This window comes from Melospiza georgiana, chromosome 5 (assembly GCF_028018845.1).
Source record: "Melospiza georgiana isolate bMelGeo1 chromosome 5, bMelGeo1.pri, whole genome shotgun sequence".
Lineage (NCBI taxonomy): Eukaryota > Metazoa > Chordata > Aves > Passeriformes > Passerellidae > Melospiza > Melospiza georgiana.
The window spans coordinates 68,741,878-69,006,376 of record NC_080434.1 but is presented as its reverse complement, the minus strand read 5'-3'; the positions used below and the strand labels follow the sequence as shown (position 1 = coordinate 69,006,376).

The window sequence follows — 264,499 nt, the reverse complement described above, 5'->3', positions numbered from 1 at the left end:
TAAGTGCACTGACATTTATTATGGTAAAATTCCCTTTTCATGTTGTTTTTTCCACGTTTCTGCTTCCCAGCATCATGGCCTGGAGGCAGGAAGGGGTTGCTGAAGCAGTTGGAGTGAAGATGAGCTGTTATTTTATACATGAAGCTGCACCTACTTGCTCCAAGTCCAGGAAAAGAAACAAAAATTGAAATAAACCCTGCCAGCAACTCATCCACAGGAGAAGGTTGTCTGAAGCCTTCAAAAGGAAAAAACAAAGGGAAGGCCAGGGGAAAATTTGATTGTTGGGTGTTTCATCAATTCCAGCCCTTCTGTAGGATCATCCTGTGGTCCTCTCTGAAGTGTCCAGCAGTGCTGATGTGCACTGGGGGTTATCTGGACATCAGTAAAACAATCCAGGAAGACTGAGACAGAATCCTCCTTCCCAATCTCCAGGGCAGATGGTGGAGGATTGGACTGGTTGGTTTCTTCTCCCATGGGTGAAATTGAGGGACTGGAAGATCCACACGGGCTCCACGCTGGTCTTGGATGTGGTTTGGTGTCCACACTCAGGTCCTTTCCATCCAAAAGGACCTTGAGAAGGTGGGCAGTGCATCCAAGTGAGAAGAAGACATTCAGACAGCACAAAGCATGAGGAATGGTGAAACTGGGATAAAGGAGGAAAGGAACACATCAGCTTGCCATAATTAAAGCATTGTGACCTGCAGGACTGACTGGATGTACTCACTGCCCACTAAGGATTAAGAATTTAGTTTGGTGTTCAGGAACTACTAAAGGCTGGGAAAATGCTTGGAACTTGCTATGAACATTTCAGGCCCTCTCTGGGAGCAGGAGTCAGAAATAGGCTTGGAAAAAACCTCCAGAGGAAGGCCTGAGGTTGGGCCCTGCTTCTTAGGAGGTGCTGCAGGTCTTTCTTGCAGCTCTCATGGTGGGCACAAGTTCTTTTGAGGTTTTCAGCTGTTGTCACTGCATTGGAGCCTTTCCTCATCCTGCCCCACTTCATTTCCAGCCAAGTGCAGCTCATTAAGGCCCATTAGATCATCTCAGAATCATGGAATGGTTTGGGTGGGAAGGGACCTTAAAGATCATCTCATTCCAACCCCCTGCACTGGGCAGGGACACTTCCACTGGGCCAGGTTGCTCCAGGCCCTGTCCAACCTTGTCCATTTTAGACCTGTGACAGTGGTGGTGCCCTCAGGATGATGCTGCTCTCCTCAGTCCTCCATGGAAGCATCCTCCACCACTAAAGACTGGGAAAATCTTTGGAACTGGCTGTGAACATTTCAGGCCCTCTCTGGGAGCAGGAGTCAGAAAAAGGTTTGGGAAAAACCTCCAGAGAAAGGTCTGAGGCTGGAGCCTGCTTCTTAGGAGGCGCTGTAGGTCTTTCTTGCAGCTCTCATGCTGGGCACAAGTTCTTCTGACATTTTCACCGGCTGTCACTGCATTGGTGCCTTTCCTCATCCTGCCCCACTTCATTTCCAGCTGTGGTGGTGCCCTCAGGATGGTGCTGCTCTCCTCAGTCCTCCATGGAAGCATTTAGGTGGGAAAAGAGCTGTGAGATCATCAATTCACTGAGATCTCTGCCCCTGCCCATGTTCCAGACACATCCTGCTCGTGACCAGAGCAGTTCTGGGTGATTCCATGGGACCAGAACTGAAGGATAAACCTCACTGACCCCTGACTCCATCCCAGCAAGGAACCAGAGTGAACAGATGCCTCCTCTGAGCTGTCCAGATGGTTCAGAGGCTGAGAAAGGCATAAGAAGGATCTTAGCCCACGGCGGCTTTCAAGTGGCCAAACGGATCTGGAGTGAGCAATGACCTTCATCAACCTCCCTAATGGAAATGTGTCCTTGCAGCAGGAGGAGGAGGAGGAGGAGAGGATGAGGAGGAGAAGGAGTCTCTCTGCATCTCTCACACCACAGATATTTCGGCTGTGCAAACATTTGGAAGTGAGAGCAGCATGCAGTTTGCTCTCACCACTGGAAAATCCACTTTTCCACCCCAATTTTTTGCTTTCTAGGCAGCTTGCCAGTGAGTACCTAATCACATTAGAGGAAAAGCACTTCCTTGGGATGGAGGCAGACATTGGAAATAAAGGAGAATGTGGGCTGGTCTCTGTGAGGGAGGTGAGGCAAAAGCTCCACCAGAGGATAGATTTGTGAAGCTCATCACTGCAGGAATGGCATCTTCGGTGTCCAAAAGATCATTAAATTGAGTAAAAGTATATCTGGAGGCATTGAAAGAGAGGATAGATGGATGGATGGATGGATGGATGGATGGATGGATGGGATGTCTGGGATGAATGGATGGATGGAAGTCTTGATTCTAAGCTGCTCAAAGCAGCACTTCAAGATCTCCAAAGATGTGTATTGAAATGTCTTCCCCACAAAATATTTTTCATTCCAAAATAATTTCAAGTCTAGTGGAAGGTGTCCCTGCCCAGGACAGGTAGTTTGGGACCAGAGGATCTTTAAGGTCCTTTCCAACCCAAACCAATCCATCATTCTGTGATTTTCCATGGGAAAATCCAGGCATTTCAGTGGAAGATGTCCCGCCATCTTCTGTGTCAAATCTCCTCTGAATGGTCGATGTGCTCAACTCCAGATACCTGAATTCACTTTTGCAGGTCAGAAAGGACTGGTTAGTACACTGAAATTAAACGGGTTTTCTTGAAGGGCTCTTGGCTACCAGAGTGAGGGTGCAGATAAAGTTGCTTCTGGGGCAACACCAAATGTTGGGGTTTTTCTGTGTTCCTAACCAAGGTGACAACATGACAATTTAGGATTCTTGCTCCCAAGAGGTTCTTGGAATGGTTAGAAACAAAAAGTTTTAATAAAAGGCAAAATAACAAACTCTTTACAGAGAAGAACTGATCCAGGTGCAAGAGGCCTTCTTGCCCCTGGTAAAACACCTCACAAAAGCCATTAGTTTCTTTGTTCTCTTATTTTTCTAGTGAATTGCCCAAACAGGACTTTTTGGCTCCTGCCCAATTAGCTATCCTTAATTTTGAGGTGAAGTCCCCCAAGTTCTGTAAGATGCCTTTTTGCCTAATCAAAGAGAGAAACTTCTAAGCTTATTTCCTTTTTAAAAAACAAAAAAAAATACTTTCATTCCATCAACAGAAGGCACATTCCTACAGACAGGAGAGAGTTGTCCTCCATCAGAGAGGAGGGAAGCACCTGTGAAGGTTTGGGTTTGTAGATCTTGTCCATTGGAAATGAAACTCCTCAGGGAGCCCCATGGGAGTGAGAGGATTTGTCCAACTGCTTGGAGAGCAGATGGAAGAGCCTTCCTCTGGTCACTCCTTTTTTAAATTATGCATCCTCCATCTGCTGCCTGGAGCACAGACGTGCTCACAGAGCTGCTGCCTTCCCAAAATAACCCAGGACTTGGGGAGAGGCTTTGCACACTGCAAGAGCCTAAATGAGAGATGCAGGACCCCAGGCAGCTCTCCAAAATGCAGTTTATTCCATCCAAGGTGTCAAAGCAGCCCAGGGTGGTGGGTGACAGAGCTGTGCCTACAGCTGTCAGCTCCAGCTGCAGGCAGCCCTGGAGACCCTGAGTTTAGGTTACAATGCATTCTATACTTTTCTTTTGGTCACAATATTTTATATACTTTTCTTTTGCTCACAGTGCATTATATACTTTTCTTTGCTGAGCATCTTCATACAGCAGAACCAATCTATACCTTAACTTTTATCTCTAGCCTATCACAACTACTGTAATTACCATATTCATGTCACTGTTCTCCAATCACTAAAAGTCAGTGCATTACAGTTTAAGCTAGAAGGTGTTTTTCAATTTTCTTGCAGGGGAAAATTCTGAGACCTTTTTTCTACTTGCAACATTTGCTGCCTTGTTTGCCTGTGCTATCTTTGCTTGGTAAAAACATCTTCTTGTTTGGGGTGGGTTTATCCTTTGCTCTAAGCCATAAAAACCCCTTCTAACTAACACAGCCTTTGCCTCCTTGGTTATCCAGCGAGACTGGCTCAGCAATTCTTTTCTTCTATATCAAAACTTGCTTCCATCTCTATTCCTTCATCAGATTCTTCATTCAAAAATCTTTCTGCCAAGCATCTGTGAGACTTTCTTGTCAAACTTTAATCCTTCCCAACAGCACACCCCTGCTTTCCTGACCCAGGCTCTCTCAGCTTCTCTCCTGTGCTGGTGGCCCTGCAGGTGAAGGTTGGGTGTCACCTGGAGGGAATGGAGTGCTGCAGGTTTGGACAGCCCAAAATGCCACCATGCCTAAGGAAACTGTTCCCTCCTTCAGCCCTCTGTTGGGAATTTTACATCCTTTGCTTTGGCTGCTCCACCTGCATGGAGAGGGTCTCAATGTGGCACCCGAAAATGTCTCTGAGCCCCGGATGGGCTTTAAGTTTGGAAAGCTCTGGGTCACAGAGCTGGGTGTTGGCACCCTCAGGAGGCTGCTCCTGCCTTCCTACCAGTTCAGAGCATCCCTGGATGAAGGTGGAAATGTGTTGGAGCAGAACCAAGGTCCCTTCCCTCAGCTCCCCTCCATCCCTGCCAGCCCTGCTCCACCACACTGCACATGTTTCATTCTTTGCCTCTTTCCCCTGACTCTAAATCAGTTCTGTCAGCTCCTTAATTATTTTAATTTTTCTCCATTCCCCAAATCCCTCAAATATATTTTATATATAGGGTACAGGCTTTAAAAAGAAAGCTACCGCTGTGCCCTTGCCTCTGAAATATTACCAGGAAAAAATGTGTGTATTTCATCTCTGTCTTTCATTTTTCCAGACATTTTCTGCTTTGAAGAAGCTTGAAACAGTAATAGACTGATGGCTACACTCCAACTCTATTGATTAACAGTGAGTGGTCAAGCTCTTCAGTGCCTGAAAATACATCCAGAAACGGGGACAGGTGAATTATTGCATTTTCCCGCAGATGGAAGGAGTGGGGGGAGGATAAAACCTGCAAGGGGGACTTCAAAAGAGACCTGCCCTCCCCGTGTCCAAATCCCCACTGGTGTGAAGCCCTGGTGTGGGGGAGAACCAATGATTCTTTTCAGCACAGCACAGGGCTAAATCATTTATAAATATTGCAGCTCCAAATTGCCTCCATTTAACGAGGGGAGAGCGGGGAAGGGAAGCAAGCGGGAACACTCTCCCACAGTTTTGAGCAAGAGCTCAGTGCTGACAGCAGAAATCTCTTACCAGCCATTCCAGTCCTCAACAAAGGTCACATTTTCAGTGCATTTTAGGACAAAAAAGGAAAATAAAAAATAAGGAGGCATTGCAGGCTGCAGGATGTGCAGAAGCCCAAGGGCTGTGAAGTTGTGCTGATGGACAGTGGGACAGAGGGACAGGGGGACAGAGGGCCTTCACCTTCCTTCCAGAAGGATCCTCTTTGCAACCTTGGCAGCTCCTGGGTTCCAGGGATAACAGCCTGGGGATTCCTGTGGAGGCAAGGAAGAGGAGCAAACCTTGGAAGCAGAGTGGAGACCTCACTTTGAGCTTCCACAGCCACATCCCCCCCATTCCTCCACCTCCTGCATCCTCTGGGAGAGGTGTGAGCTTGCACCAACCATCAGAGAATCCATTCTGCCTTCAGAAAGATGGGGAATATTTTGATTTTTTTTTTTTTTTAATCTGACTGCTGCTGGGATAGGAAAGTATTTTCCCCCTTTTATTTGAATTCCAGTTCTGTGCCCAGGCTGGGGGGCAGCTGAGGGCAGGTGCCAGGGGGGATGATGGGCAATAGGTCACTGCAGCTTGCAGGGTGAGTCAGGGACAAGCCAGGAGAATTTGCAGCTCCTCTCCTGCACCTGCTGCAATATTTGGTGTATCTGAGAGTGTTTCAAATCTGTCTTTCAACTGAGCAGCCAAGCAAAGCTCTCCATTTGCATTTTAGGTGCTGCAGCAACCCCCAAGGCCCTTCAGGACGTTCCAAAACTGCCATTTCCAATCTCTCTGCAGTTAACTGTGAGTGATGCTTGCCTGGCTGGAATAGATCACCAAACTCAGGTCCTGACAGGATTAATGCACTGGAAAAAGGCTCAAAAAAGGCTCAAAAAAGGAAAAAGGCCTTCAGTGAGGCCAGGTGCTCTTTGAACACAGCAACTTTGTGAGCCCCACGTGTGGCTGGCGAGTTTTGGAAGGACCACAAGTGCTCCAGTGGGAAGATATTGAGGGAAGAAAAATAGAGGCAGCTACAGAATGAACAAACAATTTGTGGGAAGGAGAGATATAAAGGAAATGTTTCCATCTGCAAAAATGCCTCAGAGAATAGCTGGATGAGAGTCACTGATATTAACACACAGCTGAAAGCTGGAGAGTTCAAAGAGAATGGATCTTTGGGCACAATAAACTACAGGAAATTCAAAAAGGAAAATGGATCTTTGGGCACAATAAAGTAAAGGAAATTCAAAGGATAATGGATCTTTGGGCACAATAAAGTAAAGGAAATTCAAAAAGGAGAATGGATCTTTGGACACAATAAACTAAAGAAAGTTCAAAGGAGAATGGACCTTTGGGCACAATAAAGTAAAGAAAGTTCAAAGGAGAATAGATCTTTAGGCACAATAAAGGAAATTCAAAGGATAATGGATCTTTGGGTACAATAAAGTAAAGGAAATTCAAAAAGGAGAATGGATCTTTGGGCACAAAAACCTAAAGGAAATTCAAAAAGGAGAATGGATCTTTGGCACAAATAAACTACAGGAAATTCAAAGGAAAATGGACCTTTGGGTGCAATAAAGTAAAGAAAGTTCAAAGGAGAATGGATCTTTAGGCAAAATAAAGGAAATTCAAAGGAGAATGGATCTTTGGGCACAACAAACTAAAGGAAATTCAAAAAGGAGATGGTATCTTTGGGCACAGTATACTAAAGGGAATTCAAAAAGGAGAATGGATCTTTGGGCACCATAAACTAAAGGAGGTGATGATACAGAAGTCCAGGCAGCTGAAACACTACAAGAAAATAAAGGAGTTAAGGCCCATTCTCTGTCCTTTTACTTATCTTTTAACAGAATGGGACTTAAATTGTGTTATTCCCATTACATGCAAGAGACTTTGCCAAGGGGGTTTCATCTGTTGTGCAGAGCTCTTGGCCCCCATTTCAAGGTAAAATATTTCCCAAAGCCTTTTTGCAGGAGGAACTTGGAGAGTGGGGCTCTGAGCATCCTTGTGACAGGGAGTGATTCAGCCTGGCCAACTGCTCTGACCCCAATCTCACCCCAGGCCAGTATTTCACATCTCTTTTCCTTTCTGCATGTTTGAATTCAATAGCTTTTATTTTTTTTTTTTTTTTTTTTTGGTTGATTGGGTTTTTTTAAGGACTGGTAAGGGAGTGTTTATTGGATGGTGACAAATCTGTTGTCTGAGCAGCTTTCCTAATAAACCAGATTATTTTTGTTGATGCTGATAGCTACAGGAACCAGTATCTGCCACGGATCTGCATCATCTGTTTTGACTCCACACTCCTCAGGAGAGCATCTGCTTGTTTCCCACATTATGGTCAGGAACTTCAATACTCACACAGGGTAACTCTCCCCACTCCACTCTCATCCATTGATTTCCACATGGGTTGCTCCAAACCCTTGGGGATTCCCCCTGATGGATCTGGGACTGGGATAATATGAAAACAGATTCAGGGTAAGCAATAAGTAGCAATAAAACCACATCCATGCAGCTTTAATATCAGCAGTGCAGAAGCATCCCCGAGCACAATTTCATTGATTTTAGTGGAATTATGTCATGCATTCATTTGAGCCAGAACCACAATATATATTCCAGTGCTCCTGGAAACCCTTTTGGAATTTATCCTCCACTGGAGGAGGTTCCATTAGGATAAAGTGATGCCACTTTTAACCATTGATCAGAAAATATTGTAGCAGAGGAATTGCAGAGGACCTCACAGCAGACTGACCTTTTGCTGTGTGGCAGGGAGATTGCTGGAAAGAAGGGAACAATTAAAGAATTATTTGCTGAGGGCACCCAGGGCCACTAAAACCCCTGCATTACAGCAGGCCTGGGCTCTGGCTGTGCCCTTTGTGCTCAGCTTGCAAAGGAAGCTCCTCTGAGAAACAGATATAATATTTTTGCAGCCTTGTGACAAGAGAGCCTTGAGAAATTTCAGATCAGCTCACTTGGAGGGAACAAAGGCTGCCCAAGTGAGTCAAGTTCACTCCTCAGTAGCCATGACAACACTTTCAAGAACTCACAGTTTAGGGAAGAAGGGAAATAAATTCTGATTGGCGACACAAAGTGGTCCATTGCTGCTCCTCTGTTGTCTGCAAGTACCTGGACAGCTCCAAAGTTGTGAGACTTCGGTGCTTGCTGACATCCTGGGGAGGAGGGAGGATGTGTTTTATCCCAAATGATGCCAGAGCTCAGGGAAGGGCAGGATGGGACACTGCAGACCCTTTGTGTGTGTCTGTGGAGGCGTTCACAGGGATCCCAGGATGAGGGAAGAGATGAGAATCTTGGCTCTGTTTTAGAAGGTTGATTTATTATTTTATGATATATGTTAAATTAAAAGAAAATTACATATAAAATCTATAGTAAAAGAACAGAAGAAAGGATTTCATCAGAAGGCTTGAAAGGAATAGAAAGGAATGGAATGATAATAAAATCTTGACCAGAGAGTCCGAGCCAGCTGACTGTGATTGGCTGTCAATTAAAAACAACCACAGAGGACCAATCACAGATGCACCTGTTGCATTCCACAGCAGCAGATAATCATTGTTTGCATTTTGCTCCTGAGACGTCTCAGCTTCTCAGGAGAAAAAATCCTAGCAAAAAGGATTTTTCATAAAACATGTCTGTGACACGTGTCCTTGGAGAGCAGGGGAAGGAGGTGGGAGCAGCTCCCTCCAACCCTCTCTGGGGTGCTTCTGGAGGACATTCTGACTCCCAGGACTGCATCAGAGACACAAAACAGGAACAGAATGCTCATCCTGAGGTGCCTCAGTGTGAATCCAGGAGGAAGGCTCAGATGCTGCAGGGGTGCTTCAAGCAGAACAGTCAGACCTTTTAGGGGACCCTGGGATGTCCTTCATGCTCCACACTAGCATGCTGACCCCTTGTCCAGGGTCACAAACAGCTGCAGGTCAGGGATAATAACGATAATAATGATAATAATGATAATAATGATAATAATGATAATAATGATAGTCCTTGCTCAGTGGAAACGTATCCTTGCAAGTGCTTGCCTTCCAAGTCACTTCTGCTCTTTGAAACTCTATTTGCCTTCTTTCCATTCCCTCAGGAAGTTTGCTACAATTTTATTAGGGGGTTTTCCTTCTTTTGGTTGTTTTTCCTTCATCTTTTTGGCTGTAATAGCTGCCCTCCAGCTGTATCTCTGTTTTGCTTCTCATCCAGCCAGCCTCTGCCAGTGTCAGTACCCACCTGGATTATTGGAAACCAGAACCTTCACTGGTCAGTAAAGGGTCAGTGGGAGCTTCAGAGTGTTCACAGCAGAGGAAAAAGGGATTAAGATCAATGGTTGCTTGCTTTGCCAGTCCCAAATGGGGTCAGCAGGGCAGCAGACAGGGTAATGTCCCCTCTGCTCTCCTGGAAATGTGTCTGCTCCCAGCCAGGGGGTCAGGAACAGTAAATCCACTATTCTGTCCTGTCCAGCTTTGTTAAAGAAGAGAAAAAAAAGAGTGACAAGTGTGGGATTGATGGGGAACACAGTGCTGCAATGGTCTGTTCCTCAGGAGTGGAGCTGAAGCTTCCATGTCTATTCCAGGGCCTCCTAAAAGCCTCCTCAGATGGCTCCAGGATGGTTCCTGGACACAGCCCTGTTCCACAGTGTAGGGGAAATATAGTATGGTAAATGAAGGTGGTATAGAATGTAATCTTATCCCCCAATGAGTTGCAGCTGAACCAATTACTAACAATTAGGAGTAGGTCTGATCTTAACAGGCCACAGCTGTAGCCAATAAGAACAAGTGGCATAAAAGAGTGGATTGGTGGGAACTGGAGTCAGATGACTGCTGCAAGGACTGGGAACAGTCAGTGCTTAGAGGAGCTGCCTGTGAGAAACATCAAGGAGGCATGAAACTCTGGCGGTATGGAATCCTTGCACTATAATGATAATAAGAACTCTAGTGCTATATAAGACAACGCCACAGGGGGAAGAGACTGCAGCCCTGGCAGATGAAAATGTGGATTAAGCCCACCCTGAGAGAGCTGGAGCTGTTTGCCCACCAGGGTGTGTTGGGCACCTCTGCACCTCCAAAGTCTGGAATAGGTCATGAGCACAACATCACCCCCAAAAAATTCTCCTCTCCTCTGCCCTGCCTCAGTGCAGCTCCAAAATCTTTCCTGGCACTGAGAGCTCTCTGGACACAACTGCAATCCATCTAAAATGTGACATTTGCACTAATTCTACAATGTTAGTGAACAAACCTCACCTCTCCTGGCTGTGCATGGAGGTGACCCCCACCGCCACATCAAGAACTAAGGGGAGGATTTTTGCCTTCAGCTGTGCAGGAATCTGTGATCTCACCAAGGTGTTTTGTTCCAGGTGGGATCAACTTTCCAAACTCACCCGTGCACAAAAATGTTTTTCCATCAGACCAAAGAAAAATGCTTCCACTTCATTCAAATGAAAAAAAGGTTCATTTCAATTTCAGTCTTTTATTATAATTTGGTTTTTATCACACAGAAAGAAAACCTGGGGAGGGTTTGCAGTTCTGTGGGGTTTGACATAATGAAATGCAGCAATAAGAAAAGAATCTTTTAAAGGGAAGGAATCCTATTAAAGGACAGGCTTCAGAAGAGTCAAGCACCTCCAGAACCACTGTGTTTTCCAAGAAATGGGGATAAATAGGGAATAATGGCCATTAGGAGCCCCACTGGAAGCATGGTGAGGGAGAGGATGGGTGGCTGGGGCAGTCACCAGCACTCTTGGAGTGATCTTCATGTTCTGATCCACCCACCAGCTTTTGGGAGGTCTCCTCATCAGCCAGACTTCCAGCAGCTCATCCTGAGGTGCTGGAGCTGCAGATGCTTCAGGTGGAATCACTTTGTTGTGGGGAAAAGCTTCCCCTCTGTGCCCCTGGATGGGCTGAGCTGCTCTCCAGCCCCACTGGAGACACAGTCATGACCCCCAGGGACCATCAGAGCCCCCTCAGCAGGTGGGGACAAGCAGGTGACAACGTGGAGACCGCCCCTAAATGAAGGGGTATCAACCTGAGGTATCTCCCACTCATCCAAACCTTGGCAAACCTGAGGATTATGGAATAGTTTAGGTTGGAAGAGGCCTTTAAAGATCATTTAGTTCAACCCCTCTGCAGTGAGCAGGGACCTCTTTGGCAGGGTCAGGCTGTTCAATGCCCTGCCCATCCTGGCCTGGAATGTTTCCAGGGATCATGGTTTCCAGATAATCATTAAGGTTGGAAAAGCCCTCTAAGGTTTTTCAATGTAATCATTGACCCAGCACTGCAAGGCCACCACTGAGATGTCCCCAAGTGCCACATCCACATGGCAGTTAAATCCCTCCCCAGGGATGGAGACTCCAACACTGCCCTGGGCAGCTGTGCCAGTGGTTCATAACCATTTCCATGAAGAAATTATCCCAAATATCCACCTAAACCTCCCAGCAGCTCTGACTTCCAACCTCACTTGTCACCAACACTTTTAGATGCCTTTTTCCCTAGAAAAATAACATTGCAGTGAGTCTGTAGGAACTCAGCTGCTTCAGAAACCAGATCCCTTCAGAACTCACAGCCTGCAGATTGGAAATCAACTCTTTAAAGAAAATACTCCTGAAATCCCTCCCTGTGCCCGGGGCTTTGCAAACCTCCACCAACTCTTGGCATCCATCTCCACATTGTGTCACTCTCCAGCTCAGTGAAGAAGTTGATTTGAATATTGTTTTATCACACTGTGCCTTGCAGACAGCATTGAGTCAGCTTAAAACCAGCTCAGTGTGTACTGGCTCCCAGTTAATTATAGGCATAAAACATCATTTACTCTGCTGAAAGGAAATGCTTGGAATCCAGAGGGCCCTGTGCTGCAAACACTGGTTTTTGTTTCCTCTCTGTTAACTTCTGGGACAGTTTTGTGGCTGGGGGATTACAGATCTTTGGGGGCTGCATCCAGATTTCCCTCAGTGCAGGGGTGAGGGTGTTTTGCTGACAATTTTTTTTCCCAAAGAGCTTTAATCCAACCCTCAGGAAGGAAAGGAGAAAATTGCACCTTTGGTCAATAATTGCCTGTCTCTCGTTTGGGGTTTTTTAGGTACCTGGGTCTGGCTTGGTCCCTAAAGAATTCCTTCACTGGGTTGGTGTTCCAGCTCTCCATGCAGCAGACAGCCATGGTGTTGATGCCCAAACTGAGGATTTATTTTCCCAAAAGCTGTATATTTGTACTGTGCCTCCTTCTCAAACCATTCACAGGAGCTGCATTCTGGCCATTGTTGCCTGAACCTTGCAGGAAAGGTTATTCCCATCGCAGGGGTTGGATCACCTCTTAAACCTGTGGCATAAATCCATCTCATGAAATAAATCCATTTCATTAAATAAATCCATCTCATGAAATAATCACCTGAGAGCTGAATGGAGCCAGGGGCTGACCAGCCCAGGTGCAAACTCAGGGTTACTCTGGGAGTGTGTGGGAGTTTCTGGAGAAACTCTGGAGAGGGTTTGTGGCCACAGAGCAGCTCTGAGGTTTGCCCAGGAGGTTCAGGGATGCCCAGGAGGTTTGGGGTTGCCTTGGCCAGGTGCCTGGGCACGGGGAGGCAGCTGAGGAGGGAGCGTGGCTGGGGACATACGGCGGAGCTGCAGCAACAGCATCCCACCCTCTCCCTCAAGCTGTCAGGAGCGCTTCAAATCGGTGGGAGAGGAGCAGGCACAAGCTGGAATATCTCAGGAAGCTCTGGTGGGAGCAGAAATTGCTGGTGAGGGCTTTTCTTGCAGGGGGACACTTTGTTCCCAGCAGTGTTTGAGGTTTATGGGAAGGGCAGGAGTGGGAAATGCTTTGCTCGTGGAAGGGCACGTCAGCAATTTCTCTGTCCCCACCTCCTGCTCCTTGCTGCTGAATGAAAAAGCAGCTTGTCTGATGCCTCAGGTTTTGGCTTTTGTATTTTTCAGATTCTGTGCTGCTTTAGTGTGTGGGTCTGGGCTTCATATGAGGGGATGGTGAGCTCTGTGCACAGAGCAGGGAGACAAAACAATTCCTGCTCCAGCTGGGGACCAAGGACAAATGATCCAAATCTCAGGCACAAGAGCACAAACAACGTGGGCTGAAGAGAGAAAAACAAGAAGGATGGGACTCCATAACTTAAAGCTGTAATTGAACAATTAACTCCAAGATGGAAATGACACAGAACTTATATAGTGAGAGATCCCGTGAGCGGTCGTGCATTTTGTGACCATTTTGGGTTCATCTTGGGTTTATTTTGTGATAATTTTGGTTCATCTTGGGTTCATTTTGTGACCATTTTGGTTCATCTTGGGTGCAGCCCTGGCTGGGCTCTTGTGCTGCCCAAGGTGCATCCATTGAGGCCTCCTAATAAATCCCTGCTTTATTCTTTAGATCTGTCCAGTCTCTGTTCTAGGTCAGCCTTCACAAGGCAGCACGTCCACCTGGTTTTGTAGCAGATCTGGTGTGGAATTTAAGCATTCTCAGGTTTCTCCCAGCCAGAGCATCCACAGGGAGGGGCACAAGGGAAGGATACTTTAATTTGTCCCACCAGATGCTGTCCTTGAGGGAGGCCTCACTTTATGATGGTGAACTCGATCCTGCCCCAACACTTCCCTGGAATATTTTCTGGTGGGGACACAAGCAGCAGGACCAGCAGGGAAATAAAAGCTCTTAGAAGACCCCATCACATTTTGTATTTTGTCATGATCCCACTTCTCTTTTTTAATGTGCTCTGAGGAGATGGGAAGCATTGCTCCAGGTCTGGGAGAAAGAAAGGGCCCCAAAGGGAAAGAGAAGTTGCCCACAAGCCTTGTGAACCAGGGAAAAAAAACAAAGGCAGAAATAAATAACCAAACAGGGAAAAAAGAATCAAAAACACCCTTGAAATGTTGTTTTGTTGCTCTTGTTTTGCTGCAGAGGAGTTTGAAGTTCTCCATTTCCTGGGTGTGCTACAGGAGCAGCAGAGTTGAGACTCAGGCTTTTAATGAAGTTTATGTAAATTTGGTGATGTTTATACTTAGCAGAACAGATTTAGGAGTACTAATAAAGCAGCAGATGAGGCGTAGAAAAGAGCTGGTGAAGTTTTCCACCACTGTTATTTTTTACCTTCCTCCCACCATTCCCAACAAAAAAGAGTCTGTTTCTGTTGCCAGTTTCTCTTCACAACAAGAGCTTCTGAAAAGCTGTTTATCCTTCAGTGATGCTGAAGCATCTCCCAGTTCAGTTTTGTCCCATTGCCTTCCCTCCAGGAGCACAACCCAGCCCATGTTTGTTTTCCCTTCAAGTAAATTAATTTTTCACAGCTCCACTTTGGGATCTTTTTTCGCTGCCAGGATTTTTGTTGGGCTGGAGTTGAAGCAGCCTTTTCCTTTGGGAGGAGGTGAGGGTTTACCTTGGGTTTGGAGTCAGGGATGTTGAGGATGAGCAGGATGAGCTTCATCCCTGGGGAGGAGGAGGAGACAGAGCTGGCCATGCCCAGTGATGGGTGGTGATTGCTGGTGCTTGTGGCTCCAAGGAGAAGAGCTTTGCTTTTCATTATGAAAAGGGACAAGGCCTAAATTTAGGACTGGCATGGTCAAGGCTTAGCTTTGAGATGAAATTTCACCACACCTTTTCCTACAGCAGAAGGAGAGTCCTGGAAAACACAAACCCCCCATATATTAGCAAGCAATCTCGATATTTCATTTATTTTTATGGGAACTGATAATCTATTTTTTTTAACATCAGCTGGTGCTTTGATGCCCACCAGGGAGAACCTTGCAGAGGTTTCATGGCAGTAAACCAACACCCCCCAGCTGAGCTGAATCATGTCCAGATTTTCATGGAATCACAGAATTCCAGGTTGTGAGGGACCTCAAGGATCATCTGGTCCAGACAAGATGGTCCAGCACCATGTCCAGCTGAATCTTTTAAGTGGGAAAATCCCCCACTTCCCTGGGAAGATTATTCCAAGGGACGATTATTCTCCTTGTGAAAATTTCTCCTCTTGTATCCAATCAGAACCTCCCCAGCTGTGACTTTTCCATTATTTGTCATCATTTCCATGTGAGTCCTCATAAAAGGAGTCACCATCTCCTTTGCAGCCGCTCTTTAAGCACTGGACCATGGGGATGAGGCTCCCCAAACCCAGTTCTCAGCCCTTCCTCACGTGGCAGCTTCCCAGTCCTTGGATTGTCCTTCTCCAGCCTGTCCACATCTATTTGAAACTGCAGGGACCAAACTTGGACACACCTGGAGTACTCCAGCTGTGGCCTGCCAAGTGCTGGTAGGGTGGAATAATGAATTATCCATCTCTGCTGGGTCTGATTTGGCACAAGGGGCAAGATCCCTTAATTAGACAGAGCTGCTGAGCAGGGAGTTTCTTTCCTGGCAGGGTTTTTGTAGCTTTTGGGGACGTCTGAGACCATTCCCTGCAAGGGAAAACTCCTAAGTCCCAGTTCAAAGCTGCAGCAGTGGCCCATTCATGGGGTTTTGTTTGTTTGTTTGTTTGTTTTATGAGGTTTTTTGTTTGGTTGGTTTTTGGATTTTTTTGTTTGTTCAGTTTTTTTTTAATGTTTGGGGTTTTTTTAGTTGGTTTGGTTTGGTTTTTTGGTTGGTGTTTTTTTTTTTTGTTTGTTTTTCGTTGTTGCTTTTTGGTTTGGGGTTTTTTGTTGTTGTCTTTGATTTTGGTTTTTGGGTTTTTTTTGCTTTTTTGGTGGTTTTTTGTTTGTTTTAGTTTCTATTTAGTTTTGTTTGTTTGCGGGGTTTGTTTGCTTTGGGCTTTGGGGGTTTGTTTTTGTTGTTGTTTTTATTTTGTTTTGTTGGGGGTTTTTTGTTTTTGTGGTTTTTTTTTGTTTTGGTGGGATTTTTTGTTTGTTTGTTTTGGGTTTTGTTGTTGTTGTTTTGGTTTTGACTTTTTGGGTTGGTTGTTTTGTTGTTTTTTTTTTTTTTTTTTTACTGTTTTTTTTCCTCCAGCTCCTCCAGGGGAAACCAATAATCCACTGCATCAGTCACTGACATCCAGAAACCTCCATGAGCATCTTCAGGGCACCCTCCTTGCCATGGGCATGAACTCATGGAATTTTCAGTCATTCCAGCATTTCCCTGGAGAAAAAGGGGCAGCATGAAGGAGTTGGGTGGAGCTGGGTGGGGAAATCCTAGAACTGGGGATGCTTCTGACATAATCAAAGATATATTTGGAAAAGATGAGCTTTTCCAGACTAAAATGTGCCTGAGTGATCCTGTTCCATGTAGTGACACAGGGATGGGAAAGCAGAAGCCACTGAGGAGTGATGGATTCACAGAATTTTCACTGAATGCTTGAATTTTCAGCTGCAGCTTTTTTTTCTCTGCAACCTGTTATGAATCTGAATATCCCTGACTTAAGGTGCTGAAGGAGGAGGAGGACACTTCTAGAAAAAAAGTGTTCAGACCAGGAACCAGCTGTGATTGCTAAATCAGGAGATTTAGACACATGGAGAAACAAAAAAAAAAAGCAAAATGACTGAAAAGTTAAAAATACCACCTGAAACGTGGAGCCTGCCCGGGAGCTGCATTTCACCCTGCTTTGCTTGTAGATCCTATAAACCAGGGAAAAAGGGGACAGAGCAGACCCAGAGGGTTAAAACCTACAGGAAACACAGGACAGGAGGAGCTAAATCAGTCCAAAATTCTCCCTTTAATTATCACACAAGGGATTTTGCAGAATTACAATTAATGACCTCTGGGACAGAAGGTGCTTCCCAGAAAGGAGATGTTTTCCTACTCTATTGATCATCAATTTCAGGACAATGATGATGCCACTAATTGCTGACCAGATACCAGCATGGTGCTGAGCTACTGTTGAAGATTGCAATGCAAGATGTTTTCCATTACCGTCTGTATGGCAGATTATCTTTGGTCAAGTGGGCAGTTTGCCTTATCTCTCTCTTTGAGTGACCACATTCACACCTCCCTCGGGAGGGGACAGCTGCTGATAACAGCTATTGAATGTCACTGCATGGCTGATAAGAACTACAGCATCCCATTGGGAGATGCTCCGCCCATTGGGAGGAGCCAAGCATTCCTAACTGGATATAATCCAGAGGTTTTGAGACACCAGCACGGCTTCTCCACAGATTCCCCAGAGGAACAGCAGCTGTCTCTTCCACTGGATCTTTGGAGGAAGAATACATCCTTCTCTACAGGATCCCCTTGCTCCAACAGAACCACCCCTGACACTGCAGGCGGGCTGCAGCCACAATTCCAATGGGACTGCCACCAACACCCTGAACAGGGTGTCAGGTTGGGTTTTGACTCTGTCAGTGTCGTTCTAGTGTGATGCATTGTTTATTTTATCCTTTTAATTTTTTTTCTTCCTTATTATAGAACTGTTATTCCTGCTCCCACATTTTTTGCCTGAGAGCCCCTTAATTTAAAATTTATAGCAATTCAGAGGGATGGGGAGGGTTTGCATTCTCCACTTCAGGGGAACCTCCTGCCTTTCTTAGCAGACTCCTGGCTTTCCAAGACAGCTACCAAAATTCGTGAGGGTTTTTCCCTAAAGAAATCCCACCTGGAGTCCTTTTGCAGCCACTTGTGGTGGTCCAGGAAGCAACTGGGGGAACTGGTGAGCAGGGGATGTGCAGATCACAGCAGCCAGCTCCTGACATGTGGGTGAGCCTCCTTAATCCAAGTTTCCATTTTAAAAAGAGAATAGGAACTTCCAGACAGGAGGATTTATAGGCAAGGACTTAACAGTTAAATTTATTCATGGCTAAACTGAGGAGCCCAGAGTCATTAAAGCATGAAATTGTGCCAGTCAATTAAAGCGTCAATCACAGCCAGCCTCATTTGGGAGAGCTGCTTTAATCCCAAGAAAAGAACAAATTTTTTTGGCCTAGTGAGAGAACACAGTGGCTTGAAGTTGATTTTAGAGAAAACAGACATTTGCCAGTGGTTGTTTTTTTTTTTAATATATAGATTATTTTCTGCTGTACTCCTTCCAAGGTGACTTCTGTTTCTGCTCAAGTGGAAACACAGATGCAATTTGAGCTGGAGATGAATTTTCACAGCAAACTCGAGTGGGCTACACAGCAAACAAACAAGAGAACTCATCAAAGAAACATTTAAACCAGCAAATAGCAGAGTTCTGGGACATCTCTTGCTTTTCAGCAAGATGCAGACAGATTTTCCTTTTGTTTTTAAAACTCAGCAATTAGATTATTCTGCCTGTCACTTCATGCAACATGTGTTTATTTTACTGGCTTTTAAAGCATTTTTTTTCCCTCTCTGGGCTGAATTCCTGGAATTGGTGATATTTAACAAATGATGACTGTCATTTGGGCCTGGTCACACAGAACAGGTCACACACCTGATGGTAATGGAGGAGAAACATCTCCAGAGGGGATTTACTGGGAGCTGACTGGAAGTTTTGGTGTTGGATATGATATTTTCTTCCTTAGCCACCAAAAATCAAAAAAGGAGATAAAAGAGACTTTGGGTGATTTTTGGGTGAAGCTCAGGCTGCAGAGCAGCTCCAGACCCTTCTGTGGCTGCAGTGGGGCACACAAGCTTTGCTCCCTGGTGAAATCCCTTCTTGTGGCTTAGGGCCTCTCTCTGAACTAAAACCCTCCTTAAAAACCCCTCCTTTCCTGAATTTCTCTGAGTCTGCAGCTGTGTTTTGTGCAGGAAGGAAGGAAGATTTTTTGGGATCTGTTGTGGGCCCTGGGAAGTTTTCATTTTGGGATTTCCCCTGTCCTGGAAGTGGGCACAGCCCAGCTGGTGAAGGAGCACCTACAGCAGTAGGATCTAGGACTAAATACACAGTAAATTTAGGTAGCTTGGCTTGAAATTGGAATTCTTGAGCCCAAGGAGGTCAAATAAGTTTTTTTTGTTTTGTTTTTTGTCAAGGAATTTGCTTTGACACCTTTTGGAGGAGCAGGGCCTGTGGGTGCACCAGTCCCAGCCACCCCCCTTTCCAGTTTGTCCCGGTGCTACGGACACCAGTTGCCCACATTAATGTGTCTCACAGGATGGTTTGGGTTTAAAGTGACCTCAAAAATCATCCAGTTCCACCCCTGGAGCAGGGACACCTTCCACTAGGCCAGGTTTGCCCTGTCCAGCCAGGCCTTGGGCACTGCCAGGGATCCAGGGGCAGCCACAGCTTCTCTGGGCACCCTGTGCCAGGGCCTCACCACCCTCACAGGGAGCAATTCTTTCCCAAAATCCCATCCATCCCTGCCCTCTGACACTTTAAAGCCATTTCCAACTATTCCATCCCTACATATCCTTGTAAAAACTCCCTCTGAGCTCCCGGGAAGAGCACATCCCCTTGTGTCCATGCTTTCCTGGCCACCCAATGGATCCAAACTGGAGCAGCTGAAGGGCAGAGGAACAAAGAGTTTTTCTTGTAAGAGGAGACAAAAAAGATTTTTGCCTCATCCTGCCTTGACAGTGAAATCTAAGACATCATTTGATTGCTCTCTATAAATATCCTGAGCAGGGAGTGAAGGAAATCAGTGCTAAAAAAAAAACCAAAAAAAGCCACCTCATGGAAAGGTCTTGCTGCCAAGCTGGAATCTGCCCAGACCTTCACCAGGCTGGGATGGAGAGGGGGCTGAAAAGCTCTTGGAAGGGAAAAAAAAAGGGGGAAAAATAAGAGAGGGAGCTCATTCTTGGGATGCCCAGACAGGTATTGTGTAACAAGGTGTCTGTGGGGTGCCCAGGAGGTCCCTCCAGTCCTCCCCCTCCTTTTCCTTCCTCTGGAATGAAGATGATGGCATTTTACTGTCAGAACCCAGGACATTTCTCTGGCTGCCCGGGAAGACTGCAGACCCTGGTAGGGGGCTCAGAGACCTTGGGATGGAGACAAAACCACCTGTGCCTTTGATTTTAGCCTATGGAAACAATTAACAACTTTGTGTGAAGATTTACAACTCACAAGGGTTTGAGTAGAATGACAGTCAATTTGTCACAGGGTGAAAAAGTAGAATTTTGGGGTTTTTAGAATGGGGGTTCAGAAGGCAAGATGGAGGAATCTGGGTGTGTCCTGTCCTTCTTCTTCTTCTTCTTCTTGGCCTCCGTCTTCTGCTGTGATGGTGACACTTTTGGATTGGTTTAGAGTAGAGACAAACTGTATAACATAGGGGATAGATATTGGAAAATTATTGTAAATAAAATACACAAAATTTTTAGTATAAAAAGATAACACCACCCTGAGGGTGGTCAGTGTGCCTCAACCCGACCTGCTGGACAGATGTCAGCAGGTCAGAAAGACAATGTATTAGATAAGAGAAAACAAAAAACCTTGAGAACCAGAGCCAAGGAATCCCAACAACTTCTTCGAGCATGGGGGCTGGGAAAAATAGACTTTCTAATACCTTGGGTGTAAGAGCCTAAGTGAGAGATGTGGGACTCCAGGCAGCTCTCCAGAATGCAGTTTATTACATCCAAGGTGTCACAGCAGTCCAGGGCTGTGGGTGACAGAGCTGTGCCCACAGCTGTCAGCTCCAGCTGCAGGCAGGCCTGGAGACCCTGAGTTTAGGTTACAAATGCATTATTTACTTTTCTTTGCTGAGCATCTTCATACATTAGAACCAATCTATACCTTAACTTTTATCTCTAGCCTATCATACCTACTGTTATTACCATATTCATGTTACTGTTCTCCAATCACTAAAAGTCAGTGCATTACAGTTTAAGCTAGAAGTTGTTTTTCAGTTTTCTTGCAATGGAAAAACCTGAAATTTCTATATGCAACATTTGCTGCCTTGTTTGCCTGTGCTCTCTTTCTGCTTGGCAAAAACATCTTCTTGTTTGGGGTGGGTTTATCCTTTGCTCTAAGCCATAAAAACCCCTTCTAACTAACACAGCCTTTGCCTCCTTGGTTATCCAGTGAGACTGGCTCAGCAATTCTTTTCTTCTATATTAAAATGTACTTTCATTTCTATTCCTTCTTCAGATTCTACATTGAAAAATCTTTTTGCTAAGCATCTGTGAGACTTTTTTGTCAAACTTTCATCCTTCCCAACACTCGGGGTCATCTCAACACCAGAGACTCATCACTGCACAAGGAGGGACTGAGCAAATCAGCCAGGGAAGAGCACCCAGGTGTGACAGTGATTGGAGCATTAGAAATACCTGAGCCAGTCACATCTCTCTGTAATTTGCAGCCTTAAAACCAAACCTAGTTAATTACCAGGCTGCAGACTATTTTTTCCCCTTCCCACCTGCCGTGAGTTATTGTGAGGTGGGAAAAAATAGCACAAGTGCAAAGAAAAGCCTTAATAAAAGCTTTGGAGGGATTAAGTGGGTCTCATCTCTGTAGGTATCAAGGTAACTTTTCTCAGTGCTCAGAAGAAGTTTTCCAAGGCTGGCTGTTTGATTTATTGTCCAGATCCTAAACTGGAACATTTCTGCCTTGGTTCTGGCAGTAAAGAACAAAAGTGCTAAGTGTGAGGTGTCCACATTGTGTTTCATTTCACTGATGGATGTTTTGACAGCCAAGAGATTTCTCACTCTGCTCTCTTCTTTTTTTTCTTTCTTTTTTTTCCTGCATCACTTATTTTTATAGGACATTGGGGGGTGGGGAGAGAACTGAACTTCCCATCAGCTGGTGGCATCGTGTCAGTCAGAGAGATGTTTTCTGGTTAAATCCCAAATAATGTCTTCTCAGCTTTCCAAAAGCTGTGATAGTTTTGAAGTGTCACTGACTTAGTCCTCGTGGCATATGTGTATTTTATTTTAATCCCTGAATTAAAACAAAGATTTCTCCTGATGGCCTCGTTTGAGGCTGCTTGGACCCTCACAGGTCAGCCTTGGCCCTGATTTGTCACATTAGTGAGGCTGAGCAGGCTAAATTTGCCAGTAATGAGCTTGAAAAGCTGAGGAGATATTTCTTTTGGGTCAGTTGAAGGAAGGCTGAGGTTCCCCCAGCCCCTCTGGGGATTTTTCCGTGTCCAGCTGAGCATTTGTCCTCTTGTCACACTCAAATTAAAACCACAAGACTGCTCTAAATTCACTTTGGCCCAAGGTGTGGAGGGGGGCAGAGGAGTGGAAAACCAAGTGTTGGGCCAAGGGCATCTCCTGACACATCCCCAGGAGACCCAGCTGGGGCAGGATAGACACTGGGATCTCCTTCATTGGCTTCATGACCCTTGGAGAGCTTCCAGCAGACACTGAAAAACTCAAAGTTTTCCCCTCAAATTGAAGATCCATGTTATCACAGCAGCTCAGACTGGTTTGTGTTGGAAGGGACCTTAAATCCCACCTCATTCTGCTCCCTTGCCATGGGCAGGGACATCTTCCACCAGCCCAGGGTGCTCCAAGCCTCATCCAACCTGGCCTTGGACACTTCCAGGGATCCAGGGGCAGCCACAGCTTCTCTGGGCACCCTGTGCCAGGGCTAAGCACCCTCACAGGGAACAATTCCTAATTCCCAATATCCCATTTAACCCTGCCCAGAGAGGGAATTGGGGTAAAAGTGTGAAAAGTCATGGCTTGAGACCACAGAATGATGGAATGGGTTGGAAAGGACCTTAAATCCCATCCAGTCCCACACCCTGCCCTGTGCAGGGACCCCTTCCACTGTCCTAGGTTGCTCCAAGCCCCATCCAGCCTGGCCTTGGACACTTCCAGGGATCCAGGGGCAGCCACAGCTTCTCTGGGAATTCCATCCCAGCCCCTCCTCAGCCTCACAAGGAACAATTCCTGCCCAATATCCCGTCCATCCCTGTCCTCTGGCAGTGGGAGCCATTCCCTGTGTTCTGTCCCTCCATCCCTTGTCCCCCATCCCTCTCCAGCTCTCCTGGATCCCCTTTAGGCCCTGCAAGGGGCTCTGACCCCTCCCTGGAACCTTCTCTTCTCCAGGCTGAAGTCTCTCAACCTGACTCCATAACACCCTCAGAGCCTCCTCCTGATCATTATTTCCCCCTGCTTTTCTGTGTCAGGAATTGAAAGGTTTCTAACCCATTTTGGGGTCTGATTTTAATGGTGTCATTCACACAGACCCCAGCAATCCTTATCACTGCGAGATTTCTGGGTCAGAGCCCTTGGCAATCATGCCAAATGTTTGGATTCAGCTTTCCAAGCCACACTTGCAGCTCCAGCAGTGGCAGGGTTTTACACAGGGAAGGATTCAGATCAAATTCAGGCGCCTTCAGCACTGCAAAATCCCTCAGGACTCTCTTTGTTGTGCCTGGAAAGAAATAGCCTTTTTAGGGTGAAAATAATCTCATCCCTACCAGACATCTCCGTTTGGCCAAGGAAATAATTTCCCAATTTTATTTCTCCCCAGCAACTGCAATGGGAGCATTGTGCCATTACCCTCAGCATCAGCAGAAACCTAAAATTAAACATTTCCACCTGTGGAACATTTAAACATAAAATAAAACATTTCCTGTGGTCCATGGAGAATTGTGAATCCTGATGAAGTGTTTTGGTGACTCTGGAAATGAGATAAGTGAGGGGAGATAAGCTGTGTGTCCAAACACTGCCAGGATTTGGGAATGCATCTCTGGCAGGGGCTGTGAAAGGCAAAAGAAGCTCATTTTTCTACCCAGTCAGGTCCATATCCTTTTGAGGTGTTCTCTGAAAGAAATTCAAGGAAACATCTGGCCTTTAATGTCTAGACACCATCCCTTGCAGAGTTTAGATCCTGAGTCTCTCCTGGCATTGAGCTGAGGGAGGAGAAGGCTCTGTCGTGCTGGGATGTGACCCAGGAGAAGAAAGGGAGTGTGGCCACTTCCCAGGACATCAGATGAGGCCTTTCAGCTCCTTTTCACTCCCCAAATCCCTGTTGCTGTGCTGCCAAATCCCACTGGGATGTTCTGAACCCCATTCCCAAATTCCTCAATCCAGGAGCAGAAGAGCTTGGGCTGATCTCTGTGTGAGTTGTGGCAGGAGAAAAGTTAATTTTCACCAATTAACACCAATTCTTGCATGGGAGGCTGCCAGAAGAATATTTCCCCAGGCCTGACATGCCTGAAATATCCCCTGCTTTGGGAATATTTATTCCCAAATATATAAATCTTCCCTGTTCTGGGTGGCAACCACGTCCACACGGCCAGCAGTGGCCGTGCCCAAGACTGCTCATCTCTAGGTCTGACCTTTTCACTCATTGCAAAATATTTTTGGAGTTTCTGCTCCAATTTCAGCTCTTTTTGAGGATTTAGGACACTGGATAATAGAATTTAAACCTACAAATGGAGTGGTGTTGATGTATTGGTTTGCTGATGGTTGAACTGCTTTATTCTTTTCTAGTTTTCAGTGTTACCAGTAGCTTATCTTTGTTGATGTATTTTCCTTAAAGCTTCTTTTAAAAAATATATCAGTGATTTTGATAAGAAGGGTCTGTATTTAAAAAGATTTTTACTGTATAAAAAAAAGAAAAAAAAAAGCAGAGGTGGAAAGGCTCTACATCACTGTGATTTCAAAAAATGACCTGGAATTGCTGGATTTTTCTTCCCCTGATCTTTGGTTCTGGCAGCTTTTTCTCACAGGGATATTTTTGCTTTCTCTGTTACATCTCCATTACCTCTGCCATCATTTTTCTAACCACAGACACAGCCCTAGATCCTTTCTCAGAAATGTGTTGTGGAGTGTTTGCCTGTTAGAAAACAACCTTGCATTGTGAACTAGTGGGAGATAACTGTTAAAGGGGTTTGGGGCTAAAATCTGATGGCGCCAGAGATTTTCTGATTAGGAAACAGAAAAGATTAAGAAAAGATTCTGATTAGGAACAATTTTCATATAAAGAGACCAAGAGAAAAATGCTTTTTTATTATTAAATGACATATTTTATTTCTATTGTCACCATGCAGTTTTACAGCCCTGGCTTGCTGCTGACGAGGTATTGAAGTCCCAAAGGCTCTTTTCACCCTTCTCCCAGCACTTTTCCACCACACCATGAGGACATTGTGTCCTGAGCTGGCTCTGAGAGCCAAGACAGCTCCAAATCTCATCCCAAGAGCTGTTTGAAGTGTTTCCCCGTGGACTGTTTTCCAGGAAGGCCATGCCCAGATCAGGAGGCAGGGCTGGGTGAACCTGGGTGCTCCCCAAGGTGCTGAGCCTTCAAAACAAGCCCTCAGAAAGATTTCTGAGAAAAATCCCTCTGCTTCCACGCAGGATCTGTTCTTGCTCGGGGCTGTTGGCATTTTGGTGTCTCTTGAAGATGCAGCAGAGAAGTGGCTCTTGAGGAGTGACAGCACCAAATTCTGATTAATGTCTCCAAGGAGAGTCAACCAGAATGATTTCCTTTGAGCTGCCTCCATTTCCATATGTAGCCCAGACTTTGCTTGACAATGCTGTAGAAATGTGATGCTTGGAAAAAAAGCACTGCTTGTTATCAGGAATATTTCCCCTTCAGCCTTTAAGGAGAGATGAAAAAAAAAAACCTTCCCAAAGCTCTCCATAAAAGATCCTGGAATGTTAATTCTTAAATTAACAGGTTGAACACTCTCCCACGCCACCCCTACCTGAGGGTTTTAGTTCTCATTTAGGAGACCTGCACACGGCCTGGGGATGGGAAGGAGCATGGAAATGTGAAGTTAAAAGACTGGTGGAAACCACAGGTTTCACACTCTTCACCTCTAATTGCTTCTAATTTACCACAGAACCACATAATATCCTGAGCTGGAAGAAACCCACCAGGATCATTGATCCAGCTCCTGTCCCTGCACAGACCCCAACAATCCCACACTGGGCACCCCTGGGAGTGTTGTCCAAACTCTCCTGGAGCTCTGGCAGGTTTGGGGCTGTGCCCATTCCCTGGGGAGCCTGGGGCCACCCTCTGGATGAGGAACCTTTCCCTGAAATCCAACCTAAACCTCTCCTGGGACAGCTCCAGATGTTTCCTGGGGTTCTGTCGCTGTCACAGAGAGCAGAGATCAGAGCTGTCCCTACTCAGGAGGAGCTCCAGACCCCTCGGTCTCCTCTTCTCCAGGCTAAACCAACCAAGAGGCCTCAACCACTCGTGGTATGGCTTCCCTTTCAAACCATTCACTATTTTCACTTTGTACATTCTTTGACAGTTTTGTATCCTCTTTTCTGTGGCATTGTCCTGGATTTGCCAAGCAAATTATGTTCTATTTGCCATCTGGATGGCAGCTGTCTTCTGTTCATTGGGCAGTTTTCCTTATCTCTTCCACATCCAATCTTCCCTCTGGGTGGGGGGCACATCTGCTGATAACAGGCTATTGAATATCACTGCATGGCTGATAAGAACTACAGCATCCCATTGGGAGAAGCTCCACCCAGGGGGAGGAGCCAAGCATTCCTGCCTGGATACAATCTGGAGATTCTGGAACACCAGCACAGCTTCTCCACTGGATTCCCCTGAGGAACAACAGCTGCCTCTTCCACTGGATCTTCAGAGGAAGATTACAGCTTTCTACAGGATCCCTGCTCCAACAGAACCACACTGACACTGCAGGAGGGCTGCAGCCACAATTCCAATGGGACTGCTGCCAACACCCTGACCCACAGGGTGTCAGGTTGAGTTCTGACTCTGTCAGTGTTGTTCTAGTATACTACATTGTTTATTTTATCCTTTTATTTTCTTCCCTACTAAAGAACTGTTATTCCTGCTCCCATATTTTTGCCTGAGAGCCCCTTAATTTAAAGTTTATAGCAATTTTTGTGTGTGGGGGGAGGTTTACATTTTCCATTTCAGGGGAGGCTCCTGCCATCCTTATCAGACCCCTGTCTTTCCAAACCAAGACAGGCACAACAGGCACCAATTCCCAAGGGATGGCTGCAGCTCTTCTGGACACCCCAGCACACAGCAGCAGCTGCTGCCCAAAGCTTTGTCCTGGGAGTGGAATGACCGAGGCATTCCCAGTCTGGAAGTGCACAGAGCCATTGAGATTGTCTGCACTGAGCAGAAAAATCCCAGCTCTGAGCAGAACCCTCCGGAGCCGCGCTCACAATTTACAAGCTCACGGCTGCATTGTCACACACTGTCACCAAGTGTCTGGCACTTGGCCACTCTCTGCCTCCCTCTTCTCCTAATTGCTGAGTTAACAGACCACTGATCATGCTCAAAAGGTCAGAAGTGTGAGGCTGAGAGTGGGGAAGAATCTGGAAAAGTGGCTCCAAAAAAGGCAGCTTTTCTCATCACGCAGAGGGAGTTAATTTTCATTGTCTTGAGCAAGAGCTGGGAGTTTCCAGCCACCCCCAAGCACAGCACACACTGCAGCCTGTAAAGATTTTGCTTTTTTTAATTGCTAGAGCAGCTCTTTGCCAAGTAGTGCAGCAGCAGAGTCCTGCTGCTGCTGTCCAAGGTCCGTGTGCTTGGTGGGAGGAGCAGGAAAACACCCGGCGTGTGTTGGCTGCCCAGATCTGAGCCTGGAAATAGTCTGGGATTAGTGGTGAAAAACTGCTGGGAGAAGGGTGAAAAGACCCTTTAAGACTTCAAGACCTTGTCAGCATAAAGCCAGAATCTGCACAGTGGCAATAGAAATAAAATATGTAATTTGAATTAAGAGCAAATAGCATGGAGCTTAGGAAACAATAAAAATGTATAAAAAAAAAAAGAAATAAATAAATAGTCTGCCCCCCTTGGAGGGGTGGATTCAGCACTGGAATGCTAGAACACAGCAGAGTTAGCACAGAAATCCTGGGAACTTCTAGAGAAGGTGTGGTGGTGGGAACATCTCCTGCCTGTGACAGAGACCATCTCCAGGATGGGTTTTTCGTGCCCACCCTGGTGATATTTTTGTCCATCATCCACAGGATGTGGAGCTCACCTGTATTTGTGTCATCCTCCCTCAGGCTGGCCCTCATGGGACACCAAGCCACGATGCAGCTCCACCTTGGAGAATCCCAGAATGGTTTGGGTGGGAAGGGACCTTAAAACTCACCCAGTTCCACGCTTGTTTGTGAGTGAGGGAGGTCCAGCTCTTCACACATTAAAGCATTTGTATAATATCATCTTTTAACTCCTGCTATCTTCTGAAATTGTGTGTTCTACATGGAAGATTTTGTCATTAAAAAAAAAAAAGTGAATTGCCAGAGCAGAGCTGTCTGCTTCCTTCCCTGGATGCCAGTACTGAGAAGGGCTGGAAAAATTTCTTGGAAGTGCTCAAGGCCAGGTTGGATGAGTCTTGGAACAACTTGCTCTAATGGAAAGTGTCCCTGCCTGTGGCAGGGGATGATCTTTAAGGTCTTTCCAACCTAAATTGTTCTGTGATTCTATGAAATACCCATTTTTTACCTTAATATGATGATTTTAAAGCACTGACCTGCCTGTTCATCTGATGGTGTTGGGGTTTTGCTTAAACTCCATCTCAGAGCAATGCACAAGACAGAGAAAAGGAATAGTCAGTCTACTAAAGATCTTGCATAGTGAATGTAAAAATTTCCAGATTAAAATGGCAATAAAATAAAGAATAAAGCTAATTTCTTACCTAAGGACACAGATGGAAAGTGTCTTGTGGCTCCCTTTCAGTTTTATTGACACAAAACTCAAAACAGCAGGAGCTTTTTCACATGGCAGGTCAGAGATCTGTAAATCATCTTGCCAAAAAATTCTGGATGATAGATGGATTGGGAAATTAGACAGATCATCCAAATCCTAAAATAGTGAAGTTGGAAGGGCAGCCTGGAGGCTTCTGAATCTGTGCCATATTCAAAGCAAAATCAGGTTCAGAGGCAGGTCAGGTTCTGGGAGCTCAGGTTTGAATTTGGCCAAAATCCCCCTCAGTTGCCACCATCAGCCTTCTGCTTGCCAAGCTCAGCAGTGCTCTGATGTGGGGTTATCCAATCCCAGGTGAAAGATTGGGCATTCCCTGTGGAAAACCACTGACCCTTGCATGGAAATCATGGATAAGCAAAGAATTTCTTGAACTAAATATGGTTTGATGCCTTCAAAGGGTGGGAAGGTGCGTGATCCAGACTGTCCTTGTCCTAATAATTTTCCCAAAGTGTCTCCTATTGTTGGAAGAGGAGCTGTGGGTTGAACAGATTTTTATTTCAAGAGGAAGAACGTGGTAAAGGGCTGCAAGATCAGAACTGGGCTGGAGAGGGTGAACAGGGCTGATCACTCCTTCTCCTTCTTAAGACAGGGATCAGCCAGAGCCTAAAGATGGTTTAAAATGTGGTGTAAAAGAGGGAAGGGAGACACTTCACCTAAAAAGTAATTAAACTGTGGAACTCGTTACCTTGGGATAACAGAATGGGGGAAAATTAAATAAAGGGGAAGGACAGCAGGTGTTGGAGGTTATTAAACATTGCAAGAGCCCTGCTGGCTCAGCTGAGCGTTTAATTGGTGGGACAGGGAAGGATTCCATATATTTTTGTTGATCTGGCTCTGTCAGAATCCAGGTCTGTGCTCCAGGTTGGATCAGCTTCCAGTCTGGTTGAGGTTCCTTTGTCTCAGGAAATGGAGGAGGTGGCAGCACTCCTGAGGAGATGAGGAACAGGATGGGTTTGCTGAGCTGTCCCTGCATATCTCCAGATCTGCCTGTTAATCCATGAAGTGCTGGGCTCAGAGTGGGGAGATTCAGATTTTTTGGGGAGAAAACCAGTATTTTACTCCTTGGGCTTTACATCTCTTGCCTGGCTTTGCTTAGTCATTACCAAAACCCTACAAAGCCCCACAGAGGGTTTCTCAAAACTGCCTTTTCTCCCCAGATCTCCCTGCCTGCATTCCTGCATTTCCCCCGCACAGGGAGTGGAATAAAAAGCTGACTTGAGACCTCATTTAATGCCTGAATTAGTTCAATTTTCTCTGCCCGAGGCTCCTCATTTTTTCCCACTGTCTTGCTGTTGGCCTGCTGGGAATCTCTCATTGTCCACAAAAGTTTCTCTCGTGCTCCTAAATTGATGATTTTTTCCCCGAGCTCAAATTTTTGCCTAAATATGGACTCTTTCAGGGCTAATTTCTCTTCATAGTTTGCTTAGGCACACGTGTGTGTGTGCTAAAATCAGTTTCAAAATGGCTCAGATTTATTTTTAAGCCAGGGTGGGTTTTTTTTTGCAGATGCCAAAAGCATTGATTCCTGTCTGATTAAAAAAAAAATAAAACCCACGGAGTATTTTCAGCATGATTTAGTGGCTCATCTACAAGGATCTTGACTGGCTTAGCTAAATTGTTGGTGCTCACTCGTGTGTGGAAAAGGCCCTGGTGTCTTTGGATGCACATTATTTTATTTAACCCAAACACAATTTAATCTTGGGGAGTTAAAAAGCTAGAGTTGAGGCTGATGTCTCAAAGCTTGAGTCAATCACTTCTGGGAAAAGCAGCCTATCTCATTATTTTTTGGAGCAAAGTGTTTTAGTGGAGCTGTCATCTTTAAATATTTTTGGATGCAAACTTCTGACATTGTTTGTGGGAAGAAAGCATTCCTTTTAAATTTTTTCCTTCGTATTTTTCATTTTAAGCTGTAGAAGCATTTATCAGGTAAGCCTTGAGTGCAACAAAACATTCAATTCCAAGTCAAGGCAAACACTGATATTTTTTTTGAGACAAATAAAACCATTTTGCTCGATTCTTTGCTTAGAAGAAGTTTGGGGTTTGGATCATCCAGAATCCTATTCTTTCTTTTACTTTTTAAATTCTAGAAGAGCCCTCAAACCAGAAAAAACAGCTATTTCACTTAAAAAGTGAAACACTGCTTCATAGCTCTGTTGCAGAATAGGAGTGACAAAAATGCCATCAGAATAAGGATGTTTAGAGGAATTAAACAGCATTATTATTTTTAAGACAGTTTAAAAACCCCCAACACAGAAAATAAGTGAAATAATGACCTTAGGCACAGCAATAAATACACTGCAGCAGCACAACCAGATTCTGTTATGTGCTGGATGTGAAATGAGCTGTCTTGGGGCTCTCCACGCTGCCAAGACAGCCTGAATTAGCAGCTGGTCAGTTTTCATGCAGACATCTCTGCCAGAAGGGCAGGGAAGGAGTTGAGGGAGGAAAGTGGAGCCCTCAGGAGCTTCGTGCCCCCCTGGCAGGACAGAAGCTGTGACAGCTGCTGCTGAGATGTTGTGGCAGAGGAGATGCTGGCCTTGAGTGTTTTTTTGGGAGAAAAAGAGGTTGGTTTTGTGAAGCAGGTCCTGAGATGGGCAGCCAGAGTGTGCCCTACAGACATGGTGTGTGGAACTCCAGTTCAGTCCTTTAGGATCATTCCTGATTAGGTTCTCCTTCAAATCTCTGCTCTGTATTAAAGCATCTCCCTCTGGAGACAGCAGACAGCCTCCCCTGCTCCTCTGTGCAATTCTGAGTCCATCTGTGAGGACAGGAGCTCAGGGAACATCTGGGGACATTGCAGTGTCCAACCTCACAGTCCCTCAGGACATTCCCAGTGGGCTCGAGCCACTTCCCCTGCTGTCACCCACCCATCCAAACTGGAAATCCCACTGGGCATCCTGAGGAAAAGCAGCTCTAAAATGAGACAGGGGAGAAATGGCTGCTGAGAAGAGGCCAAATGAGAACACAAAACACATCACAGGAGAAATACTGATTGCTAAGCCAAGCCCTGCCAGCAGTCGGCCAGGACATCCAACACCCAGCTCAGATATGGATGAAGGCCTCAGAGTTCCTGGTGGTGTCAGAGGTGGGACTGCACCACTCATGCCAGATAAAGCAAATCTGGAGTAAAAAGAGCACTACAAACAACTTTCCCTGAGCTTCTGAGCAGTCTGGCTTTGACAAAAAACCCCAGAGATGTTCAACTAGGACTGGAGCAGGCATCAACTACCTTGGAATTGTCCAAGGCCTGGTTGGACAGGGCTTGGGGCAACTTGGGATAGTGAAAAGTGTCCCTGCCCATGCTTTTTAAGATGATTTTTAAGGTTCTTTCCAAAACAAACCACACTGGGATTTTATGATATTATGATCAAACAGGCAAAGGTTTGTGTGGCTGCAAATTTGACACTGCAAGGCTGATAATGAGGAAAGACAACTGCAGGAAAGCAACTCCTACCACCACAAAAAATAGTGAAGAGACGCTTTGAAGTTAGAGGGACCAAAGATTCTACACCAAAATAAGGAAACCAAACCTTTTTTTTCCTTTTTTCTCTTTTTTTTTAAGAAAAAGATAACATCATTCAATGTATTTTTTCAAGCTTGCTGGACATCATACCGAAATACCGTAAAGCTGTCAGGGAAATTATATGTTTTTTTTTCTGTTGTCAACCAAAGCGTGCTTTTATGGAGTCAATTAGCCACAAATGATGAACACACGTCACTTGTCTGGGAATGAATTACAGTACAACCCAATAAACACATCTGGCTTTGCTCTCTGATCATTGCCCTGATGAGCAGGAGGCGTCAAACTTCCCTATCCAACCATGAAGGAAACTCTGTGTTCGTTTGTGTTTCACCCTCCAAATTCATCTCCTTCAAGTGCTGCAGTGCTACAGTGTGGGGGGAACGGGGGCATTGGTATTTCTGCTCTGACGTGCAAACCTGGATGTGAGCTCAGGGTGTGAAATGCAATTACCTCGGGGAAAAGGGCTTGGATAAGCTGGGATGGCACAGAGGGCTTGGGTGTACAACGGAGCTGCTGTCAGATTCCACAGAGAAGTGCAGCCAGTGTTGTCTTTACACAGGATTTTGTGGGCCCTCCACAGACCTTAGAGCCCTTTTTGAAGGTGGACAGTCATAGTCTTATCAAGTTTTTAGAGTTTTTTTAGTTTGGTTGGTTGGCTGGGAGGGTTTCTATTATTTTCCTTTTTTTTTTTTTAAACTTTAATAACAGATGGGTAAACTGAGGCACAGAAAGGTGGTGTGACTGGCCCACAGTCATTGGTAGACCTTGAACCCCCCAGCTCTTGCTCCCACCTGGGACAGAGTGAGAAGGAAGGGCTGTTCCCAAAGTTCCCTCCACTTGTTCCCAGGGTGAGGGAAAGGACCATCACCCTCAGTGGCAATGTCTGGTGGGGCTGGACAGCTCCTGCCAGCCCCTGGGGCACCAGGGAAGCGAGGGCATGGAGAGGCAGGAGGTCAGGCACTACAGGATGCACTCGTGCCTCTCCGTGGCTTTCAAGGCCTCGTGCATGCTGGCGGCCGAGAGCCTCCTGTTGATGTTCCTGTACCTGCAGCGCAGCAGGTTCCAGAAAGTAGTCCTCAAATCCCTGTTGAAGAAGGCGTAGATGAGGGGGTTGATGAGGGAGTTGGTGTAACCCAGCCAGAGCAGAGTCCTCTCCAGCCTCAGGGGCATGCAGCTGCAGCGGATGCCGCAGATGAACGGCCGCGCCGTGGACATCAGGAAGAAGGGCAGCCAGCAGAACGTGAAGGCCCCCACGATGATGCCGAGGGTCCTGGCGGCTTTCTGCTCCCTCTTGAAGATGGAAATGTTCTTGCGGTCCTGGCGGAGCAGCTTGGAGAGCGTGGCGCACTCCTCGGCGGCCTTGGTGCGGCGGGAGCTGTGGTGGGCGCGGGCGGAGGCCTCGAGGCAGTAGACGCCCTCGTCCTCGTAGTGCTTGGGGAAGTTCATGAAGCGGTGCTTCTCGGCGCTCACCTTGGCCGCCTGGTAGATGCGGCTGTACATCACCAGCATGACGGCCATGGGGATGTAGAAGGCCACCCCCGTGGAGTAGACGGTGTAGCCAAAGTCCTGGCTGATGAGGCACACCCGCTCCACCGTCACGTTCTGGGCCCAGCCGAAGAGCGGAGGGAGGGTGATGGAGGCCGACAGGAGCCACACGATGAAGACCATCTTGGCCATCAGCTTCCCGTTCTGCCTCACGGGGTAGGTCAGAGGCCGCGTGATGCCCAGGTACCTGCGGGGAGGAGGAGGAGTTGTCAGGGGTTAGGGGTGGGTGCTCTGAGGTGGTTTTCACTCCCTCTGAGGTGGTTTTCACCACCCCAGGTCTTGCTCCCACCTGGGACAGAGTGAGAAGGAAAGGCTGTTCCCTTAGTTCCCTCCACTTGTTCCCAGGGTGAGGGAAAGGACCATCACCCTCAGTGGTAATGTCTGGTGGGGCTGGACAGTTTCTACCAGACCCTAGGAGGAACTGTCCAGCTGTGAGGTAATTTTGGCCCTCAAAGGGTGCAAGAAATGAATTCACCAAATTAAAATCTCCACAGGCATGGGATCTCTTGACTAAACACCACAATTTATTCCTCACTTTCTTGCGATCATCCCACATGTGGAATCACAGAATGGTTTGGGTTGGAAAGACCTTAAAGACCATCCCATTCCAACCCCATGCCATGAGCAGAGACACCTTCCACTGTCCCAGGTTGCTCCAAGCCCTGTCTAACCTGGCCTTGGACACTTCCAGGGATGGGGTGTCCATAACACAAGGTATCATTGAACAGCTGAACTCTTCATGATCTCCTGTGGAATAAAAATACTTTAAAAAAACTCGTTTTCAGGAATAAAAAATGCCTTAAGAATTTTATTTTTTCACTACAGAAGTATTTCACTATTCTGCACAGAGAGCATGCAACAGCTTCCAGCCATGGCACAAAACTCACTCCAGAGTATTGCCCTTCCCAAGGAGACACCCAGGAGTGGGCTGGGTGATGCCCAGAGTGATGTGCCACAGGACTGATTCCAGGTGAAAGGAATAACTCCTAGCAGTGCTTAATGGGATGTGGGAAGCACTGCAGCCTTCTCTTATTTGTTGGTGAAGAAATACAACCTGCAGCTAAGATGGCCCTGGGAGACCAAGAAATAATCTTGCCTTTGGGGAAAATTTAAAGATGTGTCTGGATAAACCCTGCAAGCAAAGTTGGAGAGTGTACAATGTTGTTTGGGCACTGTTTTGGGGCCCCTCATGACAAGAAAGCCATTGAGGGGATGAGGAGTGTAATGGAGCTGGGGAGGGGTCTGGAGCAGCAGGAATGGCTGAGGGAGCTGGGAAAGGAGCTCAGCCTGAAGAAAAGGAGGCTCAGGGAGGACCTTGTGGCTCTGCACAACTCCCTAACAGTTGTTGAAGTCTGGAAACTCAAATAGAAATTATCCAAGCAGCTGGAGCCATCTGCTCGCTTGCACAGCCAGGAGCTGCCAAAGTGATGGAGTCCAGCTCGCCCTCAAGGGGAAAATGAGTGGAGTTTGGAGTAAGAGATCCCAAAAACCACCTGGTGGCCCACAGATCCCCCAGTCCTGACCCCTGGGGTTAGGAGTTACCTTGTTATTTTGCCTGAGAGGAGCTGGAGACTGCACCCACCATCAGCTCCTGGCGGTGCCTGGGGTGTAAATGTGAACTATCCTGACTTTTATTGGAGACATTTGTGTGATAAAGAAATTGTGTCAACTGTGAGTAAATTAGAATTGTAAAGCAATAAATCAAGGGGGGAGTTGGCTGCTGTCAGCCAACATTCCCCCTGGAAAACATCTGCCTGCTACTCAGCTCCAATCAATCCTGCAAAAACCTCGAGCCACTCATATGGATTTCTGTTCTGTTACAGCCTTTTTTGATTCCAATCTCCTGCTGCCAGGAATTTTTAGGCAGGAACACATCACCTCTTAACTTGTTCTTGGATGAAAGGTGTCACTCCAGAGGGGCAGTGAGAGCAGCAGCTCTATGAGTACTTTTTGCTAAAAGCTGAACAAAAAATTGAAAAATATCTGTGGAAAATTTTACCTCTGCTGTGTAATTTTTTCTCTGACAGTCAGTCTTAGTGTGTTAGGAGATTTTCTCTTCCCTGATTATTTCGCTTTTCCAGATGATCCCTTAAGATTAGAAGATGGAAATCAAATATAAAAAAAAAATCTAATTTCTCCTCCCCTCCTGACTGCTAAATCAATTGAGAGACTAAATTCTTCTCCCCTGCCTCCCTGATAAAATTATTTTGAATTCATTCACTGAGTTGTTCTGTCCTTATTTTCCTCTGTATTCTTTTTTTGGACACTTCCAGGGATGTGAAGTGAGCTGGCCTGGGTGACAAGAACCAACTGAAATTCTCCATGTTCAGAGAACTCCAGGATGGTTTGGGTTGAATGGAACCTTCAAGATTATCCATTTCCAATGCCCTGCCATGTGCAGGGACACCTTCCACTATCCCAGGTGGCTCCAACCCCATCCCACCTGGCCTTGGACATGGCAGGGATGGAGCATCCACAGCTTCCCTGGGTGTCCCAATCCCTCCTGATGGAGCCAAGCTGGGAGAAAACCCCGCTCTGCTCCTGGAATTCCCAAATTAACACCCCAAAAATCACCCCTCTGGGTATCCAAGCTACAAACTTCACCAACAAATCCATGCTGTGTTGTGTGTCACCCTCTCTTACGCTATTACCAGGTTTCTTTGGAAGCTGATCCGCCTGGGATTTGCTGAAACTTCAAGGAATTTACGAGGGAAGCGCTCGGTGATGCGGTTTAACGAGCAGGCAAAGCTGACACATTTCATCCACTGCTGCTGGGGGAAACGGGGCCGTTTTCAGGTCTTTGTAATAATTCTGAAATGAGCAGGGAGCCCTCAAAATAGGGCAGCGTTTACAGGAGGCATGGTGGCGCTGGCAGGCAGTGGAATTTGAGTGGAATTCTCTCCCTTTGAAATATTTTTAGCTTTTCTCTGTGTGTGTTATGCTGTTAATCAAGTTTAGGGTAGCCAGGTAGCAAAAGGCAATTCCTAGGATTTGCAGGCGCTCAGTGTGGATTTGCAGGGCAGCTGCAATGAATTCCTGCCACATCCCTGATCCTGCAGATCCTTTGGCTGTGGGGTGGGAGATGTGCCCCAGGCCGGGCTGCACCAGGAAACCCCACGGATGAGCCAGTTCAGAGTGTTTGTTCTACATTCAATGGGAATAATGAAATGGGTTGGTTTGGGTTGGGTTTGGTTGGATTGGGTTGGGTTGGGAGGGACCTTAAATCCCATCCGGTTCCACTCCAGGGGCAGGGACACCTTCCACTGTCCCAGGCTGCTCCAAGCCCTGTCCAACCTGGCCTTGGACACTTCCAGAGATCCAGGGGCAGCCACAGCTGCTCTGGGCATCCTGTACCAAGGTCTCATCACCCTCACAGGGAACAATTCTTTCCCAATACCCCATCTATCCCCGCCCTTGTCCTGCCTTTACATTTTCCCTCTGTGCCTTCCCTGTAGGTTCCCTTCAATTTTTGGATCATTATGCCAGGGATTAAATAATCAAAACAACCCAAACCTCCCTGAGGTGCCCCTTTCTCCATCCTGCAGCTGGTGAACTGGGAAAAGATGAATCTGCACTCACACATGGGGACAAATGAGCTCAGAATTAGGGCTCAGAATTAGGGTTTCCTCAACCCTACTGCTTTACCACAATTCCAAGCCTCCTCTGAAGCCAAAATGAGCTCATTCCCTGATTTCCAAATTGATGCCGTTCCTGCCCCATCCTGCTGAAGGAGAGGAGGGAACAAATGGCAGCTGAAGGCTGCTGAAGTGCCCTAAGTCAGAGCTGGTGCAGCATCCCAGGGATCCATCCCAGATACAGAGCAGGGATCTACCCAGCCTGGGCAACATTTGGATGAAGGACATGGGAAAGGCAATACAGCAAAATGCTCTGCAGTTTTTATCCCACTGACTTTGGGGTGGCATCCTTTTACTGAGGGTGACCCCAATTTGGAGCATAAAATCTGATTTTGGGTGGAAAATACTTGCCTGGGAAAGGGGAGAGCCCCAGCAGAGCTGCCTGAGAAATGGATGGAGAGTTTTTTTCTCCACCAGGGATGCCAGAAGTGATGTGTGGGCTTTGGGGAGCTCCTTTTGTCAGCTTCTTGGCATTTTTATGGAGAGTTTTATCAAAGCTGAGCAGCCAAAAGAGGGGATTTTTTTTTTTGTTGGTGGTTTGTTTTTGGTTTGTGACATTAAAAAATCTGCAACATTGGCGGGCTTTTACATAAGGAAAATGTAAGAGGGAGATGGATGTTTCCAGCATTTTTCTTTTCTGATTTCAAAGGAAATCAATCAAATCTCGCTTCAGACAAGATTAGTTCTACCAGCTTCAATCGAGAGGCTTTTAGGAAGCCCTCAGCATTAATAATCAATAACAGCAGCCTACATTTTAATAGTCCTCATCATCCTGGGCAAAGCAAGTAGCTTTTCCATCTAAGCTAAGCAAAATATTGAGGACACTTTAGTCATCAATAAAAGCAGGGTCTCCTCCTTGGCAGGGACAGGCCTGACAGTGCTGACCAAGTTGGATTCAGGACAGAACAGAGGAAATATTTCTATTTCTGAGAAATACTAAAGCTTTTCATCTTCTTCCTCACAGGGCAGGAGGAAGAGCTGGTCCCCACCACTGGGGGAGGTTTGGGTTGTGCCTCACTGAGATAACAATTTAATCTCTTTTAGAGCAGGTTTTTCAGGCATTCTGCAAGCTCAGCTCTCGTTGTGCTTTTGAGTTTTGGTTGTATCAGCACAGAAACTGAGAATTGTGATTTTAGAGATGTTTCCATCAAGAGTCAAATGAAAAATCCTGCCTGTCCTGGGCTCAGGGGGGAAGTGGAGCCCCAGGCATGATCCTGGATCCTCAGTCCCCCTCCATGCACTGCCTGAGGATGCTGGGTAGGTGTGGAGCAGGGATACTGCACAGGATGCTTGAGACACTGCCCTGGGATGGTTCACACAACTCCCAGCCCGTTCCTGGGCATCCTTGAGTCCCCTCCTCCTCTGATATGCACCAGAGGACATCCCAGTAATTCCCATTCCCTCCTCAAGCCCCAGCACAGGCTGACACTACAAGCCCCCTCCACCTGCAGGTTTTCCTTCCTCCCTTCCTGGGTGGGCACAGCTGGGGTGATGGTCCAGTCCCTTCCCTCTGCTCAGTCCTTGCTGGTTTTCTCCTTTCCCAGCTGGAAATATTCCAGGCAGTTGCCCTGCAACCACTCAACTTCCCCATCAGGCCTGTGGCGTGGTGAGGATGAAATTCTGGGAGAAAACTGATCATGGTGCAGTTCCTGTGCCAACACATGAGGGACAAGCCCAGGCCAGAAAATTCAGGCTCTTTGACAACCTCTTGGGACACAGCATTTCCCTCCCTCCTTCCCAGGAAGGACAAAGTGACACCAAACTCAGGATGGTGTCCTTGGATAGGGATCTGCTCCCTGGAGATGTGGTGGAGGAGTGGAATCCGCGGCAAGGATTTTTTGGGGAAAGATCTCTCCTGTTTGTGTGTGTGTGTTTGGAAAAGTCTTGCTCCAAAGAATGGGATTGGTTGGTTGGGAAAGGAGGGGAAGGAAAGAGGAAAAATAGGGAAGGGAAGAAGGAGGAAAGGAAAAGGAAAGGGAAAAGGATTGCATGTATCAGGGTTTTGGGGACTTGGGATTGGGTGGGGAGAGTTGTTGACATGCTTGGCCAAGGAGAAATTGAAGGGGACAGGGAAAAAGAGAAAAGGAAAAAAGGGAAAAGGGAAAAAGGGGAAAGCGAAGGGAAGGCAAGGCAAAAGGAAAAGAAAGGAGAAAAGGAGAAGGAGAAGGAGAAGGAGAAGGAGAAGGAGAAGGAGAAGGAGAAGGAGAAGGAAAAGGAAAAGGAAAAGGAAAAGGAAAAGGAAAAGGAAAAGGAAAAGGAAAAGGAAAAGGAAAAGGAAAAGGAAAAGGAAAAGGAAAAGGAAAAGGAAAAGGAAAAGGAAAAGGAACATTTCAAGCAAAGCCAGTCTGGGTTGTGTGCAGCCACTTCCCTGCTCCTCACCCACCGGGAGGAAGCACTGACACATTTAATTCCTATTTAATTCCTGCATTCCATCCCTTCCCTCTCACAGAGTCAGACTCCTGCCAGCTCTGAGCACACCTGCTATTTTTTTTTTTCCCAGCCAGAAATTTATTAAAATAAAGCAAATTCAGCAGAAGAGCTGAACCTCCCTGTGGCCTGGCAGGTTTTTTTCTGTCACCAGCAGCTCCGAGCTGCCCAGAGCTGTGGATCTGCATCTCCCAGGGGAGCAGTGCCTGGTAGGGATGAAGGCTTTGGAGCAGGACTCTCTGCTGGCTCACCCAGGGTGGGGGGCATATCAAGCAGCAGCAGCAGGATCCTCTCTGTCCTTTCTGCTTTGTCACCTGCTGCCACACCTGCAGAGGTGACCGGGGAGGTGGCACAGCTGTGAGGGCACATCTCAGACGTGGGATGTGTCCCTTCCCTGAGCTGCAGCTGCCAGAGCAGCCCGGCAGAGCCAGCCCAGCCCAGAGCGACCCCCGAGCAGGCAGCGCACGTCAGCCCCGGCCCCCGGCTCGGCAGCGCCATGGCCCCGCTGACGCAGCTGCTAAAATTAGAGCCACCAAGGTGCTGACTTGGCCAAGCCTGGCCACTCTGCCAGGCAGGCTCTGCCTTTCCCTCCCAGCTCCAGGTGTGGGAGGTGAAGCCAGCAAATCCTCACAAATGTGCTCACTGAGCTAAACCGGGGGGTTTGGGATCTTGGGATGGGGTGTGGGGAGCTGCTGATGTCCTTAGCTAAGGCGTGAGTCCAGGGAGCAGCACAGGATTGGCTGCCCTGGAACCTGGATTTCCAAAGTGCATCTGGGTTTTTTTTTTTTTTTTTTTGATTTCTTGAATGGTTTCATGGCCCAGGCACCTTCCATGGAGAAGGTCAGGTGCTGTTCCTCAGGAACAATGAGAAGCAGCTGCCAAAGGGGGGAAGACTGAGGAAGTAACTTAGGGAAGCAACTTGAGAAAACACCCTGAGAAACCCAGCTCTTCCAAAGGGAGCACTGAACTCCCACAGAAAACCCTCACCTCCTGCAAAAAACACCTCCAGGAGCACTGACCCAACCAGGAACACCACCCTGGCAGCTCCCAACACCCCAAATGCCAGATCCCACCTGAGCCCAGGGCACCAACCCACCCGTGCCTCACCTGTCCACGCTGATGATGCACAAGGTCATGATGGAGGCGGTGCAGCACATCACGTCCATGGCGATGAAGACGTTGCAGAACACCTTCCCAAAGAGCCACTCTCCCCCCACCAGGTCCGTGATGGTGACAAAGGGCATGACAGCAAAGGCCACTGACAGGTCGGCGGCGGCCAGGGACACCACCAGGTAGTTGGAGGGCTGCCGGAGCTTCTTGACGATGCACACGGAGATGATGACCAGCCCGTTGCCGGCGATGGTGGTGAGGATGATGATGGAGAGCACGGCCCCGATGACGACCTTCTCGGTGTCCCCATAGAGCAGGATCTCCTCGCCGCAGTCGGTGCCGTTGTTGGTGAGGTTGGAGGGCGGCAGCTCGGGCTCGGCTGGGGCGGGAGGTTCCTCAGTCATGAATGGATTCGGGAGCGCTTCCCGAGCCGGCCGCTGCTGCTCTGCGCTCTCCACCAGCAGAAGGTGCTGCTCCAGAAACCTCCTGGGGCTGGCCCTCAGCAGCATGCTCCGAGCTCGCCACCAGCGCTCCCCCAGCAGTGACACCTCCAGTGACAAACCAGAACATCTCGTCACAAAACAGGGCGAAGAAAATCCAACATCCCCTCATCCTCTCGCCCACCGTCACCACCCCCCTCCACCCCTCCGAGCTCTTGCTGCGGCTGCATCTCACGTGCCCGGCAGGAAGCCGCTTCCCAAGTCTCCTTAAGGACACGCATTTTCCCGGGGGATGCTTGGAGGCAGCCTCTCTCCACTTGGGAAGCAGCACCGAGGGCTCCCTGCAACATCTCCCCGCTCATCCATGTGCTTTTCCAGCAGAGAGAACGGCTCGTGGATCCCTGTGTGCTCCCTGCCGGGCTGTGCCTGCTGCTGTGGCACTTCTCCCCTGCATCCATACATTTAATCCCTTGCAGAGCCTCCTCTGTGCATGCGACAACACGAGCCACAGCACCAGCGTGGGCACAGCCCCCGCCCGCTGCATCCCCTGCCCGTGGCACACGCAAACTTCAAAGCCGGGACCGCAAATCCGCGAATCCCCGCTCCTGGCACGCAGTGGCCACGCTCGGGCTGTCGGTAGCCACGGGAGAGGATCGGTGGCATGCAGCACATCCCGGGTACCACGCACAGCCCAGGCATCCCAGCTCGCTCCCGGAGCCTGAGCATCAGCCAGCACCGCGCTCGGCTCCGAGCGGCCGCGCTCCCACCCCCGGCACCCCACCCCTGCCATCCACAAGGAAACTTCAGGGCAGGGATCATCCCGGGATGCTCCGAGCATCGTGCATAAACCCGCATCCTCTTTTTTTAAATTGTTATTGTTGTTTTGTTTCTAACCCCATTTCCCCCTCGAAGTTTTGTTTCAATCCCAGCCGGATTGTGGCCCCTTCCTCCCCTTTTGCAGCATCCCCCCGGGGGGTTCCCGGAGTTACCTGTGCCGAGGGGGTGAGACATCCTCCAGGCGAGCCCCTGCGAGCTCCGGGCGGGCGAGGAAGCAAAGAGCCACCCCCGGAGCATCCTTCTCCCCTCCCCGCCTCGCCGGTCCCTCCTACCGCCCTCCCCTCGCCTCTGCCGGGCAGGGACCCAGATGGTCCCCGGCTCCCTCCTCGGAGCCCCAGGGAGGAGCAAAGAGCGGGGCGGGGGGGTCCGGGCTGGGTCCCGCAGCGATGGGAGGGAGCGGGTGAGGATCTGGAGGGAAAGGCTGGAAGTTGAGGAGATGCCTTGGAGCGCTGAGAGGCAGGAGGAGCAGCGTGGAAGGCAGCAAGGAGGGCAGGCACGGGGAAAGGCGGCTTTCCTCGTGATTTTTTTTAAAGGATTATTTTACAGGATCCATTTTTTTACGGTATTTTTACGCTACTTTTGCCTCGCTCCGGGCATTTTTTCAGCCCTCTTGGGTTGTCCTCCGCGTTCCTTCAGCTCCGTTCTGAAAGGAGCTGCAAACAGCCAAGGAGAAGCAGATCCCTAAAGATGAGCCTTTCCTAATCCTGGGAAAACTGATTTTTAAAAAAACCCAAAAAACGGGGAAGAACATGGAGAGATCCACATGCACTCCCCTCCACGGGGACTTTGGAGCTGGGATCACTCTGATATTTCCACCCAGGGCATCAATGTCGGTCACACTTTGCTCCTCCTGCGGTGGAAGATGCGGGGCAGAGCCATCTCCTACACTGGTTGTTCCCAAGGATGATTCCCTCGGGAATTCATCCCTCGGGGGGATGGACAGTGCGGGGCCCACCCTGCATCCCTCGGCATGGGTTGGGAGGGGAGAGGATGTGGCTGTGGGAGCTGTTGGCAAATTCGGGAAGCGATTCCCGAGCTCTGCCCCAGCCTGGAGAGAGGTGGGAATCTCATCCCAGGACACCCTGGAGGGCTGAGTCTGGGAAAAACACCTTAAAATCTCAATGATGCCAAGCACTGCAGGGATTTTTGGGGCAGATGTTCCCGGTGGGAGGAAAAAAAAAAGGATTAAAAAAAAAAGTGCATTTGCAAGGAAATCGCCGGTGAGCTAAAGCAGGGCTGTTAAAGCTGTGCTTAGCGCTGGGGTTCCTCCTTTGCTGCTCGAGCATCGCAGCGTGTGTGGGAGGCTGGTGAAAATAGCTTCCTCACCAGGCCAGGACGTGCTGGAGGAGCTCCGGGATTTTTGTTTTTCTTTTTTTCCTTTTTCTTTCCATGCCAGGTGGGTTTTTTTCCCGGCCCCTCCAAAGCCGCGGTGGGATGGGGCTGATGCACAAACCCTGCAGGAGCTGCGGAGGAGAATTCTCTCAGATTTACCAAATACACCCAAGGAATTTCTGAGGAGGAAAAGGGGGATCTGCAGAACTCCCTGCTGCAGGAATCCTGCCGGATTCTGCAGTCTCCAAACCCAGACAAATTCAGCTAAGGAGAAAAACACTCCCTAAGGACCAGCTCAGGCAGTCTGGGGCCAGATGCCTGGAGGATTTCAGGGAAACAATCTGTGCCCGAGCCACAGATCTGCTCCCAGCCCTGGCAGAGGGGTTAGAGGGAGGATATGGGGTGGGGAACAGCCCAGAGGGGTTTTTTCCAGATTGGAGAGATTTATCCATCTTTCTTGGAGGGGTTTTCAGCCTGGAGAGGTTTTTCCATCTTCCCTGGAGAGGATTTTCCAGCTTCCCTGAAGGGATTTTTCCCGCCTGGAGAGATTTATCCATCTTCCTTGAAGGGGTTTTTCAGCCTGGAGAGATTTTTCCAGCTTCCCTGAAAGGGTTTTCCAGCCTGGAAAGGGTTTTCCAGTTTCCTTGGAGGGGTTTTCCAGCCTGGAGAGATTTTTCAACCTTCCCTGGAGGGTTTTTCAGCCTGGAGAGATTTTTTTCAGCTTCCCTGAAAGGGTTTTCCAGCCTGGAAAGGGTTTTCCAGCTTCCTTGGAGGGGTTTTCCAGCCTGGAGAGATTTTTCCAGCTTCCCTTGAGGGGTTTCTCATACTGGAGGGGTCTTTCCATCTTCCCTCGAGGGGTTTCTCAGACTGGAGAAGTTTTTCCAGCTTCCCTTGAGGGGTTTCTCATACTGGAGGGGTTTTTCCAGCTTCCCTGGAGGGTTTTTTCATCCTGGAGGGTTTTTTTCATCTTCCCTGGAGGGGTTTCTCACACTGGAAGGGTTTTTCCAGCTTCCCTGGAGGCTGCTTATGGGACAACACCACTATGCACTAAGGAGGGACAGGGAAGGAGGATTTTTTCCTTGAGGCATCCTTGGGAAGCAGCTGGTTCATGCACAGAGGTCGAGCTCATGTCCTGGCAGCGAGGAAGGAAGGAAGGAGAAAAGGAGATTTTAGACATGAGGAGTTTCCTGGGCTTCCTTTGCCCTGCCCTTCCAGGACTTTTGGCAGAGCCTCAAAATCCTGCAAGAAGCAGAATTGACCCCACTCTGTCTCATCCCAGCCCCATTTCTGTAGGATGCAACCTACAGCTTTTCCCTTTCTGACCTCCTGCAGGTCTGGGAACCCCAAAGGGGAATTTTCTCCCATTTCTTTCCAGGGAAATGAGCTGCTCTCATAACTTGGGGAGCAAAAACAGGGACAGAAACTCACTCCCAGCTCTTGGGGACACTCACCAAGCAGCCAGAGGGCAAATTCCTTGCTTGGGTTGCTTTTGAGGAGGACAGAAGGGAAAATGCCAATTTTCATGTGAAGAAATAATTAAAATAATTATCATTCTTCTGGCTAAAACCCTCAGTGCAGAATTTCTCCAGCTCCAGGCCACGGTGACCTTGCTGAGACACTGCCTCTGGGGCGAGCTGGGAAGCACTAATTGCATTTAATGGTAATTAAGGGGAGGAAATGGCCAGCGTGCCTCAGCTCAGCACTCACTGGAGCTTTCTGCCTTTGGTTTGGAGGAGCAGGGATGATACTGGAGCAAGGTGGGATCAACCCCAAGGAAGATTTTCCATGTCAAAAAATAAAAAAATCAAGAAGCAGAAATCACAAAATAAAAAAGTTTCCTGCACCTGCAGAAGAAGACAGGCAGCCAAAATCCTCCCAGCACTTCAGTGCCCAGATCTATTATTCCATTTTCATGTACAAATGGCTGTTTTATTAACAATTAATTGTTAATATTGAGCCCTATTAAGTCTAATGGCGAGGTAATAGGCACAGGTATTAATATGCAAATTTGGAGCAATCTCATTAATTCCGAGGTGTTTCCAGGTCCAGCATCTCCCCTGCAGCACAGATGTTGACATTTCTCCCTCCCAGATGGATAAAATGAATCCCTTGGCACTCTCAGCTTTTAAGGAGCATCTCTAAGGGTGGATTTTACCTGCAGGGAAATTCGGGATGAGCAGGCCTGGGGTACCCAAAGCTTCTCTGTGGGTGCTGTGATCAGGAATAACAAAATCTGAGGTGTTTTAGTGACCCAAATCCCACCCCCTTCTCTCCATGGGCATCTCCTGCTTTCCCCCTGAGGCTCTCCCAAAACCAGCCCTGATGAGCATCAAGAACATCTCCGTGGGATCACCCAGCAAACAAAAATAAAGTGAATAAAGTGGTGGGAATGTGGTACCCAAGACAGGGTTGGATCTCCCAGAAATTAATCCCTTGCCCTGGGGTCCAATCCCATTAAATTTACCTGCAATTTTAAAATTTACCCTTTAAATTTAAAACTCAGAGAGAGGATTTTGGGGTGTTTTTTTTCTTGTTGGTCCTGCCTAAAACAGGAAAAAAAAAAAAAAAAGGAACTTTTTTGTTGTTCTTAAAGGCTCCCAGTAAATTTTGCTGTTTGAGCAGGTGAGGAGTAATTGGAAGTGTCACAGGATAACAATCCAAAGGATTGTTAATAATTCATTGCCAATAATTCATCTCCAAAGGTGGATTTGCTGAAGAGAAGTGTTTTAATCCTGTTCCGTGCAGCCACACTCCCTCTGCTGGAGCCTGCACGGACAACAGGCAGCTTTTGGTGGAGATTTACAAATTTTGGTTACCTGGGAGGGCTCTCAGGGGTTTCCCCTTTCTCCATGTGCCCACAGGCTCCCCGCGATGTCCTGCACAGCTGGGACTGCCCTGGGGACGTGGGGATGAGCTGCAGGGAGATTTGGGATGAGGAGGTGGGAGAGAAGCCCCTGATAACAAACTTCTGTCCACAGTCCCTCCTGTCCATCCTGTGAAGCTGCCCTTGGTGGGTGCCAAAAGGATTTCCAGAGGGACTGGTGAAATTAGGGGGAAAAAACCAACAATGGGAAAGAGGGGGAAAAAAAAAAAAGAGTGAAATAGGAAAGAGTGGGAAAAAAAGTGATTTAGGTGAAGTCTCCAGCACAAAGCCCTCAGCCATGGCTCGAGGCTGTGCTCACCCATTTGCCAGATTTTTATTGGTGATTTTATTTGTTATCCTTAGTGCTGGTGATTTATTAAAAGTGATGGAAGTGCAGCTTTTCCCCCTGCTGCTCTCCCAAAGGTTTGGAGGAGCCTGGTTTTAGTTTTGTGCAGTAAGAGAACAGATTTATTTTGGGGGGTCAGATGGAGAAAGATTCCCTTTGGTGCCTGTGGTCACCAATTGTTGCGGTGGTGTTGTGGGGGTCCCCAGGATGAGGTGAGAGATGAGAATTGACTCCAGGTTCTCAGAATATAATTGTTATGTTATGTTATATTTAGTCTATTATAATATATAATATATGATATATAATATATAATATATAATATAATAAATAATATATAATATATAATATATAATATATAATATATAATATATAATATATAATATATAATATATAATATATAATATATATTATATAATATATATTATATATTATATATTATATATTATATCATATATCATATATCATATATAATATATCATACATTATATATAATATATAATACACTAATAAATACCAATTTATATAATTAATATAATATTAGCTAATATAATCAATATAAGATAATAATATTAATAAATTAATATATACTATATAATATATTATTATTATGATATGATATGATATGATATGATATGATATGATATGATATAATATTACATAAAATTATATACCAAAGCTACACTAAAGAAAAAGATACATCAGAAGCTAGAAAGAATGAATAATAAACACCTGTGACTGATCAGAGAGTCTGACACAGCTGGACTGGGATTGGTCATTAATTAAAAATAATTCACATGGAACCAATCCAAGATGCACCTGTTGGTAAGCAACCTCCAAACCACATTCCAAGCAATCAGATAATTACTGTTTACCTTCCTTTTCTGAGGCTTCTCAGGAGAAAAATCCTGGTGAAGGGATTTTTCAGAAAATATGTCAGTGCCTGGGGAAAAGCCTGGAGCAAAGGAGGCTCAGGGGGGACCTTGTGGCTCTGAGGGGACAGCCAGGGGGGTCGGGCTCTGCTCCCAGGGAACAGGGACAGGAGGAGAGGGAACGGCCTCAGGCTGGGCCAGGGGAGGGTTAGATTAAATATTTGGGAAAATTTCTTCATGGAAAGGGGATCCAGCCCTGGCACAGCTGCCCAGGGCAGTGTTGGAGTCCCCATCCCTGGAGGGATTTAGAAGCCACGTGGATGTGGCACTTGGGGACATGGTCAGTGGTGGCCTTGGCAGTGCTGGGGGACCTGGGTGATCTCCGAGGGCTTTTCCACCCTAAATAATTCTGTGATCCTGTAACACCTCTGGGCCCTCCCCACGCAGAGCAAACCTTTCCTGGCCAAACCCTTCCCAAAGCACAGCAGGAGGAGGGGACATTGCTGCAGGACATCAGCCTAGAGCTGGGAGAGGGAGCTGGCAGGGCTCTGTCCCCCTGCGAGCAAACCACTCCATGAAAACCTTTCCTGGCAATTTTTTTGGTGCCTGGCTTTGGACAGCAGTTTTTGCTTGAAGGCAACAGCCTGGAAGTGTCCAAGGCCAGGTTGGACAAAAAAAATTTAATAAAATGAGAAGAAATTTAATAAAATGAAAAAAAAAAAATTTAAAATGCCCCCAAGTTGGACAGGGCTTGGAACAACCTGGGATAGGGAAGGTGTCCCTGCCCATGGGATGGGAGGGGATTTAAGGTCCTTCCAACCAAAACCATTCCATGATTTCTGCTTTTCACAGAGGATTTAGGGCTGGCTGAGCTTGAGTCAAGCCCTGCAGCCACCAGGTTCCCATTCTGAGCCCAGGGGCTCCCCAGTGCCCGGGGGATGGAGGGGATTGGGCTGAAATTTTGGGAGTTTTGGGAGTGCAACCCGTCCCGGGGTTCTCCTCCTTGTCCCTGTTCTCCTCTCTGTCCCCTAGATGGCACCGGCTCTCAGCACATCAAACTCCCGATGAAAACCAGCAGGATTTGGGGCCAGAAACAAACACAAAATCCACCCCGAACATTTAAAAGAAAAAAAAAAAAAAAAAAAAAAAAAAAAAAAAAAAAAAAAAAGAGAGAGAAAAAAAAATAAAGAAAAAAAATAAAAGGAGCTACAATTAATTGGGGTTTTTTTGGCTCACACACTGAAAAATTAATATTTCTGACCCTTGGCTGGCTCCAACATTTCTGCTGCTTTCTCTTCTGGTCTATCTCTGGGCTCTGCATCCCCCCAAAATTCAGGGCACAGGGAATGAGTGGTTCCTTCTCCCCAGCTTTGCTGCTTGGCACGTGGATATCTGGGGGCTGTGACAGACCCTGCCACACCTGGGTCACTGCAGGAAGGTATTTCAGCTCTTTATAGGGCTGGGAAATGCAGGGAGGAATATCCCAACTCCCTTTTTAGTTTAAACCCAAGCAGGAGATGGAGGAGGGAAAATTACTGACAAAATCATCAGTTTGAAGACGCAGCCACCCTAAATAATCCCTTTTTCCATGCCCTCCATGGCACAGGGCAAACCCCCTCATCACATCCCTAGGGCCTGGCTCTTCTTTGGGCAGTTTATCCATGAAATTTTTGGCCATTTCACATTTCAAAGCTCCTGGCAGAGCACCACGAGTATCCTGGTGAGGAAGGTGAGGGAAGCACGTCCCCACCTGACCCTGCTCCTCCCCAGCTCTGCACCAACATTTAAACCCATATCATGATAAAATCTGCTCTGGACAGGGGCACTTGGCACTTCATCCAAAGGAAATCCATGCAGTGACATCCAGAAGGTGCTACACAGGTCCCTTCTGCTGCTCAGCATCCACCCCCAGGCACCTGCAGGGTCCCCACACCCCCAGAGGGCTTTGTTTCATCAGAACCCAGGACATTCCTCTGGCTGCCCTGGAGGACTGCAGACCCTGGCAGGGGCTCAGAGACCTTGGCAAGGAGTCACAAACACCTGTGCCTTTGATTTTAACCCATGGAAACAATTACCAACTTTGTGTGAAGAGTTACAAGCCACAGGGGTTTGAGTAGAATGATAGTGAATTTATCACAGGGTGAAAAAGAAGAATTTTGGGGTTTTTAGAGTGGGGGTTCAAGAGGCAAGATGGAGGAATCTGGGCATGTCCTGTCCTTCTTCTCCTTCTTCTTGTACTCCATCTTCTGCTGTGATGGTGGCACTTTTGGATTGGTTTAGAGTAGAGACAGACTGTCTAACATAGAGGATAGGTATTGGAAAATTATTGTGAATAAATCACATGTAGTTTTTAGTATAAAAAGTTGACACCACCCCAAGGGCAGGGACTGTGCCACAACTTTACCTGCTGGACAGAGCTCAGCAGGTCAGAGAAAGAATGGAATAGATAAGAGCAAATAAACAACCTTGAAAAGCAGAACTGACAAATCTCGAGTTCTTCTTCGAGTGCAGCTGGGAAAAAAGACTTCTGATACCTTTGGGCCATCTCAGCCACAGAACCTGAGGCTGTTTGAGCACAATCACTTCTCACCCATTTTTCTCTCCTGTTTTGGGGCTCTCCAGCCTGTGCAGGAGGGAGCAGCCCTGGGCTGGGGCAGGTTCAGTGCTCTGCTCTTGGCACATCCCAACAGTCCCCAGGCAGAGCAGGGAGCATCTCCCATCCCAAAAATCCAAGGGAAGCAAAAAATCACCCAAATTAACACCACCCAAACTGGTCCCCCTTTTCCTGGGGTTCTGTCCATTTAGGAATTGGGATTAAAAAAAAATAATATAGATTTATATAAGGGTCACCAGCATTGCTTTAGGGCAGCTCATGCTGATGAAGGTCAGAGCTGGAAGAGGAATCCCACAGGACCTGGGGAGATGCAATGGTTGGAGACCAGGGACAATAAAATTGTTGCAATACTGGCATTATATATATATATGCATTATTTATTTATTATCAACAAATAGTAATATAATAATACCAATATTGATATAATAATAATATATGTATAATAAAATATCAATATAGAAAAATAATTATATATAAATAAATATATAACCAATATGTATAATAGAGATAATCAATAAATATATAAAATATCAATATATCAATATCAATGCATCAATATATGTATAATAATATATCAATAGCAATATTAATATATCAATATATCAATATTATATGCATAGTTATATATCAATATTATATGTATAATAACATATCAATATACAGGGATTGATATATATTATATCAATATATCAATATTGATATCATAATAGAAAAAGAAATGTTACAATTTCTATATTGGCAGGCTCTGGATTGTCCCAGATCCTGCTCTCACACCCACACAGCCATTCCCAGCCTCACCTCAATCTCGTGTCCTTGTGAGCTCCTCTTTGAGTTACAGGAGGTTGGAGTTGGCAGCTGGATGCTGGATCCTGTGGCAGGTAACAAATCCACTCCTTGGAGAATTCCCAGGATCCCCAGTGACAACATTCACCAGGATTTGGACTCTTCTCTGCTTTGGGTGATGCCAAGGAAGTCAGAGCCAGCTCCAGATGCTGCCAGTGCACCAAATCAGGTAAAAGGTGCAGTTATTCTCCATTAAATGATGAAATAATCCAGGTTTTGGCTCCCCAGACTCTCCTGTGTCAGACACGTGCTCGTACAGTCACAGCTGAGATGCTCAAGTGCTCCAAGTGCTGGGGATTACCCAAATATCCCCAGAGAAACACCCTCAGCGCTGGGAGAGAAACCCAGATTAAAGAAAAAACAGGGATTGGACAAAAAGTAGAAATATCTAAACAGCATATTTCTTTTTTCTTTCCATTTTAAATACAGAGCTTCCTTATACAGCCAAGGAATTCCCTCTCCCTCCCTCCCTCCCCCTCCAAGCAACTCTTATCAAAGGAAATCCTTCACTGGAAAATCAACACCAGATCAGGGACGTGCTCTGGGAGAGCCTCTTTAGCAAGTGCAATATCCATGGGCCAGAAATCCCTGAGCAGGGACCTCCCTCACTTCAAATCCTTTCTGAGAATCCTGGGAAAAACCTCCTGGGCTCCCAATGAAGAATTTAACCAGTTACACATCATGGGGGGAAATAAACCCTGGAAATCCAGCCTGTGCTGCAGGGAGAGGGGATGCAGGGCTGGGGATGAGCTGGGTCTGCCCCTGGAAGGTTTCTTCTCTTAAGCAGGGCTTATCCTGCATTTACACTCCCTGCAGGGAAAGCAGGAGGGGAAATGAGGGAGGATTTAGGATATTTATGTATTTAGGATACTCCTTTCTCAGGAGGAACATGGGGAAGGGGCTGGTTTGCATTGAGGGTGTACTTTGGGTAAAGTTTTGGGTTTTTTAGGAGCTGAACTATTGCAGTTTTTAGTAAGAGAATTTCTGTTTTCTGGGGTAACATCTTATAGGATCATGGAATGTCCTAACTTGGAAGGGACCCACAAGGATCATTGAATCCAATCGTTCCTTTGTGGGGACAAGGTACAAACTCACACCCACAAAGAGGGCAGGGAAAGGAGGGGATAAACACCTCCAAAAATAGCAGAGCCCTCAGTCACTGATGAAAGCAGGCTAAATAAACCCTCCCAGGGTCAATCAGCAGCTCCTCACTCCACAGTGCCAGCTGTGCTCTGCAGCTGGATCATTCCTTCTCCCATGGGATCCCCTTGGACCTGTGGGTTCCTCAGAGCATGACCCAGCTCTAAAGGGACACATCCAACACCTCCCAGGGGCTGCAGCTTCCAGACTTGGCCACTCAATCCCAGAATCAGAATTAGTTTTTAGTATCAGAATGGGAGGGAGCTCTGCAGTGAAGGGCCTGGAGGGACAGGGCACAGGGAATGGCTGCCCACTGCCAGAGGGCAGGGATGGGTGGGAGATTGAGAAGGAATTGTTCCCTGGGAGGCTGAGGAGGGGCTGGGATGGGATTCCCAGAGCAGCTGTGGCTGCCCCTGGATCCCTGGCAGTGCCCAAGGCCAGGTTGGACATGGCTTGGAGCAACCTGGGCTGATGGAAGGTGTCCCTGAACATGGCAGGGAGTGAAACTGGATGGGCTTTAAGGTCCTTTCCAACCCAAACCACTCTGTGATTCCATGAAGATGTGATTCCCATAAAATCCTGCTCCAGCAGGCCAGCACTCCCTGGAGGTGCTGTTGAAATCAAATTTGGTCCCAAATTTGAGCAATGGGAGGTGCCAGCAGAGCTCCAAGGAGATGCAGCCCCAGACAGGAGGGGACACAGCCTGAGCTCTGTCACCCCCATCCAAGAGCTCCCCGCAGCACTGGGGATGCTCAGGGCACCCAGGGCTGCACCTTCTGCTCCTGCCACCCCTGCAGAACCACCCAGGCCATCCAGCCACGGAAAACTCACCTCAAAAAGCATTCCAGGACACCAACTGCTGCTGCTGGGCAGGTGAGCAAACAGCTTGCACTGAGTTTTGGGGGGACAGACACAACAGAGGTGCTTGAGCCACCCCTGGATCTACCAGGTAAGTACTGCCCCCAGCCCTCTCAAAATCAGCACTGAAATCAGTCCCCCACATGCTGAATTTGATGAGGAGGATTTCCTGCAGGCTCCTGATCACATCACAAACACCTCACTGCTGCAGAGCTCCTGCTTCTCACGTACTAAGAAGTCCCAACATCACTCAGATCAGGAGAGATTTTATTTTCAAGCTTTTTCCCCCAATTTTTTGCATTTTGCTCCCCTTCTGTGGCTGAGTGACCCTCCTGTGTGCCCTTTCAGGGACACTGCTCCTGCAGCAGCAGGGATTTGTCTCCTGGATGAAGAGCAGAGTCTCCAAGTGAGCAGATGGGGAGCAGAAGGCAGCAGCTCCCCCAGGACAGGCTCTTCAATATTTAATGTGACATCAGAGCAGAGCAAAGTGATCCCAGCTCATGCAGCGTTTTGTACAAGGCAAAGAAAGACACAGCCAGGGAAGTGTGAGAGGAAAACACCCAAAAGCCAAAGAGGAAAGTGCTAATTTGTGATTCTAAAGCTTGTACTGCAACAACTCCCTCCCCTCTGCTCTGGTTTGCTCTTTGCAAGCAAGGCTGCAGCCACGAGTGGGATGGTCAAGCTTTGGTCCTTCAATGCCTTAATTAGACAGGAAAATAATTAGAGAAGATGACTCCCTTCTAACATTCAAGCCTCAGCACAGAAAATAACCCAGCCCCACCCCATTATGTCCATTTGGGTTGTTTGGGAAGCTTGGCAGATGAAAGGAGGACATCCCAACAGGAACAGGGACCATAAAGGAGATTTCTGAAGAGATGGGGAGGTGCAGCTGCTGCACAGTTATGAGTCAATCCTTCATCATTGGTTATCTGGCAAAGGAGCAGCCACTGCCAGACACAGGATCAGGTTCTCTAGGAAAAATTCCCCCTCAGCATTTCCCCATGGAAATTCCAGAGGCAGCTTGTAGAGTTGGTTGGGGAAGCAGAGAGCTGAATTAGGAGATGACAGCAAACAGTTTGCACTGAGTTTTGGGGGGACAGACACAACAGAGGTGCTTGAGCCACCCCTGACTCTGCCCATCAATGTTCTAGGCAGGTAAAAAAGCTGCAAAGGGCAGATTCAGAATGCAACAAACAATAAAAAGAGGTTGGGAAGGAGTAACATGAATGTGTGATGATGGTGCCTGGTGGGACACACAGGAGCTGCTTTTGGTGATGTGACAGCTCAGGTCTCTTTCTTGTTGCTGAGAACTCCACAAAAACCCTCCCAAACCAACCCCTGCCCTCCCACCTTCAAATCCATCCAACTTTGGGGAATTTCCTCCTCCTCCCAGGAGTGTCCACAGAGCAGAGTGCAGCAGCAGCTCCTAAAGCAGCCAAAGATCATGAGCAGGAGTTTGTGAAGTCTCTGGGTGCAGCTGGTGATGTGGAATTTTGGGGAAGAACCTACAGCTGTACAGAAGTGTGGCCATCCACCCTGTTTCTTTCCTGGATCATCAGGAAGCTCCTGTTGTGTCCCACAGTGCTGGGGCTCATCCTGGACCCCTTCACAGCAGCAGCCCTGAGCCAAAGCAGCTGAATCCCTTTACTCCACCCCCATCCTGCTGCAGCACATCCAAGTGGAGCCTGACATTTATTTAATAACTTCAAATGTTGGTGTTAGGGAGTTTGGGGTTGTTGCAGTTGTCAGCTCTGCTCCCTAAGCAATCCCAAAAGGGCTGCACTGCTTGGTCAGCAAGTTCCACCTTTTCACCAACTTCCCTTCAATTACATGGACAAACACATCCAATCCCACACACAGCACATCTTCAAAAGCAACAAAATAAAGTCTCAGACCAACAAAACCAGTCAGGTACAAATCCAATTTTAATTGTCAAGCTCACTTCTAGCTCCTACATTCAATGCAAGGATCAAAAACTACAAGTTTGAGAGTAGAATTTTATTCTATCTCCAGTTTCTGATCGTTTTGGCAGCTGTCAAAGGGCAACTTCCAAAATCCACTCGTTTCAGAAGCTTTTCCCTACCTTGCAATGCCAGGTGAAGCCCACAGACTCTCCCAACAGCTCTTGACACCTTTCAGACTCAGTTCTTTGGCAACAGTTACACAGAGCATTGTGCGTATATAAAGAGCTTATAATAAAACTTCTTTTACATTCTAATTGTCTTAAACCTTCACAGAAGTATTAAAGTGCTCAATCAACTCTGAACAAACCCTCCTTCCCTAGTCAGCTACTTCCTGGAAACGCCTGCACTTAAGTCAGCAAAACCAGAAGCAAACAAGAAGAGAAAAGGCATGGAAAAAAAATAAAATAAATCCTCCGCAGGATCATAAAAACCCCTCCTGAGACAAGAGGCCTCGAGTCTCACATCTCCCTTCCACCCAAATATTGAGACATAGGTTCAAATGTTCAATCAGTCCAAGCCAGCACAGCTTTTTTTTTCCCCCCCTCAAGCTGTGCTGATTTCCCATCAGTTGATTCTTTGGCCCCTGACTTCTGTAAGAACAAAAACCCTGCAGAACAGAATCCTACTGATGCTAGAAAGAAAACACAAACACTCAAGTCACACCTCTGAAGGAAAAGATACAAACAAGAGTTGTGGTTGATATTTAACCCTCCCTGCTGCCTGGATTTTCAATTCTCTCTGCACCATTTGACACTATCTGAAGTGGATCTTTTATAAAGGTTTTAAATGGGGACATTTAAAAAAGGTTTTAGATGGGGACATTTTTGGTTCTTCTAAGTGGGGAAATGGAAGGTGCATCTCAAAATTATTTCATCTGGTAAAACCTGCAGGCCAGTCCACCCCACTATGGGAAATCCCACCCAGAGCCTCAAAGAGGACCAAAGTCACACATCCTGTCCTTCCTCCAGCCACAGCACTCAAAATACCCCTCAAACCACCCCCCAAGGGGACTTTTTCCTGTGGAGACACCAGGAATTCACCCACGGGTCACGTGTGTGTTACAGCTTCACTCAGCCAGAGGATGACACCTCTGATTGCAGCTTTGCTTCAATCTTTTGACATCTGTGGGAAAAACATGTTATTTCAGCCTCAGCAGCCTCTGCACTGCCTGGCTCCCAGCAGGTCCTGAACTGCTGCCTGTCACCTGCCCTTTTGCTGTTGACTGAAGATCAGACAGAGCCGTGCCACCTCTGAGATCCTGCCTGCCCCCGTTCCTGCACGCAGCCCTTGCTAACAGCTCTGAGTGACCCTGCCACAGAATTGACTCAAAAGCCAGGGAATCTTGGGGAAAATGGTCAGAAACCACGTTTGGGTTTGTACCTGCTCTTGTCAGACATGCGGGAGCTGCCCCTGAGGCTGCTGAAAGCCAAATTCCCTGCTCTGATGCACTGGGGTGGTCACCCTGACCCTGAGAATTCTCACATCATCCTGATGCCACATGAAAGTCGTGGTTTTGCTGTCTGTGACATTGTTTTGCCTGCTAAGCTGAGGGGTTTCCCCTACAATTCCCCCAGGGATATAAAATCATGGGTATAGGAACTCTCACTGCTCTCCTCCAGAGTCTCAATACAAAGGGTTTAGTAAGAAAATGCAAAAATTAGTTCTGCACACGTGTTTGAGAGCCGTGGGCAGCTCCACAAAGATTAAATACCTTCTGATCTTTAGTGCAAATACACCAAATCTGCAGTGGCTTGAGCCTGGTTCAGCATCAGCACAGGAGCTTTGCACCCAAAGCCTTCCTCCCTCATGGCTGGGTTGGTCTCCCTCACCATGTTGGGGTGGGAGGAAAAAACTCTGCATCATTTACTGGGCAAGCAACTGGTGAGACACACTTCTCTGTGCTGATAAATTCATATTTTACATTCTTCCTCTTCCCTCATTTCTACTCTTTTGAAAGTTCATCACCGAGGTCCACAATTTTCTGAACATTTTTAGCTGTGACCTGTGATGTGCCAAGCACTGAACTAAAGGGCAGCTTTGTTTCACAGTACTCCAAATAAGAAAACTGACCATAGTACAAGCAAAATTAAATAAACTGAAATATAAAAGACAGCAGAAGTTAAGATTCATCCAGAAATATAATATAACATCTGGGAGGGGCAGGGGGAGGGAAACTGGAAATCAGCTACACAACAGAAACAATGAAATGACCAACAAATATTGATTAGGTGAAAAGAGGAAAACTTTCATTGCATTCTGTACATCAAAATTAAATGAAAAATTCACATGGTGGAGCCTCGAGACAGAATGATGAAGGTCTCAAGCCACAGGAAAGAGAAAGCAAACAAAACACCTTGAGGAAAGCAACACATGAACAGAACCAGTAACTGAGCAGCTTCCAAAGGAATAAAAGTGACCATATCTCAAAATGAGAAAAAGCAGCACTGAAGCAGAGAGAACAAGTATATGGTCAGGACATGGTGGGTAACACTGAGTGCACAAAACACTTTGTGAATTTGGAAAGAACCAGGCCTATTTGTATATCTATGCAAAATATATACACAACTCCATATGTATATATGTACACATAGGCACTACTGTACATATGTATATATGCAACCTCCACACAACTGCCCTCTGGATGCAAGCAAAAAATGCTGCAGTTGTGCAAAAACCTACAATTCTGTGTTTGATTACCCAGGAGAAATGGGAGAGAGATCCAAACTAATGCCCAAACAGCTCAAACCCAACAGGGGTTTCACCCACAGGGCCATTCCAGCCCAGCCTCTGAATGTTCCCAGCTCATTTGCTGGGATTCAAAATTCATCCAAAGCTGTGGGTTGTAGCAGTACACATTGCAAGTGCTTCCAAACCCATGAATGTGAGAAAACCATCTCTGCTGCCATCAGTGGTTTAGCACGAGGCCATCCCACCCAGAACACCAATTTGGGAACACTGGATGCACAGGGAATTGGAATTTCAAAGGCCAGGCCAGGGCTGTCATTCTATAAAACAAGGGTCTGTTCTTAGTGTTGGGGAAGAAAAGAATGTGGTGCATTAAAAAATCCCCCCCATCCTCAAACAAGGGAACACAGGCCAACTCTGGATGCTCCAACCGTGCAGCCAGGCTGATCTTTGGGGTTGGTGTGCTTTGGGGATGTGGAAAGAAGCGTTTTCCATAAAGCTCCTTGGCCTGACAGCTCCAGAGAGCAGCGTCCTCTCAGTTCAAGGCTCCCTTGGTCTGGCACAGGCCCCGTGGAGCTGTGACAGGAGTGCATTGCCAACGTCAGAGCACGAAGAAAGTGGTGAAAGGAAGCTGCAGGGATGGTCCCAGGCCTTGGCTGGCCCCCAGGGCTGTCTCTGCTGCTCTGCAGGCTGGGGACACTCAGTACTCTGCATCCATGGCATCCAGGTACTTGGCCTCGATGATCTTGGGGAGCAGGTTGTACCTAGGGCAGAGCAGACACAGGGATCAGCCCTTGTTTGTGCAGCATTTTCCTCCTTGTCCTAAAGCTCCAGGGTGAGATTGGCTGTGACATTCACACACTGAGGGGGACACCAAGTGGGGACAGCAATACCCCACAAAAGCAAACACAGCTTTTGTTTATATGAACAGCAATGCCTGAGTCCCTCTGCAAGAGCCTCCTCCCTCCTTCCAGCTGGAAAGAGAACATCCTCATCCTCATGCTCACTGGAGGAAGTCACTTTCCCACAGCTCTGTCACAACCAAGTCCTCAGGGTGACAAAAATACAGAGGTGAAGAGCCGTGACTCCAAACAAGACCATCCTGACCTGGTGTCCGGCTTCTCCACGTGGAGATGCATGGACAAACACATGTAAAACAAATTACTTAAAAAAAATTATAAGTTTACTTTAATAAGTAAGTTGAATATAAAAAAATTTAATAAAAATTACTTATTATAAAAATGTTTTTAAATTTGATTTTTTGCAAGAACATCCTCACAAATTAATATATTTGGGTTAGAAAGGCACTGTGAGGTTGCTCTTGTAAATCTTGTATTAATTAATAAATTAATAAAACTATTCACATATATACAAAAATTTTAAATAAAAACCCAAATAATATATTTACATAAATAAATAGTATTACATATGTCATTTTAAAAATAAGAACTAACACTACTTTTATACTACCGTCACACATTAAATAAAATTTAAATTTATTTTAAGAAGTGTTTAAAATAATATTTTAAACTAATTAAATATTTTGTAAATAAAACTGTTTGTATTTTATTATTATTTTATTATTATTATTTATTTTATTATTATGAAGGGTATTATTTTATTTTATTATTATTATAGGGTATTATTTTATTTTATTATTATTATAAGGAATTATTTTATTTTATTATAGGGTATTTTATAAATCAAATACCCTAAATACCCTATTATATTTTATTTTATAAATAAAGCACCCTATAATAAAATACAAACTACAACTCAACAACGACAACAACAACAAAAAATGAGAAAAAACCCAATCCCAATGCACATTTATGTGGCATTTTCCCTTGTTTTACAAGGATGTGACTCTTCAGCTGTTAAAATAACTGATAAAGCACCAAAAAAAATCAGTTTCAGATTTCAACAGCTGTACAAGAGATCCCGAACATCACTTATAAATGAGAAATACCAGGATCTCCTTAAATAGACCCATCATAGAATAAAATGCTTGAGAGCCCAGATAGGAGACAACTTGGAGAGAAGATTCTTCTGTGGGCAACCAAAAACTCATCATCCCAAAGTTCTGAATCTAGGCCAGGAACTGGGAAGAGCCAAAGAGATCAAGTTCTTCTTCAATTGAGCTGTTTTCCACTGCAGTCATGGATTTCAGTGGCTTCTCAGAATCTGTCTGAGACCACACCAGTGATCCCCCACCAATGACAACACAAATCATGTTTCTCCAGCTGTTGGATGGATGGAAATGTGGCTTTGGGACATGGCTGAGTTCTGGATGGGACACCAAACAAAGCCATGCCTTGCTTGATTCTTGAATTTGCCCCCTGGCTACTGTCCCACCTCCTCCTTCTCCCTTCACTTCTTTAAAAAAACAAATTGGAGAAAATATATTAAATTTCTTCAAGTGCCTCATCTATTTAGAGTGCCAGATCTTTGGGAAAAAGTCATTAACTACAGAGCTCATGGATCATGGTGCTGCCTTCTTGGCTGGAGGCCACACAAACTACATGAAGGCAAAGGAAATGAGAGGAAGCAAAGCCAAGGGCAAATTTCCATGCTGTGCCAGGCAGCATCTTCCCCTTGGCAGCAGGGCTGATTATCCAGCTGCTGGGCAAAAACTGCCCTGGAAAGAGAAATGAGTTAGCAACACAGAGGGTATAAAGTGACAGCATCTTATTTACTGAAAAGAAGATAGATTTGCATATTAGTATCTAGCTCTGAGTACAAAATCAGATTTTTTGACTGCATTCTCTCCACACTAATTGAGTTTTTTATACCATGTCCAATGCCTGAATTTGGCCGAGTGTGCCCCACGTTTTTTGTTCTGCACTGAGCTGCAATTCCCACAGGAGCCACTCATCCAGCTCTGGAATATTTACCAGCTACTCATCCAGGCACCCCAAGTGCCGCAAGTGTGAAGGGCAGGTGAGACATTACCACCAGAGGAACAATAATTTCTGTGTTTTCCAAGCCTGTTTATCTTTTAAAATCCAGCCCAAATGGCTCTGACATGATCCTGCTGAAAGCCATGGTGGCTCTAACATTTGCTTTTGTTTCAGAAAGGACTGGACCCATCTTTATCAGCCAAGGAAAACAGCACTGCAGGTGGTGCAGATCAGCAAATTGGCAGCCCTGGACTTTGCAAAATCTCTGGGACTGCAAGCTCAAAGTCAAGCAGATATCACTGGTACCATGCTGGCTTAAAAATAATCAAGTGGACTGGAAACTTGATCTGTTCCTTCCAAGATCTTTTTATGGCCTCTCATTATATCCAAAGGACTGAGAGCATGAATGATTTAACTGGAGAATGATGGGCAGTGGCTGCTAATGAACCCCAAGGAAGAAATTAGTTAAATTTCTTAATGATTCTATCTCAATTCTCTCTCTCTCTGTAGGATATTGTGTGGTCCTCCCAGCTTTAAATATATATTTTAAGCTTAAATGTGGCCAGTTTCACCCAACTGATCGTTGACAGGGGCATCCAGCAGTGCAGGAGTTCTGGGAGGTCACCACAGCACTATGTAAGAGATAAGGATTCCTCTTAGGAAAAGTTTCCAGCTCTGCTGGAAAATCAAATTGCAAAGTGATAAGGAACGTTATCAAATACCACTTAGAGGTTTGGACTATGGCTTCTCTGGAAGATCAGGCATCTCAAAGGAACTAAAAAGGAGAGGTTTTGTCTCCTGAGAAGCTGGAAGAAGAGCATCTGCCAGCCCAGAACTCTCTGCACAACTCTCAGCAGCAGTGAAATCCTGATTTCTCCTCAGGTCTCAGCAGCTGGTAAAAAATCCCTTGTTATTACCCACTTCCAGGAGCTGTTTGTCTGGAAAATGCAGAAAACCCTCCTGAACCACTCCTACTTCATGCAATAGCTGGGATTGGAAGGGACCTCTGGAGATCACCCAGCCCAATTCCCCAGGAGCAGGTGACATAGGAATATGTCCAGGTGGGTTTGGAATGTCTCCAGAGAGGGAGACTCCGGGGCTGCTCCCACCCTCAACATAAAGAAGTTCTTCCTCATATTGTGGTGGAACTTCTTGTGTTTTAGTTTGTGGCCTTTAGCGCTTATCTTGTCACTGGGCATCACTGGAAAGAGTCTGGCACCATCCTGGAGGCATTTATATGGATTGGTGAGATCCCCTCTCACTCTTCTCTTCAGACTAAACAAGTCCAGCTCCAGTTTCTCCTCTCCTCAGACTTCCAACAATCCAAGCCTGAAAACACAAGACATGGGAGACAGGGGAAAAAATACAACCAAGCTTCCTACCTGATGGGGATCATCCCTATCATGATGAGGGGGAAGATCATCTTCATGTAAGGCAGGGGTGACATTCCAAAGCCACAGAGGATGAGGAGCTGCAGGACCTGCAGGCCTGTGAAGTAGTGGATCTTCCTCTGGGGAACTCTGCGGATGTAATGGGTCGGAGGATAAGCAGTCTGGGAAGAGAAAAGTCACATGTTAGACATGCAGGGACCTGGATTTGGGACAGCAGAATGGAGCTTTGGGACACCAGGGTTTGAGGGAAGTCATCAATTTGTACAATGCATGAATCACCATCAGGGTCCTTAAAAGGTTTAGCAGTTGAACATAGGATTTGTAGAGTGAATTCCAGAAACCACAGCATGGGCAGTAAGATCCAGAGGATGAGTGGGTACTGAGAGCCTGCAGAGAAGACAGGACACCCCTCAGGGAACATCTGGAGTGCAGTGAAACACCTTGGGAAGGGCAGTAATGAGATTCCCTGAGGAGGACTGGGATTGCCAGGGCTCCAGAGCCAGAGGTGGGAAGGAGAGCAGAGGCATCCAGGTGTTGTTCCTGTCCATGGCTCCTCCCCCTGACACCCAGCTCCTCATTATTTTATAGCCTTGCAAAGCTCCAGGCTTGCCCCCGGAGCTCCCATCTCTTGGCTGAACCCCTCTAGGGCTTCAGGAGATGAGGGAAACATGGGAAGAGGCTATGCTCACACTACAGGGATTTTCTCAGCTCCTATAAGCCACCCATTTTTGAGAAATAAAGGGGAAAAAATGACATTAATAGGCTAAATATGGTGGTTTCTTTTGACAGTTCCTTGCTCATGTCTGAGCACTCAGGCTTTGACTCACTGTCTATACATCAATGAAGAGGATGAGCGACTGTCTGCTGGCACCAACACAGCCTCAGTGGCTTTTAGATTGTGCCATGACTCATTAAAAGGTTTCCACAAAAGGGAGTTTTCCATATTTGAGAATACTTTTTAATTTTGCATGCCAAAACCTGGAAAATTCCACACATAATTCCTACTGAAACCAGAAGTAATAAGTCACATACATCAGTAGCTGTTCAAAAATTGACATGACATGACAAATGCAATCTTTACCCAAATTTCACAGTTTTGACCTCTGGGATGTAATAATGGGGATCAAGACAGATTAGCAGAGATGTAGAGCCAAATGTTGGGCTTATTAAGCACTTGATCCTTGTTATATAAGAGAAGGTGAGCTGGAGATTGCTCCAGGTACCACCTACACTCCCAAACAACACATTTTTAGCACCTGTAACAGAGACAGGTTTAAAAAAACATCTTCCAGGTTTGTTTTCAGCCCACATCACAGAGGTTTCAATAACACAAGTAATTTCATTTTGAGTTTAAAATCCCATCTTGCTGTATTTCACACAAAATGAAAGTGTAAAACAGCACCAAAAAATACCTGCCTGAAGCTTTGCTGGGGAAATCAAAGATCATAATTTCTTGATGTTGTGCTTATTATATTTTATATTATTATTTTTTTAAATGCATGTACTCTGCAGATGACAACTGTGGCATTCACATTTTCTGGAAAAATCCCTTTGCCCAGGATTTTTCTCCTGGGAAGCTGAGAAGCCGCAGAGAAAAAGAAAAACAATAATCCTCTGATTTGCTTCTCCTTGTTGTGTTTTGTTCTTTTGGAATATGTTTGGAGATTGTTCACCCACAGGTGATTGTTTCATTGGATTCTGCTGTGAGTTGTTTTCACTCTTTGGCCAATCAGGGCCAAGCTGTGTTGGGACTCTGGAAAGAGTCAGGAGTTTTCATTATTATCTTTTTAGCCTTTTGTAAGTATCCTTTCTGTATTCTTCAGTTTAGTAATTTTTAATATAATATAGTATTATAAAATAATAAATTATTATTTTTTTAGCCTTTTGTAAGTATCCTCTCTGTATTCTTTTATATAGTATAGTTTAGTAATTTTTAATATAATATAGTATCATAAAATAATAAATTATTATCTTTTTAGCCTTTTGTAAGTATCCTTTCTGTATTCTTTTATATAGTATAGTTTAGTAATTTTTAATATAATATAGTATCATAAAATTATAAATTATTATCTTTTTATCCTTTTGTAAGTATCCTCTCTGTATTCTTTAGTATAGTATAGTTTAGTATTTTTTAATATAATATGGTTAAATTAGCCTTCTAAGAACAGGGAGTCAGATTCATCATTGTTTCCTTCATCTAGGGAAAACCCAAACACAATACACGACAGCACGGGGAGGGTTTAAAAATCCCCAAAAAACCCTCATTAAAAAAATAAACACCTCACAAAAAAATCCCACGCTGAGATTTTGAACAGCTGGGTTGCAAACACAGCTCCAGGTACCTGTTCCTTGAGCAGCAGAGCCACCCTCTCAAAGAGCTGGTTGCCATCGATGGAGGTGAGGGCGATGTAGAGGAAGAGGCCGAAGAGCACCGGCTTTGGGATCCACTGCAGGGGGAACGGCAGCAGCAGCAGCGACAGCCCCACCAGGAAATTGGCCATCAGACTTGTCAGCCGTGTCTCCTTCACACTCACAATCCTGGCAGCAGGAAAAGAGGGGTTAGGAGATGGGGAGAACACCCCAAGATCCGTTTGCGTCCCAGTGGTTGCTCCATGGAGCACACGTGCCACCAGGGAAAGGGAAACTCATCCCCACCAGTGAAATCAGCACTTCTGGCCCCGCGCTGACATTGAGGAGGCAGAGCCTGGCTGGAGCCAGGCCAGGCACTTAATCCACAGCTCAAACAGAGCAGCTGGAAAAGTGCCAAATTCCCCTTCTGTAAAGCTTGACAGATCCTATCCTGAACTAAATTGCCCTCAAAACTGATTCTGTTTAGCACAATGCAGAAAAAAAAAACAAAAAAAACAACCAGCCAAGAATCCTCTTTCTGGTCTTTCCCTCCCTTGCTTTACCCTGGGCACATGCAACTGGCTTCTCTCCCAAAGAAAACTCATTGACTTCTCCAGGATATAAGGCACGTCTTGGAGGGAAAAAAAAAAAAACAAACAAAAAAGCAAACAGCAAGTCAGCAGTCTCCTCCTGAGAGCGAGTCAGCATTTCTGATGGATTTGAGGATCTCCCTGTTTACACGGAAGGGAGTGCTGAGAGCACCACACAGGGATTCTGTCCTGCTGTGGGCAACTGCCTATTACCATGCTAAACATGTCATTAATTAATGCAAATTTTCCAGAGCTGACAGGCCACAAATTCAGCTTTTTTTTGAGGGGAAGACTGACAGGAAAGCAGGCAGCAGCTTTAGCAACCTGCTTAAGGGGAGGCTGCTGTGTTTTCTGTGCACTTCAGCTAAACCTGTGAGCATCTCCTCCCAGTCTAAAAAAAATCACCAGAAACAATAGGAGGAAAGGAAACCCACATCTGTCAAGACTACTTACAAGGAAAGAAAAAGAGGATTCCTAATTTGTTTTTTCTTTTTAGAAGATAAATCCAACGATACAGTGGATCAGCCAGTGAATAAATCCCCCTATGATGAGGGAAAAATTTTGTCCATAGGCTATTTTGGTGTCATTTAGTGACCTCATTCCCTGGATGAGACCCCTCAAATTCTGAATTAACCCTATACACAAATTTCTCTGAGGATTAACACCAAAGATCTATCAGAACACACTTCTCTCCTTTGCACATGCACTGCTGGGACTTCTTAATCATTCTGTTCTGAAGAAGACAATTATTGCAACATTAAGTTGGAGAGTTTTGCTTAGAAGTAAGGTCAGGTTGAACTTGAAATCTGTTTATACCTTCAAGGAACAAAAGGGGATGAAGGAGCCTTCAACACCTGTATTTGGACAGGGAGGGAAAGGGTGACAGCCCAAAGCTTGCTCTGAGGATTTGGACAACAAGGCAGAATTAACACCAGCAGTCATGAGACCTAAAGAACAACAGGTACCACAAACAGCACACAAAATCCTGATGACAACACTGGAATTCTTCTGTGAGTAGTGGGGCAGGTCCTACAAACAATCCAGGATTACCAGGACAGGATGCACAGAGGTGTTAACCTTTAAGTAACCTTCCAACAGGTTTAAACCACAGCTTTTCTCCTTCCAAACAGATTTTGCTGGATCCTCTTGCAAGTCTCCCGCATCCAAGGGGTCCCTGCCAGTGCCTAGAGAGGTTGAGGGAGAGCAGAGTGCTCCATTCTTGCCAGCTCTGGTGGAACTGGGACATCACCTAAATGGACAGAGTTTGGCATCTTTCCCACTGCCTCCAGGCCTGGATCACCACATAACTGCTGGAGATGAACAAAGCCAAGCAGCTTCAAGTGCAACTGTGCCAGAGTAATTCCAGTCTGGCCACTCCAGAGCTGCCAGAACCACCACGAGCCTCCTTGGTGGCTCAGAGCAGCAGGAGTTTAAGGATGCACTGATTTAACCTCCTCCAGGTACACAAGAGTTCCTCCATCACCAGGTCAGCCACAGAGGAAGAATTTGTGCTGTTTCACACAGAGATCTCTCCTCCTGCTGGGGAGGCTCCTGCCCTGCAAGCACACACAAGTCTGCAAGGGAAGTCATGCAAGCGGAAGAGCTCAGGAACAAAAGGAGCTACAAAATCACATTTCCATCAGAAGCAAGGCTGCAAGAACAAGCTCAGAGTGGCAGCCCTTGGGTAAGAGATTTCTGAAGTTCATGGAATTTTCTGCAGCCATCTCTTAGGGATGCAGCAATCACAGCACTGTGTTTGATCACAGGCAAGATGTACTGCAATTGCTGCCAGCTCCTGCTAATGCCACTTATTAGTTTGGAATATTTTATCAGAACATAGCTATAATTGCTCATAATTGGCCAAACATGATATTTGTAAAACTGATGTTCCCAGCTTTAGATTGGTCTTCTGCTAATTCCAGCACCTCATTTCCAGAATAAGAACATCACAGTCACATTAAATTGACAGAGGAATCCTTGATTTCCATGTGTTCAGAATCTGGTTTGGCCCTTGAGGAAACAGCTCCAGAAAGTCTGTGCTGTGATAGAAATAAAGTAACTAATGGAGATTAAAGAGCATAATCCAGGCTCATTTCCCCAAAATCCTCTAAATATGGCTAGCATGGGATTAGCCATTCCTGAACTTCTCCAAGTAAGCAACAAGAGCCTGTTTGCAGATTGCCACAGGAAACTGAAATCGTTTCTCTACAGGGGAGAAGAAAATTTTGCTTTCAGTGTGACAGATCTTTATCCTTGTTTATATCATCATCCTGTGGGAGCTTTGATTTTGAGTGCAGGCAAGGAGCCTGCCAAGGGAGACAGAGTTGATTTTCTAATTGAGCTTCATTTCTTTTTCAGCAGAGCTGGCTAAGAGGGAAAAAAAAAAAAAAAAAAAAAAGAAAAAGATGACTGCATTGCTTGGAGCCTCCTGTTCTAGCCCCAGTGCTTTGCAGAGAACAAAAAGCTTAGGTCTCAAAGGGAGTTCAAAGCACCAGGAAACCCTCATTCCCTTTTTCACTCCCAATATCCAGTCCCCAGCACCAATTTGCCTCCAGCAGAGCAGAGCTGTGCCATGAGGAAGCATCCTCAGGGAGATCAGGGCAGCACTCAGCCCTTCCAGGATAATCCCTGCAGCTGTATTTTGGACAGAGTGGCCAAAAAGGCCTCTCTGGTGCTTTTATTTGGGGTGAAGGAGGAGAGGAGGGGTGCAGGAATTAGTCCTTAGTTCAGGCAGGGGACTTGACTTGGTCAAAGCAAAGCCAGAATACAGAACCATGACAGTGGAAAAACAGGAAAAAGAGGCATTTGGATATTCAAAGTGACAACAGGAGACACAGGAGGGAGGTTTGGCACATGGATTTCAAAGTGTGAGTTTTGCATCTCCCAAAGAAAGAGAGTGCAGGTATCCCAGAGCACATCATGCACATGAGGAGCAAGGGCAAGGATTAAAACTCTACAGAACTCAAATTTCAAAGTTGATTTTTTCTTTAAATAGGGTTTAGCATTTATTCAAGAGAGGTACAACTGTGGAAACAACCAATAGCAACATATCCTCACGGGAACACAAACCCAAGGGACTGATCTCCCAGGAAAAGATCTGTAGAAGAGTTACAGGGTGCAGCAGAACTCAGCAATTTCCAAATGTGGAAGGTGAAATTTGTCCATCCCTGACCCAAAAATCAGCTGTGCCTGGCTGGGCTGGGCCATTTGGCACCAAAACAAGCATGAAGGAAAGACTGAGATTAAGACAGACCTACTCCATCCCCCAAAATCAATGATCACTTAGCATCACTTTTGATAAGTGGCAATGAAGAAAATGGAAACCAAGGCAGGATAATTAAAACTAATGGTATGTGAGTGGAAATTACCACTCCTGTGGTAAAAGCACTCAACTGCAACAGACTGAGATCAAACAGGCCAGATCTGCTCCAGAGCAGAGATTGTTTCATGAGAAAAAGGTTTTTAATTTTTTTAATAGGTCTGTGATAAGAATGTGTTGCTCAACTCAGAGCAGCAGAAGAGTTGGTCTTAAATAGAAACCCATGACCCAGCCATGGCTTCACACTTGTTTTTGTTTAAAACCCAGAGAATTTAGGCATCTCCTTCCCAAAATGTGGTGGGAGATGTTATGGGAGCTCTGAAATAATGGTGCATTTTTCCTCCCCTTCGTAATAACCACCAGACAGGTTTCAGGCAGTGAATCAGCTTTGGATTCTTTCTGGGGAAAGCATCCGGAGAGATCCGGCCAAAGCATCTCCTCAGCTTTCCACAAGGCTGAAACTGCAAATGGCCTTGGCTGACTTTTCCAGAGCAGAATTTGCAATGGAGTGGGTGGGATCCCTGTAGGATGCTGCCACTGCCCAGAGCATGAATCTGAGTGCCTGAGTGAAGGGGCTGAAGCCAAATCAAGGTTCATTGGGTGCATCTTTCCATCACTTTCCTATCTGGAATACAACACCCAACACCCCAACCACGCAAACCCACCGTTTCCAAAGGATTGGGAAGGCACAAAAATGAATCCAAAGAGCTCAAAAATTAATCCAAAGAGCCCTACTTACGTCTCATAGATATGTCCACTCTCCACTCTCTCCTCCACGTAGGCCAGGGCCCGGACGTGCATGGGGGAATGCGGGAAGGCCGCGTGGATCCAGGGCAGGCCGAAAACCGAGAGCCCCGTGTTGATCAGTGCCACCAGCAGCAGGTCCCAGTGGTAGGCTGTGCCCTTCACCAACCTGCAATGAGCAGTTGGGGACAGCAGTTACACCCTACAGGCTGCCTGTGTCGAACACTCAAGTTCTCACACACACAGAGATTTCACACCTCTGGATTTACCGTGTGAACGCTAAAGGAGTGAAATGTGATGGTTTGCTCCCCAAAGTTGCTGTCATCTGGACAGAACAATGCTGAGCAGAAAGGCAGCCCATGAAATAATAGCCAATGAAAATTTCAGTGTTTTTCTCCTACATTTATTGCAGAGTCTACACAAAATCCATGCATGTGTTTGCTCACAGAGTCCACATAAAATCCTGAACATTTGTTGTCAAAGTACTGACACTGAATTTTCTTGTTTGTAAGAACAAGAAACTGATCTGTCTCCTTCCCCACGAGCAGAACATGTGCTTGGTATGCTGCAGTAATCCCCTAATTATGTAATTGCTACTGCATGATAAGAAAATGGGACAGGAATTCATTAAACTTCAGCTCCTCCTTGGTAGTCACAGAATTGTGGAATGGATCACAGAATGGTTTCGGTTGGAAGGAACCTTAAAGATCATCCAGTTCCAACCCCCTGCCACAGGCAGGGACACCTTCCACTATCCCAGGTTACTCCAAACCCCATCCTACGTGTCCTTGGACACTTCTAGGGGGGACAGCCACAGCTTCTCTGGGCAACACATTCCAAAAGGTTGGTAGCCAGCCAAGGAAATTTGCTTTTAAGTTCATCAAATGCTGCAGAGCCTCCCTGTTTTCTTTGTTAGGGGATGGGGAATCTGACAGCCTTCACTGAGGAATCTGAGCACACCAACTTTGCCAGGACTGTGCAGAAAGCAGCACCAAGACTGAACTCACATCGACTTTAACCATTTTTTCCAAGGGCTGTCCCTTTCCTGAATACTCCTATCTTGTAGGAGACATTATGAGATATTATGAGTAAAGAGAGATATAATGCTGAGATATTATGAGTAAAGTGTAGAAAAAAAGCTGGGGAAGGACTCAGCTCTCAGACTTTAAACCCTCACTGAAAGGTCTCAGGCTGAATCTCTGCCACTGGAGCACTTGACATCCTCACACAATGTGAGGGATCAGCTGAATTCTCTGTGGACACCACCAGCTGGAAAGGGAGCATCATTTAGATGTCAATGCCACCCAAACAAGCTGCAATGAATACCTCTGCACAGACTTGGAGCCACCCATGATACTCCTGGACATGAGGCACATGGAGCTGGTAGAGATGACCCAGCCCATGAAGATCAAAGCCATTGTTTGGGCAGCAGAAATGTGGGGTGGGGCTTGTTTTGGGACAAAAGCCTGGTCCCACTGGGAGTGTCCCCTTCCACTGACTGAGGAGGCTGTGGGGTGAGTGGGTCAGGTAGGTGTCTGCCCTGTAATGCCTCTGGAAGGTGCTGGCAGGAAGGGTGGGATTGCAAACGCATTTCCTGCGTTGGAAACACAGCCCCTGCTCACGTGCTGCTTTCTCTGAGCAAAGGCACCTTCAGCACCCTCAGGGTCATTGTTTGTTGTCCTCCCCATTCTTTTCAGAAGGCTTTAAGGACATTAACCTGTTGGAATGAATCCAGAGGAGGCCACCAAGATTATCAGAGGGATGGAGCACCTCTGCTCTGTGAGGAAAGGCTGAGAGAATTGGGATTGTTCAGTCTGGAGGTGACTTCATTGCAGCCTTCCAGGACAAGGGGGAATGGACTCAAACAGACAAAGAGTAGATTTAGATGAGATATTAGAAAATAATCCTTCCCTGTATGGGTGGCACAGATTGCGCAGAGCAGCTGTGGCTGCCCCTGGATCCCTGGAAGTGTCCAAGGTCAGGCTGGATGGGGGTTGGAGCAACCTGGGATAGTGCAAAGTGTCTGTGTTGGCACCACAAACAGATGGTGTCAAGTCCCAGCTTTTACATCTCTAAAAATCCCTGCCCCAACACCTGACCAGCTCAGCTCTGTACCCAGATGCTCTGAAAAGCACTGTAAAAAACTCCAAAGAGTATTTTACATTCCTTAAAGACACTCTAGTGGAAAATACCAAAAGTGTAGAAGAAATTCATCTTAGCCGAGAGATGACCCACTTACATACAGATTTATGCAACACTTAAAGGGATATAATAGAGATAAGAGGTGGTCAAAGGAAACTAAATTAGTGTAGCTGAATTTGAGCTTGTCTCCTCTCTCCTAATACTGTGTCACTCCAGCTACAACATGGAGAATGCTAATGGATATTATGCAAGGAGAGAACCCTCCCACGCATCACATTAGCAAAAAATCCTCAGAGACGTGGTAGTTCCCCTGGAAAAAAAGTCATCCACATTCATTCTTGACATCACATCTGATTGCAGTTGGCACAAAAACATCAGAGGGAATATTTTAATAGTGCAACATCTCAAGTTTGCACACAAGTGAGACTTATCAGACATTGGACATATTGTTTTATTGCACTTCCACCTTTTTTGCAGATGGAATTTACCAACTCCCAACACTCCTGATGCTTAGCTGCAGCACATTGTGCTACAGCATTTATGTAGGTCATTGACTTCTCATTTTCAACAAATTCTCTGTACTGCAAGAGCAGTGCAAGTGTCCACATGTGTCAGACACTCTCTAAAATATCTTGAGGTGCATCCAAAGACCTCAAACTGTACAAAACATCCACTCCACATTCACTACACCACCTCTTGTGTCCCAAACTCTTCCTGAAAAATGCCTTGAGAGTTTTAGAGGACAAACAATGGTGTTGGGCAGAGAGTAAGGAAGAAACAGGTTGAGGTGATGAGATCGTGGAGGATTTGTGGTTCTGGCTCATTGCCACAACATCAGGCTTTGGGCATGGTGAGGAGTTAAGCAGCAGTTACCTCCACCTGTGACAACAGAAATTCTTAAGAACACACCCTGAATACATTTCTGGTGTTCAGATAAGCTTTGGGCCAGCAGTGGTGGTGACAGACCCAGGGACAGCCCTCCACAGAGGTGTTACCTGTTCTCTGGGGCGTTGGTGAGCGACGCGACGATGTTCTGCTCGATGAAGAAGAGCATGGAGAGGAGAAATCCCAGCCCCATGGCACTCATCACTGACCCAATGGACAGGGACTGCACAGGGGCCAGCACAAACAAGCTGTCAGAGGCGTTGTAGTTAAATTTGGACACTGCAAAGAGGAGGGGAAGGATGTTAGGAGGCACCTTCTTATAAAACCATCAATGTTTTACCCACACCACGAAGTACTGGGAAGCAAGCAGGAAAGCAGGAGTGATGCTCTGGCATGTGGGAGCCTGGAGGCCATGGAAGATGGGTCCATCTGGCTGGTTTGGTTTATTTTTTTCCTCCATCCATTTACAACTTGGCTGCCATCCTGATAGGACAGACCACTGCTAGTCCTAGCGAGGCATTACAGATATTGGAGCAAAACAAAAGAGGGAAACTTGTTTTCCACAGATGCAACATGTTTTTAGATGAGGAAGCCTTATTTCTAACCAGCACCACAATGCTCAGCTCATCAACCCACAGAGGCATTTGAGAACTTCCTCATCTCCAACAAGCTGTGCAAGGCATTTTAGTATAAAATCTAAATCAAAACTGCTGCTATTGGAAGCAATCCATGGCTAGGGATAAATCACACATGGCCACACATCATTTTGCAATCCAACTGGATGGAATGGCCATCACAATAAAAAAAAAGCCATTTCTTATTTGTTTCCATACATTTCCTCACATCACCCGCTGACGTCACTGCAGGACAATGCAATTCCTGTCCCCATTATCACTTCCTGATATGGAAAAGTTGATCTATCTGGCCAATGAATGGTGGCTCATTTTTAGATTTCCTTGTGTAACTTAGAGCTGCCCAGATGCTCTGCACCATTTCACCTAAATTAGGAAAACAAACTGGAGACAAAGAGGACAAACTGGGATGACCAACTCCATGTTGATATGATTGGCAACAACCCTTCCTGCCTGCTGATTACTCTGCCCTTTGTTCTTTGCCAGAGATTGTTCATCTCCCTTTTTATGACACATACCTCAAACTCATTGAAAAGACACATCTGGATAATTTTTCTTGCCCCAGACTCAATCAGGGTTTTGAATTATATAAATCTAACAGTAAGGAAATCTGAGCTCTTGGTGGGAGGTACACAAAGAATTTGTGAAATTATATGGAAGAACTCTATTAGCAAAACCCTTCTAGGATTTCACTTCTCGCTTTCATAAACCCCAGAATTCCAGAGAACAAAACAAGAACTTACTTTCAATTTCATTGAAGATAAAGGAACCCACAATAGAGAAGGTCAAGACTGAAATGGGTAAGGCACAGTCGGACAGAATTTCACGTACCCTCGCGTGCAAATATGGGCTGCAAAAGAGACAAGAAATTCCCATCAGCACCCCACTGTCAGGACAATCACTCAATCCTGACAACATTTAATGTTTAAAAGTGAAAATTCAGTCTCATCTTGCAATGCTAAAGAGATACTTGGAGTGATGAATTAGTCTTTTACTCAGCCCTAAATCTTCTGGAACCTTTGAAGGTTGATGAGTGCAGAAGCAAAACACAAAGACACAAGAAAATAAGATGCAAGCTAGGAAAAATAAAAGGCCTTCAAGCACCAATTTGTGTCTCATTTGCACTTTACTTTAATCGATTCCTGCATCTCAAATGAAGAGTTTTAAGAGCAATAGGAGCAAACCCCAAATTAGAGCCAATGTTTGACTCCCGGGAGAACACTGAAGGTACACTCCCAGTAGACCTTCCTGCACCATCAGGAATTTTTGCCCAGCAAAATGGTTCAATGACTGTTTGGAGGGAGATACAGGGATCCCAAGTGGGAACCCAAAGGTTTTCTAGAAAGTCACTTGTGAGGCCAAACCAAAGACAGAAGGACATCGTCCACTGAATGAACATTTTGTTCTGCTGGGAATATTTTCAGGTGGCCCTGGCAAGTTCATCTCTGTCTTTGGCTTCCACCTGATATTCCTGGGTTGCAAAATTGGTGAGGTCACACCTTGAGTGCTGTGTCCAGTTCTGGCCCCTCAGTTTAGGAAGGATGTTGAGATACTTGAGCACGTCCCAAGGAGAGCAACAAGGCTGGTGAGGGGCTGGGAACACAAACCCTGTGAGGAACAACTGAGAGAGCTGGGGGTGTCCAGCCTGGAGAAAAGGAGGCTCAGAGGTGAGCTTATCACTCTCTACAACTCCCTGAAAGGTGGCTCTAGTCAGGTGGGGTTGATCTCTTTCTCCAGGCAGCACTGACAGAACCAGAGGACACAGTCAAGCTGCACCAAGGGAAGTACAGGTTGGATATTAGGAAGAAGTTTTTCACACAATGAGTGATAAAGTTCTGGAATGGCTGCCTGGGGAGGTGGTGGAGTCCCCATCCCTGGGTGTGTTTATAAAAAGACTGAATATGGCACTCAGTGCCAGGGTTTAGTTGAGGTGTTGGGGCTGGGTTGGACTGGATGATCTTGAAGGTCTTTTCCAACCTGGTCATTCTGTTAATGACTCCCTCAGAGAGAACACGAAACAGTCAGCAGCCTGAGCTCTGAACAACTCACCTTTTCTTGAACTGATAGAGGGTGTGGCCGAGCCAGAGGGTTCCCAACATCAGCATGAGGCTGAGGACAGCGGTCTCGCGCCCGTAGTGGTGCCCATCCTGAGTGCAAGTCTGGTTCTCGCCCACTGAGGAGTTCATCAAGAAGCTGGTGTTGATGCCAAGGCCTGGGATAGCATCAGCCCTTGGTTTTCCACCTCCTGCCTGGTCATTGCGGTAATATGTCTTAAAAACTGCACAAACAACCAACAGGTAAGCGTTAGGAGAAGACAATCAAAGCAAGTTAAATAAAGTGGGTTTCTTGCTTGATCACGAAGTATTAACGTTATGCTTCACCAGCTCTGCCTCTCAAGCCTGCAGAAAGAAATCAGAGCTGTTGCTCTTAGGAAGCCAGTGCTTCACAAAATGATTTTTTCACTTATCTTAACAGGTAATTTAGACTAATCTATAAAGCAACACTGTAAGGACTTCCAGTGCTAATTATGTGGTTTTGTTCCCAACACTGGAAGCACTGCTGTTAGATACACATATAAATATTTCTATCTAGACACCTGCTTTCAGCAGCCTGGCAAACAAATTCCATCAGGATTCTCTGGAAACACTAAGAGCAGCCAGGTTGCACAGATCCTTAAGTGGATTACACAGTGTACACTAATTACTTTTCTTCCAAGGCTAGTCCAGATTTTAGAGGTAAGTGTTGATATGCAAAACCTGGCAGAACATTTAAATTTACATGCAAATTAGAGTTACAGGCCTGAAGTAAACCTGCACAAGCAAAACACCCAGCAATGCCTCTGGAACTGTCCATAAATGTTTTAGAACAGCTCAAAGGCATTTATTTAAGGAATGGACAGCTGTAAAGACCCTCTTGCCCTTGAGCATTTACTGTGTTCCCATTTCTATGTCAATGGCTGGCTCCAAGTGTAAAAATATGTTTTTGGGATCATTTCACCTCTTTGGGGAAGAATAGCCTGAAGGAGCAAGTAAAAGCAGAAGATGGGAATTGGGCTTTGCAGCCTCAGTGTTCCCACAATATCTGCTCCAATGGCAACATGCAGCCTCCACACTTCCCTATACCCATGGGAAATACAGGAGCATGGAAACCACCCCACCAGAACTTTGCAGTCCCACTATCCTTCTTCATTTTGGTCAAAATACCCCTTCAAACTTTGCATAGAGAACTTCAGGGCAAGACCATCCTCTCTAGGCAAAACCACAACCACCTGAAGCTTAGGCTAAAATGCACTTCCTAACATTTCCCTCACTCTCAAATAATAATCCAGGTTCTGAAAGCACCAAACATTTCAACTTTTCCATCTGCAGTGGCCACAGGGAAAGCAGTGAAGACCAACTAATTCTGAATATTTGAGAGGGAACTTTGAATGTTCTTGTGCAGCCCAACCAATATTTGCAACCACCTGGACTGAAGCCCAGGTTGTGTTACTGCTGCTTTGGAGCTCACCCCAGTGTAAAAAGCCCCAAGTTCAACAAAGAAGCCATTAGAAATGCAGTAATGATCTTTCCTGCACCATCTTTGGAAGGATTTAAAGGTGCTTTAAAAGGAGTCTGGGCATTCCACAAGTGGATGAGGCTAGCATGGCATGTAGGCCACAAGAGACAAGACTGTCTCTCATTCAATACATCTGTACATAAATTTAAACATCACAGAAGGTTTACAGATCAAAATGTAACCTCTCAAAGTGCACCAGGAGCGAGGAGATCACCTTAAAGCTCCAGAAAGGTTCCCCCAGTGAGGAGCAATCCCATCCTGACCCCGCTCCAGAAAGGTTCTCCAGTGCATGCTATGGAAGAGGCTCTGCCCTCCTTCATTTCCTCCCTCTGTGCTCCAGCTGCCTCAGCCCTGGCAGGACACACACACACCTGCTCTGAAAACAGGTAAAAAAAAATCCTGGGCCCCAGGGCACTGCCATGACCCAGAGCCTGGCACAGAATGGCTTGTTAGAAGATTTGCACTTTCCGGCTCCGAACGCCAAAGGACGCTTTTGTCCTGACAAAAATGATTCTGGCAGCATTTCCTGGGAATTCACAGCTGGCCAGGGAGAAAAGCCTGCTCACCCTGAGTGCTGCTGAGTCCCAGAGACACATCTGAGCATCAGAGAAACCAGCAGCACAAACAAGCCAGGAACTACAGAGAATGTATTTGCGTTCCTCTGGATTAAGATTTGGACTGGAATGAGTAACATACAAGTGATTTTGTTTTGGGTCTTGCAGATTTTCTCAAGCTCCCACAGATGGCTATAATGCAATAATATATTTAGGGCTGGGATATATTGCAAGAATATATTTGGGGCTGATCTTTGGTGCTCAGCTTGACTACACTACTCCACATTCCATCTCTGATGTTGCAATTCCATTTATATGCACCAACCCAGGCAGGATTGCTCCAGTCCCTCCTGGATAAGGGGAAAAAACTTGCTTTACTCTTGTATTTAATTCAAGCAACGAGAACATGCCAAGAGAGTGGAAGCCTTCATCCCATACCACCTTGCTGGGAAGGATTTGATTCCTGAACATTTCTGGTTTGTTTTTGCACCAGAGCTCAGTGAACCTTGCTGCCATCATCCAGAGAGAGCAGCAGAGCCAGGGGTGCCCTGGCTGAAGCCAAGCCCTTCTCCAGCCTCCAACAACATGAGCTGGCTTTGTTTTCCTCTGCCTGCTCACCACCATTTCCTGCTCAGTGCAGATGTCAAGATCAAACAAACACAGCCTCGGTGGCCGGGCCAGGCAGTGAAAACAAAGTGTCACCGGACCGTGTGGCTTTGGCTCCCGTCCCCTCCTTTCCTGCATGTGTACCTTGCACAGAATCAAGGCTATCAACAGGCTGGGAAAACATCTGGGAAGAGGTGGCATTGTCCCCTGGCACTCAAAAAGCCAAGGCACTAACAGGACACATTTAAACAGCACCGAAAAAATACCAGCTTTCACTTCCTACTGAACTGCTCAACCAAAATTTTGAGTGGGAGGAGGAGGAGGTGGCAGCAGTGAACCATCACCTCCTCAAAAACAGGCAGGGAAGAACAAAGATGAGCCTGTGGCCATGAGTTGCACTGGTGACACGTTTTTAAATGTGGGCTCTAAGAGGGTTAAGGGTAAAGTCTGTGCCTGCCAGCACCGGTGCCGTCCTGTGTCTGGAAACAGCTTTGGTCCCACCTGTGGACCCCTGAACGCTCCCAGGTGCAGCTGAAGCCAACATGAGCTGGCAAAGGAGTGTTGGTGTGACTTTATCACCATCATTCCTACAAATTCATCCCTTCACAAGTACAAAGAACATTCAACTGGTTCACTAATCACACATAAAATCACAGAAGGTGTTGGGTTGGAAGAGATCTTTAGGATCATCTTGTTCCACCCCCTGGCATGGGCAGGGACATCTTCCACTATCCCAGGGTGCTCCAAGTCCCATCCAACCTGGCCTTGAACATTTCCAGGGATCCAGAGGCAGCCACAGCTTCTCTGGGTACTCTGCCAGGGCCTCACCACCCTCACAGTGAAGAATTTCTCCCTAATATCCAATCTAAACCTGATTTCTGTCAGTAAGGCCACTGCCCCTTGTCTTACAGCATCTTCTCCTGTTCCCACTGCAATACTCCAAGGATTTTCTTGCATATTACTGAAAGTCTGGCAAGACAAGAGCAATGGATGCTTCCTGCATTTTTAACCTCTGCTATGGGAGATCAGCTCTGGGCTACAGAAACTTTGTGAATATTTGCTAATTTTTACAGAGCAGCTGTATGTTCTGTTGAGGACCACCTGGATACTGCCCCATGCCTCCAGGACAGGGCACTGACAGCACACACTCAGCAAAGCTCACAGAGTCAACAACTATCCCATAAAACCTCTGCCTCACCAAGCTCTAAGCAGGATATTTAAAAGATGCAGGTGTTCTACAGAGAAAAAAACACCCTCTGATTGCACAATCAAAGCACACAAGGCAATTAAGGATTCCCAGTCAGGCGAGAAAGTTTCTCACTTCAAATTGCACTGCAGTGTCAAATCTCTTGGAAAGCGTTCCCTTGCAAGCCTGAGTGTCTTAAAAACAAGGAGTGTGCTTGGGTGTATCCTGAAGGATTTCAAAGACAGCTCAAATTTTGGGATGCTGGACAACAGGTCATGAAAATCAAGGAATTGTCCAGCTCCTTACTGGGATGAACAGAAATGCTGATATTCACAAGGTATTTCTGCTACCATGATTCACCTTCTCAAATACCTCCTGCCAATCCCCATGGGGAGGGAGAGAAGTTTCAGAGGAATCTGTTAAACCTCAAGGTTCTCCATGGAGATGTAGAGTTTAACCCAGAAATGGGAAAACCAAGTGGTTTGAAAGGGCAGAGGAGCTTCAAGAAGGTGCTGGAGGCACTGCAGTCCTTGTATTGACATTAAAGAAGGGTCTCAGAGCTCAGGGAAAACAAAGAAATCCCAACCCATCTTTCAACTCCCCTCCACAGAGTCTGAATAATGTGTCAAGGAATAAGGACTCCAAACACTGCACTCAAATTGGACTTTTTTCTTTTTTCAAAACCAAACTGCAATCAGGAGGAAGCACTCACATCAATAACATAATGGTTTCTCCATTTGGTGGAAGTTTAGAAACCAATTCTGTCTCAACCAACAGAAATCAGAGCTGCTAAAAATTCTGCACACCCAGGTAAATTGCTGACAAAGGGCTGCTCCTATCTCACACACTGATTTTCTTTTTTCCCCTGAAGACTTTGAACACAGAACAAGCAAACATCACACATTTTTGCAGCCTTGTGCTTGCCTTTGACAAGGCAGCAAAGCAGAGATCTGCTCTGAAAAACTCTGTTGCAAGACTTACCTTTAATAATGCCTTTGATGGCATCAAGCACAAATGTGATGGATATAAAAAGTGCAATTATTTCTTCTGTTGACCTGCGGAAAAAGCCCAGGAATTAATAGAGCTGCATTCAACTCTGCTCAAAGAAAAATCAGCATATTCATCAATTTACATGAAAATACACCAATTTGAGTTAGGCTCCAACTTAGAAACAAAACCCAGTAAATCAGAGAACTTCTTTCAAGCTGGAACAATAAGCCAAAATGATACTTTCCTCCTCTCACAAAATACATTTTGCAGCAAGTTCATAATTAAGGAGCTGGTGGAATGTGTAATTTTTCCATTTGAAGAATAATCTGATCAAAATACGACTTCTTGAAAATAGCTACCTTTTAAAGAGCTTCATCAGGAGGCTGACATTAAAGAGGGAGTAGATCACAAGGAAAAAGCTGTTCCAGAGTCCAATCCAGGCATAGAAAGCATTGAAATCCAAGTTGTAGTCGTCACAGATTCCTTGGATGACTGCAAATGTGAAGCATTCATGTGTCACAATCAACTCCTGTCACTGCCACCCAGTGATCCCCATCTGCTCCAGGCCACAAAGAACAAATTTCAAGACTTTACCCCAATGAATTTATTACACATAACATTAAATCCATATTCCTGCACTTCCACTGGATCAACACAAACTGTTCTCCCCTTCCACCAGGATAAATGGGGAGAGACACTTGGAAAAATATTCCCCCCCATACTGCTCAAAGCAATTTTCCTTGGGATTGAAGCCACAAAAGCAGTTGGCATTTGCTCTCAGTGACATTGTGGGATGCTGTTGAGCAAGGGGTGTCACAGCTGCTCTTTGCAGCCCCATCATCTGATCATCCCCACAGATACTGAGCTTGTTCCTCTGGCTGATCTCTGGTTCATTGAGATCAGCTTGCAGTACCTGGAAAACTGCTGATCATACTTTAAAACATTGATTTAAAAAATCCAAAACTCAACAAACCCAAAAAACTTTGTCTCAAGCTGCACTTCCACTGGATCAACACAAACTGTTCTCTCCTTCTACCAGGAGAAATGGGGAGAGACACTTGGAAAAATATTCCCCCCCATACAGCTCAAAGTAATTTTTCTAGGGATTGAGGCCACAAAAGCAGTTGGCATTTGCTCTCAGTGACATTTTGGGATGCTGTTGAGCAAGGGGTGTCACAGCTGCTCTTTGCAGCTGCTCACAGCCCATCCTCTGATTATCCCCACAGATACTGAGCTTGTTCCTTTGGCTGATCTCTAGTTCATTGAGATCAGCTTGCTGTACCTGGAAAGCCGCTGATGATACTTTAAAACATTGATTAGAAAAATTCAAAACTCAACAGACCCAAAAAACTTTGTTTCAAGCTGGTTAAACGCAGTCACATGAGAAAACCATTACTTAAACAGATTTCCTCACTGAAGCTGAAGAAATGCTTCTTTTCATGAATTTTTTTCTCTGCAAAATGATTTCTTCAGAAAAACAATTTGAACTAAACCAGGTCTCGATGATCCCTGTGGGTCCCTTCCAACTTAGGATATTCTGATGGTGATGGAAAGGGGAGGAATTTGATTCAGGTTTTGAATTCCAGAACATCCTGAGCTGGAAGGGACCCCTCAGGATTATCCATCCAACTCCTGGCCCCACACAGGACATCCCAACAATCCCATGATGTACTTTAGAGCCTTGTCAAAGTATTCCTTGACTTTGTGCCCTGTAATTCCCCAGGGGAGCTTGTTCCCATCCCCACCACCCTCTGGGGGAGAACTTTCCCTGATAGCAGCCATTAAACATCAATTTATCAAACAAACCCAACTCAAACTCTACAAAGCTCTCACCCCAAGTCCCAATCCCTCAAACCCCCTGCTGCAGACTCACCACTGATGTAGATGGCCAAGGGAGCTGTGGTCAGCAGCACCACCAGGGGCTGCCCTGAGAAGAGGGCGTAGAGCAGCCCTCCAATGCACTGCCCGAAAATCGTCTTCCGCACATCTGGAATTGGGGAGGGTGGAAACAAAAACAGGGAGTTGGGTCAATCCCTGCCTCATCCAGGAGCTTCCACAGGGCACAGAAACCAACCACTCATAAGAAGAAGAAATGTTTATAGAGTGTAGAGGTGACATACTCATAAACCAAAAAGTGAGCCTTTATTCGTATCCATAATTTTGGTTTCCAGATGTTCAGTTAACTGGTGGACTCTGGAACTTTTAATGTGTATGGTTTTATTTTATATATACATTTTAAATGTATTTATTTTGTTTTATATACATTTTAAATGTATTTGTTTTATTTTAACACCTATAAGACATAACCAGTGCTTGTTTGAACTGTGACTGCAGCACAAACTGCTTCTACAACTGGGATAAAGGATGATGTTTAGCTCTGTCCCAGGGATTTCAATGCTGGCAATCAAATCCAGGTCAAAATCACAGCAGCTTGTACCAAGAAAAATGTGCAAATAATTACATTAAGTCAGCATAATTCAAAAATACAGTAACATACATCTGTATCAGTCCAAGTCAGATGATAACACCCAAAGCAGTGTTCAATTTTTCTGGTTTTTAACAAAAGCAATAAACTTAATTAGAAAAAAAATCCTTCAGTCATGATTTTGGGTTTGTTTTCCCTCTGCAAATAAAAACTCTCAGAACCTTCTGTGACCATAATGAAATTTTGAATACATGGAATCAAATGCACAAAACTGGTAAGTTTAAGAAGCACAAAACTGATGAACTCACCAATAGCTCCTCGGGTATTTTCATCATTGAGGGACCCAAAAGCAATGGCTGGAAGGAGGCAGGCAAAGTACAGAAAGATCATGGTTGTGATGTATTTCCCTATAGCTTTGTTGCTCCCAATAATACCTGGGGCAAACCACAATAAAAATCGTGTTGGTAAAGCACTGAAAACCTTCTCACATCAGCCACTGTTAGTTCATCTTGAGAAGCAGAAATTCAGTCCAAATTTTAAATATGTAACCAAACTGTTAATATTTGATTATGCACAACCCACACTCTTCTGTTCATCTGGGACCAGAAGTAGCACCAAAATTGCCACCAGACATTTTTGACATCATCAAAACAGGAAATACAAGAAGCTTTTTGCTCAGTTTTGTCAGTCCCCATAGCTTGGAAGAGGATCAAGGCAGAAACTGTAAGTTTAGGGTTCATAAACCCCCACTCCTGCCTTTTTAACACCAACTTCTCAGGCATTCTGGACTGTGTCCCTAATGAGCTTCACAACAATCTCTTGTCTTCCCTACTCTTGTCTTGGGCAGAAAAACATGAAACACTTCATTTTTCCCTAGACAGAAGTCTAAGGCTGTAGGTTTGATCAATAATATGCTATTCTGAGCCAAAAAATGGCAGAAGGACAAAAAACAAACATCCCCAGAGGTCAGGAATGGCTGCCCTGAGGTTTGATTTACCAAGCCCTGCTGAAAAAGCAGCCTCTCTCTTTCCCATCCACTCACCCCTCTCATCTCCATCGGAAAAAAACACACCAGGCCAAAACACAAAGCAGCCAGAAAGAGAATTAAAGTGTCAGAATATGAATTTAAGAGCCTCTGAAGTAGCTTCCCTTCCCCCTTCCTGTTTTCAGGCTGATGCTGATATGAGCTCACTGGGGATGCACAGGAGAAAGGATGAGACGACAGCAGTTGATGTTGCTCCAGGAGAACACAAGTTTTTCCACAGAACAGAGAGGATGCACTGGAAAAAGTCTCCTCAGCCTACAGGCTGCCTGTGCCACCATCCTTGATGGTGCTGTTCCTCTAAAACAGCTGGAGGTGCTTGGAGCTGCCCAATTCCCCTTTCTGGAAGGCTCCAGAGCCAAGAATTCCCACATAGGAATCTGCCCTGAGCTGCCAAATGTCTATCTAAGCTTTTGCAGCATCAGTCCCTTGCTGAGAGAGGTAAAACAAAAAAAAAAGAAAAGAGTTGGATCAGATAAAGGAGGGTTTGGCTTTTGAGGTTATTGGTGCCACACTGAAAATCTTTATCGCCAGAACGAAAAGAACAAAAATCTCTCAATGACTTTGGGATCTTATCTAACATCTGCTTTCTGCACCATTTGCAGGGCAGAGATAAGGATGGGAGGAGGATGTAAAAACCCAAAAATCAAAGGTGATGTGTAATGAACAGGCAGCCACATGAATAAAGGACACCTTGCGAGGTGCCTGCTTGCAGGCAGGAGAGGAACAGACACAAACAGCACTTCTGATGCTCAGCATCCTCAAAGTCCAGGCTAAAACCTGACAAGAGACACCTCAAGCATGCAAATATGAGTTTGACCTTTTGGGAGTCATCAGACCCAGCTGTTCCCAGGCAAATTCCTTTGCATTTATTGGGAAGATCCAGAAACCACAGGTCACATTCCTGACCACTCCTGGCAACCCAAAGGGTTGGAATTTAATTCTCACAGATGAAGACATCCTGTGATCCTGACTCCAACCTCACAGCCCAAACTGCTTGAAGCCTTTAGAGAAAAGAAAGGATTTGGAAGACAAAGGGGCTGAGGGGTGGTTCCATGAGCAGACATGGTCACACCCTGGTTCAGAGGATTCTCTGTCCCTCCAAAATATTGCTTTTTGGACAAGGGAGTCTTTTCAATATGAAAGGTCAGGGGCAACGATGCCTGGAAGCTTTGAAATCATTTCTGAAAGGACAACCAGGTCCAGAGAAGCAAATAATATCTTTTTTCAAAAGGTTCAGGTGGTTAAACTGTAGTATGAGAGGGCAGAAGGAAGAAACCTTGAAGAGCATCACAAAATTTCATTTTCAGATTCCGTCCTGGCAAAGGAGCCCTTGCTGGTCATGGAGGTCCTTATGCATAAGGACATGGCCCCAAGCTGCACCAGGGGAGTTCAGCTGAACATCAGGAGGAATTTCTTCATGGAAAAGGTTGTTAAACACTGGAATGGGCTGTCCAGGGAGTGCCCAGCCCTGGAGCTGTCCAAGGAAGGACTGGAGGTGGCACTCAGTGCTCTGGGCTGGGGACAAGGTGGGGATTGGGCAAAGCTTGGACTTAATCTTGGAGGTTTTTCCCAACTTCAGTGATTCTGTGATTCATCCTGGCTGGGTCCAAGACTTCCAGCACTTTCTTTAATCCATAATCAGCCAGATAAGATTCTAGGATCAAGAATCCTTCTGGTGGGCAGTGAAATTCACTTTGTAATGGAGACGATAATTAAACACACTCCTTCCCAAAGCTGACTGCTCACTCTTTAATTGCAGTCACGACCAAACATTGCCTCTCCTTGTACAGATCCACCTGTACAGCAACAGGCACTGAAATCCAGCATTAATCACATTTACCCTTCTGCCTTTTTGAAGCCAATATCTGGTGAAACATTTTCAGGATGTTTTGCAGCCCATGGACTGCTGTGGCTTCATTCAGAAGAAGGTGAGATGCATTTTGATGATATTTCATCTGTGACAAGGCTCATAAAGCCACTGAAAAACGTGTCACTCCACCTGCACCACGGGAATTTATAGCATAAAAATCAACTCTTGGTCCAGCTGTGGAATTTGAGTAGCTGATTATTACAGGAGCATTCCCCTGAAATTAAGGTATAGCTACACACTGGAATGGGGAGCAATTATGTTCATCAATGTGACAGTTCCATTTTACCTGCCTGGATTTCTGAAATCTCACAGTTTGTAGAGACAAAGTTACAGTTTCAGGGGAAACTGCAGCGATTCTGGCCTCATTTCGCTTGGGATTCCACAGCAGTAACTCAATGACCAGCAGCCATAAAAACTGGGTTTACAGCCCCTGAAGTCTATTAATTGTGTATTTACTAAATCAAAATCACAATTGATGGACATTCTCTGAACTGCCTGTTAATGTTTCTTCCCAATTCTCTGAAACATCCTGTGCAAAGAAAATTTAATTACAATGACCTGCAGCATAGCAGCAAGGATGTGTTTATTAAAGCCCTAATTAAAAAAAAAATAAAATTTCATATTAAAAACACTGTAAAACTCAGAATTACAAACTTCTCCTAAAGCCCTCAAGCTGGGCTTTCACTTATGCGGTGGCTGCTGGACTCTGCCCAATGTTGTGAAGATGAATCTTCCCTGAAGTCCTGTGAGGAATAAATCACAGAACAAGTAGGACTAAGAACTCAACTGGAAAAGGAAATCCACTCAGGGAGTTTGGAGCAGAAGCCAAGCATATGCTGAGAGCAGAGAGGCATGAAAAATCAGATCAAGGCTCACTCCTTTCCCTTTCCATCTCACTTCCTTCAACCCATTCCCCAAGAAATCCTGGGTCTCTTGGAAGGCAACATCCATCCACAAAACATGATGCATCTTTAGGACATTCCCATCCACCACTGACACGCAGAGACCCCATAGCAACCCAGGCTGGATGTTTTGGGCAATCATGACAAGTTTGGGATGCTAAACTTTGGCACCCAGGTGGTATTTAGGGATGAGGGGCTGCAGGGTGATGCAGGAGCTCCCTCATATCTGATCTGGGGCAGGAGAGACACAAAGAGAAACAATCTGCAATCCCTTTATTTCCCCTCCTTCCCCAGGAATAGAATCCTGACAGACAAGGTGGCCAAGGCAACCAGGCAGGAAAGCTGATGAGGATTTGGCACAAATCAAAACCAGTCCACGGTCAACATTTCAGCTCTGGGTTCAGATCAAGGTTTAAACTCTTAAGACAGCCAGCAACAAAAGTTCTCTTTCAAATCCAATTTCTCCAACATTTTAAAGCCTTCTAAGCACGCCCACATTGCAGGGAGCTTTGGAGATCTCCCTCCTGCAAAACATCACAGCAAATCCCAAGGATGCTGCCAGCAGACCTCAGGAGCTGGTTAGGGACCCCCTGCAGGACCAAGGACAGGGAGGAATCCACACTTCCAGCAGAACTTTCCACCCATCACAACCAGGTATCAAAGACACAAGCTCAAAAAAAAAAAAAAAACAGGGAGAAAGAATAAACATCAATTTTCCTCTTTTTCCTTCATTTTCCCTGAAGGACGTGAAGGAATATGGATGTTGAAGAACACAGCATCAAAGCTCACCATTAAAATCTCAGGCACCTCCCATTTCCCACTGGGCACTTCGGGCACTGCAATTGTGTTTGTTCCTCTGTGCTGTCCCAGAAAATAACACTGAAGAATGAGGACAGCAGCTTTCAGGAGTTTCAGAAATCTTGTATCAGAGTCCAGGCAGAATCCCCTTTCTCTCAAAACAGCCTCAATATAAAGAAATTTCTGGAAGCTGCAGTTTGAGGCTTAAAGAGTAATAAAATTGACTCACAGGTGCTCTGAGCCAATTTGACAGGATCAGGATGAAAGTTCAGTCACAATGTTTTTTCAAGATAGAATCCTACACACAAAGGTAACAGCCAAATGGAGTAAATTCAAGTTTAAAGGAAAACTACAGGATTCTCAGATTCAGCATAGCCTAGTTGTTCATCTTTAGATGCTCCTGCTGGAGACATCTATTAAAAGTCATCTTTATCACCAACATCCTGGGAAAAAAGTTTAGAAAACTCTTTCTTGATCCTCTGACCCATTCAGTAAAATGCACAAGACTTTGCCACAAAATTAAGTTGATGAGTTCTTAATCTGGAGTAAAAAGGGAAAAAAAAAAAAAAAAAAAAGAGAAAGACTTTTCCTTTAAGGATAATTTGTGCAGTATGTGAAGAGGACAGATCCCACAAAACTCCAACTAGCCAAAGACTTGCTGGTCCTACAAAAAACCTCATTATTTATCCCCCTGCTCCTGATGGGTTTATGTGTCTAACCCCAAACCCCAGGATGCTTCTGAGATTGAGGATTTAGAGACTCCAACCAACCAAACCCAGCATCTTTATAATTCAGAGCTCTTTGATGGTGCACATGTGCTATCTGGAGTGCAGACACTGGGATAGTTCAAATCCCTCATGTTCTGCTGCACCACTGCTTTGAGATGCTCCAGGAATTCCACATTCCTGATCACCTTCAGTCTCAGCGGTTTATGGCACATGCTTCATGCTCCATCTGCTTTTCATTTCAAGCAGTTCCTTAAAGAATTCATCCTAATTTCTGGTTTCTGAAAAGAAATGGCCATACTAACATAGAGTATTTTTTTTGAAAACCCCCTTTTTCTATTGAAAGGGCACAACTGCTCCCAAAATGAGAACCTCCCATTTGAGCTGAAGTAGTTCTGGAGTTTTACAGGGCTCTTTTCCGCTCTCCAGAAGTTGTATTACAAATCACTGACACGTTTTAACCTGTGGTTGCATTTTATCCCAATTTTATGCCTATTCCGTACATCATTGTGTGCAAAGCCTGCAGAGCTCACAGCCAAGAGCCCAGGGCTGAGGCAGCACCCACAGGGTCCAGACAGATGGATGCAGACAGAGCCACAATATGGACCCTGAAGGGGGCTCCTAAATCTGCTGACAGCCAGAATTGGCTGCAGGACCAAAATCTGATGGTTTTGTGCCTGCTGAGCTCAGACAGGCACAGCAGACACTGCTCTGTCTTGAGGTGAACATGGGTCCCCACAAGGCACTTCTGCAGCAGTTCCCTTCTCAAGTGCTTCAAAATCCCTTTATGATGAAAAATGAGCTTTTGACAGCTCTAGAAAGCAACAGCCAAAGGGATGAAGTGTCCAGATTCGGAGCTGAAGTCCCCTGCCAGACCTGATGCCAGTGATGCACACAGCAAAAATTGTTTCTGTTTTATCCAAATCCTTGCTGCTCCCCTGAAAATCATTTTACATCCCCCATCCTCCTCAAAATACTCTCAAATCGCCAGAGAAATCAGCATTAGCCCTCCTATCACACCAAGTCTCCTGAAAATAAGTTCCATCCCAGCAGTGCCAAAGCAGCCAGCACTCAACCCCTGTGCTAAGCCAACATCTCATTCTGTTCCTCTGCTGGATGGAAGGGAGTGAGGACACACATCCACAGCCTTGGCCAGGCTTCTCTGAAGCTTAAGCTGCCTGTGGAAGATGGCTTTGCAAGAGAAGACTCTGAAAATTGGGGTCTGGGTGGGCATCTTGGTTTTTTTAAGCCTAATCCAAAGAAAATCACCTTCATCTCATGAGCTTTCACAGCCCTGGTGCACTGAGGAGGGCAGGGACACACACTTGAGCTAAGGTGGATTTAACAGCAGGAAGGGATACATTCCTGATATAGCTGATAAATCTCCAAGGTTCTCCCTGCCTACACTTTAAATCTCTGTTTTATTTGAACTTTCTGGGTATGAGATTGAATATATTAACCAGCTCCCCAACAAGCAGCAGGAAACACGTTTTGATGTCAGGCTGGGGCTCTGTAACCTCACTTTGCCCTGAAGATTCCGCCCAGCCTTCAAGAAAGCGAAAGTCTGTGAGTGAAAAGGGAGAAAACAACTCTTCAAAACCCCAAGGCCACTGTGGGAGCTGCATCAGGCTGAGGCTCACTTTAAACACTGTGTGCTGCTCGTGTGATCTGGCGGCAGCGGACGAGCCGTATCCTGTTTTTCACAACACCGGGCTGGAGTTACTGCAGCTCACATTTTGTTTAAGCATTCTCAACTCCCACAGCATCACTATAATTAGTGTGGAGCCAGCTTGCAGAGGCAGCAGAAAGGGCCAATCAGGCCAGTGCTGAGTAATTAGATTGCAAGGAGTTGATGTGAGTCTACACACGGTAATAATCGATCCATTTAATCACCGCTTAATAAACATTAAAACCCTCATCCGCGCACAGCCAGCACCTTCATTAAGGAAACGCTGCAGGAGCCTCCTCTCCAGTGCTCCACGCTGCCCATTCACAGGCTTTTGCCAAAACACCCTTTTAAACAAGGGCCAGGAGAGCTGTTACACATATCAAAGCACACATTGAATGCACACTGTAAACAGGACATCACATCACAAAAAAAAAATTCCCCACTCGGGGCAGCGCTTCCATAAACATTGGCCAACGTACCATCGGTGAAATCCAGCGCGTACACTGGGAATCTTCGTGCAATGTCATCAGAAATCCCCTTGCCAATACTGAGAAAGTCGTGCAGCTGAAGAAAGGAAGGAAGTGCTGTGTCAGTGTAAGGGCTCATGCATTGTTAAAGAGATTAAGCTCCTTATTCAAGCCTGATAGGAGCGAGAGGGCTCATTTTCAATAGGGCATTCAAATCCCATCTTGTCGTGATAATAAAAATAAACTCGCCCAGATTCAATTTATATCCTCATAGCATTGTAAAGGAGAAAATCCCCCAGACCACCCTGTTTTCCTCCCTTCCTTCCTTTTTCCCCCTCCCATCCCTATCTGCACCCCTGCTTTGCAGGTGAGGGAGCTGAGGATCCACTGGATGGATCAGACATTGGGTGTCCTGGGGTTGAGGTGCCTTCCCCATCCCTTCACACAACTTTTCCTTTAGATGCCAGCACAAAAATTCTCCTAAATCCATGTGAAACCTCTGAAAGAGGATCCCCAGCAAGTGCTTTGCTATGGCAAAGGGAGACCTCAAAAGATGCGAGGAAATTCAGGCTGTCTGCACCTCAAACTCCATCAACAGGGAAAAGCTTGAGTAAATCCACACAACCATCATTTCTGCCCTTAAAACACGATAAAAGCACTGGGGAAGGGTTCCAAAAATCCAACATTTTCCCTTTTATTCCTGATTTGGGGGCCTGCAAGGTGCAGTGGGATTGCTGATAGGATCTGCTGCTCACCACAGGCAATGAGGAGCTTGTCAGGAATATGTGACAGCTGCTATTGACTCTCAGCCTCCCAATCCTCACAAGTCCTTCCTTATGGAAAGCACATGGAAAGCATCAGGGTAGGCAACACTTACAAATGAGGCACCTGTCAGATTTTTTCCTGTTACTCTCAGAGCACACAAGCCACTCAGAAAATCAAATGCACCTTTATGCAGTGATAACAACCCCAGCTGCCTCAGCTAAAACATTTCATGTATTTGTTGCAGAAACAGGCACAGAAGACTTATAACCTCTGCTAGGGAGTGTAAGGGGGGAAATAAAAATTACAGACACAAAATTTACAGTGACAGATCATCTCAAAGCAGCAGGGAGCTCTTCCTTTGGCTGCCTCATGTGGAAACTGATAAAAATGACTGCTTTAGAAAGGTACAGTGCTCATTTTATGGACTACACACAGCTTTGCCTTCTCTCCTGGGACTCACCTGTTTGCAGCACCTGGAAAATCAGTACCACAAACAAAATAAAGAAGGGGATATTTTCCTTTAGGAGGAATACACCAGGCACAGCAATCACTGGGTGTGGGGTGCAAAAGAGGAGCAGCTCCTTTATCAGTGACTGTATCATCTCAGATTTCAGCTATTTAAGTCAATTCTGTTGCAATGTGCCAATGCACCTGTAGGACTTTTCGAACTTTAAGACAGTTTCAACTCTAACCTGAACAACCAGGATGAGCAGACAGATGTGTTACCAGCAAAACATCTGCATTTGAAGCATTTCTGAAAAAATCTCAGTGCTTCAACCATATTTGGTGGCAGAGTTGGACATCAAAGCCAGATGCACTCGAAAAGCAATTTAATTTTTCCCCCCAGAAAGAGATTCCTGAAGGCATGAGTCAGCCAGAGAATCACAATGGCCTCAGACTGGGATGTTTACTTATCATGCTGCAGTGAGCACAGGGAAAAGGATGCTCAGGGTGTCTCATCTTCCAGGGAAGGAGGGGCAGAGGCTGCTGCTGGCCTGGGGCAGCAGGGAGGGGGCTCTGGGGAACAAAACCTGTTCCAGGCAGCTGGGAGTGTGCAGAGGAGGAAAGCACTGCCTAACTCATCCCACAAGGCACCAGGGTTATGGTTAAGACCCGCCCTGATTTCTTCCACGCACTTATTTCTTGTGTGTGTGAGTGTGGAATGAGGGTAGGGGGTGTCAGTGGAACGTCACCAGCAGGAAAAGCTGTTCCTTCTGTTGGGCTGATCCTCCTGTGAGCTTTCCTCTCTGCTCTCTACCCTCAGACTCAACCTGGGCTGCACCAGAGATACCACAGAATCACAGAATAGTTTGGAAGGGATCTCAAAGCCCACCCAGGTCCAAAGTCAGGGACACTTTCCACTATCCCAGGTGGCTCCAAGCCCTGTCCTTGGACACTTCCAGGGATCCAGGGACAGCCACAGCTTCTCTGGGCACCCTGTGACAGAAGGATTTCTTCCTAATATCTCATCTAAATCTACCTCTTTCAGCTTAATGCCATTCCCCCCTCTCCTGTCACTCCACGCCCTCTCCAGCCTTCCTTAAAGTAGAAGGCTGCTAAAAGACTGAGTTACAAAAGATAAAAAATACAGAATATGAAAGACTGGCCTCCTAAGTTACAGCCCTTTTTGGTTTCACTTTTATCCCCCAACCCAGCCAAAGAGCTGAAGTTCATGAATTTTTCCACTTTGCATTCTACAAATGTCTCCCAGTTTCTTGCCATTATTTGGGTTAGAGAAGAGGCTAAGCCAGCACTTACCAGCTACAAAGCCAAACAGAAAAAATGTGCTCCAACAACTCTGAGCCTTCCCCAAAAGTGCTGGGGGGCTGCAGGAGTATTTTACAGAGATCAGGGACATGAATCTGTGCAAAACCACAACATCCTCTGTATCCCCCTCCTGCTGACGCCGAGCACACACAGCCCCCTCAGCAAATCCACACAGGACACAAAATCACAGCCAGAAAAACATCACAGCTGTTAGGGGCTCCTCCATGAACAAAATCACAATTAGATGCCTCAGTAAACAAGAGGATTTCAGGCTGACTTAATTATGATTGAGTACATAGCCTTGCCTAAATAATCCTCTGAGACGAGCCAAAGCAAAGTGACAGTGCTGTAGGCACAGCAGGGAATGTGACTGTCACATCCCCCTCAGTATTTCAGCAGAGGTAAAAACAAGCACTTGCAAAAAATCCCACTCACACACCCAGAATTTCAGGCTTGGTTCCTCTCCCATCACTGCAGGACCCAAGAGGCCAGATTTTCATGTCACCCAGAGACTTTACACCTTCCTGAGGGCTCACTTGTCACAGTCCAGGGGCTCCTGGGAGGGTGTTTATTTCTCTGGGGGTGGCTGACAGGCTGAAATTACACTCCTGGTCTCACATGGGTTTGTGCTCATATTAAATGCTTCCTCTCCACATGGGAGGAAAAGCTGGAGATGGCTCTCAGGACCTGAGGAATCCAACCTAAGAGCTCAAATCAACCTCACTTCTCCAGGCAAACCTTGGCTTGCCAGGAAATCTCCTTTCCCAGCTCTTTGTACTGGCAGGGTGAGGTGGGGATAGAAAGGCTGCATCTCCCAAGAGCTCAAGGATAAAATGGTTTTAAAAAGACAAAACACTTCAGCAAATCCAGGCCCACAACTGTCAATGCCAAAAGCAAGAGCTGAAGGAAGAAGTGTCACCCTCTACAGAAATCAGAATTCAGCCTGGCCAAGGCTGCTTTTCCAAGCAGGCCAGCGGGAATCACCAGTCTCAGGGCCAAAACCTACAAGCTCAGAGTCTCATCCAGCCCTCCTCACCAAACCACAGAGCAGAAACCCCTCTGGAGACATTTTTTTGCTATTTTTAGCAAAAGACAAAGTCACTTCAGCTGCTCTAACAGAAATCCATTTGAAAGGCAAGGTGTAGAGGGTTAAACTTACTTTAGGTAAATTACTACTCCAAATATCCCTGCCTTGCATGACCTGGGTTTAAAGAGGGTTTCAGGACTTGTTCTGCAAAGTTAAGAGCAGATTTGGGGTCTAGCAAAGTTCAAAGCACTACCTATAAGCAAGGGGATTCCACAGGCAAAACATGAGCTTTGCTCATTTCCAGATGTGCAGATCAAACCCCTTAAATCTGTTCCAGGGGGAAAAAAATAAGTGATAAGTGAAGCAGCTCCTGCACTATAAGCAATCCAAAGCTTTGGGGTTATTTGTAATGCAGAGACAGGAACAGCATGCTGGGGATGGCCCAGTTTGTTTTTCAGGTATGCTGTCTGCTTAAAGAATGGATTTCTGAACGGAAAAACAAAGCAATGACCAACACACAGGAAATTCCAGAAAAGAAAGCTGAGTTACAGCATTTCCCTCCAACTTTTAAGTACAAAGCAAATAATGTTTTACAGAGCTACAGATCAAACAGGGAGAATTCAGGCCAAATACTGACAGGCAACTTTTAAGTGAAATTACCGTGCAGAGATGGCCAAGAAGCTTTTTTGGCTGCAGGAAAGACAAGCAGCAGCTTCCTTCAGAGCCTTCTGATTGTAAGGATTAAGTACCTTGGACCGACAAGGAGCAGGGATCCATTAATCCCACCCTTCACTAAGCATCTGGAATCCAAGTCCTGCAACCATTTCAACCCCCAAGTGCTCTGCATCCCTTCAGCACCTTAAAGTGGCTTTTTGGAGATTTATAGCAAATCTGAGGAAGGTGGATGTGCACAAAGCAGAAATTTGGGGAAGAGTTGGTGTTGAGAGCTGCCTGGAAATGCTGCTGCACCCACTGGCCTCAAATGTTCACCTCCTCACCCCAAATCCCCATGGATGGATGGATGATGGATGGATGGATGGATGGATGGATGGATGGATGGATGGATGATGGATGGATGGATGGATGGATGGATGGATGGATGGATGATGGATGGAGGGATGATGGATGGATGGATGGATGATGGATGGATGGATGGATGGATGGATGGATGGATGGATGGATGGATGGATGGATGATGGATGGATGGATGGATGATGGATGGATGATGGATGGATGGATGGATGGATGGATGATGGATGAATGGATGATGGAGGGATGGATGGATGGATGGAGGGATTTGGACACCAGGGCATGGCAGAGGTGCTGGCCAAGCCTCACCTTGAGGTGTTTGCTACCGTGTGACTTGCGCCCATCTTTCCTTCCTGAGGGTCTCTGATTGGCCACCGTCAGCAAGTGGCGTTGGTACACCAAGGCCTCCTTGAACTCCTCCTCAGTTTTGGTTTCCAGAAGCTTCTGCCGGAAGGTTATGTCTGAAAACATCGTGGCAAAGGTCCTGCCCACTTCTGTGGCCGTTTTGGTGCTTTTCTAAGCAGGAAAAAAAAAAAAAAAAAAAAAAAGACAGAAAAAGTGCTTGTAAAACCGTTTAATTTCACTTCTGAAAGGTAAACCCCATAATTTATCCCTCTGAAGAAGAACCTGCCCACCTCCCAGGATCCCAGAGAGACCTGAGGGAGGAGGGCACATGTGGAAGTTGTTGCAGATGAGCACACATCCACAGCGGAATCCTCTGGAGGCACCACCGCAGGTCCTGAGGCCCTGATTGATCTTTACTTGATCAACTTCCCAGAAACCAATCCAAAGCTGAATCATGCTGAGTGTGCATTTTATCCCTGCTTTCCCTTCAAGACAAGACAAAAATCTTTGCTACTTAACATCACCTCAGCATTGCTGCTCCTGGGGTGGAAAGGCTTCTGCAGGTACTGATGTCTTATCTGAAAGACTGAGATTATTGTGCTCATCTGATTCCTATTTTCTGGGCATTAAAACTCAACTCATTTGGCCACTCTGGGGCAATTCTGGCAGCACAAGTGGAGGTTGAGAGCTCTCAGCTCAAGTAACCACTGGCACAGAGGAAAGGATGGGAAAAAACAGCTGAGAACACACACAAGGAGCTCTTGTCTGTCTTCACTAAATGTTTGGAAGGGACAGGAGTCTTGCAGACATGAAAAAAGTGTTTATTTTCAGTATTTAATATTTCTGTGAGACACAGGCCTGATCTGTGGGGGTCCAGCTTCCAACAGAATCCAAGCTGCTTTCCTACTGCAAGAAATTAAATGCAAAGGGAAGAGTAAAGGAGGCTGAGGTCCCCCAATCCCTGCACAAACCCACCAAATCCAAGCTCTCCAAGCCCTGACCTGCTCCTGCTGTGGCCAGGACAGGTAAAATACTTGCCAAGACTAAATTACACAGAACCACAGCTCATTAAAAGCTCCTTCTGATGCCAAGTTTTAACCCACCCACCTCTTCTACACTCTACACTTATCAGGCAGCAGCTACCAGAGACACCCAAACATTCCCCCAGCCCTGGAGCACCTCCAGGCTCTTCACTCTGCTCTGAAAAGAAGAGTGAGCATCTGTGATTGATCCCAATTGCTTCTCATGATTCACAACCGAACAGATGAACAATTTCTCCATGGACACAACCAAATAATTCAGTGTGGGTGACGCAGAAGCTCAGGCGTGGGTGGCACTGAGCTGGTCCCAGAGTCATTGCTAATGCTGTCCTTCCTCCATCACTCACATCATCCTCCTGTCTGCCATTTGCTCAGGAAAATTGTAACTGCCCCATCTTCCATTTGCTCCAAAAAATTGCGGCTGCCCCATCCCTGAAGTGTTCAGTGCCAGGCTGGATGGAGCTTGTTGCAACCTGGGACAGTGGAAGGTGTCCCTGAACATGGCAGAGGTTGGAATGAGATTGTTTTAAATGTCCCTCCCAACCCAAACTATTCTGGGATTCCATCACCAGGAATGTCCCTTCAAACACTCACTAGGGCACATTCAATTTAAGTTTCCAGGGAGAGGTTTGGATTCAAGTGAAGGATTTTCCCTGAGACTTGCTTTTAGAGTCTGTGAACCAGCCTGGATTTGCCATCACAGAGAAGGCTCCACCTTTCACCTCTAAGCAGCAACAATCCTTGGGCTGGATGCTGCAATGATTGCTTCAATATTCCCAATGCTCTTCCCATTCTTCCTTCACTAAGGAGATGAACAGTTTAGAGAGGACAGATATTTGCAGGAAAGCTCTTTATTTTTTTACCTTCCTCCATATTAGCAAGGCCAAGAATCTGGATTCCAGCATAACAAATGCCCATTTTGTGGACTTTCCCCCCTTCCACTGAACATGATGCTGTCAACAGGTTAATTATTTTAACTGCTGCACCAGAAATGCGCACTTGGGGCTGGCTCCACCAACCCATTTAAAATAAAAAAGCACATTGGCAAGTGCAAGCTCTGTTGGCCTCCACTCCCTTCCCTTAATTTGATGCTGACCATTGGAATTGCAAACTCTGGGGATCCCAGCGGATATGGAGCCGCTGGCGAGGGCTTTGCACGTAGCTGGCCCCAGATAACAATGAGGGACAGATCCATGGAGCTGCACACAGCTCCAGGTGTTCTCCCTCCTGCTTTGCACAAGGAACATCAATATGTTTTCAGCCTGTTGGCTTCAAGGTCCATGCCAAAAGCAAGTTGGGAAAGACCTGCCAGAAATCCTGGGAAAGAAGGAAACACCAGGATTCCCATTTAAATGTGGGTGGTGGTGAAGGGAGGAGGAGACAGACCAGAGCAGCAGGTGCCAAGGTCACACAGATAGCATTGAAGAGCAGGAAATTGAATCAGGACATATCCTGTCCCAGGAAAGGTCCTCAACCTTTCCAGCACCTCCCAGGAGCAGAGCCCCAAGGTGTAAACAGCCAGCTGAAGTGTGAAAAGGTCTTGAGCTTTGAACCACTCAGCCATCAGCTGCAAGAACCACCTTGGTCAGGCCAGGGCTTTCTAGGAAGACAGGATGGTGATCCCCAATTAACCTTGATGCACCCCATGATAGCAGAGTCAGACTTGGATGATCCTTGTGGGTCCCTTCCAACTCAGGATATTCTGATTGCAGTAAAAATGTTCTACTGTGCCATTCTTGTCAACACCAAAGAACCAGAACTTGAGCAAGCTTTAACCTTGCTGTTTCAGGTGCTAAAAGCTCTGAACCCAAAGACCCTCAGGGACAGGCTGACCTTAAAAGCACCACAGCTCCCAGAAAGTCTCACCTTCATTGCAACAGAGCTCAAAAAAGAATCATCTTCCTCTTGGCTGCATCACCTCCAGCTGCTGCAGCCACACGTGCAGGGTAAATGTCAGCCCCATCAGGGAAGTTTGTTGGGAAGCAACCCAGACCTTTGCCCTGGGGCACCAGCTGTAGGCTCACAAGGGCCTTTCAAAAGCTTGGCTTTAGCAAGGAACAGCATTTCTTACTTCTAAAAATAGCAGCTCCAGCTGGAGAGGGGAATCCATGGAGTGTTAAGGGCATCCCAGGTGTTTGTGGGGACCAGAGAGTGTTCTCCTCCCCATGAGGATACAGGCCATGAGACAAGGACACAGCCCGCCAATCCACCCCTCACCAGCAGCATAAATCATCTTGACAGCTGCTGAGAAGACCTCAGGCCTTTTCACATCCCCTTGTGTTTTAAAAACAAACCAATAAATGTTTAAAAACATTTATTAACCCTTGGAGGAGCCCAAGGAACAGCAAACTCAGGAGAAACTGCTGAAATTATGGAGCAAGAAGAACAAAACTCACCATTTTGGGAGGAGCCAGGACCAGTATGACAAATCTGACTTCACAGGAGTTCTCCCCCCAGTTCTGAGGCCTCTCCAGGCGGCTGATGCAAACGTGACGTCGCTGAAGGGACTTTATAGTGCAACTGTGGGGAAAAGGGGATTGTCAGACTGGGCCCCACAACTCCAGGCATGATCTCCCCTGGTGCACATGGTATAAAAACACATTTCACCTTTGAGAAACACATTATGATGTTGGCTGAAGACATCTGAAGTCTTAAACTTAGTTACTATCAGCCCAATTCTGCTCCCTTTTGTACAATTTGACATCTATGTTTTGATGGGAAATACCTTTCAAGATTTCAAGGTGTATTCTGCCTTTTCCTCCAGCTGCTTTTTAACAGCCAAGAAAACAAATGACAGAGAGCACAACACACTGAGTACCTGCAGAGCTACAGAAGCTTCTACACACACACACAAAAAAAAGCCTCTTATTAAAAACCACCTGCATCATTGGAAAGCAGATTACATTTCATTTCACCTGATCTCCCAAGGTGCTTCTGGAAACACTAAGGCAAAATGCCAAGCCAATGTACTCCCACTTCTGCCTCAGGCAGATCTCTCTGTTGTAATGGTTTTCCCCATTTGCTCCCAGCTGTTGTTTTCCACTTTCTGGCTCCCAAGTGTTAAAGAAACCAGGCTGACCTCCCTGCTCAAGAACCACAGAGATGGGATTAGTGCTTGGAGGGAAATCCTTGGCTGTGATCCAGGGGCTGGGATGGATGTTTGACTCCCAGAACCAAGACTAACAAAGAAAGTCGTGTGGAATGAACACAGGGATCATCTCCAGAGGCTGTGAAAGATCAGGTTTGTCTCCACCCCAGGATATTTAACCAGAGCTGGGACCTGTTTAGCTGCCACTTTGCCTGCTGGAAAATTTTGGGGTTTGCTCCAGGGGTAGCAAGTGAGTAATGCCAGCCTGGCATGCAGCTCTCCTGTTCCCTTTAAAGCCACCAACCACTTCCCAACCCTTCTGTAAACCACTGGTGGAAAATGCACACAGGGTTTGTCTACAGGCACCTGGAAGAGGTATGGAAGTGTTTTACTACCTCAGAGTCATTATTATATATTCCCCTCCTTTTACCTGGTTCAAAGTTATTTCAGCTGCCTCCTCTCTTTTGTTCATCTAACAAGCACCTATCACAGTCCTCCAACAGAGGATTTATTTCTCTAATTTCTCTTCCATAATCCATCTTGTTTCTTTGTTTTTGAGATGCATTCTCACCCCCATGCACCCCGAGGGCTGTTCCATTAACAAGATCTTTGGCTGGAGATGTCCTGGTCTGGACTACGTCAGATTTTCTATCTTCAATAGATTGAAGATAGAAAATCAGATTTTAATATCTTCAATATTTGCGTTTAAAAAAATTAAAAATCACACCATCAAGTATTTTCTTACTGAGTTTGACTTCCTGATCTCAAACTGGAAGCAGCCTGCTTCTACAAATTAATCTCATACAGACACTTGTCTGAGAGCAAGCAAACAGCTTAATTAGAACAATACAGGGCATGAGAAAAATGACACTGGTTCATTTATTTCCTAACTTCCCTTCACCACAGCCTCTTGTTCTTTTTGTACTTGAATCAGCTTTGCAAGAGAGAAAGATCAAGGCAGGTCTTAAGGTGAGGAATAAATATCTTTTGAAGTAATTGAAAATAGAGTGCAAGCAACACTTGTTTTCACAACCAAAGCCAAGCCCCTGGTTGCAATCCAGCTGTGGCTGGACAGCAGACAAGTCTCCTTGTGTTACAGCTCAACAAGCCAGAGGGGACCTGAACTCTGGGCTTTGGACCAACTGGAGAACCTTCAAGTGGCCCAACACCTTCAGTTCTGCCACCTTCACCCACCTGGTCACCAGCAGTGAATGATTACTGAAAGCATTCACATTAATTCTGAGCTCAGCTCTCAGCATTTGCACACCTCAGCTGCTGAGCTTGATGCCTTGTGAAGGCTGACCCAGAACAGAGGTTAGAGCTAAAGAATAAAGCAGGGATTTATTAGGAGGCCTCAATGGATCCACCTTGGGCAGCACAAGAGCCCAGCCAGGGCTGCACCCAAGATGAACCAAAATGGTCACAAAATGGATAACTGGTCATGGGGTCTCTCACTTTTATAAGTTCTGCCCCATTTGCATATTGGAGTTAATTGTCCAGTTCCAGCTTTAGCCCATGCAGTCTCATCCTGCTTGTTTTTCTCTCTCCAGCCCACGGTGTTTGTGCTCTTGGGGCTGAGATTTGGATCATTTGTCCTTGTTCCCCAGCTGGAGCAGGAATTGTTTTGTCTCCCTGCTCTGAAGAGAGCTCACCATCCCCTCATATGAAACCCAGGCCCACACACTAAAGCAGCACAGAATCTGAAAAATAGAAAAGCCAAAACCTGAGGCATCAAGCTCATCAATTACCCTGTTTTGAAAAGAAAGGTTTGCTGGGCATTTTGGACATCCTTTCTATCCCAGCCATGGCCAGCAGCAGCAGGTATCAGCACCTGTGGCTCACAGAGTTGTACCAACACTTCTCATTCACCTTTCCTTCCAACCATGTGCACCAGTCAGGACCTGACCAAACAAGAAACCACTCAAGTACAAAGCAATCTGGAAAAGCCTATTATAAAGCGCAATAACAAAGCAAGCCACAAGTTCTGGAGTTTTCTTTCTCCCTGGAGTGACAGGGTTATGTTTCAGCTCCATGAACTGTGTCCAGAGCTGTGTTTTCCAGAGACAAGAGTCCTGCCAGCAGTGCCAAATCCCACTTCAGCTCAAGAGCTTCTTGGGTAGGTACAGAGGGAAAACTGGACTGCAAAAAAAACTGAGCTTTGCTATTGGGTCTCTCTCACATATAAGTTCATTTCCATGGCAGCCACCAAAAATTTGCGTTTCCCTAAGTCAGGAGTTCACTGTTTTCTTAAGCTGAGGAAAGAGGATCCCACAGTATTGAAATATTTCACACAGTGGAATTGACATTGACAAGACACCAAGAAATTAATTGTCATTATCAACACTTTTCATCTCAAATAGTTTTATTCAGAGTGCTGGAGTTTGAGGTTTCTCACACTTCTGAGAGTCTCCTCCAGCTCCTCTGTAAAGAACTCTATGGACACTGACACAGGGATCTAAATATCACACCAGCAAAATTGAGAATTTCTAACACTTAGGTCAATGTACAAATAATTTAGATCAATAACACCTTTACAAATCAGGCTGGAGTTGATTTAGTGAGGAAAAACCTGATTAAAACCAGATTTAAGCAGGTGCCACAGAGAAGATGGGATGTACCTGAGCCTGGCTGCATGGACAGGAGGAACAGTGCAGAATGCAGCCTCATCTCAGTCTGCTCTCCCTCTGTTACATCCATTAATTTGGGGAAAAAAATGATGTTTCAATACTTCCAGTGCAAGGCCAAGTCACTCCTGCCCATGCATCATTCAGCAGCTCAAGCTTTTCTTCAAATTTAAGCCATTATTTAGCTGACTCAGATCCTATTCCCTGGTGTAGCACTTACAGCTCCCACTTTTGTTTTAATTCCAGAACCCAGATACAAATACAATACAAACCAAAACTGCAGTCCCAACTAGAATTGTGCAAATATTTGTAAAAGACACACAAAAAAATAAAGTTCTCTGGTTTACATGGAGAAATCCCAAGCCAAGCAAGACTGCAGGTAAAAGTCAGCACAACTCCGGCCAAGAAGAAAGTCACTTTCAAAATGAAACAAGTTTTTTTAAAAGTAGAACCTAAACTCCCACTAAAAAAAAAAAAATAAGCTGGAGGGTAAATAGCCCCAAAAAACTGAGAACTAGCAAGACATTTTCAGCTGACTCTAAATTAAGTCTGGTTTGGTCAAAGCCTCCAAGTTCCTTTTCGGTTTGACTTGAGCTACATTTGATTCTCCCTTGGTTTGGCCAGAAAGCTGAAAAAATCTATTTTCACCCAGTATTAGTCAGCCCAGGAAATGCTGGACTATGATTTAATGAGATGCCAAGTTGTGTTCTCAGCAGTTTTATCTTGATCCCCCAATAATTGAGCTTGTAAAAAGGGCATTTAAATGATAGCACAAATTCTGCTTCCCTGTGCTCCTCTCTGCCTCTGGTGGTGCTGAGGGTGGCACTGGGATGGTGAGAACTGGCAGAGCTCCACCAAAATCCCAGATCCACCGAGTCCCACGTGCCCCAGGTCTGCCCCACACCCAAGATGTTATCAGAGTAATAACACATTGCTCAAGCAAATCATAAAAAGGGTCAAATTATGGAGACCTAAGAGAAACAGAAACCCTCTTTTAAAAGGGCAAGAAAGGAAGTTAATTCAGAAACAAATTATCCCTTGCAGTATGAAAAAGTGCCCAGCAGAGGTAATCAGCCAGCCAGCCTTTTCCTGTCCCCACACAGAACAACAATGACACTTCTTGTTCTCAACCACTGCCAATAAATCTTCCTTTGCTGAGCAGCTCCAGGCACCAGCGTGGAGAAAGCAGGATCTGCAAGTGAGGAATGAAGCTGTGGCCAGGCCAGGCAGCTCACCCAGAGCTTGGCACAGGCTGGTCTCAGCCACAACACCCCCCACTCCAGGCTGGGAGTCCTTCTGGCCTGGGAAATGCACCTTGCTGGGCTCCAGGAGACTCATCCTCTCCAGGGGGAAGGATCTCCTCCAGCTCAGTGAGTATTGAGAATTCTGCTCCATCACACAGCACCTGCAGGAGCTCTCCAGCACCACCTGGGACGGCCCAGTATGGAGGGAGAGGCCCTTAAAAGAAAATTAATTGGTTCTCTGAATTCAAAGAACCCTTGCCAGATGTTGGCTGTGGCACTGGGGCTGTCACTGTGATATTTCCTGAAAAATCCCTTCGCCAGCATTTCTTCTCCTGGGAAGATGAGAATACTCAGAAAAAAAAAAAAAGAATATTATCTCATTTGCTTCTCCCTGTTTTGCTGCTTTGGAATGTGGCTGGAGATTGTTTACCAACAGGTGCATGTTTGATTGTTTTCATGTGATTTGCTTTTAATTAATGACCAATCACCATCAGCTCTGTCAGACTCTGAGGAGTCAGTCATGAGTTTTTCATTATCATTCTTGCTAAGACTTCTGTCTGTATCCTTTCTCTTTCTTTAGTATAGCTTTAGAATATAATATAATATAATATAATATAATATAATATAATATAATATAATATAATATAATATAATATAATATAATATAATATAATATAATATAATATAATATAATATAATATAATATAATATAATATAATATAATATAATATAATATAATATAAATGTAGCCTTCTAAGAACATGGAGTCAGATTCTCAATTCCTCCTTTGTCCTGGGGACCTCACAAACTCAGCACTGGGGCCATGGTTTGGAGGTGAACACGGTGGTGCTGCATTAAGGGTTGAACTTTTCCAACCTTCCTGATTCTATAAGGAGACTTCTCACCCCTGTTCAGACCCTGCAGGAATCAAAACAAGCCATCTTTCTTCTTCAGGGCCCAAATTCCTAATGCAGAGGTTGAATTTGAGGTTTTCTTGACATAAAACAGCACCTGCAAAAGCTTCAGCTCTCCAGCATAATCCGGGAAAAACCAAAAAGGGTGGAGAGGCCCTTAAAAAGATTATATGGTTCTCTGAGCCCAAAGAACACTTGAGAGATGATGGTTGTAAATTCTGGAGAAGAGGCTCTTGCTTTCAAGGCTCCAAATCTTGTAATCATCCCTCTAAATGAAAATATTTGTTTTAAGCAGTCCAACTGTTTTAGTTTCCCTTTTTGCCCTTTAAAAGAACAATCTGAGGAAGAGACAGCAAGTGAAGCATCTCTATTTGCAATCTACTCAACAGCTAAATCAGAGACAGTGTGACTCTACTAGAAACCCACAGACCTCTGGGTCTGGAAAAATCCTTAAACACATGAAATGGACTGGCATTAGTTCTGTTGAGAGTCACATCTTTCACAGTAATAGATTAAATTTGGGATCTAACTCCTCAAATTCTGATTATCTCAACAGCAGCCTTGCTGGTTATCCAATATCATCTCACAATACCTATTTTTGAGAGGCTACCTGGGTTTTTCTGTGTTAAACTCCTCCACAGGAGTCACTGCCATGACAGGCTGCATCAAAGGCAGAAATTCTATAGCAACACAGAGCACACAAATCACTGAACCACTCTTTGCTTGCTGAGAGGTTTTTTTCCCCTCTGCTCTGCCTGTTAAAAGAGCTTTAGGAAATCACTTTAATGCCCAGTCCATGTGCTTTAGCAATCCAGCCACAAATGGCTCTACAACTACTCCATCCTGACCATGGAGCAGCTTGATTTCACATTCTTCTAAGGATTCAGCTCTGGAAATCAGCAGTTATATCAATCTGCTGGCAGGGAGAACACAGCCTGGAAGCTGGGATGCCTGGGGAGTTCCATCAGCTCAGGGATATTTATTCCGTAACCCACTGAGCTGATGCTTTTCCTAGCAGGACATGAGGGAGAAAAATCCACCAGCACCCAGTTAAGCCATTTTAAAATAATCTATCCTTCACTCCAAGAGGAAAAAATTAAAAATCAGGCATTTTCATCTTCATTTGTCAGGCAGTTAAAGAAGGAGTGGGGTGTGACAGGACTTGTGTTGTGATAGAGTCACGTCTTCATGGGATAAGGAGGAGTTTCTTGGCCTTTTTGAGGTATAAAACTGCAACACCAAAACCAGCAGCTCCATCTAGAGCTTCTTTCCCATTTATCCCATGGAAAACATCCAGTTTACCCCTCTGTGCTGGGATCATGGCAGGTCTGGGTGCTTCAGGGGAGCTTTAATCATTCCATGCTGCAGGTCCTGCCAGAAGCTGAGCTTCCTCACTTAAATAACTGAGGTAAACACTCCCCAGTCTGGGACAGAAATCCCTCATCCCAGGTTCTCCAAGGAAACAACAAGCAGCAGCTTCCCAGGGAAGCAGAGGAGATCTCTGGGCCAGTTTGGGTCTTCCTGTTCTGGCAAATGCTGGAATAGGAGTAAAAAAGAGTTGTGTCCATGGTTTCAAAGGTGAGAGACCTTGTCCTGGGCTGATGGAACTCATCTATAACAAGGTTTGCTTTCTAGTCAGGAAATGACCATGTACACAAATAGAAAACTTCATTCTTCCAGAGCTGGACCCTGGTGGCCACTGGGGCATGAAAGGCTTTGATACTCATTTTAACAGAAGAATCCCAAGTTTTCCATAAGCTGATGCAGCCTGGTCAGCCTCCTCCCCTTCCCTCCTCAGCAAAATCGGGTTCTGGTCATTCCTGACAAAACCACCCCTAAAGCCTGCAGTGAATCAAAATTCAGTTGTTTTTCTGGACTTCACAGTAACATTGAAACCTTGAGATCTTCAGTTCCTCAAGGGTTTGTTCTGCCCTGTGGCTGAAGCCCAGCTCCCTGTGGAATGTCTGACCTTGCTGGAGCTTCCCTAGACCTGAAACCATCAGGAAAGCACCAAATGCAACAGAAGCAGAACAATTATCTCAACCCCAGGTTTTCCCCACTGCTCTTTTCACAGAGGATAAATCAGATAAGAAATAAGAGCCTTCTTTCCAGCACAAAGGAGAGGGAAACACATTTTTGTCTTCATTAGGAATGTTCTTCTGCAGGCAGGCTCTGCACAACTCGGTGAATATCCTACACAATTCCTTCCTTTCTCACCCTTAACTAATTTCAGCTGTTAATATTTCCCCTCATCATCTATGCAGAAGCAACACCACCAAAACCTTATCTCTGAGCTGTTCCTCCTCATTAATATAATCTTATTATATCAATTTTATCTCATCCACCAGGAATTAAAAGTTGGTTAAGGTACACCAGCCCAGCAGTGCTAATTTAAAATTTAGCAAAGGGTATAGACCAAATGCAAGGATGAAGAATAGCAGATATCTTAAAGGTTCTTCCCACTCATATGGAAAATTTTTTCATCAACAAATTCCTTTTACTTCAGAGGTTTGGAAGCTGTTTTGCAATCTGACTTCAAGAAAAATGTAAGATCTAAAAATATGGTTCACAATCTGTTGCACAATAACTCCAGCAGAAATACAGTGCAATAATTAGATAATTATGGTTAATAACTCATCATTGCTTTCCCACCACTTTCTTCTCCCTCTTCAGAGCAACAAAAGGAAGAAACAAGGAAAGTTTTGCACAAGACACCTTCAGGCTGTGAGCTTATTTTTTAAATCATCTCTTGTCATGGAAGCCAGGATTACTCACATGGATGCATTTAAAGCTCTGGCTCACTTTCCTAACAGGCTGAACCCACCCTTTTCAGTCTCATGTATGTAATCACAGCATTTGTATCCTGACCTTTAAAATGCTTTGGTGTTAAGGCAACACTCCCCAAAACCCTCCTCACCCCACAGGAGCAACTTCCATCCCCTGCATCAGCAGCACCTTATCCTTACTGCTGTTACCCTTCCTATGGCGTCCAAAGAGGAGAAAACTGCCCAAAAGTCCTCTTGGCTGACACTATTTTACTTTATAGATTAGTTTTGTTCATTGTGGTCCTGCTCTGTAAGTGCCAGGTGTAAAAAAAGTTGCACAAAAAGCACAAAATATCATCCAGCTCTCTGATGCCCTGATATGCCATCACTTCTTTTTCACATGGAGATCACATCCTTCTCTTTCATAAGAGATTCAAAACAAGGGGAAGATTTCTCCTTGTTTGTTGATTGTGTCGTCTACTTTTTGATTTTTTTTTAATCCTCTATTTCTCTCCATTTTCCCCAGCCATAAGCAGAGGGCAGGAGAAGAAGAGCAAGCAGAAGGAAAACTATTGTGACAGTTGTCCCAGCAAACTGGCTGGGAAGGCTAAAATATGTGCATGCCTTTAGGCACCTATCCCACATATCCCAGCCATTTCTCTGGGAATTAACATATTTCTTGACAACTCTGACTTTAAGAATGCACAGGAATAAAGCAAGAGTCAAAAAGGCACAGCTTTGGCTGGCTGAGGGACTCAGGTTCTGGCTTTTCCCCTGTGAAGGGACAGCCTGGCTCACCCCACAGGCCTGACTTGGAGACAATAACTTCAAACCCCAGTTCTGGTCAAGTGCAAGCTGGGGTGAAGCCACCACATCTCATAAATCCCAGGTGACAGAGTTCTTAAGGGCCTGCTCCTCCAATGTTTAACAGTGTTGACAATTAATCAGCGTCCAAATTAATTGTCAGACAAAGTAATCAGTGTCTAAATAGTGTGGAATGTCTGACTTCAATTTTCAGCTACAAAGTTTGGATGGTTCCATCAAAGGACCTAAGAAATCTTTTGGTCCAGTCTCCCAGACTTTGGCAGGCAAAGCAGTCCATGAACCAGTTTGCTTGTCCCCTTATTAGCATTTCTCAGTAATTAGCATTTTCTGGCTCATTTTTTCAGCATTCTTAGCTTGTTAACAGCAGATTTCTATAACATCCAAGAGCTGAATGCCCTGCAGGGGCTGTGGTCACCTACTGCATGTGTTTGCCAAGAGAAGCAGCCCAGAGAGAGACAGATCCCACAGGATGGATGGAACAAGCACCACCATCTTAACCCAAAAGGGCACATTCTGAACCTCTGCTCCTCCCAGCAGCAGGAAAAGGTTTGGATGTCAGTGATTTTGCTCATCTAAGCCAGGTACTTACATGATACAGAGCCAGGACTGCTGATACTGCACCCCAGTGACTGTGGCTGTGACCCCTTGAATTGTGTCTGATAAGAGGTGAACTGGGAAGAGAAGAGAGGGAAACATCACAGGCTGTCCTCATTTATTCTGCAGCTGTAAATAACATTTCTGTCTAAATGGAAGCTGACTACTAATCCCAAGCATTCCTATCTGCCCAGTGGACTAATGCAGGGGTGGGGGCTGACAGAGAGAGATGGAAACATTTGCCCTGCTGCTTTTGAACTGTGTCCTTAAACTATTCACAGCTTAGAAAAGCAGCTGCTTTCTCCTCCCAACATCATCCTCCTGCAGTACTGGGTTATTAGATTAGCATTATCCACCACACACACACAGACAGGACTGGGAGGGATGTCACCTTCCCAATCCCCTGCCCTCTCTCCCCCTCTTCCCAGCTACTGCTCTCACACTATTTTACAGCACTACTTACTTTTTGTTCTTTATTGGCAGAAAGCCTAAATTAAAAGGATTACAAATGCGAAGCTCTAAAGACAGGTAGCAAGAAGTAACCAAAGCATGAACATGCTTACTACATGCTCAGGACTTGACATATCTGTTAAACAAATTCACTCAGGCTGTGACAGTTACATTTGAGGTGCGCTGGATATGATAGTGCAATCGTTCCTGGTAGCTCTGAACCATCAAGGATGCCTACAGAGAAACAATGCTCAGTTAAGCTTCTTCACATCTTGGGCTACAAGGCAGTATTTTTTTAGACTACACTACAACATTTTTTGATAGCTTAAGGTGATACCAGTTGTTGACAGCTTAAGGTGATACCAAGCCAACAACCTTGGCTAGGGCTGCCCCAGTTGAGCTTCTGGAGGAAAATCAAGTGTCTCCAATTTCCTCCAATGGGCTGGGAGTGACACAAAGGATCAACCCTCCCCAGTTACTCATCCAAAGCAGGCAAAATTCCTCAGCCTGTGTGAATTCAGGTGGAGAATCACAAGGCAAAGGAGCCATTGCTGATGACGACAAGCAAACCAAAAGGGTCCACACAGACAAGACACCCCAGAGAGCACCACAATGGATGATCTTAATGAAACAGGGAGCAAGACTCCACCAAACCACAAAAACCCAGGAGAAATGAGGCCCTTCAGTCTAAATGACATGGAAAAAAAAAAAATCAGCCCATGGGATCACATGCAACATGCAAGCCTGGGGACCACACAGTGATTGTCCAGCACACCCCACCATGGCAAGGATGGCAAATGAAGAGCAGCCCAGCAGGCAAAGCAAAGAGCTGATTACCGTTCCCTTCCCGTGGGGTCCCTGAATCTGTGAATAAAGTGTTCATGATTTTTTCGAAGTTGCAGCTGGGCTCCATGTTCTCAGGATCCTCGGCGAAATGTCTCAGCATCTCCCGGAGAACATCGTCCAAGGACGTGGCTGTTTCATCCAGGATGATGCTGGCTCTGGCCAAGAAACCATCCAGGTCTCTCTGGGCTCTCACCTCCTCCTCAAAATTCTTTAATTTCAGGTACTGTGTGGAGAAAAGAGCATGAGACAGCTGTACACAAAACCAGCAAAGCAGAATTTGGGTCCTTCACAAGCAGTTTTGCTGAGGTTAGCACCCAACCAAAGATTCTATTGCCCATGGAGATCACAGGAGAAAAAGCATTTTATGCATTAATGCATGGAAGGTTTGCATTTTCAAGGCTTATCCTAACACTGTGCCCACAGGTGAATGCCCAGGTACCATTTATACCCATATATATACTGACACAGAAAGCAGAATTTTTTTAAAAAAAGCTTTTTTGTGGTTGGTTGTTTTTTAAGCCTAGAATAAGTTGGTCTAAAAGTCAAAATATTTAACTTGCATTTTAAATCTTTTTTAGATTCAAGTAATTCAGGAAGTTTGAAAAAAACAAGGGAAAGTTATTTGGGAGAAATGGACACTGAGCTCAGCAGCATGAAAAATCACCAGTATGAATCTCAGTGCTACGTCAACCCAGTTGTCCTCAAACTGGGAACCATCTGTCCCCAGTCCTCCCAGTTAGGGAGTCTGAAGTGGCAGGCGGGGAATCTCATCCAGCCCATCAACTTTTCTGACATTTGCTAAATTTCTGTTCTTTCCACTTCCATGGAAGTTTTCTTCCTTTGTAGATTTATCTTTAAAGCAATAATGAATAAAAGACAGCAGAGGCTGAAACTATCCCAGCTCTCTGCTGGTTCCTTCTGCTGTCCCAGACTCACTGGCTTTGAGATGGAAGAGACAGTCCCAGTATGTCAGAACTCAGTCTCTTCATGCAGGAAAAGTTAATTCTTTATTCACACAACTCGTTTAATACAGTTTTTACAGCCCTCCTGGGCAACTTTAACTGGTTAATAGCTTTCTTGCTAATTACTCCATTGGTTAGTAAAAGGTATTTTACTTGTCTATCAAATCTCTCTATTCTTGAATTGTTTACATATTACCTTCACTGATGGGACTGAGCTTGTTGTTTATCTATCTTCTTATGGGACTGAGCTTATTGTTTATATAGGTGCACTTGTTTTCTACCCTAGAAATAGACTGTTGTGTTAACAAACTCTCATTTTCAAGATGTTTTTGCATGAGAACTTGCAAAGTACTTAGCTGCACTTAGAAGTGACAGGCCAGCTATTAATTTAGCAAAGCAGGCCTGATTTTATGAGGCTTTTCCTTTATAATTTTTCTACCTGTCTGAGATATGTAGACCTCACCTCTTTTCTGTACCTGTCAGTGGGAAGGTGATTAATTGAGTGATCAAACTACAAATTCCCATTGCAGAGTCCTCGGAAATCCACACACAAGCATTGGACAAGGAGGGCTGGCAGTGCTGGCCCTCTCCTTCAACAGCCTGAGTGAGGAAATGGGAACTGAGCTGTTCTATGGATCTTCCTTCCCATGGGAAAGCTGCCAAGCTCAATTCGTGATGCTGAGAACCAGATTGTCAAGAGACATTGAAACCCTCAGTTCCCCTCAAGCTCAGGAAGAACCAAGCTCTGAATTGCTTTTACAAATCTGATCCCCAGCTGCCTCCACAGCCAGGACCATGCCAGATTTCCCCCAGGGTGCAGGGCCATCCCTCATGGGTCCTCTCCTTCCATGCACACTCTCTCTTACCTTTTCCATTTATAGACACAGGCAAAAAAATGCTAACATCTCCCTAATTACTGTAATTATCACAGCAACTATCAAGTTGTCAGTACACATCCATTGCAATTAGCACTGTTTTACTTTGCATCAATCACTCTTTCCACAGCATCCTTGAGAGGGAGGATTCTCTGAAGCGTTGCAGCTCCCACCCCCAAGGCTTTGGAGCCATCTGCTCGTAGGAGAGGAGAGGAGACAGTGACACAGCTACAACTCCACCTCAGAAGTGCAAGCACTGAGTCTGTCTCAAAAGTGAGAGCAGATTAACATACACCTGTAATAATGAGTTTTCAAAATAGCAAAGGTGGCTTTGTGTCACCAGCTTCTGCAGAGAAGCAGCCAGAAGGAGAATAGCAGAAGGAGAAATGTGAGGCACAGCAAAAAAATAAAGAAAGGCCTTCATGTGGGTTATCTGCCCAGATCACAGAATCACAGAATGGTTTGGGTTGAAGGGACCTTAAAGATGATCCAGCTCCATCCCCTGCCATGGGCAGGGACACCTTCCACTAGCCAAGGTTGCTCAGAGCACTATCCAACCTGGCCTTGGACACTTCCAGGGTGGGGCAGACACAGCTTCTCTGGGCACCCTGTGCCAGGGCCTTACCATCTTCATGATAAAGAATTTTTTCCTAATATCCAGTCTAAACCTACTCTCTTTCAGTCTGAAGGCATGTCCCCTTGTCCTGTCACTCCAGACTACTTTAAATGATCTCTTCCCTGTCTTTCTTGTAGCTCCCTTCAGGCACTGGAAGGCCCCAGCTCATCTCAATCGACCCCGATCCTGCACTGAGCTGTGCCTGACAGCACCAGCAGCAGCTCATTGCAAATCAGGATTCAGCTCCAGCTGAGCCACAGGCTTCAAGCAATGTCTTGGAAAAATAACCTTCCATGCCCCAGAGCTGTTTCATTTCCCTGCTGTTGGTCCTTTATAGGAAATAGGGGGAAGACTCATATTTATCATGCATTTAGCATTATTATCACTCCCTGAGATTAGGGAAGGCATTGTAGAGTCATGGAATGGTTTGGGCTGGAAGGGAACTCTAAACTCATCCAGTTCCAAGCCCTGCCATGGGCAGGGACACCTTCACTAGCCCAGGGTGCTCCAAAGCCCGGTCCAACCTGGTCTTGGGCACTGCCAGGGATCCAGGGGCAGCCAAAGCTTCTCTGGGCACCCTGTGCCAGGGCTCACCACCTTCAAAAGGGAGCATCTCTAACACCCAATCTAAATCTACTCTCTGAGCTTAAAGAGGCTTTATGCACATTAAACATCACAAGGCAAGCAGCCACCATGAAAGGAGAGAAATCCATCACTCCCTGAGACACACCAAAATCAAATTACTGGAAGCACTGGCACAGCAAAGCCTCAGAGACAGCTCAGGCACAACTGTTCCAGCCAGGACCCCCACTGGGTTCAGGGCAGATTAATGAAGGCTCCCTCTCTAATATTTTTAGCTGGATAGTCAAGTCACACCAGGAAACTTGATGCTGGAAATTCGATGCTGGAATCTGCTTAGGAAGAAACCCAAGTCAGCTACCCAAGAGCCATTTGAACAGCTCTGGGCATCCTTGATTGCAAAGCTCCACTTGCACCGTGACAGAACAGAGGCTGTTGTGCCAAAAAAGGGGGAAAACACTGAAAAAGCCTGCCCTGACTTCAGGCAGGCCAAAATCACACATTCTAACTTATCAACAAGGCTCAAAATGCAAGCTCTCTCTTGGCTGGCTGCTCAGGAGGGAGACACCTTCACTTAGAGCCACCAGCACACTTTTTCTGGTGTCCAAAAAATCCCATTCTGCTGAGCAGAGCTCTGCCTGGGCTGCTGCCATGGTGCTTTGGGCCAATTCCCTCAGAACCACTCTGTGATGGTGATTAAATAGCTCAATCTGTGTGAAGAGCCTTTATTCCTGCCCACCAAATGCTAGATAGCAAATTGCCTGAGACACAAACTGCCCTTCCAGAACCACAGGCTTCCACCAGAGACAGGGACAACCTGCAGGGAAACTTCTCCAAACAAAGCTTCTCACTTCTCTGCTGGTGATTCCCCCTTCCCAGACACTTGGAGCCATCTCCTCCATGAGTCAGGTCTCAATTTCCTTTGCATTTGAAGCACAAAATTTCCACTCATCCTCCCTGGAGGGAAAAACTGGCAAAAGTGTCTTTTTCTCAAGCCCTGCTAAAGCTCTCTGGTATTTGTGGCTCCACAGCACACTAAAATGCTCAAGCATGAACTACAGGCCAGAAAAAGCAAGAATCCTACAGCTCTGAAAAGGAAAAACAAAATAGAAGAGACACTTATGAGTTAGCAGTTTCCAACTATTTCTTATCAGAGGCAGATCCTGAGTTTGGGCTTAGAATTTGCACTTTTAAGTGATTAAGTTCTCAGGTTACTTTCAGTCAAGTGTGTATGACTGAGAACCTTGGCACTGGGATTAGACAAGACAAATTAGGGATAAAGACATTTTCATTCCTGAGCATAGAATTGCTTATTTTAACTTTCCATGATTCTATACCAAACAATGCTTAATTTTTTTTGGTGGTGGCTTTGTTGGGGTGGTGTTTTCTTTGGTATTGATTTGCTTTGGGGTTTTTTGTTAACTTGGGGAAAAGGTTTCTAAAGCTATCACACATTTCCTCCCACTACTAATTCACACTTCTGAAATATCTTTTCAGGATTTGAGCTGTCTCAGAGTCCTAAAGCAAAGCAGAATTAAAAGAGCTCTCTGGGATTCCCTAAAAAGCCCCCAAAGCTTACAAGGCTGGACAAACTAAAACTTCAAATTACAACCTGCAGCAAAGCCTGAAATCCAAGATCTCAGGTACTGGCACAACTGCCCAGGGCTGTGGTGGAGTCCCCATCCCTGGAGGGATTTAAAAGCTGTGTGGATGTGGCACTTGGTGACATGTCAGTGGTGGCCTTAGTGGTGCTGGGGGAATGGTTGGATTTGTGACCTTAGAGGGTTTTCCCAACCTAAATGATTCTGTGATTTACCAGGATCACTGATGCCACAAGTTCCCATGACAACAGCCACTCCTTCAGGCACAAAGTCAAGACAACTTAATGCACCAAGAGCCTCCCAACTCTAAAGGCAAAACTTCACACAGTACTAAATGGAAAATCAGAGAATTAAAGAATGGCTTGGGTTGGAAGGGACCTCAAAGATCACCCAGTGCCACCCCTGCCATGGGCAGGGACACCTTCACTACCCCAGGGTGCTCCAAGCCCTGTCCAACCTGGCCTTGGACATTTCCAGGGATCCAGGGGCAGCCACAGCTGCTCTGGGCACCCTGTGCCAGGGCCTCCCCACCCTCACAGAGAAGTTATTAAAAACCAACCCAATTCCTCCCTGAGTACTTTCTGTGCTCTTCCATAGCTGCAGGTTTGAATAACAAAACCTAGAGACATTTTTTTTGCAATTTCACCTTATTATTAGTGAGTTACAGTCTCAGGAGCAAGTATAAACTAAGTGTGGGCTCCCAATCCCCCTCCTAGCCTTGTTTCCAGGGATTTCACTCCTGCTGAACCTCCTGAAGGATGACTGAATAGCTGGAATAAAGAGGGAACCAAACCCCAGCCATGTCTGCTGGGTGTCTCTGTTTCCAGCTCCAGACGAGCTCAGCAGCCAGGACACACTTGGATCCCTGTGGAGGCAGCTGCAGAAGAGAAAGTGATGATTTAACATGTCAAGGAATTGTCTGTGACAAAAAGCAGTGGAACAATCAGAATTACAGAGAAATTGTTCTGAGCAGCACGTGGCATTTTAGCTTTAAAGAAAGGGAGAGGAATTGAAGAGAAGAAGCATTTAAATGCCTTTTGTTTAGGCCATCGACAAGCAGCCCCTCAAGTGTGTTTCATGATCCTTTTCTGTACTTCTGGATGATGAAAAAACCAAATTGGTCACACAGCAGCACCTCTACTTACCTTCCTTGATGTGTGCAGTAACACGCAGCCAGCACCTTCACTTTCAGCTGGAAAGAAGGAGAAAAAAACCCACATCAGAAGAGTGTTACTATCAGAGGTACCTGACAGGCAGCAGGAGCCGAGCAGGAGGCTCAGGAGGAGGTGAAGCATCACTCTCTTGGCAGGGGATGATCTCTAGAGAAAAGCAGAGATTCAGTTTTTACAACATCTCCCATTTTGGAAGCGTGAACCAAGCACGCTTGGATTGGCATTATATGTTCACTAGGGGATTGTGTCTTGCAGCTTTTTTTGGCTGGGTTTTTGTAACCCTGATGTATTTTTACTCTTCCCTTCTCTCCCCTCCCTCTCCACCTCCCCAAAAATCCAACTCCTAATCCTTGAAGTAATCATTTAATCCAATGCATCGTTGTTTGATAGATTGAGGCTACGATTTCATGAGTCACCCTCGTTTGGAAACCCTCCTTGTCCTCGTTAAGGAGTCAACAATAACAGCCAGGCACTTCCAAGGGATTGCAGGCAGTGACTCCAAGATGAGCACATTAATGTCCTGTCAACTCACCACGCTGCCTCCATAAATCTGAGCAGAAAGCAACAAAGCTCTTGGGAAAGAAAACTGCTGTTTAGGGACTAGTAAATGTCATTGAATACACAGGACGGGGGAACCCGGGAAATTCCCACTTCAAACTTCCAAGAGCCAACAATAACATTTTCTTAGAGTAACTACAAAGCATTTTTTGGGTATCAGCTACAAAACAAAACAAAATCAAGCTGTATTTGCCAAAAGCCCAGTCCCTGCAGCCAAGGCAGCATCTCTGTGGCATTATTTGTCCCTCAGGTACTTTTTGTGCAGAGAATCATGGAACAGTTTGGGATGGAAGGGATCTTAAAGACCATTGAGGTCACTTTCCACTTGACCAGGCTGCTCCGAGCCCCATCCAATATGGACTTAAACACCTCCAGCCTGGCGTCCTTCTCCTTAAGTTGTCAAAAAAAAACCCCCTAAAGCCTGAGCTGCTACCAAAATGAAGCACAAGAACAGCTTTAATTTGAATGAGCGCAGCAGCAGCAGCATGGAAAAACCCACAGAAGACCAAAACTTTTCCAGAGGCCAAGCTGTGGAAAACTACAGAGATGTAACACGGAGTTAAGTTATTCAGATGAGGGTTTTGCTTCCTTTCCAGAGCTCTGCCTCCAAATCCTAACCTGTAAGAGCTGCTGCAATCCCATGACTTGGCCACTCACCTTCAAGCCAAGCCCTGCTACTCTTCAAAAATAAGCTGAGGGTGCAACTTATGTTAAAACTCCAGAACTCCAAAAAAAACCAACAAACTATTATCTTTTGCATGCAGAAAGCTGCTTTAAACAAAATCATTGCTGATCAAACAGAAATTTGAGTTTTGCCCTCAATGGGATTCAAAGGCTCCAACTCAAAGTGGGAGCAGAGCTGTAAAAAAGAGGGAAAGGATTGACTTCATCTCCTCCTAAACACAATGAGGTGGTTCAGAGGCTTCAGTTACATCACCCAACTTCTCCAAATTTCACTTGGATGCTGCACATGTGATTAAAAGCATCACTTAACCAGACAAGTCTGCTGCTGCAACAGCCCCAATTATTCCTGCTTTTGCTGCGCCTTTTGGAAAACACAAGCTGTTTCATCTAAAAAGTGCAATTTATTATTAAAAAGCAAGCACCCAAATAAACCAGAAACATCAAGCATTTTCCCCAGGCTCTCACATCTGTAGTTCTCCAATGCTCACTTACCCAACTTCCAGCCTAATTACACATGCAGAAGTATGCGGGGAGATTTGGAAGCCCATAAATATTCATTGAGGAGGAAACATGTTTTGGTTTATCTGCTTTTGCAAGAAATAGTTCTGGAGAGACAAAAAAATACCCACAATCCTGAACAATAGCAGGCACATGCTGAAGAGAGAGCTGCAGCCTGTCCTCATGGATACATGGAAATGGAACAGAAATTCTTGTTGTGCTTTTATCAGGCAGCAGCTCTTGGTTCCTCTTATCATTTTCGAGGTGTATCAATCTTTGCTGACAGCTCTCTCACGTACCCAGCTGGAGGAGCACCAAGTGCTGCTTTATCAACACAAGCAAAAACATCTCATTACATCTGTTGGAGCAGGATCTTTCAAACTTCTCAAAAAAGCTGTTCTGGGTATGGAGGAAATTTTGAAAAGCCCAGAGCTTCATTCATCATTCATCCCAACAACACACGGCTCAGATTTAATCCAGGCAAGGAGATGGACGGGTATGTCCATCCCAGTTCTGGGCTGGTATCTTAAATGCTCACTGGAGTGCTACAAAATCACTCAGGGATAGCAGCAAATCCACTGGAACATGACAAAGGGAAGGGAAAAATACAGAGTTTTCTCAAGTGTTCTTCTGCCTTGTTCACAATAAATATCCATTTATTTCCTGCTGGGCATAGTGGGATCAAACCCTGCAGGAGATTGCCCATGACACATCCAAAGCTCAAGTCCAACCACCACCAGCCTGCCACTCATTTTCTCCTCCTCCACAGCACCATCCCTGCCTCCCTCCAGCCAAGGAGGGGTAAAAAGAGTCAACACCACTGGCCCTTGCACCTCCACAAAGGAGTCCTTCATGGGGATAACATGGATACAGAAAACCCTGGATTCACCCTACAAGAAACTCCACATCAATCTCCTCAGCCAAGAGCAGTAACTTGAAAATCTCAGTAATTTGAGATTTCACACCTGAATGTCACAATGAAACTCTACGGGGAGGTCGGGACCGCGTGAAATTTTCACGTCTATTTTTGTGGCGCTCCTTGCCGGACAGAGCAGGCAGCAAAAGCCTATTTTAGGCAAGCGAGCGAGCAAGGGGCATTATTGTGTGTGTGAGGGAGAGCTGCCAGGGGTGGCTGAGCTTATCTGTTGGGCTCTGCTCCAGGTCCTGCCCAGGGGAAAAGCCAAAAAGTCAGCAACGCATCCCCTGGCAGGCAGATCAAGGCGCCACGCGCATCCCGACGTTCTGGGATGCGTGCACACAGGCACGGAGCCTTACTGGGAACCCCACGAGCGACTCCCAGGGAGCTCAGCTGTGACAACTCTGAGGAATTGTCACCATCAGACCTTGTGGCACACTCTGTCTGTCCTTTTATTCTCCAAACAGGCCCCGTCCAACTTCAACACGAATGAGATTTAATGCTTGGAAGTTTATTTGTTTGGTTTCATCCCAGCTGCCCTGATAATATCCCTGAGAGCAACCCTGAGAAACAAAATCCCCTCCTTGCTTCCCCTCCACCCGCTGCTTAGGTAACAATATCTGCCATGCAAGCCTGAAAGCAAACCCCTGAAAGTCAAACACCAAAGTTTAAGGTTTTTCACCTTTTGCCTTAAGAGATCTCCTTCCACCCAGGATCCCTTTCCATCCTTTTCCTCATCCAGGTCCCCAGTGCTGCCCTTAACACCTGAGAAGATCCAAAAGCCCTTGGAGCAAAGCCACCACTGGATGCCTGCAGCATCTTAAGACAGTATTTTATTTTGGGATAAAAGGAGTGGAAATTAGAGAAAAAGAGCTTTTTGGCTGGGCACATTTCTTTAGATCTACAAACACTCCCCAGTGCATCTTCACAGTAAATATATATAAGCACAGTAAAATAAATCAGAGCAGAATACTGTATTAGCACTTCCATGGTTTTCCCTGAAAAATAGCAAAGACCTGGTGTGACTGGAAGCATTTAAGATTTTGAGGGCTTATTACTTAAAAAAACTAAAAAAATCTATTTTATCTTTGCTTTTTATCAAGGGTCTGCCCAAATCTGAGACTCAGCCACTTGTGTCGAACCACACTGCGAGCAGAAAAAAACTGTTCTGCTTTTCAAATCTGCCTTAAAGATATTTAAATAAAACTCCATCACCACATGGCATGACAGGAGTTCGTCAGGAGCGCTGGTGACACCTCTTACACACCGCTAGCAGTGAAGGATTGCACAAACAGGACCTCAGAGGGATTCTTTGCTTTGCTGTCCTGAACCTGGACTAATCACCCCCAGATTTGAGTAATTTTGGTTAAATATTGTGAGATAAATAACTGTGCCTTCATTATCCCACATTCCCACAACAGGTGATAAGAAAAAGAGCCTGAAGTCTGCTGGGTTCATCCCACAAATCCCCAGGCCAAAGGCAGGTGGGAATAAGGAATCTGGAGCAGCAAAAACAGCAGGACAGCAGGATTCTTTGCTTTGTTGTACTGAGCTTGGACTAATCACCATTAGATTTGAGTAATTTTAGTTAAATATTGTGAGATAAATAACTGTGCCTTCATTATTCCATATTCCCACATTCCCACAAGAGGTGATGAGGAAAAGGGCCTGAAGTCTGCTCAGTTCATCCCACAAACCCCCAGGCCAAAGGCAGGTGGGAATAAGGATTCTGGAGCAGCAAAAACAGCAGGGCAGGTGAAGAACCATCCCTTACACTCCTGGGTGGGGAACTGGGAAGAGAGGGGACATCACAAAGATTGATTAGGGGCAAGGTGTCACTTGTGACACCCATGTGCAATAAAAGCCAAATATTTCATGAAAAAACCCACCTGTGGCAGATTCTACCAATCAATTTGGAGTAAGGGAAATATGTGCATTTTTTTCCATGCACTCTAAACCCCACAGGGGGGATTTAGCTGCTCCAAAGCACCAAGGTGAAGCACGGAGAAGGGAGGCTGCTGCCTCCGTGCAGAAGCACCCGTGCTCCCCCCACACCTCCCTCAGCTTCCTAAGCAGCGCTTTGAAAACACCCTGGCCAGGAAATTCGGAGGGAGGCCGTCCCCTCCCCGGCACACAATCGCTATATCCACTTTCCATTAGAGGGTAGGAAGCCTCAGGAGCCCAACATCCCACTCTGACATCAAACTGCTAAAACAGGAGTTATCAGATGGAACGCGTGGGTCAGCATTGTGCCTCGAGACATAAAAAGGACCTTGGTATTAATGTGAGGAAATGTGACTATTGTGTGCAGAGTGATACCCATTCAAGCCCAGACCACTTGTCTCTGGACCTTACTCTCCCTGGAATATCCTTGGCGCCAGCATCCAGCTTTTCTCCTCGTCCCCTTGAAGGAAAAAAAAAGTCATCTGGGCAGGGGCTGGGCCAGGATTTGGATGCTGTGTTTTGTGGCGGCGGGTGTGCACGTGTGTGCCTCAGGAGCACAGGAAACTGTTGATTCTCTGTATCTAGGAATGATCAGTCTGAGCAGGGTGGAACAGCCTTTAATTTCTCCTGAAGCGTAATTGGTGTTCCGCTGCTTTGCCCCCACACCCTGGCAGAGCCACATCCTGCTTTCCAATTGGCTTCTCACTGCCGGCAGGAGTTTGGCTTGTGCTCCCCAAAACTCTCTAAAATCTCCAGTCTGAGCATCAGCTGCAAGTGGGATAAGTAAGGCAGCTACAGCTCCACAAATGCTGGAGAAATTGTGGAGGAAATTTAAGGATATACTGTGCAAAACATCCTGCAATGTGGGTAAGGAGAGGCTGAGTTTCAGAGCCTCAAACTACAAAAACAACACCCAAAGAACAGTTTTAAAAGCCCAAAGTGCAAGAACAAGAGCCAAATGATTGTTTTAAAACCTAAAACTGAACAAAACCCAAAACTGAAAAACATCATCTAGGAATGATCAGTCTGAGCAGGGTGGAACAGCCTTTAATTTCTCCTGAAGCGTAATTGGTGTTCCACTGCTTCGCCCCCACACCCCGGCACAGCCACATCCTGCTTTCCAATTGGCTTCTCACTGCTGGAAGGAGTTTGGCTTGTGCTCCCCAAAACTCTCTAAAATCTCCAGTCTGAGCATCAGCTTCAAGTGGGATAAGTAAGGCAGCTACAGCTCCACAAATCTGTGTAGGAAATACTGTGCAAAACCTCCTGCAATGTGGGTAAGGAGAGGTTGAATTGCTTCAGAGCCTCAAACTACAAAAACAACACCCAAAGAACTGTTTTAAAAGCCCAAAGTACAAGAACAACATTCAAATGATTGTTTTAAAACCTGAAACTGAAAGAAAAACTCAAGATTCAAATGATGAAAATACGTGCCTGGCTGATTTAAGGGAGCTGCCAAGGAGATAAGGAACGCTGTGACTGATGGCAAGGATGTGCCCCCACGTATTCCCAAGACTCACTTGCATGACCTGTCCATTAAATTTAAGGCCCAGCCTAAACCAAACTGCTGTATTTATTTGCTTGTATTCAATTCCAGGTGTGCTGCAGATAAAGCTTTCCTGGACAAAAGCCTGGAGTGCCAGGACAACAGGGAAATGTTTCCCACTGACAGAGAGGACATTTAGATTAGACTTGAAAAATAAATTATTTTACAATGAGGGTGGTGAGGCCCAATTGCCCAGAGATCTGCCCCTGGATCCCTGGAAGTGTTCAAGGCCAGGTTGGATGGGGTTTGGAGCAAACTGGTGTAGTGGAAAACATTCCTGCTTACTGCAGGGGTGTTGGACTAGATGACCTTTAAAGGTCACTTCCCACCCAAACAATTCTGTGATTTTACTTGCAAACATTTATTGTGACTTCAAAAAACGCCTCAGCCTAAAAACCACCCTGATCTTCCCCCAAAAATGAAGATCCCAGGTCCAAAAGCCTCCAGCTTCAGATAAACACCCACCTTCCTCTTAGAGCTATGAATATTTGCTGAAAACAAATGTTACCACCAAAATCCAAGTTACAAGGATGAAAAGCAGAAAAGAATTAAAAAAAAAAACTTCCATCAGTTAACACAAGGAAGCACTGGAACACCCAGGAGAAATGATCCAAATGTCACCACTGAGCAACATTTTAGTCCTCAGGCATCTGCACCGCTTTGGGCTCAGTACTCCCTGCAAAGGCAGCCAGTATTAATTAAAAATAACACAGGCCATACCTTGAACCCCAGATTTCTTCAAGCCATCCTGTTTTACACACACCTGTGCACAAAGCCCAGTATTTTATGTCAGTGGTCATTTGTTGGAGTTTTATTGGTCGTGCTGGGTTTTGTTGGCTCAAAGCTTAATCCCACACAGTGATCTTTTTAAAAACAGAATTGCAGTGGAGAGCATCCAATTATGCTCATGGAGAGCTGCACACACATCACACAGAGAGGAACAGCTCAACAGGATGATGCAGAGCTGTCACTGCATCTGTAATTCCACCTTCACTGCCTGCCAGCACCTGCATCCCAGAGTTCCAATTCATCCCCTGCCTAAATGTGAATTTTGGATCTTTTTAGCCCTTTATTAAGGTGGGCAGCAAACTCACAGCAGCTGACCCAAAAAAATCTCCAGCAGGAGAGAGTTTGGGCACCACATTCAGCCAAGAGAGCACATTTTGACTCAAACATTTCACCCAGCTTGGAGAACACAGGAAAATTAGATGAGGATGCAAAGATTCCATTCCCATGCTTGGTTTTCCTCTGTGTTTTCAGAGCAACAGAGGATTTTGTAGGATCCCGGTGCACCAGCTCCCCAGGGGTAGGAAATTAGGTGTTTGGGGCCTCTGGCATTGCTTGGAGAAACCCCACTTTTATTCCTCCCTTCTTTCCAGCTTTGACAAACCATGCAAAGGTTCAGTTCCAGCTTTGTTCTTGGAAATCAAAACCTGAGTATAAAAACAAACCTCCCAAAGAGTGGCAGTGATGGAAGGGAATTTCTGTGCAGGGAACAATTCACTCCCAGACACACCTTGGCTCTGGCATAATTAAACCTCAGTTTGGGAATTGGGTATTTTTTTCAGAAGTTCAGGGTGTTTTTCTTGAAGGATTTTAAGGGGCTCATCTCAGCCACCCTCAGCCACCCCTCCAGGAGGATCAGCTGTGGCCTGGGCAGCCACAGACTTGATTTGATGTGTGTAAAATCCAGCCTGGAAGAAACTCCAGTAAAACCATCTCTGTAAAAGAACTGATAGCCCAGATGACTCCTACCCCTGGACTCTGATGAATTCTTTGCATAACAGTGAAAAAGTCGGATTTTGGCTACCTGGATCACTTTGATGTTGTAAAAGGGGGAAAAAATCTAGTTTTTCACATATTCCCTTATTGAAAGTTTGGGGTTTTGCTCTGTCTGAAACTCATTTTAAAAATCTCCAGCCTTCCATTTGAAACCGGACCCCAACACACCAGAAATCCATTTTTCCTTTAAAATTCTGATCATCTCAGCTGAAAAAAAAAAAAAAAGGGATACAACTAATATCACCAGCACAAACAGCAATGCTTCAGGGAAATAAGGCAGCCTTTTTTGTCCTGTTTTGAATGGAAGGGAAAACAAAAAAAGCCCAGAAGGACACACAAGGAAAGTGAACTTCTTCAGATGCAGAAGAATCCACAGCACTTGCATTCCTCATCCCCAAACAATGCACCCCACGGCATTGAGTCCTGACTTGTCATAGCAGAGCACAGCTCCCTTAAATCTTTCAATTAAGATGGCATTTGTAAAATTGCAGGCTTGGAAATTGCTGGATATTATTCCTAAGTTCAAGTCATTGCTCAGAGTCAAAAAGCAGACTCCAGGACATTCAAAGAGGAGTCCAGGCTGTGCCTAGTGTGCATCACCATTCCCAGTAACTGCTCACTGCAGATCAACTGGGATTTGCATGTAACTCAAAAATAACTTTTAACAAACTTAAAGGACTCTCTGACACTGTGTCACCAAGAATAAGCCAGAGCCTGTGCATTTAACCTCTAAAATAGCCCACACAGGCAGGCTGCAGCTGCTGGGACAAGTCCAGGCTGCTCTGTATCCCAGAGCTGCGTTTTCCCAGGTATATCCCACAAAATCCAAATTTCACAAATTGGATGGGAAAGGACCTTAAAGATAACCCAGTTCCACTCCCCATCTGTGGGCAGGGACACCTTCCACCAGACCTGGTTGCTCCAAGCCCCATCCAACCTGGCCTTGAACACTTCCAGGGAATAAAGAAGGTTAAGTTTTGTCTAATTCAGAACTACTTATCTTACTAAAACTGAAAACATTTTCTAGAAAAATAAAATAGTTGCTACAGCTAAGAAAGATTGTCACAGCTACCAGCCACAAAAAAAAAAACCTCTTTAGCTGTATGACTTGATTTTTATTTTCTTCTAAAACCTCTGTTTCTCAGACCTGGCTTGGCACTATGTGGGATCTCAGTTTAGATCTGTATTCCCTTCCTCTTCCAGCTTTACTTTTCAAAGGATTCACTAAGTATCAGCGCTGGATTTTATGGGAAATTAAGCCAACGGGATTTTGTGCCAAAGAAAAAAGTTAAAAATTGCATATGAAATAAAACAAAATGATGACAGAAGTTTTTTGGTGAATAGCTTGGCTATTCTCCTCCCTCATCATTTATCAGTACTGAGGATATTAAAAGACTGTGCCAGAAAAGCAAAGGTTCAAGGATGGGTCGGACAGGGCCTGGAGCAACCTGGCCTAGCAGAAGCTCTCCCTACCCTTAAAGAAATCACATTTAAAATCCCTTCCAACCCAATCTACTGTGATCCCATGAAATCCCACCAGCAGGACCAAACCCCCTTTGCCACCCCTATTTTTTGGGGCCACTCACTGGCGGCGCTGGGAGTGCCCTCAAGGTTGACGTTGACAAAGAAGCGGATGCTGTCCGCGGACACGATGGTGGAGTTGACGCCGTCGAAGAGCTCCTCGTTCACCACCTCCTCCTTCGCATCGTCCGTGTCACACTTGAGGTACCCTGCCAATGAGAGGGGGGTGTCATAAGAGGGCAGGCTCTCAGGGCGTGTTGCTATTGTTGTTGGCAGTGAGGAGGTGTCTGTGGTGTCCGAGTCTGAGTCCACGCTTGCGAGGCTCTCGGCCATCGCCGGGGCCTTGTGAGGCGCCGCTCTGAGGCCCTGCGAGGCCCGCGGCGTTCAAGGAATGGCACCCAGCATGTTTTGGGGTGGCCTCAGAGGCTTCTTCCTCATGCCAACAGTGTGGGCAGCAAGACTCAGCCACAACACCTTGCTCCCCTTCAGGTAAAAGCCACCACAGGATGAAAATGCTGCATAAAAACACCACCAAAAGTAAGAGTTGTGCCCCAGCCCACCCCGAACTCAACACCTCAACCGAGCCAAGGCCGCGCCGCTGCTTTGGGACACGGCAATTTGAAACTACAGGTGGAAAAATGGAAAAAAAATAAAAGAAGTTTCCAAGGAGATACCTGATATGGACAGAGAGACCCATAGTTCCCCAACGGGCAGAGGAGCAGGTCACTGGGGGTGGCAGCACTGAGAATGCGAGACAAGTTTCTTAATTACACCAGACAGCTCCTTAGCCTTTTGCAAGGCTTTAATTAGAGTTTAACCCAGCCTCATCCAACAGCAAAGTGGTCCCTGCAACATCTCATTAGGGAGCAGCTGGAGGACTCTTGTAGCACACTCATGTATCATGTTTAATTAGGAGAATTAGGGACATTATAGAATGTCGATTTTTACATTACCAGGATTATTCAGCAGCTTCTCCTCATCTTCTAACAAGTCTTTTATGCCTAATTTGAAGCAGGAGGGAGATATTTCATTAGCTGGCTCTAGGCACTACAGTGAAATGAAAAGGGGGAGCTTCAAGGCAGAGGCTTGAATGGAAACTAAAATATTGATGGCTTTTTTTAAAGCCTTGTATAAGCAAATGTGGAGGCAGCAGCTGAAAGCAGCACATGCTGCCTCTGAGGGATCGAGCCAAAAGTTCTCCACCACAAAACACAAACCCACAGGAGTGAGGCCACAAACAGGAACTCAGTAACACAGGACAGGGGCTGCAGCATTTCCTGCCACGAGCTGATGGAGCTCAGCATCCCCCCTGAGAGCTCAGAGGGTGCAAAGGGCCTGCAGGAGCTTCAAGCCTCCAGATGACTCCTAAACTACTTATCAAAGGTGTGGGATACTTGATAAAGCCCCTCAGATTAACCCCCCTCCTGACCTCTGCCTCCTTCACCTTAGAGCCTGACAGGAATTAATGTGAATAAGCCCTGAAGTGCTCTGAAGGCTTCAAAAAGCATCCAGGGTGCTGCTGTCCCCATCCAGCAAAGCAGACTGAGGATATCACCCTCTGCTGCTGGCAGAGCTTGGGGTGTTTGCAGCCCTGCACGATGGAAACTTGTCCAGACAGAAAAAAAGTGAAGTGGGGAAAGTACAGGAAACACCTGAACACTGAGGGCACCACCAGCTATGGAATCTCTGCTGGCAGATGTGACAGGGATGGACAACAGCCAGCCAAGGTGCCCGCTGCCATCAGAAGTATTGCAAAGTCCCTCACAAGCATCTCAATCGCAAACTAAGTCCCAAAGTTGGGGTTTGGTTCCTCCAAAATGCATGATGGACACCATAATCTCTCCTCAAAACTGAGCACCCACAGTGCTGACATTCCCCTCAGTGCCAGGAGAGTTTGGGCAGACCTGCAAAGGAAAAAAAACAGCCTGGGGAAGGCTCTTTCCACCTCAACCACATCCAGAGGAGAAAAAAATCAGCCTGGGGAAGGCTTTTTCCACCTCAACCACATCCAGGATTGCAGCCTCAGGGAAGTTCTGAGCTTCATCTCCAACCTTCCCACTCACTGGGTCACATAAGGATGGTTTGAGCAGCCAGCTCTGAGAACATGGCTGAGCTTTCCCTCCCTGTCCTAAAGGAATGAGATGGGTAAATAGGGAAAAGCCAAGCAGGGAAAATTATTTATTCCCCTCCCCAGCCACTGAAAGTGGTTTGATAAGAGGGTGGCAGTGGTGGAAACCAGAGAGGGCTCGAGACAGGACAGAAGCAGCCCAGGAGCTGGAAGAAGGGCAAGGGTGGAGTAGGATCAGAGGGTTGGGCAGAGGTCAGCCAGGACTCTGGCAAGGGAAGCATCCTCTGTTCCTCCCTCTTTAGGGGAGGAAAGAGCAGAACAAAAGGCAGCCGAGCCTCGTGTCCCTTGGGCAAGGCAGGGACAAAACACTCGGCCTGCAAATAATCCCCAACCTGGGCTGGACAGGAACTGCACTCCCAGACAGGTGTCTGCTCTGTCACTGAAGCACCTCCAGGCTCAGATCACTCCTGTTTGGAATCCTTCAGCCCATTTCATCTGCCAGGAGCTTGAAACCACGAGCAATTCACGCCTGTCAAATGCAGGGTGACCTCGAGGTGACACAGGCTCTGTGGTGGCAGATGCACCTTCCCCGTGAGCTGCAGCCCTGCCTCCAGCCCTGGCAGCTGCTTCCCCCTCATTCCCTGATGCTCACTGAGTGCCACCCCCGCTGCTTGAAGGGCAGCAGATGCCACAAGCGACAGCAGAAGCTGTTCAGCTCCTCTGGAAGTCTGATGGGTGTTTTGCAGAAGTTCAGAGCAGGATCTGATGTGGCTGTTGCAGAATTTGTGCAAATGCCAACTAAGTTTCCATATGGATGTCCCAGGAACACTTCACAGGTTCTGTCAGGAGCAGTTGCTTCAGAGACAGAGGGCAGAGTTAAACACCTTTTCATTGGCATCAGATTTCCTGGGGGAGAGTTTAAGACCTTCAAATTGATGCTCCCCCCATCTTTATCACTGCAAGTTGGCACCTTCAGATCAAGGCAGTGTTTGCTGAAGAGCCACAAGCTGTGTTGACAGGGCCAGTCAGAGCCCTGAGCACAGAAAGTGTCACTCCAGCCCAAAATATGGTTGGAAAGAGGAGAGAAAGGAGAGAGAAAGGAGAGAGAAAGGAGAGAGAAAGGGAGAGAAAAGAAAAGAAAAGAAAAGAAAAGAAAAGAAAAGAAAAGAAAAGAAAAGAAAAGAAAAGAAAAGAAAAGAAAAGAAAAGAAAAGAAAAGAAAAGAAAAGAAAAGAAAAGAAAAGAAAAGAAAAGAAAAGAAAAGAAAAGAAAAGAAAAGAAAAGAAAAGAAAAGAAAAGAAAAGAAAAGAAAAGAAAAGAAAAGAAAAGAAAAGAAAAGAAAAGAAAAGAAAAGAAAAGAAAAGAAAAGAAAAGAGAAAAGAAAAGAGAAAAGAAAAGAAAAGAGAAAAGAGAGATAAAAGAGAGAGAAAAAAGATAAAAGAGAGAGAGAAAAGAGAGAGATAGGAAAGAGAGAAAAGAAGGAGAGAAAAGAAAGAGAGAAAAGAAAGAGAGAAAAGAGGTTTGGCTGAGGAGGGACACAGTTAAATCTGTCCCAGACCTGTGCAGCCCTCCTGCACCATGAAGAACACACTGTGGTCAGGATAATCCCCCTCAGACCACCCTGCAGGACTCATCTCATGGCAAAGAAATGGAAAAACATGGGAAGTGCATGAGACCAAGGAGAACAAGCAGCATCCTTCAGTGCTGCAGGAACAAAACCCCCTCCTCACCCTCAGAAGCAGCAGATGCTTTCACCTTAAATCTTCCTTTGCCTTAAGGGCTTCCCTCAGCCCATACTATGCAACAGGAAAATAAACCAGAATAAGTAGAAAATAAACTCAATTTTATGCAGGTGCTGGGAAGAAAAAAAGAAGAATAATTAGGATTTCTCTGGTGATTTCCCTGCAAAACATCAGCCCTTCCCCTGTAGTTAATCCCAGACCTGCTGTGTTCTGATATCCCAACATCCACCCAAGATCAGGCTGGATGGGGCTTGGAGCAACCTGGTCTGATGGAAGCTGCTCCTGCCCACGGCAAGAGGGTGATGGATGATCTTTAAGGTTCCTTCCAACCCAAACCATTCCAGGATTCCATGATTCCATTCCCAGCCTTCTCTCCTTACTCTCCTCACATTCTCAGCTCCATCTCCCAGCTCCTGCTGCTCTCAGCCCTCTCACAGCTCTGACAAGGTGCCTGCCCTGCAGCTATTTTGCTTTGGAGCTGAGTTTTAGTGCTCAGGGCTCTGTAGGGAGCAGCAGTGACTGCAGCTGCTGCCATCAGAGGTGGCACTGAGTGTCCCACTGCTGCTCTGGTGGCACCTGGCAGCTGCACCTGGGCCAATAAAATCAGCTGAGCAGGAAGCTCAGCCTCAGCCACGTCAGATAAATTCCCTGGAAAAGCTGAAGTGGGAGCAGCACTCCCAGCCCAAGGGCTGCAGGCTTCTCCAGGAAAGCCAAAAACCTTAATCAAGCTCAATTTCCTGGGAGAAAAAGCAGCTTTATTACTAAAAACATCCTCTCACACCCCAGGTGATGGGAATTATTCCAGCCACAACGCCTGCACAACCTCTCAGGTGACAAAGCCACTTGTGGAGCTCTAACCAACATCTGCAGGCACAAGCCACTAACTCAGAGCAGTTTTCTGGAAGCAACTGATTTTTACCCTCAATTTCCAAGGCAATCTTTTCACCAAGCCTGGAAAACTGTTCTCATCTACAGCAGTGCTTATTCCCTCGGTCAAATCCAAGCCCAGGCTTCCAGAATCATGGTATTGCATCTCCTCCTCTTCAACCCTCCAAAAAACTCTCCTCAGAAAGCCAGGAACCTCAAACTACTTTAAAAGAGGCTTTTTGAGCTCTGATTGGCAATCCAACGCTATCAGCTTGTCACCTTAAAAGCAATTTCAGATTCCTCAAGGGAGTTTTTAGGCACAGAAGGCAGCAAATTGTTTTGGAAGAGCCTGAAAACCATTTTTGCATCCATTTTCTCAGAGGAATTACAGGTCAAGTACAGAGGGTCAAAGGAATCAATGATAATAATGTACATTCAATAGTTTTTAAAGGTAAAGGAGCATCAGATGGGACATGGGCATTACCCTAAATCCAGCCTGGTTCCTTTGAGCATCCCAGTTCCTGGTTGTAACAGAGTATTAAGGAACTCAAGAGAGATTTAAGCCTAAAAACTCACTTGGTAATGCTGGTATTGAGTTTAAAAAAGTCATCTTCACCTAATTTTTCTCCTCGTGGGTTTTTAACTTGCTCTAGCCAGGAACAGACACTGATTTTCAAGAAAGGAATGAAGTTTTAATTAACCTGAGCTCTCAGAGGGTTTGTTTCACTCCCTGCAGGCTCCAATTCACTGCACCATTTGGAAAACACCCAAATCCCAAACTTTGGGTGCAAAAGGAAAACTCAATTAATAATGGAGCATCCACCTCCACAGTGACCTTTCCACTCTGCACAGAAAACACAGATTCCTGGTGCCTCCATAGGTTAGGTAACCTTCCAGTCAGGTAACTCAGGCAGGGAGAGAGCAGCTGGAGGATTCTGGAGAGATCTGGAAGAACTTTGTGCAAGTGTTATCAGTTTTCCAATCTCCAGAACATTCCAGAAAAAAAAAGGTTTAAACATCACCCTACTTCCACATGAACCACAGCAAGTTTGTGGGCACACCTCACAGCCTGATTCCAGCAAAATCACCCACTTAAGAAAATAATTCTCTTTTTTTCCAGACAAAATGAGAGCAATTACATTGCTATAACCACATTTTTTTAGGCAAATACACACCTAAATTTTACACATCCCTGCTGAGGTTGAACTGCAAAGTTCGGGCTTTGTTTTGCATGACAAAAGTCATAAAAATCCTCTTCTTTCCTAACAAATTATTGCATTTCACAGACAAGAACAACTGCAAGGCTGCAGCCAGCCAGCAGCACCCAAAGCTGTCTCCCACCCTGCTAAAACTGTGAGGCACAATGATTAAATAAATCTGGATGCCTGCTAGGATTTTAAGCTTTTTCTCTGGTTCACAGCTGAGAGAGTCCCTGGCAAGGCTCACAGGAGATTTATTTACCCCTGGCAGCCACAGGGACCAACTGGGGGGGGCTGGGGGTGTCCCCAGACCTCATGGCTGGACTGCTGAGGGTTTGCTGCAGAAAATTCATCAGCCAGGAGGACCCAGAGCTTATCCTGAATACCTTGGTTAGAAAAACTCTTTTATTAAGATTCACAGAGAAGTTGTGGTTGCCTCATCCCTGCAAGTGTCTGGACAGAGCCTGGAGCACCCTGGTCAAGTGGAAGGTAACTCTGCCTATGGGAAGGGTGGAAGAGATGATCTTTAGGGTCTCAACTCAATAAATCACTTTAGATTTAAACCAAATACTTTGGGTTGGCACAGGCAGATCTTCAGATCATGTAAATAGGATTTACATGAAGTGTCCTCCAATGCCAGACCTTCCACAGGTACCTTAACAGTGTTGGGTGAAGCTTTTTGGCTCTCTATAAAATACAGATTTTCTACAGCAATGACCACCTGCTAGGATGATGTCAATCCATTACCTAAGCTCAAGAGCACAGATTAAACCACAACCTCCTCTTGGAAAAGCAAAAAAAAAAAAAAAAATCCAAAGCAGAGGTAGAAAGTGCAGAGCAGGTGAGTCAGCAAGAGCAGAGCTCTCCCACATCCCTGCACCACTGGCTGACCACAACCTCAGCTGCATCTTCCCAACCCCACTCCAGCCTTTTGTCATGAAGAGCCAGATGAAAACATCAAGCTTCCCCTGCCACTTCAGTGATAATTCATAACAGAGCTCCAAGAACTGATCTGTTGCTGCTACAAAAAAAAAAAAAAACCCTCCAAAACAAAACAAAAAAAAACAAAACAAAACAAACAACACCCAGGCACTTTTGAATTAATTCCAGTATTGTATTTTGCAGCCAGATTTCTAGGAAATGTTGTGAATAATCCAAGTAATTCAGTGAGTGTTGTGGGGGTTTTTGTTTTGTTTTTACAGAACACAGGAGCATGTGGAGTTTCAGTGCTGCAGCAGAACCCTCAGAAATCAGGGGTGTTCCTGTTCCTTTTGGTATTTTATTAAAGGTTTTTCTCCTGATGATTCCAGACATAAAAATGTACAAGAGACCTGTGAGCCATCTCCTGGTGCTCTCCCACAGGTAGCAGCAGTTCATCTCCTGCTGGCAAACCGGGCATCTCATGGGAAAAAACCCATTGTGAAAGGATTTGTTTCAAAAAAACATTTAAATTAATCTCCTACTTAAGCAAACAATTCCAAGATAGATAAAGTCAAATATATTTTAAAAAATAAAAAAAAAGAAGAAAAAAGAAAGAAAACTCCCCCAGAACACATACCAAGCTGAACTGCAAACTGAAAAACAAAAACAAGCAGATAAAATATATCCAAACATCCCAAGCCAGACTGGGGCCTTGGGGCCCTTCAACACAACTGTGATTTATTGTGCCAGCAAAACCAATTAATAAGTCAGAGGAGACCAAGCAGTGAGGGATTTGCTCTGGAAGACCAGAAAAAAAAAAATTTATGCTGCAGGATCTGTTGAGCCAGCTTTAAAACAATGCAACAATTCAGATATCCCCAGCACTGCACTGGGATTCCTTCCCTCAGATTTTACAAGAAGAACCAGAAAACTTCTGGGTTTGTGTCTTATCAGGGAAAGTTTTTGGCTCAGTTAAAAACCTCATCATAATTTGGGGAGAATTTAATCACTTGCAGATAATTCCAGTGCTTTTAGAGCTCCACTTCCACAAGGAGGGTGCAGGATGCTCACAAGAGACAATGAGGGGCTTGATGAGTTAATTCTGAGCCCTGATTGCTGAGCTGCATTTTATCAGGACTCCAATTATCCCCAGGTTTGGATTGGGGCTCCACAATCATCTCATTACTCACTTACACTCACCAGAAAGAAAACTCATTTGTCAAAACAACCTTACAGAAGATTTAAGTGGCTTTAACACACAAGGAGGGGGACACCAATTACCACTAGGCCTTGCCAGGTTTGTTTGTGCAAGAGGCTTCTTCCAGATATCAAAAAAAAAAAGAAAAAAAATATGGATTTTCATCAGCAAGATGGCACAGGACAACTGTTAAAACTGACAGCACACATGGGCTGAAAACAGACCATGGCCATCAGATGTTATCAAGTCTGCTGCCACCACCCTGGGTAGGCACAAATTTATTTCCTTTTTTTCCTCTTAATTTTGCCTGTACAGAACAAACTCCTCACCAGATTTTTTTCCCGGCTACATTGTAAGTATTTACCTTTTGTAAGTATTTACCTTTTGTAAGTATTTACCTCATGCAAGGCACTAAAAGCCACAAAAGTGGCTTTCAAGTTCTTCCAGAAATAAGGGAAAACTTGAACTCAAAGCTGATTTCCTTGATGAACTTTCCAGACTTTTAGCTAGTTAGGTTGGGAGATGGCTGGGAACATAACAACCTCTGAATTTCCCAAATAATCACATATTAATTCACTAGAAAATCCTTTCAGGGCTTTCCCCAGCTCCTCAGTAATTACCAGAGCTGCAAATTACTAAAAACTTGAAGTTTTTATGGATGTAAACATCCAGGACGTTCTTCCAAAGCTGTGCTTCAGTGCTGAAGCCAAGATCATGCTCACTACGGTCCTTTCAACTGAAAATGAGTTTTCAACTTTTAAATTTTAACATTGCTGAGAACACAAGAAGGGTAAAGAAAAGTTAGTTGGCAAAAGACAGACACAGGCTCCGAAGAGAGCCTCAGATATGCTCAGAAACAAAAACATCCTAATTACTAAGAATACAGAAAACCATATGTATATGCAAGATCCCAGGAGGAGATAAGGAAAAAAGCTCCACTCTACACAGAGCAAGAATATCAAAAGATGTTGCCCTGCTGAGAAAAGGGAGGAAAATGTCCAAAAAACAGAATTTAAGAGGTTTCTTTTTTTTTTCTTTCTAGGGGGACTGGGGATTTTTATTGCTTCAGAGGTGGGGCAAGAACATCTCCTGCCTGGCAGATCCCCACAAGCTCGGTGATTTCATAGCTCCATTTCAAAACAAGCTGTTTTGAAACCCTGTGAAAAGGTAACATCTTTATCTGTGGTTTCCTGCAGCCCTGATGACGTTTTGGGGTGAAGACTTTGAGAATCTGAGGGCACAGAGCTCCTGCAGAGAGATCACCAAAGCAGCACAGCGGGGTGGGAGCGCTCACACCAGCACACACTCTGGGATGTGTTGTCCATCCACCCCAAGGCCTCGGCGCAATCAAGCAGCAGAAGGTGACTCATCACTCCACAGCAGCTGAACTCTTCCAAAAGGTCACTTTGTAATGAGGAGTAAGAGTGACAGCGGCTCTGAGAGTGAAATAACCAAGAAATCCAGTGTATTTCCAATCACAACACAACAAGGGCCGAGGAGGAACCTCCCCTCCTTCCCCAAACCACACAAGCACAACAGGAAAGCACCACAGAGCTCCTCGAAGCCCTCAGAGGCAGCTCCAAGGTGCTGTCTCCTTAAGACAAAGGAGGAAGATGAGTAATACCACAAATCCAGGCTAGAAATGCCCATTGCCATGGCACCAAGTCGACAAAAGAAGAAGCCGCTCTCAGAAGATGCCACAAGAAGAAAAAAAACATTCAGAGATCTGCTTTTGGGGTTTTTTGTTGTTTGTGGGGATAGTTTGAAGAAGGCAAGGCTGAGTCCTGGAAGGGGACATGTAGAGGCACCTAAGATGTCAGGACAGACAGCTGGGCTCTGGCAGAAGGGTTTGGGGAAGAAGTAGGGGCTTGTACTGCCAAAATCAGCAGTGTATCCCCCCAAACCCTTTCACTGCTCTCAGGCAGATGCTGGGGGCTCAGTCACCTCCCCAGGTCCCAACCTAGGACACCCTCTCACATTCCCAGTCCTCAGGAAAGCACCAACCACATCCCAAGAGCCCACAAGTGAGGTGGGAAGAAGGGAAGGAGCAGGGCTACCCCAACCTCACGCCCCACGTGCCCTCAGAAAACCTCCCTGAGTTCAAGCATGATTTTCTGCCCTTCTGCAACTCAACCCAGCCTCCAGAGAACACCTCTGGCTAGAGATGAGAGGACTGGCTTCCAGTTTCGTCCTTTGACTCCCCAAAATTTGTTCTTTGTATGAGAAAGGGAGAGCCAGTGCCAAAGGAAGTGCCGTCACCAGTAGTGCTGGATCAGCTGACATCTGGCAGACATTCAACTTCCCCTTCCAGATGTCAACCTAAGGCTTGGCCCACCCTGGAACAAGAAAGATGAGCCTTGTGACAGCTACAAGCATCTAAGGGCCTAAATAACCAGAGAATTTTAGTCTTTTTTCTCACCATTTGGAAGTCCTGAGTATTTCCAGCACTTTCAAGGGCAGGAAGCCCCAAGCCCTCAGGGACTACTTCCTGAGGAGGCTGGAACTCTCCAGAAGATCTCTCGCTAATAAACTAAATACATGCTGTTTTGGGGGAAAACACGGAGCAGGAGGTTGGAACAAGATTATCTTTAAGGTCTTTTCCAACCAAAATTATTCCATCATTCTACTTCTCCAAAATCAGCAGAGAAGATGGGACTTCAATACCTCCAAGATCTCAGTCATCTTTGAGGCAGATGATCCAAGTTGAGGCAGATGATCCAAGTTTTCAAATGCCACCATTTCATCTTGCTTCAAAGAAAATAAAAAAAATTTCCTTGCAGTTAAAGATGTGTCTGCCAGAGCCATCCAAGTTTTGCCTTGATGCTCATTGGCAGGATGTCTCCAAAGGGATCCAACACCCACGCATGATCCCCACTCCAGAAAAAGACAAGCAGATACACCTGCCAGGCTGTATGACAGGAAAACATCACAAAAGAACTTGAAAAACAAGGAGCCACCCAGAACAGTCACCGATGACAATGTGGAGTTGATTATTTACTGCTTATCTCAAACATCTACAGGATTTAAAAACACGGAGCCTGCTCCCAGTACTGGATTACACAAGCACCACACCAGACTGTTTTCACATCACACTTCAGCTGAATGGATTCTCTATCACCCATGGCAGGTTTGCAGCTACCCCTGCAGCGCAGCTCTCCCTCCAATAAGGTGTGTGTGCAAAAAAGTCAAATAATACTTGCCACTCTCTTCAAAGAAGTATCCATTCCTTGACATCGCTGCTGGTGGAGACTCTGGAGAAGACAGAAAAAAGTGAAACATGAGAATCATCAAGATGCTGAATGTCTTCACTTTACAGCACAAAGCCAATGACAAAATACTGCAGGCATCAGATTTTCCTGAGTGCGGTAAATGTAACTTTTTGCTTATTGATATTATAGTATTTACCAGAAATTTCCTTTACAGCCACAGGCAGTACTTGGAAAAAAGTGACAGACATCCTGGGCTGGGACCACAAAAGAGCAAGGCTAAAGATCAGGATGACTCTGATCATCTCAGGGATTTACCAAACCTGAACAAGTACGTCAGCAAAAACACAAACTAAACATCTGAAATGTTTTTATAAAAATACTAGCCACAATGAAGCCCAGGTACCTTGTGTGTGAGTACCTTGTGCTCAGACAAAATAACCAGTTTAATTTACAAAAAACAACTCAATTTTATGAAAATGGGAATTCACTTTCCATCCTGCTGCTCCTAATCATTAGGATATCCCCCAAACAGTGCTTGGCACTTGAAGATAAGCCCCAGAACCCTCCAGCCTTCCTTGGCCCACTTCCTGAGCTGAGGTCCTGCAGGCAACACCATCTGCACCAACAGGGTCTGGTGAGGAAGCCACAAATGGGAAATGATGCTGAGCAAGAGCAAATCCACCAACACAGCAGCAGCAGGGATGGATCCCCAGCATTTATTAGGAACAGGAGTTTTGCTACTGAGTCAGTTCTGCAATTCACTGCTGGCAGAGCAGCCACTGAACATCTATTGGTGTGATAACAGAGCACAGCAGCACCTGCTCTCAGGTGTGACCAAAGCCTGCTGCCCAAACCCAGCCTGGCTGCTCTGAAGGCTGACAAAATGTGACAGCTCAGCCTGTGTGGGCAGCAGCGCCCCTGGACAGGTGCATGGCTCATTTTACATCAATAACAGAGCCCTTGATTTCAAGCCCTGAGCAAGAATCACCCAAGCAGCCCCTTGGAAACGTGGGACTCGATGCTGCCTCTTCACACATTTCTTCCCAGCCAAAATGCAATCAGAAAGAGGAATAGGTTTGCTGTGTCTCTCCCCAGCTCATCAGGCTAATCAAACATTACCTACGCAAGCCTGCGATGAATTTGGGCCAACAAGGAAAGAGGTTTTGCCTGCCTTATTGTTCTACAGATTAGGCTTCCTGCTCTTCCTTTGAGGTATGACACTGTTTCCCAAAGACCCTTTCTCTGCCCCATCACTTCTGGCTCCCAGGTTGCAGGCTCTTTATTCCCTTGTACAGTGTGCCACGTTTTCAGGGCTCACAATTGCTGCTGGTCCCCCGGGAGCCCTTGTGCACATGACGGATGTAAAGCCACTTGTCACTGACGGCAGCACCTCCCAGCCCTGTCACTTGTCACCACTCAGACCTTCCAGCGCCCACAGGTTCCTGAAGGGATACCCTGATGGCCATGGGAAAAAAAAAATAAATAAAAGAGCCAGCACATAAACCAGAGGGCAATTCCAGTGTCTGGTCCAAAGGAGAAACACAATGTTCCAAAGTTCATCCCAGAACAATGGGCTGGAGGAACAAACGGCACCGAACTGTGGCCAAGGGGCACCCATTACACGAGTCAATTGTTTCCCTCCACCTGGAAGGGAAGGAGAAGATCCATCCAGACTGATTAGCATGTTAATGATCAAAGGAAAGTTTTTAAAGACTCTTTTATTGTGCAATGATTGCATTTACGTATTTCAGGGAAACAAACAAAATACGCCTCGGCGGCGGGCGGATTACCCAAGGAACCCACATTCCCAGCAGGATGGTTTATCCATTTCTCACTCCTCTTATGGCTTCTGAGGGAGCCTGAAGCAACATGTTCATCCTTCACTGGGCAAAATGAGACCCTCTGCTTTTCCTTTAACTGAACACAGCAATTTCTGTGGGTTGATGCTGTCTAATGATCAGGAATCGGTTGGTTTCTTCCTCAGAAATTCCTTCCAGCTGCAGCATCCCAAAGATTGGCATCACACCTTTATGGGAGACTGGTTTGGTCCCTGCTTGGAGCAGGCATGAAAAGGGCAAGGCTGGGGTGTTACAGCAGGCAGTGCCATTTCATTAGGTGCCACTGGTTCCTCTGAGTCACTAATGAACCACAGTCCCCCCGGCAACATGCTCAGGTAATTATGGTGGAGGTGCTGTTTTTTTCAGATGAGTCATAAAACAGAGGTCTTAACCTTGTAATTAAAGATGCAATGGCACGTTTGGGGAAAGAAAAAAAAAAAAAAAAGATAAAAAGTCAGGCGTTCACCCTACTATGTCCTGGCAAAAACCCAGCCCTGCTAATTTGTCTTCTCCCAACATAATGCTGTCCCACAGCACCAACCCAATTCAGACTTCCAAACAGCCTTGTTGGCGCCTTTGGAAAAGCTCTTCCATCCCCCACGGAAGGGGCACATTAACATCAGGAACCTGTGCCTGGCGTGCCCAGGAGGTAAAAGGTGATGGGTGTTTATACAAGCCCAGACACAGGCAGGGAGCCACGGGAGCAGCTGAAAGGTCAGGGATTAGCACAAGTGGAGGTGGGAAAGGTAAATTGGGGGCTACAGCATCTGTACCTCTGATGCACTACAGAATTCAACATTCACCTGACTTTTTCATACAAAAGTTTGGGTTGGAAGGGATTTCTAAAGGCTTATTCCACCTTCCCTGCCATGGGAAGGGATATCTGTAACTAGATCAGGCTGCTCAGCACACCTGATCTTGAACATTTCCTGGGATGGGGCATCCACCAAATCTCTGGGCAACCTGCAAAAAATTTATTCTTTATGCCTAATCTAAACCAAACCTCTTTTCATTTATAACCATCACGCCTTGTCTTATCCCAAGAAGCTTTTCTAAAAAGTCTATCCCCACCTTTCCTAAAGGCCCTCTTTAAGCAGTAAAATGTCACAGTAAGTTTACCCTAGAATCTTCTGTCCCAGCTTTGGATAAATTAGGAGGAAACGTCTTAAAATGTGTCCTCTAATACAGGACACCTCTTTTCCAGTTTGAACAACCCCAAGTTCTGAACTGAGCAGAACAAACCAGACAGATCTCAGGGACAGCCCAATTAATCTCCTTACACGCCAGTCCCTTTCTCCCCTTATTCCCCCATCAGCATTCCTTATGCTGAGGGATGCTACCTAAGGACAAGGCCAGCTGGCTCCTGCTGAAGTGCAGGCTGAGGAGCAGCCAGAAAGACAAACACATCAGCAGCTCCACCTGCTCCCCTCTCCTGGCGCTTACAGGATTTCACATCCAAGGTCTCGGCTCCTCGGCCGCGTTTTGCTGCGCTGGGTTTGGGCTGTGCAGAGCTGACAGCAAGGCTGAGCCTGCTCTGCTCCAGCAGTCACTGCCTGACACACACACCAACCTTGTATTTCCTCTCCCCACCTCACCTCCACTCCTGAAATTAAAAAGAGTTCAAGCAAGGGCCAGTTATGAAACACCGCAGTGATCGATGCAATTGCTGGGCTTAGGGAAGCCTGGGCAGGAGTACAAGTCTCCAAATTCATTAGGTATCAACATGGTAATGCTCCAGCATTTGCCTGAAGTTGCAGAAGTGTTTCCATGAAGGATAAATTTTCCTCCAGCCTGTAAAGTGCAGGGGTTTCCCCTCTGCACACCCTCAGATCCACCAATCCCATGCCTCCTGTTTCTTCCACTCAGGTTTTCTTTCAAAGGCTCCAACAATTAAAGAAAAAAAAATCCAAGCAAAGAAATTTCAGCAAGACAAATGCTTCTAGAGACAAAGCTGGAAAGCACTACCCCAAGGAGCAGAGATGGAGCACAACAACTCATTCCTGTGCCTCTGAGTGGTCTCAGAGAGGTCCTGCCTCTCTTCAGACTCCTTCTCACCCATCACCTCCAAGGACAACCAGACTCTCCAACTGTTCTCTCTATCCAAAGGCAGAACAAGGTGCCACCTTCCACTGTCTGCCCAAAAGCACATGGTGCAGCTCTCTTTTGACAATTTAAGCCATGCTCTTCTTTTCTAAACATTAATTTACTCCAGAAAATAACTTCCCTCTGCCACCCCAACCTTATTCCCTGCAGGGATGCTTGTTAGATGAGACTAAATTGGAGAGGCACACAGTGTTACCACTTCTTTCCTTCCTCAAAATGAAAATTTCTGAGCTTTCTGAGCACTGCATTCAGACGTGAAGAGCTGAAGTGCTGCAAAAGAGAAAACAAAGCTGCTTTTTCCAGACTCAAGGATGCAGCTGAAGATTTCATGGCTAAGCCATTACCCTTTGAGCTGAGGCAACAGCAGCGACCCCAAGAGCCACCAAGGCAGAGGAATATGAGAGAATCACAGAATTATCTGAGCTGGGAGTTAAAAGACCATCCAAGACTCTGCCATGGGCAGGGACACCTTCCACCAGACCTGGATATGACATTTATTTTTAACTGGCAGCAGAGTCAGGGTTGCTGTTGTTGTTTAAGGTGCTGGGATGGAACAGCTGATCTGCCATGGGAAGCACCAGACAAGAAGTGGGTATATTTCCTGATTTCTTACATTCTTATCATTTTTACATTTAACAACAAACCCTTGCCATGCCATCCTCCATTATTAAATTCCTGTGCACACTGCATCTCCAACTAATAAACCCATTTTGACTCTCTTGTTTTAAAGTTAGCAATAAGTTCCCTTGAGCCTTGCAATACTGGAGGATTATGAATAAAAACACATTCTCGGGATACTTGGGTAACTCAATTACAATGTTCTGGTGCTGGCATCTTCCAAATAAACAGCCCTCTGCAGCACAAGCCTTATATTGAAGTGAAACACAGCTCTGCAAAAGCTTTCTACAAGTAGTGCCACAGCCTGTGGCATTTATGGCTTTTTTTGGCTTAAATCTCTAAAAATTCTAGTGCCTTGATAGTTAATTGGAGTTTGTATTGAGACAACACCAGTTTGAAAGAGGTACTAGGGAAGAACTTTTTTATTTACAGGTCCTTTACTATTGGCAGCTCTTGGGCTGTCTGTAAACATGACCAACTTGTACATCTGGAAAATTTAATTAGCCCAAAAGTTCTGATCAGAAAACATCATGTAGCTTCATTGTCCTTTACTCAGGGTGTGCTCCAATACCCCAGTTTCACAGAATGGTTTGGGCCAGAAGGGTCCTTAAAGACCATCCAGCTCCAGCCCCATATTCCAACAACTTCCACCAGACCAGGTTCCCCCAACCCCATCCAACCTGGCCTTGGACACTTCCAGGGATGGGGCAGCCACAGTTTCTTCAAGAACCTCAATTTTCATCATTTTTGCTGGAGCTCTGAGGACATTTCTCAGACTCATCAGCACGTGCAATGTCCTGCCTCAAAGCTGATAAAGCAAAACACGACAGACTATGAGTGAGAAGTCACCACAAAAATCACTCATTTGTGCTGAAAAAGCCTTGAGACTTTGTCCATTTCCTCCCAGGAAGAATTAGCAATTATTGCATCATGCAGAACTGTCCAGTCAGATACCTGGGCAGAAATGGGATGGGTAAGTGGAAAGAAATCCATTTCCCAGAAGACATGCAGGACTTTAGCTTTGCAGCAAGGTTCTGGCCACTTCCAGCTGACTCCAGGAGTTCACTGAATGCAAAATGAGGAATTTTACAGTTAAGTTGCACCCCCTCAAACACATCCAGGGATAATTCCAGCTTGGACAAATTCATGGTCTCATCCAAGGCTTCAAGCTGGAAGATGATGCAGCTTCCCCCATCCAAAGCTCCCCAGTCCTGCTGTTCAATATTAAACTCTCAATAAATTCTTATTCTTTGCTCTTTCCACCCCAACATGAATTAACACCCCAGGACAAAGGAGTCCTGCACAAGAGATCTGGAAGCTGCATTCAGGTTCCTTAGCACCACAATTTGGAGCAAGGAGAGAGTCACAATTTATGTGCTTTAAATACCCAATAACCAAATGGTGCTGCTCCCCTTCTCCACCCAAAGTCAGCAGCAAGCCAAACTTCAGAGAAAAATCACACACAGAGGAAATAACACCTCAGGGAAAACCTGTAGGAGAGAAGGAATTTTTTAATTATGTGGAGCATTGACTGAAATGGAGTTTAAAAATCTCAGTGTGCAGCAAGAGCTCAACAGGAGGAGGATGAGGAAGCCTCCAGCTCCTTTGATAACACAAATGCATCACAACAGAGCAGGACAGGAGCTTGTCAGGCAGCAAATCTGATCACAGACGAGATGAACAGCTCCAAATATGTCAGTATTAGAGTTTTTCTCCAACACAATCTCTCTTGTGCTCTTAAGACAAGAGATTCTGGGAATTTTCAAGAAGAACCATGCAGCACAGGCTCTTGGTGGAGGCATTCCCTGCAAATCATTTAAAACCACCCAAGTCAGCAAGAATTAATGGGCAGCAGCAAGCAAAAAGCTATTCTGGCTGGAGTTGCCACTTCTCATTTCTATCTACACCTTCAGCAGCTGATTCCTTCCCACAGCTCCACCTAATTCAGCTGGAAAAGGCTGGTGAGAGCACAGCTCCTGCTGGCACAGAAATTGGAATATGCCCCTGTGCTGCTGGGCTGGGCAATCACAACTGACAGACAGACAGGAGGACAAGAGCTGGAGATTTCACTTGTTTTTCTCCATGCCTAGAGAGGTGTGACCAAAAAAATAAAAGGAAAAAATCACAGAAGTCAGGTTTCCAAACTGATCACTGTAATTCAAGTAAGATCAGTGAGGGATGCTTGGAAAGGAAAGTGGAAAGGTAAATGGTGTCTGATGCTGCCCAAACACGGACCCTTCCCTAAAAATCATGGAGAAAGGCAAAGGAAAACATCAGAGACAAAAAGACCTTTTGTAAGTGACCAGATGGGGAATATCCACCCTGGGAGTGCCAGGGAATTTTTTCTTGAAGGGTTGAGTCAAGATCAACTAATGGAATCTTTTTAGGCAGAGCTTTGCAGCCTGGCTGTCCTTTGGCAGTGCAGCCACACATCCATCATCCCCAGCAGAGCCTGAGGGGGACAATCCTCCCTGCCCAAGGCACAGCAGAGCCCCATCCCTGCCCAGCTCAGTGCCAGGGCTGCAGGGAAGGGCTCTGCAAGGACAGGGCCAGCTCCACAGGCCCCAGCTGGGATCCTGCTCCCCCCTGGTTCCACCCATCACAGACAGCAAAATATCCTCCCAACACAGCTCCCAAAAACACCAGGAGAAGAGCAAAGAGTGGGCAGTGCCCCACAGGGAGAGGGCAGCTCCCCTCTGCCTGCATCTGCTGCCCCTCACCTTCCTCAGCTCATCCTCATCCTCCTCATGAGGCTGGGAGGAAAAAGACAGCCCCTGAAGGGAAAAAAAAAGCCCAGCACACCTGGAGATTTAACACAGAAGGGTGACTGGCATCACTGGGTAACAAAACAGGGATATTCACTGCAGATTTTTACTCAAATGGGTTGATTAAAACATCATCTGCATGCAAATATCTACAAGAAATCAACTCATGAGGTCCTGAAAACAGTGTAGGAAATAGCCATGCCCCAGAAAGATTTAAATCTACTCCAAAGCTCTTCACCCCAGTAAACTTTTGGAAGATGAAGTGCTGCTTAGAGCAGACACTGAGGAGGAAGGTGTTTTTAAATAGCCCCAATCTGAAGGCAAATTATTGCTCCAGCCCAGAGACCCAGACCTGCAGGGACACAGGCTTTGCCCTCCTGATGCATAAACACATCCTCCAGAAAACCTTACAGGAGAGAATGTTTCTGTTAAATCATTCTTTAGAACTCCCTTTATGTTTAAAATAAAGGGACCTGAATGCTCCTCCTGCCACAGGGGTGCTACTTATTCCCCTATCCCCCTACCAGAAGTACCCCCAAAGGATTTTCACCATTTCTTTGTTTCCCAGAAGGGTTTCATTCCCCCAGATCCCTGTTTGTAGGACTCAGAAGTCTGGATTATCTAAACTAAACATCACACCCCTTGGAAATGTCCCATTTCTGTGATTTTTGGAGAACACAAAGCAGTCCTCTGACATTTCCAGGGCTATCCTGAGTCACTTGGATATAAAGTTTTGCTCCATGGATTTATCTAAACAGTGTCCTCCACCAGAGTGGGATGACATCCCAGGCAGCAAACACAACTCCATGCCTTTGAGGCTCAGCAGGCACTCAAGGTTCAAACCATGGATTATTTGCAAGGAGCTGGATATTCCTCTGAGGATGGAAATGGTGTGGGGAGGGTTTAAGTTATGCCACGGGGCACTGTGGTAAATGAAACCCCAGAACTCATTTTCACAGTGGCTGGCTGGGAAAAAAATAAAGCATCATATTGAAAGGATAAAGCAGGAAGCATCCTCCTGCCTGCTCCCTGCCAGGCAAACACCCACCCACACACAGGCTCAGGGATCAGACGTGGCTGTTTTCAAATCAGAGCCTTTTCCTCACTGCATTGAACAATTCCCCTCCTCAGCTTCCTGCAGCTCACCCATGCAATAAAACCAGCTAATAAAGAGTCACTGGGTGCAGCAGTGACAGCTCCCAGCACCCCAAAAACAAAAAAGCTGTTTGGATTTAGCAGGAGCACCACGTTTTCTAGGTTGACTCATCACAATTTAGCCCACCCAAACAATTAATATCCAAGGCTGCCTCCCAGAGGTGAGCTGCAAGAGGAAGGCACCCTGCACATCCAAAGCCATGCAGGATATCCACTCCTCACCCACGGGATTTCTTGGCCAGCATTTCACAGGTGAGCAGGACAATTTCAGCAGCAAGGCACCAACAACATTTGAGGAATTTTACAGTTAAGTTGCACCCCAACAGATTTGGCTGTTGGACTATTCTGGCTATTCTTCCCCTTTTTAGTTTGTTTTTTTGGGGTTTTCTTGGGTTATTTTTACTTTTTTTTGTTTTGGAGGTTTTGTTTTGCTGGACCCTCTAAAAAGCGATTTAACTCTCACAAGGATTTCTTGCTTAAGCACTACATGGAGAGGAGAGACAGCAAAACACCTCCAGAGATGCCACAAGCTGGCAAAGGCCCAAGATCAGGCCAGTTGAGGCTCTTCACTAGACTTTTCCTGAAACATTTAAATAATTTAGAAAGCATTAACTCTTACTGACAGCTTCTCAGGCAGCTCTTTCCCTTGCAGGGCCCTATCAGAAGCCTCATCACTCTTAATCCGAAAGAAAAAGAGATACTGCAACAGCCCCAAACCTTGGTTAGGGTTGAAAATGGATTTTTATAAGATGCCTGAGATCTTTTTCTCTGTTGAAATGCCTTCTTTGTACAGGCAGGTCTTCCAGAGGCCACCACCTGCCACTTATCTGCAGTGGCACTGTGTAAACCATGCAGAAATGGTTAAGAGACAGTCTGACAACATTTCACTGACTTGAGGCTGTTCAGAGGGTGGGAGCTGCTCCCCGTAGGGGTTTAAATGTTTAAATACTGTAAAAATTAGGAGTAAACTGGTGGGAATAAGCCTTTCTTGGGGGTTAAGTGGAAGAGATGCTGCAGCACCACCAGTCTCACTCTGGAACATCCCTCCCTCCTCCAGGGTACCAGGGTCATGTTTTGGAACAAAGTGAATTTCTAGAAAGTTTTTTTCCCCCTGCTATCTTATCACCACCAGGAATGAAAACAGCTGCTGAAAAGGCAGCAGTGGCTGAGCCAAGCTTTAACAGCAAAGTTGTTCCTGCATCCCTCCCTACCACCATCCCCCAAAATCACTGGATGGAACAGATCTAACCCACAGAAAACCAGAAGTTAAGGCCAAACCTAAGGTCTGTACTGGAAACAGAAGCAGAGCACTGAACCCAGCCACCTGATCACCCAACACATTTTCAGCTGTGCTTCTCATCAAGACTCAGAAAGAAAAATTTCCCTCTGCCACAAAAAGCAAGAACAGCCCAAAAGGATCCCCAAATGGCCACAGAGCTGCACTCTGCAGCCTCAGAAGCAGGGTCTGCAGTTCCCACCAGCGTCAGCAGGACAACACCAATCACCCCAAGCAGTTTGGGAGCCATAAAACAACAGCAGTGACAACAACAACAACAACACAGGTGGGGGAGAGAGGCAGCAGCACCAGATCCCATTTCCCAGTCCATCATCAATCCAAAATTAAAATGCCCCAGTCCAGTGATGAAATAACTGCAGACTGACAAGCTGAGAGATAATGTTATTCATTAGGATGTTGTTTATGGTTCCTCTACAAGGCTTCCACAGCTACAGCACCAGGGATGATGTTTGGGAGCATTTCAGACACACCACATACATGATTTTGTCTCCACTCAGCACTGCACTTCCCCCAAGTGAAACAGCTCATGGAAAGCTCACTGACAGGCTGGGAGGATGTTTTGCCATTAATTAAGAGAAAAACCAGAACAGAGAAGCTCTCTTCAGGGCTCATCTCCCCATGCATACATTGAAACTAAATTCAAACCCCGACAGCTAGCGCTCTGGTTAATTTAAATGGAATTCAAAAGGCATTCTCCATCCTTAAACACAGAGACACCCAGCACAGGCAATAGATATCATCACCAAGCACAGCAAAGCCCATAGAAAATACATCAAGCACTGCCTTACTTTAGTGAATTAAATAATTCAAGAGCTGGCAGAGCTGCTTTTTCAGATTTCCTGACCAAATGCATCACCCAGCAACAGCAGCGCTTCAGCCTGGGAGGGGTTTTAAGACCACAACTTACCTGCACTACTTCTCCAAGAGCCACAGATGCCTCTGCTGCCCTCAGGGCTGCTCCCCCCAGCCAGCAGCACTTGTCCCCAAAGGCCACTCGCTCAGGTGGCCGAGGCAGAGCCGGCTCCTGCTTTTTCACTGGCTCCAACATGAATCCATCCAGAGCATCTTTGTCCCTCACTTCCAATTGGCGAGCGGCGGATGGGTGGAGTGAGAGCGCGACCCATTAGCTCCCAGATGGACACCTCCAGCCCAGCTCTGCCAAACCCACACCTGGGCAGCGCCTCTGCACATGCCACCACTGCCCCAAACAAGGATTTGGGATGTGTCCTCCGGCAGCCACCCGGATCCCACCAGCTCTCAGAGCTGTTTGCCTCCAGGAGCAGAAATAGAGTAGTTAAAGCGACGCAGCGCTCCAGAGAGTTTTGCTGGATGCAGGATGGAGAAAGCTCCTGTGCCTCCTTAAAAAAGAAAAAAAGCTCTGTGCCAGCCAGAGCTGAAGTGAGAAGATGCTGTACCTTACAGAGAGAAGTACAGGGAAAGCCAGAGGATGAAAAAAAAGAGGAGGGGGGGGGAAAAACCTGCTGCTGAGAGGGAGATAGAGCAAATTCCTTAAAGATACAGCTGCCGTGCCTGCCGGGCTCTGCTGCTTCATCCAGCTCAGCTGCACGGCAGTAGCAGTGCAGGGGTTAATGCATGCATGCAGTGGAATGAGAAACAGGGCAGCAAGTCTGTGCTCCAGCAGCAAGTTGCAGAAATTAGAGCTGAAAGACCTCACCTCATCCGAGGGGACTTAAATCCCAGCCTGTGTGCCCAGCACTGGACTGTGAGGTGCCTAAAAAGCTTTGGAGGGAAGATGCCACATCCTCTCCTCCTGCTCCAGCCTGTTCTACACTGCTTCACTCTCCTTACAATTCCAGATTTCCAGCACAATAAACCAAGTCTCCCCCAGAGACTTAAACCCCAGAGGAACGGTCTAAGCTGGCCAAACAAACAAACAACAACCAACCTCCCCAAAGCAACATCAACCCAGAAAAGGCAGAACCCTAAAAGAATAAAACAGAAATAAACAGCAAATTATCCAAATGCTGGCAAGGCTGGGTCACTCCCCTACTACAGCAACTCTGACAATCCCTGTGAGTTCAGTAAAATAATTCCCAGTGATGATATTTACCAGAGCACGGCAAGGGGAGGCAGCACCCGGCTGGGGAAGGGGCATCCCTTTAGCAGCCACAAGCCCCCATCCCCAGGCCCTGCCCCAGGCTGGTTTCCTCTGCACAGAACCACAGGCAAAGCGTGTTTTTAAACACCTCCCACGCCTTTTCTCTGCTGAGACTGCTCAGCCAGTCTCCTCCATTTTTTTTTTTTTTTTTCCCTTGCCATGCCACCTGACGAGCTTTTCCAGGTAAGGCACATCACAGACTGGCAATAAGATGCTAAGGAGGTAGAATGTGGTTCAGAAAGTGGAAGAGACCCCTGGAGGTCTCCAGTCCCACTCCTTGTTCCACCTTTAAAGAGAAATCAGGGCAATACAACACCAGATATCTTCCCCAAAAAAAGTTTTATAGGAAGTTGAGACTCCCATCCTTAGGATCAGCACTCACAGAGCTCAGCTCCTAAACCAGCAGGATTCACCAAGTTCCCCATATTACCTTAAAGCAAGATTTGAACCAAGCTGGAATTTTTAAGGTAACTCCTCACAGTGAGACAAACCTGCACAGAACATCTTCAAACCTTCCTGTATCCCCACACCTGATACCTTCACTAACAGTCCACAGGATACCTGACAGCATCACAACCCCAGAGGTGAACTGAGCCCGCTGAGCCTCCAGCAGGTATTTCAGGTTTCACGCAGTGCCAGATCCATTTCAGCAAGTGAACAAGCTCATGAAACAAAAGACTGGCTCAGATCAGTTTCTATTTTTAATTTTTTCCACGCTGAGGTTGTTTATCAGCTCTCCCAGAGCTGCTCCTTGGTGGAGATGCCAAACTGTGCGACCAGGACAGCATCACCACCACCACACCACTCATCCTCAAAGTCCCACCTGTGCTGCTCCCATCTCCAAACCCTCCTCAAACCCCACCTGGGCTGCTCTGCTGCCCTGTCCCAACCCTTCCAAAGTCCCACCTGTGCTGCTCCCATCTCCAAACCCACCTCAAACCCCACCTGGGCTGCTCTGCTGCCCCGTCCCAACCCTTCCAAACCCTGGGCACGCACCATCCACCGGCCTGCTCCACCTCTGCTGCACCAAATGCTGCGGCCACGGCGCCAAATCCTGGGAAGAGCCAGCACTGGCCCCAAACTGGCCATAGGGAGAGCGCAGGAAGGTGAGCCTGGGGTAGCAGAAGGACGCCGGCTCCATCAGCACAGAGAAGAGAGGAGAGCCAGGTACGAAGCAAACCGCGTCTCCCTTCGCCTCCTGCAGCGCGTACTGTTGGGACATGCAGTCTCAGAGCCTTCTCCCAGAGAAGTTCCTTTTTTTTTTTTTTCCCAAAGGATTTAGTGCAAAAATAATAATAATAAAAAAAAGAGTAATAAAAGAAAGCCCAAAGAGGCTGGAGCAGCCCCGCTGCTGCTGTCAGAGCCCAGCAGAGCACACTGGCAAGGCAGCGTCTCCAGGCTGTATTTAAACGCCCCTCTCAGAAAGCAGAGATGCAGCACAGGAAGAGACAAATTCCAGCTCTGCGTCGGGCTGATAAGCCAGGTTTATAATATTCAAGAAGTATTGGCATTACTACAGTTCCTCCCCCCCCTCCCAACCTCCTCCCTCAACGAATATCTTGTGCAGGAGCTTGTTGTGCACAATAAGCAAAAAAAAAAAAAAAAAAAGGAAAAAAAAAGAGCCCAATCCCTAAAAAAAAAAAAAAAAAGTAGAAAAATCAGCCTGTTCCGGTGGGAACAGCCAACACGTTGAATAAAACAAACACACGCGTGTTAAGCCCTGGGGACGCAATTAGGCTCGGAGCAGGGGGAAGAGGCGTTTAACTCCTGGAAAAGGAGATGGCAGAGGAAAAGGAGAATAAACCTGGTGCCTCACGCCTCGTCCCGTGGGATGGCACATCCCGGGGGGGCACTGCAGAGTGCCAGCACCTGCCCCAGCACCAGGACGGGAGGAAGGTCACCTCATCCTCCTCCCAAGTTGCTCTGTCCTCCTGATTTCCACTCCTGAGCCCCTCTCAGTGGGTAACACCCAGCAACAACTCCACCTCCACTGTTTGCCCACCTGAACACCTTGAGACAAGGGTTGTTCAGTTCTCAGCATTGACCAGCTGAGATCTTCTCTCCACCAGCTTCAAATCTTGGTTTTCCCCACCACAGCCCCCATTCAGCACTGCTGGCATCCATCCCACTATGGCACAGCCCCACCAGCCTTCCTCTGCCACTTCCATCAGCTGGGGAACCCCAAAGAACATGTTGGGAAGGAAAGTCCTCACCCAACACCAGCATAAAGTGTAGCCCACTCCAATGCCTTGCTTTTCATGTTTTTCTCCTAGTGTTCTTGCACTTTCTCAGTAAATCTCAGAGGACTGGCAGTGCTCTGGCTTTGTTCCCTACCCAAATCTCCTCAGGTTCCCTACCCAAGCTCAGAGCTCAGAACCTCCTTCAGCAGCAGAGGTAGAGTGAAGCCCTCAGTCCTGCTGGTTTTAATTGGGAGTCAGAGCCAGGGATGAATTTAGAAAGAGGGAGTAGAAGAAGCCATGGAGCAATGAGTGACAGCAAAGCCCTTTGATGGCACAGCCAGCACTGACAGATGCAGGAGCCCTCGGTGCTGTGCTCTGCAGAGAGCCTTTGTGAGGAGCTCTGCCCAGAGCAGAGCTAGGAAGTTGTATTTCCACTAAAAAAGAGGAATAAAAAACAAAACTTGATTTTCAGCATCGCCAGGTCCCAGCTCAAACCGCTGAAGGAGCTGCTCTGCAAACTGCACAATCACACAGCACTGCTCAGGTTCAAGTAAGGATGAACTTTGAGGAATTGCCTTGGCATTCCCAGTTTGGATGGGAATAGCAAAGGCAGCTTGGATTTAACCTGTCCTAGATGTCTTGACAAGGATTTGCATATTTAGAGGGTAGATAACAGCTCCATGATGATGATGACGAGTTATTAACGTTTCCCAGGCTTTGTTTCCTCCCAGGGCAATCCTACACAAGGAACCAGGACTTCTCCAGAAGTGGGTTCACATGAGGAGGAGGTAACTCAAGTGCCACCCAGCCTAATGAAACAGAAAGGTTCTGGGAACCCTGTGGCTTCCCAGAGACACCTCAATCACAGCACACTATTAGAATTACTAAAAAAAAAAAAAACACCAAAAAAGCCGCTTTCCCCAGTTAATGTGATTTAACACCTGTTCTTAAGCATAAAGTACCTATGCAGAGCATCAGTGCAGTTCTGCCAGGACAGAATTGGAGGTTTTAGTCTTATACAGGAAAATAAAACAGCACCAGGCTAAGCTGGGTAATTCTGGACTAAAATCCAATTTTTCAACTAAAGCTTGACCTTGAGCCTAACTCTTACCTCAGCTGCCTCCTGCAAGAAAGATCAAACCAAACAACAAGCAGGCAAATTGAACAGCACCAGGCTAAGTCTGATAATTCTGGATTAAATTCCAACTCTGAAGCTAAAATCTGACCCTAGCTCTTACCTCAGCTCCCTTCTGCTGAAATATCCAACTTCTCACTGACACTTTCCTTTAAGCCAGCGCAGAAAACTTCCCTTGCGGATCCTTTCCCTTTGAAACCCAAGACATCTTTGTTTTCACACTGACTCAACACAAAAATAAAGCTTGTTTTAATAAATGTTTACAGCCTCAAATGATTTACTACAGCTTTACTAGAAGTCAAGCCACTCTGAACTTACACACAGATATCTTATGCCACCGGGTGGGTCAAGCGAGGGCTCCACTTAAAAAATCCCCAACCCTTCCTTTTTATCTGCATTTATTTAAACAAGCTGAAGCATTCAAACTGCCAAGGAACAACAGGAGAGCCGGAGGGGAACTTCCTCTGCGGTCCATCATTCTTAGGGAGCACCAACTGTACAAAAGCCACAGATATTTCAAAACTGGAGGGCTCTGGCTGAGATGGATTAGCCAACAAATCCCGATTATAGCCGGGAAGCGGCGACGCGCGGCTCGCAGGGGGGTGGCAATCACTGAGGTTGCTGTGCAGACAGGACTCCAAGTGTTGCCTCGCTGTTCCAGCCTCCCAAACAAACCCCAAAAGAGCAGCCACAAACCCAGCACCAGTAAGCCAGGTGAGGCACAGCTGGGTTTACTCAATCCTGGCTCAAGCGGTTCATCCCGTGCTGCAGCACTTGAGGAGCAGGAATTTGGCAGAGGAGGGACAAGGCTGTGCTCACACCTAGAGACAGTCCAGGAAAAATCCTGCAAACACTGAAATAACTTGGGGGAAAGGGGGAAATTCCCTTGGATTCTCCACGTGCAAATCCACACAGAGGAGCTGTGGCTGCCCCTGGATCCCTGGCAGCGCCCAAGGCCAGGCTGGACAGGGCTTGGAGCAACCTGGGATATTGGAAGGTGTCCCTGACCATGGCAGGGGTGGAATGAGATGTATTTTAAGGTCCAAAACCCAAACCTTCCCGTTATTTTCTATTCCTGCAGGACAGCCAAAACCTTCCCACGATTTTTGACTCCTTCAGGACAGCCCAAACCTTTCTATGATTTTCTGTTCCTGCAGGACAACCCAAACTTTCCCCTCACTTTCTATTCCTGCAGGACAACCCAAACCTATCCATGATTTTCTACTCCTGCAGAACAGCCCAAACCTTTCCATGATTTTCTGATCCTGCAGGTCTCTAAATGCCAACACGGCCGTGAAAAAGCAGCAGAGCTAAGGCAGAACATCAGCTCTAAATGAAAACTTTTCCATTAAACCGGAGCGGGGAAAGCTCCGGAGGCACAAACCCTCCCGGAACACCGATCCTCACCCGACGTGCGGGGACAGCACGGGTGACAAAGCTGCTGTGCCACCTACAGTCACTTGTGGTCCAGCACAGAGTCCCTGCAGCGGTCCCTGTCACTTCAGCCGGTGTCACCCAGCGCTGCCGCGGCCATGCCGGTGAAGGAAGCGCTTCCTCTGCAGGGCAGCGGGGAGACACCGCAAAAATAGCTCTGAAACTTCACCCCAAATCACACAGCGCGTTTAAACCCTTCCTCCCCCCGCGTTTTAGATTAACTCCTTGCTGGGGGTCTTCCCCAGCGCGCACAACTGTCCCAACTTTTCGCATTAAAGTTTCGCTTTTTCTGCTTATTTTCTCCCCCTCCTTTTTATTGCGGTTTTTACACCAACACCAAGTCAGGCAACCTCATCCGCTCGGCAGAGCTGAGCAGCACCCGGTGCCCTCCGCCGCATGCTGGGTGCAAAGGCGACAAAGTAAAAACGGGGCATAAAACACCCCAAGAACAGCCAGACCCCAACTTTACATCGCTCCTTTTTCCCTCTGTGTCCTCCTGTCCCACCGCATCCCCGGGGCTCGGACGTCCAGCTCTGCACAAGCAGTTCAACTTTAGGAGTGTCACCAACAGAAAAAAAATAAAACCAAACTAAACTCAACTAAAATAAAATAAAAAAGAAAAACCAAAAGGGAAGATTTTTCAACCCGCATCCCAAGAGGGAAAACCAGAACACATCCCCCTCTCCAAGCCCACCGCATCCCGCCGCGACCCCTGCGCTGTGCAACAAGCAAAATCCGGGGTGGCAAGCGGGGGTGGCAGGGGGACAGCCGGGTCCCTCCGGTCCCCCCAGAGCCCCTCGGAGCCCCTCAGACCCCCGTCCCTCACCGCAGGGCTGGAGGTGGAAGAGCCGCCGGGCTGCCATGGCCGCGCCGCTCATCCCGTCCGCACCATCGCCGCGCCTTCGCCTTCCCCGCCGCCGACGGGGGAGGGGGGGGGCAGAACTTCTTTATTTATTTTCCCCCGCCGAAAATAAATAAATAATGAAGAAAAAAAAAAGAGAGAGAGAGAGACAACTGGGTTTTCACACACACACACACACACCCCCTGCACGCGAGCCAATTAAAATAAATAAATAAATAAATAAATAAATAAAATAATAATAAAAAAATAAAACTGGAGAAAGTCCCGAGCGAGGAGCGCGGCTGGGAGGGGAAGGGACAGGCGGTGTCACAGGCGGCCGGGTCCTAAAGCCCGCCCGCGGCCCCGGCGGGGACAGCGACACCGCAAAGGCAGATCCTGACCGCAGACCCCTCCTCGGGGAGCCTACGGAATTTTTTACATAATATATTGCGTTGGAAGGGGTTGGAAGGACCTCAATGATCATCCAGTTCCAGCCCTGGCCATGCAGGGACAATTTCCACCAGCCCAGGTTGTTCCAAGTCCCATCCAATCTGGCCTTGGAACTTCCAGGGATCCACAGCTCCTCTGGGTACCCTGTGCCAGGGCCTCACCATCCTCTTATTGAAAAAATCCTTCCTAATATTAATTCATATCTATATGGACACGTATCCTTCAGGTTAAAATCATTCCCCCCCTTGTTTCAGAGCAACAGGCCCTCGATTGGGGCTCTTCCCTTCAATGAAAAATTAATTCTTCAGGTTAAGACCACCATCCCTTGCTCCAGTGCAACAGGCCTTGGACTGAAGTTCTTCCCTTCAATGAAAAATTAAATCCTAATTTTTCAGGTTAAAACCACCCCACCTTGTTTCAAAACAATGGGCCTTGCATTGAGGCTCTTCCTTTCAATGAAAAAGTAAATCTTAATTCTTCAGGTTAAAACCATTCCCCTCTTGTTCCAGCACAACAGGCCCTGGATTGAGGCTCTTCCCTTCAATGAAAAATTAATTCTTCAGGTTAAAACCTTTCCCCCTCCTTGTTCCAGCACAACAGGCCCTGGATTGAGCCTCTTCCCTTCAATGCAAAATGAAATCTGTATTCACTTTTCCAGGGATGCAGGCTGCTGGAGGCATTAGCAGGGGAGATGATGTTCGTAACTTCAGAGCAAGAAAAAGCAGAGCTCTGACAAATTTTGCTTCTCCCATCAGATGTGCTCATGGACACCTCACCCAGACTGGTTTTCTCTGGCACTTCAAAATTCCTCTCAAATAACCTAGCACAGAAACTTTTGAGTCCAAACCAACCAGCTGGGGGTCAAAATAAATCCCTGGGGCACAGCAGAGCAAGGGAGTTTGAGGTTATTGACCAAACCAAGCAGCAACAAGAAATTTGAAAAGCAGGGGCAAAAAAAAGCAACCTGCAGCCTTGGCTGTAGGAAAAAACAGGCACATTTAAGTTCTTACACCATGAAGATTGGACTGGGACTGTTTTGTTTCTCCATTTCTTGATTTTTCTTTCCTCAAGAAGGGTCTCAGCTGATCCAGCTACAGCAATTTGGGAATCTTGGAATGGTTTTGGGTGGGAAGGGTCCTTAAAGAGCATCCAGTGCCATGGGCAGGGACATTTTCCACTAGCCCAGATTACTCCCAGCCCTGTCCAACCTGGCCTTGGACATTTCCAGGGATCCAGGGGCATCTATAAAATTTGGATATTTGGAAATGAGAGGTGAAGAAGGTTTAAAGAAATCCCATTGACATCTTGGCTTTTGGTTGCTACAGATCTTGGTGTAGATGCAGCATATCCTGAGTGAACCTTCACCATCCTCTAAATCGACAAACCACATCCAGGGGAAAAAAAAAATCCCAAATCACCCAGGAAAGCATTTGACATCATTTGAACTGAGGTGGGAAACTCTCTGTCAAAAGTTGAAGGTTAACAACCTTATTCTCATACTAAATCCAAAACACAACACTTTAAATCAACTCTATCCCAGCCAAAACCAGGACATCACCAAAAAAAAGGAAAAAAAAGTGGGGGGATTTGATTGTAATCCAAATAATTTAATCCAATTTAATTTATGTTGGCTTGGAAGATGCATTTATTGAGGAAGTGAATGTTTGAGCGGTTTAGCTGTACATGTTTATATACAACATTTAACTCTGTGCCCACACTGAGCACGTGGCAGCTGCACCAGGTGAGAGGGAGCCCAGTGTGCCCAGGGGTCACCTTGCCAGCTCCTCCTGAAGAGGATAACCAGGAATGACTGGGGAATACATGGCAGCATCCAGGGACAACTTCCCAGGGCCAGGAAGTCTTTTCCAAGAGTTTTGAGATCCCTTCCACTCCTGCATCCTATGGGCTCTGAGCTCATGGCAGAAAACTTGACCCTGGTATTAACTCCCTTTTAATGCAACAAACCATATTTCCCCATTATGATAAATTATCATTAAAGCAGTGCCTGTCCCATGGTAGAAATCCTAGCCCTCCACCAGTGACATTTTCTGGAGGGTATCAGCTTATCTGCCACCATGCCAGGCACCAGAGGGGACATCAGATACTGCAGTGTCTGGCTCTCTCTGCTCTATCCCAGCTCTCCCAACCTGATCTCTGCAGACATTCTCCCCTGTCACAGCCAAGCACAGCCACCCAGGGACGGCTGGATCCAAGGAGCAGCAGTTCCACCCTTCCCCAAGCCCATCAGCTGCTGAGGAGCCTCATCCCAACATTCCCCTCCAGCAGGTTCTTAACTTTATGCACAAAGCCAACCTCCCTCCCAGGCAGAAGTTCATTTTCCTCCCTTACTGACTGACTGGTTGGCATTAAGCAGCTCTTTGTAGCCAGGCTGGTTTGTGGCTGGAAACCAGCGGGAAGTGGATTTTTGCTTCACAACCAGATCATACAGGACCTGCTTGCCTGGTCCAGCAGGATCAGCCAAGTATCCCAGCAGAAGATACTTGGGTTCCCTCCAAGGCAGAGACAGATGCCAGGTGTATTTGCTTTTCAGCAGGATGCTTTTCCAAGACTCTGATTGATTTTTTTTAAATATTTTTTTTCTTTCTGGTGGCCTCACATTGGAGGCTGCAAGAGCCTGGACACAGAAAGTAACACTAGGTGGACCCAAGCATTGCAGAGAAACCCTTATCGCATCCTCATGAAGCAGCTCTGGGATTCCCAAGCTGTGACACAGCCAAGACTAGAAACAAAAGCAAAGAAATTGCTTAGGAGATCCAAATTAAAAATGTAGGTACCACTATGGCTGAAGTCTGGGTTGTTTTATTCTGTTTGCATCATGAACTCCTTAAATCCCACCCCACCTCCTGCTCTTTGAGTGCAGCTCAAGGGAAACCTGAGTTCTCTTCCCAGCTCCTGCTGCACATCCTTTCATGCCATCACCTGCAGGACACTGCAATAAAAAAGCACAGCAGAGGGAGCAGCAACCTGCTGGGAGCTCCAGGTAACTCCTGCCTTGGATTCCTGGTCTTTTGGGATGGGTTTAAGTGCTTATCCCACCACTGATCCCTTCAGCCCTCTCTGATTCCACCCCTGGAGCTGAATCCCACAAGAACAGCCCTGGAGATCCCATTTCAGGCTGCTCTGGGGAGACCCAGGCTGGTTTGAGGCACCAGGTTTGCTTTCAGGAATCCAAGAAATTAACTTTAGAAGCCAAAGCAGCCAGTGACCTGAATTTTGAGGAGGTTTTGAGACTCGGAGGTGAGTTCAGCAACTGCCATCTTCTTTTTGGCACAAATAAATATTACACTGAGCAGCATCAGCACACCCAGGTGAAAGGGAGCACATCAAGCCCTCCTTGAAGAGTCAAATATTTTAAGGTTGCCCTCACCTGAGAAACTCATCTAAGTAAGAGAGAGAAGAGCCCAGAACAACTCCAGGAAAAGGCACAACAGTCCCTTCAGCACAAGGGGGATTAGGGGAGTTTAGGAGGCAGCTGCGCAACAAGCAGACCCAGAATTCTGAAGCTTTAAGGTAGAGGCAATATTCTGCTGCTCCTTGCTCATGTTCCCAAACAGAAGGTAAAGAAAAAAGACAAGAGAAGAAACAATCAGCTATATTTGATTAAAATGTACAGAAACACTCACTCCTTTGTCTCCCTCCTGTACAATCTTTTTCCCTAGCAAGGGAAGGAGCCCAGGGAGGGCAGAGCTGCTGCTCAACCAAGAGCTGCTGGGAAGGTCAGGCTCCTTGAGCTGCAGATTGCACCCAGATGGTGATTTCCTCCTGGCACTGGCAGGAGCTGGGGAAGGCAGCCAGGCTCCAGCAGGCTGTGCCAGAGCTGGAGGCAGAAACTCCCTGGCCAAAGCCATGCCAACATGCAGATCTCATTAGGCCAGAGCCTGCAGCCAGCTCGTGCTGCCCCCGGCTAGAGCAGGGAGACGAGAGCAGGCCTGGGAGCTCAGACATCACCACTGTGCTCGCTGCACAGGCTTGGCCCTGAGCACAGCCCCTCCCCGTGCCCTGAAATGTTGATTTGTAAAGATCTCCCACCTCCAGGAGGTGTTTAAGGAGACAAAAAGGGAGCAGCTCCCACCTGGGTGTCACCTCCCTGGGAAGGAGCCACAGAACTTGGAGAGAATCATGGAGTCATGGAATGGTTTGGGTTGGAAAGGACCTTACAGATCATCCAGTGCCACCCTCTGCCATGGGCAGGGACACCTTCCACTGTCCCAGGGTGCTCCAAGCCCCATCCAACCAGGCCTTGGGCACTGCCAGGGATCCAGGGGCAGCCACAGCTTCTCACCCTCCCAGGGAACAATTCCTTCCCAATATCCCACCTAACCCTGCCCAGAGGGGGAATTGGGGTAAAAGTGAGAAAAGTCATGGCTTGAGACCGCAGACTGATGGAATGGTTTGGGAAGGGACCTTAAATCCCATCCAGTGCCACCCCTGCCATGGCAGGGACATCATCTACTGGCCCAGGTTACTCCAACCCCATCCAACCTGGCCTTGGGCACTTCCAGCGATCCAGGGGCAGCCACAGCTGCTCTGGGCACCCTGTGCCAGGGCCTGCCCACCCTCACTGGGAGGAATTCCTGCCCAATATCCCGTCCATCCCTGCCCTCTGGCAGTGGAAGCCATTCCCTGTGTCCTGTCCCTCCATCCCTTGTCCCCAGTCCCTCTCCAGCTCTCCTGGAGCCCCTTCAGGTCCTGCAAGGGGTCTGAGCTCTCCCTGGAGCCCTTTCCTCTCCAGGTGAGCACCCCCAGCTCTCCCAGCCTGGCTCCAGCCCTGGAGCAGCTCCATGGCCTCCTCTGGGCTCTCTCCAGCAGCTCCAGGTCCTTCTGATGCTGTGAGAGAGAGGAGCAGCCGCAGATGAACGTGGTTTCTCTCACAGCCACAGGCTCCTGAGCACTGCCAGTCCACCCAAAAATTTGAACCAGAAATAATTGTGGTCAATTTTGGTATAAAGGAAAAAATTATTTCCCAAGGAGTGTGGGATTGAAATCCACCTCCCAAGCAGCAGCTCAAGCTCCACTCTGGCCCTTCAGCACCTGGGTGTCAGTTTTGCCTCCTGCAGCAATCAGAGATCTTGTCAGAGCACATCCCCATTCCTGGCTGGCCAGCAGCAGGATTGGGGTCTCTGTGTCACACAGGGGCTGTCACACCCTGCAGAGAGCCCAGGCTGTGTCTCCCTGCTGCCAGAGACCCAACACATCCTTACAGGACACAGCAAACCCTGGTAGGGCATATCTATGGAATGGAATATGGAATATCCTGAGTTGGAAGGGACCCACAGGATCATCCAGGCCAGCTCCTGGCCCTGCACAGACACCCCAACAATCCCACCCTTGTCCAAACCCTCCTGGAGCTCTGGCAGCCTCAGGGCTGTGCCCATTCCCTGGGGAGTTGGGCAGTGCCAGCATCCTCTGGATAAGGAACCTCTTCTTGATTTCCAACCTCAACCAGCTCCAGCCATTCCCTGGGTGCTGTCCCTGTCACAGAAACCAGAGCTGCCCCTCCTGTCCAGCACAGTGGCATTGCTGAGGCTCAGCCATGCCACTGGAGCCACTGAAGAAGAGGGGGACATTCAGCAGAAGATGCTTTTCCACTCCTCTGCTTTCTTTGTGGGGAAAATCTTGGGAAAATCCTACCCTTCAAATGATGTTCCAGCTACACAAAGAGTCCTGCTGCCTAATGAGCACATCTTGGGCAGAGATAAACACAATAGATTTGCACGGAGCCACAGCTGAATAGCTGACTTCAGCCTTAGTTTAGCCTCAGAGCATTAAGAGATTGTTGATTCCAGTGGAGAACACACTTGCCAACCTCTTTTTTTGTGTGTGTAGAGCACAATTTAAAGTTAAAAACCCTCAGTGACTCCAGGCACTGACAACCTCAGCCCCTCTCAGGCCGTCAGTGACCACTCAATGTGAATATTTTCACTTCTGCTGGAGGCAACGTGCTGGTGATAAGGAATTCAGCATGGTGGTTATTTATTTTCAGAACTCTAATGGATTTAGTAATAAACTCTGCTCCTTGCCCAAGACTCAGCTGAACATGTTCTGAAGCCCAAGGCCCAGAGCAGCAGCTCCAGATGATGTCATGTAAGAGTGCAATAAAGAATTACACAACGAAGGCAGCAGATAAAAAACAGGGACAATCAGCAGCTTCTCAAGATGTAATGAGGAATAAACTCCAGCCATGCAGAGCCCCTTGACTAATTATTCCAGTTAAATCACACATATCCACAGGCAAAAATATTTACCTGAAACCTTCATGACGAGGAAGAGGAGGGCACCAGGCAGCAGTGCAGCTTCACACCAGGCAGAGACACACAGGAAGCAGCAGAAACAAAAACAAGCCGAATGAAGATCATTTTCCAGGCAAAAAAAGAGCAGATTTTAACTGACTCAGCAGCAGGTTCATGAGGACTTACAGCACAGAGAAGTTGTGAGCAACTGGAAGAGCTTCCAGACAAGCTAAAACTCCCACTTTTAAGACAAAAATGGATCAGATTCTGGGATGTGGTTGTGAAGATTCTTCACACTTGGGCATGGTGACTTTCATCTCACTGAGCACATACAATTGCTGGCAGCAGACTCATAAGAACAGAAAAGAAAAAAAAATAATAAAAAGCCCCTCAAGTTCCACAAGCAGCTTCAAAGCCCAACAGGGTTTTCCTCACTGCTAAAGGGGATTCAGAGTTCATTGTGCTCATGGAACTCAAGTTGGGCTGCAGAAAAAACTTCCTTGAGGTGCACCCTCCCCAGCAGTGGGACAGAGGGGGTGAGGGGCAGGGAGGCACAGAGCACCCCAATAAAACCATCACAGGTTCACAACTGGAGCTTCCACATACCAGCCTGGTCCAGGATGGGATATTTGGTGAGAGGATGTGGCAGAAGAGGCATTTCAAGGGATGTGGCAAGCACAGGTACCAGCAAAGGGCTGGGTGGCAGAAATGGGGGCAGCAGCTCCTGTCAGAGAAGGAGAATTCACCACGTTCTCCACCACCTCTCCTTGTGGAGAAGGAGAATTCACCACGTTCTCCACCACCTCCCCTTGTGGAGAAGGAGAATTCACCACGTTCTCCACCACCTCTCCTTGTGGAGAAGGAGAATTCACCACGTTCTCCAACACCTCCCCTTGTGGAGAAGGAGAATTCACCACGTTCTCCACCACCTCCCCTTGAGGAGAAGGAGAACTCACCATGTCCTCCTTGGGTTCACCAAGAGCACAAAGTCCCCACAGAGCCAGAACCTCGTGTTTGAGAGCCCATCCCTTCAAACCAACAGCAGTTGAAAGGAGTTTTTTACTCTGAAATTAGTAAAACAACAATTAATGGAAACCAATGCAGCAGCACAACCCAACAGAGGGGCTGAGCTGCTCTCCCTACTACCACATCAACCAAAACCCAGCTCTTCTAATGCTGATAGCCCAGCACATGTTCTTCAAGTTAATTTGGATCAGCAGCATTCCCACCGCGTGGAGGAGGGCATAAATAAAGCCCTCAAAGCCTTTAGGAAGCAGCTCAGTATCTTTATAATGATATTTTTGCATTAAATGCCACAGACTATTGATGGCAGCAGGGATTTAGTGGCTCCCACTAAACAGTGACAAAGGAAAGAGTCTGACAGCAGAGAGGTTTTTTCCTCCAACCAAACACCTCCCTTTTCCATGAGAGGGAAGAAAGAATAACCAGCTGGACAAACCATTCCTGAGGTAAAATATTTCCAGCCAAAAGGGACCTACAATGATCATCTAGTTCAGCTGAGAGATTAGATCTGCCTTCTGCAACCCTTTCTGGACAGGAAAAACTGTCCCAGAGGGATCTGGAAGTTTGCAAATTCATTTTCAGTCTTTACAAGGCAAAAAGGGAAACTTTTAAGAACTTGATACCCAAAGTAAGAAGCCTGAAATCACCTGCAGGTTTACAAAGAAAACCATTCCATGAAAAATTTCCAAGTAGGCCACGAGTTTTTGCCATGTTTTAGTGCCATGAGGAACAGGAAAGGAGCAGTGCAAGGGAATTTTGACTCACTAGCAGGGAAGTTTTCCAACATTAAGCCAGTTCAACATCAGTCTGGTCATCATCTCCTAGGAGATTATTCTTCCTGCGCAAACCAGAAAACCCCAAAGGTTGCCATGTAAAAAACAAGGGGAGGTTTGATGAGTTTTACTCCTTTTTAATAGAGGAGAGCTGGAAGAAAAACAAGTGATTCTTATCTCTGAATTCAGCGTTTCACTATCAGTGCTGTGCCAAAATACAAAATTATTTCCTTGCTACAGGAAAGATTTCTACATGCAAAGAGATGCAAGACTCCCTAATATTTATATTGTATTTATTTCATAGCCCATCCATACTCCCCTTTCCTCATTCTCCACCTGAGGCTGCAGAACTATAGGGAAATATCTTTTAATCCTGTTGCTGCCTCTTACCCCAGTGAGAAGAAACAACTTTTACACCCCAAAATGACCAAACCCAACCAATATTTGCCACTTTGAGAGCTGCAGCTCAGAGCTGTCCACCACCCGCCAGGCTGCAGCTCCTGTTTCTGCAGAATTCAGATTCTGAAATTACAACTCCTGCTCCCTGTCCTTCTCTTCCAGGCTGTATTTTGGGCTCTCCTGGCTGAAGAGAATGTGCAGACTTCAAAGGGCCACCTACAACAGCGCTGGCACCTTCTCATCCATTGGGATGCTTCTCTCACAGACAGGCTGGCTCCTGGCTGGAAATCCTGAGAAAATAGATAGAAATAACTGGAATTAAAGCAGAGAGTAACTTGAGAGACATTTCCTTCTCTGGGGAGCTCCCACATGCCCTTTCACCAGCCTCAAGTCCCAGGATGTGGCAAGAGATTACACCCAAGGACAGAATAAAACACGTCAGGAGCGCAATTCCTTTATCACAACATTCTGGCCTTCCTTTTTTTGGGGGAGTGGTGCACACCCCCAAGAGCTCAACCAGTTTGAAATATCCCCAAAGTTGGGTTTGTGGTGTGATTTCTGAGCTTTCAGCTCCAGAAGCACCAAAACAAGGGGCTTTCTGAGAAAAGGAATAAAAGCAGTGGTGTAACACCCACCAGAAAGCAGCTCTGAATGAAACCAAACATTCTTGGTAGTCCAAGGTCTTTGCTGCCTCCCCCATGAAGAAGACAGATGAGGAAAATAATGCATTTCAAACCCTCTGCAGACCTCCAGTGTCTGAGAAACTGCAGCAGACTGATATGAAGAGAGGCAGCAAGATTCAGCTCAGACTGGCCTGCAGTTCCTGTTCCCACAGGAGAATGTATTTACACCCTGATAAGCTGGGCAGCGGCTTGATTTGGGAAATGTTTTGGTTCCAGAGTGAGAAACAACTCCTCTCTTTGCAGCATTTGCTTCCCACAAGACAGCACCAGCCTCAGATGATTTTGTCTCTGAGCACTGAAGCCTGCTGGGAACCAGATAAGCAGTCAAAATTAGGGTCAGAGTCGATGTTATTCCACCAACTAATGCCCAGTGCTGCTCAAAGGAGGATCTTTAAGTGATTGGGTTTATTGTCACCCCACACAGCTCTAAGCTTTGGGAAGGAGAGCTCCAAGGGTGCCTTTTCCAGAGCAGCCAAAACTGACCTTGATCCCCTCCCTGGACCAACCACACTGATCCACCTGGCCAAAAACTCCTTCAGGTATCAGGGAATCGTGGTTTGGGTTGGAAGGGATGGTAAAGCTCATCCAGATCCAAATCCAGACCCTTCCATGGGCAGGGACACCTCCCACTATCCCAGGTTTCTCCAAGTCCCATCCAACCTCAGCTTGGAATTTGTGATATTTTTGTCTTTATCCACAAACGCGCCAAGCCCTCATTGAGCAGTTCTTCCCTAATGAAACATAAAAATGTTGAGGTGAGAAGCTGCATTCACATCTCCCTCATCTCCCTGTCCATGCAGAGCACTTCAGGCTGGTTGAGGACCCCTCCTGTCCCAGCTCATGGGGGACATGAACTCCATCCCCTCATCACCTTCTCTGCCCATCACACTGAGGCACCCCCGGAGCTGCTGCCACAAACAGGGGAGCTAACAAAGGCAGGAGCAAATCAGGGAGGCTGCTGCCCTGGCACGGCTGTTTTCAGCCTGGAGACACAAAACAGACACTCTCAAAGCTTTTTAATAGAGAGTTTGCCTGCCATTACAAGTATTTATTGATTAGAGGCTGAAACACCACAGCAGTTCATTGCCAGCCCCCTTCTGGCTCCAGGCTCCCCTCCAGCTTAGCCAGGCTGTTTTCATGCTTGCTACACCTGAATTCTCACAATCAGAACGTCCCCTGCACTCTGAAATGATGCTACAAACACCACTAAGGACCAAAACTTCATTGTGGTTGTGAGAAATTATACTCCCTTTCAAAAAAATCTAAAAGGTTTATTAAAACCTTATCAAAAATACAGCAGAAGACTGAATAGAGAAAATATTATGGTGTTGAGAGCAAAGGATTTTTCCCACCATGTGCTCATGTATGCAATGGAGGTTTCCCCTTTTAACCCTTCAGTCCCTTCTGTCCATCAGCTCCTTGTTGTCTGTCCAGTGGTGGAGATCCCTTCATTAAATCTTGATTGAAGGTCAGATGTTGATGTAGTAACAATCCCACCCTCCCAAATGTCCCAAACCCGTAACAACACAAGGGGGGTAAAATATAAATCTATAAAACTTCTCCTCACATATATCCATGATATTTGCCTTTTAATTGTGAGATTGCTCATCACATTACTCACCTGTCACACCAGGCCGTTTTCATGCTTGCTGTACCTGAACTCTCACAGTCAGGATGTTCCCTGCACTCTAAAATGATTCTACAAACACCACTAAGTACCAAAAGTTCATTGTGGTGATATTGGGTGAGTGATGCAAATCCCTGCAGGGCTTCTCTCACTTCTCTGGGCTCAAGGCATTCATTGGGATGGGGATATTCCAGCCTGGTCCACACTGATCAATCAGGTGCTCCTGGTGGTTTTAGCAAGAAGCCCTCACTGAGGGTTTGAGCTGAGTTTGTGTGATTTCACCACAAGCAGCTCTCCCCAGATGTCACATCCCTGGTTTCTTTTCCCCAGCACGAGGAAGGAGAAGGGAACTCTGTCCTATCAGAGATAGGCTGGTTCTGTCCCCATACCAAAACCAATTCAGGCACAGCCTGAGAGGGTTCCAGAAGTGTTTGGACAACCCTCTCAGCCACAGGGTGAAATTCTTGGGCCAAGAGTTGGACTTTGATGTTCCTTGTGTATTGTATTTGTGGGGTGCTCCATGGCAGGAAGGAATGATGAATCTGACTCCGTGTTCTCAGAAGGCTAATTTATTATTTTAAGATACTATGTTATATTAAAGAATACTAAACTAAGCTATACTAAAGAGTACAGAAAGGATACTTACAGAAGGCTTAAGAGATAATAATGAAAACTTGTGACACAGCTTGGCACTGATTGGCCAAAGAGTGAAAACAACTCACAGCAGAATCCACTGAAACAATCACCTGTGGGTAAACAATCTCCAAACACATTCCACATGAGCAAAACACAGGAGAAGCAAATCAGATAATTATTGTTTTCCTTTTTCTCTGAGGCTTCCCAGCTTCCCAGGAGAAAAATCCTGTGTGAAGGGATTTTTCCAGAAAATGTGAATGCCACATTTGTGGGCCCCTTCCAACTCAGATTATTCTGCAATTCAATGATTTAAATTCTACCCTGAGCAAGGTAAAGATCTGACAGCTCTAGAGAACTCCAAAGTCTTATCCCTTCTTGCCCAAGGAACATCCTGCAGCTCAGGAAAGTCTGGCCCAATTTGTGGTTGATTCCAGCCCATATCCAGCTCATCCCTGCCCGGATCTGGTGTGGGCTGGGACACCAGGCTGCATCCAGCCTCACTCATTAAAAAGGTTGAAATCACCGAGTGGCAGTGTCCCCATCACACAAAACACCCTGAGGTGCTGACAGCACCATCCTGGCTGGGTTCAAGGTCATTATCTGACTTTCTGAAACACTAAAAGGTTCACCTGGCACATTTCCTCTGTCGTGATCAGCAGCAAGAAATAGAAACTGGGAGGGGAGAGTTGAGCAAGCCCTGTGAAAACCATGAGGAGCTAAAGGCTCAGCCCCTCTCCTTGCAACATCCACCCAGGGTGAGTGTTCCTGGCCACAATTCCCAAACAAACATCCCATTAAGGTTTTGGTTCTGCAGAGAAAGCAAAAGCCTGGAGCACTGTGGGCTGCCAGCCTTTGAACACAGTGGGAGTTACTGGTGATGTGTATGGAGAGGGAAAAGGGCATCTCAAGAGGGTAAAACCAGCTCCTTTTACTGATCCATGAATCTGCTCCAGCCCAGAGCCCTGGATTGGATAAAAACTACCAACAAATACGCATTAAAGAGCTTTTGGAGCTTATCAGCCTATGGAGGGGCTCCCTGAGGTGCTGCCAGACTTTGAACACAGTGGGAGTTACTGGTGATGGGTATGGAGAGGGAAAAGGGCATCTCAGGATGGTAAAACCTGCTCCTTTTACTGATCCATGAATCTGCTCCAGCCCAGAGCCCTGGATTCGATAAAAAATACCAACAAATACACATTAAAGAGCTTTTGGAGCTTCCCAGCCTACGGAGAGGCTTCCTAAGGTGTCCTCCGAGGATTTAAAACGTGCCCCTCACAGGAGGGCTCACTCATCCTCTGAGATCATTTCAGCATCTCCAAAAATCCTGCATCAGGGAGACCTGCAGCTCTGCATGGTGTTAGATTTTTAAGCAAAAAAAATCTCCATAATATTTCTTTTTTCCCCACCTTTGACCACGCTCTTCAGTCTCCTCCCTTGTGCCCCTTGGAGATTTTTATTATTTCATGATTTGTAAGGCAGAAACTCCTCCCTGCAGTCCCAGTAACCAAGAGAACCCTCAATCAAAGGGAGATCAGATCAGACAAAGCCCTTCAGATCTCCAGCAGCACAAAGAGGATCAGCTGTGGCCTGGAGCAACACAACCTTCACAGGCTATTTCAGGGAGGTTAAGCAAATTTGGCTCAATAACACAAGTTTATGCCCCCTCTCCTCCCTGTAAATCATGCCCCATTCACAACACTGGAGCCCAGATTAAAGAAGACAGGGTGGATTAGCACCACAAAACTCAAAAGAGGTTAAATAATTATCCAGTCATTATCCCAACAGAATACTTGTGGCTAACACGCACAAAAAAAAATGAAATATTCCCAAAGTTTGGTGCTTGATGAAGCAACAGCACCTCTGCTCTAAAGAGAGGTGATTTGCAGTGATTTCAACCATCTGGAAGAGTTTTTTTCAGCAGGCACAAAGCAGAGCAGAACAGGGAGCTCTGAGGGAAGCAGCTGAGGTGCTTTGAAGGAGGTGAAGGTGCTTTAAAGAGATGCAGAGGCATAATTCCAATAAATCGTCCCTGAGCAGGCTGATGTGGGCTGGGATCAGGACAGGAAAAGCAAAAATCCCCTCTAGGCTCTACAGTTCCTGCACTTTTCAGCCAGGACTTCCACGTGCCCTCAGGGTGGCATTTCCCTTCCCAGTATGGGATGGGAGTGCTGGGAATGGGATGGGGACACCCCAGCTGGGGTCACCAGGCAGCCCCCAAAACCCAAGAGACCCCAAAGCTGCCAGAGCCCCCCTCTTAACAACGTTACAGTCTGGAACAGGGTTTGTTGGCACAGGAAAAGGGGAAAGCAAACCTCCTCTAGTGGCATCCCTGAGGGCTGGAAGCTCTCCAGAAGTTCAAGGCCAGCAATTTTTGGGTGGGTTCCAAGCACTTTTCATTAACAACTCCCAGCCAGTCCAAACTTCTGAGGGCTGAGGGGATCCCAGGCATGGCCAGCTTGGGCTGCTGCCCACATACCTGGAGCAGGAGCATGGAGGATGCTGCAGAACCAGCGAGCTCTGGAGCTATCCAGAGTATCCCAAAATCCCTCCAGCTCCTCCTTCAGCCACCCTGGAGCTGTGCAGGACACAAACCTCAGCCCCAGCACATCACCTGACCCACAGGGCACTCAGCACTGTGACAAAACAGAACATGAGATTTATCCCCATCACACCAATCAGGACTTTTCAAGGCACTTTTCATCCAGCCCATGCTGGGACAAGCCCTCCTTCTGCTCCTTAGGCTCTCCCATCCCAAAATTTCCCAGTCTCCAGCCTCACCCCAAATCAGTGCTTGCCACCAGTCCTGCCCTCACCACCTCCCCTGGCAGACCTGACCATGGCCGTGGGACACTCCACCACCTTATCCCGATCCAGAAGTGGTTTTTCCTTCTCCACCACAGCAGCCCAAGGCTGGGCTGATCTGCAGGAGTTTTACAGGGCTGTGGGGCACAAATCCTCCAAAAATATCCAGGAAAGGGCCACCATCCCTGAGCAGGAAGATCTCCAAGGTCTGCAAGGAGCTCCAAGGGGAACTCAGCAGCTCCCTGGTCATGGCAGCTGTTTGTGCTGCAATCCCACCTGGGGACACACCTAGGACAATTCCCCACATCCCTGGACAGCCCCAGGGCTGTGTGTGAGCAGTGGAACAAAGCTGAAAGGGCACCTGGGAGCATCGCAAAAGCAGCTCATCCTTTCTGCCTCTCCTGAGGAGATACCCCAATATTACTGTGCTTGTGTGGGTCACAGCTGGTGAGAGAGAGGGTGAATCTTGTATCTTGATCAGAAGGTATATTTATTAAGATATTATATATAATACATTATGATTATATTAATAGAATATAGAGAGAGGTTTGCAGAGCTGCTAGCTAAGCTAAGAATAGATAGAAAGAATCTCAAACAAAGTTGTGTCTAGGGACTCAGTCTTTTAGCTTGCACTGGTGATTGGTTCTTAATTATAAACATAGAAAATGAGCCAATCAAGGTGAATCTTATTGCATTCTACAGTAGCTGATAACAATTGTTTACCTTCCCTTCTGAAGTTTCTGCCTTCCAGAAGACACAGAAATCTGAAAGAAAGGATTTCTGTAGAAAAATGTCTGCGACACCCCAGGGCATCCCCCAGCTCCTGAGCCTCAAGAAAAAAGGGTTGGAGGATAAAGATAAAGCCAAGTTCAACAACAGGAACAAACTTCACTTCTCTGCACACCCAGCAATGCATCTGGATGATTCTTCCTCCTCCTCCCAATGGCCTGTGGCTCCTTCCTTGCTTGGATAACCCCAAAACCCCCAATCCCATTCCTTTTTTTGCCCACAGACATGGGCTATCCCTACCAGGAGCATCAGGGAAGAAACCTGCAGCTGAAAACAGCAAATTCCCCATTCTGGCTCATAGGGATGGAGGGGAACGAAGAAGAATAAAAATAAAAAGAAGTGTGCACAAGAAATGCTGTCATTTATCACAAAGCAAGGTTGTCTGTGAGGCAGATCCCAATTAAGGGGGTCAGTTTGGAGTGCCACAATATCCCCAGCACAAACACATTTAATTCTTGGATATAATCAAGTAGCTGGCAGAGGGAGCAGGCAGCAGGTCCTCAGAGTCTGCTCTTGAGGCTGTGAGCTGAGGTGAGCCCCAGGCACAAAATAAATGCATCTGCTGCTTTTAAACATGGATATTACAGAGTCATGGAATTAATTGGGTTGGAAGGGACCTTAGAGAGCACCCACTGCCACTCAGGGACACCTTCACTAACCCAGGTTTCTCCAAGCCTTGTCCAACCTGGCCTTGGACACTTGCAGGGATCCAGATCCTGTGCCAGGGCCTCACCAGCCTCACAGTCAATAATTTTTTTTCAAATTTCTTCTCTCAAGTTGTTCTCTTGCAGAAAGACTCTCTATCCATAATAGGCTTTAAGGTGCCTAAAAAAGCAATCTGGGCAAATTTTCCCCCAAGTGTTTCTCAGATCCAAAGAAATCTAAGCAGGTGTAGACAGAACAAAGCACTCTGCAGAAAAATCTCTGCAGCTATTTAATCTTCAGTTAAAAATCCCTTTGCGCATTTGCCCCAGTTTCTGCAGCCTTTAGCCCCAGATCCCAGCCCTGAGCTGGCCTTGGGGGAGGTATTTGGGCTTGTGGTGGGGCTGACCCTGAGTGGGTGCCAAAGCAGATCTGTCACCGCCCTCCCCAGCTGGACAAGGCAGAGAAAACACAACAAAAAGCTCAAGGTTGAGACCAGGGCAGGCAGAGATCCCTCACTGGTTAAATCAAGGGAAAAGCAGACTCAGTTCAGGGCAGTTTGTTTTATTTATTGCCAATCAAATCAGAGCAGGGCAAGGAGAAGTAAACGTAAATCTTAGCAACACCTTCCCCACAGCCCTCCCTTCTTCCTGGGCCCACCTTGGAGCCTTCCATGGGACATGGGGACAATTCCAGCAACTTCTTATGGAAGCCACCCCTGTACCCCTCAACCATCCCAATCCCAAAAAATATTATTGCATCCAGAGCAGAGGATTTTCCCCACCATGTGTTCATCCACACAATGGGGGTTTTGCCTTTTAACCCTTTGGCCCCTCCCAGAGTTCTGTCCATCACCTCCTTCTCTGCTGTCCAGTAGTGGAGATCCCTTCCTCAAACCTTGTTTGGAGGTCAGATGTTGCTGTAGTAACAATCCCACCCTCCCAAATGTCCCAAACCCAGGTAACCCCCTGATAACAACACAAGGGGTGGGTAAAAAACAACTATAAATCTATAAAACTTCTCCTAACATATGTACATGATATTTGCCTTTTAATTGTGAGATGGCTCATCACATTACTCACCTGTCACACCAGGCTGTTTTCATGCTTGCTGCGCCTGAATTCTCCAACTCAGAATATTCTCTGCACTCTGAAATGATGCTGCAAACACCACTAATGACCAAAAGTTCATTGTGGTTGTGAGAAATGATCCCCACTTTCAAAAAAATCTAAAAGGTTTATTAAAATCTTATCAAAAATACAGCAGGAGACTGAATAGAGAAAATTTTATGGTGTTGAGAGTAAAGGATTTTTCCCACCATGTGCTCACCCACACATTGGAGGTTTCACCTCTTAACCCTTTAGTCCCTGCTGTCCATCAACTCCTTTGCTGTCCAGTGGTGGAGATCACTTCCTTAAATCTTGATTGAAGGTCAGATGTTGATGTAGTAACAATCCCACCCTCCCAAATGTCCCAAACCCAGATAACACCTGATAAAAACACAAGGGGAGTAAAATATAAATCTATAAAACTTCTCCTAACATCTATACATGATATTTGCCTTTTAATTGTGAGACTGCTCATCACATTACTCACCTGTCACACCAGGATGCTTTCATGCTTGCTGTACCTAACTCTCACAGTCAGAATGTCCCCTGCACTCTAAAATGATGCTACAAACACCACTAAGTACCAAAAGTTCTTTGTGGTTGTGAGAAATGATCCTCACTTTCAAAAAAAATCTAAGTTTTATTAAAACCTTATCAAAAACACAGCAGAAGACTGAATAAAGAAAATATTACGGTGTCAAGAGCAAAGGATTTTCCCCACTATGTGCTCACCCACACAATGGAGGTTTTGCCTTTTAACCCTTTGGCTCCTCCTAAAGTTCTGTTCATCAACTCCTTCTCTGCTGTCCAGTGGTGGAGATCACTTCCTTAAATCTTGATTGGAGGCCAGGTGCTGCCATAGTAACAACCCCCCCAGTGCAGGCCGTTCCCTCTTCTGAGGGGCACCAGGGCCACAGCACCAACCCTAAAACCAGCCTCACCTCTGGAAGGGTCCTCACCCACCTGTCCTGGCCTCTCACGTCTCCAGATGGAGCCATGAAAGCCACCTGGATATTTTTCTCTTGGTGTGGTCCTCTGAGGGAAACCAGAAGGCTCCTGGACAACCCAAGAGTGTTGGTTTTTTTTGTAGTGGTGGAAGCAACACTCAGCCTGCTCTGCTCCCTGACTTTATCAGTGACAATGTCCATTATCCTATGAGCCTGGGCATGAGGGACCCTCAGGCACAGCTGGGATAAGGACACAGGGATGCTGGGCAGGTGGGACCACTGGAACACCCCTGGGGACCCACAGGGAGCTCAGGGTGCAGAGGCCTGGACTACCACCACTGTTCCCTAACAATTGAACCTCAGGAGCAGATTTCATTCCTGATTTTGGCAGCATTACCTCATGAGTGACCAGAGCAATGATTTTACCTTCACACTCCTAAACCCAACCTTATGGAGAGCTTGGAGAGACCACCAGGACGTCCCAGAGCTTGTTTTAGGCAGACAGCAGAGCTGGTAGACATCAATAGTTTCATTTTAAGGCTAGCCATGAACCTTCACCTGAGTGCTCCAGGTTCTCCAGAATTTGTGCAGAAGTCAACAAGATACCAGAGGCATTAAACATGTTTTTTTTCCTCTCCATCCACTCTCATCATCAGTGGTGAAAGTAGACTTGGAAATAGTTCAGTCTATCATGCAGCACTGTTTATTTTCTAAGACGTTTCCAGGCAAAACAGGGTGGGTGTTCACTTTTTATAATCCCCTGCTCTGACCTGAGAGAAGATGAGGACACTGGACATGTGGGACCCCCAGGATCCCCTGGGACCCTCAGGCAGAGCTGGCCTGCAAGGGGGCAGGGACCCTGGGCATGGGGGACCCCTTGGATCTCCCCAGGAATCCTGAGAAACTCCAAAATCCAGGGCCACTGGTGCCCATCAGCAGCAAGCACAGGGCACAGAGGCAGAGGTGGCCTGAGGGGATGAGGGACAACGACCCTGGGGATATTTCACATCCCCCTGCCCACTCCATGCTGGCACACAGACCCTTCCTCAGGGGTGACCAACACCAAGACAATGACCAAGGTAATTTCAGGAGGTAGCTGCACTTCAATGCACTTTGCAGCAAGGTCAAATCATCAAATTCAAACATCTTGAATTTATCAAAATGGGCTTTGCTACATCAAAGAGACCCCCAGGGAGGGATAAGGATCAGGGAGGGGCACTCTGTGAAACCACTGAGAAAGCCGCCACTTAGCAAATGGGTTTTATGGAAAGTCCAGACTGTGTTTGTGCTGCTAACTTAACTCTTCCACACAAAGGAGGAGCCCCAGGAGGGGCACGGCCTCCTTCAGGGGGTCACTGCACAAGAAAGGGAGCCCCAGCAGGACTCACAGCACAGCAGGGCCTGCTTTGTCCTGCACCATGGGACTCCTGCTCTGCACATCTGGGGTTGGACTGGGCTGTAGGGTTCTGCTTTTCCTCCTGAGGAGCTTTCTGGAGAGCCAACATGTCCCAGTGTCAGCACCTCGGTGTGGCTGAGGCAATTCTGGAGGCAGAGGGTTTGTACAGCGGATGCCTCAGGTTTTGGCTTTTATATTTTTCAGATTCTGTGCTGCTTTAGTGTGTGGGTCTGGGCTTCATATGAGGGGATGGTGAGCTCTGTGCACAGAGCAGGGAGACAAAACAATTCCTGCTCCAGCTGGGCGCCAAGGACAAATGATCCAAATCTCAGGCCCAAGAGTACAAACACTATGGGCTGGAGAGAGAAAAACAAGAAGGATGGGACTGCATGGGCTAAAGGTGGAATTGGACAATTAACTCCAATATGCAAATGGGGCAGAACTTATAAAAGTGTGAGACCCTGTGACTGGTCATCCGTTTTTGTGACCATTTTGATTCACCTGGGGTGCAGCCCTGGCTGGGCTCTTGTGCTGCCCAAGGTGGATCCATTGAGGCCTCCTAGTAAATCTCTGCTTTGTTTTTTTAATTCTGTCCAGCCTCTGTTCTAGGTCAGCCTTCTCAAGGAATCACAGCCACGAGAGGAGGGACCTTGAGCACCACACCACTCCCAGCCCAACTAAACAAGGCCCAGAACAGGCACAGAGACTCAGCTCCTTTGGAAAACACCTCCCAGACCATCAAGTGCAACCTTGGACCACACGGTTTATGTGGTGTTGCTCCTCTCAGCTCTGCCAAATCTCCCCTTGTCCTTGCCCTGACATCTTTTGTTTCACAGCAAAGCCTCCTGTGAGGTGACACACACACCATTTAAGATCTTGGGACCTCCCCAACCTCACACATCATTGTCACAACCTCCTTGTCGTGCCACCTCAGCTTCTCAGGGCCACTTGGCCACCAAACCCCCAGCCAGGATCACTGGGCTAAAATCCCTCTGAAGTGGTCCTGAACTCCTGCCTGGTTGGATTGTGCAGGAATAAATCTGAGATTGTTTTCACACACCCCCAATTAAAAGTCTGTCAGATGTAAAACTGGACTTTTTAGCTAGAAAGAGCCCAAGTTTTAAAAACTCTCAGCTCTGCTATAAATTGCCAAGATGTGTCACAAGGGAGGGAGTCCACAGGGATTAAAACATTCAGTGCCTCAGAAGGAGAAGAGTTTGTTCTCCAGTTGTAACACAGAGTGTTATCCCAGGGGTTAATTTTAGATTTTTAATAAGCAGAAATTACTCACATGGGAGCATTTTTAGAGGGGGATTGCAGACACAGACCTGTCTTGCAATCCAGCATGGCTTTTGCAGTGCTTTAAACTTCAGAAGCTTTAATTCCAAAGAGTTGTTTTGCATTTCAGCTCCAAGTTCATTTGGTTGGAAAGAAGCACCAGGACCAGAGAAGATGGAAGGAATGTTTGAGACCAGAACTTCCAGGGGCATTAATTAATTAACTGAAGGGCCATCAAGATGTGAAAACCATGGAGACCTTATCCTTGTTAAACCCATGAAGGGGATGCCCTGCTGTGAAAAATTCTTTTAAATTTATCTTTTAAATTTATCTTTTAAATCCTTCTGGGACTGGTGACTCCAATACTCCCCTGGGCAACCCTTTCCTTAACTGAGGAAATTTTGAAAATGAGAAAATTTTCCTTAATATCCAACCTGAACCTCCCCTGGCACAACCTGAGGCCATTTCCTCTCATCCTGTCCCTTGTTCCTTGTGAGGAGAGCCTGATCCCCACCTGGCTCCACTCTCCTGAGTAAAAATCCATGGATATTATCCAATATTAAAGCCCCAAATGTCACATGGCACCTTCCCCCAGTGCCATTGAAGAGGACCAGGGTGGTTTTGGTCAGGTTCTTCTGCAGAGTCTCAGTTCCCCACAGGCAATTTCAGAGGCCTGAGAGGTGATTTTGTGTCATGGAGATACAGCCTCACCCTGAGGGGGTCCTTCAGAAAAATCACATTTTAAGTGCTCAGATGATACCAGTGTGGCTTTATCAAGGTAATGCCTGGTAACATAAGCAGGTATTAAATTGTTGTGGTCATTTAACACAAGCCTTACTACCACCACTGTTCCCTAATAACTGAACCTCAGGAGCAGACTTCATTCCTGATTTTGGGAGCATTACCTCAGCCATGAGTGACCAGAGCAATGATTTTACCTTCACACTCCTAAACCTAACCTATGGATAGCTGGGTGAGACCACCAGGGAGTCCCAGAGCTTGTTTTAGGCAGGTAGATATCAATATTTTCATTTTAAGGCTGCACCTGAGTGCTCCAGGTTTTCCACAGTTTGGGCAGAAGTCAACAAGACAACAGAGGCATTAAACATGTTTTTTTCCTCTCCATCCACTCTCATCATCAGTGGGGAAAGTAGACTGAACTATTTACAAGTCTATCATGCAGCACTGTTTATTTTCTAGGAGGTTTCCAGGCAAAATAGGGTGGGTGTTAACTTTTTATAATCCCCTGCTCTGCTTTTGCAAACACTTGGATGGAGAAGACTGTTTATATTTATTCATAGTGAGACAGCACACACACAAACCAAAAAAAAAACAAAAACAAAAAAAAAAAACCAAAACAAAAAACTCCACCACATATTATTTTGGAGCTGCCAATGCCAGACTGGCTCTTGGTTGGACTCTAGGTGCAGCTAAAAATCACATTTATATAGAATTTTTTTGTCTGAAATCGTGTTGCAGATATATTTGAAGCTGCCCTGTCCAACCTTGTGTCACCTCAGGAGGAGCTGCTGGATGACTTGTACAAGGTTGTTCCTTCTCACAGTGTGGAGGTAAAACAAAAACCAATGATCTTAGGTTTTAGTTACAATTTTGAAGTTATCGTTTTGAACTTACAGTTTTAGTTATAGGTTTTTGAAGCAGCTTATGCTTCAAAATCCCCCCAAATCCCTCAGAAGTGAAAAACAAGGCCAAGCTCTCAGTGCTGCCCTCCAGGACACCTTTTTCAAGGTTCCCCTCAGTTCTTCCACACCTTGTGAGTACAAGCAAAAGCTGCAATGAAAGAGGAGCTCAGCAGCCCAAGGCCCTGGGGGGTCACAGGGGGTGTGCAGGCAGAGCTGGGTTCCTACACTGAACATTTAAACTCAGAGCTCATTAAATAAGCATCAGCCCCACCCCACATCTGCCACTGGAGCTGTTGTGAGAGCTGCTCTCCAAATTCCCATTTCATACTACAAGTGGCGGCTCCAAGCAAATAAACTCACACTCCCCTCCAAGACACACAGCTCTGCTGCCTCCCCAGATGCAGATTTAAATATCAAACCAGCCTGTCCTTTCAGACTCCTCCAAAAACATGTCACTGGCACATTCCCTCATCTGCAGAGCTGGAGAGACCCAACAGCCCTGGCATGCTCGTGACATCTGAACGCCCTCCAGCTCCTTTTTATCTGCTGGGAACTTGGAGTCAAGGAAAGGGCTGCACTCACAGACCTTTTCTCCTCCAAGAACCTCTGCTGTGCTCCAGGCAGTGCCTGCATCACACCTTCCCCCATCCCTGCACAGGAGGCAGAGCTCCAGCATCAACATCAGGGTCCACCAAACTGCCCATGGGGCATGGGATGACAACCACGGTGCTGGAGGAGAACCAACTCCAAGTGCTCCAAGGAGAACTTACTGCAGCCTTCCAGGGCCTAGGGGGACTCCAGGAGAGCTGGAGAGGGACTTGGGACAAGGAACTGTAATGATAGGACAAGGAGGAGTGGTCTTCTCCTGAAGGACGGAAAGTTTAGATGGAATATTAGGAATAAGTTCTTCCATGTGATGGTGGGAAGGCCCTGCACATGAAGGAATCCTTTCTGTCCATCCATGTAGGGAAAACTCTATGGTAATAATCTCTCCAAGGAAATGTTCTGGGGATTTCCCTGAGGGGAAAGGATTCACAGGATTCCAAACACCAAATTGTCCACGGGGCATGGGATGACAACCACAGTGATGGAGGAGGCTCCAGGGAGAACCTACTGCAGCTTTCCAGGGCCTGAGGGGCTCCAGGAGAGCTGGAGAGGGACTTGGGACAAGGAACTGTAAGGATAGGACAAGGAGGAGTTGCCTTATATTGAAGGAAGAAAGGTTCAGATGGATATTAGGAATTAATTCCTAATTATGGATGGATATTAGGAATTAATTCCACCCTGTGAGGGTGCTGAGGCCTTGCACATGAAGGAATCCTTTCTGCCACCCTGGTGGGGAAAGCTCTATGGTAAGGCAATGCTCTGGGGATTTCCCTGAGGGGGAAGGATTCAGAGGGTTCCAAACACCCAACTGCTCATGACAATCATGATGCTGGAGAAGGTTCCAAGAAGAGCCTACTGCAGCCTTCCAGGGCCTAGGGGCACTCCAGCAGGGCTGGAGAGAGACTTGGGATAAGGGATGGAGGGTCAGGACAAGGAGGGGTGGCCTTCTACTGAAGGAAAAAATGTTTAGATGGGATATTGGGAAGAAATTCTTCCCTGGGAGGTTGGTGAGGCCCTGCACATAAAGGAGTCCTTTCTGTCCACTCATGTGGGGAAAACTCTATGGTAATAATCTCTCCAAGGAAATGCTCTGGGGATTTCCCTGAGGGGAAAGGATTCACAGGATTCCAAACACCAAATTGTCCACAGGGCATGGGATGACAACCACAGTGATGAAGGAGGCTCCAAGGAGAACCTACTGCAGCCTTCCAGGGCTTGGAGGGGCTCCAGGAGAGCTGGAGAGGGATTTGGGACAAGGGATGGAGGGACAGAACAAGGAGGAGTGGCCTTCTACTGAAGGAAGAAAGGTTTAGATGAAATATTAGGAATAAATTCTTCCCTGTGAGGGTTTTTAGGCCCTGGCACAGGGTGCCCAGAGAAGCTGAGGCTGCCCCTGGATCCCTGGCAGTGCCCAAGGCCAGGCTGGATGGGGCTTGGAGCCACCTGGGACAGTGGAAGGTGTCCCTGCCCATCCCAGGGTGAGGCACTGGGTGAATTTTAAGGTTCTTTCCAACTCAAACCATCCCATGGTTGTGTGATAAGATTTGGTTTCTTGCTGCTCTGTGCAGAGTGATGGATTTGCAGAACCTTCACCTATTGCTTTTTTTTTTTTTTTGAGATGAAAGCAAAGTTACTCCTATTTCTAAGCAATTGGGTTTTCCTAAGAGCCCCAGCTTTCAACTGCTCTGTTTTCAGGGGCAGGTATTCCTGACAAACACCATCCCAGCTCCTAAAGCAGCTGTAGTACATCAAGAGTATCATAATTAAAAACGCCCACAGGCAAGGTGTTTGTGTGGCCAGAAGAAGACACTATAAAAAGATGCCTGTATATTTTAAAAAAATATATAGATAAATAAACAATCCACCCCCTACAAGGTTGAAACTGCAGAGGGCAAAAGGATCTTTTAGGGAGCAAAATATGGGAAATTCATGGCCCACAGGGCACCCTGGAAGAGCTGAACAGGAGGGTTGGGGTCATTTGGTGTGCAGAATGCACCACATTAAGATTAAACCATGCCAAGCTCAGGTTGAAAGTCAGCTCCACACTTCAGAGGCAGATTTTTAGCTCTGCAGGGAAGTGACAATTTACTGATGTATCTGTCAGCATGAAAAGAGCTGAAATCCTCCTTCCAGCTAATGGCAACTGGAGGAAAAAGCAGAGGGACTCACAGGACTAAAGAAGCTCCTCAAAAATAATTTGTGGGGATAAGGAGCACTTGAGATGGGTAAAGCATCCACAGGAGGAATTAATGATGAACCTGGCTCTCAGCTTGGTAGAGCAGCTGAAAAATCCAATGTTTTCAGAGAGGACAAAGGATTAACCAAGCTAACAAGTCATCAGTATCAGCTGAGGAAAGGGGGTGAAGTCATGGCAGTGAAGACAAAACAAACACAAAATGTGCAATCACAGAATTAATATTCAGACTTTACTTCCTTCAGTAGAAAGGAGCTGTCACCCACAAATGCACAGTGCTGAGGATGGAATTTAAAAATATCTTTTTCTCCTCTGCCAAAGCAGGTTTGCTTTAAAAAAAATCACCCTTTTTGCTTATTTAATACCAGCTTGAGCAAGACTAATATCGCCCTCACACAACTTGTATTTATCTTTGTATTTTGCTAATTCTGATCTGTTAGGAAAGTATCCACACATCCCTTCCTTACAAACCATCTCTCAGCCTCTGGTACACCATGTACTATTTAATATACCCACAGAGATGAGTGAGGCAAAATCTCCAGCTGAAAATTACTCAAGGAACAGTGGTGTTAATAGAAACCTGCCTGGGGGAATTAATGCTCATCATCCCAACCTTCCTGTGCCTGCCTGGATTGGTCTCCTTCCTGGATATCTGTGTCACACTTGGGCTGCATAAATCCCTGCCAGACCTCCATCTTGTACTATTTTAGGTAATAAATGACTCAAATACCAAAAAGCATCACATTCTTTTTTTTTTTGCCAGTAGCCAGAAGTCTTATTTCCTCATAGTTACAGGAGGATTTAATGCACACTTAGTGCTTTTGACATATAAAGTGTTATTTAAGTGTCATCATAAAGTACTCATGGAGAAAAGCCAGTTAAAAAAAAATCAAAGATAATTCAGCAGGTTTAAAAAAAAATCAAAGATAATTCAGCATGTTTTAAAAAAAAAATCAAAGATAATTCAGCAGGGAAAATAATTTAGGCTTTTCATAAAGGAAAGATCTCACTTCCAAATGCTTTTCCAGCAGAGTTTCCTTCTCAGGGTTGTTTTCATCTCCTGATCATCAAGATGGGAGTCACACACACATTTAAATAAGATATGGTCTGGAGCACTACTGTGGCTTGTGAGAGCTCTTCAGGGAACCTAGATCATCTTCATTACCAGAAACACACCAAAAAAAGGCCTTAAATTGTCAGAAATAAGTATTTACAGCTTCAGAGTTACCCTCACTCAGGTTCACTGTTTCTCTGCTCTGCATGAGCAAAATGATTAAATAAAAATCAGCAACTGAATTCTGTTGTTGCTGACAGAAATTCAGTGCTCCAAACTTCTCTGAAATCTGTGATTTAAAGGTAATTCTTGCACTGTCTGGTCAGCTTTTAGGCACTGAAGAGCATTTTCAGTAGACAAGAACTGGTCTCCTCCCCTTCATGTGGAGTTTGTAAGGGAAATACTCAACTCTTCCAGCACAGAAGTTGAAGCCTTTCTAGGTTTTTAGAGGCAACAGCAAAAAAAATCCTGGAAACCCAACCAGCTTCAAGAGTCCAGGATGTCCTGTCAGCCTTTGAAAGTAAGAGTAGATAAAAAAAATAAATTAAAAATAAATCTGACCAACCCTAGCCAGCTATCACAAGCCTCTGATGACAAATGGAAATATTGTGGCTTTGAGGAAATACCATTTACTTATCTTTTGTCCTGCTGGCTCCTCCATCCCACACTAACAGCAGCAGAGAGATGGTCATGATGAAATCCGAATCAAAGAGTGGTTTTGGGTTTTTTTTTTTTAAGAAATTCCAGTCCCAAATGTGTGAGGGATACCTGGAACAGCCATGGCATGGATGTGCTCATTCCTTCCCTTTCTTGATGCATTTTCAAACTCACTCTGGAAGTTCTGCAGAGGAAATCTCATTCAGCAGGGATTTGGGAAGGACCAAGACCTGGGATTTGGGAAGGACCAAGACCTGGGATTTGGGAAGGACCAAGCCAAGCCTTGGGATTTGGGGAAGGAAGACCAAGACCTGGCATTTGGGAGAGAAAGACCAAGACCTGGCATTTGGGGAGGACCAAGACCTGGGATCTGGGGAAGGAAGACCAAGCCTTGGGATTTGGGGGAAAAAGATCAAGACCTGGGATTTTGGGAAGACCAAGCCAAGCCTTGGGATTTGGAGAGGACCAAGACCTGGGATTTGGGGAAGAAAGACCAAGTCTTGGGATTTGGGGAGGACCAAGCCTTGGGATTTGGGGAGGACCAAGCCCTGGGATTTGGGGATGAAAGACCAAGACCTGGTATTTGGGGATGAAAGACCAAGCCCTGGGATTTGGGGAGGACCGAGCCCTGGGATTTGGGGATGAAAGACCAAGCCCTGAGATTTGGGGAGGACCAAGACCCGGCATTTGGGAAGGACCAAGCCCAAGCCTTGGGATTTGGGAAAGACCACGCTAAGCCTTGGGATTTGGGGGGGACCAAACCCTGGGATTTGGAGAAGACCAAAGTGGTGGAGTTGGCTGTTCCAGCCCGAACCTGTGTCACCCCTGAGCCAGGCATGTGCTCCTCCAGCTGCAGGGCTGTTTTATAAGAGTGACTGAGCAGAAGTGGCGATTTTTCTTATTAATGCCATTTCTGGTTACCATGGAGCTCTGCTGGGAGTTCAGAGCTGCTCACCCACGCCAGGCACTGAGGAACATTATTGCAGGCAAGACCCTTCAAGGACTTTTCAGGAAGATCATTCAGCCCACCCAAAATGCCAATTTAAAGTTTCCAGCAACCAGCATAACTGGAATTTGAAGTGACCACTCGTGGGGTGGAAAGAGGGGGAGGAAACTGGTGGTGAACTGGGTTCATCTCAGGCTGAATATTAAACACTCTGCTATTAAATGCTCTGCTTTTTAAGGCTCAGAGAATGAGGAATTTGGACAGTAAAGGAAGGCACAATAATTAATGGTGCCCTGTGCAGGGCCTGGAGTCACTGGATGATCCTTTTGGGGCCCTTTCAACTCAGAATATTCTGTAGTTCTATGATCAGCCAGCATAATTCAGGAATAGTTATCCAGAGATGCTCTTCAGAAAGGATTATTCACAGGGCAGCACCTCCCAGTGAGGAAACAGGAGAGCAGAAACCCTGACAGAGGAGAGAAACCTGGGCAGGGGTTTCTCATATTCAGAGATGTGACATTGAAAAAGCAGCAAGGGAAGAAGAGGAACCCATGGTGGAGCATCACAATTATTATTTCTTCCTTCTTTCCCATCCAGGATGAAGGATGGCAGGGATCCCCCAGTGCTTGTGGGGCTTTTGGACTGCAGAAACTATAACAATTCTACAGGTCTTACACAAATCACAGCCAAACTCATGAAAAACACCAAGTTACAGAATGGTTTGGGTTGGAAGAGACTTTAAAGACAGTCTAGTTCCGACCCCCTGCCATGGGCAGAGACACCTCTCACCTGCCCAAGTTACCCCATCCAGCCTGGGCTTGAACACTTGCAAAAATGGGGAATCCACAACCCCTCAGGGCAACCTGTGCCAGGGTCTCATAGCAAAGACTTTCTCCTCATATCCAACCCAAACCTTCAGTTAAAGCCATTTCCCCTTGTCCTGTCACTCCATGCCATTGTAAAAGTCTCTCCTCAGCTCTCTTGGAGGCTGCTTACACCTTGTGGAACCCTTGAAAAACTAACAAAACCCACTGTGAAGCCTCAAGCAACAGAGCATAACCTGAGCTGCCAGGCAGAAAAAAAATCCCATAATCCCATGATTGGATAATAAATAAAAAATAAAAACCTATATAAAATAAAATAAAAATAATAAGAAGAATAATAATTGGATAAAAATAATCCCATAATCTCTCTGCATCTCTTTTTCTACTCCAAACCCCCAAAACTGGGAGGACACAGCCCTCTTCCAACAGGCTAATCCACACACAAGCTCTTGTGCTGGCTGTCCCACAGCTCACACACCCCTGCCAGACTGGAAATCACCACTAACCTCTCACAGGAAACATCTCCATGGCAAGGAGTGGGTCAGAGGGACCCTCTGAGTGAGACTGCCGGTGGTAAAGAGGCCAAGGAGCAGATATTGAGATCCCAGCATTGATAAAACCTTATTCAAAACACTGAGGTCTGTCACATTCACATTTTCTGAAAAATCCCTTCACCCACGATTTTTCTCCTGAGAAGCTGAGAAACCTCAGAGAAAAGGAAAACAATTCTTATCTCATTTGCTTCTCCTGTGTTTTGCTGCTTTGGAATGTGTTTGGAGATTGTTTACCCACAGGTGATTGTTCCATTGGATTCTGCTGAGAGTTGTTTTCACTCTTTGGCCAATCAAGGCCAAGCTGTGTCGGGATTCTGGAAAGAGTAATGAATTTTTCATTATTATCTTTTTAGCCTTCTGTAAGTATCCTTTCTGTATTCTTTAGTATAGTTTAATGTAGTATTCTTTAATATAATATAGTATCATAAAATAGTAAATTAGCCCTCTGAGAGCATGGAGTCAGATTCATCATTCCTTCCAACATCGAGGCACCCCGCAAATACAATAGAGGTCAGCCAACTCCAGCCTTCCATTGAAAGAGTCACCAGATCAACACCAGGCTTATTCCTTACCATACAGACAGTAGGGGATGAAGTCTTTAAAAAGCTGTTGAATCACCCCCATTCTTAAAAATAAATTGATTTTTAAGAGGCATGCTGCTTTGGAGATATGTATTCCTCATTGTCCTAATGACAGAGCTGGCTGAGGGCAGCCCTTTGGAGGCTGAGCTGGGGCTGCAGTCGTGCTGTTCCAGCAGGGTGGTGTGGCAGAGGAAGTTCTCCAGCAGACAATGTTCTCTCAGGCTCTGATTGTGGAGCTGGGGCAGGGCCACATGGCCCGTGACCCCTGAAAGGCACAGAATGGCTTCCATTCCTCCTTTGTGCTGTTGTGGTGGAGTGGAGAACAACTGGGATGTTTAAAGGGGATTTTGTAGGGTTTGGAACGTGGCAAGCCTGAATTCATTCCACCCTTCACATCCTTACAGGAGCTCAGCAAGATTTGAGCTATTTTTAAGGCTATTTTTTAACAGAGATAACCTTCCTTCCAAGAGTGCATCTCCAGGCAGGGTTATCAAGGCTGCCTGACTCTCCCCAGCTCTGCTTTCAGTTGGTTATAAATTCATCAAGCCCTGGCTGTTCAGGGTAGGAGTTTGCATGCTAGGCTGGGTCTGCCTGGGGCACAGTTCTCTTGGAACATGTGAATCCAACTGCTTCTCAGAAAGCAGCATGGGAATAAACACATTGTTTTGTTCAATTTCTGGTGGCTTTTTCCATTTTTTTTTTCCTTAGAGCCTCGGACCCATGATTTAGAACAAGGGCTTTAATGAGCGAGGGACAAGCTTTTTGTGTCAAATTTCATTTTTGTCATCGCCAAAAATCCAGGCAAATTATAAACCTTTTGAGAGGAGGAGAAAAAGCAACTAAATTGCATATGCTCAACAGCCCTTAGAGTTCAGGATTTAAAACTCAAGGGTTTTGGCTTTGCTGAGGAAAATTGGAAGCAGGTATGGGGCAATGAAGAGGAGGCAGTGAAAAAGTCAAGGAAATGTGCAACAGCAGGGGATACACCAGGAAAATTGGTGACTGGAGGAGATTAAAAAACCCAGGTTTGAAGGCAACAGGGCCAGAGCAAGTTGGGAAGAAGAAGGGACAACATCAAGACAAAGGTGCCAAGAAGTCCTCCACTGGCTCCAACATAAAGCACAAAATCATGGAATGGTTTGGCTTGGAAGGGACCTTAAAGATCATCTTTTTCATCTTGTTTCCAACCCTCTGCCATCATCAGGGACACTTTTCACTAAACCAGGTTTCTCAAGGCCACCCAACATTCTATAGGATGTGTGGAACATCATTTCACCCTTTCTCCAGCAGTCACAAGAGCCATTTACCAAAGTCTATTTTGTGTGTCCCATTCAGGGGGAAAAGGGCTCCTGAAAAGCCCTTTGCAGTCTGAGCCTGGAGCTTTGCTGCTGGTTGGTTTTGGTTGTTTTAAGGTTATTTTAAGGAGCAGGATCTGCCCAGCAGCCCTGCAAACACAACCCTGCTGCTGGGCAGCCCCACCACCAGAGGCACAGAGCAGCACTTTCCCAGTAGCAGGCAGGAATTAGCAAGTTTTTTCTGATTTGGGGAGTGAAAGAGCGCCAGTCAGTGTTTAATTATTGCCCCATAAAACATCCAGCTTTAGTTCCATTCTTCTGGGCTGCCCAGCGCTGCTTTGGTGGCCTTCAACCATCTGGCACCAAGTTGGGTGTTGGGCCTTGTGCTGGAGGGAAAGAGATCCAAAGCTGTGGCCTTTGTGAAGCCTTGCCCAACATTTGTCTAACCTTGGAAATGAGGATTATCCAGTTTTCCTTTGTGCTTTGGGACAGGGGTGGAAAAGCATGGGGTAAAGGCAACAGCAGAGGGTTCTGCCACCACAGGAATAAATTGTTCCAGAGATTTCCTATTGGACTGGGTGCAGAGGAGACACCAGCTTGATTTGAGGGCTGCAACACCTCTGCTGTGAGGGAGGGCTGAGAGAATTGTGATTGTTCAGCCTGGAGAAGAGAAGGCTTTGGGGTGACCTAATTGTGGCCTTTCAGTAGCTGAAGGGGATCCAAGAAAGATGGAGAAGGACAATTGACAAGGGTCTGGAGTGATAGGAGAAGGGAAAATGGATTCCCATGCCAGAGTGCAGGGTTAGATGGGAAATTGGGAAGAAATCCTTCCCTGTGAGGGTGGGGAGGCCCCGGCACAGGGTGCTCAGAGAAGCAACCTGGAAGTGTCCACCATCCTTGGAAGTGTCCAAGGCCAGGTTGGATGAGGCTTTGAACAACCTGGTCTGTGGAAGGTGTCCCTGCCCATGGCAGGGCGTGGAATGGGATGATCTTCAGGGTCCATTCCAACCCAAACCGTTCCACAATTTCCACATTTTTCAATATTCCACAACTTTCCCTCTAGTGAGGGATTCTATACCGTACTGACTTAAATCAGTTGTACACCAGCAGAGGGTGGAAACATTATAAATACAAATCCCCAGTTCAAATCCTGCCCATCTCATGTCCAGAACCTCCAGATGGAGGTTGCACCTCCAGTTCTAAGATTACAACACCACAGGCACAAGGTTCAAGCACTTGATCACTTGTGGGGTAGAGGCTGTAGGAAAAGTCAAAGCTCTGATCTCATCCTCTTCCTTCACAGGAGCTTCAAACAGAATCTGGTAACACTCAGCTCATTTCATGCTTCAAATGAGCCTCTGCTAATGTAACTGCAGGGGCTGGGCTGGAGTATTTGAGAACTTCACCATTTGCTGGTGGAAGCCAAGGGTTCCTGCTTCTAATCAGGGGCAGAGCAGAGCTCTAAAGCCCAAAATCTCCTCAGGACCAAGACTTACACACCACCTCTTCTCCTTCAGTTTGTTCCTCTCCCTTTTGAGCCGGAAACAAAAGAATTTTCTCAAGTGTTTTGAGGTTTGTTAGAAGTCTAAGCAACTAGAAGTACACCTTATGGAAAAGTTGACTTCAGATCTGACCCCAGCAGCCTTTCCTTCCCCTTTTGTCAGCCCACACTTTTAAGAAGGTCAGTTTTATATGCTTTTGTCTTGTTTTTCTAGCCCCTGCCAGCTTTCTATACACACAAAGTTTATCATACCTTGCTCAGGGTACAATAAAAGCATATGAGAGCATCTAAAAATGAAGGCAGAAATGGATCTATTACATTGCTTTATTCAATTTATGGCTTGCAGGGAAAGGTAATGAGGCCTAAAGAGAAATAGATAGAGCAAGAGTCTACCCCTAAAAGTTACCCCTCACAGTTCAGTTTCACATTTGCAATTCCATAGCACTTGGTGTCTATTTACTAAGACAGAAAAAAAAAAAAAAGAAACCAAACTTGTTTACAATAGGATAGGTTTCATAAAAATGAGATTTTTTGGATCCCCAGCCTGGGTAGAATCCTCATTAGCAATTCCACAGTCCTGCTGTGCTTAAGACAGCTGTACTTTTAGTACGAGGCAGGTTAACAGCCTCTCTCCCAGTCACTGTCAAGCCAAGTGCTTGTTAGTGGTCTCAGCTCTGTCCCAAATATGTCAAACAGCTTCCACTTGCTCTGCCACATCACCCTTACAACAACTGCTGGGCACAGCAAATCCCTTTAAAAACAGTCCTTGTAGGTTTAAAGGTAACAAGGAGAGCAGCAGAAAGGTGAGAAGGACAAGCTCTGAAGCTGATGATAACAAGGCAGGGAATGTGTCTCACCCACTTAAGGTGATCCCTGGGCTTTCCAACCAAAAACAAGCTGAGGAACAAGTCAACACCAATATTGGGGGAGGTTGAACCCTCAGCTCAGCCTGTTCCTGGATTTTCATTTGTCTCTGTCTTGGGCTCATCCCTTTTCTCTCAGCTCTTACACAACCTGGCTGCATCCTGCTTTCCTGGAGGGACAGAAATGTGGCTGTGTCTCCACCAAAACATCCTTTTTCCCTGTAACCCCATATCCATAAATGCACTTACACAATTGCTTTGCATGCTCCAAGGTCAGGGTGAGCAAGTTTTTTTGGGGATTGCATTCCCCTCCCACATCAACATCCACATGCTGTGGGATCAACTTTGCTCTTCTGTCACAGAATCCCAGAGTGGTTTGGGCTGGAAGGGACCTTAAATCCCATCCAATTCCACCCCCATCCATGGCAGGGACACCTTCCACTGTCCCAGGTTGCTCCATCCTGGCCTTGGGCACTTCCAGGGATCCAGGACAGCCACAGCTTCTCTGGGCACCTGTGCCAGGGCCTTACCACACTCACGGGGAAGGATTTTTTTCCTTTTATCTCATCTAAACCTTCTCTCAGCTTGAACCTATTGCCTCTTGCCCTGTCACATACCATCATTCATCAGGAAATGCTCCAGCCAAAGGATAAACTGTACAGAATTAAGGAGTTTGGCAGAGTAGAAATTGAATACAATCACACTCCCTCCAGCAAATATTATCTAACATCACCACAACACTCTGAACAAGGAAAGGACAACTTCCAACCCTCCCCAACTCCAAGGGGCCGGGGAGAGGAGATTAGGGACAAGTGGCTTCATAATCCCAGATGGACAGTGTGGTATTTGAGAGTTGCATTGGATAAACAAGTATTTCCTTGAGAAGAGAGGTTGTGGACTCCCCATCCCTGGAGGAGACAGGTAGGATGGGGCTTGAAACAACCTGGGATAGGGCAAGGTGTCCCTGCCCATGGCAGGGAGTTGGAATGAGATGATCTTTAAGACCCCTTCCAACCCAAACCATTCCGTGATTCTGTTTATCACTTGTGGGGTAGAGGTTGTAGGAAAAGTCAAAACTTTATTAATTTAATAAATTTATTATGTAATTATTAATGTATTATAATTATAATATTAATAATACATTATATATTAATATTAATAATATATTTTACAATTTTAATCGTAATATAATATTATATTAATTATTAGTAGTATATATTGTATTTATATTAATGATTATAATAATGTATTTAAATTAATATAATTTAATACTTAAATTTATCCCTGGATCCAGACCCGAGGTGGATCCCTCAGCATCCACTGGACTGCAAGGAAACTCCTGCAGCAGGAATGCTGATCAAAACTCCCCTTTCCTTTTTAGCCTTGCATGAGGCTTTGGGATCACCTGTCAGCCCTGGCTTGCTGCAGGAAGGACTCACGTGGCACCATTATATAAAACCCCCCTTCCTCCAGGGGGAAAAGCAGCTGGGAGCAGCTCCTCCATCCTTATTATCCTGCTTCAAACACCCAGTGCAGAGACCACGGGAGATCTCAGAGTGACAAGATCTGCTGGGGGCTCCATCAGCTTTGATTCTTCCAGCTCTCCTGTGGAGCTCACAAATCCAGGGGAACATTTCTGAGGATGAAGCACCTCGCTCAGGCACAGCAGCAGCTCAGGAGGGCTCTGACATTTGTTTTTATTTCAGTTCCAAGTGAAAGGCATCCCCAGGCTGAGCGAGCTGAGAGCACAGAGCAGCCATTCCAGCTCGGCTGCATGGGGCATCCCCACGCTGGCTTCTAATTAAAAACTCATTCCTCAATTCCCTTAGCTGGGGAGAGGCTGCCGGGGGGGCTGATGGGGCCAAACCCTGATGTCCAAGGGAAGAATGGCTCATTTGAAGGGAATCTATAACAGCAAGAACACAGGAATCCAGAGATTAATAAACCAACAGCCTCCAGTATTAGCCCATGGATCATTTTGCACAGGCAGACGTGAAAAGATATCAATTTCAAGCACGTTTGTTTTGATGTGTGGAAGCTCTGACTATTCCAAATCCCAACCCAATCCTTTTTTGCAAATCCATGTCACCATCAGCACCAGCAGACACAGACATGTTGGTACTGGTGGGACTGGATCAGCAGCAGTGCTGTGGAGAAGAAGGAAACTGCAGCTCAATCCATGGCCTGTGATGGGCAGAAAAAGGAAACCTGGGAGACAAACACTGGGAGAAACTCTGCAACACTAAAAGGAAAAGCCCAGCACTCACTTCTTTACCTTTAGCTGATTTAGCCAGGTGATTCAACCACATGGTTTGGTAAAAAACACAACTCAAAATAGTCTTAGGGGCAGTGTGAACAGACAAGGCCTTGTCCAGCTGTTCTGATGGACACATCTAGGGGTGTGTTCACATCTAGGGTGTGATCCTCAGCATGCAAGAAACCACCTCTAATAGACTTTGAACCATCACAAAGCCACCTCTGACAGATTCACGTTGAACCACCACTGAAAACAGGCAGAGAGATCCAATTTGGGATGTAAACACATCCATGCCTGCTCCCATCAGAACAAGGATTCATGTTTGGCTTCCTAACAGAAAATAAGCAGAAGCAAACCTTGACAGAAATGGGTTCAAACTTCTTGTTAGGACTAGAACAAAACTTTTGCATAACGCTGTCGAAATCCTCCTGAGACATCAGATACAGACACTTCTCCTTGAAATCAGTGTCTGTCAGAAATCAGAGTCACCACCAGATTAGGAAACAAGGGAGGGCCAGGCCAGAGTTGCCACATGAATGAGCCTGACCACATCCAAAGGAATCCAGGAAATCACCCAGGGACTCCTCTGCTCTGTCTGTGCAGGTGAAATTCTCCAAAGGCAGCAGGGTAATTGCCTGCAGGAGCTCATTGTTTTAGTGCTAAAGCAGCAGCTGGTGCATAAAAGTTTTAAGCCTTTCAATTATGAGTAATCTGCGAGCTCATACCAAGCTCCAGCCTGTTTGCTCTAGACTTAAACCTTCTGTTTATCACCTGAAAGCAAGACAAGAATGAGCCTGAGCATCAGCTCACCTCCCTCACAAGCAAGTGCGTCATCTCTCCCACAGCAGAGGGGGAAGAGAGTTATTTGGGGAAATGCCAATATTGAAACCTATTGAAAGAATGTTCTCAGGTGTGGGATGGCTATTGTTATTCTTGAGGTATCTTGGAGGAGGCCATCAGACACTTCTGATCCAGCAAGTTCCAGAGAAGCAGCCAGAGCTGTGGGTTTGCTCATCACAGAATGGTTTGGGTGGAAAGGACCTTAAAGGTCATTCCCATTCCACCCCCCTGGATGCCCAGGGACACCTCCAAGTGGCTCCAAGCCCTGTCCAACCTGGCCTTGGACACTTCCAGGTATCCAGGGACAGCCACAGCTTCTCTGGGCACCCTGTGCCAGGGCTCCTCACCCTCCCAGGGAACAATTCCTGTCCAATATCCCATCTATCCCTGTCCTCTGGCAGTGGGAGCCATTCCCCCTTGTCCTCAATCCCTTAAGAACCCACAGAAATTAAGACAAGGCTCAGCAGCATCACCACCATTCCTTTGTAGATTCACAGCAACTTTGAAATTTAAACCCTTTTTTTCACTGATCTTCTGCTATTTTGGGTTCTGCTTTATCTAGAGCAGGAGAAACTTCTGAGGAGAGAAACTGAGCTCTCCTCATCAGTGCTGTGAGATTTTTAACATTAAAGCAAGCAGCTGTGAGACAATAGAAGTCAAAATGGAAATGCCAATTCCATCATCATGTGGGGGTTTTCTCTCTTTCTTTCTGACCAAGTCTAAGCACTGGATCAGGGTCCCAGTGAGGTGGGGGAATATCCCATCCTTCACTCTTAAGAACCTGACCTTGCTTTAAAAGCCACCTTGGAGCAGAACCAGAGACCCCCCAGACCTCTCCTGCACCACAATTCATTCCATAAATCCCATTTAACTGGTTACTAATGGGAGATTCCAATCTCCCTGCCCAAGGAATTAAAGGTACTTTCCCTTCAGCACAGCAGGCACACAGGTAAGGCACAGCCCTGCTCCAGACTCCTCCATCCTGCACAAATTAGCGATAATCACATCGTAAGAAATGCTGCTCATTGAAAGCACCAGTGACTCAGAGCTCAGAGGGGGCCCAAACAGGTCCTGGCCCTGAGAAAAACTTAAAATCAGGCTTGGAAATTCACCTGGAGTGACCCCAAAGCAGGCACTTCTGGAGCCAAAGTCATGCTGGTGCTGGGATTTGATCTTTCAAGATGGCCAAGGCAAAGATCTCAAAGATTTCTTCCCATTTCTTCTCCCACAACTTCTATTAACATCCCACTCCCAGCCTTTTCCCAGGTTCCACAGGGAGAGCAGATTTACAGAAATAAAAATTCCCTTTCAGCCTTGTAGCATAAATAAACCAGAAGGGTTTGGCAAGCCTTTGGTAGAAATTTTTATATATATATATGAAATAAATATATAAATGTTCTATGTATAAAAAATCTGCTGCCAAACCCCTCTGTTTTCTCTCACTTATGCATTTTAACCCCTCTCTTAGGAGGGTTACAGACAGTCCCAGCACACACACACCCCTTCCACAGCAGATTCCCTGCTTCCAAGCACTCCCACTTGGAGCAAATGGCATTTCTGACAGCGGCAGATCACAAGCTTTCCTCTCAGATTTTGTTGCTAAATGCTGTCAAATCAAAGGAAACTCTGCCTTGCCTGCCAGGAGATAGAGATCAGAGGCAGACAATACAAAATCTGCTGGGAGAACTGAATTTAAAAAAAAAAAATCCAGTCCATTTGCAGAGAATGTGGCCAAGTCATGAAGAAGTTTCTTGGGATTTGAGTTTGTGGTTTGAGTTGTGGGTTTTGTTTGGTTTGGGCTTTTTTTTTTTTTTGTTTTGTTTTAGTTGGTTGGGTTTTGAATTTTTTTTTTTTTTCACTCCAGGATGCAAATTCTGTTTACAACAGATATTGCAAGACAGGAGATCCCAAGGAGCACTGGTTAGGCTGGCAGAGCATAGAATCAACCATTTGGGTTGGAAAGGACCTTAAATCCCATCTCATCCCACCCCTGCCATGGCAGGGACACCTTCCACTGTCCCAGGTGGCTCCAAGATCCATCCATCCTGGCCTTGGACACTTCCAGGGATCCAGGGGCAGCCACAGCTGCTCTGGGCACCCAGGGGAAAACTGATACTTTAGGTTTTGAGTTATTCTGTTCTTTGGTGTGCAGCTTTTAGCTTTATATTAAGTGTCACTGGGATCTTGTCACAGATGGGTGAAGACAAAATAAACCTGTTCTGGCGGGAGACTCAAGGAGAAGCTCTTCAAACTTCAGGCCCAAAGCTTAAACGACATGAAAAGAGGAGAGTGGACAAGCAAGGAGAATGAAACTTCATAATTTGAAGCTGTTAATTGGACAGTTAACTCCTATATGCAAATGGACTAAAACTTATAAAAATGTGAGATCTCATGACCAAGCTCTCTTTGCTTCCACCTTGGAGCCATCCAGGCAGAGCCACAACTGTGGCTCTGGTACTGCCAAGTGATCTTCGAAAGAATATCAACAAATAGCAATAAATATCCACTTAATCCCTCTTAACTCCCTCCAGCCTCTGTTCCAGCTCCTTAAGGCATCAGTGCCAGGGTCTTCCCACCCTTCCAGAGAAGAATTTTTCCCCAATGTCCCATCCATCCCTATCCTGTGGCAGTGGGAGCTGTTCCCTGTGTCCTGTCCCTCCATCCCTTGTCCCCAGTCCCTCTCCAGCTCTCCTGGAGACCCTTTAGGCCCTGCAAGGGGCTCTGAGCTCTCCCTGGATTTTTCCCTTCTCCAGGTGAGCACCCCCAGCTCTCCCAGCCTGGCCCCAGAGCAGAGGGGCTCCAGCCCTGGAGCAGCTCCATGGATTCCTCTGGATTTGCTCCAGGTCCTGCTGCTGTTGGGGATCCCAGAGCAGGACACAGCACCCCAAGTTACTTTGGGGATGGGTGCAAACTGACTTCCAACAGTGCTGTTTGCCAGCCAAGTACTCAAAGGCAAGGCAGACAGGCTGACTGCATCCAAGAGGCTCCCTGAAAAGGCTCCCCAAGGATCTGAGCAGCTTTCCCTGCCCCATTCGCTGCCCTATCCAAGGCATCTCAGCAGAACATTCACTCTCCTACTGCTGTCATGACTGTGGTTTTCCCACCAAGATCCCTCCACCTCACCCCAGGGCTCCTAACAAGGGACAGACATTTCAAACAGAGCCCCCAAAGCCCTGATGAAAAGCAGAGAGGTCTTTGAAAGGCAGAGCAACACCCAAGTTTGCATTTCCCTTTGTGCTGTCTCTTGGTGAGCCAAGCAGCCCACAGCAGCACTGACAAGGTAACAGCTGCCCTCCCCAAAACCAAAACCATCCAGCTGGGATTCCAGCAGCCTTGCCAGGCAGGAGCAGAGCTGCTCCCTGAGGATGGGCATGGACACCCCCGGGAGCATCGTGGCTTCACATCAAAGCTCCCAAACAGCAGCAGAATTGCTGAACACAGACATGAAACACAAAAAGTGTTAACCAAGGCTAGACTGTGGCTTGCTGTCTGTCCTGGAGCCACTCTCAGCTGCTCTCTGGGGCATTGAGTTTAGAGCAGTGCAATTGGGAAGCTGGATGCCAGCAGGAATGGGGAGCTGGGACTCACTGCAGGGTTCCTGGAGCCTCCCTAAAAGATCTTCTCACCTGCAGGGATCAGAGGGGAGGGATCCCCAGCACCCCAACATCAGCTCTAGTCCGTCTTCCAGGTGGGACAGTGTTGTATTTGCAGGAAGGAATCACAGAATAATGAGGTTGGAAGAGACCTCTCAGATCATCCAGTCCAACCCATGCCCTCACACCTCACCCAGACTACAGCACCAAGTGCCATGGCCAGGCTTCTTTAAACACATCCAGAGATGGTGATTCCACCACCTCCCTGGAAAGAACACCCCAGTACTTTATTATTCTTTTGGTGAAAAATTTCTTCCTAATATCCAACCTATCCCTTCCCTGATGTAGCTTGAGGCTGTGTCCTCTGGTTCTGTCAGAGACCGACCCCAGTTGTCCAAACCTCCCTTCAGGAAGGTGTAGAGAGCAATAAGGGCACCCCTGAGCCTCCTCTTTTCCAGGCTAAACAGCCCCAGCTCCCACAAACATTCCTCAAATGATGAATCTGACTCCATGTCCTCAGAAGGCTAATTTATGATACTATATTATATTAAAGAATACTATACTAAACTATGCTAAATACAGAAAGGATACAGGTGCTAAAAAGATAATAATGAAAACTTGTGACTCTTTCCAGAGTCCTGACACAGCTTGGCCCTGATTGGTCAATGAGTGAAAACAACTCACAGCAGAATCCAATGAAAAAATTGCCTGTGGGTAAACAATCTCCAAACTCATTCCACAAGAGCACAACACAGGAGAAGCAAATGAGATAAGAATTGTTTTCCTTTTCTCTGAGGTTTCTCAGCTTCCCAGGAGACGAATCCTGGGTGAAGGGATTTTTTCAGAGAATGCGAATGCCACAGGACAGGGACCGAGAGGCTCCTCCAGTGTCACACAAGACATTTCCAACACCATCAGCAGATTGGATCTGCCCCAGAGCCACCCCAAAGCAGCCTCCAGGCTGCAGCCATCACATCCCAGCTCCTCCACACTGGGAGAGAGGCAAGGGGAGTTGTGAAAAGAGGTGTGTCTGCTGTCACTGTGACCTCATCACATCCAAATGGTGTCAGGTCCTCGTTTTTCAGCCTCACCATGGCTGCACACAACCACCGTGGCAAGAGCTGGGAATGCTGCCAGCACCTCCTGTCCCAGCCTTCCCCAGGGGCACTTCACAGACAGGGAGCCATCACCACTGATTTGGGAGGCAGGATACTGAGCTGATACCCTGTGAAATGAAGAGATCCCAGCCTGATCCAAGCCCAGGTGTGCACAATAGCCAGAAAACAGCCATGGACACCCAGCAGCAGCAGCATCCTCACAGCTCCATCATGGCCGGGTACCTGTTGCCAATTCCCCAACTTCTGGGGCTCAGGCTGGGCCCTCCCAAGGGGCTCCCCTGTCGGGGGAGACCCTCCTGGAGTGGCTTTGTGTCAGGAAAGAGAGATCCACTGGATCTTTTCAGTCTTCAGGTTCTTGTTTATTATTATCTTATCTAGAGTTTTGTACGCTGTCCACACCAGGCTCAGCTCACTGAAAAAGCACCACAAAAATGGCAACAATCTCTTGTTACAAGGCTTTTTAAAGCTAAACTATTCAATTAAAAACTGACACCTAGATTATTTTCCATTTTTAACCTAATAACTGATCCCCAAAAGCCTGCAATGTGGACTTTTCCACCCAATTACAAAATGCCACCCAAACCCATGAAGAAGGAGGAAGAAGCTGCATGAAGAAGGAACCCAGGATGACGCCCTGTGCCCTCCATCCACAACATATTAATAATCCCAAAACCCAAATTTCTCACCAAGTGATACACCTACACTGCTCTCTATAGTCTATTTCGCACCCTGGTGGATTCTAGTCTGTTTTGGAGTTTAGGAAACTTTCTCCATGAAGGAGGGTGAAATTCAGTGCTGCCCTGGGGGTCAGGGCACCCCAAAGCAGACAGAGAAATATTCCCAGTGCTCTGGGTTTCCACACATCTCCAAGACCTTTGCTGCCTCTCCATTCACAGCTTGCCTCCTTTTATAAAACACCACTGATCCAGAGTCTGTTCTTTAATTCTAACAGTAAGGACACCCAAAAAAAGGGTTTTAAAGCAATAAAACAGCACCTGTGCCAAGGGCTCCTTGTTAAACCCATCTCCACTCAGTCTCTACTATGTGGGGCAAAACACAAAGGTCACTCATCACCTGCAAGGTTTCATCAGAGCAATCACTGTAATGGAACAGCAGGGACTCTCCTGAAAAGTCATGCCCAAAGATGTTGTCTACTGGAGGAGCTGTCAGGAAAAAAAATATCAGAGAATAAGGATTTGCCCAAACTGAACTTTCCAAGCAAAACTCCTTCAGCAGTCCCAGCTGGTGAAGGAGCACAGGAGGTTTGGTGGCAGTTTCCAAGCTTGAGGTGGAGAAAATAAGAGTCTGGGGGAGAATAAACCCATTTTTTTTTAAAGTTACTGAATTCATGACAGGAATCTGGGCTAGAGGAGCTGTAAAGCTGTTTCATGTGAAGATGCAAATCAGGTTAAAACCACTGAACTGCAGAGCAGAGCAGCCCCTGGTGCAGCAGTCCTGGAAATCAGACCTGAGGCTGCCCAGAACAGAGCAGCTGCACCAGGTACAGGCAAAACTCCCAATTTCCAAACTCCCTCCCACCAGACACCTTTAGCACCCAGAGTTCAGCTGTTCTGTGGCTGCACAGCCCAGTGTGTCTCCCAAAGCTCAGCAAGCCCCTTGATAACAAAAACTTCTCAGATTACATTTTATTCTACTAAAACAATTCAGATTTGAGTTGTTCCACACCAGAGATCCTGCTATTTGCCATCAGGGCTAAGCCACTTCTCAGAAAGACCAAAAAGCAGGGAAACTTTTTTATTTTTTTCTCTGCAAACTGATGCTTCTTTCAGCCCCACATGGGTCTGAGGAGCAGATTATCTGCAGCTCAGTGTTTTTCCTCCTGGTGAAGGCTAAGGAGGAACAAAGCAGCTCCTGCACTATTCATGCCAGGAAACTTCTTCCAGAGAATCAGGTGTCACTATGACATTTTCTGAAAAATCCCTCTGCCAGGATTTTTCTCCTGAGAAGCTTCAGAAAAGAAATGTAAACAATAATTATTTGATTGCTTAGAATGTGTTTTAGAGGTTGCTTACCAACACCTACATATTTGATTCGTTCCATGTGAATTGTTTTTATTAATGACCAATCCCAGTCCAGCTGTGTCAGACTCTCTGGTCAGTCACAGGTTTTTATTATTCATTCTTGTTAAGCCTGCTGATGTCTCCTCTTTCTTTAGTATAGTTTTAATATATCAATTCTTTTAATATAACATAATTATATAATAAATCAACCTTCTGAGAACTTGGAGTCATTTCTCATCTCTCACCTCATCCTGTGGACCCTCAAAACACCACAACAATAAGGCAGATTGAAAATAATCCCAGCCTTGTTAAGATACGATTTAGACATGCACACAGCCATAAAAGAAAATCAAATCAGTGTTTTTTCCCTCACCAAGTCATTTTCCTTACATCACAGGCTGTTAGCTGCACTCTCCAGGTGATGTTTCACCTGATGGAACAGAGCAGGAGCTTCAATAACATCTCCCTAGGGGCCATTCCCCTCACTAAAGGAAGGAAAGCAACACAGAGAAAATAAAAATATCTGTACAAACAAAGAGCAAGCAAATGCCAGGACCTGCCAGCATAGGAAGAGCAAAGACAGGGTTGGAGCTGCATCACTTCAGTCACTTTTATCTTTTATCTGCACCCGCATTTGGCCCAGGATTTCCTTGGCTAAGCCCAGGCAGCACCAAGCTCTTGCCAACCACGAGCCTGTGCCCAATTTATCTGTGCCAGCTGCACCTTTGCAAAGTCATGCAAACCCAGGGACCTGCTTGCCTTTTATTATAGCAGAGAAATGCCTGTCCTATTGTATTTGTGTTCTCCCCAGAGGAAGGAAGGAATGATGAATCTGACTCCATGCTCTCAGAAGGCTAGTTTATTATTTTATGACACTATATTATATTAAAGGATACTATACTAAACTATTCTAAAGAATACAGAAAGGATACTTACAGAAGGCTAAAAAGATAATAATGAAAACTCGTGACTTTCCAGAGTCCTGATTGACCAATGAGTGAAAACAACTCACAGCAGAATCCAATGAAACAATCACCTGTGGGTAAACAATCTCTAAAAACATTCCAAAGCAGCAAAACAGAGGAGAAGCAAATGAGATAAGAATTGTTTTCCTTTTCTCTGAGGCTTCTCAGCTTCCCAGGAGAAAAATCCCGGGTGAAGGGATTTTTCAGAAAAAGTGAGTGTGACAACTGTCCCAGGGCACGGGGTTGAGATTTCAGCCATGATCAACATCAGCAGCAGAGCAAAGCCAAGCAGTGTGCATTTCTCAGCCCTCCCAGATTCAACAACTGCTCTCAGTTTACACAGCAATTATTCAGATCTCATCTGTCACAATGAAAAACTAAAAAAAAGCAGCAAGCTGGGTGCTCAGTGCAGGCCAGTTTTCCCCATGAGCCTTCCCATCAGGATTTGAAGCTCAGCTGGCTCCAAAATCCAATTTCAGAGCAATTTCAAGATGTTGTGTTGCTGCATAATCAGTGCAGCATCATTAAGAGGAAACTCGAGTTTATTTTCTTTTTAATTCAGGATTTTTTTTTCTCCACTTTCCAAGGTGAGTTTTGATATCATTCTTAGCAGGGAACCAGAGCTAAGCCCCGTGCTGGGTGAGAGCTCTGATGTTTTTCTAAAGCATCTTTCATAAGGCAGCGAGGCAGATTTAAACAGGAAGCGTTTATTGACTTTAAAGCTCACTTCATAAAACATTTACACGGGACAGGAGGAGAAACAGGAGCTCCCAACAACCCAGTTAAAACAAAGATGAGTCCGTGCATTGTTCTAGATGTCAAACACTCCAGGCTTTAATGCTGCAACAACACTCGTGGAAAAATAAATAAATAAAATAAATGGAGACATCGCAGTCAGGGATTCTTTATCCTTGGCCATTATGTTCTTTTGATAATGGTTGAGGGAAAAAATCACTTTAATACAGTGAGAATGGCCATGGAAATGTTACAAAAAGAGCAGGTGGAGGGAAAGAGGAGCTGCTGTTGATGGAGCCCCCCAATCACTGCAGGGTTTCAAAGGCTTTGGAGGGAAGCTGAAGACTCCATTTCCCAAGAGAACCGAAAGGCAATTGGAGCCAGTTTGGGACTCGACCAGCACCACATTAAATCAGCAGCAATTGGTCCTCAATGGGCATTTCCCAGAGGGACAATAAAGTTCCAGAGCCTTCAGCCTCCTTCTACACCTGGCTGTGATTTCAGTCAGCACCTCTCCTCAAAAAGATCCTTAAAATGTTCCTGGTATCCTTAAGCTACAAGTTTTGGGGATTCTCTCATTACCAACTATGAGTACAGAAGGTCTGTCTAGGTAATTTTATTTAAAAATTCTTAATCTTTTTTCCTTATTAAGTTGACAAATGAAATGTTCTTTACTGGTGTAGCCCACTCCCAGTCTGGCGGGGAAGTGTGGAAATCCCCATCCCTAATTAAAGACATTTCCCATGAAATATGACATCCTAGGAAATACTTCAGGTGCTTTCGCCACCACACAAATTGCATCCCTACCTCCTTCTGAGGTGACAAAGGCTGGATCCTCATCTCAGATCCCTCTTTCTGAGGAGAGGCACTGACTGAAATCAGAGTCCGGTGTAGGAGGCTGAAGGCTCTGGAACTTTATTGTTTGTCCCTCTGGGAAATGCCCATTGAGGATCAATTGCTGCTGATTTAATGTGGTGCTGATCGAGTCCCAAACTGGCTCCAATTGCCTTCTTGGTTCCCTTGGGAAATGGAATCTTCAGCTTCCCTCCAAAGTGAAACCCTGCAGTGATTGGGGAGCTCCATCAACAGCAGCTCCTCTTTCCCTCCACCTGCTCTTTTTGTAACATTTCCATGGCCATTCTCACTGTATTAAAGTGATTTTTCCCTCAACCATTATCTAAAGGGCAGTGTGAGATAACAGTGACCATAATGGCCAAGGATAAAGAATTCCTGACTGCGATGGCTCCATTTATTTTATTTATTTATTTATTTTTCCAGGAGTGTTGTGATCAAGTCCCTGATGAAGTCCCAAACTGGCTCCAATTGTCTTCTTGGGCCATCAATCAAGCTCATTGCTTAATTGAACTGAAACAATTGAGGTGTTTAATTAAATTGGAGCAGTGGGTCCTGACCAGCCCCCAGCTGAGGGGCTCAGACATTTCCCACTCATTTTTGGAGGCCAGGCACCGTCAGCAAAGATGCTGAGAAATCCTGTTACAGGTATTCCACCTGAAATATCCTCTGCAACTTTATTGTCCCTCTGGGAAATGCCCAGTGAGGACCAATTGCTGCTGATCAAGTCCCAAACTGGCTCCAGTTGTCTTCTTGGGCCATCAATCAAGCTCATTGCTTAATTGAACTGAAACAATTGAGGTGTTTAATTAAATTGGAGCAGTGGGTCCTGACCAGCCCCCAGCTGAGAGGCTCAGACACTTCCCACTGTCATTTTTGGGGCCACAGGAGGCCAGTCACCATCAGCAAATTCCACCTGAATTCAGGTATTCCACCTGAAATATCCAATTTTGGGTTGGTCTGCAGGTTCCCACGTGTTATTAATTCACCCCTTGCCTTGATGGATGCAGCCCCAAACCCCCACACACCCCCACCAGTGGAAAATGGATTTTTAGAAAATTTTAAAGTTTGATAGAAGTTATACATAGTGTGTATTTGTATGTAAACTTTGAGATAAGAAATGTTGATTTATAAATGGTGTAGAGTAAGACAGACATTGTTGAAAGGGAACTAAAAACAAGTTTCATAGGATGCAAAAAGGACTAGATACTTGTTGCATAGTCCAACACACACCAACAGGCATTACATCTTTCAAAACACATCCATTTCTCTCTAACCCAGTGCAGATTTCTGTGTTTTGTTCTATTCATTAGCTGCAAATGAAGGAAGAGCTCCTATAGTCACACAAAGATTTTTAAAAAAACCAAACAAACACAAAAAAACAAACAATGCCTGACATCTGGAGGCTTTGGCCTTAATTCCAGCGATGGGAACAGCTGACGTAATTTTCTTTTTTGTTCTGGGAACATCCATCCATGAGTTCCAACTGCACTGAACTTTTTAGGAAGAGCCTGAAAAGGGAGATGAGAAAATCCCAGGCACGAGCAGGACTCGGGGGGAGAGGCCTGGAGGGATCTCCAAGCTGTTCTACCATGGAATTCCCACAGCAGACCCAGTTCCCATCTTGTGCACACACCAGGTGCGTGGTTGGAGACTCCTCACTCACGGAGAAGAAATCCCCAGAGCTCTGGATCTGCTGAGCCATCATGCCCAACCCCTCCATTCCCAGTCTGGTGCTGGTTGCAACGTTCTTTCCACAGAAACCCATCTCCCTCCTTGGGAATTCCCCACTTTAACAAATAAAACAGGAATGAAAATGATTTGTGAACTCACTTTTAATGACAAACAGGAGGATGTGGCTTGTTTTTCCAAAGAACCAACAGTTTGAGGTCTCATGAGAACACCTCCCTCCTGACAGGCCACAGATTGCCCAGACCAGACACTAAAAAGGGTTTCTCACTCTTATCCTATTAAAAACCCCACCCTGTCCCATTTTCCCCCAAACCAATGTCACAGCACCTCACACCAGTCCAAGGGATAACACCAGAAGTGTCAAATGAACACCAGGAAATTAATAAGAATAGTCCCAGGCACAGGTTTCATGGGATAGGATTCTCTCCTGTCCTCTGTATGACAGTTCTGTCCTTTTCCAGACCAGGAGAAGCCCTTGGTAACCTGGAGCTCATCCCATCCCACTCATTTGCTAACACAGACAAGGAGGTTTCCAACACCCACCCTTGGTTTTCCCAGGGAAAAATCCTTCCCTGGGTTAGAAATCCAGAAGTCATTGAGACTCCAGCTTCACTTGGATGGGGTTTTGGGGGTTTCACCTTCCCATGAATGTTGTTTACAGAAGTAATTGGAGTGAATCATCTGGATGTGGTGATACCCAAATGCCTTTGGGCCATCTACTGCCATTAAATACAGCTAAGATGGGTCAGTGGGTTAAAAAATGGAAGATTTGGGGTTTGGCTTTTTTGGGGTAGGTGATAGAGGCCAATCAGGAGTAGGAGCAGAAGAAAAAGCAGGTGATGCACAGGCCTTGTGCAATCCATGCAAATATCAGCTTTAACAGAATGTGTTTCAGGTGCCTGCAGAGAGCAGGGTGGGACTGGGGCTGGGGTAAATTCCTTTTCTCCCCAGGAGCACAGCTGGAGATGCCACAGCTCCATCCAGGGGACGGGACACAACCTTTCTCCACCTTGGCTTCCCCTCTGCCCCAGATGTGCTGGAGCCTCTCTGCCAGTGGTGTTGTATTGATCAAAAATAATTAAACACCATTACAATTAAAAATAATTAAAAATCAGTGAATTATTTCCCTGATCACAGAACTGAGATGAACCAAACAGTTCCATGGGAGGCCCTCAAATAAGAAGAATCATAAGTAGGAAATTTGCTGCATTTGGGGTGAAATCCATGCAAATATCAGCTTTAACAGGACGTGTTTCATGTGCCTGCAGAGAGCAGGGTGGGACTGGGGCTGGAGTAAATTCATTTTCTCCCTAGGGGCACAGCTGGAGATGCCACAGCTCCATCCAGGGGGAAGGGACACAACCTTTCATCACCTTGGCTTCCCCCTGGCCCAGCTGTCCTGGAGCCTCTCTGCCAGTGGTGTTGTATTGGTTAAAAATAATAAAACACCATTAAAATTTAACAATAATAATTAACAATAATAAAAAAACAGTTAATGATTTCCCTGATCACAGAACTGAGATGAACCAAACAATTCCATCGGAGTCCCCCAAATAAGAAGAATAAAAAATTCAAAATTTGCTGCACTTTGGGGTGAAATCCATGCAAATATCAGCTTTAACAGAACGTGTTTCACGTGCCTACAGAGATCAAGGTGGGACTGGTGTAAATTCCTTTTTTCCCCAGGAGCACAGCTCCAGTGGGAAGGGACACAACCTTTCACCACCTTGGCTTCCCCCCTGCCCCATCGGTCCTGGAGCCTCTCTGCCACTGATATTGCATTAATTAAAAATAATAAAACACCATTACAATTAAAAATAATAATTAAAAATAATAAAACAAGTTGGTTGCAGGACACACAACAGGGTGGGGTGGGTTTTTTTTAACAGCAACTTGATAGTGGAAGAGTTTTCAAGAAATATACATCCCCTACCTCAACCTCTGGGTTACAAGGGAATAAATTTATGTCTCACCTCTATCCCTTTCATTGTTTCACACCATCCCACAGCTTTTCTCCTCCCTTTACAGCAAGGTCTCCACAGTCAGCACCCCTAAGTGTTACTTTTGCATAGAAAAGGCAACCAGGTCTCCTCAAGAGCAGATTTTAAAAATTTCATCTCCTTGAAAATCAAAAAGAATTCATAAAACCCAAACAGAAGCCTTTAACCAAGCTGCTCAACAGTTTTCACCTTCACTTGCATCACCTGCCTTCACTTCCAACAGCCACAGAGAGACAAAAATAATCAGCAAAAAAACAAAATTAATCAGCCAAAGACAAAAATCAAAACTTACCTTGCTGGACAGCCAGCCCATCTCCATGGGGCAGAACCTCTTTTGGTTCATTCCTCATCTTCCCAGGGTTCAGGGGGTGGAGGGGAGGATGCAGCCTTCTCCCTCTCCTCTTTTTCTGCTGGCTCCCATTGGGGTCACCCCATTCATCACCACAAATCCTAGAGGGGAAAAAAACAAAACAAAACAAAACCAACTCTTCTCCACCCCAGAGAAGAGGGCACAGAGTAAAGAGGTCAAGGCCTTTAATGAGGGTGGGGAGGAAAACAAAACAATCTCTCCACCCTCCCTCCCCTTTACCCTCAGCCATTTCCCATAAACCATAAACTCATTTCCACTTTGGGAAGCTCCTCAGCTGCCTGGGTTGAAGCTCAGTGGTCCAACACGACCATCCTGAGGTGGTTAATATTAAATTATTCAATTATTTAGTGTTTAGGCAGTGTTTTCCCTGCAGACAGGGCGGAGGATCCCTGAGGAGCAGCTGGAGATGTTCAGTTTGCTGTTCTGGGGGTGATGTTCAGCTGCTGCTTCCTGAAGTCCTCCTTGTTTTTGGGAACAGCCCTGGAGCAGGGTGGGACTGGGGTGGGGAGTGGTTGCACAGGTGGTGATGGGGAAAATGGGTTCATTTGGGCAGAAAAAGGGGTTTTCTTGCCAGAAATTCTTCCCCCATGGGTTGGAGATGCTGAGAAGAGAAAAGCCACAGGGAGTGATAAATGAGGTGAACGGCCTACAAAAGGACTGGGAGTTGTGGCTGTGAGGTGTTTTGGGGACTGGGAGTTGTGGCTGTAAGGTGTTTTGGGGACTGGGAATTGTGGCTCTGAGGTTTTTTGGGGACTCCCTAATAGAGAGAGCTTAAAACCTACGGTTATATTTGCTTCTAGTTTTTATTTCCCTGGTTTTTTCAGTGTTATCCCCAAGAGATGCTCCTGTGGGTTGTAATGAGGGTGTCTGATAAAGGCCCACACTCCTGATACCTCCCAAGAATTAATTCTTGCCCTAATATTCTTCTTGGTAAATAAAATGGGAAATTTCAAGGAATCATAAAAAATAAGTGGACATTATCATTACAGACTCCATATCTCAGGCAGAGGCTTTAATCCCATATTTTGAGGAGAGGAGAGGGGGAAAAATACACACCCAAGCACCTATTTGGGTGACATTAAATGACACAGGACCTCATACTTCTGTGTTATAGGATTAAAAAATTATTTTAATTAAAAAATAATAATTAAAAATAATTTTAAAAACAGTGAATGATTTCCCTGATCACAGAACTGAGATGAACCAAACAGTTCCATTGGACTCCCCCAAATAAGAAGATCAATAAATATAAAATTTGCTGCACTTTGGGGTGAAATCCATGCAAATATGGATGGATTATCCATCTAAGGATGTGTTACAAATGTCCATCACCCGCTCCTTATCCTGGGTCTGAAAAAATATTCCAAAAACTTCCTTGCAGTTGCAAAGCTTCTCCACAACTGGGTTTTAACTTCTCTTCTCTCTGATCTGCTCAGTTACAGACAGCAGAGCCTTCCACTAGAAGGAAAATTATTTGGTTTTTTTTCATTCTATCCTCAATGTAAGGATTTTATCATTCCAGTTGTGCTTCCTGCAGGTGATTCCATGTCCCTGCAGGAGCTGATCCCTCAGCTGGCACCTCCCTGGCTGAGCAGGGATGGGGAGGCCACATCCTCTGACCCCTTGGCTTGGCAGAACAACTCCTAATTAACAAAATCCAAGAATTCCACTGAGAAAATTGTTTCCACCCAGCATGGAAATGAGCTCAGCTCTGGAGCACGCTGGCCCTGACAGCTGAGGGGATGTGTTGCTCGTTTGCAGTGGGGTGTTGGGCTCAAATCAGAGATCAGGTCACCCATCAAGGGGGATTTCCTCTGGCTGCTCTCACTTTCAGTCCCTATTTGGGGTTTTTCTTGCAGTAAGACCAATAACTTCATAAGAATGTTCCTTGAAGAGACTCTCTGATGATGCCACCACAAATCTCAGCAGCCCTGACATAAAACCAGATTGAAATCAAATAGTTCTGTCAGTCACTACTTTCCTATAGGTTTGAGGTCGGGTGTTGCTGTCCACATGGGAATCCCATGGGATGTGTAGGAGGTTCCTGAGGTCTCTCACCTCTGCTCAGGTGTCTGTTCTGGTGAAACTTGAGAAAATCAGTGGTCTTGTGGCTCTGGAATTGGAGGAAAGGGTGAAAGGTGACACCAGAGAGGAGTGGGACAGGAATAACATCTACACTCACACATCACACCCCGTTGTGTTAGAAAAGTACTCTGATGTTTCCTGTTTTTCATTTTCGACACCAACAGCATCGTTGCTTCCTGCTGGAGATGCCTGGGAACTGCTATTATTTGCCCCTGCAATGAGGAGAATAAACATCTTTGCAGCAGAGAAATGAGAATTGGGTGAAGGCACTTTCAGCACCTTCAGTAAGACAGAGGGGAACCCCAGCCCCAGTCCCACCCTGCTCTCTGCAGGCACATGAAACACGTTCTGTTAAAGCTGATATTTGCATGGATTTCACCCCAAAGTGCAGCAAATTTTGAAATTTTTATTCTTCTTATTTGAGGGACTCCAATGGAATTCTTTGGTTCATCTCAGTTCTGTGATCAGGGAGATCATTCACTGTTTTTTTATTATTTTTAATGATAATTTTCAATTGTAAAGGTGTTTTATTATTTTTAATTAATACAACACCACTGGCAGAGAGGCTCCAGCACATCTGGGGCAGGGGGGAAGCCAAGGTGGTGAAAGGTTCCCCCTGGATGGAGCTGTGGCATCTCCAGCTGTGCTCCTGGGGAGAAAAGGAATTTACCCCAATCCCACCTTGATCTCTGCAGGCACATGGAACATGTTCTGTTAAAGCTGATATTTGCCTGGATTTCACCCCAAAGTGCAGCAAATTTTGTATTTATTATTCTTCTTATTTGGGGGACTCCAATGGAATTGTTTGGTTCATCTCAGTTCTGTGATCAGGGAAATAATTCACTGATTTTTTTATTACCAGGGAATGAGGGAAACAGGTAGAGGATTTTTATTTTTTTCCCCTGGAAGGCAGTTTCCTAAGGAAATGAGGCCTATTCCATCAAGCTGTGTGGAGGGAGAGGTCAAACAGTCACAGCCTCAGGGAGTGCTGCCTGCTGGAGGTGCCACATTTTTGACGTGAGATGTGGGAACCAGACAGAATCTCCTTTTCTCTCCTCTGCAGCTCAGCACTTGTGAGACAGAGCCTGAGGGTCTGGAGCCAACATTGGCTGAACCTTGGAGGCTTCAGAAACACAACATTCTTTGCAGACAATTGGGAGTTGCCACATTGCTGAGGACATCAAGCCTTTTATAGACCCTCTGGAAGCCACATGGGGCAATGTCCCTGTCAGTCATAGGAACCTCCAATGGATCTCAGCATGAGAACTCAGCCATGAGACTCTTATCTGTGTGATAAGGACAGGAGTTGAGCTTTCTGTTGTTCCCTGAACTCCTCATTTCCCTCTTCAGCTTCACCACAGTGCCCTGGAAGGGATAAATCCAGGGAGCTCCCTGAAGGAGAGGCACTCAAGCACTTAAGAGCAGTGAACATTTACAAAAACTGGATCCTGTAATAGCTCCCCGTGCATCCAGGGCCATCATCTCAAATGGCAACAGCACAAGACAAGTTAATAATAGTCATTGTTCCAAGATTAAATTAGGTAGACAGGAATGATTTCTGCAAGATTCATAATGGTTTTAATGATACTATTTAGTTACCAAGAACAATATATCTTTTCTATTCGTGAGTTCCTGGAAATCAAGGATGATGGGGCTGTAAAATGTGTTTTTAAAGGCGGACTTGTGAGCTGCAGGCTCCCTGAAAGTTGGTTGTACATTATCTTGAGCTGTCTTTTTCCACAAAGGAGGAGCAAGACGTGGATGGGAACAGTGGGTCTGTGCATAGCATCTTAAGGAAATTTGGCTTTTGAGCCAGGAGCCAGACTCTGGAGGGATTTGGAGCTGGGTCAAATGCCAGAGGACACTTGCAGCCACCTTGGAGTCATTGCTTTAGAGGACATCATGACACAGTTTTGTCACAAACATAATCTCTATGAAAAATCCTTTCCTCAGGATTTTTCTTCCTGAGAAGCTGAGAGGCCTCAGGAACAAAATGTAAACAATTATTATCTGCTGCTGTGGAATGCAACAGGTGGATCTTTGATTGGCCCATGGTTGGTTGTTTCTAATTAATGGCCAATTACAGCCCAGCTGGCTCAGACAGAGAGTCCGAGCCACAAACTTTTGTTATCATTTTTTCCTGTTCTATTCTTAGCTAGACTTCTGAGGAAATCCTTTCTTCTATTCTTTTAGTATACTTTTAATGTAATATATATCATAAAATAATAAATCAGCCTTCTGAAACGTGGAGTCAGATCCTTGTCTCTTCCCTCAACCTGAGACCCCTGTGAACACCATCACACAGTTTGATATTGATGTATGGCTGCAGAGCATCCAGCAGCTGCTCAACCCCACTTGGGTCACCCAGAGTGGCCCTCAGGACACCCTGAGGGTGACATTTCACCCCACCAGATTTGGTGGCAAAAAGGTCCCATGGCTGGAAATGAGAGAGGAGTGTGGTGCTCTCAAACTGGCCTTGCTTTGGGTTGTGAAAACTGGGGCATGCAGGGCATGCCCTGCACCAGAGGAAACATTTCTTTCTTGTGAATTGTCAGCAGAGGCGTTTTCCTAGAAATTCTGCAGCGTTTTGTGCTGTGCATTCTCTGTGAACCCATAAAACTCCAGAGGATCTCCAGCTGCAGTGACGCCGCTCGGTCACAGCGCTGGCGTTTGGCACCGTCCTCGCTCTGCTGGGAATTATTTCAAAAGGCAATTTGCCATGGAAATGCATGCTGGGGTGGCCTGCAGCAACAACAGATGGACGTGGGATCGCATCAGACCAGGCCTGAGGGCTTTTTTCCTCACGCTGGTCCCACTTAGAGCCACCTGAATTCACAGCTGGGTGAACCAGCAGACATGGGGTGGGTTGGTTGCTCCACCAGTACCAGCCCAGTTGGGTGAGAGCTGAGGAAGAATATATGGGAGGAAGCACAGAATGTCTGGAAGAGCAGCTCAGTGTGTCCCCACAGTGTCAAATCTGTCTGTCCCCTGATGGGACAACAGGCGAGTGTTGAGACCCAGCTTTACCAATATCAAGGGGCCACGATGACTTTGGTGGTGAAAAGCTGGGATTGTGCGGCTGGATTTGCCAAGGCAGGTGGTTTTTTAGGGAACTGAATATCCATCCTTGGCAAAAAAAGCAGCAGGAGGGAAGGAAAAGCAACGAGGCTGAGACTGGTGAGGAGCACAGAAGACACAAATCCTGACTTTGGAGCAGGGAAACAATCTCCATGTGGTTTGGAGATGCAGGGAATGACAGAGGAACATCTGTGGCTCCCAAAGTCTTCCTTTCATCACCTTTCAGCACATTTTGCCAAGATTTTGACAATATTTGTCCCAGTTCACAGCCTGGTGGAGGCTGGGAGTGAAGACTCCTTATGGGAGCTCACACCTTCTCCCAAGAGCAAAACCAACTTGTTTGTGTTCTAGGAACCCAAATAAACATTTTCATGGAAGTCCCTGCTGGCTGAACGTGCCAGTGGGGACATCTCCTCACACCAGCCTCCCCTGGCAGGGTCAGAGGGTGTTGTATAAGGCTCTGTGTACATTTGTCAGCGGCTTTTAATAAGAACTCCTTTTCTAATTTCATGATTAGATTTAAGTATATCTTTCCAAAGCTGCTCACAGTAGGAAAAAAAGAATTACAGAGAGGAAGTCACCATAAAAATGTTCCTGACCACATGCACAGGAGGGTGTAACCCTCTCATGGTGGGGGTCTTGAGGTTGTCCTGTGCAGGGCCAGGATTTGGACTTTATGATCCTTGTGGGTCCCTTCCAACTCAGAATATTCAATGATTCTACAAAACAAATTACTTTTTCTCCACAGCCAAGAATTTATTTCACTTTTTTCTGTGATAGAGAAGTTACTTCAGCCATCAGCTGCTGAGCCCTTTCAGCAGAGCCCAAACTGATCCATTTCAGCTGTTTCTTTTTGAATTTTAAGATCTTCTTTTACCTTTTAAGATCTTCCCCTTCTCCCAGTGAGGGCTAAGCCCAAATTTCAGTAGATAATATGGAATTTCATTTCAGAGAAGACAAAGAGGCAGCAGTCAGAGAGTGCTGGTGAGAGCAACCCTGTGCTAACTCTGTCCCCAAACTCACTGGGGCTGTTGGAAATATCAGTGATGCAGAAGACACTGGAAAATTTAAAGATATTATCCCAGAGAATTCTCACAGGGTAGATTTGCTGGCAAAAATGGAGGAAATTTTTCTAAAAGTCATGTGCGTTTTGTCTCACCACGCCTGCCCCTTGCTGGAGTGGAATTTCCAACCCCAACTCTGCAGCACTGGGCTCTGCATGCCTCAATCCCTCTCTGTGCTGTATGAATGTTATCCTGCAGTGGGTTGATTAAAATGTTATCAAAAGAAATCATTTCATCCCTAGGGGAAAAAAATAAAAATAAGAATACAGAAAGATTTGTCAAACCTATTTGAATCTGCAGTGCCTACTTGAGAAAAGTCTGAGGAGCAGCTGGAAATCCTTCAGATGTTGATGGCAGGAGCTTGTTGTGATGTCCCAGACAGCAGTGACCACAAAAAGAGTTACAGAAGGTTTAGGAATCCCCAGAATTTCTGTTTGATGCTGCATTAATCTCCTTGAGAACAATAATCACATTCCATTTCTCCCCACTGCTTTTTGGTTCTTATTAAGACTCCCTCTGTGATCTTATCTTTCCTATTGATTTGTGAAATCATATCTATCAACGTGAAAAGCAAATAAAAGCAGGTGTTGTCCTGGCAGGGGTGGGAGAAAGCAGGGGACAATTCCAAGATGTGCTCAGTGGTTTGGCATAGCCAGGTGTAACATCTCCTGGCCCTCACATGTGGAATTTCTGGGATCCCCAGGACGAAGGAGGAATTGAGAATCTGACTCCATGTTCTCAGAAGGCTAATTTATTATTTTATACTAAAACTATACTAACGAATAGAGAAAGGATACAGACAGGTTACAAAGAATGATATTGAAAACTCGTGACTGCTTCTAGAGTCCTGACACAGCCTAACTGTGATTGGTCATTAATTAAAAACAATTCACGTGAAACCAATCAAACAACCACCTGTTGGATAAAACAATCTCCAGACCAAAGCAGCAAAACACAGGAAAAGCAATCAGATAATTATTATTTTCATTTTTTCTCTGAGGCTTCTCAGCTTCCCAGGAGAAGAAATCCTGGCAAAGGGATTTTTCAGAAAATATGACAGTGACACTCACAGGGTTTGGTGAGCTTTGGATGAGTGTATGCCCTCAAGAGAATGAAATTTCCCTGCTCAGTGATATGAAGGTTACTCAAGTACACCATGGCAGAGTGAAAGTATTTTCTTAGAGAAAAAAAAAATAAATAAGAAGAAATGAGTTTGACACAATCAATCAATGTGGCAATCAATGCTGTGCTGCATTTTGGGTTGTATTTTCAATCTGAACTGGAGCAACAAGCCCTAGTGCCCTGCTCTCCATGCAGTCATTGCCCTGCCTGTATCCATGGTCAGGATTGCCTGAGTGTGGGAGAGTTTGGAAACGCCACCAGCACAGAACAGCACTGTCACCTCCTGTGTCCTCACACAGGAAAGCTCCCTGTGTGGGAGCCTGAGCTCAGCCCCAGCTCTGGAGCTGCCCCTAAACAGAGCTGGGAGCGCAGGGTACAGAATTTCAGGAGCAGCACTCAGTTCACCCTTGTGATCAAGCTGATTGCCAGGCAGTGCAGCTTGTCTCTGTTGGGAGCCCAGGGTTATTCCTGATGGCACTCATATTTTCTGATTTTCCAATTTTTTTATTTTCTCATTTTCCAATTTTCCATCTGAGGTGGCCTCAGGATCAGGGGGTTTTTGTTTCCTTGGCACAGCATGATGCAGTTTTTCTTTGCTTGGCACAATCAATCAACGTGGCATTCCATTTTCAGGCAGCAGATCTCAGCTGGAGGTTGGAGATTAACACCTGAGTTGATGGTTGAGGCAGAGCTTTGGGATCAAGGAATATTTCTCCTGAAAGAGCTCTGTGTCCTGGGGTGTGGGTCCAGTTCTGGAATCCTCAACAGCAGCAGGACCTGGAGCTGCTGGAGAAACTCCAGAGGAATCCATGGAAATGCTCCAGGGCTGGAGCCAGGCTGGGAGAGCTGGGGGCGCTCACCTGGAGAAGGGAAAAATCCAGGGAGAGCTCAGAGCCCCTTGCAGGGCCTAAAGGGGATCCAGGAGAGCTGGAGAGGGACTGGGGACAAGGGATGGAGGGACAGGACCCAGGGAATGGCTTCCCACTGCCAGAAAGGGGAGATGCACCTACAGACAGCAGGGGAGCCCCAGTTAGAAGGGACAGCAAAGTAAAGAAATTTCATTTCCAATTAAATTGCCTCTGCTCTTCTCAAGCCCAGTCACTGGGAGCGAGGGCAGGGAATCACCTCCTCTCTCCTGGGGGTTTCCTACCAGAGATCAAAGGTGATAAAGGGACTGGGGCACCTCTCCTGTGGGGATGGGCTGAGGGAGCTGGGGCTGCTCAGCCTGGAGAGGAGAAGGTTGTGGGGAGAGCTCACAGCACATTGCAGGCTCTGAAAGGAGCACAGGGAATCCAGAGAGTGACTCCTCATCAGGAACTGGAGAGACAAGCCAAGGGGAATGGGTTCAAACTTCTCAGAGAGGGGATTTAGATTAGAAATGTGGAAGAAATTCTCCTTGTGAGGGTGGGCAGGCCCTGAGGCCCACAGAGAAGTTGTGGCTGCCCCTGGATCCCTGGCATGACCAAGGCCAGGTTGGACAGGGCTTGGAGCCCCTTGGGACAGTGAAAGGTGTCCCTGGCCATGGCAGGGGGTGGAATGAGATGATTTTAGGGTCCCTTCCCACCCAGGCCACGCTGCCATTGCAGGATTCTCTGCCTCCAGACGTGCAATGCACAGCAGAGCTGTGGGACAGGGCCCTGCCAGCAGACAGAGCTGGAGCTGTGCCCTCTCACTCCAGGGTCATTTAATTTGAAACTTGCTGCTCTGGCAGGGCCCACTGACCCCCAGGGGATGGTTCCTGATGAAGAGAGGCAATTTAGATTAGAAATGTGGAAGAAATTCTCAAACTGAAAGAGAGGGAATTTAGATTAGAAATGTGGAAGAAATTCTCCTGTGAGGGTGGGCAGGCCCTGTCACAGGGTGCCCAGAGCAGCTGTGGCTGCCCCTGGAGAGACAAGCCAAGAGGAATGGCTTCAAACTGAGAGAGAGGGAATTTAGATTAGAAATATGGAAGAAATTCTCCCTGTGAGGGTGGGGAGGCCCTGGTGCAGGTTCCCAGAGCAGCCGTGGGTACCCCTGGATCCCTGCAATGCCCAAGGCCAGGTTGGACAGGGCTTGGAGCAACCTGGGATAGTGGAAGGTGTCCCTGCCCATGGCAGGAGGTGGAATTAGATATCTTTAAGGCTTCTTGCAGCCCAAACCATTCCATGATTCTGATTTTTCCACTCACCTCCAGTGAGTTGGCAAGAGCCAGCACAGCAGAGATGTCAGCACAGGGCATGAGCAAGGGGGATTCTCTGGATTATGGGGGCACTTTGGTGTTCTCTCCACAGTAATTAAAGCCAGATGAAGTGGAATAGGAAGTGAAATCTCCTTTTTTTTTGTCACAGAGCAAGTGAAATCCTCCAAGGGCAGTGGAGTTCTCTCCTACTTCACTTCTGGAGTTCAGAGCTAAATGTCTTTCTGCAAGAGATGCCCTGGCCAAGCACAAGCTCTGGGTCTCCTCACAAAGGCTAACAGGGTGAATTGAAAAGGTCTCTTCCATACAGGGATTTGGTCTTCTTAATTTAATTCTCTTGTCCAGCATTAACAATTACCATTTTATTGATTTAAGGGAAGTAGCAAAGAACATGTGGGCAGCTTGTGTATTTCCTGATACTGTCTCACAAATCAGGCAAAAGGTTAATTTTCATTCAGGAAAAAAAAAAAAGGCATCTTGAAACTGAAGTGAAATTATTTTTAAAAGGAAAAGAAAATCAGGCACAGGATAAAAGCAGGAAAGGCTCCTTTTTTTTCCTCTTATTTTGCATTAAAGCTCATGTTCGACTCTTGTTCCCTTTCAGATCTTATTCGTAAAGATTTGGACAAGTTTTCATGGTGAGCACAGAGCTCAGGGCCAAGGTTCTGGAAAACAAGATAACGCACCAAACTTCTGTCAAGGGGCACCTGACCTTTCCCAATCCCAAAAGAATTGTCCACTAAGATGTTGGAGCTACAATTCCTCCCAAGGTAAACATCAGATGGGAGAAAGTGAAAGGATGACAGAAGTTGCCCTCAGGCTCTGAGGGGAGAGCTTAAAAAGGAGTTTTTCTTCAATTGTTTGATGATTTCTTCCATCACAGAGGAACAGAGTGACCTGCAAAGGTCAACAGGGTAGGACGGATAAAAAAGGACAAAGTTTAGGGTCTGGTGAACATGAGCTGTGGCTGCCAGAAGGACACAGAAAGATCTCCCTGCATCACTTAAAAAAGTGCAGTGTGGATTTCCTCTCCTCAACTCCCTGACAGGACCTGGGGGTACTCAGCTCCCAGGGAACAGTGACAGGACAAGAGGAAACATCCTCCAGCTGTGCCAGGGTAGCCTCAGGTGGGACATCAGGAGGAGTTTCCTCATGGAAGGGTTGTTATACATTGGAAGGGACTGCCCAGGGATGTCCCCATCCCTGAAGGTGTCCAGGGAAGGACTGAAATGGCACCCACTGCTCTGGGCTGCTGACAAGGTGATGATGATGGATCAAAGGTTGGGTTCAATGGTCTCAGAGGTCTTTTCCAACCTGAATTATTCTGTGATTCTGCAGTCACAGGGATTGGAGCAGCCCAGTTTGCCATCCCAGGAGCTCCAATGATGGGCTCAGCTCCCTGGCATGGCCATGCTGGGTCTGGGTCTGCAGGCAGCAAACTCAGGAGCCTCAGCACCCCTGGGAACTCATGTCTGGAGGATGTGTGGCAGCCCTGTGCCCATGTCCTTGGTCTTGGGGCCAGCAGGCACTGCCAGGCAGAGCTCCACACGCCCCTGTTCACCAGGGTAGGATTTCACTGCCCTTTGCACCTACAGCTTCCAAAATTCCCAGTGAAATTCCCAGAGTGCTCCTGCCTTTGAGCTTGGAGCTGTGAGCTCAGAGCACAAGAAACCAAACTGTCTGTAAGGCATTTTTCCTTCCACAAATCATCCCAGGCCTCTTCAGCCCTTTCCAGTTGCCAGCACTTCCCACAAGCTGTGTCTCCCTGAACTTCGAACCACCCTCCAATATTGCATTTTTGGGGTGCCCAGACAAAGGAAGGAAGGAATTGAGAATCTGACTCCATGTTCTCAGAAGGCTCATTTATTATTTTAAGATACTGTATTATATTAAAGAATACTATACTAAAATATACTAAAGAATACAGAAAGGATACTTACAGAAGGCTAAAAAGATAATAATTAAAACTCCTGACTCTTTCCAGAGTCCCAACACAGCTTGACCTGATTGGCCAAAGAGTGAAAACAACTCCCAGCAGAATCCAATGAAACAATCACCTGTGGGTAAACAATCTCCAAACACATTCCACATGAGCACAACACAGGAGAAGCAAATCAGATAATTATTGTTTTCCTTTTTCTCTGAGGCTTCTCAGTTTCTCAGGAGAAGACTCCTGGGTGAAGGGATTTTCAGAAAATGTGAATGCGACACTCCAGTGCTGCTTTCAGGACTGAGCCTGCTCCTTCCATCCTTTATGTTTCCATACCACGTTCACCTCCATCCTTTGATCCTCACACAGCGGTGGGAGCCCAGATCCAGATGGTTCCCACCACACCCCCCCATTCCCAAAGCCCTTGCCATGGATTTTTGCTGTCTTCCCTCACACTTGGCTGTGCTCAGCTCCATCCTCATCGCGTGTCAGAGAATGAATCAACATTTTTCTGCCTTGCACAATAATTCCTTCCTCGATCGTTTATGACTTCCCTGATCTCTGGGTCACCTGGAAGGTTTTATCAGCAGCCAGTGTGTGTTGTCTTCAGGGCATTAATTCAAAAGTTAAAGAGCATGGAAATGCTTTCAGCCCTACCCCAGTGGGAACATGGTCACTACTTTAATTACTGCCTTTACAATTACACTCTGAATCCCATTAATTAGCTGCTTTGAGGGCTATTTAATGCCTTCCTCATGCCTTGCTCACCATTGTTACTCAAACCAAACCCAGGACTAACTGAAAGCACCACTTTCTGTGACTTTTTGACAAGACCTTTAAGATCAAGTCCATTACAATTCTGAAAAACTTCATAATCTTATTTTTCTAAGGTACCAAATTCACTTGACAGCATTACTACTTTGTCTTACTTTTGTTACCCTCCTTTAATTTCCTTCCTCTATTAATTATTTTCCCTTAATTTATTGCGTCCTGTGTGAGATTATGTATTTTGTAGCCTGGGATTAATGCCAGAGCAAGGGACATACACTTTCCTAGGATATCCCATTTACCTCTTGGAAAACACAGTTATGACTTTAGCCCAGTTCTCATCATTCAGAACCACCCAAACCAATAATAAAATAAAATAAAATAACATCGTTTCTGTTCCAGAGACCTTCTCAGGATGTTCTTTGAAAACTCTAGGGTGCAGTTAGAGCTGTGTGAGTCAAGAATTAATGGTTGCTGCCCCAGCCCCCCTTGACCATCTAGGCTGAGATTCCATCATCTGGCTGTTCCCATTGCCACAGCAGAAATATTTAGGGAATTTTTCTGTCCTCATCACTATCAACACCATTTTTCCCCCCCATTTCAGTCTCATAATGGCTCAATACCATTGTGAAAAAAATTCTTGTGTTTTCAGTGTCATTTGGTGCCTCCCCATTGTCCTCAGCCCTCCTGGATGTCGATTTCTCCTCAAATCCTTTCCTCTGTGGCCACAGGGCTTCCTCAGTTTAATTTGAATTTTTCAACCACAAGAAGCGGTGGAAAAGTGGCACCAGGTGTCCTCTGGGGCTGTGCTGAGCTCTGTGATGGAAAATGTCACTCAAAAGCTGAGCCTTCCATCTCTCCACTCTGAATTTGCTTCTCACTCACACTCAGTCCCACCCTTAGGTATGCTACAAGTGAACTAAAAGATCAGAGGAAGAGTTAGTATGTGTTCAAGTAATGTTTGACCAAGCCAGAAATTCACCTCAAGGATATGGGAATTATTTAAAATTAAAATATTTTAAATAAAAATATTTTTAGATGTGGACACTGTCTTTAGCTGCTGAAAATAAATAACTGAATAAATAACTGCATTGTTTCAGTCCATCTCCCTTTATTTTTAATAATTAGTTCAAGTGAAATGTGGAAAGTTCAATTCTTTATTTATATCAGAACTCCTTAAATTCTCACAGTATTATTGCAAGGCAAAAAATAAAAATATTTTTTAGATGCGGACACTGTCTTTAAAGAATAACTACTGTCTTTAAAGAATAACTGCTGAAAATAAATAATAATGAATAAATGACTGCATTGTTTCAGTCCACCTCTTTTTTATTTATAATAATTAAATAGTCCAAGTGAAATGTGGAAAGTCTAATTCTTTATTTATATCAGAACTCCTTAAAATTCTCACGGTATTATTGCAAGGCAAAAAAAAAAGCACTCCAGGCTCTGGTTTCAAATCCTCTTTCATCTTTGTGGGTTTTTCTGAGCTCTTTAATGCTCAGGTGGAACTGCCTCACCTCTTGCACAACCCTCAGCCTGCTACTTCCCTCTCTGGCTTGAATTAAAGCCTCCTTTTTCAGCTTCCCTCCCCCAAAGCTTTCACTGGTATAAAGGAAAGAAATTCTGAATAAAAGGAGAACAAAACAATGGCCAAAGTCATGCATCCCACTAAGAGCTCTGGAGAGGTCACTTGCCTTTGCCAAAATATTCTCTACATCCCTGGATATAAAACTTCATCTGGGTGAGAAAACAACCCTACACACTTGGGAAAAAAAAAAAAAAGGTAGGCATGTTTAAATTCCTTAAATTCCTTTTTTAATTAAGTCAGATGCATATGACTTATTGTAAGTTTTTATAAGATTTTGTTGCACTTGCTGTTGCTGATGTGCACTAAAGGGTTCTCAGCCTCATTTTTTGCCATACATTCTTACAATGACAGCTGTAAAATCAGGAATGAAATAATGATAAAAATAAATTAGAAATAATTATATTCTGAATATTAAAGTGTTTTGCTTCAGCCAGTTCTTTGGTTGAGAGTCTCCTTTAGGAGAAAGGAGATGTTTTTTGGGAATACAACATGGTTCTTTCACCTTAGAGACTGGGAAATTTTAGTTCAGGTGCAAGGTAGTGGACAAAGCTAAACCAGTCTAGTTTAAAGCTTAGCTAAAGCTAAGTCTAGTGGTTATGAGAAAAAAAGGATGTGTGAAAGATGGGTGAAAATTCAGCACCCAAAGGGCACAAGTTCTGTCCACAAAGCTTTTGTGCTGTGAAAATAAATCCCAGGCTGGTGAGAAACCCAGTTTCTCCAGTTTCCTCCTCCTTTTCACCTTCCCACTGGAGAGCTCAAAGAGTGAAGCAAAATGCCAACGCTGCAGGTGTTTGTTGGTTTTTTCAGCATCCAGAGAGGCAGGAGAATGGTGAGGTTGGAAACAAAGAAATGAGGTGTTGGTTGCTTGGAACAATATGCAAACCCAGAGACCTCACAAACATGGAGCTACCAGCCCAAAGAGCTGGAAAACCCAGATAAAATCCAGATGCAGATAGAATCCAGATGCAGATAAAACACAGCCTCAGAAAATGGAGGGACGATGTGCTGGGAGGAGTTTGCCATGGATTTATCCCTTACCCACTCCCTGCAAAGGGACAGCTGGGCATGAGGGGAGTGGAGAGGAAATAAATGGCCAAAGCCTTTGAAGTCTTTCACTGCCACCATCCAAACTTCATCATGGATTAGACTCTGAGAATCCCTATCAAGACAAGAAGCTCTTAAACTGCACCAATTATGTGTCTACAACTCCCTGACAGGAGGGTGCAGCTGAAGGGGGGATGTTGGGCTCTGCTCCCAGGGAACAGGGACAGGAGAAGAGGTTAAATGTCCTCAAGTTGTGCCAGGGGATGTTTAGATTGGATATTAGGGGAAATTTCTTCATGGAAGAGGTTGTCCAGCCCTGGAAATGGCTGTTGGGGGAAATCATTGAGTCACAACCCCTGGAGGGATATAAAACATGCGTGGGTGTGGCACTTGGGGCCATGGGTTAGAGGTGGCCTTGGCAGGATGGACTCCATCATCTTACAGGTCTTTTCTAACCCAAAGGATTCTATGATCCTTTGAAAAGAAACTCAAAAAGATCTCCATTGTCTCATACCACGAGGATCACTGGCAGGGCTGGAGCTCGTTCCAGCCTGGCTGAAGGCAGAGGGAGGATGGCAGGGAATTCCTTTGCCTCCACTGAGACTCTAAATCTTGGTTTAACAGCGCTGTCCTCTCCAGATTTGAAACCCCCTGCATTTATGGATGTTCTGGGAAAGTGGCAAAAGACATCTATTCACAATAGGATTGCTGGAGACAGCTGAGGGACTGTTTCTTGGAATGATGGAAAAGGCTGCTTTGTGCAGATCTGGCTGCACTGTTTCCACTAGAGTGATGACTTGATTGCTCCTGGGCTTTGCTGAAATCCTGGTTGTATATTAAGCCATGCTGACCCTTGGATGAGCATGTTTTTAGTATTTTATTTGAATAGAAAGAAGCTGATGAGCATTTGGGCTCAATAAAGGCAGCAATATGTGGCTGAAGGGAGTATGTTGGATTGGGAAAGGGCCTGGGTCAGAGATATCCAATCGCTCCTCTAAATGGCTGAGATTTGAAGCTACAGCCTGGGCTGTTCCTACAGTGCTGTGTTAGAGATGGTTTTTCTGGGGTGAGCTGGAAAATGCATCCCAGTTTTCCCACTGGACAAACCCACAGGCAGGTGCTCTGCACGTGTAGACACTGCTGTGCTTTGGGAATTGGGGATTTCTCTCATCCTGCAGAGTTTCCAGCAGGCTGCTCAAAGCAGTAAAAAGAAAGCCTTGCTGTGTCTGAAATTAGGGAATTCCTGCTTAGAGGCTCCAGTGCTCCTTTGGAGATTTTCCTGTGCCACCTGCATCCCTTCCATTATCTTTCCTCCTTCCCTCACTGATCTCCTCTTTGTACACAAGTGCATCACATCCTCCCTCCCTGCTGCAGGAGCCTCATGGAATCACAGAATTATTTTGGGTGGAAAAGCCCACTGAGATCATCCAGTCCAACCATTCCCTCAGCACTGCCAAGGCCGCCACTGACCATGTCCCCAAGTGCCACATCCACGTGGCTTTTAAATCCCTCCAGGGATGGTGACTCCAACACTGCCCTGGGCAGCTGTGCCAGGGCTGGATCCCCTTTCCATGAAGAAATTTTCCCAAATATTTAATCTAACCCTCCCCTGGCCCAGCCTGAGGCCGTTGCCTCTCCTCCTGTCCCTGTTCCCTGGGAGGAGAGCCCGACCCCCCTGGCTGTCCCCTCCTGTCAGGAGCTGTGCAGAGCCACAAGGTCCCCCCTGATCCCCCTTTGCTCCAGGCTGAGCCCCTTCCCAACTCCCTCAGCCTCTCCTGGTGCTCCAGGCCCTTCCCCAGCTCTGTTCCCTTCCCTGAACACTCTCCAGCCCTTCCATGTCTTGTTGCGAAGGGCCCATGGTTCTTGCACCATCCCATCCTTCCCCTTGATTCTAAAGGAGCTTTTTTCTCCCCCAGGCCAGGCCCAGCAAAGCCAGCCCCAACCTCAGTGGGGTCAGTCCCCTCTGCCACCCATGGTCACCACCCTAGCACCACCCCAGGGCCAGTCCTATGCCCTGAATCCCCCACCAAGGCTCTGTCCAAATATCATAATTCCACTTTTTAATAAAAAATTAAAAATAAAAAACAATCAGACTCCACTTTCCTTTTGCTTGAGGAAGGCCTTTTTTCCAATCCTTTCATCCTACACCTCAGCTGCTGGGAGTTGATGCCTTGATGGCAACACCTTTTCCTCTCCAGCTGGTGTTTCCAGGAATATCCCTCTTGGCTCAACCCTACCAATCCCCATTTATGGCCCTCCAAGCACATCCCAAGCTCCCCTTCATTTCCTGGGATGAAAAAACCTCTGCTGTACTTGTCAGGTTGGCCAATCTTCACACTGCCCATCAATTTTCTGATATATTTGAATATATCCCAAGCTCACCCTCCTTTCCTGGGATGACAAAACCAGTCCTGTCCATGTCAGGTTGGCCAAGCTTCACACTGCCCATCCATTTTCTGCTCTATTTGGAAGATTTAGGCACCATCCCCTCACTCAACCATCTCTGTGCTCCCCACATCTCCCTTCTCCTCCAGCCCGGAGCAAACAGACAAACAACTGGTTTATAAAAGGGAAGAGGGAAAACCAACAGCAGCTGCTTTAAATCTGCTGTAATGCTGGCAGCAATTGCATAAGGCAGAGGTTTTGCTGATGTCCCCACCCCATTCCTGAGAAATATTTGATTTATTTTGGTGTCACTGTGCCCTCAGCACATTGGCAGTGCAGGATCCAAGGGCAGCATCAAAGAGCATCTCTGGATTCACTTCTGCCCCGACACAATCCCACAAGAAAAGGGGCAAGATTCAAAACAGCCTCCTGAGCCTGTTCCTTGGCATGGAGGAGCTCAGGAAACAGATGGGGCTCACCATCCCCTGGGGGTCAGTGGCTCTGGGCCCTGACAGAGCAGCAAGTTTCAAATTAAATGACCCTGGAGTGAGAGGGAACAGCCCCAGCTCTGTCTGCTGGCAGGGCCCCATCCCACAGATCTGCTTTGCCTTGTACCTCTGGAGGCAGAGAATCCTGCAATGGCAGCGTGGTCTGGGTGGGAAGGGACCCTAAAATCAACTCATCCCACCCACTGCCATGGGCAGGGACACCTTTCACTGTCCCAAGGTGCTCCAAGCCCTGTCCAACCTGGCCTTGGTCATTCCAGGGATCCAGGGGTACCCACAGCTGCTTGGGGAACCTGTGCCAGGGCCTCAGCACCCTCACAGAGAGAATTTCTTCCATATTTCTAATCTAAATTCCCTCTCTTTCAGTGTGAACCCATTCCCCTTGGCTTGTCCCTCCAGTGGCAGCCACAGCTTCTCTGGGCACCCTGTGCCAGGCCCTGCCCACCCTCACAGGAGAATTTCTTCCACATTTCTAATCTCAATTGCCTTTCTTCATCAGGAACCATCCCCTGGGGGTCAGTGGGCCCTGACAGAGCAGCAAGTTTCAAATTAAGTGACCCTGGAGTGAGAGGGAACAGCCCCAGCTCTGTCTGCTGGCAGGGCCCTGTCCCACAGCTCTGCTGTGCATTCCATGTCTGGAGGCAGAGAATCCTGCAATGGCAGCGTGGCCTGGGTGGGAATGGACCCTAAAATCATCTCATTCCACCCCCTGTCATGGCCAGGGACACCTTTCACTGTCCGAGGGTTCCCCAAGCCCTGTCCAACCTCACCTTGGGCATTCCAGGGATCCAGGGGCAGCCACAGCTGCTCTGTGGGCCTCAGGGCCTGCCCACTCTCACAAGGAGAATTTCTTCCACATTTCTAATCTAAATTCCCTCAGTTTTCAGTTTGAACCCATTCCCCTTGGCTTGTCTCTCCAGTTCCTGATGAGGAGTCACTCTCTGGATTCCCTGTGCTCCTTTCAGAGCCAGCAATGTGCTGTGAGCTCTCCCCACAACCTTCTCCTCTCCAGGCTGAGCAGCCCCAGCTCCCTCAGCCCATCCCCACAGGAAAGGTGCCCCAGTTCCTTTAGCAACCTGATCTCTGGTAGGAAACCCCCAGGAGAGAGGAGGTGATTCCCTGCCCTGGCTCCCAGTGACTGGGCTTGAGAAGAGCAGAGGCAATTTAATTGGAAATGAAATTTCTTTACTTTGCTGTCCCTTCTAACTGGGGCTCCCCTGCTGTCTGTAGGTGCATCTCCCCTTTCTGGCATCCAAGAAGAGCCCAGACCAAGTTGTTATTCAACACCAACCCACAAAAACTTCCCTTTGTGCCTCCCATCCTCACAGGGAAGAATTTCCTAAACTATTCCATCCATCCCTGCCCTCTGGCAGTGGGAAGCCATTCCCTGTGTCCTGTCCCTCCATCCCTTGTCCCCAGTCCCTCTCCAGCTCTCCTGGAGCCCCTTTAGGCCCTGCAAGGGGCTCTGAGCTCTCCCTGGATTTTTCTCTTCTCCAGGTGAGCACCCCCAGCTCTCCCAGCCTGGCTCCAGCCCTGGAGCATTTCCGTGAATTCCTCTGGATTTGCTCCAGCAGCTCCAGGTCCTTCTGCAGTTGGGGATCCCAGAACTGGATCCAGCACCCCAGGACACAGAGCTCTTTCAGAAGAAATATTCCCTGATCCCAAAGCTCTGCCTCAACCATCAAGTCAGGTCTCAATCTCTAGCCTCCAGCTGAGATCTGCTGCCTGAAAATGGAATATTGGTTTGCTCTTGGCAGGTGGGACAAGGCTTGGAACACTCTCCCAGATGTGCCAGCAGGTCCTGGCCATGCCAAAACTCTGTGGGAGCAGGAAAGAGCCAGGCCACAGTGGGAGAGCAGTTTGATTTCCCTTTGCTACCCAGCTTTATGGGTCATCTTTGTGCCCAAGGGTGGTTTTTTGATATGAAAAATCCATCAGCACAAAAGAAAAAAATAGTGGCAGTATTCAGAGCCCACCTGCAATTCCTGAAGGGCTGTTGTGTCCATCCTGCAGCTGGGCACAACCTCTCCTCTGCTCTGAAAAGCATCTGAGGGGAGGTGGGACCCATTTTCCAGCTGCATCAGTGCAGGGAAAATCCTGCAGTTGTGCAGGAAAGAGCAATTTGTCATTTTTTCAGCTGGAATTTGTGGTTACCCTGTGACTGCCCCATCCCTGGAAGTGCCCAAGGCCAGGCTGGACAGGGCTTGGAGCACCCTGGGACAGTGGGAGGTGTCCCTGCCCATGGCAGGGGGTGACATTGGATCATCTTTAAGGTCCCCTCCAAGCCAAACCGTGATTATTGCATGATTTTACCTGCAGGAATCACAGAAAAAAAAGACAACAAAGACCAAATAAAATAAAAATAAATTAATCTAAAGCAAAGAGACCAAATAAACTAAAAAAAAAAATTAATCTAAAGCAAAGAGACGCAATAAACTGAAAATAAATTAATCTAATTTATCTAAATTAAATTAATCTAAATTAATTAATTTATCTAAATTAAATTAATCTAATTTAAAGCAAAGAGACCCCCAATATTTCTTGTATCACAACCCCTTCCCTCCTCTAAAAATTCTCTCCCAGCCTCTCAAATCTCTCCCTTTTCCCTGCCTGGTGTGTTGTGAGGAGACTGGAAGGATGAGGTTTTTTCAGGAAAGAGGAATGTTGAATGAGAAAAGCTGCTAGACTCAAAATCTGCTGCGCCCATATGGATGTTTTCCCTGGCCCACATTCCCTTCTCTCTGGGAATTCAGTCCCACTGCAGGCAGTAAACACCTCAAAAATGGGTAATGAAGCGCTCAGGACTGGGATCTTTAAATCCCTGCTAAGATTTATTTCCCAGTGGCTTGTTCAGAGCTACTGAGGGTATTTGTAAGCCTGACAGGAAATAAATCCACGTTCCCTGAGCCCCAATAAGTTTTCTTAACCACAACATAATTCATCCTATCTCTTGATAGGAATATTTGGGGTTTTTAGTCTGGGCTTCCTGAGCAACAGGATATTTGTCCCTCCAAACATTTAAAATCTCTATAAAAATAAAATTAATTTGAAGGTGGATGTTTGAAATCTGTCTCCTTTTTTTATCTCATCAACTATAGGGATTTTAAAAAAATCATTGTTTTAACTTCACAGCATCTTGCTTCATCTTGTTTTGACTCAGTTTAGCCCAGAAGTCAAAATAAAATGAGATGATGAAGTCTGAATGTCGTTTCTCTCTCTCTCCTCCCTCTTTCAAAGGAAAAAGCTGGAAGAAAACACTTTGTCTTCATCCATGGAGAAAGGTGGATTTTCCTTGCCATGTTTCAAAAGGATTTTAGCTCAGGACATAGAGAAAGGCTTTTCCCTGCCTTGGGGGATGCACAGAGCAGAGAGAGAGAAGAGGTGACACGAAGAAGACACAAAATGATGGATGGGCAGGCTGGGAATCCCGTTCTCCACTGTTTTCATCATGTCTAGAAAAAAAACCTCAAACCCATCCAACTCAGTTCAAAGGCAACCAGAGCACCTCATCAATTTAAACTGTGTGATTACAATGCCTAATTAAGCTGTGGAACTCATCACCAAGAGTGATTGTGCAAGCTCAGAGGTTAGAAAGATTGCAAAAAAATTTTTTTTCAGCTAAAAAAGAGAAAGAAAATGGAATTTATCTCTGTTTTGGAGCATCTACAGCTTTGCTAGATTGGTCTGAAAAGGGATATCAATTCTCATGCTGCAGAGCACAAACAAGCTACCAACAGCCCATTAGGATGAAACTTCTCCTGTGGGAAAATTGCATAATTTATCAAGTGGAGCATTTCTTCCATCTTTCTTTGAAGCAGCTGGGAATGATTAATGTCAAAAGCAGGGTCAGGAGTAAGGCTGGCCACTGGTTCTGGCACACTCTGGCCCTTCCCGTGTCACTGAGGAAATTAAAGCTCAGAAAACTCCAACAGGCTGGGGCAAGAGTTAAATCCTTCTATAAATTAAGCACTTTCCCATCTGAGTGCAGAAATTTGCCTTTTCCAAAGACAATCGCTGGGAAAAGTGGATTGGAGGTAGCTTTAGGAGGTGTTTCAGAGCCTGAAGACAAAGCCACGTGTGTCCAGATCCCTGGAGTGAATGCTGAGGTTGCCTTGGAAACACCAGGATGTTCATGAGGTAATTGCAGCTCCAGAGGGTTTGAACCCATGGGATCAATCTCCCAGCAGGACAGACAGGCAGAAATATGAGGTACTGCCATGGGCTTTGTGTTTTCCAGCCCTATGAATTGGATGAAAAACCTGTGACATCCACCAGCAAAGGTGTCTGGTTATCAGTGGAAGCAGCCAGGAACCTTCCTGGAAAACCATTTGAGAGTCTCTTGTCTGGCACATCAATTGTAGGGCAATTTGGGACCAGGGCTGTCCCTCCATTCCATAAATTAGCACAGGTCTGTCTGGGTCCTCCACTGGTACTTCTGAGTTTTTACAATAATACAAGGAACAAAACCAGACTAAAGACATTGACAAGTCTTTTCTCTTTTTTTCCCCATTTATTGGAAAAAGTGTTTTCCTTCTCACTGGAAGGGTTTTAGCTGGGCAAAAGATTCCCTGAGGCACCAAAGCCACAGAAAATCATCATGCACCCTGAGGGGACCTGGTGTGGAATGGAAAAAAACATAATCCCTTGCTCTTGAATGGTGCAGAAGGCTCAGAAAGTAACAACTTTTAGTGGTATTTCCAAAATTTAGTGCCACCCTGATTGTGTTACAGGCCAGCAGTAAATTCCTCAAATGACAGGTTGTCACCTGAGCCACCCAGCCAAGCTGTGAGTCCATGGCGGGGTGAGAAGGTGCTGGTTTAATTTAACCCTCAGACACAAAAAGTGCAGCACTGAGCAGACAGACACGGGTGGGTGCTGTTCTCACCTGAACTGGGATCTGCTGGAGCTCAGCGCCTTGGAAATCAAGGAATTATCATAAAACCCTGGAATGGTTTTGGGTTGGAAGGGACCTTGTTCCATCTTGTTCCAACCCCCTGCCAGGACCAGGGTGCTCCAATCCCCATCCAACCTGGCCTTGGTCACTTCCAGGGATCCAGGGGCAGCCACAGCTCTCAGGGAACTCTGTCCACAGGCTTTTGGGGTGATGATGACATTTCTGGAGGATAACTCTTCCTCTTGCAATAAATTTGATGTTCCAGCTGCCATGTCTGGCCCTGGAGCTCTAAGCTGCTGATAGCTGCAGGGAATGGACCACTGTGCTTATTATCCTCTTTTTTTTTTTTTTTTTTCTCTTTTTATCTAATCATCCCCTCCTTCCCTCTTGGGGACAGGGCACTGTGCTCAATGGAGCCTGGGACAACAACATTTTGACATCCTTCTGGATGGGCTCTCTGCTTGATGCTGGCCAAGAATTTCTGAGGTGTAGGAAATGCTTTTTTCACACCAGGTCAGGGTCTGCTTGCTTTTTATCCTTGTCTCCCAAGCACTGTATGATTCCTTTCCTTTGTGAAATTCTGATGAGAATCCAATTTCAGCAGAAATCTGTCCTCTTCTGCCCCTTCCAGCTTCCCTGAGAAGGTGAAATCCCATGAAACCCTGTGGTGCCTGCATGGAATTCTGGATTCCCCAGCAAGGAGAGAATCCCTCCGAGGTGCCAGGGCCCCTGTTGTGCTCAGGAATATCAACTGCAGCTGACTGCACTAATAACATTAGCATGGGCACTTACTCCAGCTAAATAGGACACTTAATTCCCATTAATGCTGGACTAATTAGAGCATGGTGAACAACCAAAGAGAAAACACCATCTTTGTGTCTCTGCAAAACTATTTGCAATCTATCTCCCACACAAAATGTAGGCCACCCTTCCCTTCCTTGAGCTCAAAGGGGAGCCTCTGCTCCTTGATGAGAACAACCAGCAGCAATTCTCAAGATTTCATCTTTCATCTCTCATTTTTGGGATGCTTGAATATCTACAAAGAAAAATCTGTAGATATTCATGAGTGCAGGCAGAGACAACCGCATCAGTCAAAAAAAAAAAAAAAAAATAAAGCCTGCACTGCTAAATGCAGTGTGTGCACTGAGAGTGACCTAAATATGATTAAATTACCCTGCCTCATTTCAAGCAAGAGAAAGCTACCTAGAATTACTTTAATTAGCAGAAAGGGATGCTGTCAGCCACTTTCTGGAAGCAAATTTAATGTTCTGTGTTACTTGTTGTACCCATGGCATCCTGTGGTAGGAAAACAAAATGCTTGTCTACTTCTCCTTGCTAAAATCACCATTATTTATTCCTATCCAGGTCTCCTTAGGAAATGCAGCTTGTGCTCCATGGTGTTCTCCATCTGTTTGCCCCCCAAGGTGTTTCAAAGCCACTTGGCAGTTCCCAGAAGCTGAATTTGAGCTGCCGTTGATTGAACCTTCCAGAAAAGTCTGGATCCTTCCAGCTGCTCAGCACTGTGGTGGGTCAGAACTCAGCATCCCCAGGACTTGGAAGCATCACTGAGGTAACCTGGCGTGAGGTAGGGGCAGAATTTGGGGCTCCAGGTAAATATCTGAGCCTTGCATGTGTTCCAATTGTGATGGGAGAATTCAGGGAAGAAAAATGTGACTGAGGATATTTAAACATGCAGACAGCTTAGGTTTGGGAAGATCCTAAACAAATGGTTTAGAAATATTGAATTGTTTGGGTTAGAGGGACCTTAAATATCTCATTCCATCCCCTGCCATGGGCAGGAACACCTTCCACCAGCCCAGGGTGCTCCAAGCCCTGTCCAGCCTGGCCTTGGACACTTGCAAGGATCCAGGGACAGCCACAGCTGCTCTGGGCACCCTGTGCCAGGGCTCAGCACCCTCACATGGAACAATTTCTTCCCAAATCCCATCTCTCCCTGCCCTCTGGCAGCTTAAGGCCATTCTCTGTATCCTGTCACTCCATCCCTTGTCCAAACTCTCCCTCCAAACTTCTTGTAAGCCCCCTTTAGGCCCTGGAAGGTGCTGGGAGGTCTCCCCAGAGCCCCCTCTTCTCCAGGCTGAACAGCCCCAGCTCTCTCAGCCTGTATTTAGGAAAGTGTCACAACAACATTCCTGTATTTTTCCTACCGTTCCGTGGCAGAGAATGGGCAAGATGGCATTTCAGTCCAGGATGAGTTACTATTTTGATGTCCTTGTTTGCAAAGAGCTATTTCATGCATTAATCACACCGCACTGGGCTAGAGCTGGACCTCAGTGGGATGCCAACCATTTTGGCAAGATGGATTTCTGGTATCAAACCCAGCATCTCTTCCTCAGAGAAATCCCTCAAGGAGCTGCCAGGTGTTCCAGCAGCTCCCAGCCCATGGTCTGCAGCCACAATGGTCACAAAGCTGTGGGCAAACAGGGAGAAGAACCTCAATAACCACCCATGAGGTTCATTCTGAGTTCCAAGGTGTGACAGCTCAGCTGGGAGCATTTTCTTGACTGAGTTTTGAGAGGACGAGGGACAACATGTTCTGCTCTCCCCTCTGGCTAAGGAAGGGATCTGAGGAATTCCTGAAGTGCTTTTGGAGGAGAAGAGATGTCACACACATCAACAGCAAACTGGAAAAGGCTGGGAAAACAATTCAGCTTCAAAGGGAAATGCAGCCTTCAGCACTGCAGGGATTCAGAGCATCCTTCCCATCCCAGGTCTGCCTCCTGGAGAAAAGGGACTTGGAGTGTGTGAGGCAGCAGAGAGGCTGAGGAAACAACCAAAGTGATGGAGCCAGAGCCTCCCTGTGTGTCACAGGAGCTGGGAGAGCAAGAGAAACCCTGAGCACTGTTGGGGTGCTTGTTGCCAATTCTCTGACTTCTGGGCCTTCCCCGGTTGGGGGAGACCCTCCTGGAGTGGTTTGGAAAGAGAGGAAAGGAGAGAGAGACACACTGGATTTTTTCAGTCTTCAGGTTCTTGTTTATTATTATCTTATCTAGAGTTTTGTACGCTGTCCACACCAGGCTCAGCACAGTGGAAAAGCACCACAAAATGGCCAACAATCTCTTGTTACGAAGTCTTTTAAGACTAAACGATCCAATCAAGAACTGACACCTACATTATTTCCCCTTTTAACCCAATAACCAACCCCCAAAAGCCCACAATGCAGATTTTACCACCTAATTGTAAGATGACACCCAAATCTATGAAGAAGGAGGAAGAAGAGGCATGACGAAGAAACCCAGGATGACAGCCTGTGCCCTCCATCTTGCTTCCACTTATAACACACTAATAATCCCAAAACCTAAATTTCTCACCTGATACACCTACACTACTCTCTATAATCTATTTCACACTTTTGTGGATTCCAGTCTATCTTGAAGTCTGGGAAACTTTCTCCATGAATGAGGGTCGAAGTCAGTGCTGCCCTGGGGATCAGGGCAGCCCAGAGCAGACAGAGAAATATTCCCAGTGCCCTGGGTTTCCACAGAGCATAGCCCAGGAGCGACAGGGGAAGGAGGAGAGCTGAGCCTCATTCATCATTCCCAATTGGAATTCCAGCCTGGGCCAGGCTGAGGGCAGGTGCCCCACCAGAGTATTTGCAGGGATCCTCAATGAGGAGAGAGAGAATGATGCATCTGACTCCATCTTATCAGAAGGCCAATTAATTACTTTGCTATACTCTATTATTCTACATTACATTATATTGTAAGTCAAAGGCGACTCCGACGTGAGGGAGAGAATGATGCATCTGACTGCATTGATATCGGAAGAGTAATTAATTACTTCATTATACTATATTATTCTATATTATATTACACTGTGATACATTACATCTAAACTGAATCTGCCAAGCACTCAACTCTCCACACAACTACACTGAATTTCACACACACACACCTGGCCCTGATAGGCCAAGGAAACAAAACCCCATCACTGTGGGTAAACAATCTCCATGTTGCATTCTACTTTGGCACAAACACAGGCACAGCAAATTATAAGAATTGTGTTTTCCCTTTCTCTGGGGTTCAGAGAATGTGATTCTCAGAAATCCTTGGGAACCAAATCCTTGTCACCCAACAGTCCTCACACACACACACCTGGCCCTGACAGGCCAAGGAAACAAAACACCATCACTGTGGGTAAACAATCTCCATATTGCATTCTACTTTTACACAAACACAGGCACAGCAAATGATAAGAATTGTTTTTTCCCTTTCTCTGATGTTCAGAGAATGTGAAACCCAAGAAGTATTCTTGGGAAGAATTGTGCCTTTCTTTTCTCTGTGAAGAGAAATGTGGTAACACCCCGCCAAGGCACCGCCGCCTTTCCCAACCTGATCCTCTTCTCCCCATTCCTCTCTGCCTCCTGCCTCAGGATCATCCTGGACAATGCTCAAATGGATAAGGGCAGATTTGGACCCTCAGAAAAATCCAAGTTGAGGCTTTCCAGGTCAGGCATGGAGCTAACATGTCCCTCAGGCTTTCTGAAGATGCTTACTGGCAACCAAACCTGTCCCAGAGCTGATGTTAGGGGTGAACAATCCGTGAAGTTCTGGGGGTCCCTGGTGATGGTGAGGAGATGGAGAGAGGCCAGAGGGTTGCCAAGTGGATTAGGAGCCTGCAGCCAGGCTGGACAGCTGGGAATGTCCAGCCTGGAGAGGGGAAGGCTCCAGGGAGAGCTCAGAGCCCCTTCCAGAGCCTAAAGGGTCTCCAGGAGAGCTGGAGAGGGACTGGGGACAAGGGATGGAGTGACAGGACGCAGGGAATGGCTCCCACTGCCAGAGAGCAGGGATGGATGGGATATTGGGGAGAAATTGTTCCCTGTGAGGGTGGTGAGGCCCTCCAGGGAAGCTGTGGCTGACCCATGATACCTGGAAGTGTCCAAGGCCAAGCTGGATGGGGCTTGGGGCAATCTGAGCTAGTGGAAGGTGTCTGCCCATGGCAGGGGTTGGAATGAGATGATCTTTAGGGTCCCTTCCAACCCAAACCATTCTGTGATTCATTCTATAATTCTGTGATTCATTAAGCTCATCATGCACAGGGAGAAGAAGAGAAAATCCCATGTCTCAGCCCAGCCATAAATAAATGAAATACCAAGTTTGCTCCCATCTCTGTGATAGGAGAACAGCAAACTTCTGCTTTCCTAATATACTTTAAGGACTGGAGTACAAATAAATAGGAAATAATCAACTTATATGACTAAAGACACTGCTGCAATGAGGAGTGACTTCAAACCTTTTATGTCCCCATCACCTGTTGAAACCCAGACGTGGCTCAGTTCCTCTCCCATTCCCCAAATTTATCTGCTGGCTTAGGAAATCAGAGAGGATCTGTGAAATGCAAGCAGGACCAGAGCCCAACAGAGCCTTCCCAAATCTGATAAGAGCTCCTCACAGCAAAATAAGATGAATAATTTTTAAAAAAAGGCCATATTTGCAAATCAAAGCCTTTCCCTCACTGAGACCAACAAATGTTTTCCCTCTCACACCTGGACCCCCAAAAACCCCTTTCACAGGAGCATCCAGCAGAGCTGGAGAACCAACAGGGTCTGGAATATTTCACCCCTTTTGAAACCCAGCTTGCCATAACTCAGTGGCACAATGGCTCTCCTGGGAGCGTGTTGGGGAATGACCCAGAATCACAGAATTTTTAAGCTGGAAAAGAGCTCCAAGATCACCGAGAGCCCCTCAGCAGATCCACCAGTCCCTCCTCACCCTTGGCTTTGTCTGTGATGCTCTGGAATTAGGAAACCTTCCAGATGGAAATGTAAGGAATGTAAATTGATGTCTTCTCTCCAGCATGAATTATCAGACTCCTGCAGCCGTCTCTGCGAGATTATTTGAGCTGAACTCGACTGTTGCAGTAATTAATTTCCAATCAAGCAAATTTGCGTAAATCTTCCCTTTAGAAATCTGCCTTAAATCAGGGCTTTAGGCACCACGTTCCAGCTTGGATTCATTAAAAATAGATTGCTATTGAAAGCTGCCAGCACTGTAAATACAGGCACCACGCCACCCTGCAGGACAGCTTGGATACACGCTTTCCACATAATGAAAACCTGCCCTAAAATCCATCCCCAAAGCAAATGTCCTCTGGAACTGGGTGTGCTGGGCTCTTATCAGCAGCCCTGACAGCCTCCTCTTGTTGACAGATGTGGCCTTGCAGGGATGGCTTTGAAGCAAGCAGGGTAAGGGTGACAAAGGCTCCAGGAGAAGGAGAGAAGGTCTTGGCAACTTGAGAAATATTTGTGGAGATGTTTCTGCGTGCAGCCCCCAAGTCAGAGAGCAGGAATCATGGAATTCCTCTCAGAGAGGAGGAATCATGGAATGGTTTGGGTTGGAAGGGATGTTAGGAGTTATGGGATCCAACCTCCCTGCCATGGACAGGGACACCTTTCACTGTCCCAGGTGGCTCCAAGCCCTGTCCAACCTGGCCTTGGGCACTTCCAGGGATCCAGGGACAGCCAACAACTCCTTGTCCTGTCACAAAAACTCTGTCTTCATCTTTTTCACAAACCACCTCTAAGGAAGGGAGGAAGAGAAGCCCCTCTCTGTGGGACATGAACATCATGAAGCCAAATCAAACACATTGTCAGTGGTGACAGAGACTGAGAGACGAGACACAAGGAAAGGTGAAACTACAGCTCCCCATCTCCAAACCTGTGTGAAATCCCTCTCCTCCACAAATCTGGGACTTGCCAAGGGTATGGAGTCATGGCTGCCCAATTTTGGGAGAAAAGGGGTGGAAACAGCACTCCTGGGGCCTGTGCTGAGCCTGCAGCAGCCTCCACCTCAGCAGGATGCAGGTGGAAGATGTCCCTGAGAAGGGATCATAGAAGTCATGGAACAGCTTAGGTTGGAAAAGATCTTTAAGGTTATCAAGTCCAATGAAGGGAATGGAAATTATTTCTTTGCTCCCTTTCCTCACCCTTCCTGTTCCAAATGCTCAGCTCTACCTCAATGCCCTGCTTGGGGCATCTCCCCTGAGGGAAGGGTACCACAGACCAGCTCTGATGGGCACTCACATCACAGAAAACCATCCTGGAGTGTTGAAAATCCATCCCAGACATCTCTGGAGACAGAGCTTGACTCACTGAAAGATCAACCCCATGATGTGCCAAGCAAGGCCAGTGCTGAAACCTTCACAGGGCCAGGCTGTGTAAGAGAGAAATTCAGCAAAATACCCTGAAAAATAAAAGTTTATTCTCCCATTACTGTCCAAGCCACCACCCAAGATTTAGAGACAAGGTCCAAGTGCTCCAGCCACCCCCAAGGTTTGTCTTGCCCACCTGAAGCCCTGGAGAAAGGCTGATGTCTCTGATGTGTGGTGGAGCTCTGTCAAAAGGAGATTTTTGTGTGGGAAAAGAGCAGGATGATGTGGAGCTGGGCAGAGGAATATCAAGTAATCCCAATTTCCAGCTTCCTCTGCTGCCAAAACCACAGGGAGGAATGAAAACTTGACAGCACAAGCCTGCCCAGTGGTTGGAGCACACCATGTATTCCAGGCTGTGAATGAATGAGAAACCTCCTGGAGGAACTGGTGCCTCACATGCTGTTCTGAGACCTACCACTGGTGTTTTGTCAGGCCAAGGGATTTGTCATCTTTCCTCCACACCAGAATCGAGGAGAAGATGCAGCTTGTTTCTGGAAGAGACATTTTCTTTTTTATTTTATTTTATTTCTCTCTCTCTCTCTCTCTTTTTCTTTTTTTTTTTTTTTTTTTTTTTTTTTTTTTTTAGATATTACTGCACAACTTTTCTATTACTTTTTAAATAAAACACTCAGTTTCTTCTGTTTTGTTGGATTGGTATTTTTTAAAGAAGGAAAAATGCAAACAAATATACTTCCACACCTTGCTCTCCACAGCCTTCCACACTTCTCAGACCCTCAGGAGACAAAAATCCAGCACCTGATAATCCTTTCTCCTCTTGTGAGCTGCAGATGTCAGCAACAGGGCAAGACACTGAATATATTCCAGATGGGCTTTGGGGTTGGTACTTCTTCAGTGCCCCAAATTAAAAACTCTGAGGAGTCTTACTGAGTGTTTTTATTTCCTGTTCCTCAGTGAATATATAAAATCCACAATCCTCCACTTCAGAAAACCATTTGGCTGATCAATATCTTGGATAAAGAACAAGTACCAAGACCAGTATCTTGGATAAAGGTTGAGGACTTTCCTTTCAGGGCATTTATGGTCCCCCTCTTTATCCAGAATAGAGGATCTGAGTGATGCTGGAGTCACCCACAGCACAGAGGGTGACAGGATCAGATTCAGGCCAGCTCCCCTCTGACTCCATGATAAAAAACTGCAGCTCTGAGAAGTTTGGGAGAACCTCTGAGGGGCAGCTGCAAGGTCAACCCAAACCTCCCACACGGTGGGAAATGACAAACTCAGAGAGGAACAGCATCTCTGGATTTGGGATGAGCTCCTCACCCAGAAAACACAACCCAGAGAGGTGTTCCCTGGCCAAGGAGAGCAGTGGCACAGCCCAACCCTGCTGACTCTTTGTTCAGCCAAGTCTGCTGAGCTCTTCCTCTGCTCCATTGCAATTGAATCATGGAGCATCTCCCCTGGGAAGGAGCCTGGACTGACAGCTCACCAGGCAAGGATCAAGTTCTGGGGGTGTGAAGTTGTGTTCTGTCCTGCCACAGAGAGGATAATTTATGTTCTCCAGTCACCACAGCTGCTGAGAGAGAGGAATGGAGGAGAAATCAGGGAGAAAACATCAGGGAAGGGAAGAGGGTCCTGGATTGGTTTGTTTCTCCAAAGCTCCCCACCACATTCAGCACTTCCCCTGAAGCTGCATTGCTCCTCAGAGCTACTTAAAACCCTGTGCTGGAGAGCTGGGACTTCTCCTCTGCCATGTGCTGCTCTAAAGCCACTGTCACTACTCCATAAATAACAGGGATGTACACTGAAGGCATTCCTGCCATTCAGCACCACCAAACCCACATCCCCACAAGTGCATTGATAGCACATCCACCCTCCAATTGCTGCTTTGAGATGCTTTAAAAAACTCTGACTATAAGGTTTCTTATTTTTCTGGCCTCTGCCTGCCTGGCTGTGTTAAGAGACCACTGCAAAATTATTTTCATCAGCTCCTGTTCAGTTGGTCTCAGGATCTATTTTCCAGACTCTAAAGCAAAATTACAGTCATTCAATATTAAAGTATTTGCAGAGTGGCATTGAGCAAGGGTGCTGCTGTATTACTTACCATGGCAACTCAGGTTGCTAATTTCTCTTTTTCCTGAATGTGCAAGAGCCAAGACACTCAGAAATGCTCTGTCCCTGATGTGACAAAATGCATTTGTGTTGCACAAAGCATTTCCTTCACCAGAGAAGCCTCCCTGTCACACCAGGACAGGCAGAGCTGGGGAGGGAAAGGTGTTTTCCTGCTGATTGGGTGACATGGGATTGCCTGGAGCAATCAGGATGTAGCATCCTTTATCCTCCCTCTAGGAGAGGCAGGAGGATCTGGGTATCTTCTGCACACCAGCACGGGTCCTTTCTCCAGGGAATCTCCCCCTGGCTTTTGCTTCAAAATGGGTCATTTTGAGTATTTCACAGGGAGGGTTCCATGAATCAGGTATGGCCTGAAATAACTCTGAGGCCTAAAAGTGCTTTCATTTGATTCAGCTGTGGCACCTTTCACTGCATCCAGGGGTTTGCTGCTCTCCACAGCTGCTGTCAGCACTTGTGGTGCACAGCAGGACACAGAAATGCTGACAGTCCTGCTGAAGGAGCCTGCAACGTCCCCATTCTGCTGAGGTGACACGAGGTGAATCAATTTATTCAAATTTGGCAGAGCCTCTGAGTCCCAGCCTGCTGGATAAACTGATCTGGTAGTGCCTAAATGTAATTTACCAATTTGGGACCCAACAAACTTGCCATTACTCCTTCACCCTAAGCAGTCTTGGTGTCTCCAGCATCTTCTCATGGTGAGTTTTTCCCTGCTCATTCTGCCTATGGTGTAGACACGTCTCAGGTGTCCTTTGGAGCACATTTTAAGTGTTTTCCCTAATAAACCCCTCTGGAGGATGAACTGCAGTGCCCTGCATCTCATCCCATCCCTGCAGAGCCACATCTCCCTTAGGAACTCACCTGGACAAGATCCTGGCTCGTGACACAAAGTCCAAGCATGGCCAAGGTGGATGAGGAGCCTGGGGAATTGAATGAAATTTCATGGATTCTGCTGCTCCTCCCGAGTCAGCTCAGTTTCTCCTCCCAAGGAAAGAGGCCAGGACAGGCTGTCCTGTGGGAAAGAAACACATTTTGCAGCAATGGCATGATAATGTCTGATTATTAGCAGAGACCTCGCTCACCCTGAATTTCTGCTGTGGTTTGTGTGGTGTTTCTCTCCCCATGGCCACTGGTGTCTGAGGATTGGGCTGACAGGCTGTTCTTAGCCTACTTCAACATTCCCCTTGCATTTCCAAGGCACAGGGAGATGTGTCCACAGCTCCACAGTTCAAACTGTGCATATCCCTGTGTCCATTTCTCATCCCTGCCTTGCTGGTCCAGCCTAGCACCTCGTGGTCCAACCACCATAACCATCCTGCAGCCTCCTGATCAGAAACAAGACAGGCAGGAGCTGCCAAATCAGCTTCATCAGATCCTGGATTTTCCCTTTTGGTCAGTGGCAATCACAGATCCCTGAGTGAAAGGTGGTCCTGCTCCTGAAATCTGTATTTTTGACACCTCAACAACACCTCAACACCTCAACTCTCAAACCCTTCTCCTCTCACCCTTCCTCTCATCCCCTCCAGATCTTGACTCAACTCTTCTCTCTCATTCCTTATCCTTTAATAATTAAACTTCCTTCTGCTCTGCCTTTCACCAATCCTCAAGAGCTCATCCCCTCTCTCTCTCCTGCCATCTCCACCACATTTGTCCCTCTTGGTCACCCCTGGCACATCAATGACATTTCCCACCACCCTCCTGAGCCCTTGGCTGCTCTGCCATCCTCCAGCACTGCAATCATCTGCTCAGTGAGCCCTGACTCACACCCCATACCCAATTCAGGAAGAATTGCTGCATGGAAAGGGTTGTAGGGCACTGAAATGGAAAGTTCCTATGCCCAGGGTGGAGTCCCCATCCTTAGAGGTGTCCAAGGAAAGCTCACATACCCAAGGAGGTGGATTCCTTATCCTCGGAGGTGTCCAAGGAGTGCCTGGATGTGGCACTTAGTGCTCTGCTCTGGTGACAAGATGGGGATCAGGCACAGGGGGGACTCGATGACTTTTGGAGGGATTTTTCTAATCTTGATGATCACAGGATTCTGGGATTCCAGGATGTCTCTGCCACTGCCACCATTCCCCCCACATGGCCTTAATCCTGCCAATCCAATTCTCCCCAGTCTTCCACCTTCCTCAGCACTTCCAAAACCTCTTTATCACAAGTCACACCCCATTCTCACCCTTCCCCACCCACCTTTGCTCCCCTCCTCCTCCTCTCCTGCCCCATCCCCACCATGCACCCACCTCGTGCGTGCCATTCCCAGCTGGAGCCTTCCTGCTGACAAGCCACACAAAGCCCTTTTACATCACTCCCTGTGCTGGTGGCCAGGAGCATCTTTCCTGGGAGTCAGGCACAACAAAATCCTTCTTGTTGGGCTCTCCATCCCCGTGGCCCTGAGAGCGCCGTGGCCAAGGGAGCGCCGTGAATGGAGCTGTGAATCCAGCAGCACCCCCAGCCCCAGCCCACAATGTGTAATGCAGGACGAATGCCCCAGGCCCTGCAGAATGAAAGGCTCCCTGCCAGCCCACAGAGCCCAGCCCTGCACAATAAAGACATAATTATGGCTTCAGCGGCTTGGCTTGGCTTTGGGGTTTGCACCAGTGGTGAAATGTTGTTCCGTGCTGACCTCGGGGAAGCAAATGATCTCATGAGCTCAGGCTGCCCGGGCCACGCTCACCAGGGAGCTGGGGGAAATGGGAGAGCTCCCAGTTCCAGTCCCCATCCTCTGACTGGAGCAAGGCAGCCTCTGATGTGCTGTGAGAGCCTCAGGTTGCCCAGAGAAGCTGTGGCTATCCCTGGAAATGTTGCAGGCCAGGCATGGAACAACCTGGGATAATGGATTGTCTTTAAGGTCCTCTCCAATCCAAACCGTTCCATGATTCTTTCCCTTGACCTCTGCAGCATCCCTCTTATTCATTGACCTCTGGCTGTAATTTTAATTTTTCCCAAAGCTCAGCACCCAGGTTTTGTCTCCCACCCCTCAGATCAGCAGCCTGTTCACCCCCTCACACCCCTGGTGTTAAACAGCCACTTCCAAACCTCACCCAGAATTTGTTCCCCCACAGTTCACACCACAAGTGTTGGTGCAGACAGTCTGTTACCTTCCAGAACTCTCCTCCTTCCCTGTTATTCACACCAAACACACCCTCTCAGTCCAACCAGGCTCTATAAATACAGCACACCAGGCAGGGCCAAGCTTGAGTAGCAAATTAAACAGGGCCAAGGTCTCCCCTCTGGCCCTGGAGGCACAGGGAGAAGCCAGGCCTGTGATCACACTCTGCCCTTTCCTGCAAAATAGGACATTTTTCTCCATATTCCCTACAGGTGACAGCCCCTGACTCTTGCTGGCCCCTTGCAAAGCTTCCAGATCTGTTAGGGAGAGCAGGATGTGGCACAGAGCAGGCCAAAAATATGTGGAGGAGATGAAACCAATGAGATGATCGTCCGACAGGTTTTTAACCCATTTTCCATCCTGGTTTTTATGGCATTATAAAAAAATGGCCAGCAACTCTTGAGTTGGTTTGGATAGGGGGCTTTTTGTTTGGTTTTCGTTTGGTTTTTGTTTGTTTGTTTGTTTGTTTGTTTGTTGAGGTTTTGGTTGGTTGGGTTTTGGTGGGTTGGATTTTGGGTGGTTTGTTTGATTGATTGTTGGTTTCTTTTGGTTTGGTTTGGTTTGGTTTGGTTTGGTTTGTTGGTTGGGTTGGTTTGGGGTTTTTTTGGTGGGTATTGAAGGTTGGGTTTTTTTGGTAGAATACATGTCCTCTAATACCACCCTGTTACTTTCTCTCTGTCCCTCATCTTTCAATTTCAGTTCATCTCCCTTGACCATGGAGAGGAGAAAGAAAACAGAGGAAGCCAAAGGCACCAGGATGAAATTCCTCCAGGACGTTGCCAATCACCTTTACTTGGTGGTCATTACATGTGATGAATTCCAGCTGTCTGCAGATCATTCAATGAATCTTAATCTTTTTTTTTTTTCCTTGTTTGATTCTGAAAGCATTTCATGGAGATAGGGGTTTGAGTCCAGCTTCCTCTGCTGTGGGAAGGATCCTGAAAAGCAGGATGGTGAATGTGCTGCATGACAACAGTCAGAGTTTACTAATCCAGTCCAGGCAACCCCAGTCAGTTTCTAGGCTCTACATTCATTTCCAGCTCTGCCCTGAAAGGCATGTTTTGTTGTAAAGCTTTTTTAATTCTCTTTATATGACATTCTGGGGTTTTAAGGGACTACAATTAAACCCAGCTTTTACCAACAACAAACTGTTTCCAACAGCACGTTCAGATACTCCAGCAAACATTCCCCAGCTCCAGTCCTCCTCTCTTGCTGCCTAAATTGACTCTGAAAACAATGCATTTGTCATGGTGAACCATTCACAAGCTCTTCCCTTTCCATGGATTTCAGTACCCAAAGAACCCCCTCACAATAACACCATCAAACCCCCCAAACAGAAAGTGGGCAGAACAGAAAATTTTAATCCCATCAGCCCAATGAGCACATTTCCTTACCAAGAAAACACTTTTTCTTCTCCACAAACCCCACATCCAAACTCCCCAGGTTGGTGAGGAGGAAACCATGGTAACTGGACAGTTTAATTGGATGTGTGTTTGCTGGAGAGAATGGGAAAGATTGCAAAATTGGTGCTGGGGAGTCTACATAAACATGGCATGGTTTGGAGAGCCCACGGATTCTGCTGAAGGGGAATGAGATGCAGCACATCTGGCATGGGGGTGTCTCCTTTATGTAACACAGAACCAGTGGGGGTCAGGAGCTCTCTGGGGCTCCTGGGAAACACAAGTCAGCCCCTGCTCCCTGCTTCATCAGCGACCTGGACGTGGCACCAGAGTGGGAAACAAAAATTAGTGATTTTTCCCAGGTATTCTGAGCCCTGTGTGCTTCCCAGCAAGGGGGAGCAGAGCTCAGGGCAGCCACAGTCCCCCAAACACAGCCCCAGTGTGGCCAACAGGCAGTAATCCTTCCATCATGTGTTTTGTTTGCTCAAACATGAAAAAATGCAGAATAAATCTGTTTAAAAGTGCTGTCTGCTCTGAAAAGGGGAGATTTGAAACCTGTCCTGTGAAGAAACACTGGTATGCATGAAAGGTCCTGAGATGGCTCAGGACAGAAGTGAAAATCCCTTTGAGTAAATTCAGTGAATGGGGTTTCCCCTGAGCATTGAGGGGGTTACTGGAGATAGGGGCTGATCTTTCCTCTAGATTTAAGGGCTCAAGGTAGCAGAGTGGCAAACATGACCAGTTCTTTTGGATTTTTTTTTGTCCATTTGACCACCAGACAACCAGGGATAGTGGAAGGCGTCCCTGTCCATGGCAGGAGGTTGGAATGAGATGGTCTTTAAGGTTTCTTCCAACCAAAACCATCCTGTGATTCTGTGACCTCAGATTTCCCACCTCTACTGGATGAACTGACAAGCTTTGGGCTGACTTAGTGCTCTGCCCTTCCTTCTTCTAAATTTCTTCTTTTTCCTCTTTCCTTCTGCTCAAAATACAGGTCCAGCCACTCTTTCTCAAACCTTCTCACTGAGCAATTCCTTATTGCCCATTTGGCTGAATTTCAGCATTTACCCCTCACTCAACTGCTTCGCTACAGTTTTTCAGCTTTTTGGACGCTGTGTCCCTTCTTCCCATGGCTGACAACAAACCCACAAAGAGGGAGGAGAGTGCTTGCACAGGACAAGAGGAGATGGCCTCAAGCTGTGCCAGGGGAGGCTCAGGTTGAACATCAGGAGGAATTTCAGGTTGGATATCAGGAGGAATTTCTTCATGGATGGAGTTGTCAGACATTGGAAATGCCCAAGGAGGTGGCAGCCTCCCCATCCCTGGAGGCATCCAGGGAATGACTGCACTTGGCACTCAGTGCTCTGGGCTGTGATGGTGTTCTCAGGGGTCTTAGGAAGAGGGAAGAGACAAGGATCTGATTCCATGGTTCAGAAGGCTTGATTTATTATTTTATGATGTATATTATATTAAAACTATACTAAAAGAATAGAAGAGAGGATTTCATCAGAAGGCTGGCTAAGAATAGAAAAAGAAAGAATGATAACAAAAGTTTGTGTCTCGGACAGAGAGTCTGAGCCAGCTGACTGTGATTGGTCATTAATTACAAACAACCACATGAGACCAATCACAGATCTACCCATTGCATTCCACAGCAGCAGATAACCATTGTTTACATTTTGTTCCTGAGGCCTCTCAGCTTCTCAGGAGGAAAAATCCTAAGGAAAGAATTTTTCATAAAATGTGTCTGTGACACTGGGCTGGTTGACAAGGTTGGCAAGGTCAAGTTGATCAGTCAAAGGTTGGATTTGATGAGCTTGGAGATCTTTTCCAACCTCAATCACTCCCTGATTCTGTAGAATCGTTTAGGCCGGAGAAGACCTCCAAGCTCATCAAGCCCAGCTGTCAACCCAGCCCTCAAAACAGTGACCTGGCCACGCCAAGAAGATGAACCACAGCCCACCCCTGACCCTGCCAGGAGAATGGAGCCCACCCTTGTCCCAGGATGTCCCAGGATATCCCAGAGGTGCTCAGCCACCCTCCATCCCCGCCGTGCCTCTCCGGCGGCACGCGCGGCGTCGGCGGGAAGGAGCCAGCTCAGAGCCAAGCCCTGCGTGTTTGGGGAGTGAGCAAACCCTGCTCAGTGGGATCTGGCTGTGCTGTTTGTGTTGCTAAAGAGCAGCACATGGGGCACGGATCCGCTCGGCTCCGCCGGTGGGTGAGGGAAGGCTGGAGCCCAGCTGCGTTTCGAAACGCGAGACGTAAACAATGATTTGCCAACGAGAGTAAAAGTAAGAGGCTCTCAGCAGAGGCTGTAAACAGCCTTGCACATTGTATCTGGAACCAGAGGGTCATTAGGGCTGTTATTGATACCCCAATAATCAGAACCGGGGGGGGGATCACTGCCAAATTGCTCTGCCCCACGGCATGTCCTTGTCCGGTAAAGGCCGCTCTTCCCTTCCTTGCCATCAACAGAAATTGCCTTTTTCTGCTCTCTCTGGTGCCTGGGTTGGCTTCTCCAGAGCAGTTAAAAACTCATTGCAAGCTCTTATTAGATGTAGAGCAAATCTGAACCAAGAGGAAGCACCTGATATCCACCAGGGAGGTTCTGTCCCCTGTTGCAGCGGGATGAGCCCTTCCACAGTGGATTTGGAGACAAATGCACTCTTTGCACACACTTCCAGGGGCCTCCTGACTGAAATCCCAACACTGCAGCCTCATTTATCCTTGCCCTTGGCTGTGCAGTACAGATGGGCTTCCCAAGGCTTCTCAGTCTGTCCAGGAGGATGACAGGGCAGGAGAAGATTCCACAACCAGGATTCACCTCTACGTGCCACAGCTGAGGAGGAGCCTGGACTACAGAGAGCTGCTGACCAGCTCTGAATCATGTTAATCCCCTTTTTGTTGGCTTATCCCATCTTTAAACCCCAAATCTTCCCAGCCAAGTGTGGAAACATCCTCCTTGCCCCTCACCTCTCCCTCCCTGCTGGTCTTTGTGCTTCATTCCCTGATTTCCCCTTTCCCTGTGCTTCGGGAGGTGCTGACAGATGTGGAATGGGAGCAGACAGGCCGAGGCGGCTGACAGGGAGATGTTCAGCTGATGGGAGGCCACCAGCATGGTGCACCTCAAGGGATGCTGCTGTCCCCATCCTGCTCCTTCTGCAGGTTTTCCATGAGAGCTGGTGCAATTCTAAACCTGGCGGGGAGCACGGGGAAGTGCAGGGATGCAGATGCAGGCAAAGGAGCAAAGAGCAATTTTTAATTAAAGCCAAAGAGTGCAGAAAGGCACAGATCAAACCCCAGAGCTCTGAGCACTGGGGAAAGCTCACACAGATTTACTTGGGACCATGTGCAGCCCTTTTACAAAATAGTTTGCTTTTAATCCCTTACGGCGGGACTTCAATTAAAGAAGAAAGAAAAGTAAACAACAAACCAGAAATGGCTGAGGATTATTATCTAAAAAGAGGGAGACCTGCACAAATGTTTCCCTTCCCCACGAGATGAGATGTTTTGTTTTCTCTGGCTTTGGGGGCAAAACAGATTAAAGAGGAGCCACCTATTTCCCATGAGAATGAGGCTCAGACTCACCCCGTGCTGAAATCCCAAGGGTTTGGTTGTCTCAGTCCCCTTGGGGCTCCTTTAAAATTCTGTTTTAGCAACATGAGGTGAATGTTGCATCAACAAGAAAGAATGGACCCTGCATTTCCTTGGCATTTGTAATTCCCAGATAATACAACACAACTCACAGCTCCAGGGAGATCTGGCCTGGATCTGCACAGGGTGAAAAAAAAAAGGCTTTGGAGGCCATTTCTGTGATAAATCAGGAGGAACCGTTTTTTAAACAAAATTATGATGTATCCAAAAATTTTATTTTCAGACTCCATTTCCTGAAGCGAGGTTGAGTTATCTGAGGTCACCTTCCTACCTGAGCTGCCCCAGAGCACACACAAAGAGCCCTAAGAGCTTTTTTTGGTCACAGCATCCAACTGGGAGCCAGGAATCAACAGGACAGTCCCCAAATCCTTCCAGCCCCAGGCAGCATTCCCCACCATCCCACCATGGCTTATCTGATGTTCTTTTGGGCTGAGGGTGTGGAAATAAACACATTTAGGCCAGGAGTTTGTGTTTCAGGGGCCTTTCTGAGATCCCTGAGGCCAATCTTCTGCACAGCATCATGGTATGATAAAGCATTTTGGTACAATCATGGGATGATAGAACAATTTTGGTAGAACATCAAAATTGAAGAAATTTGTCCAATTCTCTTCGTAAAACCTTCTCAGGCTGCCACTGGAACTTCTCATGAATAGTTGGAGCACTCTACAGATGTTATGGAAGTCACAGAATCATGGAATAGTTTGGGTTGGAATGAGCCTAAAGAGGACTCCACAACCTCTCTGAGCCACTGAATGTTGCCAAAATCCAAAATGTCTCATGATTATTATATGGATTTCCTCTGGTTCTTTCCTTCTAGACTAGAAGCAAAGAAAAGGGAATAAGACAGAGTGGAAAAAAATTGAAGAAATAAAATTGGTTAAAAAGTCACAAATGGTTATTGGCTTATTTTCACACCTGAGCTCAGATGATTCATTCTTTGCACATCCAGAGAATGTGCTCACATTTCCTTGCCCTGCCACGTGTTTTCTTTTCACTCATCCCTCAGCAGATGCAGCCCTGCTCAGAAAAGAGAGGGCTGCATCTGAAAAAGGCTTTTCAGTCCTCAAAACATGCAGCAGAAAGTGATTTTCCCCAAATCCACCTCTGACAGCAGCCTTGCACTGCCAAACCCTGGGATGTTTTTATCATTTGTTCAGAGAAAAAAAAAAATTAATAAAAAATGTGATTTTCTTTTCTGAAAAATTAAAATTTGGGGATGTGCACAACATGGAGGCCATGGGGGGCACCCTGGCCTGGATTTTCTTATTTTAATTTAGAGACATCCATTGCTTGGGGGTATCTGGGAGTAGCAAGTGCTCAGTTTGGAGGGGGGGCACAGAGCCCAGCTCTGCATCAGAGGTGTGACAGAACTCTCTGTCCTCCACCCCCAGAGTTCAGCAGGTGCCCAGGAGGGTGAGAACGCCCTGCAGAGAGTGGCACCAATTCATCAGGGGCCTGTTAATGAACTGACAGCCAGCCAAATCCATCCCCTTATCTCTCAGCACACAAATGAGGCTGGTGAGACAATGCTGCCTGGCAGTGGGGCTTCATTAATGGCCAGTTCTGGAAGGAAAATATGCAAGGAAATAGAAAATATAAATTCATGGTCGTGTCTCCAGCGTTTCCACCTGGGGTGACAAAATAAACCTCAGCCTATGCCTGAAAGATTTTATGGTAGGAAAAAAAAACAGAGATGGAGCAAAGTTCTTCTGTCCTGGGGACTGTCAGCAACAGGTCCACGTGAAGAAAATGCCAATTAAATAAAAAGATTAAAGATTTTTCAGTGCTCTGAAAAATCAACAAGTCTTTCCTGCCTCTCATCTCAGCTATAACAAGGGGATTCTGACCCTGTAAATGGTTTAATTCCCCACTGAGTATTTTACTTGCATCTGACACATGCACATTTTATCTTTTCTTCTCTTTTTTGGGTGCTTTATGGGAAAATTTATTATTTTGGGGGGGGTCTTAGGGTCAGTCTGGGGTTGGTCTGGAAAGACAGGAGCAACATTTGGCTTTGTAGCACTAAGGTGTAAATAAAAGAGGAGAGATTTGGGTGGGATATTGGGAATTAGGAATTGTTCCCTGTGAGGGTGGTGAGCCCTGGCACAGGGTGCCCAGAGCAGCTGGGTCCCTGGAATGCCCAAGGCCAGGTTGGATGGGGTTGGAGCACCCAGGGACAGTGGGAGGTGTCCCTGCCATGGCAGGGGTGGCACTGGATGGGATTTAAGGTCCCTTCCCAAACCATTCCATCATTCTGTGGTCTCAAGCCATGACTTTTCTCACTTTTACCCCAATTCCCTCTCTGGGCAGGGTTAGGTGGGATATTGGGAAGGAATTGTTCCCTTTGAGGGTGAAAAGCTGGGGCTGCCTCTGGATCCCTGGCAGTGTCCAAGGCCAGGTTGGATGGGGCTTGGAGCCACCTGGGAGAGTGGAAGGTGTCCCTGCCATGGAAAGGGGTGGAATTGGACAGGCTTTAAGGTCCCTTCCAATCCAAACCATTCCATGATTTTATCATGTTATTCAGAATTCCTTCCCAATATCCAATCTAACCTTGCCTTTTCCCAGTGGGAGCCATTCCCTGGCTCCTGTCCCTGCAGGCCTTGTCCCCAGTCCCTCTCCAGCTCTCCTGGAGCCCCTGCAGGGACTCTGAGAATTCCCTGGATTTTCCCCTCTCCAGGGGAACATTCCCAGCTCTCCCAGCCTGGCTCCAGAGCAGAGGGGCTCCTGAGGGATTCCTATAGATTCATCCCCACGGATTCATCCCCATCTCACTCCTGTGCTGCCCATCTCCCAATCCATGCCCTGCCAACACACAGTTTGGGGATTTAGTACTTTCTCCATTTCAAAGCCACATTTAAAACATTCTCATGCCAAGGAACCATCCAGAGCTCAGCCTGGAGCAGTTCTCCTTGTTTACCCTGCAGGGAACAGACAAAGCTGTGGCATCACATCAATAAAATCAGTGAGGGACACACCTGGGCCTGCTCCTCCTCCTGAGCATGAGGGATTCAAACCTCAAAAATCAGGAGGGAGGAACCCCAGTTGTCCTGGTAGGAAATCAATTGCAGCTCAGGAGAATTGCTCCTGACAGCAGGAGCTGCCTCTGTGCCTTTTCTCCATCCCTGATTTGCTGCCACAAACCAGAGTTTTCCTAGAAAAGGGAATTTTGAGAAGTCTCCTGTCTGATCTATTTGCTGGCTTCGTGCCTGGAACCTTATTTATCCCAGCAAAAGAGGATTTGGTTGGAATCTGTGAGGATGAGGGGGTGAACAAAACCAGGTTTTGATGGGAGAGGAAGCAATGGATGGGAATTAAGTTCCTGATGGAGTTGAAATGGGAGACTTTGGGCACCTTTCTTTAAAAAAAAATATTTTCATTAATTGTTAAGACTGAAGGAAGAGCAGGAAGCTGATGGTTGCTGTGGGTGGAGAGATAAAGACTCTGCAGAGGGAAGAATTGGAAATTATCATAAAAGACAAAAAGCCTGAGTAAAAAGGGTGGAATTTAATATGTTTAATAAGAGAGCGTGTGCTGAGGGGATCAAACAAAACTTGGATTAAAAAAGAGAAAATTACAATTTGGGGATGATGGAAGGGGAGAAAAAACAGACATGGGGGATATTTATCTTTGAGAAACTGAGGCAAAAATTGTCACCCTGGCACTTGGGATGCTCCAGGGAAGCTTTGATGACAACGAGACCACAACTGGAGCATCCTGGGTGGTTCTGATGAGGTTTGTTTCGCTGAGAGGCTGAGCCCAAACTGTCATGCTTGGAGGAAAGAAGTGCTGGGGTGGTGCAAGGGTGAGGGGGAAGGGAAAAATCAAAAAGTTTTCACCAAAATCAAAAAGTTTTCAACCAAAATCAAAAAGAGACCTTTTTTCAAAAAGTTTTCAGCCGAAATCATAAAATTTTCAGCTAAATCAAAAAACTTTCAGCCATAATCAAAAAGTTTTCAACCAAAATCAAAAAAGGACCTTTTTTTCAAAAAGTTTTCAGCCAAATCAAAATGTCTTTAATCAAAATTTTTCAGCCAAAGACCTTTTTTCAAAACGTTTTCAGCCAAACTGGGTATCCTAGACCTCCAAAGCTTAAAATTATCTTTTTTCCCCCAAAACCACCCAGAGAAGAAGCAGTTCTGTGGCAGCTGGGGTGAGGAGGAGCACAGGCACAGCAGGATGGGAATCTGCTCAAGGGGAGCACACAGACAGGGATGTAATTAGCAGGGATTTAATTGGGGGCTTGCATTGAGAGGAGTGAGCATCCCCAGCTGCCCTGCAAAGCTCAGTGGCTGTGGCATCCCCTGTTTTAGGAGCTGGGGAAGGGTCTGGAGCACCAGGAGCAGCTGAGGGGGCTGGAAAGGGGCTCAGCCTGGAGCAAAGGGGGATCAGGGGGAAATCCTGGCTCAGAAATAACCAGAGCATCCAGAAGTGAGCTTTGGCAGGAGAGGAGCTGCCAGAGCATCCCAAATCAGACAGAACCTGGAGATCCCTCTGTTTCTATCCCTCCTGACAGGAAAGACAGATGTGCAAAAGGGGAACTCTGTGATAAAAAAAATATATAAAAAACTGCTCCAAGCTTGAATAATCCATTTGGGAAGCAGTTCCCACAGGCAGAGGACTCCACAGGAAAGGCCATGAGATAGCTCCCTAGGAGGGGCAGGCAAGAGAGATTACAGAGATTTCCTCTGTTTGTTACTCAAACAATGTGAGGAGGCTCGGTTCCACTGGGAGCAGCAGCACCACTGCCCTCTCTTCATGTGCTCCCTGCTGTCCCCCTGTCCCTGAGCGTCCCAGGGGACAGCAGGGAGCAGAGGTGAGGATGGAGATGCACTGGGGGGGCTCCAGGGTGGGTTGTGAGCACTGCTGGCTCAGCAGAGGGACAGAAATCCTGCCCAGGGTGATCCCACAAACCCCAATCCCTGCTCTGGGACAGGGACAGCACCCAGGTAAGGGCTGGAGATGGGTCAGGGGAGGTTTGGTTTGGGGATCAGGGAAAGGTTCCTCATCCAGAGGGTGCCCCCAGGCTCCCCAGGGAATGGGCACAGCCCCAAATCTGCCAGAGCTCCAGCAGAGTTTGGATAATGCTCCCAGGGATGTCCAGGGTGGGATTGTTTGGGCTCTGTGCAGGGACAGGAGCTGGATCAATGATCCTGGTGGGTCCCATCCAGCTCAGGATAATCTGTGATCCCATTAAACCTGTCTGAGTCAGACCTGGGGTGTCATCCTGTTCTTCTAAGTTCTTCCAAGCTTTCTGATGTTTGCATTCTTGGCATGGAGTTTCTCACATTTCTCACTTTTAAGTAAATAATTATTGGGTTTACATTCCTCTCTGGAGGAGAAGAAATTTGATGGACTGTTGGTTTGTCCAGCGTCATCGGAAAGGTGGCAATTTCATCCTCCAATCCACTGTCACTTTTGAAAATCTATAAATATTGGAGTCAGGAAGTAAACTTTTCTTCTTTCTTCTACTTCTTCTTCTTTTTTCTTCTTCTTTCTTCCTCTCCTTCTTCTTCCTCTCCTTCTTCTTCTTTCTTCCTCTCCTTCTTCCTTCTTCTTCCTCTCCTTCTTCTTCTTTTCTTCTTCTTTCCTCTTCTTTCTTTCTTCTTTTCTTCTTCTCCTTCTTCTTCTTCCTCCTTACCTTGGAATTCCAGTGTCCACATCATTTTATTTCATTGCAGAACTCTAAAAGCCCCACAGGAAGGAAGGAAGGAAGGAAGGAAGGAAGGAAGGAAGGAAGGAAGGAAGGAAGGAAGGAAGGAAGGAAGGAAGGAAGGAAGGAAGGAAGGAAGGAAGGAAGGAAGGAAGGAAGGAAGGAAGGAAGGAAGGAAGGAAGGAAGGAAGGAAGGAAGGAAGGAAGGAAGGAAGGAAGGAAGGAAGGAAGGAAGGAAGGAAGGAAGGAAGGAAGGAAGGAAGGAAGGAAGGAAGGAAGGAAGGAAGGAAGGAAGGAAGGAAGGAAGGAAGGAAGGAAGGAAGGAAGGAAGGAAGGAAGGAAGGAAGGAAGGAAGGAAGGAAGGAAGGAAGGAAGGTCTTCCCCTCCTACAGGGAGAGCTCTCCAACCGCCTTCCCATCTTCTCCCACCACTTCCAGCCATGTCAAACACCTCTGTGCAGATCCCTCCTGCCTTTTTCTAGAGCAGGAATCCTTCTAAAAAAATCTCTGTCAGAAAGTCTCCAAGAAAAAAAAAGAAAATTGTCAGAAGGGAGTCAGGGTCTGTGGGAGAGCTCCTGACCCCTACCAAAAGTCCATACTCCACATCTGGAGCCCTCACTGGACACCAAGGCCCAAAAGCAGAGCAGAAGTTCAAGTCCAGCTTAGCACAACCTCCCTGGAAGGGTTTAAAGGCCCTGTGGATGTGGCACTTGGGGACATGGGGCAGTGCTGGCCTTGGCAGTGTTGGGGCAATGGTTGGGGTGGATGATCTCAGAGGGGTTTTCCAGCCTAAACAAAGCTATAATTCCATGTTTCCCAGGCATTTTCCACAGCTGTGTCATTCTAAGGCTGAGGTCCTGGCTCTCACCTTAGGTGCTGCCTGCAAGCCTTGGAGATGCAGTCCTGGGCCAAGTTCAGGAGTGCCTTGGAGCTCTTTTTTCTTTTTTCTTTTCTTTTCTTTTCTTTTCTTTTCTTTTCTTTTCTTTTCTTTTCTTTTCTTTTCTTTTCTTTTCTTTTCTTTTCTTCTCTTCTCTTCTCTTCTCTTCTCTTCTCTTCTCTTCTCTTCTCTTCTCTTCTCTTCTCTTCTTTCTTCTTTCCACTCATTTTCTTTTCCATGGGGAGCAATGCTGCTTCACACATTTACAGAATTCTGGAATGGCTTGGGGTGGAAAGAACATTAAAGATCATCTCATTCCACCCCTGCCATGGCAGAGACACCTTCCACTGTCCCAGGTTGCTCCAAGCCCTGTCCAGCCTGGCCTTGGACACTTCCAGGGATCCACAGAGGCAGTCACAGCTGCTCTGGGCACCCTGTGCCTCACCACCTTCACATTCAGGAATTAATTCCTATTTCTTCCATTTTCCTACATTAATTATTCTTGTTTTCATCCCTGACTATGATTATATGGATTTAACCTGGTATTTTTTCAAAGTAGAGGTTGTCCTCTGAATATTTTCAAATCTCCTGCTCCACAGGAGGAGCTGCAGCTCCTACAAGCAGGTGATTAAACATGGATTAATCACAGAATCATGGAATAGTTTGGCTCAGAAGGGACCTTAAAGACCAACCTGTGGCTCCAACTCCCTGAAGAAGGGACTCAGTCACTCCTGGGCTATTTCTTTGGCTGTAAAATGGGCAGAAAATGGATTGTGTGATTTCCTGGGGGTGTGCATGAACCTCCCAGCACAGGTCCCGTGGGTGCTGCAGGTTTATCACGACTGCAGTTCCTCAGAAAAAAAAAAATAAAAACGAAGTTTTGGCAAAAAACTGAAAATTTCTCTCGGAAATCAACCAATTTTCCAGGAAAAAAAAATATAATAAAAAGATTTTTTTTAAAAATTGCACCTAACAATCTGCCTGGGACAACAGCTGGGTGCCAAGTTCACCTAGGATTTCTCCTGCCTGCCTCCCACTCCAGCTCCTCATTTTTCTGCTTTCCTTTTCTCCTGCTATCAATTTTCCACAATATTGCAAGCAGCTCCTGCTCTAATGAAACATCTTATCTGCTTGTTTGAGGTGTGTCTTGCTGCTGGGAGTTGTTTGACATTTTGAATTAGATGGTTAAAGAAGCTGTTTCGCTCGGTGTTAATTAGAGTAGCAGCTGGTTGTGGTGGGGTTTTTTTAACACAACACTAAGAGTGAATTAAAAGAAAAATAGCCTGGTCTCCCTTAGAGCAGCTCAAGGTGCAGGTTTTGAAATAGCCGAGAAAAAGAAGTTCTGGTGGTTTATTTCAGTATTCCTGTTTTCTTGAGATTTGGTAATTCTGAATCACTGTTTTCCAGAGAATTGAACTTTCCAGTAAAAAGGAATTTTGCCTGGTGCTAACTGTGATGCACAGGCACTGCTATTAATTTTCTTATCCTCCAGGGATCCTAGAGATTACAATGGGGTTTAATGGGTCTGTGGGGACCCATAAAGAATAAGAGTTATGATTGCAGAGCTGCTGGTTACACCAGCAAGGATAATCAATCCAATAAAACAGTCCTGGGCTGGGAACATTGGATCCACAGCTGATGCCAGCCAGGATCAGATCAAACATTTCCTCTGAAGAATCCAGAATTCACCCAGCCCTTCTAAAGGGGGCAAAACCCTTGGAAAACAGCATCCATGGGTGCCCACAAATCCTGCATGATCCAGTATTAGATATTAGGGAGAAATTCCTCTTTGGACAAGGAATGGAGTGACAAGACAAGGGAATGGCTTCCCACTGCGAGAGAGCAGGGATAGATGGGATTTTGGGAAGGAATCCTCCCCTTTGAGGGTGGTGAGGCCCTGGAATGGAATTCCCAGAGAAGCTGTGGCTGCCCCTGGATCCCTGGAAGTGTCCAAGGCCAGGTTGGACAGGGCTTGTGTCAGAACTCAGCACATCCCTCTGGGTGTCCAGAGTTGCCCAGGACCCCGTTGGGGGGCTCAGAGACCCTGGCATGCTGCCCAAAAACACCTCGGGATTTGATTTTGACCCTTGAAGCAAGTTGCCAGATTTGTATGAGGACGTGAAAGTCACACAGGTTTGAACAGTGTAATAACAAAATGATCACAGGGAGAAAATGTAGATTTTAGCATTTTTGGTATGGGGGTTATGGGGACAAGATGGAGGAATCTGGGCGTGTCTAGCCTTTCTTTTTTCTTCTTCTTGTTCTCCATTCTCTGCAGTGATGTTGGCACTTTGGGACTGGTTTAGAGTAGAAGTGCACTGTCTAACACAGGTGATAGGTACTGGGAATTAAGTGTAAATATGTTACACGTAGTTTGTATTATAAAAGGACAACACAGAGTGCCTGTGGCTGCCTTGCTGAGCAGACCTCAGCGGGGCAGAAAGAAAATTTTATAGATAAGAATAAATAAACAACCTCAAGACCGAAAAGTGAAGAGTCCAGACTCGTTCTTCAGTTGTGGGGGCCGAAGCAGAGACATCCTGCACATCTGGGGGCAGCAATTATCAACAGCAACCCGAGAGGCTTGGCTCACCCTGGGACAGTGGAAAAAGTCCCTGCCCTTGGCAGCTTTAAGGTCCCTTCCAATCCACACCATTCCATGACTCCATGGTGATTCCATGGTGGTTCCATGATCACAGCCCAAGCACAGCCTGCTGATGGCCAGACTCCTGTGGAAGAGGATCCATCCTCTGAACCCTTGCAGGTGGTCTGGCTACTTCTCCCAGAGCTTTCTCCTGCCTGGTTTTCTCTTCTCCTGCTTGTGCCAGGGATGCAAACCTCACATTTTGTGGTGGTGTTTCAGGGTCTCCAGGATGAGGGAAGAGATGTGTCACAGACGTCTTTTATGAAAAATCCTTTCTTTAGGATTTTTCCTCCTGAGAAGCTGGAGGCCTCAGGAACAAAATGTAAACATTGATTATCTCCTGCTGTGGGATGCAACAGGTGCATCTGTGATTGGTCTCATGTTGGATGTTTGTAATTAATGACCAATCACAGTCAGCTGGCTTGGACACAGAGTCCAAGCCACAAACCTTTGTTATCATTCTTTCGTATTCTATTCTTAGCTGGCCTTCTGATGAAATCCTTTCTTCTATTCTTTTAGTATAGTTTTAATGTAATATATATCATAAAATAATAAATCAAGCCTTCTGAAACATGGAGTCAGATCTCTTCCCCAGTCTGAAAACCCCTGTAAACACAGTCACAGAGAAGGAAACCTTGACTCCATGTTTCAGCAGGCTGATTTATTATTTTATGATATATATTATATTAAAAGAAAATGATATATTAAAACTATACTAAAAGAATAGAAGAAATTATTTCATCAGAAGGCCAGCAAGGAAAGAAATGGAATGATAAAAAAGTCTTGTGGCTGACCAGAGTCCCAGCACAGCTGGATTGTGATTGGTCATCAAGTAGAAACAACTCACATGGACCAATCAAAGATGCACCTGTTGCATTCCACAGCAGCAGATAATTATTGTTTTTCTTCTCCTCTGAGGCTTCTCAGGAGAAAAAACCCTGTCAAAAGGATTTTTCAAAAAACATGTCCATGACACATTTTCCTTATAAAGTCACCTCTGAGCCCAATCATGCTTTAAAATCCAGGCTTGCTGCTTTTCAAGCCTGATCTTGCTTTAAAATCCTGTTTACTTCTTCCCTCCCTTCCAATCTGCAAGGACAGATCATTTGCTCTTCCCACATGCTCCATTCTGGTGAAGCAGGGATGGGTAAAAAGGAACATTTCTGTGCCTGCAGCCTGCCCTGGCTGCTCTGGATCTGGGAGGGTGAAAAGGAGACAGGAAGCAGCAGAAAACCAGCAGACACGACAGGGTGACATGGGCAGGGCAAGCTGGAGGTGCCTTTGTCATCTGTAGGAATGTGCTTCTTGTTGATGGAGTGACAAAATTATAATTTGTCTCCTAAATAAAGGATAAAAGCCCAGAAGTTTCTCTCCTCAATTACATGAAAATACACCTCATAGGACCTGGGGGACTTCACTTCAAACTGAAGGATGGCCAATTGGACAGAAGGCAAAAAGTCCCACCTGAGCAACTTACCAGAAAAAGAAGAGAACAAAAGGAAATAATCACTTTTGTGAGGTGTTTTACCAGGAGCAAGAACCTCTTGCCTTGGCTCAGTTTTTCTCTGTAAAGAGTTTTGTTATTTTGCCTTTTATTAGAACTTTTCTGTTTCCAACACTGCCACAGAAGCCATCCTGCTGATTTTATGCCTTCTGAGGTGGCTGAGCTCTCTTGGGTGTGATATAAATCCCCAAGACTGAGAAGAGACCCTTATATCAATCACCACACTCCTGGTGGCCTCTTCTGCTGGTTGTGGTCACATCTTAGTTCCAGGTCTGGAATCTCATGTTTGATCCACGTGGATCCCATGGACTCTCTGCCCTTGGCAAACAGACCTCAAGGAACTGCAGGTCTGGTCAACAATTTTTTCACCCCAAAAGTTGCGTTTGGAAATTTTCCCAGCATTAAAAGCCTTACTGGACATCCAGCACATCTCATTTCTTCTGGGTTACAACATATAAAGACATTAATGGCTTTAAATTAAATTAAGTATTAGATGTTTAGATTAGAAATTAGGAAGGAATTCCTCCCTGAGAGGGTGGGGAGGCCCTGGCAGAGGTTTCCCAGAGAAGCTGTGGCTGCCACATTCCTGGAAATGTCCAAAGCCAGCTTGGAGCAACCTGGGATAGTGGAAAGTATCCCTGCCCTCAAAATGATCCTTAGAGTCCCTTCCATACCTCATGCCACGGGGTATAAAATCATGGAAAAGCCTCAGGAATCCCATTTTCTCTAATTTCTGGCTGTTCTTTCCGCCGCTCCAACATCCTCTAAACAAAAAGGTCACTTCCATTGTTCCTTCCCTTTGTTCTGACAGCTCCAGCACGGTGACACGGGGCCAGCTCAGTGATGTCAATTAAATACTTGTGCAGGCTTCAAAGCCTCCAGAGTGACACTGGGGGCAGGGGACAGCTCTTTGCAGTGCCCTCAGGAGCTCCTCAAACACATCCTCCTCGTGGTGTGGTGCCAGCTCTGAGTTCAGAAAGCAGAATGTGCCCAGTCCCGGCGGGACATTTCGTGCTTTTGATCCAAAAAAGAAAAAAAAAAAAAAAGAAAAGAAGAAGAAGTTGATTCATTTCTGGTTCAAGAATTCACCTGAAAGAAATGGCAAAAACAAAGCAAAGGCAAACAAAGGAAATGATGACTGAAGGGAAGCGTCACAGGCGCTGTGTCCCTCCTCACTTGGCAGAAAATAACTGTTCATTAGGAGAAAGCTCTTGAGAAAGGTCATCAAAGACAGTGATGCATAAGATGGGCCAACCTGGTGACAGAGGTGTCTGATTTGTTATTTCCTCTGTTGTTCTTTAAGCTGCTTGGCACCACAGCAGCTCCTGGTGAGGAGGGGTGAGCTGGATCCACCACAGCCCATGTTTGGTTGGAGTGGCCAAACCTCTGGGATTGGTCTCTGGGGAAATCTTGCTGTGACCTTCCAGGGCCTAAAGGAGCTCCAGGAGAGCTGGAGAGGGGCTGGGGACAAGGGATGGAGGGACAGGACACAGGGAATGGCTTCCTGTTGCTGTAGGACACGAAATAACGCAACATGGACACGCAGATTTCTGATGGAGAAAAGAGAATTTTTAATTTTTGACTCTATAGATTTGTAAAAGTGACAGTGGATAGGAGGGTGACAGTGTCACCTCTCCAATGACACTGGGCAAACCACCAGTCTATCAAATTTCTCCTCCTCCATAAAAGAATGCAAAACAATAAGTTATTTACACAAAGTGTGTGAGAAAGTTCACTACAAAAATGTCAACATCAGAAGGCTTAGAAAATCTTTAAAAATCAGGGTGACAGCTTCCCACTGGGAAAGGGGAGATTTGAGTGGGATATTGGGAAGGAATTCCTGGCTGAGCTGGAATTCCCAGATTTGCTGTGGCTGCCCCTGGATCCCTGGCAGTGCCCAAGGCCAGGCTGGACAGGGCTGGGAGCACCCTGGGATGGTGGAAGGTGTCCCTGCCCATGGATAGGGCTGGAATTAGAAGTCTTTGAGCTCCCTTCCAACCAAAACCATTCCATGACTCCGTGATCCAATATGACCTTATAGCCTCAGGTGGGAAAGCAGAAGTCCCAGCTTTCAATTTATTTTTTTATCATCAACACCAATAAAAACCCCTTCAAAATACAGTGTTACACAGACCTCCAAATTAACACATTGTGAAGCATCACTTACTCATCTCTTTGGTTGTTGGTTGGTTTTTGCTTATTTTTTACATTTCCTGCTTTCAAATAAAGCCCCAGGACACAAATCCTTCTCCAGCTGGGATTTCTGGAAACACAGAGATGAGCAGCATCCCTCAGACACTGACCCCAGCCCAGCAGGTGTGGTACAAACAGCACAACAAGGTGACCCTGACCCACAAAATTGCAGCTTTCATGGAATATTTTCACAGATTCAGTCATTCAAGCATTGCCCAGTGCTGGTTTTCCAGCTCTGGATTTCCCTGCTTGGATCTGCCAGGTGAGGAAAGCTGCTGGCTTGAAAATCCATCTCACAGCTGCTTTAGGTGTGAAGGTGCTTATCTGGAGGGTTTGAAAACACTGGGTTTGATTTATTTCCATGTATCCCTCCCCTCTTTCCAGGGAAATACACTGGAAGAGTGGCTTGCTGCCAATGTCTGAAGGGTGAGCAATTCTCTCTTGTCTCTTAAATTCTGGATTCCTGCTGAGCTCTTTATATAAAAAACACACCAAAAAACAGCTCCAAGCTTTTAAGCCAAGAGATTCCCTGAGTCTGGAAGGATGTAAAAGTAAAAGAAAGTGTTAAATTAAAATTACTGTGCACATGGGAGCTGCAGGACCACAATCCACAGCCTGGTTTGGGAGCCCACAGCTGGTGGAATCTCAAGTTTTTCACAGTTCTGCAGGGTTTTTCTGCCTGAAATTCCTCCTTGCTCTGCAGGATGAGCAAAGCCCTGGCTCTGGGATGGGGATGTCCAACCCAACAGGGCATTTTTATCTTTTTGCATGTCCTGGAACCAAGGTGGGCTCAGCACAGCTCTGTTGATGTCAGCCTGATCTTCAAAAACCCACCTACAGCTCCACATGAAGGGAGAAATTACGGATAAAGGAGGATAAAGAGGACCAAATCCAGCAGCCTCAGCTGGGGTGGGAAGGTTTTCTCCCATCCTTGGAGCTTTCATCCTTGCCCCTGGAATTTCAAGGCTCCTCTGATGAAAATTTTCCTCCATTGCACCTGTAAAACCTCTCCTCAAGGGAGTTTTTAGTGCTCAGGTCAAGGTTGGTGTGTCCTGACCCTCTGCACTGTTTCCTCCTGTGAGAGGAGGGAAGAAGGGTCTGGTCTCTGTTCTCTAAAGCCTCTGTGTCTCTCCTGTCCCACCTCAGCTCCCACCTCCATCTCCAGGCTCCTGCTTCATCCCCTGCGAGCTGCTGGATCTCCAGGCAAGGAATTTTGTGGTATTTTCCTAAGGAAAGCCCCCAAACACAACCACAGCAGCACTTTCTCGCTCTGCTTTAAACTCCCTGAAAATTCACCTTTTCCTGCAAACCCCCTTTGCCTCTCCTGGGTGCTCAGTGGAGCTGCCCAGCCCGTGTTGGCTCATCGCTTTTTGGTGAAGCCCTTGGTCAGTCTGGTGTGGGTTTTTCCTTCAACTTTCCTTCAATTTTCCTTCCATTTTTATTGCAAAAGCTTGAATTCACCCTTCAAACACCATGGAATCATGGAATGGTTTGGGTTGGAAGGAACCTTAATAATCATCCCGTTCCACCCCCATCCATGGGCAGGGACTGTCCCAGGGTGTTCCAAGCCCCACCCAACCTGGCCTTGGGCACTTCCAGGGATCCAGGGCAGCCACAGCTTCTCTGGGCACCCTGTGCCAGGGCTCAGCACCCTCACAGGGAGGAATTTCTTTCTAATTTCTAATCTAAATCTCTTTTACCCATCAGAGTTCATCCTCACTTGGTTCTTTGGAGATCATGGATAAGCCAAATCAAGGAATCACAGAGTTGTTTAAGCTGGAAAATCTCTCTAAAATCATTGAGTCCAACCATTCCCCCAGCATTGCTAAAGCCACCACTGCCTTAGTATCCTGCAATACAGATTTCAATAAGTCAGAGATCTTTAAAGGTGACATTAAGTTGTTTTTCTTGGATGTGCTGGTGGCAGTAATGGAAAAGGCATAGTGGAAGCTTACATTGCAATGCAAGTGTTTCTCACAACTTTATACTCACTAGAAATGATCACTCCTTTTACTTATTAAAAATAAAAACCTGATTAAGCACCTAGAAATTCTAGCTGTGCTCTCATAGTTGAGTGTAATAATACTGAATAAGACACTGCAATTGGCTCTGTATATTTCTTTTAGAAATTATGAGCATGGACAAGCCAAATCATGGACTCACAGAGTCGTGAGAATCCCTCTAAAATCATCTGGAAAATCCCTCTGAAATCATCCATCTCAACCATTCCCCCAGCACTGCCAAGGCCACCACTGGCCCATATCCCCAAGTGTCACATCCACACGGCTTTTAAACTCCTCCAGGGATGGGGACTCCACTGATACCTTGGGGTTTCAGTTTTTCTGTTCTGTTTTGTTGCGCAGCTTTAGCTTTAGATTAAATGTCACTAGGATCTTTTCACAGGGGGGTGAAGACAAAACAATCCTGCTCCTGCTGGAGACTCAAGGACAAACTTCAGGCCCAAAGAATAAACAAATTGAAAAGAGGAGGGTGGGCAAGCAAGGAGGATGAAACTTCATAATTTGAAGGTATTAACTGGACAGTTAACTCCTACATGCAAATGGACTAAAACCTATAAAAGTCCATTTTATTTGAGATCTCATGACCAAGCCCTCTTTTGCTTCCATCTTGGAGCCATCCAGGCAGAGCCACAACTGTGGCTCTGGTACTGCCAGGGTGTGGCCTTTGAAGCGAAATAAATAAATAAATATCAATAAATATCCACTTTATTCCTCTTAACTCCCTCCAGCCTCTCTTCCAGCTCCTTAAGGCATCACCACCACTGCCCTGGACAGCTGTGCCAGGTCTGGACAACCCTTCCCATGAAGAAATTATTCCTAACATCCAACCTAACCCTCCCCTGGTGCCATTTGAAGGTATTTCCTCTCTTCTTTTCCTCTCTTCCTTTGCTCCAGAGCCACATGGGGATGATGCCTGTCAGAGCCTCTGCAGTGTTTCCTTGGCTCTCTGGACTGGGCAGGGACCAACACAGGGTCACTCATTTCAAACCAGACCCATCACTGGAAACATCTTGGAGTTCTGGAATCTCCTTCCCTCTCCCCAAAGGCTCCCCCTGCCAAAACTGGCTGTGAAAATTTCATTTTGAAAACATTTTCTGCCAATTAGAAAGGTCTCAGTGCAGGGACACCAATGGCACGGTGGCTGCTGGACCCAGAACAGAGCCAGCCCTGCACTGGGGGGAACCTGAAGGATCAGGAGCCTGAGCATTACAAACCCCAGGCAAAGGGAGCAAGCCAGGAGGAGAGGTTAAATTAAATATTTATATTTTTTTTTTCCAAGGCAATTGTTTCTCCTTTTTTCAGCCAGAAACTGGGAAAAAATTCCTCAAAAAACACATTTCCCGTCAGTTGGCAAAGATTTTTCCTCCCTTATTATTTTCTGTCTGCTTGATAAAGAAAATTCTCAATATTTGGATACAGAGGGAATAGAAACAAGAAAATTCTCAATATTTGGATACAGAGGGAATAGAAACAAGAAAATCCTCAATATTTGGATACAGAGGGAATAGAAACAAGGGATATGATGCCACTTAGTGGAACATGAATAATAATAAAGAACAATATTCAAACATCCACGGTGCAAATTTTTGGTCACCTCTGTGAGACTGTGGCCTTAATCCTGATGAGCAGTGGGGACTTCCCAGAGTACAGGGCTTTCAAAGCAGCCTGAGATGTCAAAAACCAGAAAAAAGTCTCCCTTGTAATGCTGCAGGTGCAGCCTGATGGCACTGGGGATTTTGCAGAAGAGTGGGAAAATCAGGGATGCAATAAATTCAGGGATTGCAGCGATGAGTTGCTCCATGGGCATCCCACAAGACATCCAGATCTTTCCAAGCAGTTCTAATGAGAGGGAGAAAGGACAATCACACCAGCTCATGGCTTTCCCCAGATCCCTACCAGGGCAAAGCCAGGATGATGAAACTCAAATCACTGTAAGAACACAGAGAAAGATGCTCAGAAATTAAACCAAGGCAGGAGGAACCCTGCAGAAATATCCAAACTGGTATGGGTATTTCTGCAGCTGCCCTCCTCATGCAGGGGGCATGGACATGAGCCAGCCAGGCTGTCCTGCCAAAACCTGGCCACTGATAAGGGAAAACCTCTTATCTGCCCCCAAACCCCCTGCAAATACAACCCTGTGCCCAGCACAAGTGCCAGGGCTGCTTGGCAGCAGCTCTGTTGGCACATTCCTCCATGCTTTACAGCATTTCCAGCCCTCCTGACATAAGCAAGGCACAAAACAAAGGAAGAGAGGCTTCATTTGGCACCTGTGTGAAAGGGACAGGGGCTGGCAGATGTCTCCTGCCTTCTGCTCCAGCCAGGGAGCCAGGGCTGTGTCAGGAGCAGGGTGAGGAGGAATATCCTCATTTTCCAAAGGCTTTCCTGGCTTTGCCACTCTGGATCTCCCCAGGATCTCCTGCCACCTCACAGACCCTCTGGGCATCATCTCCCAGGTGTTTGTCACCCCTCTGCAGTTATTCCCTGGGCTCCATCCACTCCATTCCCTGCGCCAGAGCAGGAGAAATGTCACATCCCCGTGTGGAGTGGGATCCAGCCTGGCTCTGCTTTGGGGCTCTCTTTATCCCAGAATCACAAAATTCACAGAATCACAGAATCACAGAAACACAGAAACACAGAAACACAGAAACGCAGAATTCACAGAATCACAGAATTCACAGAATCACAGAAATCACACAATTACAGAATCCACATAATCACAGAAACACAGTCACAGAATCACACAATCACAGAATTCACAGAATCACAGAGTCACAGAGTCAATCATAGAGTCCACAGATTCCATAGAATCACAGAATTCACAGAATCAAAGAATCACAAATTCTCAGAATCACAGAATTCACAGAATCACAGAATTCCCAGAATGACCAGGTTGGAAGAGACCTTCAGGATCATCCAGTCCAACCCAGCCCCAACACCTCAACCAAACCCTGGCCCCCAGTGCCACATCCAGGCTTTGTTAAACACACCCAGGGATGGGGACTCCACCTCCTCCTCAGGCAGCCATTCCACAACTTTATCACTCTTTCTGTGAATAACTTTTTCCTGATATCCAGCCTGTATTTCCCTTGGTGCAGTTTGAGGCTGTGTGCTCTGGTTGTGTCAGTGCTGCCTGGAGAAAGAGACCAACCCACCATGGTTTGTGTTTGATGGGACCTTAAAGATCATCTCATCTCCTTCCCATCACAACTCCTGACCTCTTCCACTTTCCTTGCCCCAAATCCTCTGCATCCCAACAGGATTTTTTGCCAGCTCAGCCCTTCCCAAGCCTTTTCCCTTTCCCTCTCCACCTCTTTCCATGCTGGCTGCCACAGCAGGGATGCTGCAGGGATGTCAGATGTCCCCTTCCTCTCATCTTGTGGAGGTTTTCCTCTTGATCCATTTTACCTCTGAGCTGCTGCCATTACAGCCCACAAAAGGCAAAGCAATTCCTGTGCTGCTGACACTGCCACCACACAGGGCTGCCACAAGGAATGCTGCCCAGGGTGCTTTAAAATTGCATTTATCTGCTCTGAGCAGGCTGGAATGCCTGTTTGGGATTGTGAGTCAAGAGCCCGCTGATAGCACGAGTGTCCCAGGGGTGGCACCTGTCCTCTGCAGCCACAGATTAAATTTGTGGGGAGAGTAAGGAAGCAGCAGTCCCCTGTTATCCTCTGCTCTGACTGTTGGCAAGCAGTGATTTAGGGATTTCTCAGTCAGAGGCTGTGTGTGAAGCATGAGGGGAAAGTCTTTAGGCTGATATCAAAGTGGTGCTTTTGCCTAAATTCCTTTTGGAGCCACAGATGCAGAAGCAATGTGGAATTGAATGAAAATATTAGTTCAAACGCAAGGAAAAGTGCTCAGATTAAAGAATAGAACCAGGCAAAAAGTGAAGATTTTTACATTTTCAGTCAGCAGAGAGAACACAGGTTTTCCAGTATTTCTGAGATGGGCTAAGTGCTGTTTCCACCCTGGTCCCAAACCACTTATCTCAAATGCCATGAAGGAAGGCAGGCAAGAATCTTGTGCTCATAAAGCACAGCTGTGAAAAAAATCAGGCTTGAAATCCCCAAATTCCTCAAAGAGTAACACTTTGTGTTTGTCCTGCAATGAAAACCATCCCATGCACTCAGGATGGATCCAGGGCATGTCCTGCATTGGGTGCAGAATCATGGAATCACAGAGCTGGGAAAAGACCTCCAAGAGCATCAAGTCCAACCTTTGACTGGTCAGGAAGTGAACCTGAGCATCCAGCGTGGATTAACCCTTTGGAGCTGTTGGAACCCTCTCAACATTTGAATGTTCGAGTGTTAATAACTGATGCCTTGTGAAGGCTGACCTAGAACAGAGACTGGACAGAGTTAAAGAATAAAGCAGGGATTTATTAGAAGGCCTCAATAGATGCACCTTGGGCAGCACAAGAGCCCAGCCAGGGCTGCACCCAAGATGAACCAAAATGGTCACAAAAATGGACGCTGGTCATTGGGTCTCACGCTTTTGTAAGTTCTGCTCCATTTGCGTATTGGAGTTAATTGCCCAGTTCCAGCTTTAGCCCATGAAATCCCATCCTTCTTGTTTTTCTCTCTTCAGCCGACGTTGTTTCTGCTCTTGGGCCTGAGATTTGGATCATTTGTCCCCAACTAAAGAAGGAATTGTTTTGTCTCCCTGCTCTGTGCACAGAGCTCACCATCCCCTCATGAAGCCCCGACCCTAAAGCAGCACAGAATCTGAAAAACATAAAAGCCAAAACCTGAGGCATCGTAACAAAAAAAAAAAAAAAAAAAAAACTGGGCAAGCCTGGAGTGGCCACAACCTCTTCTCCCTCCTGGCCAAGGCTGTGGAAGCCTGGATCCCAAGCAGGGAGGGGACAGTGAGGGTGGTGCAGGGAGGGATGAGTGACATCGCGCTTTCCTGGAAGAGCGCGGCCGGCGCCCCAGTGCAGCTGTTGAAAACTCAGCATGGGAGAGGCTGGATGAATGTGGAGAGTGACATTTCTGGGCTCTGCTAAGTGGCTCACAGCAGGCTCTGCTATTTGCATTGCACAAATAGTCATTTCATGATTAAAAACAACAACAGCAAATAGAAGCGAAACCGAGATAAAACTGGCGAGCGCCGTGCAGAGGTGGAGGGGGTGCAAGGGCTGGCTCTACCCACAGCTTTAACCCCTCACTGATCCTGGACTGAACCTTCCCCTCCACTTTTTCACGTGTTTTCTCCTGCTAGCTTCTCACCCAGCACACCCACATTTCAAGGGTGAAGAAATAATGCCAAAACTGATTGAGGTTTTTCTGCCTGAGTGGCAGAAGTGGATCAGAGCAAAACAGAAATATACAGGGGAAAGGGAGGTGGGATTTCTCCTGAGGGAAAAATTTTCATAGAATCCCAGAATCCCTGAGGTTGGAAAAGGCCTCCAAGGTCACCAAATCCAACCTGTGACCAATGCCCACCTTGTCACCTGCCCAGAGCACTGAGTGCCACATCCAGATGTTCCTTGGGCACTACCAGGGATGGGGACTCCAAACCTCCCTGGGCAGAAGTTGCTCTCCTGCCCTCCATGATGAAGAAGGGTTTGGCAGCTTGGAAGAAGAGAAACAGGCTAAAAATTCCTAGAGGAAGACCAGGAGGGATTTCTGCTCTGACTGGAAGGTTTTAAGCCATGTAGACACCTCCTGTCCTACACGTGGGCCAGCAAGGAGCTGCTGGTGTCACTCAGCAGGAACAGAGATGGTGCCATCAGCAGATACAGCCATTGAATCATTAAAGGTGGAAAAATCCCCAAAGATCATCCAACCAATCCCCCAGCACTAACATGTGGCCCCAAGGCCACCACTAACATGTCGCCAAGTGCCACATCCACATGGATTTTAAATCCTTCCAGGGATGGGGACTCCAACACATGACCACCTTTTCCATTAAGGAATTTTTCCCAAATATCCAATCTAAACCTCCCCTGGCCCAATTTGAGACTGTTCATCTCCTCCTGTCCCTGTTCCCCCGGCTGTCCCCTCCTGGCAGGAGCTGTGCAGAGCCACAAGGTCCCCCCTGAGCCTCCTTTGCTCCAGGCTGAGCCCCTTCCCAACTCCTTCAGCCTCTCCTGGAGCTCCAGGCCCTTCCCCAGCTCTGTTCCCTTCCCTGAACACTCTCCAGCCCTTCCATGTCTTGTTGTGAAGGGCCCATGGTTCTTGCACCATCCCATCCTTCCCCTTGATTCTAAAGGAACTTTTTATCCCCCAGGCCAGGCCCAGCAAAGCCAACCCCAACCTCAGTGGGGTCAGTCCCCTCTGCCACCCATGGTCACCACCCCAGCACCACCCCAGGGCCAGTCCTATGCCCTGAATGCCCCACCAAGGCTCTGTCCAAATCTCCTAAAAAATAAAAAATAATCATACTCCTTTTTTACTTGAGGAAGGCCTTTTTTCCAACCCTTTCATCCTACACCTCAGCCGCTGGGAGTTGATGCCTTGATGGCAGCACCTTTTCCCTCTCCAGCTGGTGTTTCCCCGGCTCTCCCCGCCTGTCAGGAGCTGTACAGAGCCACAAGGTCCCCCCGACCCCTCTTTGCTCCAGGCTGAGCCCCCCAGTTCAGATGGACAGCTGGTTTCATCATACACAGGAATTTTCCAGAGTCCCAGACAGGATTGCTGGGGCTGGAAGAATCCTGGAAAACCTTCTCGATAAGATGCAAGAAGGAGATGAAAGGAAGGGACACAGAGCACAGGATACCCCGAGGCAGCACAGGCTGTGTTTTTCCAGTGTCCTTCCTCCATAAAAACCCCACGGATCCAGCAACAAGCCCTTCACCTCTTTTGCAGCCCAAATCCTGTTTTCCCTCGAGGAGGAAGCACTGGCTGTGTCCTTTCAGGCTCTCTGTCCTCACAGATTCTCCTGCTGTCTGGATGCTCGGAAGCCCGGAGGGAAGGAGCTGGATGCTGTAATTCCTCCCCATTCCCTGAGCCAGGCATTGTCCGTGTAATCTCTGCCCCAGGGTCAGCACAAC

General features: G+C 46.4%; 2 protein-coding genes across 2 annotated transcripts; both read right to left on the bottom strand.

Moving 5' to 3' along the window:
• Positions 1-32,741: 32,741 nt before the first annotated feature.
• Positions 32,742-42,321, bottom strand: LOC131084021 (5-hydroxytryptamine receptor 7-like). Its single transcript, XM_058025099.1, has 3 exons — positions 42,217-42,321; positions 40,785-41,335; positions 32,742-33,802 (listed from the first exon to the last, which is right to left on the bottom strand). The coding sequence occupies exons 2-3, from the start codon at positions 41,294-41,296 to the stop codon at positions 33,031-33,033; spliced, it is 1,284 nt and encodes a 427-aa protein (XP_057881082.1). The 5' UTR covers positions 41,297-41,335; positions 42,217-42,321; the 3' UTR covers positions 32,742-33,030.
• A 13,525-nt stretch (positions 42,322-55,846) lies between these two features.
• SLC4A11 (solute carrier family 4 member 11) lies at positions 55,847-148,219 on the bottom strand. The gene is made up of 20 exons (XM_058024903.1): positions 147,994-148,219; positions 135,094-135,144; positions 123,965-124,108; positions 114,424-114,470; positions 108,637-108,868; positions 107,345-107,426; positions 97,692-97,815; positions 94,220-94,426; positions 89,335-89,419; positions 82,155-82,280; positions 81,295-81,408; positions 79,781-79,913; positions 79,413-79,486; positions 74,580-74,808; positions 73,274-73,380; positions 72,009-72,177; positions 68,867-69,040; positions 64,212-64,407; positions 61,861-62,030; positions 55,847-58,342 (listed from the first exon to the last, which is right to left on the bottom strand). The coding sequence occupies exons 1-20, from the start codon at positions 148,217-148,219 to the stop codon at positions 58,279-58,281; spliced, it is 2,754 nt and encodes a 917-aa protein (XP_057880886.1). The 3' UTR covers positions 55,847-58,278.
• Positions 148,220-264,499: the final 116,280 nt, after the last annotated feature.

What these genes read in the sequence shown, in the direction of transcription:
- LOC131084021 (XM_058025099.1), bottom strand. Translation starts at nt 41,296, where the DNA reads ATGCTGCTGAGGGCCAGCCCCAGGAGGTTTCTGGAGCAGCACCTTCTG. An exon ending in TGCATCATCAGCGTGGACAG is followed by an intron (nt 33,803 to 40,784) that starts GTGAGGCACGGG and finishes TCCTCCCCGCAG; the next exon opens with GTACCTGGGCATCACGCGGC.
- SLC4A11 (XM_058024903.1), bottom strand. Translation starts at nt 148,219, where the DNA reads ATGTCCCAACAGTACGCGCTGCAGGAGGCGAAGGGAGACGCGGTTTGC. An exon ending in GTGGAGCAGGCCGGTGGATG is followed by an intron (nt 135,145 to 147,993) that starts GTGCGTGCCCAG and finishes TGTCTTCTCCAG; the next exon opens with AGTCTCCACCAGCAGCGATG. An exon ending in CATCAAAGGCATTATTAAAG is followed by an intron (nt 74,809 to 79,412) that starts GTAAGTCTTGCA and finishes TTGTTTGTGCAG; the next exon opens with TTTTTAAGACATATTACCGC.